This window comes from Crassostrea angulata, chromosome 7, assembly GCF_025612915.1.
Source record: "Crassostrea angulata isolate pt1a10 chromosome 7, ASM2561291v2, whole genome shotgun sequence".
Taxonomy (NCBI): domain Eukaryota; kingdom Metazoa; phylum Mollusca; class Bivalvia; order Ostreida; family Ostreidae; genus Magallana; species Magallana angulata.
The window spans coordinates 7,133,187-7,409,416 of NC_069117.1; the positions used below are offsets into that span (position 1 = coordinate 7,133,187).

A 276,230-nucleotide genomic window follows, 5' to 3' on the forward strand; every position below is an offset into this window, starting at 1 on the left:
GGATTCAGTTTCAGCATCCAAGTCTTTCAAGTCCATAAGTAGGTCCAGATGCATCATCCATGCAAATTTGGTGAAGATAGGACAAGTAATAACTTAGATACAGGACCTGCAACAAAAACTTTAACCAGGTCCGGATGCCGACGCCGGGGGTATAGCATAATCTCCCCATGACTTTGTCTCGGTGAGCTAAAAATGTGTGTAATTCTTCAAATATAGCTATTCGAAATTATATATCAATAAAATCAACTCCCATCAGTTCTTCAGTACTTTGATTTCAGAATGGGATCTACAGACCTGCAGCTAAGCTGTAAGCATTGAACAAGAAACTGTTAAACAAATATACAACACATGAAAAATTGATGGAAGTAAACTGTTTTTGAACAGTAAACTAGTATAGAAGCATCTCGGTCACACCACAGAGAGAGAGAGAGAGAGAGAGAGAGAGAGAGAGAGAGAGAGAGAGAGAGAGAGAGAGAGATTGAACAAATACTCATTCCTTGTAGTCAATAATAAATTAGAGTAAGTTTTCGATAGTGTCAATCAACAGGGTCTCATTACTTTTATAGTATCAGCAGAAATAAAAAAAAATCCACGCAAGATCTTTTCCTTGAGGGGAGGGTGTTTCTTCCTTTTCTTCTGACTATTGAACATATCAGTCATGACGACTGATTTATCTACAGGTCTTTACCATTTCAAGCAGGATGATTAGATGCCCAACTCATTTGTACCATCATCATTTTATTTTGCATGATGGGCAAAACACATTCAATTATGAAGTATAGTAAACATATAGGACGTTTACAGATAAAAAAAACCCTAACAGAATAGCTCATCTGTTACATACATGTAATATTCAACATGTAAAACAAATCACAATAACGATTTACAATGATTAAAAATTTGATTTAGCATGAGCAGCCTCCTGACAGTGCACTAGGAAAACAGAAAAACACCAGGATAACACTACAAAAAAAAAAGATATTAAAAAGCACTTCTTTGGAAATGACGATCAACTGTGACTGGAATAAGTGTCAATTACACATCCCATACTGTTCTGCTATATCTAAGTTCTAAAAGCTCTTTTCCTCACACTGCCTGATGTCACACCCGAGTGCTACTGTTTTGGAGGGGTGGGGGTGGTTCGTTTTTTACTCTTGGGTTTGGCCACCGACGATGACACAGCAGCCTGGGGCTGACGAATCTGTATTTGTTGTAGTTGTTTGTAAGGAAGTTGCTGTAACTGGAGCAACTGTTGCTGAGGCACAGCACCCCCTTGTGTTGCGCTAGGTTTGAACTGAGACAGGGTAGCTAACTGGTGTCCTGTAATGGTCTGTGCTGTTAACTGAACTGAAACCAGAAAAAAACTGTTTTAAAGTTACTGTGTAATTATTTTATCTGAATATGACCTGTAAATACCCTTTATTTCCTTAATCAATTTAGCCCTGTGCTAAGCACCCGCCTTCAGACAGACAAAAAATGGATAGACAGAAAGACAGACAGACAGATGAACAGACAGATAGACAGACCTGTTGTTGGGAGGCCTTGGCCGGGCTTGCCCGCTGAGGGAGAGGACACTGACCCAGATTTCCCTGGTGCCCTCTGCTGAGGAAGACCAACTAGCTGTATACTGGGCTGGCCTTGGATCTGTCGGATACAGAATGACTTATTTACAAAACATACAGGTAATGATTAATAAAATGAATATTGATAGCTAATTAATAGATTAACTGGCTCCAAGATCAAAAACTTAGAATAGACTAAAGTTAAAAATTGTATTTTACTAGTTTTTACATGACTAGTAAATGATAAAAGGTCACCCTTCTATTCAAAATGTAACCATACTAACCCACAACACAAATATGTGAAAGTTATATCGAATTTAGATTAAATATATTCTCTACATTTTATTTTGATGCCTTGCCCTATAATGTCAGATACGGCTGAAATGATTTATGTTATGGTTCACCTGAAGGAGCGGTACAGAGGATTGCTGTCTGATGTTGGAGCCAGCTTGGGTCTTCAAGCCTCCCTGAACAAAGGGAGCTAACCCAATGAGAGGGGATAACAGTCCTCCTGAAAAAAAACCACAGTAAACTACTGCATATTGTGGGTACAGCAATTTTTGATAAATACAGCACATGTACCTGGTACTGATGAGAAAAGAGGTTTTTTAAAGCAAACTTTACTTGATGTGTATCACAGTCATCTGTTACTTCTTTACTGATCTAGATACCCTGTATCAGCTCTAGATTTTGTGGACCTTGGTCCACTGTTACCTGAGGTCACTGTGACTGTGGTTGATGAGGGTGAGGATGTTGCCGGTAGTGATGAACCAGAGGTTGTAACCATGGTAGGCATTGAGGTCACCATGGTAACAAGGGTTGGTGCTGACCCAATAGATGATGATGTCTACAATAATTATAGAATGTTGAAAACACAAGTCAACCAACTAGAAATCTGCATTATATTCATTTTGTTAACAAAGTGAATGGTTTAACAAATTCTTCAAAATTTAAGGCATTTGTGGCTAATGAATCAGTCTATGCAGTTTAAGGAATTAAAGTTATTCAATAAAAGATCAGAAAAACCTCACAATAATACACAGATAAGGGATGCTATTGAATCGTTCAGCCCCATGGAAAGATTGTATACAGAACTTGAAATTTTAAACCAACCCAACATACACATATTAACAGCATTCATTTATGTAAAAAAAAATACACCATTTTAAAAAAACAGACAGAGACAAGAGCAGAAATCTGGGAAACATGCCATTCTGAGGATCATCTGATGCTTCAACAACATCAAAAACAAAGCCTTTTTTTTAGTTTAGATATATCTTTGCATTGAAAAACAGCAACCACAATTAATCCATCTGTCATTTATAAAATAAATAAAGCATCAAGAAAGTTCTTAAAGTGATTCAACATTCATATCAAAATTTCTTGATGATGGAATCATTCCAGTAACATTTATTTTGAATCATATTGCACAAGTTAGTAATGCATACCGGTATAAATTCCATTCTGTTGCTATTGTCATTTTAAATAGCATCCTATGTTATATTAATTTGATTTTATCTCACTCTATTTTGGGCAGAAATAGGAAGTGGGATTATAAATCAATTGGCTTCATACTTGCAACATTCTTACTTGTCTAATGCTATGTACTGTCATGCATTGCTTATATCTGAGGTTTTTAATGAGCTTCCTTTGATGTAAGAAATGAACTACGGCAAAAGTTTGGGGCTTTCTGGGTCCGTGGGATATAACCCTGATATTAGTAGACTAACACTATTAATAATTGAACATACTTCAATGTGAACACTATGCAATCTGATCAATTCATGCCCCTTGCATCAACAAAGCAGACTTTAAAAAACATATTTCTCAAACCATTTTACCCGTTACCATGCAGTGAAATATAGGACTGTTGACATCTGGTTGCCATGCATACGTACAAGTTTTCTACTCACAGAAACAGGCACGGATCCAGTGGTGGTGGATGACATAGAACCACTGGGCAGGGAGCTCACAAAAATACTCTGATTCTGTAAAACACCTGGAATTGGAAGACATTCTTAATTCACCATAAACAGAAAAAGTAGATCAAGCAGTATGGATATCTCTGACATAAAAAACCTCTTGTGTATAGGCCTAGAATAATGAGATACTCAAGTACCACACAGGAAAAGAGTGATCATATGATGTTAGTCACAGATTGTAAAATAATCTTTAATAATTTTGTATAGAACATCTCCCCTTAGTTTAATTTTTTTGATAAACACTTAAAATTGAAAAGTAACGTCACTGTGAACATAGGGTTAATACATTAGTATCCCTACAAAGTATCCCTGCAGAGTATGCTAAAACTACTGTTAATACATGTACCTGGTATTTGGAAAATCACTTACACTATACTTATAGAATGAAATTATGATCACAGGAGCTAAATATCAAAGAAAATAAAGATGGATGGTCCACCTTTTATCAACAGTTAATAATAAAAGAATTCCAATAGATAGGGTAAGAGATTCCTACCTGAGTTGGTGTTGATGAGGCTGATGGGAACAGGGACAGCAATCCCTCCCCCAGGCATGGACACCCCAGTCAGTGACACCTGCATGTTCTGGAGACCCTGGAGGTTGGCGATGTTGACCCCGGGAATACCTGTAAGATTCTGGATGTTGATGTTGGGAGGGAGTCCAATGTTGGTGATGTTGATGTTAGCTATACCCTGTTGCTGACCGCTGGAGCTGCTATCAGGGTCTACAAATCAAATCATGGTTAGCTCACTGCAACTTCATTACCTGTCTAAAACCTGGTCACAGTTCTAGCTCCACAGTCTTAAAATTGAGAAGAGCTCACTTTCTATATCAGTCTCACTTTTATAAAAGGAAAATATTGTATAAAATTAAGGCTGAGATCAAAATCAATCTCATTTAAGTTTCAAGGTCCCATGACTTGCTCTTAGCTAAAAATTTGTTCTCGTGTTTGCATTTTTGCAAATAATTAAGATAAGACAATAGGAAGCACAGATTCACTTAATTTAAAGCTTCATTTCTTTAAAGATTTTAAAATTCTCATTTCTTACTTTGTACAAAGGTGATGTTTCCCTGTGGGAGCCCCTGACTGATCTGCTGTACAGTGGTCGCCTCTGTGGAGGGCTTCCTCCCAGGGACATTGGTTGCTGGGGGTGACGATAAAGTAGTGGCCCCTTTACTAAGCTGCGCTGATACAGGGGAGGGAACTAGACCAGGAGAAAACAGCTGACCTGTATGTAGAAAGCAGTGCGGGATTTAGGAAGTTATACAAAAGAATTATATTATACTTGACATCACTAATCTAATATACATAATGTAAATGACATTGAATCATAAACTCTGATAAAACATATAATGAAATCATTCATCCATCGAGTTGAAAAGGAAATCTATTCTAAATACAAGTACAGTAGATCCCATATATTGCACCAGTACTTATATCACTGAAACTGCTCTTTGGCATCAAATTGCAAAAACCTCCATATTAATCTTTGTATGACAAAGGCTTTCAAAATAAAAAACATATGATCAAAGACAGTAGGACCATGTATAAAAGCTGGACTAAAACACTTACCTGTAGCGGATGTTGGTGTGTTAGCTGGACTAAAACACTTACCTGTAGCAGATGTTGGTGTGGTACCAATAGATGGACTAGGACGTTCACCTGTATCAGATGTTGGTGTGGTAGCTGGACTAGGACACCTACCTGTAGCAGATGTTGGTGTGGTAGATGGACTAGGACACTTACCTGTAGCAGATGTTGGTATGGTAGCTGGACTAGGACACTTACCTGTAGCAAATGTTGGTGTGATAGCTGGACTAGGACACTTACCTGTTGCAGATGTTGGTGTGGTAGCTGGACTAGGACACTTACCTGTTGCAGATGTTGGTGTGGTAGCTGGACTAGGACACTTACCTGTTGCAGATGCAGGTGTGGTAGCTGGACTTGGACACTTACCTGTAGAAGATGTGGTTGTGATAGCCGGATTTGGACACTTACCTGTAGCAGATTTGGATGTGGTAGCCAGACTAGGACACTTACCTGTAGCAGATGTTGGTATGGTAGCTGGACTAGGACGTTCACCTGTAGCAGATGTTGGTATGGTAGCTGGACTAGGACACTTACCTGTAGCAGATGTTGGTATGGTAGCTGGACTAGGACACTTACCTGTAGCAGATGTTGGTGTGATAGCTGGACTAGGACACTTACCTGTTGCAGATGTTGGTGTGGTAGCTGGACTAGGACACTTACCTGTTGCAGATGTTGGTGTGGTAGCTGGACTAGGACACTTACCTGTTGCAGATGCAGATGTGGTAGCCAGACTAGGACACTTACCTGTAGCAGATGTAGGTGTGGTAGCTGGACTTGGGGTGGAGGAGGCTCTAAAAACCAAAGCATTAATTAATACAAAATATCAAAACAAAACATGTCACTCAAATATTACAACTATAAATGAAATTTATATGTTTTTAATTAAAAACATATCATTATTTTTTCAGGCAAAGTTTAATACTCCATCAAACTGATGAAAAATTGTTCAGTTATATTTGATATGTTGTAGTGTTATTATATTAAAATTCATATATATATAAATGAATTGGAGGGTATCAATGACTTCTCCCTACCTTTGGCCTGCAGTCTGTGACAATGACTTCCCCCTGAGTGCAGCCTGTTGAGACTGAGATTTCTGTATGTTAAGTTGTAACTGGTTCCCAGTAGGCTGGGTCCCCTGAGCTAAAAACCAATAACCATATCATTAGTTTTTGTCCAATATCTGATATCCACAATCAATGGTTTAAGCCACATGTACATATAACACTGTCCAGTTCCAATTGACATAGCCCCTCAAGGTAACTGCACTACATGTACTACTCTTTTGTAGGACAAAATGACATAATGTGGTGAAATTTGACATACATTGTAAGTAACAACTATTGTTTAATCTACTTCATCTTATTATCTACCCACTAAAACTTCATTAATTTGCCTGTAAAGTAGTTGTACTAGTAACTGATTTTGGGGATTTAAAAAATTAATTAAACAAAGATTCGATATTGACTCCTCTAAAAACTCATATTGCTAGTTTCAAATACAACATGGTTCCTACCCATTGGAGCCAGGGTGAGGGACAGCTGGATGGGGACGTTTCTCTTGGCGGTCAGTCCCGAGGAAGAGGTGGTGGCTAAATCCGCCTGTAGGTACATGTACTTACATTATAAAACTACTAGTACTGAAAGTGGTTTATCTTATAAACAAATAAAATAAATATTGTATACCATTTGTTTATATTCTATTTTTTCTACAGTCTAACATTAAAACCATTAATAAACAGATGATTAACAGAAAGTCAGGTCAGACTAATGTTCTACAACCAAACACTCTGTAAAGAAATTATAAGCAGTATCAACCAAGTAAGTGCTTATCATCAAAATTCATTTATACTGGTGTCTCATAATATAGCGGTACTTATTTTTTCCAAAAAAAAAGATATACCAAGTTATCATTTTCACATGTCATTAGTGCTGTTTAAAAAGCTTGTATTAGACTAGCTTTTCTGAGGAACATCAATTTCCCAACTTACTTGTTTATTTTGTGTGCTATTTTTAAATCACAAGTCTTATTCACTTTCAAAATTAGAGAGTTCCATTGTATCGCGGCATTGGAAATTTGGTAGCCTGGTTTAGTTATAACGGACAGTTTTTATTTTTTCAAAATAAAATACGATTCTTCATGAAAGCAAAGTCACTTAAACTGGTTAGGGAATGAAATATAAATTCTATTATGCTTTTTATGTAGTTTTTTTCATCATATACATTGTGGACTTTTGAACTTGCTTTCTCTCCGGAAAAAATTTTATTGTGAGAAAAATTTTATTTGCCGATATATTTGACAACCTTCTTTGCACTCATCCTGAAGTTGGTGCATGAACTCCTTGTGGAAAATCACGGGAAAAAACTGGAATCCTACTTTTTGGAACATACCGCGATACAACGGAACCCGCGATATAATGAAAAGAGAGTATACAACCAAACAGAAGTACCTGTGTAAATTGCCCTTTAATTGCAGCTGTAAGAGCCGGTGCATGTGCACTAAGAATGCCTTGGGGTCCTGTCGGCCCGGGTGTGGTGGGGGTCTGAGAGGTCTGGGTGAACTCTACATGAGGGGGCTGTCCTGGCTTCTGAGTTGTTATTTTTACTGCCCGCCTTCCCTCTTCTGTAAATATTTCCTTGAATTGTTCCAGATATCTAAACAAAGAGCAAATTCTCTTTAAATCCAAGAGGGGTGATACCTGACACTAATATTACATGGTTTTATCTGTATGTTCACTTACTTGTCTACCAATATTTTCGTCCCGAGTAAGAACCTGTGGAATAATGAAAGGTCTATTAATTTCTAGCTTTACTTGATACTCTTAACATGCTATGGACACCTGTACAATGAGCACCTTACACATCAGTGTAAATGCACATGACATAACATTATTGTAGCTTTAACTTCTACTTTCAAAACACCTTTTGATATATGTCTTACACATGCTAAAATCTTTATTTTCACAAAAATTCAAATCTATGGAAACAATGATATGAGACGTACATGCAGGACGTGCCCTCACTGCCCTCACGGTAGTCGTGGTCCAGGTACAGCTCCCCGTAAAACTCATCGTCCATGTTCCGTTTCTGAATGGTTAGTTTGGCCAGGATTTTCTTCTCTGCACTGACATCACGCTCCAGTGTTATCTCCTCAATGATTTCCTTTTTATGAAGACAAAAGCTTAATACCAGTATATGTATATGAACAGACTATGTCATAATTTATAAAGCCTGGGATCCTTTGTTAAATTCAACCATTTTACAAGTAAATGTATAATCACAGTCTAAAATTCAAATATTTTATAATGCTTAAGATCTTCAGATTGTCAAAAATTATTTTCATTTTTAAGCTAAAAGCTTACTGATGCAGTGATTACTGGCGTCTGAGTTTATCAGTGTTAACTGAACCAGTCAGCTGACAGAAGTCACACTTACAAAAGAATTATCTGATGCGGGTTCTGGACCTGGTATTACTGAGGCAAACTTGCTGACCTTCAATAGATAAAGAATAAGAAACTCTAAAACAAACACAAAGCAATATATCACTCTGCAACAGAAGATTTTTTTTTTGTTGTTGAGAAAAATCAGAATCTGATAAGTATGAAACAAGCAGACCAGCATAGAACAAAATATCATTCTTATAAGCAAGTTTACTTCCATAAGTCAGTGTTGATGAAATTTTAATGATGAACAAAAAAATCTATGAAGAATTTGCTTTGATATCTCTGAAAACAAAATCACAGTTACCTCAACTGTTTCAGGGGCAGATAACTGAAGAGGCTTTTGTTTCCACATGTCAACATGCTGAAAATAATACAAGTGTAAAGAAAAGAAGTCAAAACTTGTAAGACATGTTCATTTTTATCTACAGCAACAATGTGTTAAAAATCAATTCTGCTTTCTTTTTGATTTCAGTAAAATAAATCTTCTCTTTTTATTGCCAGAGACTATTTATTTATCTACCTGTATAAATTCAGTACCTTATTTGAATATTTATTGCATACTGAATAATTCCTTTTATTATGACATACCGTAATAATTTCAATTGTTTTCTTGACAAATTTACATGACATAATAAACATACAATAAGTTTGACTACATTCCCAATAATCCTGCCCTTATTTTTCACAGAAAGCTATGGATACTCACAGGCTTGCCCACTTTCAGGTTGACAGGAGGATTAGACTTGGGTTTCTTTTTGTGGATGAAGTCATGCAGCTTCAGTTCCTTGGGAGCAGCTGCACTGGCTAACTTCCTCTTCCTGTTTAATGCTGCCTGGTTAAAGCGTTTTGCTGATCTGATAAAGAAAATATGGTATCAACATATTAGTCTATATTAGTTTTGTTGATAAATTGCAATTCAGAATCTCCAATTTACTGTATCGCTTGCTAAATTTTAATGACACAACAATAAATCAATGAAGGAGAGCAATGGTTTCAATGTAAAAACATAAAACAATGTTCTCATTTGCAGAACTGCTAAGAACTACTAGCATTATGAGACCTTCTGTCCAACAGTTTTGGGGGATGTTAAGTAATGAAACAGCTATGTGTACTGGTACATGTACCAACAGAAGAAGCCTTATGTCCTGCAAAAGATGAGGAGATTAAGTAGTTGAGCACCAGTAAGGGGTTCGAACTCTGACCTTTTCAGTATGGGATTACATAGACTTTTCTGTTCATACTGCAGTTTGTTGTTGACAAGTAAAACTGCAGGTGATGGGTCGAGACAGAGGGGCTCTTCTGTTGCCAATAGCAACTGACTCTCCAAGGTAAACTGGTCCTCTTGTGTCCACCTGTGTCCGTCATTGATGATATTGTACATGTCTGATAGCAGTGACTGAAAAAAGCAGAAACTTGATTTAGAATATAGGATATAGTTCCTAAGAGCAGGAATGAATGATTTTTACACAATGTTGTTTTTGACTAACAGACTATATTCATCTGAAAACTTTAACAATGAAATATTGATATAGACATTGTTTTTAGTTCAATGCTTTGATGACACACTGTTACCTGTGAGGTGGGCTTCAGTAGCACATACTGGGTGTCAAAGGACCCGGTGATGGAGCGGCGGTAGTCACGCACCTCTAGAATCACACACCCACTGTAGAACACGTTCACCTGAAACCAACATTTCCTCTGTGAATATCATAAAACGGACATTTGCAAATATAACAGTACTTTCGTACAAGTGACAGTCAGCACATGTATTGATTCTCAAGTAAAAGAAATTATTGAAAAAATTTTACCAGCGTAGTTAAAAATGTTAAAACTGAAATATTTAACCCTTAATATGAATAAAAGACCAGGCTGCGACGAGCTGCATATTTTATATTCAGTGGTATTTCTCACATTTCAGTTAATGAATTTTCACTGGCCTGACTGCATCTTTACTCACCTGTGCTTTTTCAAGAAGGTCAACAAGGAAGGGAGGCAACTGTAAATAAAAAAGTAAAGAGATTCTTCAAGATCAAGAAGGCTAAAATACATGTAGATTCCAGCAGACGTATTTGGTCTTTGGGATGTAAACTACATATACTTCAGAGTGAACCATATTTATTTTACTGTACTTTAACCTTTCAGTCAAAGAAGAGTGCAATATAGATTTCCCTACCTCTGAGGAGTCCACATAATCCAGAAGTTCTGACACCTAAAAACAAAGAATGATATTGCATGTAATGCCCTTCATTTCTCTATCGACTGGAAATGTTATTTGTAAATGCAAAAAAGTTGTATATTCAGAAAATTAAACCAGTTCTTTCCAATTAGAGAAACTTAGTATTCAAATTACTTGTACCTTGGACAGATACTGACCTCGTACGGGAGTTTGAGAGTCTCCAGCTCCACCCCGCCACGCCCCCTCAACATGATTGAGTAGCCCTCATTCCCTGGGTAGAGCTTCAGCACCAGACAATTCAGTTTGTCCCTCCTGACCAGCTTAGACAACAGGTTGGAGGACTGGACAATGTCCTGTCAAAGAGATCCACAGTCATTACCTGTGTCATTCTGTGTCTTATAACACTCTACTAGAAGTATGAACAGATGTTTACCGGTACTCTGATATTTTGCAGGTATGTTGATTCTTTTTTAAGGATAGCCTCCTCCTTGGTTTTGAAACCAGCATGTGACTTGAGTTAGGAGCATAGAAATATGTTTTTGTGCCAATGATTTCAAGAATACAATGAAAGATGAAAAAAATGACTTGCAATCCTTGCTAAGGAAATAGAAAAGTTTATGCTAAAGTTTCCATGATGACTGGACGAACCTTAAATTTTTCATAAATTTTAAAATGGAAATCAGCATGCATTTGTACATATCATAAACAAACCTTGCTGTCATCTTGGTTCTGACACGTCTCTAGGTAGAGCTCATGTAACTTCTGGTGAATAGTCTTCCTAAAAAAATTAAAGCATGCACTCATTTCAACCTCTTGCTGATAAATTAATGGTGTATGAATGTACCGTACATGTAAGACATTTCCACCCAAGATTTGTGAATTGCAATACTATTTCATTACAGTGCTCTGAGTTTTTCAAGTTTTCTTTATAAATGCAAGCTTTGAAATAAGACTACAGATGATATAAGGTATGTAGCGGAGAGTTGGGACTGAGGGCGGCTTACACTTTGCTGCTGACTGTGGATCTACACAGGGAGTCGGGTCTCTGCTTGGCTGCCTGCACCAGGTACTGAATCACAACATAAAACATTGTATTTATCAATCTTATGTACATCAGTGACTGTATATTTTCATTATTTCATTCTATCATAAATTCATAATATCTATCAAACCAAGTAAAACATCAAATCAAGATACATATACATCAATGTCTTGTTCATGTTCTTATTTCATTAAACAAGGTATATGTACTGCAGCAAAACAAAGCATCTACTGGTACTCAACACAGGTTATGTCTGGCTAACATTCTTATTTAATATCAAATCATTCTAAAATAATGTCTTCCATAGATTCCTTACTTGTCCAGTAGATTGTTAGGTTTTACATAAAAGTTTAAAAGATACCTACTAAAGCTGATTTATGTATGTTTCATATCCCTGATTCAGAGTGTATATTATGGGTTTAAAGCAATGATACACAAATATTTTACACAAATAAACATCAACATGAGTATAAATATAAGCATTAAATGCTTATTTTTAGGATGTTGTCGGTCCTATAACACACCAGGCCATGCAGACAAATTATCTTAATGCACTAACGCGTGGTATGAAAATTTTTTTTTGCAGCCTTGGTGCATTATAGGACCGACGACATCCAAAAATAAGCATAGGCTGGAGATAATATTTAAAATCATCCCAGGATTTGCCTGACTGACATGCATATTAATTTAAAATCTTGACCCATGGCCTAAAATTGTAGAAAATACTTACAACCCAGAGAGATAAACATTATAGCAGATTATTACCTAAATTATTAGTTATAAATAAGAAAGAATGTTTTCCTTCATAGAGTTAAGACATCATCACTTAATCTCCAAGTACATGTAAACCTACAAAGGGGATAAAGCCGTCATTTCATATTGTACTACACCGAGTCTGAGATTGGAGTGCTACTGTACCTCAGCATACTCCACTGCTCTGGAGATTGTGTCCATTCTCACTTCGTATTAATCAATATTCCTTCCACATAATCAAACATCTTCAGTTTATAAGGAAATTCTGTTTAAAAGAAATAGTTACAAACATGCAATTTTATGCCTATTTCTTATAAATAAATACGTTCATGCAAAACTGCATGTAAATCGTTCGTAGAGCTTTTTGGAATAGCTTAATTAAGTTAAAACAATTCGAGAGATTGCATTGGACGTATGGACCTGTTCAACAGTTCAACAGTAACAACTCGTTTTCTTTGTTATCAGACTGTAGTAGCCATTCATTGGACAATACCACATCATCGTCAATCTGGAGTCCACTACTAACATCTTCACCGAAAACTAGTAATTCAAGAGTTATACCTAACCATCAGCGTAAAGGACTCCGCACTATCATCACCAACTTCCAGTCAATCAAAAATAAAGCGGCCGAGCTTGAAGTATTGATAGAAACCACAGCACCCGATATCATAATCGGCACCGAAACGTGGACAAACAAAGACATACTGTCATCAGAACTTTTCCCTGATACCTACACAGTGTACAGGAGGGATCGAGGCACAGACAACTATGGGGGAGTACTTATAGCAGTCCACACCTCACTCACATCATCAGAGATATTCTCCAGCAAAGCAGTTGAACTGATTGCTGTAAAGATTGACCTACCTAATGGGAAACAACTGATAGTATCATCTTTCTATCGACCACCAGGCTCTGGTGAAAGTTACCTTGACAGTTTTAAGGAAGACATTACATCACTCAAACAGCAGCACAAGAAGGCAATCTTCCACATTGGTGGGGACTTTAATGCACCCGACATAGATTGGAAATCACATAATGTACTCAGTGGGAACAACATCTACCCAAAGTATATCAGTGAGTCCATAGTGAATACCAGCGAAGAACTAGGCTTAGAACAAGTAATAACCTGCAAGACAAGAGGGGATAATATCCTAGATCTACTATTTACTTCCCACCCAACCCTGATAGAAAAGATTAGGAGTTTACCACCCATTGGCAAAGCTGATCACGATGTTATCTTATGTGATGCAGCAGTGGAACCAGTAAGATTGAAACACCAAAGAAGAGAGATCTTTCTGTGGAAAAGGGCCAATATGGATGCCATCAGAGAAGAAATAAAGAACAACTATAAGGAATGTGACAACATCAGGGACATCAATCTAATATGGGCCAAGTTCAAGGGTATGATCAATGACTTGATGAGGAAACATATACCAACTAAGTTTACTAGATCAAGGCCATCACATCCATGGATTGATACCCACCTAAACAGGCTCACAAGAAGAAAAAATAGAGCACATCAAAAAGCAAGAAGAACCAAAAACAACAGAGACAGAAATCGATACAACAAACTGAAAACATCATGCCAGCGAGAGATACGACTGGCAAGGGAAAAATATCTACAGGAAGTGATAAGTGAGGATTCAAAGAGATTCTGGTCCTACATTAAACATCAAAAACAGGACTCCAGCGGCGTGTCTCCACTTAAGGGTCCAGATGGACTGCTCCATAGTGACATAGTGTCCAAGGCAGAAATCCTAAACAACCAATTTCATTCGGTTTACACAAAGGAAGACCTAGCAGACATGCCATCAAAAGGAGATAGCCCACATCCTTCTATGAACAACATCCGCATAGGAAGAAGTGGTGTATGCAAGCTCCTGAACGGCCTAAATGTACACAAAGCAACCGGACCAGACACAATTCCAGCGAGATTCCTCCAGGACTTTGCACCAGAACTAACCCCAATCATGACAAAACTGTTCCAACTCTCACTTGATACCGGAAAAGTGCCAGATGACTGGAGGGAAGCATCTATTGTCCCCATATTTAAGAAAGGAGAGAGACACTTAGCCTCAAACTACCGCCCAGTCTCCTTAACTTCCATATCATGTAAGTTGTTGGAACATATCGTACATAGCCAAATCATGGATCACTACGACAGTAACCATATTCTGGCAGACCAGCAACACGGTTTTAGAGCAAGACGATCATGCGAGTCGCAGTTGTTGATTACAGTGGACGAGGTGGCCAAGTCACTGGCCCATGGAGAGCAAGTAGACATAGTGTTGTTGGACTTCTCCAAGGCCTTTGACAAAGTGCCACACCAGCGCCTCCTACACAAATTGCACTTCTATGGTATCAGAGGTAACACATGGAACTGGATCAAGGATTTCCTTGCGAAACGGACACAGCAAGTCAACTTAGAGGGTCAATCCTCTACCAGAGCTGATGTCATCTCAGGGGTTCCCCAGGGTACTGTGATGGGACCATTACTATTTCTCACCTATATCAATGACTTGCCGGAGCATACATCATCAGACGCAAGATTATTTGCTGACGATTGTCTGCTTTATCGGAAAATAAACTCCAGAGCCGATGCTGAGCAGCTCCAAAAAGATCTGAAGTCACTAGAGAAATGGGAACGAGAATGGCAAATGGAATTCCACCCCCAGAAATGCACAGTCATCCATGTATCCAGGAAACAACGTCCCATAACCAACAACTACCTCCTCCATGGCCACACCCTCGAATCAGTCAGCAGTGGAAAGTACCTAGGTGTAACCATAAACAACAGGCTGAACTGGACGGAACACATCAACAATGTCCGAGCCAAATCAAGCAAGACCCTAGGTTTTCTCCGTCGCAACATACAGGGATGTAGAGCCGACATTAAATCAGCTGCTTACAGTACAATCGTCAGGCCCACCCTGGAGTATGCAGCGACTGTCTGGGACCCATATCAGCAAGCCCAAATACAACTGTTGGAGGGTGTCCAGAGGAGAGCTGCAAGGTTTGTCAAGGGCAACTATTATGTAAGAACACCAGGCTGTGTAACATCTATGATGGAGGACCTACAATGGGAGCCCCTCGAAACACGCCGACTAAGATCACGGCTCATCATGATGTATAAGATCAGGAACGACCTCATCGACATCCCAGCAACATCATATCTAACACCAGGGGATACTCGCACAAGGGGCAGCAAATACCGTCAGCCACCAACATACAAAGACGTGTATAAGTTCTCCTTCTTCCCAAGAACCATCAGGGACTGGAACAGCCTGTCAGATGACGTTAAAGAAGCCAGTACCATCGATGGCTTCAAGAAGCAGCTAAACAACACCTTAGCTGTGTCCTATGACCCTTAAGTGACATGCAGACCATTGTTTTTTACCCGATTTTAACTGTAAATAGGAGGCTTTTAGCTGTGTTCGATGCGTGCTATAACACTCGGAAACCGAGGCCAGCACATTATAGGAAGAAGAAGGAAGAAGAACATGATCAACATACCTTAGCTCAGATTCAAAACATCAGTGGTTGGAAGTCACTCCTTCGTGTCAATTACTTAAAATACAATATGATGAATGGAATTCGTAGAAAGATCAGTGACAAATTACTCCGTTAAAAGAATTAAAGTAGAATAAAACATCACCATTAAATTATTAACGTCTTTTTTGTCTTTGTTGTTGACAATTGGAATATCATACACATCGATCCCGATCAAAAACCAGCGGCCCATGGGCCACATCGTTCACCTCAGCAATGTTCAAAAGGCGTGATACACTGTAAAATCAGCTTAATGGAGTCATAATACAAACTGTCTGGACAACGTAGTACAATACGCGTAGATCCTGTAAAAATAAAAATCCATTGGTATTCTTATGTTTATAATTTCACAGAGACATAAACATATGTTCTTTATGTCTCTGAATTTTAAAAGTCACGTACTTTAAACAGATGATTTTATAGTCATTGCAGTTCTCAAAAAGATCCTAAAGAGTAAGACTATAATCAATTGTTTATATATGGGATATAAACCTACATCAAACTCTGAACCACGTGTGGGGCCCAAGAATAGTTCAGGGACCAAGGTATTAACCATGTTAAAGCTGAATCAGCAATACTGACATGTACATGTATATCAAATGCTTGCATATGAGTAAAATCATATTATTACATTTCAGTTTTTGTGAATAATTAAAACGTTTTCCTTTGTAAAAATGGAACCTCAAAGTGGCCCCACCCTACTCCTCAAGATTTTGATTTGAATGAATATGAATCTACATTATATCTGAGGTTGCTTTTGCAGGTGCTTGAGGACAGGAACCCCTCCCGATTTAGACCCCCGGGGTAATTGGCGCCTTTAATTTTTATATCAAACTATTAATAACAACCCCAATCTGCAGATAAAAGGGGGTGTTTTACATTAATTGTTTATTTTCCGTTATATATTTTTTTTACTAGATATTTAAAATGGAACATGTTGTGTACATGACTTTAAAGGAATTATTATTAATAAAAAGTCAACTTCCCCGGGGGTTTTAACCGGGGGGGGGGGGGGGGGGGCTTGGTCCCGCCTCAAGCACCTGGCTTTGCTTTCATTAAATTTACAGCTTTTCTATGCAAATTGGTTTTCAGAGGAAGATTTTTCTTCATCAATTCCTATAGAAAAATGTGCCCCCCCCCCCCCGTTGTGACCCCATCCTTATGATTTTCTTAATTGATCGTACAATTTCAATTTTCAATTTCTTTATTAACCAATTAAGGACCCTCAAGGGGCAACATGAAAACTGTTCATACAACATCCAATGAACATAAAACATTCAATAAACATATACAAGAGGGAAAGAGCTGGATGATTGAAAGAGCTAGGACAGACATGAACAATTAAATAGTATATATATGTATAATTATGTATGTTTCCATACATTCAATACAGTGTCTTCTATATATTTATGTTAAACGCCATACATAAATATGTCAAAATACAAATGCACATGTATACAAATTTGAAATAGTACATGTATAAACGATTATCTAAACTGTACATTATATACTGTGAGACATTTTTTTTGGCAGATGTAAACTATTCATTATAGACACTTTTTTTCTAAACGCATATCTAAACTTACTTAATAACCATCAGATTCTATCTATCAAAAAAAAAATAACTAAAATAAATTGTTGTATCTTACGTTTGGACCAGTTATTTTTATGTCTATAAACGAAAATTCTTAAGTAAAAACTATTTTATTCTACATATATGATCCCCAAATTATGTGGTTTGGTTGCCCAATAAGCAGGTTAATTAAGTAAAGAAATTGTAGTGTATCAATATGCTTTTTCTTGAAATCGTGTCATAAATCGCAAATGTAGTTTGATCATTATAAAAGATACATACGCAGTTTTCGAAGTTTTAAAACTGGCACCATGCCAAGGAAATCACGAAGAGTTTTAGGTACAATTTGGAAATGCTTACCCCAAATAACGAATCTACATGTTCGATGCAAGCGTATAAGGACGTAAAAATATAAAATGAGAGAGAGAGAGAGAGAGAGATAGAGAGAGAAAGAAGTTCGCGGTGATGGACGGTGCTTTTGATGTCACGTGACAGACTAGGAACGGCCGTAGAATTGTCAATTGCACGTGTTATTTTCGCGGTGCATGGGAAGTGTACAGTTATGTGATCTCAGATCAGATGCTGTCGTGATCGAGAGCCAAAGAAAATGAGAACCAAACGTACGGAAGCCGATATGGATGAATTTTTACTGAAGCTAGGCTTATGGCGAAAGCCGATAGCAAGAGACGGGTATTCCCTGTTCAGAGCGGTATCCGAACAGGTAAGATTTGCGGACATTAACTTTTTTCTACTTGATCGCAAAGTTTAATAGAGGAAGTCTGAATTTTGTCAGTAGAAGTTCTACATCGCATTCAAATTCTAAGTGAAGAATATATACTGAGAAAAGGGGTTCGAAAATAATTTTTGAATTTCGGAGAGTTTCCATTTCTGGAAAATTAATACGAGTATTCATAAAGACACAAGCGATAACGAAACAAAACAACTTTGGAATCGGTATGGCAAGTAATACAGTCGGTATATATATGACTCTCCCGCTCTTCTTTTGTTAGATTTACCTGACCCAAGCACATTATAAAGAAATCTGTGATGCCAGTAAGAGTGTTTTTACAAGGATATTCAGTCAAGAAGACTATGCAAGTATTATTCCTTAATTTTAATTTTTTTGAAGTAGACAAAAGTCATCTTGTATCATATACATAGAGGTAGGACGGGATTGAGCATGATATCCTACCTGTAATTTAGGTACAGCACAGAACCAGACCATTGGATACTGTTGATGAAGGAGATCACCTACACCATAGAATTTTTGAGGAAAGTTTTGTCTTGTCTATCATATGGGAAGCAGCAACTAGCCAATAGTTTTTGTTTATTTTGCAATGAAACTTTAAGATCTGACCAGAGATAATATGGTGAAGAAGTGGGGTTGATCTCTGTTGATAGTGGTCAGTCTTTTGAAGACTGAAAAGTAAAAATAATTTCAATGCAATGTCATTTCCAAGTTCCCATGCACATTTTCATTAGCCAAGAGTGATAGTCTACTTTTCTTCAAGTAATGGATGAAGATGAGTTCAACTTTAACATTGGATGGGCAGATGTTTATTTCATTGGATAGAGTTAGTGCTATGGTCAACAATCATATTTAGCTGCAGAATGATAGCTCTTTGGGTAATACTGAAGAGCTACTATTAGTTATCCAGGTTAAATGCCTCAGGGTTTATGGAATACAACCATGGGGGTAAATCCCCGTACACCCTTGATTGGACTTGGATAACAAATTTATTTCCTATATAAACCAAATAAATCTGTTTCCATATTCCAATTTAAGGGTGTATAACACTTTCAAGATATGCCATCTATGCATCTAATGCATTGTGATGTCACATTTAATGCATTGTTACATTGTGCTTTTTTACCGTTGGCTCAAGATGGGTGTATGCAAATTTTATACACCTGGCTTAGTAGCCAAACAAATATTGTGTTACAAGGAAATACAGTTCCATGTACATGCAAAAAAAGTTGCAAAATATTGTGCTAAAAATGTACATACTATAGTTGTGGAACAATTTACTCTAAGCTTTTCAACGGGGTCTTTTCAACAAGGTCAATACAAATATTTAACAAAACTCAACTCCTCAATTGTCGACAATTTTTATTGGTGAACAGAAACCCTCCTAATTTTCAAGATCACAGTCCCTGAAACATTTTACTTTCCCACTTAATGGTGAGCGAACGATTAACGCATGCAGAAAGGAATTTGGTGAGTGCCTGTGAACGCAAACAGAGCGCAAAGTGAACATTGAACGCAAGATGAACGATTTATTTAGAGTTCTTTGGGAGTTATCCTTACATTGTGTTTTGTCGGTAATCGGGAAAAAATAACCAATAAATTAATGTACTACTAGGTATTGTTATCAGCCTAAATATAAACTTGAAAAATAAGGTATTCATGTATATTCAGGCATTTTTAACTGGGTTTTCCAACGGAAAAATCCGGTTATTAAAATGGTGAAAATGGCGGGCTGGCGGCTGCAAAAAGGGTACCCTCATTGTACGGATATCTCCTTCTACAGTTTTCAAGATAGGAAAATGTTCTTTTGCAGATCAATTGTACATATATCAGAGGTGTGCATATTGCTAGGATTTTGATTTCTGATGATTTATTTAAAAAATGCCAGCTTTTGAACTTAGTCATTTTTGGGCAATATTAGCATATAGGTTACTCCATTTCACTGGACATGGTAGGTAGTGTTTATCATTTCAGGGTTGACATGGATTATAGATATAGTTTACATAAAAGAAAACCCGGTTTGCTGTCACATTGACAGCTTTTCACTTGTAAAAGTTAATTTGCAATTGGAAAACAGTTATAATTTTGAAATATTATTGATAAGACTGATTATACAAATGAAGAAAAGAGATAACTTGATAGTATTGTTTACCTTTTATTGTAGTACTGGAATGAACATGATGTAATGCAGACGCTCTCCCACATGTACAGGTAAATATTGGTCGGAGTATTGCAGAGTATCTGAGCATATGATTGCATTGTGTGTATTTAACCCATAAACAAAGTTTGGGGGGTTTATAGAAATGAACAAAAATAAGCCTTTTTTTTAGCTCACCTGAGCTGAAAGCTCAAGTGAGCTATTCTGATCACATTTTGTCCGTCGTCCGTCTGTCCGTCTGTCCGTCTGTCTGTCTGTCTGTCTGTCCGTCTGTAAACTTTTTACATTTTGAACTTCTTCTCTTAAACCGCTTACCCAATTTCAACCAAATTTGGCACAAAGCATCCTTATGTAAGGGCGAATATAAATTGCAAAAATAAAAGTCCGATCTGTATTCAAAGCGGAGAAAACCTTGAAACTGTAGAAAAAGGGGGGTGCATTTTTAAAAATCTTCTTCTCAAGAACTACTGATTCCAATTCAACGTAGTTTAGCATAAATTATCCTTATGGGAAGGAAAATATAAATTGCAAAAATTAAGTGCTAATTCTGTGTCAAATTTGAGTTATTACGAAAATAATAATAAAGGAAATGGGTGTTTCAATCAGTTTAATAGCTTCGGGCTCGGCATCCGGTAATCCGGCATCCGGTAAAATGGGTAGGCAAGACTTGGTCTGGGCAAAACAAAGATTGGCAGATATTAATCTGCCAATCTCATTAAAATATCAGGATATTTGATGGACTAGTATATTTGTATTCGCTGTAAATATTGCTGCAAAATAATGCGTATTTGGAATTGACGATTGTCGATCTGCCTTGGCTTTTATTTTGCCACGGCCCGGGTTTGCATACCCATTTTACCTAGACTCGTATTCCATACATCTAAAACGAGGTTCTTTGTTTAAAGCAGCCATGACATTATAAGAAAAAGGGTCGATCTGACTATGATGAATTTGCTTGTTGTGCAACAGTTCGCGTATGAAGGGAAATTTTTGAAACATGCAAAATATATCGTTGCCGATTTTGTGAAGTAAATTGAGGCTAAATATTTCAATGCGTTGACAGTTTTCACACATGACGTTGGTGTTAGCTTGTTCCGATTTTCGTTTCGTTTTCATTATTTCTGCTTGTAACCTGGGAACAATCGTCTGTATTATTTCGTGATTTTTACGTATCAAATCAAACAGAGACTTTGGTAAATCAAACAGTTAACTGTTTACCTGCGCAAATTAAGCAAAATCTGATGTATTAAAAAATAATGAAATACAATTCATTCTACCGGTAATTCGATCGGCATTATCTTTTGCGTAATGGTAGATTAATGCAATAGGTTTTGTTGCGATGCTCGGCATTTTCTTGAGTTTATTCAATTTAAATAAAGTTTGACATTGCTGACGGAAATATGTAGGTATATACATGTATCTATATGATTCATTTCGAAAAAATAAATTGTGTTCTTTATTTGTTATAGTGAATGTTTCTTGTGTTTAATTGTTTTCAATTTCTAATAACTAACCATATTTGAGTGTTAAGCTTCAAATTATAAGCAAGATACAGAGATTTGCTCACAATTCTATTTTTGTACACAGATCTTAAAAACTAATTATATAAAAGATTAAAAAAGTAAAAAATTTGTCAATATTTATTGAGAAAATTTTCAAAGTCTGTTCGTTCAGAAACCAACTTTAACATCTTATTGTATTGTAAACTTAACATTTTTTCGTCATTATTACTCCTACTGTACATGTGATCCTTCACTGTGTTTGTGTACATTTGTATAAACTGATTTTGAACCTCAAATACCAGTGAACTGGTATTGAGTGAATAAAAGAATATAAAATCTTAGGCCATTCTTTTTTTCCATTTTAAATGCTGAATAGGAAATACCAAGTTAAAAATCATAAGCTGAATGTAATAAACTCATGTGAACAAAATATGAATCAAACCTAGGCGAACTGTGAGCTCTGTATCTTGCTTATAATTCTACAATTGACGCTGAAATTTTGGTTGAACATTAGAAAATCTCTATGAATTAGAGTATGTTAAATACTTGTACAAACAAAATAAAATAATGATACTGTGAAATCATTAGATTTCGTGGTGGCTCATTTTTCGTGGAATTCTTGGGTACCTCTCATCCACGAAATAACATCCTTCACGAATTGATGAATTAGGGTAATAAAGTCATATTCCCTTTTGTAGATATATATGAAAACACGAAATTACGTCCCCACGAATCTGTAAAATTTAAGTCATCCACGAAAATTGGCCCCCACGAAATTTAATGATTCCACAGTATTCTGTATATATCTACTCTCCCTCTCTTTATACAATAAATAATGTGAAATCTACATCAATTTTGATAGTTTTTCAGACACGAGTAAATAAAAACGACATCTTTAAAACAGTTTCCATATTTCTGACACATTTCTGTTGCGGGGATAAAGTAATTATCGCTATTCCTAAGAATATCACAGCGGAAAATTATCCTGGTTTGTACGCGAAGTAAATAACAGTCATTTAATTGTAATGGAGAAGACAAATAAAATTTTTGAATGTTTTTAATTTGAGAAATTGAGCACATTGAGGTACAATTTTCTTCTTCACATCTATACATGTAGGGTTTTTAAAATAAAAAACAATAACTATTATTTTTTTTTTAAACAATAACTAGTAAGTAGTGAGTAGTTGATGAAAAAAATGTAACTATATGCACTCATATATTTTGATCGCTTTACAAAGTGGGGGGGGGGGGGGGGGGGCAGAACGAAAATATAGGGATTTGGAAGTTAACAACTTAACAGTATACCTCTACCAAATGTTTAGTTTTATATCTTGCGTAGAATTTTCTTATTCTGGTAAAAAATAGTATTTCATGAAGGTACAATGTCAAAGATTACATGTATACAAAAAAAGTGTAAAATTCGAATACTTTACAATATTTATTTTTTGTTTTTCTACCGAGGGACCATATGGCACAATATCTTTTGAACGCCCATTGTTGCTCAGGTGAGCGATGTGGCCCCATGGGCCTCTTGTTTTTTAAATTATAAATTACATAGTAAAGAGTATAGCTGGACTGTTTAATATGGTTTACAATTTGGCATACCAATTATCATGTTGGGTCTGAATCTTGGTCATGTGGTTACTCAATTGTTGATTGTTATTTTACATCCAACCCATTCATATTGCATAAAGAAAACCTCCAGAACATTCTCTCCTATTGTTAGTTATTTTGTTCACAGTTTTTAGCTCACCTGAGCTTTTGTGATCAAAATTTGTCCGTTGTCTGTTGTCGTTGTTGTAAACTTTTAACATCTTCTTCTCAAGAACCACTGGGCCGATTTCAACCAAACTTGGCACAAAGCATTACTGGGTGAAGGGGATTCAAGTTTGTTTAAATGAAGGGGAAATAATTTAGAATTATTAAAAATTTGTTGGTATTTTTCAAAAATCCTCTTCTCAAAAAGTATAAGGCCAGAAAAGCAGTAACTTGTATAGAAGCATCCGCTGGTAGTGTAGATTTAAGTTTGTTCAAATCATGGTCCCCAATGATAGGGTGAGGCCACAATGGGAGGATGGACTTCTACATAGGAATATATAGAGAAAATCTTTAAAAATCTTCTTCTTAAAAACTATTTGGCCAAAAAAGCTGAAACTTGTGTTGAAGCATTCTCAGGTTGTGTAGATTCATCTTTGTTTAAATCATGGACCTGGGGGTGGGGCCACAATGGGGGATGGTCTGAAAAATAATGTTCATCTGGGATTTTAGAGGATCAGTTCTGTTCAGAGTAAGTTAGAGAATATTTTAAAAATGTATTATTTGAAATAAAATTAAACATGAAAAAATAAATCTTTTCTAATTTTGGCTTTAAAAAATCTTGGGAAATTCTTTTCCTGGGAAAACCATCTTTTGCATTATGGTGCCTATTTTCCTTGTGCAGTGTATATTACTATACCCAATTAGAAACATTTTTGGGCTTTGACTGCTTAAATAAAAAAAGATGATAATATTCCGCAATAAAAGTTGCCTATAAAGTGCAATTGCATACTAGATAAATCTCATTTTATTGTCATACATCTAGATTCAAACCTGATGTCATTTATGGTAGACCAATATGTATAGCCTATTTGGCATTCCTACAAGGTATTGAAAACTCTACCAGTATTCTGTAATTCACTGAAAGCTATAGGACTGGATCATGATTGAATGTACTGTTGAATCATTAGATTTTGTGGTGGTTCAATTTTCTTGGAATTGAGGTACCTCTCGGCCACGAATTAACATCCTCCCCAAATTGATATATAAGGGTCAAATCACATTTTCTTTTGTAGGTATTAGAAAATACATAAAATTATGTTCCAATGAACCTTTAGCAATTTCAGTAATCCACGAAAATTGCATGGCCCCCATGATTTTTAATGATTCCACAGTACCATGGCGATATGCCAGTATGCCTCTGAAGTTAGTTTAACTTTCTTTATTTGGTACAGGATAGACTTCATTGTGTATGAGGTAATAGGGAAACCCCCTGTTGATCTAACGGGCAATGGATTTTCCAGAAAGGTGAGTTATCTAATTTTGCATATTTTTGAACAGGGAGGTCGGGCAACAGTTGGATGTGCCCAATGTAAGTTGGGGTTACTCTTTCAATGCTTTGTTGTGCAAAGATTGTCTTAATCACGGCTAAGTAAGTTGTTGCTTTATAGGAAATGATTGGGTCAAAGTTATTATACTCCACAGTTGGATGGGATATACTAGTAATGATTTTGACCTATCCATCCATTAGTCCGTCTGTCCTGATTTTTTGTCAGCGCAACTCTTAAACTTCTGCACAGAATTTTGTGAAAAACTTAGTAGGTAATAAGCACTCAATTAATGTGTAGATGTGCATAATATCAGGAATCTGTGATTTCATTATTTATTTTTCTGGGAAGTTTAAACCTTTTGAACTTAAAATTTTGGCCATTTGTTAGATATATCAGTAGTATTGAACAGTTTGTCAGAACAGCTCCTCTTAAACTAAATTTCCAAAAACATTGTATGTGATAAGGACACTGATAATCTACGCATTGAATATGACACTGAAATATTTTGTCAGCGCAACTCCTCTTAACCCTAATAAAATTTCAAGAAACTTTGTAGTTGTTAAAGAAGTATAGATGCATAAGTATGTGATGATGTTCTGGGAGTATTGCCCCTTTATTCAATTATTTTCTGTGTTTATTCATACATTGCCAATCATTATATGTACTAGTATTGTCAGCTAATGAAGGCCGAGCTTTGGGTATATGAGCTTGTTCTCTTTTTCTTTGATAAGATGAAACATACTGGTAAACCATTATAGATATGAAATGGTCTTGATTTACTCTCTCTAACCGTTATATATACCTTCATCGACATAAAAAGACAAAGATGATTGACATCAGAATTCTCTCATAAAATTATATCCAAGGTAGAAATCCTGTTACAAAGAACAAGTAATATACATTTTGTGATATCAATGTGGAAGCACTGACCAGTAAAGATGAAGACTTTGCAAGCTGTTATTGGTTATGACCTAACTGAGTGAACAGATTGTGAACATAATGGAGGGTATAGAGAGTGTTACATATTACTAGAAAGTGTGATTGGGACTTACATTTTAAAAGTAGGACGTCTTCTCTATTTCAGATTGTTCTTTGTCGTCTCAATAGTAATCAGCTGGACTGTGTCTACACGAAATCATACCATGAAGAACTTGCTATTTGTCAGTGTAAGTTCTTTCTTTTTTCCTCATTAGATATTAGCTCTTTGGCTAGTATTGTGTGCAGCCTTTTAAGCTTAAATGAGCTATTTTTTAATCCTTATTGAAGTTTATTCTGCATCTGTAGGCATAAACATTTTACACATTAATTATATCCCCACTCCGAAGGAGAGGGGAGTATACGGTTTTAACCTTGTCTGTCTGCCCTTAACAAAATTTGTTACTTTTTTCACAGCAACTATTCAATCATCGTAGAAACTTGAAATTTGAACTCATTTTTGTTTAGGCATGTCTATGGTGGGATCCATTTTTGTACGCATTGGATATCCACTTCCTGTCAAATGACGAGTTTGTTTATTTTAAGCCTAAAATTTAAAACTAATTTCTTTCAAAGATTGCTCAGCAACTATTTATAGCAGATGCTTTAATTTTTAACACATTCTTTGCTTAGGCATGCCATATGGAGAGATCAATTTTTGTACCAATCGGTTGTCACTTCCTGTTAAATAATGATCGTTTTATTTTTAGGCTAAGTTTTCAAACGATTTCTTGGCAACTACTGGTATTTATTGCCGATGCTTGAAATTTTAACACTCTCTGTTTAGGCATGCTATTCAGTAGGATCTATTTTTATTTTTGTACCAATCAGAAGTCGACTTCCTATTAAAAGTCGACTTTGCTTATTTTGTATATTCACATCAGAGCTGTGCGCCGGGGGGGTTACCGGAACCACTTTTAAATTTCAAGTAGGCTTACAAGTTTTTTTCAGGTGAAAGGGAAACAACTATAACGAACCATGAAAATAGGTGGGAAGTCATTAAGAAATTAAGAAATGTTTAGAAGATGCACAAGAAATGCCCATCTTTACTGGAGAACTTCTTTAAAGGACCCCATATTTAGGTATTAAGTTTGTTGAAAGCATGACACTAGAAAGAATAAAGCAGCTGAAGGAGGACAATATTCAGGGAGAAATCTTTCAATAAAGTCTAATCAAATGTACAAGGATGCTGTTTGAGATATTATGCAAGCCGCTGTATGCAGTGTATAATTAAACTGGGTGTACTGAGTTAGTTCAACTATCAAAAAAAAAAAAAAAAACAGAGATGGCTGGCCCATACTCTTCAACAATATTTTTAAAACTTTCAAAGTCTATAAACTTGAAGAAAGTCAGCAAAAGTCTATCACAGGGGTGACACACTTTTTTTGGGGGGGGGGGGAGGGGGGGGGAGGTAAGATGGGTTACGATCTGAATCATAATTGAATTACAGCAATTTTATTTAGATTGCAAAAATATTCGCACAATGAAAATGCTCCCAAAATTTTCCTATTTAGCCCTGTTTGGAGGTAGCTTTAAACATTAAAATTTTTTGAAGGAATTTTTTTTCTCATGAAACTGAGATATTCAGGGGAAATTTTCTTATGAGGAGAGATATGAATATGCCCTAGATTAATCCCTGTCTATGTATGGGATTTTAAAAAAAATCAATTTTAGAGGCATATATGAGTTGAAACTTTTATGCAATGAAATGAATATTTATCAGATGTGATTGAAGTTCCAGTATGTTGAAGTTAAGACTCATTAGAGTCAATATATGGCGACAGTTCATGAGAAATTGTGAAGGTGCTACAACTTACTTTAGTAGAAACTGTGGCCTAGTTGAGCAATGTGGCCCATAGGCCTCTTGATTTCTAATGTATTTTACAAATTTGAAATGTGGAAATTTTAGCACAAATGTTATTTTCATTAATTCATATGAATGTACCCATTTTTTCAGCATTCAAAATAATATATAAAGAACAGATTGAATATCATTTGAATAAATACTATAAAGACCAAGTGATTGGCTAATATTAATGGCATTTTGGAAAGAGATGCTCTTTTCTATAGATATTCATGGTTGTGAAATTTTTAGTCAATGAGTTGAAATTTCAGTTGAAAAATCAAAAGTATTAATAAGCAAACAAGAAACTCCAAAATACTGGCATCCGTGAATGCTACCCAGTGAGCAGGTCAGTTATACATGAAAAGTTAAAGAGACAGTATGGCGTATCTTATCAAAAAACCGACTTGAAAAAATTTTCTGATCGGGTTCAGTATTCTTGTACTACTCGTGAATGTATAAACTTTCAGAAAATTACAAAGTTATCCATGAATTAAATCTAATATTTTCATTAAAATTAATAATTACATATAACCTATCACATATTTACATCGCAATGTGTTACAATCTCCTGTTCAGCCTTCTATTACTTTTGCGTATATACTGTAAGCAAAACACATGCAGGGCTGGGGAAGATTCTCCTGGACATTTTTCTACATTTATCTACTTCTCTCAGGTATAAATTGTTCAAAGTTTTTAAAATAACCACAATTATTATTTTGCAAGCATGTATTTTTCTTGTTTTTCATAGGAGTTGCTACAACCTAAATCCATTTGTGTAAATGAGGCCCCTTGAGGGATTATTTGACGTATTTATGTCTGTTAATTTTAAAATGAACCAAAATTGGTAAACCATTGATAAATTATCGAGTAAGTGACGATGTGTTCTGTTTAGAGAGTCCCTTTAACCTTGTATACCATGATGACTGTAGTCGGAGGAAGATCTTGTAGTTTTCAGCATGTGTCAATTACTTTCAATCAAAGTCCACGTGGTACAAATAAACGATAGAAGATTATTCACGGTTTGTACAACCCTTAAATTTCTGGAAGATCATAATTACGTTAATTAAATATGTGAAAGGGATTTTTATGTATTTCAACTGTTACAATCAACGTTATTTCTTATTTCCTAACGATACAATAGGTAAATCTGAAGTTATTCACACATGTTTTCAGCTGTACTGTCTCTTTAATTGAAAGATGATATTTTCAAAAAAAGAATTAATGATAGTAAAACTGTTAGCAAAGACTAGAAGTAGTATGATATTTAAAGTTTATATATAAACCAAAAAAAAAAAAAAAATCCTTTTTTTTTCTTTCTATTTCTTTTCTTTAAAAAATAGTGTATTTCATAGTCTCCTTGATTGCATTTCTTGGGAAAACTGATTAAACTGAATAGAAAAGAAAGAAAATGTGTTATGTATAAACTGCTGGATGCAAGGGAAATTATATATAGGCCACAGGGTAAATAAATATATGATTTCTATATTTAAATTTGTAGTTTATTTATGTTGAAGGTATGAGAATTAAAGAGATTAGGCACTGTAATCTCTATCTGTTTAGACAAATAAAAGTGCAGAGACATTTTCTCTCTGGTTGTTTATGTACACCTGTGGATGTAGAACTAAAGATGTAGAAAGATTTTCACTGTATTAAATGAAAATAAAAATGTACGCCGTCTTCCTCTTATAAGTCTGTTCATTGTGATCTTATGGATTTGGCTGTATATTATGAACTTTCAAAGTGCTTTAATTCCATCCCTATTAACGTGATCTGCAGGCGTGAAGAGAATTTGCATTTGAAAATCTTTAATTGCGTTAAATCAGGTGTTTCATGCTAATTTGTCTTTTTGGTTTTTCAGCAATTGTTTACGAACTTTTGTACAGGAACGTATTCCATCTTCACACAGAGCTTGAAGAGGCTGTTCAAATCATTCGTGAACAGAACAAAAACAAAAACAGGAATGGTGTTTTCCCTGTTGTTGAGTAAGTACCGGTATATTTAGAAATTTTCCGTCATTGATGAGGGGAAAGGGATTTTAGGATGTGAATGTTTGGTTTCTTCTTTCTTTAAAATATTTTTTTCTAATTTTTTGTTCTGAAACAATGATAAAGAAGAGATTATCAGAAGCTCAAAACACAAATCAATAAAAATGAAAAGCTATGATTTCACAATAAAATTTGAATTGAAGTAAAATTCATAGATAAAACACATAAACAAAAAAACAATATATTGATCAGTTTAACACATGCTGTAGTACAAGTTATCAATTTCTATCTTATTGAACAAGGTTTTTACCATCTTGCTAAGTACATGACAAGATTGTATTGTTATAAGAGGGTTTGTGACAGTGGAACACATGGAGGATTGGAGGAAGTTGCCACAGCTGTCATTTCATTTCTGAAGTTCCCCCAGTCTGATCAATAGTGTGAGTTTAAGGTGCATTGATTCACTGGTGGAGATTCACCACATCCTGTGTTGTATCTTTGTAGTGCTGAATCCAGTCCAGACTCCAGCAACAGCGGCGAGGACTCTTTCTCCAGGGTAAGTTGATCTCTCAATCACTTCTCTTTCACTCCGTTACTCCTGTGAAGATGTTTTGAAGTGCTGTAAGTCTTTCTCATATTTAAGTTGGCTTTACTAACCCTGGGTCTGTATACCCCTTCACATGTAATTATATGTGGTGCATACCGTATATTGTAGATATACCTCCCAAGCTTATAGCTAATTCTCCCATTTGACTTTACAAATACTGTGCATTGCTAGATAGGGAGAGCCTTAAAAATTTGATGTTCTAATTTGATCATAGAGGCAATTTCAGGGGTCATATTATTTCATATCCTTATCATATAATAATGCCCCATGAGTTATTCATACTTTTTTATGGTAAATATTCATTTTAACATTTTGCAGATTTTCAGTTGATCAATCAAAAAATGTTTCTGAGCGATTTTCATTTAAGAATTATAAATTAATAAGCAATAGCTAAAATACAAACATGTTTTTTAATGTATTGGTTTGCTATTGAAACTAAATTGTATCAGAAAATATTGTTGATTAGAACAGTATTTGATTAAGAGGAAATGTTGCACAGAGATTTTTGGAAATATGGATAAATGAATAATGATGTTACCGGCATTTTATTTTTAGATGTAGGCAATTTGTATTTGCATTATTTTCCTTAGGGCTTTCTTAGTAGCGAAAACAGATGTACAAGTTCATGGTTTTATGTTTGATATATAATCATTGATGTGTTATATATTATAGATATATACATATATATGGATATAATGGGAGAGAGAGAGAGAGAGAGAGAGAGAGAGAGATTTATTTTTACACAGTCAACTTAAAAGCAGTTGATTTAATTTAGTGCTTTTTATATAGTTAATAATAAGATGATGTCAATTATAGTTGCTGTCAAATCTGCTAGCTGTTAACATCATACATGTTCTAACAATTTCTTTCACAACCTGCTGTTTAAGTGAATGGGTGCGAGATCATAAATGCGCTTTGACAGTAAGTTCTATATTTTTTTAAGAATCAAATCAAACAATTCTGAAATATTCAGGGTACATGCCAGTGAAATTGTGATGAATAGTAATGAAAAAGAAACTTTGCTAGTATCTAGTCAAATATGACAACCACAAAATGCAGTATCAGCAGATTTGTTTTTTATATGAATTATAAGATCATATAAAAAAAGTTCAATTGCTCTAGGATATAAAAAGAGCTTGACAGATTTAGAGGAATACTAATCTTAAGTGAAAATAAACTGTATAATGAAAATCAGCCTGGCTGGAGGCTGTATGTATGCATGTATAGATGTATATTGAGCATATTACATTGATCCACATGATCATATCCCAAACAGCTGTTAGGGTAGATTTATTCAGATTCTCATAAACTTTACTTTTATCCACCATTGATTTAAAATACTAATACTAATCTTAAGTGAAAATAAACTGTATAATGAAAATCAGCCTGGCTGGAGGCTGTATGTATGCATGTATAGATTTATATTGAGCATATTACATTGATCCACATGATCATATCCCAAACAGCTGTTAGGGTAGATTTATTCAGATTCTCATAAACTTTACTTTTATCCACCATTCATTTAAAATAAATTTTTGGGTGATAAGTCTCAATATCTTTTTCTTCATTTTCATCATTTTTGTGTGTTTTTCTGCAACTTTAACCTGGGTAGATTATATTGAACTGTACACACCTGTGGAGATTCATATTTGATAATAAAAATGTCAGATGTCCATTTGAAAGGTTAAAGTCTTTGATAGAGGCCAGAGGTTAAATTTGTTTGTATTAAATGTCGGGGATGTGACGCGGATTTCAGCAGCTTTGAAAGTCAAAATATAGTAATTTGGGGGATCAGTACAAACCTTTGACTGATTTGATTTACTTTTACCTCCTCTGCCAATCACAATTCTCAACTTCATTTTCATCATTAATATAGTATTCTGCAAATGAAGAATTGAATCGGCCTGAGTAATAACAGATTGTGTTTCATTTAATGAATATCTGAGGTGTGTGATCCTTGCATAGGAAAGGTCAATGTAATGAGGAGGTTTGTCTTTGAAGCTTCTCAAGGTACTCTGTTTTTCAGCATGAGAAGTTTGTTGGCAGAAGAGTGACTCCCCCTGTGCCGTACAGAATTGCCAAGGCCTTGGACCCTGTTATTTATAGAAATACAGAACTCGATATTTGGGAGGAAGATCAAAGAGGTATGAATGAGACAGAATTATCCTCATTCATTCTGAGTGCTTGAATGCTTGAAAGAGTTGACTGCATAACAAGTGATGCAAAAAATAAAAATGTTCAAAGGAATCTACCAACTTGACTTAAAGTAATTTTTAAAAATTGAACTTAGGTATGATAGGACAAGTACATTTTTATTTTATTTTTGCCAATGGGAGGAAATTCTAAGCAAGGTTAGTTTAAAAATTTAAGTATTTGAAGATTAGCTAGTGTTATTTAAGGTGACTTAATGTTGACCTTTGTCCTTATTAATGGTCAGGTTCACATTTATTGCTATCTTTCACAGTATTGACTGTTTGTCTAAGGAATTATTCCCTTCATTGGTAGTCTCTCTGTAACACAGTGTATTTAAAGGAAATTCCAGTACCAATATCCAAGCACTTGTTATTTTAACTTGAATGAATAAAACAGATTAACTCTAAATTAACTGATTTGTTTTCACAATTACTTGTTAATTTAAGTTTACATTTGAAGGGAAAGAGAGGCTAAGTTACACTTAGTATGTAGTCAAGTAAATTGGAATATTTTGCACAGAACTTTACAGTCATGAAGGTTCTAAAATCTACAAGAGACAGTGAGTGGTAATAGCAGATGGAGAGATCATTGATAGATGTGATGAATTTGATTGTGTTAGTGTCACAAGTTTGTCTTGTATTTTGTAGAAGCAATTCACCGGGAGCGCTACAAATCTGTGACTTTTGCTGCTGGAGACAAGTGTCAGGTAAGAGTTGTTTCCCTTTACAATGCAGTCAGGCTATGATGAATAAGGCCTGGCTTTTATAGTACCATATTGAAAGGATTGTAGCAACCCAAACCATAACCTCCTGCCAGATGTTACCAGGTGTAGGTAGAGAGGGAGGTAATATTTTTGGCTCATGTATCCAGGAAAAAGTCCCTCAATTAATTGTATTAGTGAATTCAACTATTTGTGACAAATAAATCACTGAAGTTTCAATGTCCAATACATGATTTTTAAAAAAGTTATTGATATAACATAATGCAAGTGGGGTTTTTTTGGTGGAGGGATGCTGTTCCATTCTGTTTTTGAGGTTTGATATTTGGAATATAAATATTGTGGTTTTCCAGTATGGGAATGCAGCATATGCTTGAGAAAGATGGATACTTTAAGTGTCTCTACAATAGTTTTTAGTGTCTCTACATTAGCTATTAGTATCTCTACAATAGCTATTAGTGTCTCTACAATAGCTATACGTGTCTCTACAATAGCTATAAGTGTCTCTACAATAGCTATGTGTCTCTACTATAGCTATTAGTGTCTCTACAATAGCTATGTGTCTCTACAATAGCTATTAGTGTCTCTACAATAGCTATAAGTGTCTCTACAATAGCTATGTGTCTCTACAATAGCTTTTAGTGTCTCTACTATAGCTATTAGTGTCTCTACAATAGCTATGTGTCTCTACAATAGCTATTAGTGTCTCAACAATGGCTATTAGTGTCTCTACAATAGCTTTAGCTGATTTGCAGAGTATTGACTTCACACATTTATATCTCAAAGATGAATGATGGCCACACTATAAATTATCACTGGCAGCGATTTACTTTAAGTATCACTACAATACAATGTAGCTAGCTGAATGGCAGAGAAATGACTCCATATATAAGTAGAAGATGAATGATGGAAATGCTGTAAGGTACATTATCACAAAGATGTAGTCTGGTGGTTGAATAAATTTATTTTAGAAAGTTTACTGTGTCACTTGGTATTTAAACTTTTACAGTACACTTGAATGATTTGACCGTTTGGAGGATGGGATGGTGAGGTCACAGAAGGTCTCTCTAATGGTTAATAGTGCAAATGGTATTCATAAAAATGTGTGTGGCTGGTGATCCATTGATATTTAATAATTACAGTAAATTTTCTCATCAAACTGTACAAAAGCTAGAAGCAGGAAGAGGGTTCTCTCTTTAAATGCATTACTCTGTCAACTATACTTCTAGAAAAGCTTGAGTTCTAGGAACATATTCATGTCAATGCATTTTGTCTCTGGTAAGAACTGCAGCCAACATATATTTCATCAGTTTTGATCAATTATATCAAGGAGATGCAAATTTATAAAAAAAAGACTTGATGTTCATTTTATTAATGGAGCTATCTAGAGGTATTGTCATTCAGTTGGCCCTAAAATATGAATGCATTGATATCTAACTTGTTGATCAGGGTAGCATATGGTCAGCAGTTGTATGGCCAAAAGTTCATGTTTTATCATCAGAATAACAGGGTTTACTGAAGCTGAACTCAAGAACATAAGCAATCAACCCTACTCTTTATGTAATTAACAATTTTTATAGCTCAAATATTTAAAGTTGATTTAAAGAATAATAAAAAAAACATTAAAAATTTTCTGTACATTGTTTGGATATTTGAATTATGTTGTAGGGAATTAAATTGTCTCAGTTTATTTTTTTAACATTTGGTAGGATTTATAAACTATTTATATTTGGTTGATATTTGTATGTATTTTTTTCATGAATCGTTTCAGAGGGTACTCCACCCATCTTTTGAATGGTTAATATGATAGGTGTTTTTCTTTGGCTGAGGTACATTAATCTTCAATTGAGGGCTGGTGATTGAGGCGAAACTGTCTTGGTGATTTGCGTTGACTCTATAGAATCACCGCCTTGCATTTTCTTATCTCTACGCAATCAACCCATGACGCTACATCAGTGTGTATATCCCAGTTTGAATGATCATGTTTTAATGCATTTAATCTGAAGTCTCGATAGAAAGGATGTTACAGGAAAGGAAAGTTGTGGGATGACTTGAGATTTAACTTCATAATATTGATTATTGAGCGAGTGAGATGAGATTCTGATTTTCTGGTAAGTTAGTGGAGATTGCTATAGTAAGTGTATGATATTGCCATCAGGAAACCTCCAGTAAAATGTTCATTCTTTTTAATTCATGCTAAAAAAATTTCTAGCTGTCTGTGGAAAATGCAAACGTTTACCTTCAAAGGACAGAGTTGATGGCTTTTGGGCTGTTAACTTGTACTTAAAACACCCTGCTTTGGCGATTTAATTATCCACAATTTAAGCGGAGAGATAAAATATGACAATTTATTAAACAAGCTAAACAAGCCTGTAAAAAGATTTTATCACCCATATGTTGCTCGTACTGACTCATCAAATCTTGAGTTTAAAAAAAAAATGCATTTCGTCAGTTTGTGTACCTATGATCTGCAAAACAAAATTGGCAATGAACAAGTAATTTTTATTCCTTCAAATCTGTCTTCTATACCTTCTATACCTTCTCTAAGTGGCTTAATGTATTTTCTTTGACTTCTTTTATCACAATAATTGTTAGCCATATTATAGTAATTGTTAGCCATATTATGATAATTCAGCCATGTTATAATAATAATTGGCCATATTTTACATGCAATCTATTGTTTCTATATAGATGTCTACATCTTTTTAAATTGGTTGATAATTTGCAGGTGATATTTTGATATCCTATCTAAATTTGTTATATATCCATAAGTTTTTGCAAAGTAAAGTGCTTTGCCCATTTGGCTTTTTGCCTATGAATTGGCTCTTTAATTAATTTGTAAATTGTTTAAATTCTTCAAGTTTCTAGTTTTGAAATTAACATGTGAAAATGACCCCCAAAAAATAAAGGAGGACATTAAGATATTTTCAGTTTTCGTCCACCGTCGTCCGTCTACGTTAACAATTTTACATTTTTAACTTCTTCTTAAAAACCACAAGGCCAATTGTTACCATTTTTGGTATGAGGCATCTCTATAGTAAGAGAAATTTAAATTGTGAAATTTGTGGCTCTACCACCCCCAGGGTGCCACATGTGGGGCCAAATATGCAACAACAAAAAAAAGCCAAATTTTCAAAAATCTTCTTCTCTACTCCCACACTTGTGAGGAAAAAAACTGGTTGCATGGTTATGATGTCCATTAAGCCCTCTACCTGAATGTTGAAATTCATGGCCCCTGGGTCAGGGGTTCTGGCTCTAGGGTGGAGCCAATATGGCCAGAGAGTAAAAATGTATTAAATCTTCAAATATCTTCTTCTCTACTCCCATATATATTTGTTAAAAACTAAATGCATGATTATGATGTCCATGAAGCCCTCTACCAAAATTGTGAAATTCGTGGCCCCTGTGTCAGGGTATTGTGGTGATTGCCTCTATTACAGGTATTGTCCTCTGTTACAGATATTGTCCACTGTTACAGGTATGGTCCTCTGTTATAGGTATTGTCCACTGTTACAGGTACTGTCCTCTTTTACAGGTACTGTCCACTGATAGCCCACTCTATCATGGTTTTGTACCTGGGCTTCAGTGTATTATTGCAGTGTTTGCCTAAAGTTTGTTACAGGTATTGTTCACTGACGGCCCACTCTATCATGGTTTTGGTACCTGGGGTTCAATGTGTTATTGTGGTGATTACCTCTGTTACAGGTATTGTCCTCTGTTACAGGTATTGTCCACGGATGGCCCACTCTATCATGGTCATATACAACAGATAGGTCCAGACGAGTCAGACCCAGCTGTAGTCTACATAGAGGAACTCGGACAGAAGTAAGTGCTCAGGCCTGCCCATGGATATTTCCGAGATCTTTGTGACATAATAGCTTTTCAGTTTGTCAATGAGCTGATTTTTATATATCTGCAATACATGATATTTATAAGCTGAAGTTGTAATCACAGTGTGGTCCAGATATGTTTTGCTGTAGTCACATAAAATTTTAAACGATCACAAATAAAATCATCTTCATCATCATAATACAGCTCTTTATGTTGTGCAGTATTTACCTTGGTATAAGGTTTACTTTAAACTCTTAGAGTTCTTTTTCCCACTTTATATTGCGTCAATCTCTCAAATGTTGTTTTATTTGTTTTAATAAATAATGTCCATAAACCCTCTCTCCAATTGTTTCAAAATGTGCTCTAGTGTTGAAAATCCAAATTTTGTTAAGTTCATCATAATTTCACAGGAATTGTCTCAAAGATTATCTTTAGGAGTTATCTCCCAAATCTGAGCAGCTTTATAATACAGTAAAACTCGGTTATAGCGAAGTCCTAGGGACCAGTGGATTTACTTAGTTATATCCGTAATTCGTTGTATTCGTATAACTAATTTGCAAGAATAACTATAACGTATTCACTATATACATGTATTCTTTTACAAGACTATATCTTTTTGTTAATTGAGGCTTTAAATGAAAATACATTACTTTGATACTTAAACAATTGGATTGTGAATTGAAAAATTTATATAAAATTAAATTCATTCAAACTATTATGTTAAATGGTAGTGAAAACTTTTTAAACTGTAAAGAAATTCGTTATAAAAGTGTTAAATTTCATTATTACAGACCCTGAAACGTGCTACTACACCAGTTGCACGGTTCGGTTCGTTACGCTTTATGAACGGTACGGTTCGCTTTGTGAACGGTACGGTTCGTTTTGTGAACGGTACGGTTCGCTTTGTGAACGGTACGGTACGCTTTGTGAACGGAACGGTTCGCTTCTTGCACGGTACGCTTTGCTAAAAATAGCTGCACGCTTTGTGAACGGTTTGCGCGCTTTATTAATGAGGTAGGCGTGGCCTGAACGCTTTGATTTTTCTCCATATAATTTTGTTTAGTTTTTGCCCGATCTACTTCAGCAAGGTGGTAATTATGACAAGAATTTTTCTTTTTTTATATGATATATTACAAAAGAATTTCAATCGATCTATTTAAAATCAGAACGTCCATCCGTTCCCCCGTTTTTTGATACGTTGCGTGAACCGTGTACTCAGTGACAACTGGGAAGCGGGGGTAATTTTAATTTTGATCAGTCTGTTATTATTAGTATTTAATTTAGATTTATGGAATCATTCAGATAGATTAAAAGAACTGTTTGACTTTAATCCGATATATTTTTGTTAATTCAGCGAGCTGTCGATAATTTTACAAAGCATCTTGAGTTTTTATTTCTATACATGTACTTGAGTTGAAGTCATTAAATACTTCTAATCCATTTAAAATTGCTATGAAAAATTGCCCCGACTTTATTCCGATATTTTTTTAGTTTAGTTTCCTTTATCGTTGTCTTGATTCTCGGCTAGTTTTTATTATTCATAATTCGTATGATCATTCTTTATTGCGTACTACTGTAGTACTATTGCCGATCGCCGATTGCCTTAGTGAATAGACAATGTAAAATTAATGGATAGATAAGAAATCTTGAAATCAACTGTTATATAGTTTTTTGACATGAATTTTTATTCATTTAAATATTAATTCTATGATTTTCTGCACTTGTTTGTATACATAGATCATACCTACATCTAACCCGTCATCGCCTCTCTTATCTGCATGAACTAAGATCGCGTGTATAGTCAAAATATGACTATTAGTTTTTGTTTTTCCGTTAAACTTTACATGTTCATTTACCATATTTCATACGATATGTACACAACTGGATATACACAACAAGTCAATAACTTTTATTTATATAATGGCGATATTTATCATTCTGTTGAACAAGTGTCCGCTCTTCACTGTATGCATGCGATTTAGCTGACGTTATACAAATGCTGACTAACCTGTTTATATTTTATTTACCTTTTTACACACATACTTGTTGTAAACAGGACACGAAAAAATACCCGGTAATCAACAAATGAATGTTAAAAGTTATAAATATATAAGAATTTATCTAGTAGCAAAAATAATACGACAGCGAGGGAAAACGACTCTGATCGCCAGTACATGAATTATAATCATGAAATCGGAGAGAAATTATTGTTGAATAATTTAAAATGGGAACACTCTTTTCAACAGGGATATAAGAAAACATAAAACAAAAACGTTTCATTCGATAATTTTCTTCTAGCCATACAGGAGGAGCCAAGTAGCACGCGGCGCGTGTGGCGTGATCTGTACTGTTATACTTAAACTGATTGACAGGCGAAGCACGTGGAGTACTGAGATAAAATCCCGCTCAAATGACCAACTATAGAAACCTAAAGCGAAATTTTAACTAATAACGTTCAGTGATGAAATTTTAATTTAAGTATTATAATCAACACACAAGTTCTCTCTCTCTCTCTCTCTTTCTCTCTCTCTCTCTCTCTCTCTCTCTCTCTGAGGGTGTATGTGATTGTGTGCAAACCATTTGGAATTATTAGATTTTTATTTGTATGAATTGAATTCATTTATTTTAGACTCATGGTTTACACAACGATTTCAACACAATGACTAAAAGTTTGTACAGCGGACGATGTACATATAGATTGATCTCGACGGTTAAAATTCGACGCTATTTCACATCACACATATAAGATTGAAAATAAATTTTAAAAGAGCTGTGTTTGTGCTTACATGTACTTGTTATCTCATTCAATTATTTATGATTTAATTAATCATTTTTTTGGTACATTAATGTACCCGGTAAATGATATTTTTATCGCAAGTTAATATGTGAAAATCCCGCATGTATAGAGTCGCTGAATTGTTCCACGGATCCACGCGCCGATAGTCTTTCGTGTAGTTGTATGTGTCCATTTCTACAGACGGTTATTTTGTTTTTTAGAGATTAGGAAAAGCCATGAAACTAACAAAGTAGAAGTAAGATATATTCAGACTATACACACGACAGATTGTGATGAGTAACCTAACAGGTGCCCGTGGAAAGGTGCGAATACCGGCATCTCGCGTCCAAATATACAGAGTTAGTTGTAAAGTACAATAACTGCTAAAAACCAAAGAAAGACAATAACACCTGTTGTGTATAGAACTGTACACGTGTTTCGCACGAGTGATTTTTGTTCATGTGAAATCACGACGCCATTACCAGCTATGCGGGAAATAAAGTTGAAAGTTATTTTATGGAATGCGTGTACTTTTTTCCGTTCAATGCTTGCATTTAATGCATTAAGATTTTGTAAATGTATTTATTTACAATTCATCATACATGTATGAGTGATTTTTTGTTTATTTATTGGTGCATAAATAGCTCAAGAACAAATCACTCGAGTCACCGGTAATATGTGGTTGTCATTTACATTTTCTGGGTCTGCGTAACTTAAGTCGACTTTTTTTTTTAATTTAAAAAGGATATAAAATTTTATACAGATATATTTCAACCTTATTTAGTCATAGTGTATATATATTTCTAAACAAACGCTACTTTTCTAACGTTTCGGGCAACGAAATCTCTCTCTCTCTCTCTCTCTCTCTCTCTCTCTCTCGATCTCTCTCTCTCTCTCTTCCGAGAATCACTTAAAGCTATGTAAAGTCCAGTATGTACCCAATGTTTCAAACATTTCATAAAAAATAGTATAACCACGGATTGTGTGAACGTTAATAGTTTACAATGTTTAAGAAATCGGCGATGCAAGTTTTGTCGAAAAACAAAGAAATGGTTACGGTCTAAGAAAGGAAATATTTTTGTGACTGTTTTAATAAGAATAACAGTTTTAAATCTAAGTATGTGTTATCTAATCCCGTATAAAAAAATCTAGCAAAATATTGAACTTATCTGGTCAGCGATAATCTCCGTCCGTTTTCATCGAAAGACATTAGGTCAATAAGCCATATATGGAAGTTGCACGCTTATTGCACGGTACGGTACGCTTTTTTGTCCGTCTGGAGGCGGGTCTTGCATAAATTATCTTGCACCCTTTTTGCACGGTACGGTTCGCTTTGTGAACGGTACGGTTCGCTTTGTGAACGGTACGGTTCGTTTTGTGAACGGTACGGTACGCTTTGTGAACGGTACGTTTCGTTTTGTGAACGGTACGGTTCGTTTCTTGCAGGGAACGGTACGGTTCGTTTTAGAGGTGTAGTAGCACGTTTCAGGGTCTGTATTCACCTATACGGGACTCAAAATCAGTTGGCTATATCCGTAAATTCTTTATATCTGAATTTGTTATAACCGTAATATTTTGCAAAGATTTGTTAAGAATTTAACTGGAGACTCACAAAAACATCGCTATATCCGTGTTCGTACTAAATGAGTTTTACTGTATTAGCCGTTTAGACCACTATAAGTAAGATATACAACAGCAGCAAAATTGAAAAACTTTACAAATAGGCATAATATTCTCCCCATTATGTTTAATTTGATTGCAGTGATTATCTGCATGCAATTTTGCCACACTTGTAAATTTCAAAGTATGAATGACATATGGAGCGTTTCAGGAAGATCAATTTACTTTTCCTTGAACAAGCAAGGCTTTATTGATGTGCCATTGCATCATGATAATAACCAGGTCGGAAGTTTATAAGACAGTATTTTCTTTTAAAATTTACGACAAAGTATTGATATTTGAAAGGTTGTTGGATATTGATCAACTAGTGATAAGTAGGCTTTTGTTGGTTATAACACAAGATGTGCGTCTACTTAACAGATTGTACTGTATGTCCATGTATTGTTTTCAGACAAGAAGTCAGTAGAGATCGACTGAGGCCTGCAAAAGTCTCAGGAAGATCAGGTAATAACAGGAAGTATGGCACAGCTTTACACATTGTCATAGGGATCTGAAAAGGCAGATTATGGTTTGCTCAGATTTATTAGAAATTTATACAAGTGATTTAAGGAATGAATTTGATAGCCGCTGGTGACCAATAACTTAAGTATATTCCTTGTTTTTCGTGATTACTTGAAATAAATTGAATGAATGTCATAATACTCACAAGTGTTGAGTTTTTGCTGAATTTATGTAGTTTAAATCTCTCTGAAAAATTATTAGTGAGATTATAAAGTTAGTAAGCGTTGCTCTTAGTGGATTTCATATGGATATAATTAATTCGTGAAATATAATCTTCGGTACCATTATTGATTACTTATAGTAACTTTTTCAGTGGTTTTGTAGAATTTGAAATGCATTTATTTTCTGCTAAAAGTCTCAAAAACGATTTGATTGTTTATGCAATGCCTTGTTAAAAGTTGACATTTTCAATATAGCCATATGATGGACGTGTGTTTCTAGAACGATTGTTGTTCTTTTTCAGAGTGGTTTCTGAAGCAGTTGAGGAGAAAACGAGTAAGAATATAAGCATCTAGAGTTTGTTGAAGTTGATAAAAGGGGAAAATAAATCAAAGATTTGGTCATTGACACTTCAGATTTTTTTTACTTGGAGATGTGAGCACACAAACTAAAGTTTATTCATCAAAACACATTTCTATTTTAAGAATTTAAGATACATGTTTACAATTACTGTATAGCAGGAAAATGTCTTTCATGAAATAAAGGTTCAGTAAATTAATTTAAAAATTCTTGAACTGTTTAATCATGCTTAACTTCACTGTGTTTATGATTTGTATACAAATTTAAAAATCATTCCAAATTTTTACTAATGGAAAATAAACCCAATTCACTATTGAAAGGTTATATTTTGATCATGAGAAGAAATTGAAGAAGGGTGAAAATAAAATCATAAATGTTTTAAACTTCTCCGAGTCATTTTCTGGTTTTGATGACATGTTGTTGGGAAGGATCACAAATACTGATTTTTTTCTATGTTGAGTGTTAAAATGGATTTAAAAAAAAAAATTAAAATTAAAATCTTTCAGTTTTTATGAATTTAAATTGCTGGTAGAAGTTAAGAGGGTGTAAACCGGTCTTAAATTCTTTACCAACAATACAATGTGATCTCCAAGACCATCCAGTGACAAATTCTATTTGCAGTTACAAGAGATGACTGTAACCCAGGAGAGAATACCCCCAATGATGCCTCAGAGTCTTCCGCCACCCCCCATACAAATCATTCCCCCTACATCTCTCTCTCAAGGTAGGTACTATAGATTTTGCTTTCTTCCTTTGAGATGGGTACTGAAGTGTTGGAGAGGGTTTATATAGGTTATGCCTTATACCCAATCTATTTGAATTTTAACAAGATATGTTTGAAATAGAGGTGTTGGCAAAATGCTTCTATATTTATGATTATTGCGTCAATTGAATACATTGTGTGGGTGACTGACTAGATAAATGAATTGAGGCCATCCTTTAGAAAGTGTTTCATTGGAATAGCCTTGCCTTGGGATTTCCAGACCCAAAAGGGAGGGCATTTTGTTTATTTTTCAAACTGGAAGTTCAACTAATTAAAAATTGGTGAAAAATAAAAATCTGAATGAACTTGTTACTATGTAAACACTGAAAGACACACATTTTTAAAAAAAAATATTCTTAATTTTTTGCTAATAGAATTTTATCTGTTGGGGGTATTTCAATGAGGCGGGAGGCAATTCCAAGCAAACAATAATTTTATTTTGGCCCAATTTGGAATCTTTTGTAGAAGTAATGAATGGTGGAGTTATTATTCCAAAATGGCAGATTCTAGGATCCAGTCCAAGTCCTGTTGGTCCAAATAAACTAGAGGTCAGTCGAGATACAAAAAAGCAACTTTTTGGGGGAAGGTTTACAATGAAATGTTTCATTCAATATGTTGTTTTCTACTGTATTTGATAATCACAATTTGGTTCATTAATTATTCTTTCTGGCTGAAAGACTATCCAAGATATCTTAACTGCTAAATAACATACTGAATAATCACTTGGAAAAACAATTTCTATGTATAAAACTAATGATTTTGCAAACTAAAAAAGAAGTACCAATAGATGTGATTAATGTCAAGTGTTAGCTTTTATGTCAACTTGAATATTCATGTGTGTGTGGCTTTGTATTGCTAACTAAAAAAACCTGTGATATGTTAAAATGCAAAATATACAGTCAAAATTGTTATTCTAAACTTAAAAGAGTTGAGAAAAATATAGATTAAAAATAATGAAGTCATGATAAATAAAATGGAAGCTTGAATTTATAGTTCAAGTATACATGATGTTCAAAATGCCCAAGTTTGAAATTTCAAAAACTACTAGTTGACCCTGTATTTTTCAGTCTCCCTGTTCATCATACTGATAGAACCATTTTAACAAGAGCTTGGACTTTGGGTAGTTGTGTCAAACTGCCTTGTGACGTAGGCCTGTCTATTTCATTGCTGGCATTACAGCTACACTACAGCCAACGCGGATCCCGTATTTTCCCGCGACACCGTGATGGTGTTTTAATCCTTTCCGTGATACACCGTCGCGGTATTGTCATCGCGGTGATCGCGGGGCCACGATTTTACCGCGATGGTGTAAGACACCGTAACAGGTGTGTTATCTGTATCAGGGAATAAACCAAGAAGGAGAAAACAAGCGCTGTTTTAATTATTGTTAGAATTTAGATATAAATATTATGAGAAGAAAATTCATTATTCTCTTTGAATTGTTTTTAACAAAAATTTCGAGAAAACTATTGCTACATGTATTTTTTTAATGTTGTTCAAGAGTCCCAAACATAGCAATGTATTACAAAATCATGCATATACGTGTACTTGAAAAATAGTAATATTTTAAAGTATTATTTTTTGCATATGATGAGTTGAAAATGTGCCACAGATTTAAAGAAGACAAATATTCCGCGATGTACTATTATATGGTCGCTACCGTAGGCATCAACGCAACGTGTATGTTTTCCCTCAATCTTACTCTTATTTAACTCATTAAATATTTTCGGCCTCTCTCTCTCTCTTTCTCTCTCTCTCTCTCTCTCGTTTTAAATAAATAAGATTATATGTACATTTAGGACGATCGGTGTTAATTATAGTCTAGGCAACGGTATGGTCAATCATGGACAATTATCGCCTTGCAGGACAAGTGTCACCTGAAGAAAATCCCGTAACACAGGTCCTGCGTCTAATGCCTTGAGCCATTTAAATGACAAAGTAGGTGTTAAAATTAGGTAACACTTGCATATTCCAGCCACTTGGAGTATCGAGAGTAAAAGAACAACAGATTATGAATAACGGGACTGCAGTTTGACTTCGAGGGATCAAGGGTTTTGAGAGATCAAGAGAGTAGATTTACTTGGTAAATTTGGGGGGTAGAGGATATGATTCGGAGACTCACTTTGAGGGAAATAATGCATAATTCAGACAGGTACATTGACAATCAGTCATCCCTGTGTTTACGGGTGTGTAACTATTACATAACACTTCCTGACCGTGGCAGCACCCGTGCTCTGACCACGTGCCGTAAAGAATTTTATTGAATGTTGAGACTCTCCCCCCCCCCCCCCACCCCTCTCTATCATTTCAAATAACTAATGTTTTATATGAACTGCTAACTATGTAGTACATGTAGCCGTAACGGCATTCTGATTGAAATGCACATAATAGCAAACGTTTTCGTAACGGGCGTTTTTAGAAAAATCATACAAGGGACGTAGATATGAAAGTCCCTGATCATAGGCGCCTTCTATCTTAACTGCATGAGATAAAATAATGCCTGATTCAGAGAGGTATATAGAAAATCACAAGTACAGCACAATTTATAGAAAAGTTATCCCTGTGTTCACGGGTGTGTATAACTATTACATAACACTTCCTGTCTGTGACAGCACCCGTGCTCTGACCACGTGCCGTGAAAAGTTGAGACAACTCTCTCTCTCTCTCTCTCTCTCTCTCTCTCTCTCTCTCTCTCTCTCTCTCTCCAAAATCAAAATATATAAAATTCTAAGAAAATTGAAATTAAAAACTTTCTTAATTCTTACATGGCTAGAGGAATAAATGATATACCACATATCACGTAAAGAAGATTTTCTGTACTTATGCACACAAACACACATCTTTGTTCATATGATTTCCATAATGATTCAAAACTTACATTCATTCAAACAATCACATTTTTACCATTTTAAAAAGTACAAATACTAGATGAGTATATAACATTTACTTTAGCTGTGTTTTCAATTACTCTCTCCATTCTTGATTAACCCTGATTATAGTCTGTTCGTTAATTGTATTTCAATGGAGTGTACAGTATATCATTAAAAAGTAATTTTATGGATGTATTTTGTAAATACTGTGTTATGAATACGCAGAATAATTCCCTTTCATTTAAATTGAAAAACAAATTTTCATTTGTTTGAAATTAAATTATTCTATCAAGAAAATTTTGCTGTTTGAAAGAACGAACTATTACTTCAATTAAGCGGACCCCTAGTCACACAAATTGCTGCAGGTCACCCACCCTGACGGCAACCACCAAAATTCTATATACACATACTGTATACGTAATGTTACGCATTTACCTTCCTCTGTTGGTCAACTGACACTCCGAAATTTTAACATGTGATGGATACCCCAGAATAATGATCATTCATATTTTTAAATCCCGGGTTTTGAACGACAAACATATAAATATTGGGCGACCCACTGAACATCATACTTTTGCTAAATCGGATAGGAAAGTCAATTTTTAAAATACACACGTTTTTAACATTAGCATTTTCGTAAACTGATTGAACCGTTTTTTATTTTAAAACGTTTGATAAACAAGTTATACAAATTATATTAATAGCTTTCGTTGGCACGAATGTTAGCGTGAGGGGGTCATCGATGTGGAAGAAAGCTGGAGTGCCTGGAGAAAACCCACGTGTCCAAGCGGGCAACCAGCATGTTTTTTCAACTAATGTCGATCGCAGGATAGAACTCGGGTCGCAGCGGTGATAAGCGAGTGCACTTTAAAACATTCTATATCTACATGTATTTTGTTATTCATTAAACGAATTGTATTTAAGAGAAATAACCAAGTGTAAGGTATGTTTTAAAGGTAAGAATTAAATATGAAAGATTGTAAATGAAATGCTAATTAACGTCCCTTTCTCGAGGCGAAATAAGATATTTTGGTGAAGTGTTTATAATCGGGTATATAATTATCAATCAAATTAATTAATAACCAAGAATTGTCAGCGATGAATGTGCCGAGATTAATTTATATGTAAGGCCATCGAGTAAACAAAATAGTATACAAAGTTCTGTATTAGCATAATTACACATTCTTTTTATTTCTCCCTCTTCTTTAAAATAATAATGAATTGTAACAATCAACTTCTTTTATAAAATAAAGGAATATGAATTAATATTTATTAAATCTCTCAGTCATATTTCCCGTTTGAGAAGAAATTGGGGGAGGTAACTCGCGTTAAAAAACAACAATAGTTTTCACCTGGGACTCGTTTCACAGTACCGCGACGGTGTGGCCAAGGTGAGAAGCCGTACCGCGAGGATGCACGGTTTTACCTGAGCTACCTGTGCTAAACCGCGATCAATTTCACACCACGAGGACTCGCGGTAAATACGCAAACCGCGTTGGCCGTAGTGTATGGCTCTTTGAAATCAACAAGATTTGTCTAGCCTTTGAGCTAAGACTACGCAATCGGTGTGTATTTCGCTTGAAACCAGCGTCATTTAACTTGTTGTGACGCAAGAAATGGATGGTTACATTTTACTGAAAGTCCAAGGTTGTGTTAAAATGGTTTTATTTTTCAGTCTTTTTTCTCAACGGTTATTTTACAGTCTTATCCCACTGTTATTTTTCAGTCTACCTGCTTATCACGTTTTTTGCTTTTTTTTTGCAGTCTCCCTGCACATTTCCACAACTCCCTCAGCCAGAGATGACCATGATCCCCATGTCCCAGGTTCAGGTTCCAAGGATATGGGTGCCTTACATGGACAGTATTGCACTGTCTAACGTAGACGTCAATATCATGCCCTCCCAGGACCCCATGGGTCATGACCTACCGCTGAATGGTAAAAATGTCTAATAAAATTCAATACAGGATGTGCCAGTGAATTGATGGTCAAATGTGGGGGGATATTTTGAGAATGAGAGAGTCAAAAAATCATGCAGGCACTACCCATATATGGTTTCTGATTTTAACCTTTAGAGTTATTGTGATATTATTTATGCATTAGGAAAAGTATTTACTGTTACCCGGTAATCACTGTTTATTTCAGACATGAATACTTTGAGGTTTTTCTTCAATGTTGGTGTTGCTGTAAGTATTTTATGTAAATAATGTTTGAATGTTCTTAATATGCTAATTTTGTGAAGTGGTGTTGGAACAGGGCTCGACATTAACGCTTGTCCGGTACCAGTTAAAAAAAAATATGGACAAATGAATATTGCTGGCCACTTGTCCGACTGGACAAGTGCATTTTTATGTAAAGAAGTCTCTGACATTTAAAAAAGAAAATAAAAAGAAAGTTTTGTGATAAGTTTATCTGTAGTCTCGTTATAAGTTTATCGATTAGTTATTTTGAATTTCGATCCCGACATCAAATTGCAATGCATTTGAATTACTCTTGATCGGGATTGAAGTTCACTAATTTCAAACAACTTTCAATTGAACTGTAAAGGTGTGGATCTTAGTTCTTACAAAGTACCAAACACACATGTTAAGAAAAAGAAAGGAAGAAAAGGTAGCAAAGATAAAGGATTATGGAAAGAATTGTAATTTATTTAAGGTTTCATTCATCATTGATAGACTATAATGACTTTCCATGTTTAGTTTAAAACACAGCCAAGAAATCAATATGACAGTTACATGTATTTTTAAACCTGATGCTAAATTTTAATATGTCTTGAAATTTGTCATGACAAAGCTACAGCTGACAAATCATGTTTAATGTTATATGGAACAAATACATTTAGGAGAGACACTTTAAGTTTCCATTTAAAAAATCAGGTTAATTATTAATGTATAGCTAGAATAATCAATAAATGACTTTATTTTAGTAATACAGAACTGTAGTTTTTAAGTTGACAATATTTGATCTTTAATATTGAAAAGTTTTCGGACAAGTGAAGTTGAAGTTCGGACAAGTAAATATCTTGGTCACTTGTCCGAAAGGACAAGTAGGGAAATAAATTAATGTAGAGCCCTGTTGGAAAAAGTATTAAACTGTACATATAGATTATCACTGGTAACATCAGTGGGAGTAGATTTAATTAATCCATTTTGTAGTTTCAACTCATGAGATATGTTTTTTCTGAAGTAGGAATATGAATATTAGAAACTTGTTATCAATCTATTTGCATAGCATTATGGGATTGTGAGTCAGCAGGCCCTGGCCAATGGAGCAGCTTCACAGGGAAACATCCAGCCTATTGTTTATTGCCACGCAAAGCCGGCTACGAGTCTGGAGCCTGTTCATGGACTCGCTCAAATTGGTAATTCTGCCTCCCCCCTTCAGTCCCCTCCCCCAACGACGTCCAAGTCTGACGACGAGAGTAGCAATCTGTCGAATGACAGTGGATGTGATGCTGATGACATGGCTCCTGGGCAGCTTCCCTTGGTGAGGGACGGAGACAGGCAAAGTGTTGCCAGGGTCAAAGACAACTCTCAAGAGAGTGAGCTCATGGACAGTAATGTGGCCCCAAGACAGAGCTGTGACACAGAGAGTCACTGTTCAGACATGTCCCTTACTGACACTTGTGAGAGCAGTATCGCTGTGGAAACCCAGGAACAGGGTGGGGCTAGACAGTACAAACCGCGCAGAAAGTATTACATGTATGGCAATCTCAAACTCGTTAAGCCCATTAAAGATGTACCGAAGCGATTCATGGATCTTCTGAAATCCATGAATGCAGAGAAGTCACGTGTTGAGGGAGAGCCAATCATATTGGCTGTCCCACAACATCACTTCAAGGTCAGCAAAGTCTCCAACAGTCAGTTCAATCCTAATGCCCCGACCTTTGTTCCTGGTTCCCATGGTGACAGAGTGTGTATCAATAATAGTCAAACGAATGTTTCCCAGTCCCCTTCCTCATCTAACTTAATGTACACCCAACATTTGGTATCATTGGCTAATTCTAATGCTTCATCATATCATCTTACTAGTAGTTCTGTCATCAGTACCCACCCACAGTATCATCCTAATCCTCTCTGCACAGGTTATCCTCCACCCCCTCCAGTGGCCAACCCCACTCCTCCCAGCTTCCTGGCCATTAACAGCATGCCGCACTAGTAGGGGTCCTCCAGCTGTTGACAGGTGATGGGTGTCCAGAACATTACCTAGAGCCATGTTGCATGCACCAACCAACAGTAACCATGGCTTGCAACATTATAACAGCTTGCTTTTTTATGAACAAACTTTGAGCTGAAGTATCAACTTTTCTGAAATTTTCCCAATTTGTTTTAGTTTGATGTTTTTGGAATTTGCTATGTTCTTGACCATTTGATTTTAGGATACAGTATGTGTGATTGTCATGCATTGAAGGATTTTGATACAGTACTGAAATTGTATTGTGATAACATCATAAAAAGTTAATCAACCATGAGCTTGACAATGATCAGACAGGAACAAATTGTCCTGTGAGCTTACTGTAAGAGTTCTTTTAATCAAACAATTTTGTAAGAAGTTTGCTTTTCTGATTTATTTTTATTAGATTTTCATATTTTACGAGTTGTTTTACCCTGCTATGCAGTGGGATTCACAGAGTCGTGTGGTGGATGAAAAAATAATTTTCAGAGCAGTGAAATTTGTTATGTAAAATAAAATTGGTCCAGCAATGGATGTCTTAAAAGATTTCCATTAAACATTTCATAACTACATCAAATAGGATTGTTTAAATCAGTTACAGCTTGTTCCAGTCTTTTAAGGCATAGATTGCTGTCTAAAGGTGCTCTCTTTTGAGTGAATGCCAGTCCCATCCATATTTTCAGAGAAGTGTACTGATTAAAATACCATGGTGATGGGATCATTTTCCTGGTGATGGGTTGATATTGTACATGTATGCAAGTTGTATGTATTATTGTGCCTTGTTCACAGGCTAGTATTTTGTGAATGTGTTTATATATGCCCAGATTTAACAAATTAGCAAAACCTTGCACTTTTTATAAAAACTATGCAAAATAATGCAGGGATTTTTAAAAATATTTTTAAGCTAGCTAGCTATGCTTTTGAAAAATGTTAATCTCAAAAATTTCTATTAAAGCGAAGAACCCTCTGTATCTATTATATTTTCCAGTTTTGATTAAAAACTCAAACTTTGTTGCATTTATTTTTAGTAAACTTATTTTTGTATTTGGAAAATAAATTCCTTAAAGATTTGTACACCAATGGGGTCAATGTATTTCACTGATGCATCTGGCTTTCTGTTTACTTAGCATTTTATTTCAAGATTTCTAATTCTCTTCTCATTGGTGCTATTTTTCTAAGCAATTGCTTTATTATCATATATTTGAAATATAGATATGTATCTCGTTGTAAAATGGATAAAGCTAGACTAGAAATGTTTTTGAATAAACTGCAAAATTACAGCATATCTGGGATCTCAAATAGTGCCAGCTATGATTTCTTTGTGAATGAGAGATGCTTTTACAGCTTTTTTTTCCTTCAGTTGAGCTGATCATTTTTTTACTACTTTGTAAGGCTTTTGCTTGTTTTAGAGTGCTGCTCTCCTGTTGTGGATCAAACCACTGCATTGATGTACTTAATCGTTAGGTTGAGATGTTTGTTTTGCCTTCACAGTTATGTTTTTGTGATTAGAGTTTTGATAAGGTAGATATTCTACATGTATTCCTTTTTGAATTCTTGGACGTATACATGAATTTTTTTTATAGTTTATAGAATGTTGATGTCTTGAAACGAAGTTAATTACAGTAAATCAGAGTGATAAACATTTCCATATCTTTGTGATATCTTCTGACTAGTAACCAATATATTTGAGAAACTTTTTTTTAAAATTTAAACTTGAACAGCAACAGTGTTTAGCAACCATATACTTCAAGGATCTAGATTTTGCTGTATGTTTAAATCTTTAATTTAAAAAGATAATATAGATTATGTAATCTGTATGCCACATTTATTTTAGATTAAATGCTTGTTTAAAAGTGGAACACGTGAATATTCTCTGAAAATTTAACTAGATTTTATTTTTTAGAACAGCAAACAACCATTTTGAATACTAACGTTTGTCAAATACGTGAAGCTGTGTCCCATTTCTTTAGGGATTTTCTAATGTCTGTTTGTACATATTTGAAATTATAGAGTATCCAGGAATTTTACAAGTAATATCTGGGGTGATTTTTATTGATGTGTTAGCTGAAATCCCCTGTGTATTGCGTATGTCTTAAAAGAGGAACGCTGACATGTTTCTCGCATTTTAACGTTTGATAAGATTTTACCTACCAACCCCATTTTACTTTTAATGGGAAATTTGCTAAAATTTTGTGATTGTTTTTGTTAATAGTTCTATAGAGTTGAGTTTTCTGGGCTATGCAAGGATTGTATGAAAGTTTACAGTGTTCCTTCGAAGTTTGATGAGACGACGCCAGTGCATCGTTTTCTGAAGAACTGCTAATACTAAAGCGTGGCCTTTTCTCTTTTGGATACTGTGAACATTATTTACAGTTCTAACAAGATGTAAATTTATTTAAAGCAAAGTTGTTTATTCATTGTTATTTCTTTAATAAAATTTAGTGTTTTTGAACCTGATTCTTTTTTATTAGGTCACCTGAGTAAACTCAGGTATCTGTCCGTTTTCGTCCGTCGTGCGACGTGCGTCGTCCCTTAACAACTTTACATTTTTAACTTCTTCTTAAAAACAACAAGACCAATTGTTACCATTTTTGGTGTGAGGCATCTCTATGGTAAGAGGAATCTAGATTGTGAAATTCGTGGCTCTACCACCCCCGGGGCCAAAAGGGGAGCCAAATATGCCCCCCAAAAAAGCAGCCAAATTTTCAAAAATCATTTTCTCTACTCCCATACATGTGAGGAAAAAACTGGTTACATGGTTATAATGTCCATGAAGCCCTCTACCAAATTGTGAAATTCATGGCCCCTGGGTCAGGGGTTCTGGCTCTAGGGTGGGGCCAATAAGGCCATATAGTAAAAATGTATTAAATCTTAAAAAATCTTTTTCTCTATTCCCATATTTATTTGTTAAAAACTAAATGCATGGTTATGATGTCCATGAAGCCTTCTACCAAAATTGTGAAATTCATGGCCCCTGGGTCAGGGGTTCTGTCTCTAGGGTGGGGCAAATTTGGCCATATAGTAAAAATGTATTAAATCTTAGAAAATCTTCTCGAATTTTTTATCTTTAATACCGAGAAATCGGAAGAATACTGTCTTTTGTTTTATATATTTTAAACATCATTGGTACTTTAAGATTACCAGTTTGTTTTTATTTTTTCTCAGTTAAGCTTCGCTAATTAATAACCAACGAGAATTCCTCAAAAAATCCCGGAGATCACCTAGATTTTTTGAATTTTACAATCTTGCGCTTGCGCAATACATTCACGCTAACGGGATCTGTAGTTTATGTTTCCACAATACCACATCTGCATGAATAACTCAGAAATGATAATACAAATACGGGTAAATTTTCATTGGACTTTTGCTATATATTCTATTCTGTTCATATATATTAATGATTTCTTATGAGAGAAAGTATAAAATAACAAAGATACATTTTAACTAAGTACTGACTTATGTCTTCGTGATGACAAAAAATATTTGATTACATGCAAAATAGTTACATTATATTTCTTAGGAGATTGAAGATAGAATATGTTATATCGTGAAAATGAATAATGTCCTCCGGACCCAGTTTTACAAAGAAAATACGTGTACGTTGGTGAAAAGAATTCTCCCTTTCTTTGGATTAAATTTTTTAGTTGAAAGGTATTTGCAGTCTCAAAAAGGTTTGTTGTGATGAATTTGACTGTTATTTTCAAGGCAACTTCATTAACTTTCTCCAAAATCGTTCCGGAGCGATTCTGCAATTTTCTTTTACACTTCGGGTATAAGTGGGGCATTCTAACTGTGGTAAGGGCCTTTCCTGAGACACAGTTAGATGATTCAAGCTAAGGAAAGTGTAGTGAAATTAATAGCATTATTGTAGGCGTATAGCATTGTTGTGTAAATGTCAATAATAAGGTGTGTCGATGTACCTATTTCGTTAATGTCCGATATGCAATGTCAACCCGTGCACGCACGGGTCGAAGTCTACTGTTTTAGAATCTTCTCTATTCTCTTACTATGTATGAAAAACTGACTTCATAACTATGTTTACCAGGAAGTCCTCTACTAAAATTCTAAATTTTACGTCCCCTTGAGTATGGGTTTTGACTCTAGGGCAGTGCCAAAATGGACATATAGGTGTTAATGCATATAATGTTTAAAAATTATCTTCTTACTCCAACACACCTGAAAGTAAAACTGAATTCATGATTTTGTAGACCAGATCTTTAAGTTTTTCGCCAAAGTTAAAGGTTTTTTAGTTCTTTTTGAAAGATTTAAGGCAGGGAGGTGGTCGTCATTACAAATTTATAATTTTTCTACTCCAGAATGAAACCCAATTAAATGAATATATGAGACTACTCGACAAGTTTGTGTATGGGTTATATGCTACTCAGGTGACCTTTAAGGCCTATTGGCCTCTTGTTTGTATAGCTCGAGTTGTCTCGCCTTTTAGGTAATTTGGTTAAGTTGACTGATCTGTGTTGAATTTTGCATCCCCTTTGGGTCCCCAATTACGACCATGTGACTACGGATTTATGAATTTTGAGTCTTTATAAACAAGGGCTTCCTGGTAGCACATATATTGACATTTATGGTGCGGTTCATTTTTACTTGAATGAAATGAAATATTGAGTGTCCTATCATTAAATTTATAAGTTTTGATTGTATAACCTTACAGTGTATATGTATTGTTAAGTATGTTGGCATATCTCTGCCCCTTGTGTGCAAGTTATTTTTCTATCAAATATGTCGACATGCAAGATAAATATGTTGACATGCAAGATAATTATGTCGACATGCAACATAACTATGTTGACATGCAAGACAATTGCAATTAGAAAAGAATTATACAAATTCTCAAAAAATTTCAAATATCGCCCACCTGTGACATCCAAGATGCTAGATGCTACCTTTTTATGTCGACATGCAACTTCTTTATGTTAAAATGCAAGATAAAAATGCTGATATGCAACTTATTTATGTCAACATGCAACTTATTTATGTCGACATGCAACTTATTTATGTCAACATGCAACTTACTTATGTTGACATGCGAAATAAATATGTTGACATGCAACTTAGTTATGTTTACATGCAAGATAAATATGTTGACATGCAACTTATAAGTTGTATGTCAACATAACTTAGTTGCATGCCAACATTTTTATCTTGCATGTTAACATAACCAAGTTGCATGTCGACATAAATAAGTTGCATGTTGACATAAAGAAGTTGCATGTTAACATAAAGAAGTTGCATGTTAACTTAAAGAAGTTGCATGTTGACATCAATAGGTAGCGCATCTAGCATCTTGGATGTCACATGTTGGCAATATTTGATATTTTTTATAACTCTTATTTGATTGCAGTATTCTTCCATGTCACCATAGATATGTTGCATGTTGACATACCTATCTTGCATGTCAACATATTTATCTTGCATGTCGACATAATTAGTAGAAAAATAACTTGCACACAAGGGGCAGAGATATGCCACCATAGTTAAGTTTACATTCATCTAACATCTATAGGCGTTTTTTATCCCGTAGAAGTAAGAATCCAAAGTCATTCGCTAGATAGTTTCTCATGTTTTTGCGCAATGGATAAATAAGCGCGTTCAATTATGTGAGATGTTAAAAAATCCACAGGTGCTTGTGGACTGGACCGTGCACTACCACCCCTCCCCCCTTCTATTTTTTTTTTCAGTTTTTTTTTTAAATTTCTTTTATTTATTATCGTTAACAACCCCTTATATATGTCTCCAGTCGAAAAATAACAGAAATATCACGACTCTGTGGCATTTTATATTCACACTCGTTTTCCCTATATATAAAAATCAAGTAAATTATTGATATACTCTCGGTCAATCATGGCCTAGCATTGTACATACCTCAACATCATTGGGGAGCTAGAAGTGGTCGAATGTTCAAGTTTCAAAGGGTGTTTCCCCTCAGTGTTCAAATTGTGATTTGAAGGTTTTCTGTCTCATTACCACACCTTTTTATAAAGTAATTCAATTATCTTTATAATTATTGAAATTCACATTGTTTATTCATAATTATTATATATGTGTACATGACGTATATCAAATTAAGTGTCTATAGGGCCGAATACATTGTAAATGGTCACCTTGAACATGGCGGAGTTTCTTATGATACATGTGCGTATGTCGTAATAAATTGAAGAGAAGAGGTTAGACAAATCCCACAAGGTAATTTCCTTATCTATTACTAAATTAACTAATTATAGAAATATATTATAAGTGGTGGAATTCTTTTACTTTTACTAGTTCTCTTGACTAACACACACACAAATATATATATATATATATATATATATATATATATATATATATATATATATATATATATATATATATATATATTAGCTTAAATAATAGTGTAGGTTTTGACGGGTTGCAAATTACATGTATTTTCGTGACTTTGTTCCTTATATCGCTTTTTTTTTTATTGTTAACTCATTCCTTTGCCTGTCTCTCCTATCTATTCTCAAGATAGCGCAGTGTTTACCTTATCTGTAACGATAAAGCTGATTCAGTGAAACTTGAAACAATTTTTTGGACGAAAGGAATGGGTTTTTTCAAAAAGCACCTTCCTCATAAACAAAGCACCAGAAATGGAAATATTGAGGAAAAAATCTTCAGTATATAGTTTACGACTTCATTATTACATGTAGCTCACCCGTTAAATGAGCGTTTCCTCTAATCACCTGTCGTCCGTCTGATTGTCTGTAAACTTTTCACGTCTTCTTTAGAACCACTAGGTCACATGGGAAGAGGGTGTTAAATTCTTAAAATAGTGTGAACCCGTTTTCAAAGTGGAGCTGATTACCAAACAGTAAAACTTAGGAGTGTATCGTGTAAATTAAACCCTCTCCTCAAAAACCACTGCAACAGACATTTCAATTATTACATCAAGTTATATACATGCACAAGTTATATACAGTGAAAATACAAAACTGATCAGACCGTGGCCCCTGTTCTAATACTGGGACCCAAGAGAGGTTCAAAGTTTAACAGAGAAATATATAAGAAAAAGGTTTAAAATCTTTTTCTCAGGAACTACAATTTTACAATTTGTGATATAATTATGCAAGCATCAACATATAGTGTTGATTCTAAATTGTTCAGATCATAACTCCCAGGCCAATACAGGGGCCCCAGGAGGCCTAGAATAAGATTGGTCGGTTGATGCCAAGTAGAACTTGGGATATTATGTTCCAAAAGAGTATGTTTCAATGATGATTTATATTTTAATTTTAGAACTTTTGTGAGTTTCACAACTTTTTAGGAGACATTCCTATCTAAAACTTCTAAATGATATACAAAGTCTGGTGTCAAGTAATAATGTTATATCTACTTGAACCCCAGCTCTAATGTGCTTATACTTCCTGGGTTTCCAATCTTTTTGGAAATTTGTGACACCATAGACATTAAAAAATGTATACCATTATAACCTCTATTTGAAAATGTTTAAGTATTGAAGTATATGTAATATCATTATAATTCAAGTCTCTTTGCGGACTACGGACCGTGTCCCCTTTTTGGTTAACCCTTGTCACTTTTTAAAAAAAAACATCGGGCCAATGATTTGGGATGAAAGCGTTATTCCCCATCTTGTATGAATGAAAAATATACGGAATAGAGCACAATTCTTGAATTTGACATTTATGCTAAGTATAAATATATAGGGAAAGACAACTTTAGATAGTACTAGGAATTGTGAGATTAGTTTATCTACTAGGTATGTTGTTTTTCGATTCCAGTCTTTTTTCTGCATGCATGATTCATCCCCATAATTGTTTATCTGTTATAGAATGTACGTATTGTACCTGATATACCATCTTCATCATGGTATCCCATGAATAAAGGGGAGTGAAACACCATAGCATATAGATGACCGTTAAGACGATTAAGACGAGCTTGGTGCAATGAGCTAGGTGACCCGTTAAAACGGTTTTGAGATGATGTTCTAATATTGGAGAAGAAATAACGCTGGAGTTCGTGTACAGATTGTATATTAGGTCTTGTATTATGGACTTCGTTGTTACTGAATTGAATTTTTTAGATACCCGGGTATTCATTTTTTATCCCCAAACTGCAAATTTTTTGCTTATTTGACACATGTACATTGACTTTATTTATCATTATATATCATTATATATTTCATAACCAAATAATTTACTGAGTGACTATTTCCAGGTGTGTTGTTCCATCTTTAGCAAAAAGCACTCAAAATATTAACACAGTGTGTGCTTTTTAAATTCATTCAAGAAAACGTAAAATGAGTAAGGAATAATTAATCGAGTCAACGTACAAAATAATCGAAATTGAGTCTCGACAACCAGAATTTAGAGAATTTTTCGTTGATTTATTCTCGTCCTCGATGTGGCATGGTTTGGAGAACTCCTTACGGTATCCGTGTTTCCAGGATAATCTCGTTCTGTTGTAATCCGTATGACGTTCTTAAATGTTCAGAACAGATGATATAAAATTCCAATAAAACTTTGAGGCGAAATACCACACAAGGCTGGAGTTTTCCTCCGAGTAAAAGACTTTTCTTGGTACGCTATTGAAGTCGATGAACATATCTAAAGCCTTTTTATTCTGTCTCTGGGGGCATGCTAAGAGCGCCTTTAAGACAATCAATGCACTGTGTATTTACTTATCAAACCACAGAACAAAACGCTTAATCAGTCCACTTCATGGGTCTTACCAATGGTTATCTCTGTGAGCAGAGAGTACGGAATCCCCGATGATCCCTGTGAAGGGGGTCGGGGATTTAAGCGGCCCGAGGATTGTCAGACCCAGGGTTGGGAGGCCACGAACTAGGAATGTTGGACATGGGCTTAAACGGCCCTACAAGTTGTTAATAGTCCTCGGTGTCAACATGCTTAGAAATACATGTATTCTTTAGCTTGTAATTTTATGTCGGAAGAAAGTTGAATGTTAACGCGTTATGGTAGTGATAAGATTGCAAGTGACCTATTAAAAAAATAAAGAAAGAAAATCTTGATATCAATTTTTAATGGGAAAAGAAAGACCGCTTGAGATCGAGGTCCACCTGGTGTTGAGGCCATCGCGCCGAGTTTCTCCCTGGGGACAGCCGTAGCGCCGCTCACCTGTCCGTCGGTTGGTCGGTAGACCGTTTCCTAGTATTTCTCGACCATTGCATTTCCAAAAACTTTCAAAGTCCATCGGTGTTCATTAAAGCAGTTATCAAAGCCCACGGGGTTGTTCTTTTACAAAGTTACATTCTAGTATATATCCATAGAAACTGATTATTCGGGAAGAAAAGATTAAGTAATCGTATATTGTAATTTTCACACTGATATTGAAAACAGTTTTTATCTTCATCAAAGATTGATGCTATAAACTGGTTTTTACAATAAATGCATTTTTTACTTAAATATAATGTAGAGTGAACATCGGAAAGTATTCCCTCATTGTGTCACATTGTAATAAAAATCGTTACAAACTGAATCAAGTGCATGAGAAATCTATTTATTATTTTTTAGTCAGTTTTATGTATATTAACGTTTTGTTTAAGTTTAATTTTTCCAACATTGTACAGAATCTACAAGCATTATTACATACATTTTAAAATCGGTAAAATAGTTAAATATGCACATCGCGAAAATGTTAATTCTCAAACAGCCTCCGGTCGCTGCATCTTGGATCTAACTCGATCTTGGATATAACTCGATCTTGGATCTAACTCGATCTTGGATATAACTCGATCTTGGATATAACTCAAACACAAAAGATTCCTTTAGAAAAAAGATTTTATCTGACATGGCCTGGTTTGTAAATCATTCTTTCGTTATTTTCGGATTAAAAAACACTTGTAACATTTTGTCGGATGTTAAAATCCCTGAGGTATTTTAATCGACTCGTTGTCTATGCACGTACTAGTGTTTGCATTCACAAACGTTTCATTTCTCCCGACCCAAAAGACCCGATACCTCAATTATAAACGGCCTTAAATATTGACAAACTTTCTTGCATTATCGCGCTACACTTTAAGCAAATCATTTAGGACAAGAGTTGTTAAACAACTAAGGTTCAAAGTTTTGCTAAGATATCAAGGTTTGAGTTAAGATGTAATTATTGGATTAGCGCCTGTATCGTGCGTGGAGAGGTCTCGTTATCGGTCTGAGGGTGCATGAGGCGTGGCCCTGGAGTATCCTCGCGTTCTGACCATCAGGTGAGAATAGTATTTAAAGACCCTCCTTATTTACCGAGGGGACGGACTACTTAACAGAATTTCTGTCGCCACAGCGGGGTACAGTTAAAGGATTATCATCAATGAAATTGACTGCATGGTTAAAATGACTTTTTCTTAAAAAGGTGCGAAAATTGAACTCGAGGGCTTTTGCTACTAAATCGGTAAGAGGATTTGAGCAAGGTGCTTGATATTAAGGGTCCTATAATTAGCGTCCGATTCACACTTCCGATGGAATAGTGAAGATTTATGACTGTTGATATTATTTATGTGACACTCAGAACTTTTTGAAAGAATTTGTGCGTGGATTTAATTCACACAGGTCGCGGTACTTGTGTGGTATTCAAGGTCTTCTGCTGTCCGAGATGATTTGTAGGGCAAGTCCTGGGGTAAGGATTTCTGTCGACCAAATCGAAGGATAAGCGTAAACTTATAAAATTCATATGTCAAAATATTGTGAGGGCTTAATGGCGAATACACAAACTATCTCTCATTGTTAACTGGAATTAGGAGATTGAGTGAAGAATGGTGGGTCCCCGCAGTGCGGATTATTAAATGATTATTTGGACCCCAATAAAGCCCGGATTAGTCACACAGATACGCACTTACTTTCCGTGTGTAAATAGTACATAGTAATAAGACAAAAACACAAGTTATAGATGGATGGCTGAGTGAATTTTTATCTAGTAAAATGTGTCTCTTTGATGGTAAGGTAATCGGATAGCGTTTGAATTTCGAGTCCTGTGTGAATGTTTCTGTCGTGAATTCACATGTGAATGATTACGGGGAATCTTTCCATTGTTTTACCTGAACGCTCGCTGAATATTGGTTTTATTGGAAATCAATTAAGATGGAATAAATCGAACGTAAATGTGACAGTGCACAGAGAGGTCCCGGCCTAGGCGGAAATGTTCGGCAATAAAGCGGACGAAACTGCGCGCGGGGATTAGCGCTACAAAGGACTGCTCCTATACACACGGTCCACTGTTTCTACACATTGAAAATCGAACTCAGGAATTGTTCTTTAAACTTTTCAAACTGTTGTGAATATTTTAAAAAGTTAACTTTTTCTTCAAACAGTAGTTGTCTGGATCTATAATGATTGATCGAGGGGCAACCTAGAGTGCCCGAAATGTGTGAGATAGAGCACGGGACGAGCGTTGGGATCACACCAGAGCGGCGGATCGCCGGACTCTGAGACAGGAAACGGAAGTGATCGATCACCAGGGGGCATGTTCGGTCTGCAGGTGCCCCTGTCCCGGGCCACGGAGGCGTCGGAGTTTGACAGCGTCAACACCATCCTCTCTAACAGGTACCCGGCGTACCCCTCGTAGCGGGGGGATAGAGCCATCGATAAGATACTCTTATTTAACGATTATTGGTAAACAGAGGTAATCTGTAGTGTTTAGGGAACGGGACATTAAGGCCTAAGTGACGAGAGGAGAAAGTCGTCTCCCCATTTATAAATGTCCACTGCGGTTGATCCCCAAGATTCCGTGGAATGCTAACCCATCATTAATTACACAACGATTGATAGATGGTAAAATCGTATCATGAAACTTAACCAAGATTTCATTGAACCTAAGTAGCAGTGCTGATACGGTTATATATATAGTCTATCATATTGATTTGAATTTCCTTAAGTACGGGAATAGATGAACCCCCCCCCCCCCCCCCCCCCCCCGAGACGCTTTCTTGGCCATTTTCTTTTTTATTTTTCATTAAGAAGTAACAGATTTTTGGAATGTAAAAGGATGGAAAGGAGACAAAGGGGTCGCCCAGTCATGCATTAATCTAAAATCTCCGGCTGGTTTTAAGTGTTTTTAGTGAAAACACCTCATTCTTTTGATGTATTCTTCCACCGAGTCGCTTTACGCTCGTAACAATGTTGGATGCGTGTAGACAAACGAATATCAATCAATCAATCTATACATCTGAATTTTCATACCAACGTGTGCCCCAGGCAAGTTATTAATAATATTTCGGGAGTTTTTTGGTCGATTTTATGTAAATTGTCGCTCACACGGTATGCAAGTCATTTCTGTCTTATTTCCAATAACTGTTACACCCAAGCTAGGATTTCTCTCGTCTTAATGGGTGATCACCGTAAATTCTCTCCGCTTTTGTCAGTTTTTGGGTCCTAATGTATTTGCTATGAACCAAATCGTGTCCCCACTGTCAGCGAAATAGCGATTGTATCTTGGATCTCGGGGAGTTCCATGGGAGACCCAGTAATGCGGCTGTAGGGTAGACAGAGTCCCGTCCTATCAATATCTACCGGTACATCCCGCTGAAATATCAGAAATATACCTACACTGATCAAAGACCCGCCTGTCCTAGATATCACAACCCGATGTTTGCGGTGATTAGTGGGTCTGGGTGTCTATTATATCCTCATTTCTGTGTCGATTTACATCGCTATTTGCTCTTAATGTTTTGAATCTTTTGTTAAAACAAAATCAGAGAGGAATTGATCTAGATGCGTAAAGAAAGACAGTGAATTCAAAGGAAAATAAATTATGAACATCTGAATAATACATATTTTACCCATATTTGCTGTTGAAATTCAGTTGGTGTCCTTATTGACACCTGCCCGACAGTTGCTGATAATTGAAGTGTTTTAGAATTAATAGGATTAACAGTTTCCTTTAGTATGGTAATGGCGAGTTTCGATAACATTAAATAACTCGCGGGGCTTCATTTAGATCCCCAGCATTATTTACATAGAACCTGCTGTGCCTTAATGAATGAACCCAGGGGCGCGCCTAAACTGCCACAATCGGTTTACTTCAGACAAATTTAGACAGGTTATTTGTTGATTTTGTTGTTCAAACTATTTTTCTATTTGGAAAAATATAAACGGAAAGCGAACAAAAGCTCTATTGAGGTCGAGTTCTAAGGTTTTAAGTCTGTGGCAACGTTCTGGACCCAGCTTTCTGGGGGAAAGGAAACTTTCATTAACTTAAGACTAAATAAAGTAAACTTTTGTAGTTACATGAGTAAACTTTGGCTTCAGAAATCTTTGACAATTGGATCAGATGGAACTACTGTTGCAAGAGGAAGCAGAGAATTTGCGTGCATACATATCAAACTGAAGTAGGGGTATCAATAAAGCACAAGGTTGATGGGGAGGGCTTGAGACCACGCAGGGAAATTATGTAATGCATGTATCCCTAATCTTTGTTATTATTTTTTTTTTTAAATTTTCCAACCGGTAAAAATATATTTATTAAAATTCCGACTACCCATTCCAACTTCTCATTCAACAAACTAATTCGAGACTTTTTATTGGTTGGGGGGAGGGAGGGGAGGGGGTGTTATGTGTAGATGATACAATCCGGATCCGTGAACGTTGCGGAACGGTTTTATATTTACCGAGCAATCTTTAGAAAGATGGTGATGAGTTGACCGTTTTTGTCTGTGTTAACGTTTACTAAAAAGGTAAAATATTTGTATTAACACGATTAAGCAATATTTTTGTGAGTAGTCAGCATCTAAGCAGCTTGTCTTCATCATGCAAATGTTTTATTCATGTCAACTAGATTTGCAACTCCACTAAGATGTTTTTTTTTTCTATCTGTTGTATTCATGTACTCAGAGACATAAATAGCAAAAAATGTTATTTATGTCTCTGATGTACTCGTAAAATACTGAATTGTAAAAGATGACGCCTATTTAGGAGTCAAATTCGGTTTTATTACAGATAATCTGTTGGGAGAAAACCCATAATCTTCATACAATGCAAAATTCTTGCAAGTATTCCAGGGGTTGTCTCAAAATATGTTATCAATTACCATTTTAATTATGTATTTTTTTTTTTCAAAATCTATGTAAAAGATGTTTAAAATTTTAACAATCGTGATAATATTTATATAAAAAGTGATGAAATGACATTACATGGATTTAATATATGATACTTTGATATTTGGAAAAACTATTTAACAAATTTTAGATTTACAAAAAATGTGCATAAAGAGGAGAGAATTGACCTAAAATCTACAGTAAATACACTCTGTCCCAACAGGATTTTTATTTCCATCACTTTTCGACAATTTTCTGAATAAATGCACATACTGGTAAATTATGATTGAATAAACAAACAAGCAAACATTTATATTGGGGATGAACAATTAAAATCAAAACGGGGTCACTATAGTGGAAGTCTAAGATTTTATTTGTGACATGCCCCCTCTTTTTATAAGGAAAAAATTTATGTTTGAAGAAAAGTGAATTTCTAATGGAGAATTGTGCACTTTTTCAAATTTATCGCCTCTATACTTTCACATCATCCCCTTTTTCTTTTAAACTGTTTTATTCTTTTAACTTTAAACATTTTAATAGAGGGACATTTAAAAACAGAAATTTTGGACTTTTTTCATTTTATTGAAAATATATAGAAATAGTACTGATAAAAGAAAGGAAAATAAAACATCAAAGAAAAAATTGACGTAAAAGACTGCATGTTGTATGAAACATATAGGTGTCTGATGAGAAAGCATTTCAAATTCAGTTGAATAATTAAGGATTTTTTATGGTTTTGAAACTGCCTTGGAAATACAATAATTATATAGCTTGATCTCGGTATTTTTAAAAATTATTACTGGAGTTTCATCATTCGTAGAACACCATGACCAATTCTTGATTTTGTTGTTGAAATTAAATGTTCATCAAATAATTTCATTGATAGGGCCTCTGCACCTTCATAAAGATAAAAAAAATTAGAGTTAACAATAATTCATTCACAGCAGGTATCTGAAAAGTTCCCACATAAAGGTGATCTATTATTTATTATGTGGGGAAAACTTATTTCAAAGAAGGGTTGAACTGTAGTTTTAAACCCAAAATCATTGTTTCCAAGATGAGTATGCAGCTCTAAAATTCACAAGAAAATTTATAAGGCTGAATGCAATTGTATTTTAAAGATTGAAAGATTAAAATGTCAAAGACATTTTCTTTTTAATATGCATGAATGTGACCCTAATCTCTGTTAATGTAAACCTGCATAGAATACAAAAGCTTTAATACAAATTCTGGAATATAAAATCATTAAGGACTTTTTATTGTTTGTTTTTAAAGAAGAAAAGAAGTTAGGATCCCATCCTTTTCATTTACTCACTGGCTTTAAGTAAACTTAGCTCATATGATAACACAAAGAAATACTTAAGGTAAATTTACATTAAGATAATGGGCGATAAGGCAGAACGGTAAACAATCTTTCCAAATAAAGTCTACACATCATCGTGATTATCACTCTACTGTTAGGTAACTTGTTAAGTCATGTAAAAACAAAGTTGTGAAAAAAACTTTTTTTCTACAAACATTTTCTGATAACGGGTTTTTGTGTTTTTGTAGGATTAGGTTTTTGCCTGAAGTTGAATAACAAAATCTTCCTGATTTATTTTTATTAATAATTTCTAGAGCTGAATTTCATTCAAAATCTTATACATGTATGTGAGATACCTATAAATATATTTTGACACTTTTACGGCCTGCTTAGTGGTTGTAAAAGTTTTAAGAACCTCTACTAGTGGTTTTAAAACCCTAAAGAATGCACATTAATAAGAATACTTGACTCCTTTTGATTTTCAGTGTGTACAAAAGCTCTGCCTCTGTTAAGCTGTCGGAATGTAACAAAAAGGACAGGTTGTTTGTCCTAGAATTATTCAGAAACCAGAAACACAAATGTGAGTACCTGCACTGTCCCCACAATGGGCACTCCACAGATGACACAGGATATGGAACGGACAACGAGGATACAGCGGGGGGATCAGAGAGTAATCCCGACTACGAACCTTTAGATATAGTGGGGGAGAGGTGCTCACAATCCACTGTGGATTTTACTAGAATGGATAGCATCCGCAGAGTCAAACTTAAAGTCAAGAAAGTGAATCTGCAGAGTTTAAATATTTCTGACAAGGATAGAAAACTTGGACAGCTTGGGCGAGCTTTATGTAAGGAGCTGATCGGAATCATTCCTGGACACTTTCCGTCCAAGTCCAGATCCGCCTGTGGTCAGCGGTTGTGTATCCGAGGATTGGTGCCTCATAGTCACGCAGCCAAATATTCCAAAATACAAATAGGTACTGAAATTTGTTAAGTTAGTTGACTGCTTCATTGCTGATTGCTTCATTGCCTTATATATGGTTGACGTTGCAGACTTCACAAATCAACTTTTAAGGATATTCATATAAACTAATTTTTGCATTTCTCCTGTGATAATTTTGTCATACTTTCATTTTGAACAGGAGACTGTCTGCGATTGATCAATGGTAGAGAGGTTACCTGGGACAACATTGACGATGTTCTGCTTAAGATTTCTCAGCTTGAAGAGGTAGGAATACGAGTTAACATGCAGTTCTCATGTAGCAATAATGCAGTATTTAGAGTCATTTCATTTTAAATATATACATTGTATGTACTATGTAACAGCTTCACTGCTTATCCTGTGTTATGTACATGTATATATGTATATATGACCATCAGCCAAAGTTTGATTACTTTAATCTAACTGTACATAAAATAAGTTGTTACTGGTATATATGTGTTTCTTTGTTGTAGGTGTCTGTTGTGATACAGCAGGTCATCAATAAACAACCCAAGGTCCCTGTCCTGAGTCCACTGCGAGCCACCGCTGCTGACCAACAACTGGTTCAGCTTATTGGTGGTCAGTCTGGTGGGACAGAGACGGAGGGCTCCACCCCCGGGCACTGCCTGATGTTTATTGACCTCCAGAAACTTCAGTCAGAGACCGAGTCCTCACAGGTAGACCACAAGCTAAAGGGAATCGTAAGCTAAACAATCATTCCCTTTGTTATGAGATATTAAAATCCTTGAAGTCAAAATGCATATTAGTTATATTTCAAAAAGTCATGTCAAATGTATTGCAGGACGACCTTGTTTACCAATTTCCTAAAACGACCTTGAGTGATCTCAGGGGAGCACTAATTACCCTATACCACACAGCTCAGGAGTGGTCCCACACCAAACTACAGCAGTAAGGCTCCACCTTATCAATCTACCAGAACACTTATCACTAATATACTGATTGTTTATTATGTAATTGTTAATCAGTGTCTTCTTTGCATATACCAGAAGGTTTGGAGGTAATCAGAGTCATTTGTAATGTCAAATTTAATAATTAAAGTTTGTTTGATGAAAGTTTTAATTTTTTGTAGAACGAGTTATGAATGTAATGGAGAGAGGTACACAGTTGCTTACTACAAGGAGGAGACAACACTACTTCTTCTTGTCTTCAAAGAAGCTCAGTAAGATATTGGTTTTTTTAAAGATGATTACTGGTACCTATGTATATATCTGATATTGTAAGAAAGGGAAGAAAGGATAGATTAGAAATGAACATTAAATCTTGTTGGTTTCCAAAACTCTTTTACATTTTGCATCAACATCAAATACCGTAACTTATTTTACAACAGGTTTCTTTTTTTTTTAAAAGGTTGTCGAGGATGAGTGTTTCCATGGTGATCAGAGATTTACTTCGTTTGATGCGAGTATTGTACGGCTCAGTAATGGATGCATTCATGAACTTCAGTAACCATAGTGAACTGAGTTGTCTGTTAGCTCTCTTCTTCCACAGCCTTGGTTTGAGTCAGCCTCACTCTGAAACATTGTCAAGGAAATTACAAATATCCTTAGACACAAGTTTATGTAGTCACATACCATATCTACCTCTCTCTACCCAAGACAATGTAAGTACTTTTTGTTTTCTGAATACAGTAAAGTACGCTTGTAGTGGCCTGGGCAATTGGAATGACAGTTAGCTTGAACTCATTAAAAGGGTGTTCGCTGTTATCATGTTTTACTGTATAAATATATGTCATTTGTAAGTTTACCATACATCTATGTTATGGATATTGTGAAAATTCGAGAAATATATTAGTCCTTTTTTCTTTGTTAGGTAAACATTGACAAAATCCTAACTTCATGGGAGGCTCAAGAATTTTCAGACATGGTAAGTACATAATAGTTAAGTAAGTCACTTAAAACCAAACAGAAAATATTATTCTAGTTATATTTCATTTGTTTTTAGTCTGAAAGTAATTTTGGATGTCGACGTGCTTTCACAATACTTGGATCCTGTATGTTTTACAAGGTAAGAATTATCTTCCATTCTCATTACTGGCTGGTACTTTGAATGCTCACCCTAGCCATTATAATGAAATTACAAATGTTTTTTTTTGCAATTAGGATTAATAAGTACATTATCTTACATGACAATGTTGTTTTATCCGTAGTCATCACTGTTGTGCAATCATCTACCAAAAGAAGATTTAAATGACCTCTACCTTTACCTCAAATACCATTGCCTCCTCTCCTTTTGTTGCCGTGACAACATACAACAACTCGTTGTGTGGCAGGAAGTGAACTCTACGAGACAGATGTATGACCTCGGTGAGGAGCAGGTGTTCGGCTACACGGAGCCAGTGGGAGCCAAACTTATCTGGCTCATCGTGGGCTATGTGAGTGATTCCCATATCCTGATCATTTAATATAAGTAAAAATTGTCTTCAAGTTCCACATTTTTAGAAATGTAGTGAATGCTTTTGTAAATTAGTGTGAAGGATCAGCAATTTGCTCTCTCTTTTATTTTCATTCTCTCTTTCTCTCTCTCTCAATGAATCATAAACATATACCTGTATCAGTTCCACATACAATAGTCTTTTTTTGACTAGTACATGTATAAACTACTACTGTACAATTCATTATATTTGAAAGATTACCTTCTTTCTGTAAATCTTTAACTAAGATATGAGTTAATGCCATCCATGTAATCAGCCTCATAAGTAAGCCCTACACTCTCCATACTATCTCTTGTGCAATCTCAAACCTTCAATTGGGTCATTTACATATTGCTGGTAATGTGTCACACATGACTGGATTTTATTGTTCTGGGTGGTGGGGACAGAATAAGACTGCTGCATTAATAACACTGTCGGTATTGATTTAGAAACACAATCACTTAATGGGGCAGTGTTTTATCAAAGAAAACCTAAGACGCAGAGCAAGAATGCATTACTGTTACTGATGCCAGGGTATTGCCTTCAGAGCATGAAATTGATTTAGTGTTTTATGTGAACTCAATGAAAATTCATGAAATGAACTTGTCCATGAAATTACTATTTGATTAATTAAGAGAACAACACTATGTAAAGTGTGTTTTTAGGTAAAGTTGCAGTCAGTAGGAAGTGAATGGACATAAAGCATTGTTAGAATGGTTGGACAGAATTTATGAGTGTAATAATGAGCAATTAAATCTAATGTAGTCAAGTAATTATTCCAAAACACTAAAGCTAGACCAGTGTACTCTTAGGCATATCACCCCTGGCTATCACATGCCAGTTTCCTGGTTCATTATAGAGCAATTCTAATTTGCATACTTTCTTGATCTAAATGATTAGAACATCATTACAATTTTCATATTTCGTGATGATCTGTATTAATTTAAATTTTTACTGAATTTAACAATATCAGTGCTTCCTCTTTTCATAGAGAAAATAACTTACCAACTTTGTTATACCTAATATTTTTTATATTTTAATAAAACTTGTTTCAAGATTTTACAATGCAGATGCATACAAACTATTTTTTTTAGAAGAGAAGCATTCTGTGCACTTTGCTGGAGATTAAAGGTGGGGCCTTGAAGTAAGTGACACCTTCGTGAATAATCTCACTCTTATCTTTGTGAAATAATTCAGTAAGCTTAATTTACTCTTTAAAAAACTCTGTATAAAGTCTTTGTTTCTGACATTTAGTGACATTCTTTCAATAAAAACTGGTATAAGAAGATGCATGACTTTAGTGCACATTAGAGATGACATGGGAACGTACAAAATTAAATTTGCAAATAAAGCTTAACAACCTGACATTATCTTTCTTTAATACTATAATCTACATGTACATATAAAGGTTAAAGTGTCAGTGTATAAATATATTTTTGATGTTTACTTGGTCACATAGATTTATCAATGCTTTTGCATTAGGATGATATTGGAGTTGATTTTCTGTTGACATTGGAGTTGATTGACATTGAGGTTGATTTTCTGTTGGTATTGAAGTAAATAAATATATTTTTGATGTTTATTTAGCCACATAGATTTATCAATGCTTTTGCATTAGGATGATATTGGAGTTGATTTTCTGTTGAAATTGGAGTTGATTTTCCTGTGGTTGTGTTACAGGAGGAACAAGTTTCCGGGTCCAGATCCTCTGTACATAGACCAGGCCAAGGCTGTACTACTGCAGCTCAACTCACTGGACCTCTCCCAGATGTGTAAACAGAGGTAGGTTAACAAGCACCTATCCACCGTGACAGAGACTTAGGGACTGTACACATCAATCTAAAGAAATTAGGTATTTCTAATTGAAATTTTGCCCCTCGTATGAGAGACAGAATGTATAATTCATCTCTACACATTTGTAGGTTGACATTCTATGTATTTCATTTTAGGATAAACCTTATGAATAGAAATAGGTGTTTATTAATTCAGAAATAAACACTTCAGAATGATGTGGTCTTGCAAACAGTTCCCTTCATTTCACAGAATGTCCAGCATCTATAGTAATATGAGCAGCAGTTGTAAAATGCCTTGAAAAAAATGTCACCTTGTCATGTGTATGTGTTATCAATCTTATTTAAGAGATCTTCATCTACCTGTATATCCATTGTATAGTGTGATTTCTTTCTCTGTAGAAACACCACCCACAGGATTCAACTGGTCCCTGGCCTGGAATCAACTCAGCCTGTCCCCCACAGTAATGCTGGCTACCCGGTGACCTCCAGTCCTAAACTAGGTAACACTGCCCCCAATATCCTGTAAGCTAGTTTTCTTAATGTGTTAAACAATCCATTAATTACAATTTACTTACAATTCAGTATTTTATTACATTTTTTTCCAATCAGAATTGATTCAAATTATTATCGTCACTCAAAACTTGTATCAAGTAAGAAAATTTGTTTGAAGGAAGTATATTGACTTAGAGCAATTCAGGACCCCTAGATAGTGTTTGTGTAATATTTCTAGATGTGGGTAGCCTCTTGACCCGGGGGAGGCAGATACCAGCCCTGGTGCGGAAGGACTCGGTCCGATCAGATGGATCCCTGGAGAGTAACTCCAGTGCTGGAAGTGACAGGGTAGGCAGAGTTGTCTCTCTTGGTAACATACAGGAGCATTGATATAGATGTCATTCCCAATTAAAATCATTCATACATGTACTTGATTTTTATTGAATGTAAAGGCAATACTGTGCACTGGAATCATTTAGAATTTGTGGGAGCCAATTTTTTGGATTGTAAATTTTTTTTTAGTAAGGTTTTTTTTAATGTAATTTTGTGGATCTATTTGGAAATTTAATGAATTTAGGTTTATTCAAGTTAAAGACAGCCACAAAATTTGAGCCCTATGAATTCAATTAATCAACAATAATTTGCAGATCCACATATGACCACATTTTATATCATGAATAAATTTTTGATAGTATTTATGTTTGATTCTTACAAGCATTAAATGTTTTACAGGCAAGGCAAAGAAAGGGGAAACTATTTGCTGATTTACAGGAAGAGAAACAAACTGATTTTACATTTCCTCAGGCAGACAAAATCAAGTAAGTCTTATTTAAGATGTTACATACACCTGGACCCACCGTCACCAACTTTCCTCAAGTCAATACTCGGCCTCAAGTCTGAGATTTGACCTCAAATTAATGCACTTTTCATATAAGGATGTGAGTTGAGGACTGAGTGGAATGATTTGAAAATTTTGGTTACGGCGATGCCTGTATTCTGCCAATTTGAAGTATTATGATAGACAGAACTACATATAACATTAAAATACCGATTTAAAAGACTAAAAAATTAAAAGAATGACTTGGTAAAGCTTCAGATTCTAATGAAGTAAAAAGCACTTTTATGACTCTTTTTAGAATGACAACAGGGGCAGACAACTGTCTTCTTCACTTCCTTCATTTTGATAAGTACGAGGGAGTGATTATCTCCCCTGATCCTTTGTTGGGTTTGGCTGAGATAGTTCAGAACTTTCACCGCAGCTGTTCACAAATCAAACACATGTTTGAAAAGTACAGATATAGACGGGTAAGTTTGATTGACAGGTGTCATTGGATTGTCAGATGTGGAGGTATTTGTAACTTACAGTATTGATGTTTCATTTCCATGCTGTTTTCAGAAGCCACCTCCTCCCCTGATACCAGATATGGAGACAAAGGTTCCACGTGTGGAGGACACAACATTTAACTTTATGAGGGAGGAGGGGATCATGTTTGCAGTCCCCACCCCTGGAGGGACAGCTAGATACTGGGTCGTTGGGTAAGTAATCTGGGATCCTCAATTAAAACCATTGTTTATTGCTCCACTACTAGATATTAACCTATTTAACTGATTCAGAAACTGATTGAAACAGTGGTATACTGTTTATTTTATTAAATAGTTAGCAAAATGGTGGATATTATATTTCAATCAATTTTATTAATGAATGCTGAAAGGAAGACCGTTTTTCACCATAACTTTTTAAACCAAGTAAATTAGTAGTCTTTGATGCATGTTATTGTATTGCGAGATGGGAACCCATGTATAGGAATATGAATTTAGGGTAACTTGCTTCAGTAATTTCAGAACCATGTAGAGCATATTAAAATCAATGAAATCTTTTTTTTACAGGCGCCAAAGATCAAAGGAAGAGTTTTATGTGTGTTTTCAAGATGGCATACCTCAGAACATGATAGAACTGACTTTTAAGGCAGGATTTGGGCTGAAAAGTTGATAGAGAGCTCACCAGATTATTCAAGGATAGGCTGAACTGTAAATAGCCAGTAACATGGGACCAAGTACTGTGGAACATAGTTAATGCCTTGTGCATAGTTAACCCGAAACACGAGCACTTTTCTATTTGCTTTATTCTGCGTACTTGTGTATGTAGGTAAGAAGCTACAATATTACAAAGGAAAAATATCAATACATATATCATTACCCAAAAAGCATGTTCCGCAAACACAGAAAATACTAAAAATGTTTAACATTAATGCAATACACAAATAACTATTATGTGTGTTTACTCGTTACAATACTATGCAACTTTATCGATACTTATAAAAACTTCACTTAAGATGTAAATACTACGATATCTTAGAAAAGACTTAAATGTTATTACAAATGAGAATTGATATAATAATTAGTAAACTTTGATTAAAACAGCAAATAATTTGTAAACTTACATTTGTGACCTGACTGCAAACTACAGATACATTGGCGGTAAAACTGCACGGACTAACGCTCTTCAGTAAAGAAGTCAAATATATATACCCTAGAAATTAATTGAATTTCGAACCCGATGGAAAAAACAACATTGCCTATCGTAACAGCACACTCCCCGCCTAATATTAAGTAAATATTACCAATTAAAAAATTGTATAAACTTATAGAATTCATAGCGGAACGCTTTTAAACAAAGATAGTTCAAAAATTTCATGGAACATGAATGCAAAATATATTCACCATGGAACATGAGTAATATTCATACAAAGATACTTCAAAAATATCATTATGGAACATATATGCAAATTTTATATCTTCACCATGGAACATGGTTAAAAACTTAAGTTATGGACACTTGCAATGATCATATGAAATTTCACATGGTTTAAGAACAATCATTCATTGTGGAACACAATCAAAGATACACTATGGAACATAGTTACCAGTCATCAGATGTGGAGGTTCATTATAATTTTGTGGAACACAAATTTCACAATCAACAATTCAGCATCACCATTTCACTAATAGGACGCGTGTACATCACATTTTGTCCGTCTTTATGGACGCGAACGCGAGCTTTACGAACTTTACCATCACTGCTTTGGTATGTTTCTGTTATAACACCAATAGGCCAGTCTGTTCGATGTACTGCACTGTCTTTTAAAAGAATAACGTCACCGACTTTTAAGTTAGGTCGATCATCTCTCCATTTCCGTCTGGGTTGAAGGTTCTGTAAGTAATCTTGTCTCCAGTGTTTCCAAAATATTTCGGAGAGAACTTGTACATGTTTCCACTGGGCGCGGTACATATCTTTGATGTTATCACTTTCTGGTATCACAGGTAAGTAATTCACTTTTCCAGTTAACAGCATCATAGGGCTAAGAACTAAAGTTGAATCCGGGTCAGATGAAATCTGCACTAAAGGTCTTGAATTAATAATAGAACACACTTCTGCCATAAACGTTGTCAAAGTTTCATGTGTTAATTGTTTGGAATTTAGATCAAGTAATATCGCATCAAGGATTCTTCTTGTCAGACCAATCATCCTCTCCCAGGAGCCACCCATATGCGAAGAATGAGGAGAGTTAAATATCCAAACTGTTCCATTTTCACGTAGATGTTTTTTAATCGGACCATCTTCAACATTCAGAGTTTGTATTCCTAATTCATCTGCTGCTCCTACAAAATTTGTACCCTTGTCTGATCTAAATACTTTGACCGGTCCACGTATTGCTTCAAAGCGTCGTAAGGCGTTGATAAAGGAAGAACTAGACATTTCTTCTATTACTTCGATATGTATGGCTCGTGTGGTTAAACAGCTGAACATGATTGCCCACCGTTTATTGTTTATTACTCCACCACGTGTCTTCCTTGCTAAAACTGTCCATGGACCGAATGTATCCACTCCTACTGTGGTGAATGGAGGACCCGGAGTAATTCTGTCAGAGGGTAAATCAGCCATTTTCTGTAATTCGAATTTTCCACGAAGTTTTCTACACGTGACACAATTGTGAATAAATGAACACACCTCACGTTTTGCACCAATAATCCAGAGGCCATTCTTTCTAAGCGCTCCCTCGGTAAAATGTCTTCCTTGGTGTCTAACTGAATCATGGTAGAATCGAATCAGGAGTGTTGAAACATGATGTTTATTTGGCAATATTATAGGATTGATTTCTCCAGTAGGTAACACATTCTTCACATTATTAAGTCTCCCACCTACGCGAAGTAAACCTTCACTGTCAATGAATGGGGAAAGGGTTGAAATCCGACTATCCTTTGAAACAGTTTTTCCATTTTGTAGAGAGAGTATTTCTTTGCTAAAACACTCTTTCTGTATTTCTTTCAACACAAATTTTTCAGCATCCTGACAGGATTGTACACTGATACTGTTTTCACACATATGCCATCCAGAACAAGAATGAGTTCTGTGCTTGAAAGACTTGATGACATGTCTTAAACAGGCGACAAATTTGATAAAGGTTTTCCAATTAGAAAATTTCTCTGCAAGTTCAGTTATACAGTTCTTTGACATTTTAGTGGTGGTTTTCATGACTTGTACATCTGGACGAATTTCCTTGTCATCCTGTGGATCTATTAATGGGAAGTCATAGTTCTTATTAACCTCATTTTCTTCATGTTGTTCTAAAAGCCATTGAGGTCCTTGTAACCATTCACTATTCTGTAGCTGTTCACTCGAAAAGTTTCCTCGTGTCGCACAGTCAGCAGGATTTTTATGGGTCGGTACATAATTCCACTGGTCAGTAGAACTCACTTTTAAGATTTTGCTCACACGATTTGTCACATATGTATAGAATCTTTTCGATTGGTTGTAAATGTATCCAAGGACAACTTTACTGTCGGTGTAATATTTCACAACATTCGGTTTTACATCCAATTGTTCTAAAACAGTTTGTCCGATTTCTGAAGCAAGGACGGCTCCACAAAGTTCTAACCGTGGTATTGTATGTCCTTTCATTGGAGCTAGTTTGGCTTTTCCCAATATAAATCCCAAATGGCTTGCGTTGTCATCACCAGTGATTTTCAAATATGCAGTTGCTGCAATCGCTGTTTCTGACGCATCACAGAAGACATGTAATTCAATGTTGTTAACACAACTTAATGAAACAGGTAAGTACATCCTAGGAATTCTCAAGTCTTGTAAACGCTGTAGAGATGATTTCCACTCTTTCCATTTGTGATCTATTGTGGTTGATAATGGTTGATCCCAATCGGCACCAACTGATTGTCGAAGAAGGATTTTCCCGGACAAGGTAATAGGTGACAAAAAGCCCAACGGATCAAAAATGCTATTCAGGAATGAAAGTAACCCTCTCCGAGTGTTTGGTTTTTCACTGTCTTGAATCTCAAACAAGAAACTGTCATGATTTAAGTCCCATGATAAACCGAGACTATGCTGTAGGGGTAAGACTGAGTTTTCTCCAAAGTGTACATCTCTAAGGTTCTTGTTCAAGTCCTCTTCACCGAAACTATTCAAAATCTCTCTATCATTCGAGGCAATCTTGTGTAACCGTAAATTGCCATTTTCTTTAAACACTGTTTTGGTTCTTTTAATCAAATCTATAACTTTTTCACGGGATGGTGAGGACACTAAACCATCATCTACGTAAAAGTTTCTATTTACAAAGTCTTTAACATCAGACCCATAAGTGTTTTCACAATTCTCTACAGTTTTTCGTAATCCATATGTTGCTATGGCAGGAGACGGTGCATTTCCGAACACGTGAACGCACATTCGGTATTCAATAAGAGGAAGATCTGGATTATTGTTTTTATACCAGAAAAAACGAAGAAAGTCCCTGTGTTCTTTTTTCACGTAAAACTGGTAGAACATCTGTTCAATATCAGCAATCACAGCATATCGATCTTGGCGAAAACGCAATAATATTCCTATAAGACTGTTTGTAAGATCAGGTCCAGTCATCAACACTTTGTTCAGAGAATGTCCTTCATAGACTGCGGACGAATCGAACACTCCTCTCACTTGATTTGGTTTTTTAGAATTGTATACACCAAAAATGGGTAAATACCACATTTCATTGTTGCTTTCATGATCGAGAACAGGAGCTATTTCTGCAGCACCACTATCAAACACTTTCTTCATAAATTCAATAAAATGAGTCTTTTTCACTTCATTTTTCTTTAAGCTAGCATCCAAAATTTGAGCTCTTCTCCATGCTTGTGATCGGTTGTTTGGCATCATGGGTTTCGGAGAACGAAAAGGAAGCGGAGCAATCCATTTTCCATTTTCATCCTTCTGAAATTCTTCATCCATAAGTGAAAGAAATTTACGGTCTTCTACAGACAAACCAATTTTGTCATCATCAGGGGACTTTTGAAACAAAGTGTCATATGTGTCTAAAGCTTGATGTTCTTTCACTTGAAAATGATTTTCACATGGATTGAATCGTGTCGTACGTCCATTGTTAAGAACGGAGGTTTTCATCACACGAACAAGGTCTGGGCGATGAACTTTTCCGAGACATACATCTCCGATTATGACCCATCCTAATCCTAGCTTTTGAGCGAATGGAGTTTTCTTTGGTCCAGTAATCTGATGAAACACATGATGTGCTTCTGGAACATCTCTACCAATCAATAGTTCAATGTTTACATCTTTTTCTATTGGTGGAAGCTCATTGACAATTGAATTCAAATGATAATGAAAACGAGCAACATCTGGAGTAGGGATTTCTGATCTTTCATTTGGTATATCATCACATTCAATAGTTATTGGAAGTTCATATTGACAATCTTCATGCACTGATTGAACACACAGTCCTTCGATTCTTCTTCCTGTCATAGTTGTAGTTCCTGAACACGATGACAGAGAATATTGGGTGGAAGGGCCCTGAACATCCAGACGATCGCAAAGTCTAGGAGAAATGAGTGTTCTATTGCTTTGATCATCCAGTATAGCGTAGACTTTTATGGCTTTGTTAGGATCTTGACGTAGAAACACATTCACTAACACTATTTTCCCACAAGAACGTCCTAAAGAGGGTTTGTCACACAACACGGTACATTTTGAGGCAACATTTTCTGATGCGTTATCCTCCCCGCCATTCTCTCTGACAGTTGAATGTTGGTTTTCAAAAGAGTTCGTTAATCTATCAACATGCATCAATGCTCTGTGATTATTACTGCCACATTTTTCACATTTCACTTTAACGTTGCAGTCTCTGGACATATGATTTGTTGATTCGCAACACTTGAAACAAATGCGCTTTTCTTTCAAAAACTTTCGTCGTTCTTCAAGTGGCTTTGATAGAAACTGTCTACAACACAACAATGAATGTTCAGCTTTATGAATAGGACAGCGTTTCATCGTTTCTTGCTGAACATATGTTTTGCGGTTCAGAATACTGTCTCGTCTATTTCCACGTGCAGGTGCTGAACTTGGGGCGATACGCGGGTTGTCATACACAAATGCTGGATCATTTTTCACTTCACTAATATCTCTAATGAAGTCAATAAACACAGACAGTGGTGGAAATGGTACTTTATACTGTTTCTTGTACGTTGAGGCACGAGTTGTCCATTTTTCCTGAAGACCGTAGGGTAGTTTGTTGACGATAGGATTGATCCCGGAAGAAGTGTCAAAATATGACAACAGTTGTGAATAATGAACATCAGATTTTGTAGATTCTAACTCTGACAATATGTCCAATAAATCATAAAGTCTGTTCATTTCTTTACTTGAAAGTTTTGGAAAGCTGTCTAACTTTTTCTTTATAGTTGCTTCAACCATCTCTGGGCGCCCGTATCTGTCGTGTAGACGTTCCCATATCCTCTGAAGTCCTCTTTCAGGTGCATGAACATTGGAAGCACGGATACTAGAAGCAAATGTGCTGGAGGTTGGCCCCAGCCACTTTACAAGCAAGTCCATTTCTTCAAATGGTGAAACATTAAGTTCATTCACAATGCTCTTAAAACTAGTTTTCCACACAATAAATGTTTCAGGACTATCATTGAACTTGGAAAATCTGGTTAATAGTAAGTCTTTCTTGAGGAGAAATTGCACAAGTCCTCCTAGAACCGAGTCGTCCTGTACTTTGCTGTGTAGTTGAGAGTTTGGATTGTTTGGAACAGGAGGATCCTGATCATAAAATCTATTTGGCTTTGGTGTTGCCTGAACTTTCAGTTTTTCTCTAGGTTTTTCTAAACACAATGATTCGGCATAAAATGGTTCCTTTTCTTGTGGGATTTTGTATTCACAATATTGTTCTTTATTCAATTTTGTTTTCAAATAGAGATCTTCAATTGGTTTTGGATCACTAAAATGTTGCGACACATATTGTTCTGTTAAGTCCTTTTTGTTAACAAAGGATCGTTGAGAGGATGCACTAGATGATTCACTGTCTGAAATTCTCTGTGATAAAACTTCAGCGGCTTCTAATTTCAATGCTTGAAGGCGAGTTAATACTGAGGTAACTACAGTCTCTTTTCTTTCAAACTCAATTTCACTTTTTCGGATCATTTCTTTGTCACTATTTCGAGTAAGAAATAACATAAAATCTTTGAACACAGCATTGTGCTTGGTACGAACTCTCTTCAACTCATCTTCTATCTTCCTAAGTCTCTGTAAATCACCAACTTCAGCTTTGTCCAGATTTATCAATAAATCTTCCATCTTTGTCCAATGTTTTTGTAACTTTTTTTGAAAATCATGAAGTTGACTTTGGTAAAATCCTTTACCTGCTGCCGTTTTTGTTCGTGCTCTTGCTCCGAGTGATTTCGGGATGGCATCGATAGTTTTCTCATCTGCTTCATGAAGAGATTGTTGATCTTTTTTATGGTCTAACTGTCCTATATCAGGATTCTGCTGAATTTCAGTTATCCCTGGGTCAGGATCTTTGACGTTACCTGGATCAGGCTGTTCGTTATGTCCTGGATCAGGCTGTTCGTTTTGTCCTGGAGCAGGTTTCTTTTCCTCCAACAAATCTGGTTCCTGTACAGTATCTGTTTCTCCTGGATCAGGGTTTGATGCCATGGTATACGAAATCTTCTTACTATAATGCCTTGTGCATAGTTAACCCGAAACACGAGCACTTTTCTATTTGCTTTATTCTGCGTACTTGTGTATGTAGGTAAGAAGCTACAATATTACAAAGGAAAAATATCAATACATATATCATTACCCAAAAAGCATGTTCCGCAAACACAGAAAATACTAAAAATGTTTAACATTAATGCAATACACAAATAACTATTATGTGTGTTTACTCGTTACAATACTATGCAACTTTATCGATACTTATAAAAACTTCACTTAAGATGTAAATACTACGATATCTTAGAAAAGACTTAAATGTTATTACAAATGAGAATTGATATAATAATTAGTAAACTTTGATTAAAACAGCAAATAATTTGTAAACTTACATTTGTGACCTGACTGCAAACTACAGATACATTGGCGGTAAAACTGCACGGACTAACGCTCTTCAGTAAAGAAGTCAAATATATATACCCTAGAAATTAATTGAATTTCGAACCCGATGGAAAAAACAACATTGCCTATCGTAACAGCACAAGGCTGAACTGTAAATAGCCAGTAACATGGGACCAAGTACTGAATGCAGGGCATTTGGTCCTGTTGTTTTGTTGATATTGTTGTTACAATGACAGGAGATTAGAATTGTTATTTTGTTATTGTTTAGTCGGGATATCTAGTCTGTGTCAGTGGTTGAAGGAAGGCAGATATTCTGCTGTGAGTGGTCAGTAAAGCAGGATTCATTCCTTCAAGTTCACAGTGTGATGCAAACACTTCATTATACTCACTGATGAATAAAACATAAATATTGAATCACTGTGTTATGTTTGTCTTTTTTATTAAACAAAGATTCTTTTTTGGCTTAGACACCCGTTATCGTTTGTCTGAAATAAAATTCTTAGTTCATAAAACTTATAAACTACCGGAAGTAAGTGTGACAGAGAAAATGTTAGCCAAAAATTCCTAACAATAGAGACGAACTAGAAAGACAGAAGGTCTAAGAAAAACCTTGTGCAACTCTAATGAAAAGATAAACCAGATTATCTATGAAACTTTAAAGATGCATTAATTTTTGTTCGTAGGCATTTTTATTGTATACACAGTTTCTAGTATTTTGATGCCCTCTTGCATATAGACGTGTTATATGCTGAGATCTTGATTTTGCGTCTATCCTGATTGTTGAACTGAAAATTGACACAGAACTTTTTTTTGAACGAGTTAATTTTTGATCGATTGTACTGACGTCACAGTTGTTTTCTGGCACTCTCCCACTCAGACTTACAGTAGTCCTGTTGTGCAGTCCAGGATCGGTACCGAATTCTTTGTATATTGTCATGCCCATTAATAGGATTGTAAATAACAGACCATTTGTTTGTTCATGCCACACTAAGTAGATCAGGATGATGTATCTCTGTACAGACTACCTTCGTTAAAACATTACTAGATAGATGATTTGCCACAATACTGAAACTACTTTTGCAACGTGTATAGAAACCTTTAATACTAGTATTATAATACTTTCATCATTTGATGGTTACCGTATCTTATTTCATACGTTTAAGTTTACTGTGCTTCTGGTCATTTCGTGATTGCTCAAATCTTTTGCTACATTAAAAGTTCACTGCACGCCAGTCGTCGGAATATGGAAGAATTTGCATGTTCTTTTTATTTATCTGGAAAACGTTCACAAACACGACAATTTACACACTTTACCTACTTTACATTGACTTATTGAGATTAAATTCATTTATAGCTATTAATACATATAGTAAAACGATTTCTTTGGTGTTTCGTACGGGTGTAAGGGAAGCATTTATCTACTAAAACTTTCTCAGACGGCTATTTCTTATAAAGTTAGTAAAATTGAATACATCTTCGTTATTTCTCAACCTGTTGAATCCTGTTCATTGTCATGCTTGTTTAAAAGAAAATTAACGGTAATGATTATAATTTCATGTAGATTTTTTGTCGTAAAATATAAGCAAGCCAAAACGCGTGCATTTAATGTTCTAGCTTATTCGTCTGAGAAGAAGGTCTAGAATACAAGCGCCCATTAATTAAGACGTCTATCATACAATTGATGATCAATTTTTCTTACATTGGCTACAACTTGGCATTTTTGGCTGTATGTTGCTGCTCGATCCAAGCAACCACAGGCAACGCGGCTGTAGTCTATTTGTGTCTAAAATCTTCTCTAGTTTTGTAAATCAAACCATTGTTTTGAACCATGTACTTGTATACATATGTGCGTATATATTATAAATTATTATATATAAATTTATGCCTTAATTGATGTTTCTTTTGATGTTATATGATTGTATAAATTTATTCTTAATTGATACAAATATTATCTGTACCCTTTATTGACACGTCTTAACGTTTCAATAATTCAGTGTGTAACAATTGTATTGAATATAAACAAGGAAATAAATATAAACTTTTGTTACAGAATTAATATTAATATCGATGTTTAAATTCAGTGAATTAATGGAAATCGCAAAAAATAAATTAGACTTTTAAAAAGTGGATGCCCAATTTTAAGGGTGGGTAATTTATTCATGAAACAAATTTTACAATTGTCATCCATTTTCTGGACAGTCGTCACAGAGTGGTTAATGGTTCGGTTAAAACGCATTGTAACCGATGCAGTGAACACAAAGCCGATTACCTATAAGACCGGTGCACACAAATGATTGACCACTAAAGTCTGTAAAGTACTTAATAAATTAAATTCTATTCAATTGTTGACCCAATTCTTAAAACCTGACATTTTGGTTAAGGAACTGGACGAACTGGACATTGTAAAATTGTGATGATGGACTGTCCATTTCACACCAGATATAGTGAGTGTTTTTATTCATTGTCAGTTCCGTAAAATATTGGCAAAAAATATAGAGTCACTGGTCCAACGTAACAGTTAAATATGGCGTTAAAGGATTCCTTCGTGAGGGAAGTCTTGCCCTACTTGATGGCATCCTGGTGTGCTTTGACTGTTTTGCTGAATATTATTTTCGGAGTCCTTACAATACATTTAATCAACAAACAACTGTCCTTTACTCCAGTTGCGCAGAGTTTTACGATTCAGTTTATAGTGATTGACGTCATCTGTGACATTTTGGTGCTGCTTCCGGCGGCCGTCGTGAGCGTAACGTTATCCTGGATCCTCACTGACTTGGGCTGTCAGGTGTATGGTGTGGTTACCATCTTTGTGTATCTAGTGACGTTCAGTATTCTCTCCTTGCGTTGTTTTGAGAGAGTCATTAGGATCCGACATCCGGGTCTCCATCGTAAACTGTTCGGCTCGCACCGTCGTCTGGCTGTCCTGATGATGTCAGTCTGGGTCATTGACCTGCTGGTGTCCGGTATACCACTGACAGGATGGACCACCATATCCTATGACTACTACCACTCAGGCTGTTACCCAGTTCTAGAGAACAACCTATATCACCTGATTGTTGTCGCCTTTCTAGGAATCGGACTAGCCCTGATTTTGTTCATTGTTTCTCATGTTGTTATATATAATTCAGTAAACTCACAATCAAGCCAAACTAGAATTGAACCTATTGTTATTAAAAAAGATGACGAGAAAGAGGAATCCTTACCCAGAACCTCATCACAAAACTGGATACATGATAGCGAAGATTCCGACGATAGTGAAGGCAGTGCAAATAGTGAATCGACAAATAGACATAATAAGAAAAAGTGGCTTGAGATTAACTCCTCTCATAACTCGAATAAACATAATATCGAAACTGATGACAAACAACATAGAAGATCCCCACAAAATAAACCAAAACGAAGTGGATCGTACTTGAGAAAACAACAAAAAGAAAATCAAAATGGCGGAAATGAAAAAGACGAGGTTCGCGAGAAGCTTACAAAGAAACATACTTTATTTTCTATCCTGTACTCGGTCTCCACTCACTTTGGGATCTGTTTATTTATGATAATTTTCTGGATGCCTTACTTTGTCGTCGCAATCTGTAGAACTGTAGACACAGAAGTGTTTCGAGGATATTACAGTGTATCTCTCTGCTTTATTTTGCTGACATACACGATCAAGCCTATTGTGCATTACATAAGACTTTATCGTCTTATAAAGACAAAAAGAAGAAACAGGGTGCAGTGGCATAGAGAAATCAAACAGGAGAAATTAAACTCAGAACGAGCAAAAGTACAAAAAATGAATAGAAGACACAAAGGATATATAAGTGACGACGAGGGTTATAGCGAGGAGAGTTCCATAGGATTTGTAACAGATTCATCTGACGACCAAAGTGAAAGACACCAAAAACGTCACCAGATACCAAAGTTGAAATTGCGGGGAAAACTGCCTTCATATGACGAGACTTTAGGCACCAAAAACGAAAAAGGAGAACGCGAAAACAAAAATCATCGTAAAAAGCCCGACAAACGAAACAGTGGACAAAGAAAAACACAGAAAGAAGCACCAATTAAAGGCTTACCAATGCTGAGTAAGAGAAACTGGCACAATGACCTTGACAGCATAATAACCGATGAATCTGGCTCCGAATTTGGCGAGTTTGTAGACGAGACTGTACCGGTTGCTGGTCCGGAGGCTGAGAAAAAACCGTACGGAAGTACCCACAAAAACAAAACGATTACAAAGAAAGCCGTTGAAGAAACTGAAAAAAGAACAACCGTTGAGAAGCAAAAAGGGAACAAAGTTAAGAGCTCTGAGCAAACTTCTGATAGTTTATCCGATGAAAGCCAATATGATGCAAATATTGGGAGTGTTCACATAGCTTTGAAAACTTCCAGGAGTGCGGTATCTCTTAATGACAATTTGAAGTTTGATGACAGAGAAACAGGCAACAAGCAGAATGATGTTGAAAATAATTCAAAGCACACTGATCTAAAGAAAAAAGAAAATGGGAAACCCAGTGAAGTAAAATACAAAAACAATGCAAACACAAGTACGAGTCAAACTGATAATCAAACTTTATATAATAATGAAATCTTTGGTGCTGAAACTAAAATCAAACCCTTACGACAGACGAAGAATATTAAGAATACCGTACGGACAGATGGCTCAAGCAATACTAATAAGGAGACATCGTCTATTAAACACAACTCGACTGAAGGGACTCGAAGAAATTCGGACCAGCAAACAACATCAAAATCCGTTGTACAAAACTACACTATGAACGAAAGAAGAAAGACATACGGTGCTTTAGATACAGAAAAAGAATACACCCTCTATCATTCAAATTCAAAAGAAACAAATTACAATCAAAATATCAGTGCCAGTCTACCAGATAGGGAAACATATTTGAGGAATTCCGATTGTGAGGATTCTGCTCCATTGAAAGTCAACAAGGAAGACAATGAAGTGAAGAAGATTAGTATGGTAAAACAGTATGATGATAACAGTAGTAATGAGAAAGTTGTGAAGAATACGAATCCGAAGCAATCAACAAAACAGCTGGAAGGAAACAAAACTAAAAACAAAAGCAAGAAAGGAGAAAATACTGACGAACTTTTACTGGGGAAAGTAGAAATACAAAATTCGAAAACTGTCCCACAAAAATACAATGATCAAAAATTAACAAGCGACCTATCTGCTCCAAAAACAAGCATTCGAAATAAAAAAGTGATTACAGATGACAGTGACGAAAGATTCTCGGAAAAGGATTTCATCAACAGCTCTGATAAAAAAAACACAGAAACGAAACAACAGATACAGGAAAAGTCCAATATCTATAAATCGGAAAATTCTTTGGAACAAAATTCTTACGACCATAAAAAAGCTACACATATAAACTCAGAACTTGTTAACGAAAAACTTAACGACCAAGGAGAAAATGTTGACATGGACATTCTCGTTGAAAAGAAATCTTTGAATCAATCGTCTCCACTCAATCAAACGGGACATTTATCATCGAGTAAAAATCCTTATGGTAATAAAAAAAATCCAGAAAAAGCTAACGCAAAAACAAATAACCACACAAACGGTTATCCCATATCAGATAATGAAAACAGCTTGGTCTTAAACAGAGACGGGTTAGCAGATACGTATATCAATGGGTATCAAGAAGACACAACGAATCATCAGGAGAAAGTTGAATCCTTTCTCCCGAAAGAGAATCCTAGTGTTAAAAACAAAAGAGGGTTTACTACCAAAGTGAATTCGAAAGCCAACAGAAACACAGAAAGCAGTAGAACTGCTACCGATGACCAGCCATTCTCGAAGAAAAATTATCATCCAAATTATATCAATGATATAAACCAGGGAACTCATGTCAGAGAGGAAAGCGACATTCCTTCTGTGATCCTTAATAAAGACCACACCACAACTCAGCATTATTTATCTGAAATGCCTAGCGCACTGAACGCAACTGACCAAAATAAAAATTATGATAAAGGTAACAATGTAATATACAGGAATGAATCAGAGACCATTGGAAAGAAAATGTCAAATACAAATTTGTCCGATTCGATCGCGGGAAGAAGCAATGAAGCGGATGGTATTGATGAAGTGGACTTTGACAAGGTGTTTCTAAATAGGGATGAGTTACCATCTCAAAGTGTACCCATAACATTAAAGGATATTAGTGAGCTTTCATCCCCAGCAGAAGATAAAGGAAAAAAAGATAATAATCATTCAGCTGAATTGCAAATAAATAAGAAAGAAAAAAAGGAATTGAAAATTCCTGAAAAGAGAGAAAACAATACTTCTGTAACACAAGTCAACAGCAATCCGAGAAAAACTTTTAATATATACGATCCCGAGGAAGCAGCTCCAATTTCCTCACGTTCACTGGACACCAAACCGTCTGAAAACTGGTACAAAGTAAAATCCAAAGTAACCTCGTATTTAGCAATATCAAAAAAGGACAAATTTTCTGCCATCCATGGAGATGACAACCAGTATGACCGCTCTGGAGGACGGGAAATTCCGATATCACACATCAAGGACGACAAAGTCTGGAAAGACAAGTTAGCTGACGTTCATCTTATGTGAAAAATTTGAAACTTGTATTTGATTACTGTTATGCCAAATTATTGTAGCTTCATCATTTCTCTGATTCAAATTATTGTATTTTGTATATGTTTATTTCTTTATCTTGAATTTTAAAAAATCACAAGAGAAGTCAATATTTTTTTTGTGCTCTTACGTTAACAAAGTTGAAAAATTTATCGATAATACCGGATTCTTTAAACAAAATCATTGATTACTAGTTCTTAATAATGCTTGATGCAAAGGGTATTATCTAGAAGTGCAATCAATCCACTCTTTCCCATGGTATATATAATAAATGCACTTCAATGCAAAAGTCATTATTTTAAATTAACACTTTGATGAGCTCAACTTAAATGAATTCATTGTTTAATTGTACTTTAAGAACACTAATGTCTAAACCATTTGAATGCAAGAAAAGTAAACCAGTATAATTTATATTTCATTAAAGTGATTGTCTTAAATTTTGTTGACACGGTATAATAATTTTCCTTTCAATGTCAGGTAGTCCTAGTATACGACTGTTTAATTTGATGTGTCTATATATACGAAAGCAGGACAAAAGTTCTTTGTATATACATTATAGTGATTTTTGTTTGTATTAACGTTTTTTGTTTTTTGGAATTTTTTTTACCAACATTACGTTCTTTTTGAACACGCTATTTACAATTCTTTTTAATCTTCAAAATACAAAAAAAAAACTCTCAATAAATTGTTTTAAACGATAAGGGTGTAATGTATATTATTACTAAAACACCTTTTCACTAAAATATATAAAAATGTAGAATTAGGAAGACTGTTTCTCATTTATAATTGATCCCTCTCTTCAACAATGCTTTTTTTAAGGATAAAAATGTGCTGTTGTTATATAGCAGCATTACCCTTATAACACACACACACACACACACACACACACACACACAGTTCATTCATTTCTTATGATTCTTTCTTAATCAATCCTTCAACAAAATCCCTATGGATAGAAGATTTGAATTGGCAAACAAATGAAACCGAGTGTTAAAAAAAATTGGGCCTAATTACATGAAGTGATTTACTTTAATAAGCTTAAGATAATGAAATTAAAGTTCAATCTAAAATAGGTCGATCATTACGAAATGGTGTATATTGATCTAAAATAAGTCGATCATTACAAAAAGTTGTATATTAAACTTTGGTGTGCATTATGTTTTGTCCGTATTTAATCCTTTATAAGGCATTAAGTACATATGGATCTCAGACGTATCACATATAGCCGATATTATTGGCGGATCACAATTTGTGGATTTTGGCCTTTCAGATATACATTTAATTTTGGCGGATATAATTTAGGTGAATCCATTTCGAACTAAAATATAAAGATAGTAAATATACAACTAAAGAAGTATACCATATATAAACAATCAATATTGAGACAATAATGTGCACAACACATACCAACACTCCTACCATTAGGGTTAATTACATACCTGGTGTGAGAAAAGTAGGATGGTGATTTAAAGGTCAAATTCTAATTTATAGTTATGTTAAATAAAATTTACATTTGCCTATCTTAATCAGCATAATGATGAATATTTTTTTGAATTTATATAAATCGCCAACATAGACCAATATTTTATCCCAGCCGAAAGAATACAACTATTTTATACGATAAAGCATTTTTTAAAAAATGTTAACTGACAAATGAAAAAAAATATTAGAACATCCATTGTAATTAAATTTAAAGAGAAGTCTTGGTTTTTTAAAGGAGGTTTGCACCTGAAATACTAGTAATGTCAATCATCTGAAAACCAACTTGATATAAAGATGGCGACTTAAAATGATTTTATGATTTTATACAGTATGACTATTGAACAAATGTAGTGATAATAAAAGTAATATTTAGGTCAAAGTTTGAAAAACCGTGTTTTACTGGTGGCTTCAAACACCAGTGCATAATGAACACAACATCAGTTGTTAAGATTGTTAAGATTGTTACAGAAATTCGGAGTATTTAAATTATAACGCAAATAAAAAACTATTAAAAATGTCATTTTTCCAAAACTTTGTATACAAATAGACTTACATTTAATGTCAAAGAAAAACAAATGTGGGGGTCACACGGCAAAAATTGATATATGGCTTAAAATAAGCTAATTTAAGGGGAATATTAGAGTGAATTTATACTTATAAACTAAATATGCCTGAATACTGTGGAATCATTAGATTTCATGGCCACTCAATTTTCGTGGAATTCGTAGGTACCTCTTGTCCACGAATAACCACCCTCCACGAATTATTAAATTAGAGTTATAATGTCATAATTCCATTTTTAGATATAAGAGATTACACGAAATTACATCTACACAAACCTGTAAATGTTAATTAATCCATGAAAATTGGCCCCCACGATTTTTCATGATTCCACAATATATCGATAGAAATATCTCAAAATATTATTCAAATATGTTTTTCGGAACAAAAGGAAAATATCGTAATACATAAACTATATGGAATTATGGTCTGCGCTGATAATAAGGAAACTAAGATAGCAGTACTCTAAAACTACTAAATTATGTAAATTGTTCATTTTTCCTTGAAAACCTTTTTGCCACAAACACATTTAAACATCATTTGAATAAGATCAAAGGAAAAATTTACATTGTGAAATAAATCAAGACATATCAGTTTAAAATCGCATGATTTGAAACAATACGGCTTATTATTTTTAAAAGATTGATCGCATTAGAGAAACTTTACGGTTGAAAAATTTAAGAGGGTTAAAACTAAAAGTTCACTAGTTTAAATTTCAATTACACATAAAACAATTAACGATGGGGATCTACGAAAACTGAAGGCAAATCTAGAAGTATGACAGGGGAAAGCGTTTCTTAGGATGTCTTTGGAAGAAATTCTCTTTTGTTATGCTGAATTGAAAAGGAAGGATTCTATATGGTCTTCTTTATTCTCAAAATTCTGAAATAGGTTAGTGAGAGAAAATGGCGGACGCGTACTCATATCTGGTTGCAATATTCCTCATAGCGACTGTTGTTGTGAATTTTATCATAAACGTAGTCGTATTGGTTATGATGAGAAAGAGAAGACTATATGTCATCGTGGCAAACAGACTTTTCCTTCAATTTGTTCTGATAGACTTCATTGCCTGTTTCTTTGTGTTCATCCCGGCAAGTGTCACAGCTATTTTGGAGTCCTGGGCTTTCTCGGATCCTGCGTGTCATATCCATGGTGTTGTCTCGACCTTAGTATACATTGTGATTTTTGGACTGCTCATCGTTAGATGTGTTGAGAGAATTACAAAAATCAAGAACCGTGAACTACATAAAGCAGTTTTTTGTTCCAATTGCCGACTAATGCTTGTTTCGTCAGTGGTATGGTTAGTTGGAGTAGTGGTATCAGTAATTCCACTTTCAGGATGGGTATCTTTTAAATACGACTACTATCACTCAGGATGTATTGTGCAACTAGAAGAAAGTGCTTTGTACCTTTTTTTAATATTTCCTCTCGGTGTTGGTATCACTGCTGTTTTTGTGATTATAGCTTTTGTCATTATCTTAAAGGCAGACAAAAAAATCGGCGATATCGAAAGGATAAACGGAGGTAGAGGGGGTTGGTACATGGGTAACGGAGGCAAGCCTGATGAAAACAAAAATCCGAACATGGCAACAGCAAGTGCTAACCTAATTATCACCACTGTCTCAGTGATATTCTTCTTTCCTTATTTTATGATAATGTTCATCAGATCAGCAGGAGTAGATATGTGGAGGGGAGCATACAGTATATGTCTAATACCAATTGTGCTAACATTTACTCTACGACCTTTTATTTATCTATTTCGACTTAGAATGTCCATAAAAGCAAAGGAAAAAAATACACCTCGTCTTCCAAGTGATAAAAAGAGAATACTGGCTGTGTCAAGAAAAGGAAAGCGACGGACATTACCGAATGATGAGAAAAAAGGAGATCCCGGTGAGCCAAACTATTCATCTGACGAATGGAGCGAGTATGATGAAGAAAAAGGTAAAACATGTTGTTTCTTTCCAAAATCAAAAAGATATGATGAAAAGCATGCCTCTCCTCCTCCTTATGTATCTGTCCCTGAGAAAGCTCATCCAAAACCTTCTCCTCTAAAACGGATAAAAGACAAAGCCAAATCAGATAAACTGCCTGGCGATCCCGTGTTTAAAAAACCAAGTCTTCATGACACAAAACCTAGAAACGACGATGTAAATGATGATGAAATGTCGGAATTTTACTTAGATGGTAATTCGTCTGAGAATGAATTTGGCAAAACTCCTAAGAATCGATTATTTGATAGGAAAAATAATAATTCCAGTTCCAAATCTCAGTTAAAAAATCAAGATGATCCCAGTGGAACGAAAGATGGTGAAACGTTACAAAATAGAAAAGATTCAAACACCGATTTGGAAAAAGTAGGAAATGATCCTGATTCATTTTTATCTCCTCGCATGATAAACATTCAAGAAAAACCAAAAAGGAAATCAAAAAAGCAAACTGATAAAACGGATGAAGAAACCCTTAGTAGCGAAAACTCTGAAAATGATAGAAAATTAAGAAGAAAACGAAGACATCGAAGAAAACCAAAAGGGCGACCATCTGATGATGAAAGCGATTCTTATTATTCATATAGCGAAGATGATAGACCATCAAACAAAAGAGGAAAAACAAAAATTATTGTTATCAAACAACGGGCAAAATCATCAGATACGAAAAGAAACTCACCTAAAACTAGAAAAAGCAATAAAATTGAACCAAAAGAGAGCAAGGAACCAACTGTTGGTGAAACCCTAAGAAAACAAAATAAGTTAAACCCTTTCTTACGTCCAGGCGTAGATAAATCCGCCAATAATGATAAAATCAAGGGTGAGAAAACCCATAATTCAGGCTCAAACGATTCGGATAGCAGTTATGACTCTGATAACAGTTCTGAGAGTGATGGCAGGAAAAAGGCGAGTAACAAAAAATGGTCAGACAAAAATGAGAAAAGAAAAAGTTTAAAAAAGGACCAAGATGATCAAAGAGATGAAGAAAATAACAAAAGGAAAAAGCAAAAAAGGAGACCAAAAAATCATTCAAAATCTGATAGTAATGATTCTACAGATGATGCAAGAAAACGTAGAAAGAAACATAGAAGAAACAAAACAATCAGCAATGACGAAGATTCACAAACTAATGAAGAAAACGAAAGGACGGCGGGCAACAAATCTAAACGAAAACCTATGAAACAAGGAGAATACAAAGACGAAATTCTCTCGGATGATTCAAAACAACCACCAATCAATAAAATACCAAAAAATGTTGACACAAAAACGTTTGGAAATACAAAAGACGATATTCCAAATGGATTAGAAAACGATATCAACCCGGATATCGACGGAAACACCATGAATGAAATGTTACAGAAAAATATTGATTCTCAAATTGTCCCCATTGTTCAAAACAACTATTATATAGACCCAACTCGAATGGGGAATCCAGTCAATCCGACTCAAAGTAGTATGTCAGCTAGCATGAATGGACAACCGCAAAATCAAAAAGGAAACATGAATCAACCAAAAGCAGAATGGAATAAATCTGACGCAAACAACCATCCAGTATCCATGACTCATCCGACTGAAACGAAAAATGCTTTACCCCGGACTTATAACAATGCCCCAGTAAATGTGGATAATCTACCAGAATCTAAATCGTTGAATCCGATGAACGAAAATGGAAACATGAAAGATGTTAATGAAAATCTCGGTAATGGGGACCCACTAGAACCGTACAAAAGAAGAAAACTTGTTCCAAATGGTTCAAAGGGTAATGGTACTACTTTTGAGGATGGTTCCTCGGACAAGAAATTTAATCCATCAGAAACAATGGGTCTGGGTGATCCTATCATCCCACATAATCCAGACGATCACTTTAAATCAAAGCAAAACGATTCATCAGATATCCATAAAAGCCCTGATAATACAAATTACAAAGAACCAGAAAATGTCCTTGACGTTATGGGCCCTGGTGAAACAATTGAACCGTACAATGATGGCAAATACAATCCAAGAAGTCAGAGAACTTTACCCAAAAACATGAAGAACTTAAACAGAAATAACACTCCATCTGAAAATCAGATTAATGACGAAGATTTGACACCAATGCAAGGCAACTTCAATAAAAGCAAAGATCTGACAAATATTCTAGGACCTGGAGATCCGATTATTCCTCACGAAAATAGTGAAGAAGATGTAACAGATTCTGAAACTGATATGAACTTCCCAGCCACTGGGTTGAAAAATCAGAGAAATCAGAACCCGGAGTATATTGTTAATAACCCACCCTATAATAATATTGATCCCTATGAACATCATCCTTTAAGAGAAAACAGGAGCTATCCAAATTTTTCAAATCCCTACGATGAAAATTACGTTCCACCACAGAATCCTTACCCGTACAATCCAAATTTTAATCCTATTTACATACCAAACACCATTGGTGGTCCAAAACAGCACCAGAATTATCCTTATGTAGCAAACGGAACAAACAACAGACACAATCCCGAAGAATTTGCCAACTATCCAGATACTCAACATCAGTACAGTCCAAAGGGTATAAGACCACATCTGAATAGTGGTGATAACCCTTTTCAAGATCAAAATCTTTCAAATCATAGGGATAATCAAAACAATAGGAGTTATCCTCATGTAACAACAGGACTTGACAATGATAATAATGGTGTTTATCCTAATAAAGGTCAAAATCATCCAAATCCTAGAAATATTCCATACGATAGGAGTTATCCCAATATAACAACAGGAAGCATGGAAAGTGGACTTGGAAATGCTAATAATGGTGATTATCCTAATGAAGGTGAGACATTTTCAAATCATAATCCAAACAATAGGAGTAATCCTAATATAACAAAAGGGAACAAGGGAGGAGGACTTGACAATGTCAATAATGTACCAAATTACACAAGTAAACCTTTGCAGAAAAAATCTCTGAAAGACCCAAAATACTTTGATCCATATACTTTGAATGAAAATGAAAAGATACCATATCAGCGCCATGCAGCACCAGATATGCAGAATTCTTCTGAACGTAACTCCGGTAAGGGTAGACCTAATCTTCTTTCCCCTGGCTACACCGATGATTATCCAAACGAAAGGATGCCTCTTCCCTACCATGACAAAAGAAATTTAGGTGAAGAAAACCAGCCCCCCAAAAGAGAAAAGCATGGATTTCCTATTGAAAACCAGAGAGAGAAAGCTACAAATCCTAATAATGATAATAATAATAATGGAAAAACTACCAATTCATATTTTCCACGAAGTAACATGAATTCAACCGATCAATCAAACAAATTTTCAAATGATCCTTACCAGGAACCTAACAAGAAAGATAATCCTGCACAGTTTCAATACATTAAACCAGAGAACGCTGATGATTATCCAAACGAAAGGGTGCCTCTTCCCTATCACAGCACAAGGAGTTTAAATGAAGAAAACCAGCCTAAAGATGAAGAGAAGCATGGATCTCCTTATGAAAATAACAATTTCCCCTCTGCAAACCACTCTGGGAATACCAAACCCACTTTACAGTCTAAAACAAATCAGAGCGGTCAGTCTGAAAACCCTGATACATTGAATAATAGTCAAATACCTTACAATGCAGATCAAAATGATTTCGATTTATCATTTCCAATTAAACAGCCTAACAAGAACAACAACAAACCACAAACTAGTGAAATAGGTCCTCCAAAAAGTTACAGTTCTATAAATCAAAAACCAGTAAAAAAGAAAGCACAACCCTTAAATTCCAATGTTACGTCAAACCCACAAAAGGATGAAACGCAAAAACCCACAAGTAAAGGAGTTTCTAATAGATTACATTCCGAACAAGACCCAACAAGAAGGATCAGCAAAAACAATAAAGAAGCAAACGAAAATTCAAAGGGGGTGAAACATAAATTGCCAGAAGATAACCAAATCAAGTCAACTCAAGATAATCAACCCCAACCTAGAGTGAATTTTAGTGACCCAATAGGCCTACCACAAAGTTATAGTTCCATTCGTCAGAAGCCAAAAGGAGGCCAAGCCGTTAAAATTGGTCAACAGCCTCCCAATCTCAGTCAACATTCTACGGGTACTGGAATCAATTCAATTCCGCATTCTAACAACCCAAACCAAGTGAATCCTGATATACACAGCAAACCAAAAACTGATGAATATTCAAATCCTCTAAAATACAAACCTACGAAAAACACGGTTAGTGCGCCGCGATTTGAACCTTCTGAGTTACATCACTACTTGTCTAATGATGATTATCAATCCAAAGACAATGCCAACACTCCTGGACCAAACAAGAATGCACCAGGCAAAACTAAACTCGGTAATATCTCAAATCCCAATCAATACAACTCTGATGTTAAAAACAATGCCCCGGAAAAAAATCCAATATCACACAACATGGGTCCAAATAACCAGAGTGTGGTGCCTGAAGATATTAACGATGGAAGACACAATCCTATGCACAAAAACTATCCACCTGTAACAAATTCTAACAACGGGGATAATAACAATCAGCAGCAGCATCATACAAATGATTCACAGGATCAATATATAAACGGACACCCTCTTCAAAATACTCACCCTGGTACCAGAAAACCCCAAGCAGTATTCCCTAATAGCAATGGACAATATCCGAATAGTTATAGAAAGGATCAGCATATTAATAATTCGGCTTCACGTGGTCTGGGTAATGGTACAAATGGAAGAGGGCTTCAGGATCGGCATCCAGATTACAATAATCCTTTAGCTAATCAATCTAAAAACATAAACCAAAACACTTTTGATCGGTACAATGTCGATTCACAAAACGGCCAAAGCTCAGACGGTAATAAAAATGCACACATGTATAACAAATCGTCAAAAGATAATGGAATGCCAACAAGAAGTTACAATGGTAGTAGTACGCAAAATGAAAATGATCCATCAAATGCAAATGCACAAGATCAAAACGGACACTTGTATAACGAATCATCAAATGACAGTGGACAGACAGCTAGAAATTTCAACGGAAGCAATACTCAAAATGGCATTGATCAATCAACTGCATATAATCACAATAAAACGCCCCGTAGTCAAGGTAAGCAAAATTCTGACAAAAAAGTAACTTTTGAACAAAAGGAAACATCTTTAAAGGAGAACAGTTTACCAAAAAATGAAATAGAGCCAAAACGATCGACGACCCTTAAAGGAAAAGAAATGTGGGATACGGCCGACAAGAAAATGGCTGCGTATTACCATCTGACTCGCATAGATAAATGGGACATGGTGCATGGATACGACAACAAATATGATAAGCATGGAAAACCAGCGAAATCTAATAGCGAAAAAATGAAGAAGCAAGTGAAAGACGTCGACCTTTTGTAAAAGCCATAGATTATTGAAAGCCAATCAAGGCATGAAACTAAAATGTACTAAATGTACTCGAAGTGCATTTTTACCGTAAACAGTTTAAATACTTCGAAAAAGATGACATAAATATATTACAAACCATATCATTTAAAATGATATATTTTAGTTGTGAAACAACAACACATGTATTTGATTGTTCGTAGATATATTTATACACACATTGAGGCTGTCGGAGCTATCTTGGTTTGACCATGTTTCTGTCCATTTGTTTGTTTTTATTTGTGGTTTGTTTTGTTTTGTTCCGTTTTCTTTTTGTTTATAGCAGTTTCTGTACTATAGTTACAGGTTCACAATCCCACTGTTATATGAAATTTTTAATGAAATATAAAATATCATGTGACTTTATTTAATAGTTATTGCCTTTATAACTCAATGTTTCGTGGGACTGGTAGACAGACCAAGGTAGAGTTGTCTTTCTTTTAAGATGATTAGTCAACGAATTCTTATTTCTGTGCAATTAAAAAAATGATCACACTGCCACAACATTGGGGGTCCTATCTACTATAAGATATAATTTAAGCTAGTAAAGAAATAAAGAATAATTCATACAAAATGCGAAAAGGGTATGTCCGCCTGATCATTTTTCATACGTTTGAAAATGGCGTTATAAAACGGAAATGATTTCTAGACTGTTTCTTCCAAATTATTCCAATTCTAAATCTGGTCTGTGTAACAACATTCCTTAAATATGTAATCCTACCCTAAAGAAACTTTTGTGACGTACCAATCATTTTACTTTGACGGAGGGTTCGACACTTTTCAAGTTGTGATAACGCGCGGTCTCCTGTAATCCTGATATTCATATCAGATTTTCAGTAAGTCCGCACGTATTCCGAAATGAAGTTTTCTGTTTTATTTAAATCACAACCCAACCGATTGATTTACAAAGACAAAAACGGAATTCAAAGTGTTCCCTAAAAATGAAGCAATGACTTCAATTCAACTGCAGATCAAATTGTTCTTAATATGTTTCGTGAATTTAATGGATGCCAATTATTTGGGAGGGACAGTAAGCTGGATGCACTTTAGATCTGTAAGTGAATTTCGTTCCCAAAGACCTTTTTTTATACCTTTAACTTCCCAGAACGCTATTATTGGTAGATATACATTAATAACATGGTTTTGTAAATTGCATAGTTTTTCTTTTATTATAAAGTCTAACATGTTGCACAAACCTACAACGTATTTGACATCTTATTTAACTGTGTCATGTTGACAAATAATTTTTTTCAAAAACTTTTCATCTTTTTAATAAGTCAAGTAACCAAATACTTTAATAAAGTACAAACAACTTCTAATGACAAAAAAAACTATACATAGAATTAATTGCTATTCGCTATGGAGATGAGAAAATGATTAACATGTATGCATACTTATAAATAAGTAACCAGCAAATTAAAACTATTTTTAACTTTAAAGAGTTTGGAAGAAGGGTTTTTTCGTTCACCATAAACAGAAATTTTTATTTTTAATGTTAAGATTATTTCAACATAAATGTATTTCAAATAACATGGACCTAAAGTAACGATTAGTACGCGTCTAACCTGGAGAATATCAAAACATCACCCGACTATCAATAATGATAAGAGCAATGCAAGATAATCAAATATTTTTCATTGTCATATGATCTTCAAAAAACTTTATTACAATTAAAAGCTGTAATCAGATTTATAAATTAGCTGACAGATATTAACAATCAGTCGTCAAACTTTTAATTCACATTTATATTATGAACGAAGCCTATATAATAATAAATTATTCTGTAGACTTGTCTGGTGATTTATTCATACGCAGTAAGCTAAGATATTCTAACTTCATTGATAGTTGGGAGGCGTAAGATTTACATACCGTCTTACCTGGGTGAAGGGAACTGGGCCGTGTGGACAGGGGTGCTCACAGAATAACCTTTATACACAAGGGAATTTACCGTCATACTTGGTTGGACTCAGCTGGGTTTGCATAAGCGGTTGTGCAAATGGATCTGTAATCTTGCATGACGTAAATTATATTGTGACGTCAGTCAGCACTAATTCTTCCGGTTGGGAGCAGGGAGAAGGATTCTTTTTCTACAACTTTGTCGGTTCTGGGCCCTTCACAGTTACGTATGTTATCTACTTAAACAACAATAAAGGTATCCTTAAACACTATTGTAAACATTTTCCTCATGCTTAAGCTCGTTTCTGTAAAGGTTGGAAGGTGTACCATGGCAAGGGACACCTGGTACAAGTCGGCTAGTGACAGTGGTAGATTTGGGGATTCGTAACGATACAGCCACCAACCAAACCAAAGCATTACCGAATGCAAGTCCCATCGCCGCTCTTCAACCGTATGTAGGGTAAGTCTACAATTTTTTGCCATTTGTATTGCTCTATTAAAGTATCATAATACAAACTAAGCAATTTTGGTCATGGAACGTAATTTGTATTAATATTCTTTTGGCTTGTGAAATCTTCATCATGTTTAAAATCATGAGTATTCCGGATTGAGAAACGATTACAACATCATTTAAATAATATTTTTGTCCATGAGATGGAATAGAATACATGCAAACTTCTATCCTCTAGATATAGTATAATATCAACTTAGGATGCAACTAATTTAATGATTTATTTTGCAAAGCCAAGAAATATTTGATCACTGTACAACCAATATCTGTCATTTTTTGGTTAAAAATGAATTAACGAATCTATGGCATTGGACTCCCAAATAAACATGGGGATTTTCAATATAGACATCAAACGTAATTTAGATCATGAAGGTATAATTGCAGTGTTCAGTATTCATGTACGACGAAAGTTTTCATTCCGGTATCCGATCCCGATGCTGATACAATCAAATGTCGCCTTGCAAAGGCAACAGAATGTGGAGATGTTTGCACAAACCTGCCATCTTTAGGATTCACTTTGGACGAAGTATGAAAATTATCATGTGTCTTCAGAATGACCCTTTTCAAACAAATATATTGTTTGAAACTAACGAGTTATTTTATTTATTTTGTAAGGTTGAATGTACTGTGGTGGTTTCTGCTACTAGACTGCATGGTTACAGACCTGACAAGGACTATCAGATTACCCTAATGGTCGAAGACTTTCCAGATTACACCATTAAGGTTGGATCAGAAGTCAGATCCATTCATAAACCTATCAGCAAAATTCCACTACAGGTTAGTTTGAATCCTGTCATTACATGTATTTCGTCCTCTTTGTGGCACCATCAGAGCAACAAATCATTTGAGAGGTGTTTGATTTGATCTATTTGTTGACAGCTTACGGTGAGGGTGATCTACGATCCGAGGCCGTGTGGTTACAATCAGCTTTTGGAGAAGTTTGTCGAACCCACTAGAGAAGATAAGGTCAGAATTTCGTATGGAGGGCCTGCATTTGGACTGTATCAAAATGGTGTTTATCTTCATACTGCGGATATAACGTAAGATGTAGTACTTTTTGATGCTACAGTTTTGATGCTACTTTGTATGATATGGCCGTAGACCTACAATGATTACAGAAACAATTATTGATTTTTTTAACAATATTATTTTGCTTCAAATTTATCCTTTTAACTACATATTGCACTATGAAATTTAAATATCAGAAGCTTTTTATATGATTGTGTTCTTAGAAATACAGAGTTCATGGTCAGTGTTCCCGCCAGGATGGAGTACGATTTGCTCAATGACGATTATTTGCAACGCTCTGACGTCACAAGATTATATTTCAATATGACACCCTGGTTCAACCAATCGGGAGATACTATGTCCTGTGTCTGGGGAAGACAACATAATGGGTATATGCAAAAAACAAATGATATACATCAATAATATTCTACGAAAGCTGTCACCCTTTCCTTACACAAAACAACATTACACTCATTACCGTATAGAGTGTCTCCTGCAGAAAGAAAAAATAATCATCTTCTTTTTTTTTAAAATTCAGATTGACAACCACAGACAAACGCTGTGTGACTTCTATAATGTACGGTAAGTACATTAATAAGGAAAAGAAATCACACATTTTTTTAACTGACTAGCGCAGAGATAAACCATGTTTTACAAATTTTATAGATTTAAACAATTGCCGAGGACATAACCCCTGCTTTCATGGAGGGATTTGCTTTAATCTGTACGGCCGCTGGACATGCAAATGTCCTCACGGATTTAAACCAAGAGACTGCTTGCAACGTAAGATTGGTCATTTGGTGGTTATTGATTTATCTTCCGATTTAATAAATTCCAGCCAACATGGCTTTCTTTATACGCGAATAAAACATTGTGTTTTTAAACCACACCGTCCAGATAAGACATTGTGTCCATCAAAAGTTTTTTTTTTCCGATTGGTTTAAACAAAGTTACGGTTTTAATGAAAAAGGTGTAAGAGACTGAGGAATTAAGAAAAATAGATGTTTAGATTGCGTATACATAGAACTATGTAAAAATTTTCCGTACATGAAAAAAAACCTTATCTTATGACAAATGAAAAGATACAATCATATATTTAGATCATAATGATGCAATAAACATTTACCAGGTGTGACGTGTGCCGACTTCCCATGCAAAAACAATGGGCGTTGTAAAGACACGGGGCAAGAATACATCTGTCAGTGTGACATTGGTAAGATCTCTACTGCCATGTAATATCTTTATTGCTCGACATCTTTTAGCTTAAACTTTTACAAGTAAAATTTGCCCATGTGCATACTTAAAGTTAATCAGTTTAGCAGTACAAAAAATTGTTATAAATTTGATTGACGCATCTATTAACAGTTTCAATTTTCGTTATACGTCCAATTCATTGACTTTTTTCTGTAACACTGCATAAGCAGAGAGAGAGAGAGAGAGAGAGAGAGAGAGAGAGAGAGAGAGAGAGAGATGTAAGAGTCGCGAAATGAAGAATGATAAAGTTTGTTATGATTTTGTATTTTTCTCCAAAGAATATAAAGGTCTTGACTGTGAAGAAAAATACAATATTTTTGGCAAGTACATTTTTAAACTACTTGCACTGTTATCTTAAGTTTATTGAATGCTGACATTAATATTGAAATAAGATATATTTATCTCTTAAAGTATTGGTTAATGAGACACACAAAACCTTGTGTACTGAATTTTTTGCACAAAAATAAACCTACGCAAAACGATCTATTTATCAATTTACCTATTAATATTTTTTTAAATTTTAATGTGTATTTCAGAATCATTGGACGGAAAGGTACTGTTATTTGAATTGAAATGAAATATTGACATTTAAAAGTTGCTTTAATATTTTCTACTAATAAATCCATAAAACGTTTGACTGTAAAAGCATTTCGATTTTGTAGAAAAAGCAAATAAAAGAAATAAGAACCTAAAATTTAGTGTTACACGTCAATAACAGCTATAAAACAGTATTTCTATATAAGTTTTTCTTCAAATAAGTCGTGAACTTGATGACTGGTAAAATAACTGATGTGCATGTATAACTGTATAATTGTTGATTGATTCCATTCTCAGATTATAGAAGTTAATTTTACCCACCGGATGCTGTGGCCATTCGTTATTTGTGTGTTTGTTGGAATTGTTATGTTGGGACTTGTCTCATTCTGTTGCTGTTGCTGTATGTCTGGAAAATCTATCAATCAATCAAACGGCGTAGAAGGACAGTTAACCAATGGGGAGCCTTCACCCGATCACATGGGTACTACGTGGACAAAGAGACTACGCCCACCGCCATTGAGACGGAGCAGAAGCATTATGTCCTTGGACAAATGACTATTCATTAAAATTGCCAATTTATAAAGTCCAGTGTAAAAAGTTGTAACCCCCCCCCCCAAATATATAATAATAATAATAATAATAATAATGATCAATTAAAAACTAAAAAAAACCCCAATGAAAATAGATACACAACAATATTAAATTCAACATTCACTAATATCTATAAATACAGGTAACTTTTGCATTTGCACCTGATGGATTGAATAAAATTGAAATGAAAATGATATAAATATCATGTTGTCAAATTTCAAATTTTCTTTAGTGAAATATCAATTAAAAGGGACATATCTTATATGTAGGATATTGCACAAAGGTATTTTAACCATTTTATCTTGATTTGTTTACTCGTAATGTGCATTCAAAAGACTGCTAAACGCTTAAATGAAAAATCTAGATAGGTTGTTTATTTTAGTTGACGTACATCCCCGAAAAATCTGAAATCGAAAATAAAGTCATGATGGCAGAATATCAGTCATTGAAAACGTTCTGTTTACATTCAAATGTTCATTGTTATGAGTCAATGTACACACAGAATCTCGGTAATGTTTTGATTGAGTCAAATGGATTGGTTCAGCTCTCAGTAGTAAACTACAAGTGACATTTATAGTAGCTTTTGAACTTGTGAAAGTCAAAATGAAATGTTTTGGAATCGAACTATTTGTTTTGATTTTGTGTTTCAAAAAAGCAGAGAGTGGTAAGTGCAATTTTCACTTATAACATACGTTTATAATATCTAAAAATGATAATAAAAAAGTGATTTAAAAATCTATTATCTTTTAAAATATTAGCATTGTAATAAGTAAGAATAAAAAAATATGTTATAATTCATAACTGAATGGTTACATGCAGTACTGTGAATTTACATCGTGTTGTAGCAATATCAAAAATATAAAGAAGTTAATATTTTGTCCAGATATCATTGAATGTTAAGTGTACATACGTAATATTCTGACATAAAAAATTAGGGAAAGAGGTAGATTGAATACCGCATCATTCTAAGGTACTTCACGACACCGAGACTTATACTTTTTAAGACACTACGTCACAAGATGGCGATTTAAATGTTTTATTAAACTGTTTGTATCAATCGATTCAGATGTATATCGTCATAGCTCAGTGATTAAAGTATCAGGCTTGTGAAACGCAGGTCATGAGTTTGAATCCCCCTGGGGCTTTTGTTTGTTAACTGAATGAAATTTTTGAAAATATAATTTTTTATCTAAAATTGCACAGTTTTTCGCCTATTTGACATATATACTTCTTATCCATTATGCTTTCTATCATAATCAAGTAATTTTCTGCTGATTTGAAAAACTATTTTAAGGTGTAGTGAGGCACCTTAAGGGGACAGGTTGCCTGGTCCCACCACCTTTTGCTTAAAAAGTTTGTGGTTTCTTCTTAACATTACTATACAAAAAATAAACGTATAAGTCAAGGAAAAACGAAACTAAGTATGTAAAAATATTAATCATGATTCAAATTGAGTTTATTTTTTCCGATACTTTTAGTCACTGGGGAGGGGGAGGGACCATTTCTCTATTTAAAAATGTATATTTCATTTTTGTTTTCAGGGTTTTTCTTTGGTTCCAGGCTGTTAAACTGGGAATCAGCACGTGACGATTGTCAGACTCGAGGTAAGCGGTTGGCCTGTCTGAGGAACGTAACCATGTATAACGCAGCAAAATCCTATCTGCAGAATACCATCGGCAGGTAACTGTGTCTAAGGCCAGAACTCTTGTCCATTTATCAAAACCTCACATTTTGTAGGCAGTATATACAATAAAATCGGGTTGAAATTTGAATTTTCCGAAAAATATATGTACAGCAAACGTTAACATCGAGTGGGAAGACAGACATATTGCCACTATTTCCTTATCATTTAAATCAAAGACATATTCTTTTACAAGATCATTACATATTGACTCTTATATTATAAACTTACAGATAAGCATATTAAAAATTTGTAAAAAAAAAAAAAAAAAAAAAAAAAAAAAAAAAAAAAAAAAAATGAAAATTGAAATAATAACTGTATATATTCTTTCTTATGATTATCTTTTTCAAAACCATATTCTATGCGACAAAAACGTTTCGAGAATGTTTATCGTATTAAGAAGAATAACTCGTTTTATTTTACTCCATGCATTTTTCTTAAAAACACAAAGCATTTTTAAACTTTATAATTTCAAGTCCACGTATCAAAGACATATTTCGAATATAATAAAGAGATAAAATACTTTGCAGTCGTTCTTTTAATGCTGATATTAATTTGCTTTTTGTTTTTTCCAGTTCAAGCTTGTCAAATGACATATGGATTGGACAACGGACACTCTTTGCATTACCACCCTACATCTACAAGTGTATGGATAATGAGCCAGCCGAATACACTCCCTGGAATTCAAATTTTGATGAGCCGAATGAACAAAATACCGACCTGTGTATTAGAATATACAGAGTATCAATTACCTACGGAACGTGGGAGTGCTTAGACAAAAATCACTATTTATGTGAAGGTTGTAATTGTTTCTCTTTCTCCTATCTATCTATCTATCTATCTATCTATCTATCTATCTATCTATCTATCTATCTATCTATCTATCTATCTATCATCTATCTATCTATCATCTATCTATCTATCTATCTATCTATCTATCTATCTAAAGATACATACTATGAGGCTGGATTGTACAGTGAGCTAACATTGCGAGCTGTTTAGCTCGCTAGCAGTAATACATTTACTGTATTCCAGTAATTCTTATACAGCTAGAAGGCTATAGTGATGCAGTATCTACCAATGATAGAAAGTTGCATAGTGTACAGAATGCTATCATGAATGGTTGAACTTCACATTAAATAATGATATGAAATACTTAGCGTAAAATAATTTTATCGTTGACCAATATTGAGATATTTCTATAGCATAGCTGGAAGGACTTTAACCATTAATGATACGATCCTTTATGAAATATAAAGTACTGTTTTAAGCATTTTTAGAATGGAATGCGCCTTTGTCACAACCATCAAGCCTTCTTAATATTAATTTAGATGTGCCTGTAAATGGCAATTGGTCGGAATGGACCACGTGGTCTGCTTGCAGTGTCACCTCTGGTGACGGATCTCAGTCTCGATTTCGATCCTGTGATTCTCCACCCCCGTCCAACGGCGGCACTGATTGTATGGGAGTAAATACCGAGGACAAGTTTTGTAATGTAGTCGTTCCAGGTATGTTTAAGACAATTTTAAAAGTTAATTTTATTTGGGTATGCATGCAATGATAGTTCTTGTTAAAGCCTCCTCAATGATAGAGCATTGCAATTTTAAAAGGAAAATAAATTCTATTAAACTTATAGATAGAGGATGTTTTGCAATTTGATGTTTTATATTACTTTGGACTTGACTTTTTAAAAAAATTTCGCTCTTTTTAGATTTTACGCAACCTTTTATATAGAGCATATGTATACCTATCTAGAATGAACGGTTGTTTGATTACCAGATATTAATGTTTTTTTTATCAATTCAAAATCATGTTCAACTAAAATCTAATTTAAAGAAAATAGTATCTTCTTTTCAACAGTCAAAAATGTTAATTTAAAGTGATATAATTGTGGGCTATACCAAATACTTTTTTATCAAAGCTTTGATAGAAATATTATTCTCCTTTCAAGTCACGATTCAGCTTAGTATGTGCAATTCTAAAATTCCATTAAGAGCTAAAAACATTGCTTTTAGTTGATGGAGTTTGGTCTGTTTGGGGTGAATGGTCGAACTGCTCTTTTGTCATGTGTGGTGTTGGAAATCGAACGCGCTCCAGGTCATGTGACTCCCCTCCGCCGTCAGTTGGCGGTAAAAACTGTGAGGGGGAGCCAGAGGGGAGCGAGGGATGTGATGACCTAGTCTGTTCATCAGATGAATGTAAGGATTTTTGCATGAAAGTAATAGATATACCAAAAATATCTTATTAAGAAAATGAATCAAAATTCGAGCATCACGTTTTATTCATTTCAGTACAATGTAGTCTATTCAAATTACAACCTGTGCTAAAATAACTGATTTATTTGTATTTTGTAGATTGGATTTGTAGTCATTTTCAAGAAATAACCCCCGTTGTTTTGCAAGAAAAAATTGAAGAAATGATTAAAACATTGGCAGTCAATAAGAGCACTCTTTCGTCGGAAGTGCGCAGGAAGACATGCGCAGAAGATCCAAGGCCGTCATCAAAATACATGGGATTAGTAGCAATTGTATTTCTTGGGGTGTCTTTTGGACTTCTCTTTATGGTAGACTTTTCTTCATCTTTGAAATTGTGTTTTAAAAAATATTTATAGTCCTCTTAATGCAATAATTACTTCAGTCAACGCAAAATACAATAAGTAATTTGGATTTGAGCTAAATGTGTTTAAACACACACAAATCATTTAGGAATACATTAATTGAGGAAACCTATTGTAAGAGATTTATTATTTTATTTTGATATGTTGGTTTGAATATATATATGCTTATTCTTTCTGTAAATATAAGTCTACAAGCAAATTTTGTAAAAACAAGGAATTCAAATATGTTCTTAAAGAGACACTACTGCTCAGTTTGCGAAAATTCCATGAAAAGACAACTTTCGCATAACTTAATTGAATTTTTCTGTGAAGTTAAAAGGATGAACTTTGCAAAACTTATGCTTTGTAAAATCTAAAACTTCCCAATTTATCGCTAAAACTAATAAGAATTTTGACGTTTTATTTGTCATGAATGATCCTGTGTATGAATGATCTTTACTACTTGTTATATGAATTCGGTCAATTAATGAACCTCAAATTGCTGTCATTCAAAATCACTTGATGTAAATAAAAATGTAAAGTTCGAGTCGATATGATATAAAAATTCCGGTAAATCTTGAACACAAATATGAAGGCTTGATAATGCATTAAAAAGATTCGAACTTTCAGAACATGCACAACTTCTATTCGTTTATAGAAATGAGCTTAAAAAAGAAATAATAAAGATGAGGAAAATTAGCCGTAATATCTTGAACTTTATTGGGAATAAATTTGTTTGTCGTGTTCACTTATTCTATTCATATTCAATTCCAAGTACAGCATTCTTGTCAACCGAACCATATAGCATGTAGCTGTACTTTGTCAATTGTACATCTTTATATGTTATAACCTATGAGAACATTGTATGCTCATATCGAAGTCAATGTGTTTTTATAATACATGTAGTTATTGTCATAAACTGTACATTTGTTAAGCTCTCTTTTTTAAAAATGATAATCCTGGATATTCCACTCGGCTGTAACTGAGGAATAAAATATTATTATCGTGATTTGTAACTTAAATACAATTACCAAGGTCAATTAGAATGTGACCACATGTAATAATTTATCAACATCTCTGTGACTCGAGTCACCTCAAGCAATAAATGATTAGTTGACTTAATTTAAGTTATACATTTAGTTTAATTGATTTTTGAGTTTTATTCTTAATTCTAACAAGGCTTAAACAATCAAATAATCTGTTGAATAAATGTAGTTTTTTTTCTTTTTTTCTTCTTTTTTCTGTTATTTATTTCGTAAGATGTTAATAACGTCTTATTGCATTTGAGCATTATATATCAATATATCAGAATATCATAATATAGACCCTCAAATATTATTATTGCTCTACAATTCACAAATAATACACTTAATAATATGGTGTTATTCAAATACTTGACTAAAGTTTGACATGTATATTATCCTATATAATTATAAAATTTACTAAACTTTGACCCGTGCGTACACGGGTTGACATTGCATATGATATCGGACATTTATATACGAAATACTAACATACATCCACACACCGTATTGTTGACATTTACATATCCAAGCTTAAGGCCTGCAATAATGCTATTAACTTCACTTCACTTTGCTTAGTTAGAATAATCTAACTGTGTCGCGGGACAGGCCTTTACCACATTTAAAATGCCTCCCATATACCCGTAATGTAGCAACAAATTGCAGAATCGCTCCGAAACGATTTTGAAGAAAATCAATGAAGCTGCATTGAAAATAACAGTCAAATTATTCATAACAAACCATTTTGAGGCTGTAAATACCCTAATTTCATCTAAAAAAAATTCTATCCAAATTAATAAAGAATTCACCAACGTTTTTTACTCCCTTCGAATTTACACCCATGTTGACGGGATTTTTCATATTAAATGAAATGAGTTAGAGTTATCTCCCGTATTTCCATTGATGAACAGAATTTATGACAAATTTTCAATGAAAATTTACACCTATTTGTAGTATCGTTTCTGAGTTGATCCATGCAAATGTGACATTGTGGAAACATAAACTAAAGAGCCTTCCGTGATTTAGCGTGAATGCAATGCGCAAGTGCAATATTATAAAATCCAAAAAATCCAGATGATTTCCGGATTTTTTAAAGGAATTTTCGTTGATTATTAATTAGCGAAGCTTGATTTTGAAAAAATAAAAACAAATTGGATATCTTTAAGTACCAACGATGTTTAAAATATATAAAACAAAGGACAGTACTCTTCCGATTTATCGGTATTAAAGCCTAAATATTCGAGTCTATTATTTTAATATAGTAGTATAGATGTAACTTGACCTATTTATACAAGGAGTTGATATACATAGACTATGCCTGATGTCCAATCCTACTGAATTTATTCAATAAAATATGTTTAAATTATATAAATATAATAATATATGTTATATAAAACACCAAACAACTAAACAAACACACCAACAAAATTGTTAATGGGAATCATCATCCATATGCAAAAGTCAGTTTTGTTTGCCTTTCTATATTATTTATCACATTATTCAAATTTCTGTGTCAGGTGTACCGATGGACTGAAAAAGCACAGTTATACATGCATTAAATAATAAGAATTTTACTTGTATGGAAGAAAAAACTCTTTAAACGATTACGAGTATTACCTGTAACATGAAAAGATGTATTTCTTAATTACAAATGCCCGTTAAATGATTTATGCCAGTATGTTTCCCGTTTTGGGAAGTCAATCAGCTGATCTTAACTGCAATAGTGTATGCACTGAGTTATTCTTCGGTCAATTTCTGAAGACACTAACTTTAAACTCCATGGACGCAGATAATCGACGGATAAATGGGCTGACCATAGATCAAATAAAGCAGGCTGGTAAATTACGTTTACCAAACAGGGACAAGCCTACTGGGCATTGATTCTGTTTGGTTTGATAAAACATTGCAAAACGATACTCTAAAAGACGTACTCCAATAGCGAATTTCAACAATGGAAGCACTTACCAGGAGGAAGACACCTGTTATGTAACATATCACTCTAAACAAATGCTATTCGTTCACCAAACTTTAAAAGTTTATATCAACACAATTAGCAAAACGCCGGTAAACATTTTAAATGTTTATTTATATCATATATATCGATAAAAAGACATGTATAAATGTAAAGAGAATTTAGAAAAAATTCTGTGTAATTGCGGCTTTATAAAGGGTATAAGATCAAGTATGAAATGCTTCAGGATCAAATTTATCATATTTGTTTGGTGTGTGAAACAGGTAGAGAATGGTAAGTCTCTCTCTCTCTCTCTCTCTCTCTCTCTCTCTCATATTACATATTATCTTGTGAAAATCGGAGACTTCTAAAAAGAGGCTAGGGATTGATCGACTACTTTCTCAGATTTCTAAATTTACTTAGGACTATAAACTTTAATATACATCTACATTGATTGAACTTTGTGATTGTATCCTATGCGCAAGAACCTTCGATTTTGTATCCTTTGGATAGTCCGTCGTTCTGGGTTTTGTTTTTTTTTTACAATTTATCTGAGTCAATCAGATAAAGCATATTAGCACAATGCTGTAACAGAACCATAAAACTTCAGTAAAATCATCTAAAATGTTGCATGTCAATTTCAACAGTTACCCTCCCAAACAGGCACTAATTATTTTATTATACTGAATGTCTTAATTTTAAAGAAAATTTTACTGCTTTAATAATAGAAATGAAATGAATTCTACGGCGAATCGTACGCGCATAATTTACGCGCATGTAGCAATTCGTTGTGTTACCCGTTGCCAAGTGTGCTGCTAATGCTGAGGGTAATAGAACAGATTACCAACTGCGTCTAAAACAATCACATTTCAGTATTTAACATGGAACTATAATACTATAATAACTTAGAATAGTTTCTACTGCATTTCATTCTGTTCCAGGTTTTTTCTTTGGCTCTAGTAAGCTGGATTGGAAGTCTGCACGTGACGATTGTGAGGGGAGGGGAATGCGATTGGTCTGCCTAAAGAACCTTACAATGTATAGAGCTGCCAAGTCCTACTTACAAACGCTGACCAGGTAATTTTCTTATGTGAAATCTACTAAGAAAATCAAAGTAGTAAAACTATTTTAGTACGTTTATTTATTGCCTATTGTAGAACAAATTTCCTACCATCGCCAATTCAGTGTTGGTTTGCGCAAATTATTCAAAGAGATATATTCCAAAATTCATAACTTTGTTAAATATTTACCTTTTCCCACAGATAAAAGAAAAACACGGTACATTATCTACAGTTTAATGAAACGACGACATTCTAGACATGCCTTGAACTTACGAGAACCCAACATTTACATGTTTCTTCTAACAAATTTATAAATTAAATGTTAAAAGTAAGTTAAATTAATTTAATTACTGTTAATGTATACCAGTAAGCAACCTTAAAGAGAAGACCAAATTATCTCCTTTGAAAATTGGAGTCTGATATCATCACGATTATTTCGTGCAGTTCGTTATTTTTCTTAAGTCGCTGTAGGTTGTGACCAATCGATAAACAGGGCGTGTAGATTTCCTGTCAGTTTCTATAGAGTTATGAATTAACAATAAGTTTTCATATGAAATAGAGGAAATAATATTCGGTGGATGTAAATATTTAAGAAATAGGGAATATTTCTTTGAGCATTATGAGGCGATAATCTAGGTCGGGGCGTGGTCAAATCCAAAAAAGCCTGAAGGGCTTTATGATAGAATTGACCACACTACGACCGAGATTATCACCTCTTAATATTCAAAGAATGATTCCTTATTACTTATATTTATTGTCACAATTTATGTCCATGCTTACTTTCCATACATGCTTACTTTCCATACATTTTGTGCTACGTTTATAATGTTACATTTATTGTCAGATCTAGAGTTGCTTTCCAAGTTCACTCAGCCGGTTTTACTTGGCGGGTTCTAATCCCGTGCATTTTGGAATTCAGTCTGGGCGCAGTGTGGTCAAATCTATCACACCCCTGCGAATGTTATTGTCATTCAAATTTTAGACCACGTGGTTTTATTTAACCCTTTCAGTTTCACAGTAACAATCGTGCCTCGTGTTTATAGTCTATTTCACAGAATCTAGGTTCTTGTAGTCAATTATAAAATCTAGAGGTTTATTGATTTTAAACTTTATCTTCATTAATTGGTGAATAAAATGTGGTCTAGAAATAAATGTGACAATACAAAGATTAGTTTTTGTCTGCTGTTGCAACAACTAACATGCTTTAAAGAGATCCCTTCTGAGGATTAATTTTCGATCCGCGCCTGGCCTAGTAATAACATCAATAGTGAAATAGACTATACTATTTTATGCTGAATGTTCTTTGAAAATGGCTCGATATACTAAGTTTTTATGCAAAACAGAGACCCATTATTTTTTTAAAACATGGTATTGCACAATACAAGCATCAAACATGGCTATGATTTTATTAAGCAACACAATGTTTATATTTTCAATCACTCTACACGTGTTTGAACATGTACGATAACTCTGTTCTGAATATTATCGTTTAATATAAAAAACTGTTAGATGGTGGAATAAGACATACATCTTAAAAGCTTTCCACGTTTTAACATAAATCAAAGTAGGATATGATATGAAAAACGACCAGTACTTACGTATTTTGAGAATTTTATCCGTACACTTATACTTCCGCTCGAAATTTCACAGGAATTGAACACATCTCGGTGAAGTCTCGTGAACTTTCATTCGAGCACCTCTGGATTTATCACGTACTTAGCAACGATAAAGAAAACATTCCGAACACATTCGCAGGGGTGTATCATAAAGCCCTTATGTTTTGTTTTCTTGGAAAAATAATCGTGGTTAGGGAAATGTCGGGCTAAAACGGGCCACAAATTTTAGTCTAAAATGTTGATATATTTTCTGGAATTTATATTGCCCTCAACTTGAGTAAATGTTCCGATCCCATTATAGGAAATATAACCCCCAAAACATGGCAGAAAACTTACGGTTGCCTCGTAGCCCCAGGCACTCAGGTCGGCAGACTTCGTCAGCTCTCCTCCAAACATATACTCGTTTATTTTGGTCAACCACAACTTGTGTTTCGTCACTATAAATTACTTTTTTCCAGTGTCTATCCAAAGTCCATCCAAGTTTTGATCTACACCAATCTATTCTCTTTCCGAACTGTTAATGATTTGCGAATTTTCCTCCTTGTATAGCCAGAAAAGTTCAAAACGTAATCTTCTTCCAACAGTTCGGCTAGAAACAGAAGAGGGTAATACATGTACATTGTTTGCTTCATTCGTTATTTCAGCTAATGTTTGTGCTGTTTAAAATTAATTCTACGTTTGCCGTTACCCGCGCGCGTAGGTTTCGGCGAAATTGTCGTTTTGAAAAAACAAACAAACCGGATTTGAAAAAGTTGTTCCGGTTTGGGCATTTCATTTAGCGACTGAATTCTACATCCTGTATGAGAGAAAAACGTGCTCAACGACAGCATTGAGGTATTCAGTTTTCACAATACGAAGAAAATGAGAGTCTACACCACTATCAAAGTAAAAAAAACAACAATAATGGATCAGACAAACACATGATCGAAGTTGGCAGTAAAAATCTTATTTCGAGATTGTTTAAAATCGGTTGTCAAGTGACAGAGCCTGAACCATGCGCTGAACCAACTTCTTCTTCTTCCAGTAATGTGCCTGGCACCAAGGTTGGGCATTATCGCACATTATTAAAAGGTTAAAATCATGCTGAGGAAGGCCTCGTTAAAATCTGGTTAAACTCTTCAATTATTAAAATGGGTAGGATCTGGGGCTGATTCGGGCTTTGAAGGCCTCGAGTGAATCAGCTGTCACTATGGCTGGTGAAAGTGAGTTCCAGATTACTACTCCGGCTGGAAAGAAGGAGTCCTGATAACATTTTAAGTGGCAAAATGGTTGTAGGAACCTCATAGTATGTCCTCTAGTATTACTAATATTACAGCTGTTTACAGGATGTAAATGACTAGATGGTATGTCGATGTATTCATTCACAATCCTGTACATCATGGTGGCTCGTGATGTTATCCGCCTGGACTGCAGGGTATCAAGATGGAGATGATTGAGCATGGATGTTACGCTGCTCTCCCTGCTATAGTCGCCCATGATGTATCGTGCAGCTCTTCGTTGTACCGCCTCTATCTTATTGATGTGGGTCTCGTTGGTATGATCCCATACTGTAGAGGCATATTCCACCTGAGGTCTCACTAGGGTCTTATAGCTGGTTGCCTTGATGGACCGTGGGCAACCAGATAGGTTACGACTCAGGAAAGCAGTGGTGTTGTTGGCTTTCCTGGTAATGTTGTTAATATGTGGTCCCCAGTTGAGCTTGTTGTCGATGGTAACACCCAGGTACTTTGCTTTGGTGGTGAACTGCAAAGTTTGGCCATGGATGGAATAATTGGCCTCGATTATACGCCTTTTGTTGGTGATGCGTATTACTTCACATTTCTCTGGGTTGAAGCTCATCAGCCACTCAGACTCCCATACTTGTAGTTGGTTTAAGTCTTCTTGAAGAGTGATTGTGTCCTCCTCATTAACTATCCTGCGGTACAGCAAGCAGTCATCAGCAAAGAGCCTTGTTGTTGATTTGACTCGGGATGGTAGGTCATTGATGTATACCAGGAACAGTAGTGGACCAAGCACTGTGCCCTGGGGTACTCCAGATGTTACAGGAGCAGCTGATTACATCTCTCCATCAACAACCACTTGTTGGCTTCTGTCAGATAAGAAGCTACTGATCCACTCCAGGGTCTGTCCTCATCACACCATACACTTCCGCCCAAAAAGGCAAAAACGAGGTTTGTTGTATATATTTATTTAAGTGGTCCATCAACAACTGAAATGACTACCCATCTTATTTAACAAAAACTCAAAATGTGTACGGTTAAGTTATTTTGGAATTTTTTTTAAGAAGGGGGAAGCTTATAAAGCAATTTCTTACCACCACTGTACTGAAAAGATAATAAAAAGACTTAAAAAATTATACCGTTCTCTATAGACTTCAATGTTAGCTCCAAGATGTGATAAATTTGTTCCTTTTTAACTTTTGTTCAATTTCAAAGGTGAATGACCCTATAAAATCATACTAAGATTTCAGTGTTCGAACTACCAATATTTGGTTTTAAATATAATAATTATGGATGTAATACCTTGAAGTGAAGCAATGCATTAAGTCAGCATAATTTACTGATTTAGATAAGAGTTTTGACACGACCCTTTCATTTGAAATGTATCTACATTTTAATAACATTTTCAGGAATAACAATTCATTCATTCAAAATATATAATAGGAAGAAACCAAAGAAGCTAAAGTGGAAGAACGGAGAGAAATGGAATACACTTGTAGGGTGGCAGTTATTTCAAGAACCCTGTCTTGAGTTCTTAGAAGTAGGTACAGTGAATCTTACAACACAACTCTGATATGTAAAATTTTAAAATGTGTCATTATGAAAATGTATGAAATAATGTCATTATTTTGATATTAGATAATCTGTGAATCACATGTGTTGCGCAACATTTTCCCTGAAAAGGAAAAGTTTTCCCTTCGGTTGCTATGTTGATGAAAATCCATTGGATGCACAGGGGCTTGGTTGTTGGATAGTGAATTTCCTAATTATTTGTTCCCGAAGAAAAAAAATGATTAAAATTGGTTATCTTATGTGTATTTCTGTGTATTGCAATAAATAAATTCACTGAAATCCCCCGTTTCAGTCATGTTAAAAAAAGTGTATTCATTGTACATTAAAAAAAGTAAAGGGACGGCACTCGCCATCTTGGATTTATAGGGGGTCCTCGTTTCAAGCTATGTTTTAAACAAGTTCTTCCGTTTTTCCAACGATTTCTGACGAGATCTAGGTTGGAAAATGTTAAAATGACTTATTCCTATCGTCTGACTACATCTGTACGCTGCATAATAAACACATCGTTCCAAAATGTACTAGATACTCGCCAAACTTATCGAAAGCAACGGAAGTTGATGCAAACTCTCCATTTAATCACTGAGGAGATCCGAAAGCATTGGATAAACCAAGAGGATAATTTTTCGCGGGATTTTTGCTCTCTCTAGATTTATCATACATTTTCGGAACATCTCAGTGATTATATGGAGAATTTACGTCACTCAAAAGTAAACTTCCGTTGCTTTCGATAAGTTTGGCAAGTATCTAGTACATTTCGGAACGATGTGTTTATTATGCAGCGTACAGATGTAGTCAGACGATAGGAATAAGTCATTTTAACATTTTCCAACCTAGAACTCGTCAGAAATCGTTGGAGAAACGGAAGAACTTGTTTAAAACATAGCTTGAAACGAGGACCCCCTATAAATCCAAGATGGCGAGTGTCGTCCCTTTACTTTTTTTAATGTACAATGAATACACTTTTTTAACATGACTGAAACGGGGGATTTCAGTGAATTTATTTATTGCAATACACAGAAATACACATAAGATAACCAATTTTAATCATTTTTTTTCTTCGGGAACAAATAATTAGGAAATTCACTATCCAACAACCAAGCCCCTGTGATTGGATGTACCACTTGATGTGCTTACAAGTCACTCCACTTCTCGTCCAGTATACATGATGTACCCACGGAAAGGATATAAACATGAATTACACAAAAGTATATGCTTTGAAAATGCAAAAATTAACATGGACTGAATCCTACCATATGTATTATATGACAGTGTTGATGTATTGATAACTGAATGGGTGACTTTCAATAAATGCACACTTGTTTGAAATTTTTGTTTGTTTATTTTTTCCTCCCTCCCTCGTAGGTTTTTAATTTTCATGTGACGTTAAACGTAGAATTAATTTTAAACAGCCTAATGTCGTCTGTCCGTTTTAACACGACATAAAATTTTCCTATCCCCCCTTTCATTCGTTTTTCGAGGCCGTCCACTTTGAGGTAAATTTTCGATGTTTCCACTTCGATTAAATTTACGAAGAAACTTAGTACTTATGCACGATTGACTTACTCCAATAATGTCAGCAGTTTTATATTGACTGAATCCATCTCGACGTAAAGATATAACCAACTGTTTCTGTGGTGTTGACATTTCCTTTCGTTTTTCGGTTATGTTTTAGCAGACGATGTTTACAGTTTAGAAAGGTCAGGGACATTTGACGTCATCTATAGATTGGCCTCTATTAAAGGGCTATGATTTAAATTTTTTTCTCTGGCTACATCATAAAGACCAAAATTAAAAAAACAACTGAGACATTTGTAACAATGAAAAAAACACCGGCGGCCGTTTTGATGACTCACTTAAGTTATGGCCATATACTGTACTTTCCGTTCAAACACGGGTGTAGACGAAATAATGGGAAAAGACGCTATTATTAATAGCTCTTTGAGTACAGATCATCAATGACGCAAATAACTTATATTGTAGTGTTGGGGAGCACGTGTAGTGCGGTTTGCATGACTATATGAAATGAAAATAACGTTAAAATGTCAATTATTTAATATTCAATCGTATAATTGCTGACAATTATACAAAAATAAGCAATGAGGAATCTGTTTTAAGCCATTTTAGCTTTAATAAATTTGATCACGTCCCGACCATAATAATCACTTCATAATACTAATAGAATGATTCTTCAAAGTTTTAAGAAATATTGTCAATTTCAACCAATACAAGAATTGTGCTTGTTTGTTTACAAACTATAAGTAATCTTAATACAAGTGAACTTTATGTTTGTGCATGAACAACGTCTGAAAAACATAAATATGCTTTGAGAAAAGTATGTACACCTTTTTATAAATATGTAGTTAAGAGAAGCTTTGATACAGATTGTCAATATTCATATTGAGACATTACTAAACTAATCAATGTCCGTAAGCACTTTGCTAGCTACAAAGAACCGGGAAATGAGTCCCTTTTCATTGTTTGCTTGCCTTTTAAACCTGATCATATTACGGGAACCTTTCCAATGTGGAAACAATATAAATTGAAGTCCCTTATCTTTGATAATATTCCTAAACCACTTTGTTGCACTTACTTTATTATGAAAATAATTCATAGTAGGCCGTAGTACATGTATGTAAAATTAAACTATATGACTAATGTAAAATTTAAAATTACATTAATGACATAAACTGTTAATTAAACACATTCTTTTTTTTCTTTATTTCACACACTTTGAGTCTGTTGGACATCATTTAAGAAATAAATATTTTACTTACAAAGATGATTATTTTAAATTTTTCCCCTCTGTTTCTGCCATTATTTTTGGATTCTTTACACATACGGCAAAAAAGTCGGCTAGATTATAGCTCCAATCCGATTCACTGATGAACATTTAAAAAACCCATGCTATTGATATTTTAACACAAAACCCAAATATAACGATCATTTTAAAATAAAAAATAAAGTTATAAGACAATAGAACACCACCACAACCACTGTTTCTAGCATGTTGTACTAAAAAAACACATGCAAAATTAAATTTCTATTTTTATTGCCTGCATCATTGATTAGCAAACCTTTACACTGCGTATCCGCGAGTACTTGACATCTCTTATAATGTATTGAGCACTAGTGTTTTACAATCGATTTTGCATACCTTAAAAAACTTTAAAAACCTAATATGAATCATTGTAGTGAATTTGTTGATACCACATAAAGATGTGAATGTCATTCATTCATTCATTCATTCAATCTTTATTTCCCCCTTGCGGAGATTTCATGTTGTAAATTACAATATATAAAGAAAATCAGTCAATCGTACAAAAATAGGAAATAATTGTGAAGACAACGTATATACATATATAGTAAGGAAAATATTTATAAATTGTTACATTTGCTCTAAGAATAATAGAGCTCTATTGTAGCATGCTGCTGCACTACATACAAATTTTGCGCAACTGCAGATAAATTTTTTCTTGTTTTCTTTATCAAATAATGTTGTGGGTTCAAATCCCCCGAGCAAAATATAGTATAAAACTTCATCTCTTAGCTGTGAAAGTTCTACATATAAATGGACATCAAAATTATTGATTAAACTGTTGTAAAACGAATCCCTAACAAAAGCTGTGGATGGACACCCCAATGCAGCATGCTGAAATTGGTTGTTGTAAGTGCATTGACATATTCTGCAGTTTTGGTCTATATACATGGGTGGAATGGTCCAGAGTTTCGCTAGTAATCTAATAAATGGAACTTCATCGAATGAAAATTCAAATTTCCAGAGTCTGATAGGAGAGACTGTATTGTGAAAAACTTTAAACATTCGGAAATCTGGGTCATTTTCCGTGCGACTTCTCCATTCCTCAGTATGGTGATTATGAATCGACTTTTTAACTATAGTTTTCCAATCCTTTTTTTTCAGGGAAATTGCCAGCTTCAAGAAATAAATGTAAATATTGAAGTAAATTATATTTGGCTAGAATTTCGTAAATATCCTTTAGAAATCCGGAAAATGGTTTGTTGCCGTCCTGTAAAAAGTCACATAATCTAAGTAAGAAAATATTTTTCGTCAGACAGTTAATATCAAGCTTGCACAGTTTTCCAAAAAAGGCTAATTTTCTTTTATCTATTTCCGAAACGATGGGATGTAGTCCAAGCATACTCTCACACATATCTGACCTTGTTGAGATTTTTAGACCTTGGATGTCTTTTATCACGAAATGTTGAAATTTATTTAAAACTTGTAAATCTGTTTGCTTTAAATTGTTCCACAGTTCACATCCATACAACACAGTAGGTAATACTATTTTTTGGTAGAGTCCAACAAGAGTTAGAGGGTTCGTATTATGAGACAGGTCGTTCCGTATTGCGAAGTATGCTTTCCTGCCTTTGTTACAGCTTTCCGTTGTTCGCTCACCAGACTTGAATTGAGAGTGTTGGATAATACCTAAATGTTTGTAGCTATCGTTGATTGAGATGTCCTCCTCTCCTAATTTCCAGGCATGCTGCGTTGGGGGCCTTCCCTTACCAAACCTAACAACGCTAGATTTTTGCGCATTAAAGGAAAAGCGCCATAAACATGAATATCTATATGCAACGTTTAGCATCTTTTGTAAGCCCGTCGGACTTAAACTTAAACATGCAATATCGTCGGCTAATGCTGGGTTTGTTGATTTTACATTGTAAACACCAAAGTTACTGCTTACATTTTCTAAACAATTCAATAAATCATTGATAAACACACAATATAAAAATCCAGACAATACACCTCCTTGACGAACACCCTGTCTAATTTTAAACCATTCAGAAATTGTGCCATTCACAGCTACTGTGCTTTCATTATTGATATGACAATCGTCTATTATTTTCCATATCTTGCCCTTTAATCCCAATTTGTGAAGTTTAAACATGAGCGCTTTTCTCCAAACTGTGTCATAAGCTTTTTTACAATCTAAAAATGCCACATATACAGAACTACCGTGGTCATTGTAATGACATATAGTCTCTTGTAAATTAAAACCTGCAGTAATGCAACTCAAATCCTTCTGAAACCCTTGCTGCTGGGGGTTTGGGAACCTAATTTCGCTAGTTATTACGTTCGAAATTCTATTGTGCAGTATTTTTTCAAAAACCTTTAACAGACACGACAACAATGATACTGGTCGGTAGCTATCTGGGGAGTTTTTTGTTTTATTGTCTCCTTTATATATTGGGACAACAATACCTTTTTTCCACTCACTGGGTATCTCCCCGCATTTGATAATTCCATTGAACAATTTGCATAAGTTAAAGATTACTTTATTGCCCCCATATTTTAGATGCTCTGCTTGAATACCATCAATTCCCGGCGCTTTACGCAGTTTAAGGGATTTAACGGCTTGGTCTACTTCCGATACGGAAACGTCGTATTCGAGACGTTTGTCACATTCGTTATCAGATTTAACGTCATCATATAATTTATTTATGTACAGAAAATTTTCTTCGTCATAGATACCATTGTTTTGAGGGGTATATACATTTTCAAAGTACGTTCCAAATAAATCGGACACACTTTGGGGGGTATTTGCAGTTATACCACCGTACTGAATTTCCGGATACACCCTGCTTTTGCGGGGTCGTTGTTTGCTAATCAGTTTCCAAAACAGTCGAGTGTCGCAGCCGGCTGCGTTATCTATGTCGGTATAGGTTTTCTTGATATACTGCTCCAATGCTAGTGACTGGCATTTACGAAAACGCCTTTTAGCGCGCTTATAGTTAAAGTACGATGTGTGATGCATCCCCCGGGGTCTCCCTTCCCTAACCCAAATGACCCTCATTCTCCGTTCTTGGGCATGAGCTTCCTTGACCTCCCCTGTCCAGTAGGGCTTACAGTGGGGGTTAAATTTAGACCTGGGAACGACAGTATTCGCACTTGCTGTTATACATTTAACGAATGCCATACAGAATTCGTTAATTTCGGGGTGGGTCTCTGGTACATTATTCCCCATTATATTATCTAACTGGTGAGTGACCTCTCTTTCATAGGCTTGTTTGGCTTCATTTGATATTTTGTGCCATGCTGGAGTTTTGCTAGTAAATTCAATGAGATGATGTTGATTGCTTTGTATATTGTACACAGCCAAAACGGGAAGGTGGTCAGACGTGCTTGAGAACGTCCCTTCGGCAAGGATTTCATAAGAACTGAGTGACATGTACATATGCGCATCTGAGAATACATAATCTAACATAGTTTCTGTACTCGTAAATGTGTGATTACATTTGGGCGCTTTATCATTCCTTAACATATGATTAAGATGGTTTTCTTTTACAAAATTTTTAAGCTCCCTTGATTTGTACAAATTGCATCTTCCGATGTCTACCTCCAAACAACTTGCATTAAAGTCACCAGCTACTACAATATGACCATATCGTGAATAATAATTATAAAAATCTTGTAATATCGACAATTGATCTTTATATGCTTCAATATTGTTTTCTGGGGGAAGGTAAGCCCCTACTATGTACAAGAGTTCGTTGGTGTTAACTTTACATTCTATTGCAACAATTCTAGAAGAATTAACTTCTATTTCTTTAACACTAAACAAGAATGACTTTTTTATCATAATTGATACACCAGATTTCCCATGCAATTCATTACTGATTTGAGATTCACACTTTGTGAATGAAAAATACTTGTTGTCTACACTGTCTAAGTAGTTAGAATACATTTGAGGAAGTTTGTGCTCGCTTAGGATCACAAAATCACAGTCTGTATCACGTAATAGGTTCGCTAGGCACATAGTTGAGGACATTAGCCCTCGCACATTCCATGTCATTAATTTTAGTTGCATAGACAATAATACAAAAAATAGGAAAGAAATCATTGCAATTGCAATAGCTTTTGCTCTGGTTTGGGCTTTATATTTTCTAATAGTTTCCATCGTCATCATCGTGTTCGTCATCGAGTTCTTGTTTGTCACCATCTTCCCGCTCGCTATCGCCTTTCTTCTGGTTTTCGCTTTCGATCTTCTCCTTCCATGTTCTTTGATTTAGCCATTTTCGACAGCTCACTCCTTCAGGCCAGAAGTCTCCCGATTCCAGTAACTCCGAGTCCTTAGGCGATACGTTGATTTTGGCCGTCAGGCGTGCCCCCGGGTATCTTGGTTTAAATAGGATAAAGTGAGTTATCTTAACCCCTTTCTTTGATACGTAATTCATAAGCCCTGTTCGCGTGGATCGAGAGCTAATTCCCGCAATATAGTAACGAGCCTTACGCTTGTAGGTCACACCCTCAAAAATATCGGGTTCCGTCTCGTCCCCTGTATGCTCCCCATTGTCACGTCGACGTAAAACACCTTCGTTATTGCTGGACGCCTCTGTTCTTGCTTCGCCCCTGTATTGGGTTTTACTCGACTTGTTCGTGTTTGGGTAGAATACTTGTTCGGTACGGCTATGATCATTTTCTGGAATCATAGGTCCAAACAGCGACTTCTCGGGTTCTGTGGATGTCCCACTGCATGCCACTGTCTTTTTGGGTTGATCTCTGTGCCCACAGTGAATCTTACAACACAACTCTGATATGTAAAATTTTAAAATGTGTCATTATGAAAATGTATGAAATAATGTCATTATTTTGATATTAGATAATCTGTGAATCACATGTGTTGCGCAACATTTTCCCTGAAAAGGAAAAGTTTTCCCTTCGGTTGCTATGTTGATGAAAATCCATTGGATGTACCACTTGATGTGCTTGCAAGTCACTCCACTTCTCGTCCAGTATACATGATGTACCCACAGAAAGGATATAAACATGAATTACACAAAAGTATATGCTTTGAAAATGCAAAAATTAACATGGACTGAATCCTACCATATGTATTATATGACAGTGTTGATGTATTGATAACTGAATGGGTGACTTTCAATAAATGCACTCTTGTTTGAAATTTTTGTTTGTTTATTTTTTCCTCCCTCCCTCGTAGGTTTTTAATTTTCATGTGACGTTAAACGTAGAATTAATTTTAAACAGCCTAATGTCGTCTGTCCGTTTTAACACGACATAAAGTTTTCCTATTCCCCCTTTCATTCGTTTTTCGAGGCCGTCCACTTTGAGGTAAATTTTCGATGTTTCCACTTCGATTAAATTTACGAAGAAACTTAGTACTTATGCACGATTGACTTACTCCAATAATGTCAGCAGTTTTATATTGACTGAATCCATCTCGACGTAAAGATATAACCAACTGTTTCTGTGGTGTTGACATTTCCTTTCGTTTTTCGGTTATGTTTTTGCAGACGATGTTTACAGTTTAGAAAGGTCAGGGACATTTCGTCATCTATAGATTGGCCTCTATTAAAGGGCTATGATTTAAATTTTTTTCTCTGGCTACATCATAAAGACCAAAATTAAAAAAACAACTGAGACATTTGTAACAATGAAAAAAAAACCGGCGGCCGTTTTAATGACTCACTTATGGCCATGGCCATATACTGTACTTTCCGTTCAAACACGGGTGTAGACGAAATAATGGGAAAAGACGCTATTATTAATAGCTCTTTGAGTACAGATCATCAATGACGCAAATAACTTATATTGTAGTGTTGGGGAGCACGTGTAGTGCGGTTTGCATGACTATATGAAATGAAAATAACGTTAAAATGTCAATTATTTAATATTCAATCGTTTAATTGCTGACAATTATACAAAAATAAGCAATGAGGAATCTGTTTTAAGCCATTTTAGCTTTAATAAATTTGATCACGTCCCGACCATAATAATCACTTCATAATACTAATAGAATGATTCTTCAAAGTTTTAAGAAATATTGTCAATTTCAACCAATACAAGAATTGTGCTTGTTTGTTTACAAACTATAAGTAATCTTAATACAAGTGAACTTTATGTTTGTGCATGAACAACGTCTGAAAAACATAAATATGCATTGAGAAAAGTATTTACGCCTTTTTATAAATATGTAGTTAAGAGAAGCTTTGATACAGATTGTCAATATTCATATTGAGACATTACTAAACTAATCAATGTCCGTAAGCACTTTGCTAGCTACATAGAACCGGGAAATGAGTCCCTTTTCATTGTTTGCTTGCCTTTTAAACCTGATCATATTATGGGAACCTTTCCAATGTGGAAACAATATAAATTGAAGTCCCTTATCTTTGATAATATTCCTAAACCACTTTGTTGCACTTACTTTATTATGAAAATAATTCATAGTAGGCCGTAGTACATGTATGTAAAATTAAACTATATGACTAATGTAAAGCTTTAAAATTACATTAATGACATAAACTGTTAATTAAACACATTCTTTTCTTTCTTTATTTCACACACTTTGAGTCTGTTGGACATCATTTAAGAAATACATATTTGACTTACAAAGATGATTATTTTAAATTTTTCCCCTCTGTTTCTGCCATTATTTTTGGATTCTTTACACATACGGCAAAAAAGTCGGCTAGATTATAGCTCCAATCCGATTCACTGATGAACATTTAAAAAACCCATGCTATTGATATTTTAACACAAAAACCAAATATAACGATCATTTCAAAAAAAAAATTAAAGTTATAAGACAATAGAACACCACCACAACCACTGTTTCTAGCATGTTGTACTAAAAAAACACATGCAAAATTAAATTTCTATTTTTATTGCCTGCGTCATTGATTAGCAAACCTTCACACTGCGTATCCGCGAGTACTTGACATCTCTTATAATGTATTGAGCACTAGTGTTTTACAATCGATTTTGCATACCTTAAAAAACTTTAAAAACCTAATATGAATCTTTGTAGTGAATTTGTTGATACCACATAAAGATGTGAATGTCATAAAAGTCGCGGTTATATTGTGAAGATTTAAAAAAAAATTATGAAGGTACGGCTGTATTTTTACAAGAATATTACAGTAGTGTGAAATTTGATCAAAAGAACTATTAGATGATGTTTGCATGTTTCTTTACCATGGAATCTTGTTGTTGCTTTCTCAGTTTATCTGATGACGTGTGGATAGGACTCCGCACATACTCCACCTCTCCACCTTATATCTACCAACATGTTGACAACGAACCTGCTGATTTCTTTAAATGGAACACCAATATTAACGAGCCCGATGACCAGGACTCAGCTTTGTGCATCAGACTGTATAAAAGTTCACTGACCTACGGGACGAAGGGATGCTCTCATAATTACCACTACTTATGTGAAGGTGAACAAACTACTCTCTCTCTCTCTCTCTATCTCTCTCTCTCTCTCTCTCTCTCTCTCTCTCTCAATTCTAAATACTCTCTAAACTGATTTAGATGTACCAGTCAGCGGTCTTTGGTCGGAATGGACCACGTGGTCTGCTTGCAGTGTCACCTCTGGTGACGGATCTCAGTCTCGATTTCGATCCTGTGATTCTCCACCCCCGTCCAACGGCGGCACTGATTGTATGGGAGTAAATACCGAGGACAAGTTTTGTAGTATAGTCGTTCCAGGTATGCTTACGACAATTTTAAAAGTTAATTCTATTTGGGTATGCATGTAATGACAGTTCTGGTCCAACGATAGAACATTGCAATTATATAAGGAAAAGAAATTCTATTTAATTTATAGAAAGAGGGTGTTTTACAATTTGATGTTTCATATTACTTTGGACTTGACTTTTAAAAAAAACGCTCTTTTTAGATTTTACCCAGTCTTTCATATAGAGCATATGTATACCTATCCTGAATGTACGGAAGCATATAATTGCTACATTAACACTCTTTTCCCGACACTTTAATGAAAAGTTAATTTTATTTGGGTATGCACGTAATGACAGTTCTTGTTAAAGCCTCTCAAATAATAGAGATTTGCAATTTTATAGGGAAAATTGTATTTAACTTATAGGTAGGCCTAGATGATTTTTCACAATTTAATCTTTCATATTAAGGGCATGCCTATAAAAATATAGAGCATATAAACATGTATATATATCTTGAATGTACGGGAGCATATAATTGTTACATTAAGACTCTTTAATTTTTTTTCGAAACTTAAATGAATAAAATTTACACTTAAAACTGTAAATTTTATACTTTAATGAGTAAAATTACTCTTTAATCTGTACAATCGACACTCTAATCTGTAAATTTTACATTTTAATGTCTATTTGTATAGTGCAGACAAAAATATTAAAAAAGGACACAACAGAACACTTGAACAAGATATTTTTAACAAGGTAATTCAGATGATGCGTACATGCTTTTTTATTCAAATAAAAAAATTCAATATTTCAATTCTGTTACAAACATTGCATTTGTTTAAGTTAATTTTAATCATACAAGTATTCTGACGGCAAACAAATTTATACTTTCACTAGAATTACATGTAAGCACATAGATTGATATTTTCTCCAATTGAATAAATTGAATAAATCCGGTCCATATGCTTCAAAATCACTTGATAAGGTATGCATTACAATAACTTGAGAGTAAAGATGAAATTGTGCATTTTACACATGAAAGTGTTTGATTTACAGATTAATGTATATTTTTTTAGATAAAAAGTGTACGAATAAAAAGCCAGATTTCCAGATTAAAGTGTACAATTTACACATTTAATTGTAAATTTGATATATTAAAGTGTTAAATTTACAGATTGAATGGTATGTTTTTCAAATTATTGGGATAATTTACTTATTAGTCTGTATGGTTTACTTTAATGTGCGGGAATCAAAAGATAAAACAATTGACCCCCCCCTCCTCTCTCATAAAAGTTTATATGATTGGGTCTATTTTCACTATTTTATATACACATAATTCTTTTAAGTTAATGGAGTTTGGTCTGTGTGGAGTGAATGGTCGAACTGCATACCTGTCCAGTGTGGGGTTGGAAATCGAACGCGCTCTAGGTCATGTGACTCCCCTCCGCCGTCAAGTGGCGGTAAACACTGTGAGGGGTATCCCGGAGAGAGCGAGGAATGTAATACCATAACCTGTTTATCAAATGAATGTAAGAAATTTTGCAAATGCATTGAATATGATATAAGAAATAAAGTTGACCAAAGTTTTGTTTTGTAATCTGTAATATCTAACCAACTGCTTAAATATTTCAATTGAAACTAATTTATCACGTTTACATTTTCTGTCAGGATGCAATTTGATTTTGACAAGATATTGCGCATCAATTTCTGTAGATTTAACCTGTGATTATTTCGAAGAAGTAAGTACCGTTTCTTTGGAGGAAAAAATTGAAAATATAACGAATAGACTGGCTGTGAATAAGAGCATCCTTTCATCGGAAGTACGCAAGAAGACCTGCGCAGAAGACCCGCGAACGTCATCTAAATACATGGGATTAGTGGCCATTGTGTTTCTTGGAATATCATTTGGACTACTTCTGGTTTTGGACTTTTCTTCATTTCTGAGATAGGCTTATGAAAAATTCAATGCGAAATAATAATGTTATTAAAACTATTCTTTGCAGTTACAAAACAGTCAAACTTTTGACATTGTTATTACTTAAGAAATAGGGTATCATTTTTGCATGTATATCAGGATAAAAATACGGGTTGGTCACGTATAAAAATCTCATTTAGCTGGAAGGGCTATTCAGAATTTATGGAAGACTTGATTACTTACCAACCCGTATTCATGCCCTAATATTCATCCAAATATGATACATTTTTTTATTCTTACATTTGTTGCAAATTAATGCGATAATATCGCCCATACTTAATGTTTTTGTTTTGACCTAGCACAAATTGTTCAATATTAATGAAAGTATTAAAAATTTTGATTAACATAATAAATGTATATAATAACACAACTTCTGACAAGACAACACTTTTGAATTATTTTTTCAAATATTTAAGTAAAAAAGTAAAGATAATTCACCCGTGCAATTGAAAAGAAAAAAGGTTGTCTCTCGGTGGAAATTTACTACTACCGTTGTTCAAGTCACAAAGCAGTTGAGAATCACAGTTTTTAGGTCACCTGAGTAAACTCAGGTGAACTATTGCTATCCGCTTACGTCCGTCGTCGTGCGTTAACAATTTGACACTTTTAATTTCTTCTTAAAAACTACAAGGCTGATTGTTACCATTTTTGGTGTGATCCATCTCTATGGTAAGAGGAATCTACATTGTGAAAGTCATGGCTCTACCACCCCCATGGCGCCAGATGTGGGGCCAAATATGCAAAAAAGCCAAATTTTCAAAAGTATTCTTCTCTATTCCACACATGTGAGGAAAAACTGGCTGTATAGTTATGATTTCCATGAAGCCCTTTACCAAAATTATAAAATTCATGGCCCCTGGGTCAGGAGTTCTGGCTCTAGGGTGGGGCCAATATGGCCATATAATAAAAATGTATTAAATCTTAGAAAATCTTCTTCTCTACTCCCATATATATTTGTTAAAAACTAAATGCCTGGTTATGATTTCCATGAGGCTCTCTACCAAAATTGTGAAATTCATGACCCCTGGGTCAGGGGTTCAGACTCTAGGGTGGGTCCAATATGGCCATATAGTAAAAATTGATTTAAATCTTTAAAAATCTTCTTCTCTACTCCCATATATATTTGTTGAAAACTAAATGCATGATTATGATGTCCATAAGGCCCTTTACTACAATTGTGAAATTCATGATCCCTGGGTCAGGGGTTCAGGCTCTAGGGTGGGGCCAATAAGGCCATATAGTAAACGTTGTCATGTTGTAAATTTTGTATTTATTGTCACCCGGTAAATTCAAAATTTACAACATGACAATGTATTGAATCTTAGAAAATCTTCTCTACTCCCATATATGTTTGTTAAAAACTAAATGCCTGATTATAATGTCCATGAAGCCCTCAACCAAAATTGTGAAATTCATGACCCCTTTGTTAGAGGTTCAGGCTCTAGGGTGGGACCAATATGGCCATATAGTAAAATGTTTTAATTCTTGTAAAATATTCTTCTCTACTCCCACACATGTGGGCAAAAAACTGAATACATGGTTCCTCTACTTAAATTGTGAAATTCATGGCCCCTGGGTCAGGGGTTCAGGACATGAGGGGGGTGGGCAATATGGCAATATAGTGTTATGCATATAATGTTTAAAAAATTTCTTCTCTATTCTCACACATACATGTATGTATAAAAAAAACTGACTTATAATTATGTTTACCAGGAAGTTCACTATTGAAGTTTTAATTTTCATGTCCCCTGGAGTATGGGTTTTGACTCTAGAGCAGGGCCAAAACGGATGTACATGTATAGGTGTAAATGCATATAATGTTAAAAAAATTACTCCCACACACCTGAAAGGAAAACTTAATTCATGATTTTGTAGATCAGATCTTTTAAGTTTTTTGCCAAAATTATTCACAGTTTTTTTTTTAAAGATTTCAGGCAGGGAGGTGGTTGTCATTACAAATTTATAATTTTTCTACTCCAGAATGAAACCTTATTAATTAAATGCATATATGAGACTCCTCGACAAGTTTGTGTATGGGTTTAATGCTACTCAGGTGACCGTTAAGGCCAATTGGCCTCTTGTCATTTTTAAAAAAATTAATTTTTCTTTACTTTCGGTTGAATATTTGTAATGGACAGTTTAAACTGAAAATAAATTGTTCTTATCAAAAATAAAAAAGAACTATAACAGTATTTAAATATCTGTATTTGTAAGCAAACAAAACATGTTAAATAATAATAAAAATATGAAAAAGCTTCTAATAAAAACAAGATTTGTAAAACAAGATAGTCTTTTCTAGACAAAGGTTGATATAAAGTGATATAATTCTGTACTTTACCAAATGCTTGGGTTTTTCTTTCAATTCAAACTTCTGTGAAAATAAACTTTGATAACAATGGAAATTGTCTTCTCCTTTGAGATCACGATTCAGCTAAATATTTACAATATTAAAGTTTCCACTATAAGCCAATAGATAATGCTTTTAGTTGATGGTCAAACTGCTCACTTGTTCAGTTCATGTAGCATTGAAAACAGACCGCGCTCTAGGTCATGTGACTATCCTCCGCCGTCTGTTGGCGGTAAAACCCGCGGAGAGCGAGAGATGTGGTAGTCTGCTCATCAAATCACTAGTCTGTTTATCAGATCCCTAGTCTGTTCATCAAATGCCTAGTCTGTTCATCAGATGCCTTGTCTGTAGATCAGATGCCTTGTCTGTAGATCAGATACCTAGTCTGTAGATCAGATGCCTATTCTGTTCATCAAATGCCTAGTCTGTAGATCAGATGCCTAGTCTGTTCATCAAATGCCTTGTCTGTAGATCAGATGCCTAGTCTGTTTTTCAGATCCTTTGTCTGTTCATCAGATCCCTAGTCTTTACATAAATAAAAAAAATTCTGCCTGCTGATTTTTTGTAAATAAAATACTCAATATATCTGCAAAGTTTCTGATTGAGGTAATGATATTCAAATTTGTTCTTGTATTGCTTTTAAATACACCGTTATTCATGCAAAGTAAAATCTGGAATATAAAAAGTGACCCATTTGTATTTGTGAAGATTTGGCCTGTATTCGTTTTGAAGAAATAATACCCGCAATAAAAAGCTGCAAGAAAATACTGAAGAAATCATCAAACATTGGCAGTTAAGAAGAGCACATTTTCTTTGGAAGTGCACAGAAAGACCCGTGCAAAAGACCCGCGGCCGTCATCCAAGTGTATCAGATTAGCGGGTATTGTATTTCTCGATGTATCTGTTCGACTTTCCTTTCTAATAGACTTTCATCATCTTTAAAATTGTTTTTGCTCTTAATGCAAGAAGTATTTCAATAAAAAATTCTAAAAAATTATTTGCATTTGAGCTAATATGGGATTTAAATATTCAAAATGCTGTAAAACTGCAAAATATTATTAAGAAATACACAAAGAAAGGCGCGGCTATTTCCATGTGAGTCTAATCTTTAATGCAAGGTAAAGAAACTTCTGAAAAAAAAATTTTCGAGTGCTATCTATAATCTTTATTAGATTTATATCTTAATCACAAATGCCCATAAACAGGGTGAAAATATTGAAAATATTTATTATCTTCTTTTGATGAGATAATAATTGATGAACAGATGGATGCATTTTTGAATACTAATAATTTATTTTTCTTTGTGGACGCCAAAATATTTAATTACATATATTTCAATTTGCGACATAACTGTATGAGTTAAACTAGTATAAAACAATTTTTGACATTTCTTTTCCCATTTGAGACACAGTCATATCTTGAAAATATGTTGTATTTAACGACGATGTCTTCAATAATTTTTGTTCCAACAGAAAACTTCAAAACAATCGAATATGAAATAGCTTATATAATTAGTGTTTGTATCCTGTGTTGGTGGTCTAAACAGCAATAGTAAATGTACTAAGTAACTCTCATGGTGCTAACTTCAAACTCCATGGACGCAAAAAATCGACAGTTGAAATGTGCTAACCATAGATCAAATATAGAAAGCTGGTCTTAATGGAATTACGTTTACCTACAGGGGCAAACTTAATGGATATTGATTTTATAAGAGTTTAAATAGAAAAAGCAAAACGTTTTTTCTCAAATACGTACTCTTGTAGCGATTTTAACTATGAAAACACTTTCAGGAAGAAGGTACATGTCCTGTAAAATGTCGCCCCAAACAAACGATCTTCGTTTACCATACATTAGAGGGCTTGTATATCATCACAGTTGAAAAACAAACGTTAGTAAACATGTTTATTGTTCATTTATTTTATATATCGATGAAAAGACACATGAATTTAAAATAAAGTGTAGAAGAGATTTATGAAGGATATAATATCAAGTATGAAATGCTGCGCAATTAAAATAGTGATTTTACTTTGGTGTATGAAACATGTAGAGAATGGTAAGTCAGTCTCTCTCTCTCTCTCTCTCTCTCTCTCTCTCTCTCTCTCTCTCTCTCCAAAAACACACCATTATCTTGCGATCGCTGGTTAAAACTGAAAAACGGGGGTAATGATAATATGCAGAGAGCTTAATGGTTGTCACCATTTTAATACTATGTTAATATGCTGAAGAAGAAGAGTTTTGTATAACAATCAGGCTAAACTTTCAATTTTTAAAGAAATAATTTATGGAATTTCTCTTTACTGAATGATATTTTGTCGCTCATAACGTACTGCTGTCACTTTAAGTAATAATTTTCATGTTGAAATTCTTTTTTACAAAAATGTGTTTTCCTTCTCAAATGACAAAAGAAAATCATGGTTTTAAATTTCTGTAAGCTGTATTTTGGGGGAAGAGCCGTTTAGAAGCTTTTATTGAAACAAAATTGATTTATTGTCGTCCTGTACAAAATTTATTATGATACGCATTCCTTATAACATAACTCTTTCTTCTGACAAAAGTTCATGAATTTTTCAAACTTTATTTACCATAAAAGTTTAAAGTTACATGCAGACTTATCATATAAGCAGGTTTCTGCAGCAAAATAAAATTCTAAGAAATACAGCTCATATTGCTTTAAATACAATCCCACAGTTTAAAATATAATATTAGTTAATATTAGTGACGGATGTAAGAACTTTTTTCTAACTACGTTTCTGGGAAACAGGGTTTTGATATCTTGACAATGCGAGGTCTGAATAATACAAATCTTACGACAGTCACTTTACAAGTTACCGAATACTAATTAAAACGAATTCAATTCGCTCTTTGATCACTTTTTCATAACTTAAGCTGCAAAGACGAATTTTCAAGAAAAAGCCGGGTGTCCATATTACGATATCTTGACAACGCATTACCCTATTAGACAAATTGCAGTTTCAATGTATCTCATTGTAAACATACAAGGCATGAATTGTGATTTTGTAATTAGACAAACGTTTCAAATAGTTTCTACTGTATTTCATTCTGTTTCAGGATTTTTCTTTGGCTCTAGTCTATTGGATTGGGAGTCGGCACGTATCGACTGTGAGCGAAGGGGAATGCGATTAGTATGCCTGAAGAACCTTACCATGTATGAAGCTGCCAAGTCCTACCTACAAGAAACACTGGTCAGGTAAACCCTTGGTGTGCAATCTACTTAGACAACCAAAGCAGTGAAACTACATTAGTGAGTTGATTTTATTCCTTATTGTACGACAGCTATCTGATCATCGCTAAGTCAGTGTTAATTTGTGCAAATATAGTAAGGAGTATAACTGTATTGTACATGATGTCATATTGTAAAATAATTTTTTTTAAAGTTTACCCTACCACTGATAAAATAAAAACATTGCACACTATCTCCAGATAAATTAAGCAATGGTCATCTCACCTAACTGTGGGTACATCTATGACAAGACTATCATCATGCGGTCCTGTAGCTTGAACTCCTGGCATGTTTCTCCGTTATACGGATATGAATGCCAAATATTTGATGCGAAAAAGAGTGAACATTGAAACACAGTTATAAGAAACGTGGGGACGAGTCTACATGTATAAGTGATGTTCGAATAGCCCGGAAAGTTGGTTCCAGACCGTTTTCTAACTAAGACACATCACACTGTCAAACCTCGAAATTTTCTTTTTTTAATTTGGGAATATGCATTCAAATTATACATGTTCATGTAGTTTTATACCTTTCGGGCTGGTCGACAAACGTAGTTGCTTACAATTTTGTATTTTGCAAATGAATTTGCTCGTTATTTATAATAATAATGTTTATATGAATAACACACTTGACTTTATGAACGATTTATTCAACGTTACGTTGCGGATTGATTTATAAAATGAATGCTGAGGTATGTACTACTTGCCATAAATCAGCAGAGACTCGTTGTTTAACTTCAAAAAGTAACGTATCCTTTTATAATCAAGCAAACATAATGATTATTCTGAGATGGATAAAGATGAATGCATCCATGAACATTAAAGAAAATTCTTGTCCACTTCAACCAAGAGAAGAATATCGTTTGATTGTTTGTTTATGAACTATAAATAATCGGAGTTTTTTTTAAAATAAGCGCAGCGCTTAGGCAACGTCTGGAAAAAAATAAAAATGCTTTAAGAAAAATATTAACCCTTTTTCCAATAAAGTTAGGGCAACTTACACAGGGATTGTCATGAAAACATTAAGATAATGCTAAACTTATTGGCCAAACAGTAAGCACTTTGCTAGACACATAAAACCTCGAATCGAGTCCAAATTTATTGTTTGTTTACCACTTATACCTGCTTACTTAACAGAAGGATTTCTTTGTGGAGACAATATGAACTGCGTCCCTTTGTCGTATCTAGGATAATTTTCTTATAGCACTTTGTTGCACTCACAATCCTTTTATCATGATGATAGTCCGTAGTAGATATGTAAAATATACTAAATTACTAAAATAATAACGTATAAAGTGGTATGGTCAAATACTATTTTTCCATCATTATTATTTACAATGCTTCAAGAATGCATTTCTAATGATCGAATAAAATTTGAGGGTCACTATTAGAGTTATAAGCAAGATACAGGGCTCAAAATTCTTTGTCACGTAAACAAAGCTCGTACCCTGTTTTTGTTAACAAAGATTCAATTTACCAATAAACAAATCTTTTCCAAGCTGATTTGTCTATGATCAGGCGAAATAATTAGTTCCTTACGTTTAACAGATTTATTTTTGGTCTAAAACTGGAATTTTTACTTCAACATACAGAATGTAAACAAAATCGTCTTTGAATAGATAAGAATTGTAAGATCTGTAATTCGCTTATAACTCAACGAACGAGACTTACATGAAAATTGTGGCTGCCGATTAAAAATGCCTTACTAAAGCATTGTAAACACTAAAATCGGAAAAATAATTTTTGACAAAAATCGTGACCATGTCCCTTTAATTAGAGAACATTAAAGACAAAGAGTCTTAAACAGGTTCTTTCTATCTTTATTTACCGGCTTGGAGTCTGATGGACATCAGTTAAGGACTGCCCATCAAGTTATTGGAAGTTACAGCTTTTCTAACCAATCGGGTTTTAAAAAAAGATTATTCTATGTCTAAACCATGATTTCTTGTAGATTGATAAGAATAAGGCACTTACGATTGGTCTAAACATTTCCTTAGTAACATCATAAACAACATCTTCACAAATAGCTTAAACCGATGTACAAGTAGCCGGTCAGTGCTGTAGCTTTTTATCAGTACTTCACGCTGTGTTTATTTTTTGTTGTGATAACTCGACATTAAGAATGAAACTTTAATAATTTCTGAATAGGATATCAAAATATTAATAATTTTACTTAGAATACATGTACATTTTTTATCTGTTCCGGTGAGCCTTCCTTACCATTAAATCCTTTGACGATTTCCCCCCACTAAATAGACAAGGAAGGAACAATGTAAAAACGGATTATCAACCGTCAACAAAATATATTCCCGGAATGCCAATACTGCTCAGAAAATTACAATGATAGGTTTTGTGAGCGTTAATTGTATGTATTCTAAGTTAATTTTAGTATTGTAAATTAACTTACTTTGATAACGACACATGTTTACAGAGAAGATGAGATATGTGCAATCATAATTAAAGATTCAAAAGAAGGTTAATTTTCTCCACAGCTTATTCTGGTAATAATTTTGATAATTCCAAATATTTTCTTCGACAAATATACCTGCATCCAGTGACTTAATTAAGTAAATTCCAAGTATAAAGCCTCTGTAAGGTTTGGTAATTTTCACATTGACAACATGTTATTGGGTAATAGATAGGAAAATGCAACAATCGTTTAATATTTGTCAAAAATATTTGAGAAACAAATTGGAACAAACTTTTGTATTTTTAATAAGTATTCAGAGAAAACAGCTCAGGTTTATTTCTAAAATCTTACTTTGTTTGGCTTTAGTAATGATTCAAAAGCTGGGTTTATTTGTTAATTATATGTTATTAAATGTTCTTAGAAGCACTTTCTAATTTTTTCATTTCTGTTTTGAGGTCAGGATATCAGCTGGTAAGAGCATCATAGCTTATGGTTAATTGGTATTTTAATTAGGAAATATCATTGCTATGCTTTTCAAATAATTTGCTTACTAAAATTCATTCCTTGAAAAACCTTTTATTGATTCATATTGGAATTCTTTCAACCTAAGATGCAACAATGTTTTTCAATTACCTATTCTTTGCTGATTATGGCAAAATTATTATTGAAACAATAATTTAGACACTGTGCCATGAACCTTGGACCAATTTATTTGTATCAGAAAAATGAGAAAACTATCGGTTGGCTGTGTGCGTGTACACTTTGCAAAGTAGGTAAATCTTGTTGTTGCTTTCTCAGTTTATCTGATGACGTGTGGATAGGACTCCGCACATACTCCACCTCTCCACCTTATGTCTACCAACATGTTGACAACGAGTCTGCTGATTTTTTCGCATGGAACCCCAATACTAACGAGCCCGATAACCAGGACGTGTCTTTTTGCATCAGACTGTTTAAAACTCCACTGACCTACGGGACGAAGAGATGTTATTTTGAACATCACTTCTTATGCGAAGGTTCTCTCTCTCTCTCTCTCTCTCTCTCTCTCTCTCTCTCTCTCTCTTACACACACAGACACACACACACGGAGGGTGGTTATGCAATATCACCGGCGTCGACGTCCAGACCAGGTTAAAGGTTTTGGAGCAGGTCCTTAATATAAGTTATAACTTGTCCTTCCTTCGCCAAAGTTGCATAGACGGCACAATGGGACCTACTTATCGACCTTAAAGACTTTGATGCTGAATTTCGGTCATGGATTTTCGATGCTGGAGGAGATTAAGGTTTTTGGAGCAAATTGAAGTTTTGTTTGGCGCATTTGCCCTTTTGCTTGCATTTATCTACGTTACCACATGTCCTTTCTTTACCAAACTTGGATGGATTGTGTGTTTAAGATGTTTATGCATTTGACAGGCTTGAATGCTGAATCTGAGCAATAGGTTTTATATGCTGGAGGAGGTTAAAGATTTTGGAGCAGGGTGAAGTTTCTGGAGCAGGTGCTCTGTGATGGCCATAGCTTAGCTATCACGTTTTAAATCTTCACCAAACTTTCACTTACTTATACAATTTTTAGAAAATGCTTGAATGCTGAATAGTTTATTTTTGGATGAGGTTAGGTTTTTGGAGCAATTTATAGTTTTTTAATGGTTGCCCTTTGATAGACAAATTTTAGTTATTATTGGTTTCATCTTTACTAAATTTACACAGATGATGCATCTTATTATTTGCTCAATGAATGCTGAATCTGAGCCACAGGCTGGCTTCGGATGTTGGAGGAGGTTAAGGTTTATAGAGCAGGTCACAAGTGTATGTAAATGATAGTTCTTACTTATTCAAACTTGCATGTAAATAACTTAAATCAAGAGGTAGCTTCAGATTTGGATAAAGAGTTATCTTGATCATCTAGATTCTAAGACAAATTTAAGATTTTTCAATAATTAATATTGTGTTTGGGTCTTGGGGTTAATTACAAAATAAAATAAATACTGTCCTTAATTTAGGCAGACTTAAGTACGTAATATAACTATGGGTGTGTAAATAAAGATAACTTCATATACACAACTTCATTTCGATTATCTTGATGCTGGAGCAGGTATAAGTTTTTTGAGTAGTTAAATGCAGGTTTGAATGTTGGAAAAATGCTGTTCTGACCAACATTCATTGTCCATGTAACTTATGATTTAAAACATAAAGCTATATTCAGATACAGTGCCTGATCTCTTTTATGCTAAGAATACTTTGCCCTATCTCACTCAATCTTTTTTAAAAAACGTGATATATCATGATTCCTTCTCCTATGATATTGAATCAAATAGTATAGTATGATATGATATTTTATGGCAAGATGTCTAAGGGATTTTTCTAACAAGAAAGTCAGACGCCACTGAAATGCAAATATGAACTCTGAATCGTTGCATTTACTTTTAAAAAGGGCCGGAAAAATTGAACACTATTTCATCTTTATCATAAAATGTAACTAATGATTATGCCATGTTTTCCTGATTGATCAATCACATTTAACGTGGTGACGTAAATTTACCAAATCAAGATAATATCCCAATTTCATGATGATGATACTTCTGTACCATGGTAATTTTATGATGCGCTTACCCGGCGGACGCACCGTTAATTATATCATATTACAATTATCATATGTAAACTGATTTAGATGTGCCCATAAATGGCAATTGGTCGGAATGGACCACGTGGTCTGCTTGCAGTGTCACCTCTGGTGACGGATCTCAGTCTCGATTTCGATCCTGTGATTCTCCACCCCCGTCTAACGGCGGCACTGATTGCATGGGAGTAAATACCGAGGACAAATTTTGTAATATTGTCGTTCCAGGTATGGTCTTCACAATTAAATAATTGATATTTGTGAATATTTTATAAATGTAATGGCAGTTTCATCCTAAGCCTCAACAATTACTTTGTTGACAGAGACTTCCACTTCTATACGGAAATAATTCTAAGATGGAGGATGTTTCATTAGTTTGGTGTAACACATTTTTTTAAAAATGATATTGGAAAATAACTGGGTTTTCCTTCAGTCTTAAAACTGTACATACTAATACCTATCTGGAATGATCCTTTCTCTCTCATAAAAAACGAGAACAATTCATAAAGTCTATTTTCACTATTTTACATACATAATTTCTTAAAGTTGACGGAGTTTGGTCAGCATGGAGTGAATGGTCGAACTGCAAACTTGTCCAGTGTGGGGTTGGAAATCGAACGCGCTCCAGGTCATGTGACTCTCCTCCGCCGTCAGGTGGCGGAAAAGATTGTGAAGGGGAGCCAGAGGGGAGCGAGGGATGTGATACACTGGTCTGTTCATCAGAAGAATGTAAGAATTATTGCAAATACATGTAATATAATAATTCGTTTATTATCCTACTATGAATGAAGTTGACCAAGGTTCTTTTTAACTGATCTATTTGGTTATGCCCAAGTAACAACTTTAGTATTTCATTTGCAACGAATCTAACACATACATATTTTTGGTGAGACTGCAATTTGATCTGATAAATGCATTTTAATTTCTCTAGATTTTACATGTGTTTCTTTCAAAGAAGATACTTCGGTTTCTCTGGGGGAAAAAATGGATAATATCACCAAAACATTGGCTGTGAATAAGAGCATCCTTTCGTCGGAAGTTCGCAAAAAGACATGCGCACAGGACCCGCGACCGTCATCGAAGTACTTGGGATTAGTGGCCATTATATTTCTTGGAATGTACTTTATACTGCTCCTGCTTGTCGACTTTTCTTCATTTCTGAGATGGGCTGTTGAAAAATGCGGAGCGTAATACAAATGCTGTCAAAAGTCCTCTCTACAGTTCCTAGCTATTAAACTTTTGACATTCTCCTTATTTCTGAAGAACTAATATTGTTCAATATGAAGTTAAAAATACCAAGCTCTCCACCATTGTACATATCACAGTGTATACCCCCCCCGGCTTATGATCAAATATTGTAAAATTTGAAATTTTTCGATTTGCCTTTATACTTTGATTTGGTGTTAATGTTCAGGAAAACTCAATTTGATCTTAGTAATAAAAGTTTGATTTTTAATTTTTGTTTTAAGTTCATTCACATTTCGTATTATTTATATAATCTTTAAATCGGATATGATACTCTCCCCATGAAATTTTTAGTGCTATATTTTATCTTGAGCGTATTGCAAAATGAAATTTAGTAATACACTTTTTCCATGTAATCTTTGATACACTGGCCATTTTCTAAAACAACATTTAGTGTTCTACATGTACAATAAATTGAAATCTCAAAAATAAAGAATAAAAATAAATGTAGCAAAGAACAAATTTTTAGAAATAAGAATGCTTCTTTTTACCCCAGTGAACCCCAATGATACCCCAATGAACCCCAATGATACCACGTATGTTCATTATTGGTACACTTAATGAATATTTTGTACCAACATGTTAAACAAATGAATTAAATTTCAACTACGCCGCGTTTTTTCACCGATTGATTACCCAGTGAACCTAATAATATCTGAACCAAATTCCGTTGATACCCTCAACGAACCACAATAAACTTGAAATGAGCTCTGTTCAATGATTCATTCACCGATGAATATTAATTTTCCAAATGATACAGAAATAAATCTCATTCATTCAAGAATATACATGTACTTTACATACTAGTACTATACATGTACATGTACTCAATCAGACTCCGATCAACATTAACTTACATGTACCAGTGATACCGTATTTTAGCTGTAATTATACCTAAGTAAGCCACAAAGATACTTTGATGAACACCAATAATACCTAGGTATTATTTGAAGGCATACTTTTTACCCCCCTCCCCTTCAACAAAGTTTTTTTGGGGAGAAGGGCGAGGGGGGGGGGGGGGGGGGTTACAGGAGTCACATTGTCCATCCGTCTGTCTACATACAAACATTGCTTATAACCTGAATGTGTGTCATGAACTTATCATTGGGGTATTTCAAAGTTCATTGGGGTATCATTGGGCATCATAAGGTATCATTTGGGTTCATTGAGTATCATTGGGGTTCATTGATGTATCATTGGGGTTCATTGATGTATCATTGGGGTTCATTGATGTACATGTATCATTGGGGTTCATTGAGTATCATTGGGGTTCATTGATGTATCATTAAGATTCATTGGGGTATCATTTGAGGTTTCAATGGGGTTCATTGGGGTATCATTGGGGTAAAAAGACGCACCCTTCTGAGGATATTTAAAAAACCAAAACAATAACTATAAGACAATGCTAAAATACAAAATAAAACTTATCAAAATGTTCAAATAGTTGATCTACCTTGAGAGACAGTTTTACTCAACTGTGTAAATCGAATAAGTGAAGCGCATGGGTTATTTTTTTTTATTGAATTGAACAATCGAAACAATTGCACAAAAGGAAAATATATTTAAAATCAGTGATCAATGAAAAAACACCAACAAAACACTGTTATGACATACAATTCCCTTGACACAGAATTTAATGTGAATGTTCTGGTCTATCATCAAGTGGGACCGATTCTTAATTAATCACAAGAGTTGAAGACTACCAGCAAATAGCAACACAGGGAAGTGCATCTCGAGAGGCTACACACCGTAAATATCTCCTTTTTTTATTTTGTTTATTGACGAACATTGTGTCCAAGTTTACAATATTTATTCGCGTTTAAACAATAGAGAACTAGTAATTTATTGATTAACGTTTATTTAAGAACGTTCACCAAAGGACACCATTCTAAGATATAGATAGGAAAGTTGAAATCACGCACCCAAACAACGTACCCACTTTTGACATCGTAATCCGTATTAACCTATTGACAAGGGCTGAACAAAACTCGAAGATTAAGGGCAAACTAAGCAGTATTTATTGCTAGTTATAACTAGATATAATTGTGTTAGTGCCAAAATTTGGGATACTTATATAATTAACTTTTTCTATTTATAGTTTTAATGGATTCTAATGATAGAATTAATGTGGGTAAAATAATATAAGCATCTTATTCATGTGTAAAATGCATTTACCAAACATTAAGGAATTCAAGTAATATTATCTAATGAGAAATTCCTCATGACTCATTGAAATATTTTCATGGGAAAGATACGATTATCAACCTGTGTATTTGAATATTTTCTTTCTTTGCAAAAGGGAGGGGGTTTTGATCAAAGTTTGTTTTGCAAAACTTGCATTTGGTTGTAAATCTCATTTATCACACAGCGTTATTATTTCTGTTGATTATGAACTGTTTTGACTTTAACAATATAATCGACCACGCTGTATATGCACATCACATCGAATAAACTGAGCGCATTATCTGTGGATTGTGTCCGGTTTCTCTTCAGTTTAGAATTGCTTTACAGAACACTGCATGAAGAAAGAATTATTTCAAGCTCAATACGACGTAGATTCACTTTTAACTTGAGAACAAATTATGTCGATTTGTTTTTAATTTATTTGATTGTTTTATATTTGACATAAGAAATCAGTGTGTAGTGAAGTTGAAATAAATTATATGAAAGATAATTCAACGTGATAAGTTACAAGCGACAATGATTCACTATTACCATTACGCCATGGAAGGCATTAAACAAATGTAGATCCTCTTCGGTCATTACCAGCAATGAAACTGGTAGTTTCACATATTAACTCCACATTTAAAATAAACCATAATAATTAAGGCCACAGTGTGTGAAATCTGGCAGGATTTAAACAACGCTTGACACGGTGAGATCGCAACGTTAATTTCATAATTAGTTAATATTTTAAAGATGATAATTTTATTTATTTCCTTCAGATATTTGAAATGATATGTGTATTTTTATCATATACATTTCATATAAAGAATGTAAATTTAATGTTAATACATTTATTGTACGCCTGCTGTGTGTTAATTACTATAGAGAACGCTATATTAGATGAATAATAGGAAATATTTTAAAATTAAAATAAAAAGGTTGTAGTCTTTGCTTGTTACTTACATGTACTTCTTGTTTCAATAAATCTTGGTGAGTTAAAAACCTAAAACATTTTCACTTCTTTTACAGACATCAACATGGAAATTGAATATACCCAACACAGTGCATCGCCAGTAAAACGTGTGATATCGGTGATCCCAGAGGTGATCCCAGAGGACTCTGAACGGTTACCAGAATTGGAATTTACCGCTTCCCGTCTCAGTCGCAATGAATCTCGTGCGATGATGTCACGTGCTTTATCCCGGAACCTGACACGGGCATCCTTAAAAATCCCGTCATTTGTTGGTGGACGTAGCTCTAAGACAATCTTCGTTGATCCGCCCACCAAACCACAGTTTGATCCCGATGATGACTACGACTTCGACTTTGAAAGTGACGAAGGTACACACCGTCTCCCTCCTCCCCTCCGCATCCCCCCCCCCCATTTTTTAGAAACTGATTACAAAATCTACTTTGAGAAACATAAAATTCTTTTATTCACGAAAAGGGACCATTTTTTTTAATCTGTTGGATGATCAATTGTACAGTGTATTATATTAAATGATAGATAGCAAAACTGATAGGGCTTTCAGTTTCAATAGGTATATTGTTAAATAAAATTGACACTCAAATTTTGGTTCCCTATTGAAAATGCCTTACTAAAGCATTTTTAACACTAAAATTGGGAGAAAAAATTATTAAAATCGTGACCATGCCCCTTTACAGAAACCTGAGAGCTTTGCGTGAGTGTAACGTGGCTGGGTTTTCGTATATTCATTCGTTAGTGTTACACGTATAATTAATTTAGTGTAATACGTGCACAGACCATTTCCCTACGTCACAATGACTTGCAGTTTCTATCAAGACGTTATTAGTATATTCACTTGTTATATTAGGGAACATGATTCGTCTTGATATGTATTTTTCCTTTTATAAAAAAAAATGAAGAATATAGAATAAATTCGATAGACTCTACCAAATTTATGTGATGGTATCGGTTGCAACCTTTTAAGTTTCTGTTTATAAATTGTTTCTCTAAAATGCAGCTATCGAATTGATTCCTCGGGTATTTGATATTTATAAACACTAACAGTGGGGTTTTATAATAAAAGTCAAGTGACAATGGATATTAACACTATCTTTACAACAAGATCGTTGAGTAAAAATAAAGGACAAAGGGATTTTGCGAGATTTTTAAATGCCATTTTTCAATATGGATTTCTTAATACTTATATTGGTTTGTAATCGAGTATCAATTTCAAAAACCAATTTAATGTCATTTTGTATCACCTTTAAGTGTGTAAATACCAGCATTATGCATCACCTCTGCTCTTTATTCATTTTGTTAAGATTACTTTTCAATTATATTAACGAGAAAGCACCCTGTAACAATTTCAATTCTAATTTCAAAAATGTAGAACAAATTACCAGAAAAGAATAGAAAATGAAAATTATTAAAACCAGTATAAGGCATTGCCAGTTTATGGATACCATGAGGCCGAGTAGAGCAAGATGAATTTTTCATTGTGAACCAATGTTAAAGTAAACAAACAGACAACACAGAAGCGATGGGGGTTGTGGATATTACCACGGGTGAGCATGGTGGCTGTTTAATCTGGACGAGGCAATGATAAGGCTCCCCTTTAAAGATCACGGCCTCTATGAAATAATCAATCAGTCATTGTTGATCTAATCTTTGAGCTAGTTTCTATTATTACAAATCAAAATGAATGTTCATGGTCCGTATCGCCTCTTAGACGAGACATACGGCAGAGATTGACAGTGACTACCAGGGGGAGACTCGGATAATGATTAGTGTTAAGTGAGCAATATTACGCTTCATCACTGATATGGATAGTAAGTTCTTAAAACATTTAAGTGAAAATTCTTCTTGATTTGGTAACATTCCTCGATGTCATTAAAGAAATGATTATAAATCGTATTTAGTATAATTTTCAATTTTTCTTTTCTTTCAGAATATCAGTAAAAAAAAATATGATTATCATATATATTATATCAACAGACTCAACCAATCTTTGTATTTCAGAGGAATCTTCACCTATTAGCTATGATTCTGTGGAGGACGTTCACAGGCGAGCCTACAAAACCTTCTGTAAACAGCTGGGGGTCATGCCATGCTCCAATGTGCTGCGGCAGTTCGGCAAAACGTCCGTCAACTTAGCTGACCTTAACCTTTCTAACAAGGAGCTCAAGGCTGCTTTAATGACATTCATAGTAGGTTCTATACGTCCTCTTTATGTGTGTTCGGATAGTTATACAAGTTATCTAACTAAAACAAATTAAAAAAGAGCATATTGAACGGCCTTTTTACAGAACATTTTCAGAGATGATGATGGCGATTATAGTGACGAAGACAGTGAGGTATATCCGGTTGATTGCTTAACGCATGCGTGCCTGTTTTAGCTTTGGTGATGGGCAACAAGTTCAATGCTTTTTGCTTTTGTTGCACTTTTATAAAGCTTAGAAAGTTATTGTTATACACTTGTATAGTATAGGAGATTCTTGATTGTTAATTTGATTTTTTATTAAGGGAGTAAGAGAAAAGTTTACATCTTTAACAAAAGTTTTGTTTTTGCTAGAACGATGGAGAAATTTATGAGATTAATTTGTCGGGAAATAAATTGACCACCAAAGAAATGGAGTACGTTATAGATCTCCTGACAGTAAATAAAAGGATCTCAAATTTGGTAAGTATGCTTTTGTATTGCAGCTTTGTGGATTCTCTTTTAAATAATGTGATGAACGATAAATTGAAATGAATATACGGTAAACATTAAATTTTGCTCTAGACAAAGTGTGTATTTCAATTTAAATTCTTTTGATTCACTTTTGTAATATTTTAAAGAAAGAAAAGCAATTACAGGTTACATTCAACCATTTAGAATTTAAAATAAGCCATAATAATATCAAAAATATTTCTTAAAAATCATACATTCTAAAATGATATTTAAACAATAAAATGCTTTCTTTGGTGGTTCATGCGGGATATGAAGGTGGTGACATTGCAGGAAAAAATATATAAACTGCGGGTTATGTAAAAATAAATTGACAAGAGTTAACAAATTAAAAAGTCTGGGAAATTTGACATGTATTTATTCATTTTTAACCACATTTGAATAATTTTCTCTTCTTCTACCATTGGCAGTAATCTGTTGTCCCGCTGTATGATTTTTTAAGACTGATTATCCTCACTGAAATAAATTCTTAAATATTGAATTTAACGATGAGGGCAATGAAAAAAACATTGACGCATATTATTTGTGTAAAATTTATTTTGACTCAAAGAAATCAATTTAAAAGCTTGCGTTGTCCATTCTGATTTGTAATAATAAAACATTGTAAATCATCGGAGTTTCTGTACATGAATTCTCGACCATTTAAGCGCCGGTTTTGATCGGCATTTAATATGAGGATGTTTGTTTGACGATTTATTGGAGATAAATCAAGTTGACGCTTAAAAAAAATAACTAAGGGCTTTTGAAATCCGTATAAATTAAAGCTACAGAATAAATTAACATTGGTTTCTTACTTGTGACATTAGCATAAATATGAAATATATCCACAGGTCTTGTCGGGTTGTCATTTGGCGGGAGAATCCTTGGAAAAACTGGCGGACTTCCTCAGAAAATCAAACACCATCCAGAAACTGGACCTCAGCAGTAAGTATACAAGACCAAATCACATCGCATGCATGCAGAAATAAAATATCTTTGAAAAACGAATTTAAAAAAATCAAGAAATGGGTAATGAATGCAGAGCCCCTTTTTAAAATTAAAATTACTTTTTGTATTAAACAAAACATAATTTAAAATATCTTGACTCTAATGGACTTTGTATACACGTGGTTATTTTACAAAGGCATTATTTCAAAATCAAAAAGATTTGAATTAGCAAACAAACTTAAAAAGATTTTTAAACAAGACAAATACATGTAAACACTTGGTACACAAGAAACCATTAACTGAAATAGTTTCATCTGATATAAAGTCGATCTGATCGAGAAAATACAGCACAATTTGGCCACCATTATTTATATTACTCATGTGCAGCTGATGTAAGCACAAAATCAGTATTATTGGTCCATTAATTTCCTACTCTTTGTACTGAGACATGTTGGAATACTTCATGTTTTAAATTTTTTTTTTCAGACAACGATTTAACAGACAAAGACGCTGAAGCACTTTGTAGAATTATTCAGGTAGAGCAATCAATCAAACTTTCAAAATTGGCCACACACAAAAACAACAACAACAAGAGATGAAACAATTTTAAAAACATTTGAAATAAATTCAAATCAGAAATATGCCAGGATAGTATTCAATTACGACTTTTTTCATTATTTAGGATAATGAAAGCATCTTCGAGTTGATTTTAGCTCACAATAACTTAGGGGAGGGAGGTGTAGCTATTGGAAACGCTTTAGGTAAGTCACAGATGAGAGATTTTATTGTTTTTATATATACCGGTAATAGACCTCTTATAAATAGTAATACTGGTAAGTCATTAAATGATTTTCAGAGAAAAACGATACCCTGAGATCCTTAGATCTTAGCTGGAACCACATACGAGTCATCGGTGCGGTGGGACTGGCAAAAGGTGTCCAGGTAAAGACCGTTTGTTTTAGATTTCACCTTCTATAGGTAGATGTCTTACATTCAAGAATCATCAAGAATCCTACTTTATTTCATCTTAAAGTGCACCCAAGAAATTAAGTATAAATTGTCTCCGTAGAAAAACTGCCATCTGGAAAAACTAATCCTGGCTTGGAATGGGTTTGGTTTTGAGGGCAGTGTAGCCCTAAAGAGACTTCTGGAAAACAACACCTCATTACTTCATCTTGACCTCTCTTGCAACCGGATCCATCCGCCTGCATTATTTGAAATTATTAAAGGGCTGGAGAAAAATAAAACATTATCTTTACTTAATGTAAGACAAAATTGTTTATTTCTACTAAGAGTATCTAGAAAAGTAATGCAATCTTTGAGGTGCTAATAGATACGGTATAATTGATGTTAATGAGGCGGTGGTAACGTGAACTCTTTTAACCACATCCTTCTATTTCTTAAGCTTTCACAGAATCCTATTACGGCACCGATGACGTCAATATTTTTGAGTCGTCTGCTTCGCGCAAAACACTCTGGTCTTCAAGAACTCGATCTAGCGGTATGTGGGCAGCGTTTTGGAATTCATTTATTCAGTAATTATTTTATGATTCTTTGAAATGTTTTCATCAATATGTCATACACAGGTATTTAACTTTTATGTTTGACATTTTACAGGGCATTGTTGTGGACAAAGAATTCGAATCGGTGTTAGAAAAAATAAGAGAGAAAAGACTCTTTACTGTACGATATGATACCTCACTTCCGGTGAACAAAGGAGCCGCAGTGAAAGTTGATCCTAAGAACGTGTTTAACATTGACCCAATCAGAATCCTGTATTTCATGAAAGAACATTTAAGGACCATAGATTTATTTTTGAAATTTGATAAGGATTCTAACAACTGTCTTACACGGGATGAAATGCAATTAGCGTTTGAGGTACAGTGAATTTAAAGATTAAGATTAACGGATACATGCATGTTACTGTTTTCAATCAGTTCCAGTACGAAAGACTGAAAAGATTAATGGTTAACTTAACTTTTTCCAAGTTTTGCGGGACCCTTTGATGATAATTTAATAGCAACAGACATACTGTGGTTTTCACATAATTAAAGAAGTAATACCTTGTTATTACACCTGTAGATGGAGGGATACCCAATAAGCCAGGAGGCCATGGATTCCGTCATGTCGTACCTAGACACCAACAAAGATGGCAGCGTCGACTTACTGTGAGTGATGGCTATCAGTGTTTACTATACCACGTGTCTTAACATCGTGATGTGATGAATTGTTGATCTTAACAATTGTTTTTAAAGTATACCATTATTACAAGAAGAAATTGAGCGACTTCATACAAAATTCCCGGGGACTTACAGGTAGTTTCACGTTTGGTAGGACATCACCCCTGTATCGTGCTTCAGGGCGCTTTGTAGAGTCACACAAACACCGATTTACACAGAAAAAGTTTCTTGGGAAACCATTGCATGATTTAGCACAATATTGGAACCATTTTTACAAGAGCTTGGACTTTGGTAGTTGTGTTAAACAGCAATGTGACGTAGACCTGTCTATTTTATTGTTGGCCCAACAAGTTTTGTCTGGCCTTTGAGCTAAGACTACGCATTTTATTTGTATTTCACTCTAACCAGCCTCATTTTAACATGTTTTGATACAAGAAACAGAGGTTTCGCCCTACTGAAAGTCCTATGTCTTGTTTAAATGGTTTTATTATTCGCTTTATCTAAATTTACCGCAACTTATCTAAAACGTTGTAGCTGATATGCGTACAAGCATAGCTTGGAACTAGATAAAAATCCTACCCAATGGTTGCGCAGGAAATGCACTTAGCTTTATATATAAGCATACAAAATTGGAAGCGGTGCACTGTGAGCTAGCTAGAAGTTTTCTTGAATAACGCTTTTAGTTTATTGCTCTGTTTTATCAATATTCGTTGAATACCAAGTATCGAATATATTATGTTATTGAAATTTAGTAATTAAATTTATAAGATCTTAATCAACTAATTTAGGTATATTTTAAATTAATTTTTATTAACATCCGTAAAAAATAAATACTTACGAACATACTAGATGAAATCACAGTTTATCATGCTATGTCATGTGATCTTGTTCGATCAAGAAACTTAAAAAATGACACCACGCTTAAACACAACTGGGTAATCCAACTCAAAACTACCAATTTCTGGTTTGTTTTTGTCTGTTACGCCCAATTTTTTAATTCTAGAGAGTTTATCGATGGTGAACGGAAGTTAAAGAGGAAATTAATTCAAGAAAGAGAAGAGCAAAAGTTACGCCAATTAGCGGAAGAGGAACTCCGTGGAGGTCATGAATACTCACAGGCGTACCGCCGTCCAGCCAATCCAAAGCTACCTCCTATCAGAAAATGAGTCGTCTGTGTTTCTGTGTCCCAAGTTACTTCTACAACTGGGCGTAGTAAGGTGCTACTGTGATAATTTTTTAGACTATTTAAAATGGACCTGAATTATAAGAGTCCGTACTCTATGGCTCAAGGTCAACCCGAAGGTGTTTTTATTTGCTAGATTATGACCGTAAAATCAAATATGTGATCCATTTTTAGACCAATACAACAAACTGAAACTTTGGAAGGTCGAGCAAGTGTATGCCATGTTTATAATAATCGTTGATCATGTGGTAGACCATTAAGATTAAAGTGAATAATAACCTATGAGGTACACTTTCTCCTTTCTCAAACGGGATACTTTGAAAGAAGTCAGTAGCCAGGCAAAGAAGACAAAAAGATATCATAAAATCCAGAAGTCTATGTTTCTATCAGTCTATTTTGGACCATGTTGCACACTAACGTAGAGGAAAATTTCCATTGGTGTTCCTTCAGCGTACACTATATGTTACATCGGTCCTAAAACGCCGTCATGTCGCAGGCCTCCGGCAGGTTGCAAAATACGTATATTCATCTTTTGCACGCAAAAAAACTTTATTGTTCAGAAAATAAACATAACTATAATATTAAAGATTAAATCAAAATGGGATGCAAACTCAAGGATTCCAATTGAATTATTATTTTTATATATATTTTCAATGAGTCATATTGTATCTTTGTTTACCTCTTGACGCTGTGTTATTTTCCTTTTTTCATTTATTATGTGTTTAAAGTGGCATACAAGCCCGACGGGCTGGATGTTAAAATCTATACTTATTACTGTATATATTCCATTTTAAATTGTTATACACATGTCACCATAAGTAAATAAATAAATTACTTTTATGATATAATGTATACATTCAGAGTATGTTTTACCTTATTGCTTTTGAAATCTGGGACGTTTAATTTCTTGTAAAAACACTTGGCCTATTCACGGCACATATATAAAAACGTCATCACGCGTTTTGAATATATTTATTATTGTAAGATTAAAAGAAATGTTCGAACTTACAAAACCAATTTGATATGTACTTATGAAAAATAATCGATAAATCATGTATTTTCGTGAATAAAAAATATTTGTCTCGACAAAGTTTCTGGCACTGTATTTTTAGACGCGAAATTGAACTAAATAACATGTTAATATGACTGTTCCGTGTATGTTTCATATTCCTGATTTAGAGCGTATATAATGGCTTTAAAGCGACGATACACAAATACTTCATATAAATAAAGATTAAATATAATTATAACTATAAGCATTGAATGCTTATTTTTAAATGTCATTGGTCCTATAACACACCAAGGCTGTCCAGACAAATTGAATATCGCGCGTTAGCGCTGTATTATTACACCAAGGCTGTCCACACAAATTGAATATCGCGCGTTAGCGCTGTATTATTATAATAATAATAATACAGCGCTAACGCGCAATATTCAATTTGCCTGGACAGCTTTGGTGTGTTATAGGACCGACGACATCCAAAAATGAGCATTCAATGCTTAAATTAATTTTAAAATAGCAGATTAATATTTGGTTAGGTTATTTTTTTTCTCCTACATGTATTCTGCCCTTTTTTCACTTGTTTTTTTTTCGGTGTTATTTTAAGTAACATTTAACCTGCACAATATATTAAAAGATCAGTAGTATTACAGCTGTATATAGATAGTAAATCAATAGGTGGACAGTGAACTTAGCTAGATGTCTTTTGAAACTACTGGAGTAATATAAAACATAGCATGATTTAATTCAAGATATGTACAAACGAATACTCTCTTGAAGCCCAGCAGAATCTAAATCTGCCTCAAATCGGAAATGAGATAATGAAGACACGAATAGATACCTGTATCAACGAATAAATACAATTTCTCTCTCTTTTTTCTTCTCTCATACAGGTAAATGTTGTAATTAGGAGGCATAGTCGTATATTTATTATTACAATATAAACAGCGACAATCATCTCAGAAATATTCTATGCATGATGGGTGTTATAGCGCTGTGATCTCGCACTGGCCATTGTTGTGGAAGACGTTTTTGGCGCCACATTTGGCCATGTGGTTGACGGTTGTGTATGGAGGAGTTCCGCAGGTCCTATCGTGGATCTGTCCCTCCCAGTTCCCGTTTATTCGGTACTTGAACTCAAACCAGCCACTTTCTGTCTTGGAACAATCCATCGTAATATCCAGAAGCCAGAAATGGGCTCCATATCTTCAAACAGAATGTTATTTTAGATTACAGTTAAAGTTTCTCCCAGAATACCATGCTGGACGATCTTAACTTGGTATTGTGTCTACTAAAAATGGAACATAGAGCCTGTAAGTTTGATTGAAATTTGGCCAATATATATGTAAAAGGAGCCTACTCTAAAAAGTTTCCCTGTACATTCAAAAATAAGTTATTTACGGCAATTAAAGCGTCCACAACATATCTAAACAAAGTTTAATGCATGCATCAGCAATACTCATAAATATGAAGTACTATAATCCACTTACGTGTTCAGTGGGCTATACTCGGCCACGCCTTTCTGGTTTGTCGTCCACAGGGCTGGGGAACCCGTGGCCTGGGACCCTCCGTAGGAACCCTGCCCTGGCTCAGCACCGTACCAGTCCAAGTAATTGTCCCCCACCTTCCATGCATTAACCGCTGGGGAGTACGTTGGTTCCGGGCTGTGTCTGATTGGGATGGAACATGGGCTGGTCACGGGGTTATCAGTACATCCTGAAAAGACCCAAATGGCATGGCTTTTAAAGCTGGATGGATCCTGATATGATTTAAATGTTATTCTCAGGGATACTATGACTTAAAATAAATGCAATAGATTTGACGTTTCATTAAGTTGTCATTTGGCAGAAGTTTAGTTTTACACTCACCTCTTGCTAGCCATACTAACATTATGTTCTATTGTGTTCGTAGTTATCATAAAGTCTAATTTAAACAGACAAGTATCCTTTAATTAAGTACCTTGTCTATGATCATGGTCAATTCCTCCGTCTATGAATACATTCTCTCCGTTTTTCGTGTTTCTTTCGATCAGTATGACAGTTCTCGCCCAGGTACTGTTCCCAGTGGTTTCGGTGGTCCCAGTATTGAAGGTGGTGCTGGTATAACTTGTAGACACCACTGCGGTTGGTGGGGCCTGGCTAGTGGTTTCCTCGGGAGGTGAGGACGTGATCGACGGCTTCTGGAAAAAGAAATGATCTCCAGGCCCTGTTGGTCCATCTAAAACCCAAACGTTCATATGACTTCTCGAAAAAGGTTTGAACAGCTTATCAGATGACTGTCAATTTGAATCTTATTGACAATAATATCGACATCTCTAAAACTTACCGACTATAAATGCCAACATCGGTTCTGCACTATTGTCAATTACGATGTACGCATTTCCACTGCCGTCCACTGTGATCTTTTTCATACAATCCGAAACTAGGTCACAATATTCCCCGGCAGGTAAGCCAGTTTGAAGGGTTCGGTCCATATGACCTTGTTTTGCCATTGCAAAGAATCCTATCTGTCCACGTGCGAAGGAGATTTCGTCATTTTCATTTCTCCAGTGCTTAATATCTGTGCCAGCAACAGCATTTCTGAAGACAACCATGTTTGCTATGGGATTCCATCGATGTTCACATACCCATCCGTTACCACAAGACCCATCAGCATTGATTGTTACGTCTTTAGCAGAGTAATCGGCATTATGTGGGGGACCTGCGTCAGTGTTTTCAAAATAATAACTGCTCATGACTCGCGTAAAACCATAGTTGTATGCTAGTGTGAATGCGACCGCCATTTTGTAGTCACGTGGTGTTTTATGAGTGATAAGATTTCCACCTCCGCCGTGACCTCTCTGGTTGTCATGGTTATCAACAAATACAAAAGCATGGCTTGGGTCGGCCATTCCCCAGGAAGGAACATACATGTTGTTGAATTCCCCAAAGTTGTGAACTCCATACGCTATTTTCTGACAATAGCGGAACTCGGTAACGTATCCCAACTCGTAGTACTCATTGACACGGACGGCCCCGTCATTCTGGTCGATGACCTCGTGATAAAAGAACGGTCTCCCTCCCTCAGGTAAGTCCTTGACCCTATCCTGGATTGCCTTGACATCGTCCGGCCACATATGCTTGGAGGCGTCAATTCTAAATCCTGCCACCCCGAGATCGATGCAGTGGTCGAAGAACTCGGCTATTTTGTCTCTGACATACTCCTTACTCTGGTCTAGATCTGTCAATCCTACGAGGAAGCAGTTCCTGACGTTCTTTGGGTCACTGTAATTGTCAACTCCGCCTCCTCCAGATGGACATTTATCACGGGTGTTGAAGTTTGGACGGGTGTAGGGAACTCCAGGAAAATCATAGTTGCTGGAATTGAAGTGACTTCCAGCCGTTCCTGTGCCAATCCGCCCGAGTCCAGCCATGTGATTGACAACAGAGTCCACGTACACTCTGAAAAGTTACCTTTGTTTTATCGAAGGTTTTTCGTGGCTCTATATTCCTCGAGATTTCTTTTTTTCTCAAAATATAGGTTTACCTGACCCCGACGTTTTTACACCTGGTGACCATGTCCTTAAACTCTGCCTCCGTCCCTCCCCTGCTGTGGAGTTTGTAGCTGACCGGTTGATACCTCTCCCACCACGGACGCATGGGTTGAGTGACCACCACGTGCTCATTGGGAGGCGAGACCTAACAATACCATTGGAGATCGGTATCCGATATGTGTATTTAAGATAATGTATATTAGTCGAGATGATTTTTGAATACAGCTTGATCAAATGTAACAGAATTTTTAGAGAAACTTGAGACATCGGTCCCCGTCAGTTTATACCACAATCACATTCAACAAGGAACCATACCTGGACTCCACAGAACTGTTTTTTGCCGAGGAACCTCTCGCATTCATCTGCAACGTCCGACCATTTCCACTCGAACAGGTGGACAATTACCTGTTTGTTTTTGCAGTGGGGATCTCTGTAGTCTCCATACACTGTGAAAATTAATGCATGTATTTTCTACATCAAATACTAGTATCCTAAACAAACTGTAGATATTCTGAAACACATAATCAGCGACCAATACTAAGTCACTAAGTCAATGACCTATCGAGGCGTAGTTCTACATTACCGTTGCATGCATTAAGTTTATCTGCACTATTCAGGCTATTGAGATTAAAAATGGCACGATATTTGACCTGTAATGAAACGATGCAGTTCATCAAACCTGTTTCACAAATGAACAGAATGGGGAGAAAAGTCCTAAACCACATGGCCAACTAGGATTCTTGCGTCCTGATTTGTACGATTCCACTCTGTTTCCTGAAAGAACTTATTTTTATCTCAAGGGTCGTTTATAGGTATGGGAAGTATAGATTTCGCAGACATATGTGCGAAATTGAAAGTTTGATAAAAGACGTTTAATCTCTAACACAGGTTGAAACCAGATTGACTTGAAATGATATCCCTATAAATGGTTTTTGAAATGACTTTTTTAAATTAGGCATATATCTACAAGGTATTTAGATATATTTTAATACTCTCTTTATTTTATGATTTAATGAATTACTGACCATTATTATTACTTTATTATGGTAACTTTATGAAATTTACTATAAGGCCTCTTACTTTTCGATTATTGTCAGATCATCATTTGAGGCACTACACATCGTTTTGACAGGAACTATCTTAGGACGTGAAATTGACGTCTTTATAAAACATTTTCCGTTCTGAATTTATAATTCCATGACCAGTGCGAAGCTAATGTGTATTTCTGATCTATTGAAAAATAATGGGCGCGGCATCTCTTTGATCGCGACATCTCTTTGATCGCGACTATAACTGTAATAGAATAAGGAATATTTTCTGAGGAGTCAAAATGCCAACATTTGCAGGAAAGCTTCTATATACTAGCATGCTGTAGATAAATGCTGTTTAGACCATGACCCCCCGACCAATATTGTGATCGAGAGGATGCAACTTAGAAATAAATTGATGAGAGTATTTTTAAATCATCTGTTCAAAAACTGCATAGCCATAAACTTCAGTGCTATAATATTACTTTCCAGTTGTATGACTGGTTTCGCATCGGCTTCGATGAGTTTGATCTCGCACGGTAAATTTCCAACGACATGTAACAATAAGTATAATAATTACGGAAGCGTATTAGTGCCACTTTGAATTTTTTCTTCTTTAAAATTCCAGCTTTAATCTTGGAATTTTCAATTTTTATGTTGATTTTTCCAACTTTAATATTGGAATTTTTAACTTTAAAATTGGAAATTCCAACTTTAATGTTGGAATTTCCAACTTTTAAGTTGATATTTCCAACTTAAAACTTGGAATTTCCAACTTTAAAGATGGAATTTCTAACTTTAAAATTGGAATTTCCAACTAAGTTTTCTAATTTTAATCTCGGAAATTCCAAAATTAAATTTGATTTTTCCAACATTAAAGTTGGAAATTCCAACTTCAAAGTTGGAAATTAGAAGATTAATGTTGGAAATTCCCACAATTATCTTGGAATTTACAACTTTAAAGTTTGAATTTCCAATTTTAAAGTTAGAAATTCCATCTTTAAAGTTGGAAATTCCAACTTTAAGATTAGAAATTCATAGATAAAAGTTGGATATTCCAAGATTAATGTTGGAGATTCCAAGGTTAAAGTTTAAAAAGCAACTTATATCTTGGAAATTCCAACTTTAAAACTGGAAATTTATACTTTTAAGTTGGAATTCCCAAGATTTAAGTTGGAAAAATCAGCTTTTAGGTTGGAAAAATATACTTTAAAGTTGGAATTTCTAGCATTAAAGTGAATTTTTCAACTTTTAAGTTGGAAATTCCAAGATTAATTTTGGAAATTCCAATATTTAAAATTCCAACTTTAAAGTCGAAAAAAAATCAACTTTTAAGTTGGAAATTCCAAGATTTAAGTTGGAAATTCCAAGATTGAAGTTAGAAAAACAACTTGAAAGTTGGAATTTTAAAGAAAAAAAATTACAAAGTGGCACTAATACGCTTCCGTAAATAATTATCATACATAAAACAAGGAACAGAACAATTTTTGTTTGAATACTCGAAGATGAGTTTACACAACTCGATCGCCATGTTGTCGTATATTTACTTCTTGGAGTAGAAAAACCTCCTCGAATCGGTGTGTATCATTGAGGCATTCAGGACAAGCTTTTTCATACATGTAACCAGTGAAAGGAATGCAGACGACTTGCATGCATTATGTGTTTAATTAAACTTCAATAAATATAATAGCGATTATAAACTTGTTTAAAAAAAAAACAGTAAATAGATAAGGCATTCAGTGTTGTCTAGCCAATACAATGGGAGTCTCTCTATTTAGCATAAAATTTAATACGTCTCTATATAGCATACAATTTATTACGTTTCTATTTAGCATAAAATTTTAATACATGAATGCTAGACTTTAAAGGGGCATGGTCACAATTTTGGTCAAAAATTATTCTTCCGAGTTTAGTATTTACAATACTTCAGTAAGGCATCTTTAATAACCAACCGATACTTTAGTGTCATTTTTTTGAGTTATTAACAAGATAGATAAACCAATCGTTTGTTTACATTTTGAATGTTGAAGTGAAAATTCCAGTTTTAGACCTAAAATGAATATGTGAAACGTTAGGACCTATTTATTTATGCTTAAAATAAATTAAAAAAAAAATAGAAAAATCAGCCTGAATAAGATTTTTTACTGGTTTATTGAATCTATGTAAACAAAAACAGGACACGAGCCTTTTTTACATAACAAAGAACTGTGAGCCCTGTATCTTGCTTATAACTCCACGAAAGACTCTAACATTTCATTTGATCATTAGAAATGCATTTCTAAAGCATTGTAAATAATAAAAAGAGAAAAATAGAATTTGACTAAAATCGTGACCATGCCCCTTTAACCTGTGCATGCATATGATGAACGTCGATCGAAGAAGGGGCTATACTAGTAATTATTTAAAGAATAGCAAAACCATGCTCTTTCTACGCCCTCTCTATCTAAACGAGTTTTCCATTAGACGTATAGGCGGATAACCCTTGGTTGGTTGGTTTTCACCCCACCCCGAATATTCTCTTCATACATATGTATTTACTAAATTAGTAATTTTTTATTATTAGTATTATATTGTATTAGTATTATAGAATGTGGAACATTTTCTCCCTTTTGGCCGCTTTTCGTCACAGTTTAAGACACTTCAAACTAAAATATGACCCAAACACTTTTAGTAAGTGCAAATAGTATGCCACAGCATATACAACATGTAGTACAATAGGAAAGATTGCGATGTGTAGAGATTAATTTCATATCTTGAATGATTGTATATTTCACTATCATTTTGATGAAAAAAGTTTAAAACATTCAATTATATATTCTTAAATTATTGGTGGACAGCAAGATCCTCTGTAGGACGTTTACACTTCTTTGGACTATGAATGTGGAACCACTCAACATTTAATAAAATATATGCGAAGTCTTGGGGATTACAAAGTTCAGATTTATTCCGTATCAAATTCCGAATTTTGGGACTTATTATTGCTGGCAATTAGTGAATTATTGCTAATAGAAAATAATAAATCCTGATTGGTATAATAAAAGGTCTTACGCAAGTTCAATATTTATAGAGAGACAATTTCTTTTCTTTCTTTTTTTTTCGGGATTTTATTTTAGGCATACATTATATTTTGCATTTGGACTCATTTGCTAGAAAAATCATCACTTTAGTGGAATTGCATACATGTATAAACTCTACCGATTTTCTGCTATGTCTCACGCCCACCGCTTTTATTAGAAAATCTACCGCTTTTTTTTTCATTTTGGAAGCCATTGTGGTCAAAATATCTCGTCGGGTTTGAAATTAGCGCTTGACTTTGAATAGGAGGCACACACACACGCTTTTTTGAGCTGGGAGAATGATATTAACTTTTTAAGCATGTGTTTTACATTGAACGATGAAAAAAGCCACTTCTAGTGATTACATTAGTTTCTAGACGACGATATTATCTTCGCCAAGGAAATTTAAAAAAGAAGCTTTACAATTCCACACGTGGCTTTAACGATGACTAAATATATCTTTTTATAACAGTAAACTTGATATGCAGTTTATTGCAACACTGCATGATTTGTGATAAGCATGTAAATATCGTTTTTGATATGAAAAAGAATATACAATGTACGATTTCCTATTAGTTTTTACTGCTCTTTTATGTTAAGTTTCGGCAACTTAATCAATTTTTATTGAACAAAGGCAATTGTTAAAGTCTCTGCACTTAAATATTTTTTTTCTCCAAAAAAAATATGTCATAATCAGTTTGATGACATATGTTCGCAAACCTTTTCATTGCATGTGTTTATATAACTTAATTTCAAAATGCTTTTTTATTTTTTAATTTTAGTTGATATCGTTAATTACTTATCAGAAACCCTTACTGCATATGTGTAAAATATAAAAATCTGCTTTGAAATATGCGCGAAAAAGACCGCGCGCAATGCTATCTCCTTTTCGTTCTAAATTTACCTATTTTTCACCACTGGAGGTTAACATGTATGGGAACAGCCACACTGAATTCAATGAGACTATGTGTTAGATGCGCATGATGCAACTTCCTGGATGGTATTTCTTTCATTTTTATAAATTTGGTATTGCAAATAACTTAATAGGATTAAAAAAAGAAGAAAAAGGAATACCAAAGTAAGTGTCAAAATACGCATACCGTGCACAATACCGATAGTCTAGTGCCAGGTGAACTGTTTTATATAGCGATCATGAAGTATTTAAAAGCTTGCACGCTTGGGGTATTTAAAAATAATGTCCATTTATTTATTTTTTACCTTTGATCGATTTAGACAGGGGTTTTATTGGGTACCTCTCAGGCACTATAATGTCAGTGACTCGTTCAACAATACAGATGAGGGGCATGTCAACAGTTTTATTATTTTATCACTCTCTTTACCTTGGAAGACGGTATAAAGAGTTGAAATAATTTACAGTCTCCGGGTTGTGCACTTCCTTTCCTTTATGATTGGTAGAAAATACATGATGTGAACATTTTCATTTTTTTCATTGGTTGAAATACTGTTCGGCGCAAGGGAGATAATTTTCTGATGATCTTTTTCATGTACGACTTAACCAATTTCGTAGATTTCAAATCTTAAAAAGTGAGAAAACGAAAAAGCAATACAAAATTGCTATGAATGAAATTCAGCCTTTTGTTTTCAGGTCCAACTAGTTGAAAGTAATATTCTATAATATCTATTGAAATTATTTGTTTTTCTTTTAGCATTGTTTATTCAAATATTTATACAAAATATAAAAAAAATGATGCGGTATGTCTAATATCGGTAAAGTTATTTGCACCTTAGATAGAATAATGCAGTGGGATAACTTTGATTTTATAAAAATAATACGAGTCCACGACCCTACCTAAGATCTCTTTTTATATAGTCGATCACAACTTACAAGCTCGGGTACGCAGTTCTCAATAAACTAAACTTGTTTAATATATATGATAATTTCCATGTGCTCTCGTGACGGTCATTCATCGATGTTTTCAAACGGTCTCCAATAAACTCGTGCCTATGCAAATCGAACCTTCTATTTTGCTTGAGCTATATATATGCGAACGTTATATTTTTTTTCATCGAGAAACATGCTTAATCAATATCATTGTCATTTACTACAAGAGCAAAAGTAACGCAGTTACTTATTTGAGCATCGAAGACAGCTTTTAAATTAATTATTTTCTAGGCCGTCGATTTTCGAGACATGAAGATAGATGTGAAGTTAAAGTTGATTTTACGTGTTCATTTCATGATTAATAATTTCTCTGTCATGTATACAGCAAAATTCAGATTAGAATATATTTATCGATTTTTACTCGCATTGATTTTCTCGTCAGTGAACAGTTATGAACGCGGGTTATTCTTGGAAGGGGGGGGGGGGGGTCAGATAACCTGCAGCTGAGCTTATCGGTCGACCACTGATTCCTGTTTTGATGTCCAGTTCATTTATATACTAGTGGAAAAAAGAAACTGTGCATTTAAAATTTAGTATAATTTTTCTATATCTATTGTTTGTATTTATAAAATTTAAACAATCGATATTGGTAATGTTTTTGATGGTTAGCGAGCACTTGTTGTTTATTGAAGAATTTGTACGCACGAGTTTTACAGGCCAATACTATTTGGAATAAGAACTGTAAAGGATTTGTTTAAACTTTTTTTGTTAAGGAAATCACTGGCCACACTCAGGATCGACCGCGACCCGGGCGACCTCGTGTGACGTCACGTCAACAGGACAACCACATTAGACTTGTGCATCTGAGAAATCGTTTCCAGACACAAGTTTGACTGCCATTCCAGGGCTTCGACCAATTAGTCCAAGAACTGTGCGTAATCATCTGCGCGAGCAAACATCAGACCGAGACGTCCAGCGGTGCGCCCAGTACTGCTTCAACGTCATCGTATCGCCAGACTAGCGTGGTGCACACGACATCTGCGATTCATAATACAGGACTGGACCAATATTCTGTTCACTGGTGAATCCAGATTTCATTTGGATAGCAGTGACGGCCGTTGTAGGGTGTATCTTCGCGTTGGGGAGCGTTACCAGGACGCTTGTGTTGTGCAACGTCGACAATTTGTCGGAGGTAGCGTTATATGGTGTGGGGTGGAATATCAGCACGTGGAAGGACCCCTCTACAAATTGTCAATGGAAATCTCACCGGCGTACGCTATTGAGATGAAATTATTCAGCTTCATGTGATACCCTTCATACAGAGACATCAAAATCACATCACTCTGCAGCAAGACAACGCAAGGCCACATGTTACACGTGTAGTCAGGGACTTGTTTGTTCAACAGAATGTCGATGTCTTGCCTTGGCCAGCTGTTTCCCCTGATTTGTCGCCGATCGAGCACGTCTGGGATGAAATGGAAAGACGTTTACGCCGTTTACCAAATCAGCCAGTGACATTGGGTGATTTAGGCCAGGCTTTAACCAACATCTGGAACAACATCCCTCGAGCATTTCTGAACACTTTAGAGGCATCAATGAGGCGTCGCTGTCAAGCATGCGTGAACGCAAATGGTGGTCACACACGTTATTAATTATGTTAATTCAATTTCAAATATCAGTGACTTTCGAGTGTGCTGAAATTGACGTTATTCGACGTTGACATTAATGTGTTATGAGATGTTGTTACGAATACATGTGTTAACAGTATTACAAAAAATAAAATTTGTTCATCGTAATTTTTAAATGTTTTTTTCATATATTTAAAAATAATGCAGTTTTTTTCCGCTAGTATACTTGATGGAGACAAGCAGGAAGGACAATCCACTTTGACACAGACAGTGATTATACTAAATATACATGTTTTGACGAGGACGTTATGTGTGTCGCGGTTTAAATCGATCGAAATAAAACTTTAAATTCCCAGTGCCGAACTACACAGGGCGAACATATTGACGGAGCGAAACCATCCGTGGCCTATTTGATCAATGACGAGAACAACAGCTCCACTCAGGCGACGGACTGAGACCTGTTTACCTCTCGTGGTCTATGTAGCACATCCTGTTCATGAAATACCGGCATGGGAAGGGACTTTGTGTGAAATTCTTCTATGATCAGGGATTTTGTGACCTCTAGTTTTTGTTCTAAGCTGAACGAATGATAAGATGGGAAAGTCCGGTGTGTGTAGTTCCGGGGTGCTTAGTGCCTCTACGATGGTGTATGTTTTGACGGCGCTTTCCATAGTGGTGTTGATAAGCACGGTGTATGTCAACTCTCATCTAAATTCCTTGCTAAGTGTTTCTAAACGTATACATAATTATGTGTCCATGTACATCGGGATCGATTCAAAAGCCACCGTCACTAGTAACAGTTCTTCAAGTAGACACGCCTTCAGTATCACCAAACCATCGATTACCAGAGCCACCACACCAAGAGCCACCACCCCAGGCGGAACCACTGCGAGGCCTAATGAATGCAAGTCGTGTTTTAAACACGATTTTGATTTCATGTTAAACAATGAAGACGTATGTCAGACTGATACTGGTAATAGTACAATCAAAGTCATTGTTCTAATTTCCACCATTCATAAGAATACAGAAAAGAGGAAAGCAATACGAGAAACTTGGATGAGTCCGTACACAGGTAACACAGGGCCCGTCCGTTATATGTTTTTGTTGGGAAGGATTTCAGATAAAGCCCTGCAGGTGGCCTTAGAGACAGAGAGTGCCTCTTATAGGGATATCCTACAGGAAGACTTTATAGACAGTTACAACAATCTGACTCTTAAAACAATGATGGCATTTCGTTGGGCTAGTACTTTTTGCCAGAAAGCCGAGTTCGTAATGAAGACGGACGACGACATGTTTGTCAATATAAACGGACTCCTAAGGGCCGTGAACCAGCACAAAGACGTTCTCCAGCGGTCGGTGGGAGGATTTTGTGTTCTCTCTGCCAGTCCAATCAGAGACAAAGGTTCCAAGTGGTATGCTTCGGAGAAAATGTACCCCCACCGGAAGTACCCCGGTTACTGCTCGGGCACGGGGTACGTGACAAGTATGTTTGTGACTCGGAGAGTGTTCGAGATATCCAAACATTTGCCGTTTTTTCACCTGGAGGATATATTCGTTGGACTCTGTATAAATAAACTTGGATACACGTTTACTCGCATAGGAGGGTTTAGCACTAACTTTATTCCCATTAGTTGTTCGTACAAACAGTCTATCATTACATCCCATGGTGTCAGCCCAAAGCAAATGCGACAAGCATGGGATCTAAAGTGTTAGGACGAAACATATTGACAAATATTAAACTATATGGTGTGTTTATCATTCCACGCACATTGTTATATCCTACAATGAGATCTTGGTCGTTTTAACTTGTTCATATTTTAATTTTTAATTTTATATGAATGACATGTAAAAAAGCTTTGTTACGTGTTTTCTTTTTAGAGGGTCACAGTTAGAGATAGGTTTTTGTTTTAAGAATATATACAGATTGTTCATTGATATAACTTAAAATGGTTTTATTATCTCTAACGTGGGTAAGACGTTCTCCAAATAACAGTTAAAACAACTTCAATTAATAAAATTTATTAACAAAAAAAAAATGAAATATATCTACAATACAACTTTCCTATTTGATTTCTCTCACACTCCACACTTATTCAATTTAAAAATTCAATAATAATTTTGTAAAAAAAAAAAACCGAAAAACCCTTTTGTCGACAAACGTTACATGTATGTCGGTATATAGTCCAAAACTTTGTTGCCCACACCTTCGTGTTCACTAGTTCTCAACCGTCACAGTCCAATGTTCAAGATATACTTAATTATATTAATGACTTAAAAAATGTTCGATCATTGGTTCATGTCTCGATCACTTATATCGATCACAGTATATCAGTATGTAGTCAACGTTGTATCTGGCTTATATCTGTGAACTAGTTTGCATATTATAGACGGTAAAACTTAATATCAGTAAAACAGATGCTGAACGCAGTGATATCGACTTTGATTTTATGAAGATGATTCGACCCTTCCTAAGATCTGGCCCCGGGGCCATAAAACTTAGACGAGCTTACTTTTGATCTAAGTCTCACTTTTACAAAAGAAACACAGTGGAAAAGTAAGACTGAGATCAAAAGTGAGCTCGTCTAAGTTTTATGGTCCCGGGGCCTGTTTATACATAGTATAGTCGATCTCGACTAACAAGCACGTTGTACACATCAGGCACATAGCACCAGGGGCCTGCACCCCCTGACATTTGCTCCCAGTAACCATTTTTCTTAAATTTATCATTAAAAATATTTCATGGAGTTAACCCCCCCCCCCCCCCCCCCCCGGGGAGTATATAAAAATAGAAATAAAAAAGGAAAGTAAGAGTGAAATAAATCGAAGTTCAGGCAATACAAAGCTACTACGCTAGCCTCCCCCCTATGATTTTTAAGATGAGTTCGGGCCCCCACTTTCAAAAACGATGTTATGTATTACGTACCTGTACATTTCTCAATTTTAGGCGCACACGCTTAGAAGGCACATAAATACGCATGGCATGAAGACGAAGACGACATTTTAAATTGAAGATCGTATATGCATACACCCTATTTTTCGTAGACAAGCGAATAACTCTGATTTTGATGGAACGCGCCCGAACCCTTGGATTCTAAAGCATATTCTAGCCTTAGTTTGCTAAAAGCATTAACCCCCTTATTTTAAAACAAAGATTATTATACACGTATGTCAGTAGTAGTATGAGCAGTAGCTGTATTCATTATAGGTTAAATAGTCATAGACTTGTGTGTGACAGACAGGCATTTGCTGGTAGTACCGGAGGTAGGCACTTTGAGTCTTTAATTTATCGCTGTTTCATCTATATCCTGTATTCTGCTCTCGGCTTCGTTAACGTTGAAGTGCTGATTTATAAGACCTTGACATTCAGAACAACAGCTAATTAAATCAAAGATAGCCGGTTACATGAATAACATGATCTTGTTTATTTGATTGTTTTTAGACTGGGGATTCCGTGTTACAGTCCTCACACAAGTTTCACGAAGTCCATCCAATCAAATTAAGATTTAATGAGTATTAGTTCGAAAACACAAGTTACGATGTAAGTAATATGTAGTATGTAATATTTGGCAATATGGCCGACGCCTGCCTACACATCTCAACATTACATTATTACTATCTCATACATGCAGAAACCACGTTCCGTAAGTTCTTAAAATATTTGGAAAGGCAAAAGTTTCAAAATCCCAGTGGGATTCGAATTTATGATTTTCAGATTCGTAGTGAACTCATCTTTTTATATATTTTATTCGTAGTGACCTCTCTAACCCATTGTGCAACGCTGTTTGGTGACAACGTTTGGAAAGAAACTATTTTTAAAATTATACTTGATTTTATTGTTTATTTCGATGAACAGTGCGTCACCACATGAAAGTGCACGTGTCCCATAACCCTTAAATTAGAGTAGTCGCCTCGCCATCAATAAGATTGATTAACCGATTTCTGTAGTCGGTCTGTAACAAATATAATAAGTAATTTTATAAAAAGCTAAAAGATATATTTAATTAAGATAGATTTGGCGGGAAATTCGTTGAACCCCAGTCTTCTTAAAATGAATGCATTACTTTCATCATATGCTAATGGTCAGTTACAAAATACTATCAAAATGATTTATTAAATGCAAAAACAAATAACAATAAAGCAATTCACAAATTATCCTAGCTGAGATCACTGATTTGACACCGTCCACTGTTAAAATGAAACACGTTTTTAAATCCACATTTTGCCCAATGATTCTGGGATGAATACGGAGGGGTTCCGCAAGTTTGTCCACCGATGTTTCCTTCCCATTGACCATTAACGAGCGCCTTTAACTCAAACCAACCATTCTCAGTCCTTGAACAATCCATCTGTACGTCAATCAACCAGTAGTGTTGCCCGTAACTGGAAAAATAATTTCCAGATTTAATGACAAAACTTTTAGCATATAGCAACATGAATTTTGTTGTTCAAAGTCGGGCTGTTGTATTTTGACTATTAAGGATGTAATACGTTATTGTCCGAGTTAAAAGAGGCCCATGGGCCACATTGCGCACATGAAACGTGACTTTCATACGGGTGATCTCGTTATTTGTGTCTGTTCCGTCTTCGTGCGACATCATTTTGACATTATTTTTCCGTCATCGTCGACGACAAGGACAAAGACTACATGCCTGACAAATTTTCATCAGAAAAATCACACTGGAAAATCACTCAATTATGCTAAAATTGACAAATCTTACAAACTAACGAAGACCGACTCACGTGTTGAGAGGGGTGTAGCCGGCGGCCCCCTCTACGTTTGTGGTCCAGACGGCTGGAGTTCCGGACGGACTGTGTCCGTGGTAGCTATGCTGCCCAGTCTCCATTCCATACCAATCTAAGTAATGGTCGCCGGTGCTCCATGCGTTGTATTGTGCATAGTGTGACCCAGTGCCAAGATGAAGAGTTTTTATTGGTATTGCGCATGCGCTAGTTGAAGCTTGAGTTGTACATCCTGCATTTCAAAATAACTAATGTCTGATACAGTCAAGAAAATTCGATTAAGTGTATAATGCAGCATTTTCTCAACGACATACCGGTATATACACAATATTATGATATAATCTATAGAATGTGCACAATAATTAGACAATTTCTGTTTACTAAAACAAAGACAATTCGGTTTTTTTAATTTTAAATATTTGAATATGCAATTTTTAATTATGTTTTGTAACTTGTCCCAATACCTTGTCTGTGGTTGTGATCTATACCCCCGCGAATGAACAGGTCCTGTCCGGGCATGGTTTGTCTTTCGATCATTATGACAGTCCGCGCCCATCCCTCAGGAGCGGGACCGACAGAGGGCACGGGTGTAGCAGGTGCTGACGTCACAGACTGGCTTCCAGAGCCACTAGATCCTCCTCCAAATGAACCAGTCGATCCAGTTGGGCCACCTGTTTTAAAGAAAAAAGAAATAGTTGTTTGTTGTAAAACGAGAAACAAACTATTCAAATATTTGACAACAGTCTAAATAATTCATTGCACTGACCGACAATAAAGGCTATGACTGGTTCTGCACTGTTGTCGATCACAATGTGGGCGTTTCCGCTGCCATCTACCGTGATTTTCTTCTTACAGTCTGACACTAGCTCACAATATTCGCCAGCAGGGAGTCCAGTATGCAGTGTCCTGTCCATGTGCCCACTCTTTGCCATTGCAAAGAAACCTTTCTGACCTCGAGAAAATGAAACTTCTTCGTTTTCATTTCTCCAATTATCGACTCCTGTTCCGGCAACAGCGTTTCTGAAAGCCACCATATTTCCAATCGGGTTCCATCGATGTTCACATACCCATCCGTTACCACAAGACCCATCAGCATTGATAGTTACGTCTTTAGCAGAGTAATCGCCATTGTGCGGAGGGCCCTGATCAGAGCTTTGGAAATAATAACTGCTCATGACTCGTGTAAAACCATAGTTGTATGCCAGTGTGAATGCGACCGCCATTTTGTAGTCACGTGGATGCTTATGTGTGATGAGATTTCCACCTCCACCATGGCCTCTCTGGTTGTCATGGTTATCGACAAAAACGAACGCATGCGCACTGTCGGTCATTCCCCAGCCTGGATCATAAACTCCATGAAGCATTCCAAAATTTCTTATCCCTTCAGCAATCTTCTGACAATACCTAAACTCTGTGACATATCCTAGAGGGGTGTACTCGCCGACCTTGATGGCGCCATCATTCTGGTCTATGACTTCGTGGTAGAAGAATGGCCGACCTCCTTCCGGAAGGTCTTTCGTTTTGTCTTGAATTGCCTTAATATCCCCAGGCCACATGTGTTTGGCGGCGTCGATACGGAAGCCTGCCACGCCCACATCTATGCAGTGGTTGTAGAACTCGGCTATTTTGGTCCTGACGTACTCCTGACTCTGGTCTAGATCCGTCAGACCCACCAGGAAGCAGTTCCTGACGTTGTTAGGGTCGCCATAGTTGTTGATGTTGCCGTCGTGAGACGGACACTTGTCTCGGGAATTGAAATGCTCTCTTCTGAATGGTACCCCTGGGAAGTCGAAGTTGTCCGAATTAAAGGAGGTGCCCCCGGATCCCGACCCCTGCCTCCCCAGACCGGCCATGTGATTGACAACAGAATCCACGTACACCCTGAAACATGGTTTTAAAAAGATGACCGAGAAAATTTGATGCGTACATTCACTGCACAGTGATGAATTGATATTGTCTCAACAAGCAGGAATTAGTTAAGGAGCTCTGACTTACAATTTCACTTAATTTAGATATTCTTGCCTCCTGGCTGATACATCACTTACATTTGAATTGAGAATTAGAGTAACAAAACTGTATGGATAATTAACTATTCTATGGACAAATAAGGTTTCAAAGTTTTTTTAGGAATCGGTTTTTATATCAATATATGGTAATTGAATAGGTTTACCTGACCCCGACGTTCTTACACCTGGTGACCATGTCCTTAAACTCTGCCTCCGTCCCTCCCCTGCTGTGGAGTTTGTAACTGACCGGTTGATACCTCTCCCACCACGGACGCATGGGTTGAGTGACCACCACGTGCTCATTGGGAGGGGACACCTAAACAAACAAAGAATGGTATCTCGTACCTGATCTGGTAAATTATATCAGTTGTACATTTTAAAGTTTGGATTAACAGAGAAAAAGTGTTCGAGCACACGCATCCATGTTTTCTTTTTTGAGTGCAAAATTATTAATTTTCAACCCAAAAGTCTGAGAGCAGAATGGGGTCGTAAGTGCTACCCAATTTGTCTATAACACAAATGACATGGATCGTTTGAATAGGCTTAAGTTTTAGTTTTGAGTGTTTTGCTAAAAGTTTAGTACCAGTGTTTTTTGGGTTTTATATTTTTTTTTGGGGGTGGGGTGGGGTGGGGGAGGGGTTATTTTGGAAAGGGGTGTTGTTAATGTCCAGTAGCATGGTTCAGTTGATGAACGCTTTGTCATCTTTCTTATGTGAGAGTTCAGTGAAGCTCAATTCCAGGTTTCAGAAAACTTTTTTTTAATATTATTCTTAATAGCTTTTGAATACTCTATTTCGTTTTTCAGAAACAGGAATTTGTTATGAAGTGGTCAGTGTTGAGGGTGTGTTTGCTCACCTGGACCCCACAGAAGCCCTTCTTTCCTAGGTACCTCTCACATTCGTTGGCTATGTCGGACCACTTCCACTCAAACAGGTGGACAATGACCTGCTTTCCCTGACAGTGGGGATCCGTGTACGCCCCCAAAACGGCTACAGTTAGATAAAACAGTTAAATACTTATCATTTACTGATTTGATACCAAGTTTCAATGCACTGCAAATTATGATTTCATATATGTAGAGTCATGGCAACCTATTTCTCCTTCATAAAAAATGAAAGATAATCAGAGAAGTAGACAATGTAAATGGCGAATACTAAACAACAAACGTCACTTGAAACATGTTTAAGGTGGTACAAAAATAAAATGCTGGAAGAAAAGGTGTTATAGTGAAGAAGAGAAATATCGATAATATTGTTTCATAAGATTCTGACAAATGACCTAGATCACCTGTTGGATGGACACCGTGTTTTATAATCAAGATTAAGTCAAAATAAGTCGCCGATATACTCAGCAAATAAGAGCTCATTCTTGGTCCTTATGATTTCCAACTAATGCTAGATTCTACCTCTCGTGATTTTTTTTTAAAATTTAGAACATTTATCGAAACAACTCCGTAATTGTAAAGTTTTAGTTGGATCCGCAATAAATCGGTTTATAAAGAGTTTATTTGAAAATTTTATTAGTTTGTAATATCTTTATACATGTACATCTCTCCAAACACCTAGCATCGTTGAAAAAAAAAGCAATTTCACAAATAATGAAAATCCAAATCCACAGGAGAGGGGCGTATACCTGTAACTTCACTTCCAGCTTCCACTATTAGTTTCCTTATATATACACTTCAATTTTTTTTTTTTACATTTTCCAAGATAATTCAAATTTTTATTTGTGGATTTAAGAAAAATGTTTGCTGCAAGAAAGAAGGGGGCCCCAGATGCATAAGCTTGCTTTACGGATATTTATTATATAGTTTAGAAATGACTGTGATCATCTAACCCTCCTTAAAGGCATTGTGTTCAGACATTTATACGGATATTTATGTAGTTTAGAAATGACTATGATTATCAAGTCCTTGTGCATTGTGTTCAGGTGTGTCGAAACAATGGGCATTATAGTATGACAGTGCAGTGCAAGGGATCAAAGATTCCAGTATATATATCTATCAGAATGACCTAAAAAGCACGTTAACCTTTACGGGACAAATTATGGGACGGTCGAGAAAACGTCATTTGGATAAACTAAACGTTGTTCCTCGAAAATATTAAAACTTGATTTAAACATTGACAAGGAAATAAGAATAATACTCTAATCGAAATAAATAAATTCCTTAGGGATAATATAAATATTAGTAATAAAGTCTTCCCCATCAATGAAATTGTTTTTGCCACAATCAAGTGACAAAAATGTTAAGACTGTTGAACCATAAAGAGTAACTTTTAATGCAAAGTATTCAAGTGTCCTACAAGGATAATGTTTGGCTCATTTCTTCTTTTTTTACAGTATATAAGATATAAAAAAGATAGAATTCTGGCTAGTATTAAAAGAATCTCTTTTTTGTACAGTAGTAAAAGCATTGAAAACTACGATCAAAGATTATCCTTGTTTTTTGTTTTTGTTTTTTGTTTTGTTAATTGCATTTTAACCAAAACTAATCTTCGTTTGAAAGAAGAAGGGATATTAGAAACGGGTTTGTTGAAAAAAGGAACTTGATTCTCAAATAAGACCATTATTTTTGTTCTGTATTAGTAAAATAATTAATGTAAAAAAATAGTAACTGTACATTATTTTGATTAAATAATATAAATTCAATTCAAAGGATAAATTCATGATCGAAATTGTAATTGTTGGAGTATAGTATGGTAAATAGTTGCCCACCTGTTAGGAATGCCGGGAGGAGGCATAGGATTCCTGTGGGAAACAAGTACATTCCGTGTTCTCCGCCAATCTAGCGACACAGTGAAAGGAAGCGTCTTATCTAACGGTCTGACCTTAAATACCTTATATAACGCAAATCTTGAGACCCAAAGACGTAATACGGTCACTGATCTACAGCTCCACAGCTGGCCTGAACTTAGTTTGGAAGGACGACCAGATTGTACGTGTATATATAGATACGGAACATTTGGTTCAGTCTGATAGCTTGAAATTGATGATACCAAAATACAATAGCAAAGAAACTAAGAATATGATGATTTCATTAATTATTATTGAGATAATATTATCTCAATAATGATAATGTAGTATTGTAAAGCTTTACCTACAGACACCTTAGTTTAATCGTTTTTTGGCTTTTGTGTCCCCGCAAAACTGTACGGGACACTCTCCAGTAGTTTTACTTGACTTAACTGTGTTACTATTAGAACCATTTTAACAAAACCTTGGAATTTTGGTTGAACATAGCAATCTATTTCTTCGTCAAAACAAGTTAAAAATGACGCGGTTTCAAGCAATTGGGTAATCTTAGCTCAAAAGCCAGACAAATCTTGTTGATTTAAAAGAGCAATAGACAGACCTACGTCACATTGTTCTTTGACACAACTACCCAAAGTCCAAGCTCTTGTTAAAATGGTTCTAAAGTGCATAATAAAGTAAAGGCGGAAAGAAAGAAAGAAAGGGCTATATACACAATTTTTTTTGGCAAATTGAGGATTGTTTATAGAAACACAAGAGGGTGCTCCAACTGACGTCCTTTTTTTTTAAAATTTCTGACAAAAGCCACTGTATAGTTTCCATTTTCTCAAATCTTCTCGCTATTTGAAGAATCTGATGCTTGTTGAGTTGTTTTTTCCGAAGGTATTCCATGATTTTTTTCATAATTCGTAAAACTATATATCTGGAGTCTACGTTTGATAATACAGATTTGAAATATGTCTGCCCTCTTGTCCATTTCATCTTGAACAAGCATTCTGAGAGCATTGCATAAGCACTACACGTCCCCTAACGGTTTGTAGAAATTTGTGAAAACAATGCACTGTTATGCAGAATATCATTTCTTACCGTCTCAACAGACCAACCCGATAACGAACCCGATTGTAATAATGCAAAAAAAAACCCTGTCGATTAAATTAACAACACAATGCTTGACACTATTTACATAACTTATTTGTTTGTTAGAAACAATACAAGAAATGATCCAAGTAATGCACGATTTTATTACTGACTACATACTTTCTTCGTTTATTCAATACACACCGAACCCGATAACGAACCCGAACATTAAAAATTGGAATATAAAAAATTAATTTTCTGGAAAATATGTCAACCAGACGCTACAGAAGTGTAAATTTGATATGTAGTTTGACATTTTGAAGCCGTTCAGCAAATTTCATATTATTCCTCAAACGCATAAAGAAAAAAGTGGGGGAAACTGAAGTGGGACGGACGGACGGACGGACGCACGGACGGACGGACGGACGGACGGACAGACGGACAGACAGACAGACGAACAGACGGATGGACGGACGGACAAACGGACGGACGCACTGACGGATGCAGAGGAAAGCTATAGTCCACTCGGTGAAAACCGGTAGGGGATTAATATAATTCAATTTAACCAAAGAAATATGATGCAATCTTGTGACATCATAATTCAATGCAAAGCACGTTTTTTTTCAAAATTTTTTATGGGAAAAAACTAAACAATCTTTCTTTTTATTATTTGAGTCACAATTAACAAGTTTTGGCTAAATACTACAGCGAGCGAAGCGAGCTCTAAGATCCAGTGTGCGTGGGAAAAAGAACGAGCTAAACCTATAGATTAATCAAACAAATTTTTTGTCTACGTCCAATAATGCTCTCTAATGTTTTCACCCGTTTCACACTTTGAAATCTTAAAATTCTCTCTCTCTCTCTCTCTCTCTCTCTCTCTCTCTCTCTCTCTCTCTCTCTCTCTCTCTCTCTCTCTCTCTCTCTCTCTCTCTCTCTCTCTCAAAAATTCTTTTTATAGTTGATAACTTAATAACATGACAATGATGCAAGGTTTGGGGGGGCTGGGGCTACTATTTTTGCAAAGTTAGACCTAACCATTAGGCACATAGCATTATGGAGGGTTCAGCCCCCCCCCCCCCCCACTTTTTCTCGCAGGAAAGATATAGTTCCTAAATTACCTTGAAAAGATTGGAATATTGAGAATAAGGGGATTAGTCTAGCCCCCCCCCCCCCCCCCCAACTTTTAATTTGCTTCCGACGCCACTGTAATTCTAGCCATGCTAATTATTTCATTTGTCTGGAACTGGACTGTTATTAAGCAAGTTTCCAACCGAACACGTTCATTTATACTTTTTCACTTTTAATAACTAAATAATTCATTATTTATTAATTATTAATAATTTAATAATTTAATAATACTGCGGGTTCTCTTGCTCGACCAGATCCATGCCTAAATTGTCTGCTGTTTGTTGTAATTATATTTATACACGGCGCCTTTTAAATTCGTAAAAAACAAAAATCGATAGAGCGGGCCTCCAGTGTGGTAAACAGGAAGTAAAATTTGGCTTATAGCGTACATGGCAACACTACAGAAATGTCGGAGATTCAGATCGCCTTGTTTTTTTCTTCGCTAATATCGGTTTCAGGTAGGTGATACACCTTGAGTAAAGATATACAGACTTTTCAATGTTAGGATATGCGAGAGCTATCTATCTAGGGGACATTTAGCATGTTCTGACAAGATTTTAGTGGACCCCCTTCGAACAAATCGTAAACAATCTCAACACAGAAGCATAAAAAAATCTGCATTCACTAAAGCTACTCGTTCATAATTTTTGGGGGGTTTCCTCTGCAAGAAGAGGAAAACTTGTGAAACTTTCTAAGATTAGATAATGACTTAGGCATGCAGTTTCTTTTGTTTGGAGTCTGTGATAACGGTTGATCTCTATTTTTCGTGTCTTTAGCTGGTGATTATTGCCCAGCGACTGGTAACCAGTTTTACTGCGAGTATGGATGCTGTGGAAACTCCTGTTGCCCTAACGAGTAAGTAACCCGCCTCTCGCCCCGATCCGAAGTGTGTTTAATTGTAAGAAATGCCTAAAGGAGGCTGAACGGTCAACATATTAACCACAGGATATACCTTAAATTTTTAAACTTAATATCTTAACCATAAATTATAATTTAGTAAAGAAATATTGCTAATTATTTAGATTTAAAATTTGAATATTTTCTTAGCTCTTCTACAGGTGATAATTATAATAAACTGAAAATGGCCACAGTCATTCAGCACTTTGATATTAAGAAGTGTTATTTTTTCAGGGTGGCGATCGGGGTGGGGACGACCTTTGGTGCTCTAGTCCTGTTGATCATAGCTGGGGGAGTGTTCATCTGCTGCATACAGAGAAGGTACAGCCCCAAAGAGGAGGTCAAGTTCACCAAAGACGGCTTCACACAGTATGAAAAAAGTAAGCTATATGTCACATATCAATGTCAAAAGATTCAAATCAATCAAAATTTGCTTCTTGCCTATAAGCAATTTTCTTCTGTTATGCGTTAAATCTTCAGGACCCTAACAAAATATTTTTTGTGGAGAAAATTATATCGTATTAAAGTATAACAGTTCATGATGAGTTAATTTACATACTAATAGGTGATACTGGTATGCCATTTTAGCCGATGAAAAATCTTCATAGACAAAAAGTAAAAATGAACAAAAATTGCCTTTTATACATGGGGAAAATGAATTCAAATACTATTTTAATCTCATAAGTCTCAGAGTATTTGAATTGAGTTCTAATTCTAACTTACACTTTAGAAAAAAGTTGTTTCTCTTTACGTCAAATATCAGGTCCCTTTTACATATATAACTAAAATACCCCTGAACTCAGTGTACAATCCATAGATGGTCTTTAACATTGTTTGCTATCTGTCTCCTGCAAAGATCCAGTTGGTATTTAGTGTACAATGCATAGATGGTCTTTAACATTGTTTGTTATCCATCTCCTACAAAGATCCAGTTGGTATTTAGTGTACAATGCATAGATGGTCTTTAATATGGAACGCCATAGCTGCCTTATGTGGCTATTTTATTTGTAGATGGTGCTTTATTATATTATGCTGTGGTTATTTCATGTGAAGATGGTGCTTTATTATATGAAGATGGTGCTTTATTATATGAAGATGGTGCTTTATTATATGAAGATGGTGCCTTATTATATGAAGGTGGTGCTTTATTATATGAAGATGGTGCTTTTTTATGTGAAGATGGTGCTTTATTATGTGAAGATGGTGCTTTATTATATGAAGATGGTGCTTTATTATATGAAGATGGTGCTTTATTATATGAAGATGGTGCTTTTTAATGTGAAGATGGTCACTCGGAACTTTATTTTTGAAGACTGAATTAAACATTTATTATCTTGAACTTTTGAAACAGGAACAAAATTGATACAGTTAAAATCCATTTAATACACAATTGCTAGTTTCTCCTTTTTAGCATAACAAGTATTTATGTTACGAGATGAACTGTACGACTTTATCTCAACTGAATTGACAAATATGATTAATTGAATAATACAATATTTTGTCAGTATTTCTTGACATTTTACTTTTGCCTTTACCACTTATAAAAGGGCTTTCTTTGAGCTATATTATAGTATAGTAGACCTTTCCGTGGACTTTTTCGACAAGAATGTCGAGAAACCCCCATATAAATCATCTTAATAATATTAAAAGATAAAATTAATTCAATCAAACTATGTATCAGTAATAGAAATATTTCTCGAAAATTGTATGGATCCAAGCAATATTGAACTCTATAGTCTCGTTCAACCAAACGCTCGGCTGACACCGTAAATCTCCGACAAGCAATTAAGGGAGACTTTCTGCTTGTCGGCGATTTACGGAGACAGCCGAGCGTCGAGTTGAACGAGACTATATTGAACTCTGGCGTAGGAATACATACGACTTCAAAAAATATCTAAATTGTTCGTACCATTTAAAATCTGACTATTTTCAAGGCATTTATAAATAAGTTTCCTTGAAAAACAATGCTGTAGCATACATTACATCGAATTTATCAATTATGTTCAAGAACTAAGTCTTGTCAGCAGCGATGATTTGTGATGAGGTCCAAACACTGTTTCACTTTCGGTTTGTCTGAGTAACTGCATATGAGAGTTGATTAAAATCAACTCCCAATTAAGAGCGGATCAAAGATCTTATTTTAATCAGATTGCTAGGGCATAACCTTCGCTTAAACACAAATAATTAGTAAATTCAATTTCCTGCTTTTCAGGATAACGTTACTAGTCTTTAATTCTTGTAATATTCCGTTATTATATAGTTGTCACTTTAAACTAGATGTAAGTTCGGTTGGGGTAAAGTCGTACACAGCTAGATCTCCTCGATAGCTTATATACTAATTGTGCTAGAAAAAAGAGGAACTAGCAATAGTGTATCAAATGGATTTTGATCGCATCAATTTTTTGTTTTACTTTCAATATTTCGAGATAATACATAAATGGTTAACTCAGTATTCAAAAATAAGAGGGGTTCCGAGTGACCACCTTCACATTAAAAAGCACCATCATATAAAAAAGCACCATCATATAATAAAGCATCTTCACATGAAATAGGCACATAAGGCAGCTATGGCGTTCCATACTTTAACATTGTTTGTTATCCGTCTCGTACAAATAGATCCAGTTGGTATTGCTGATATGACGCCTACAGTTCCAGACCGATCCAGACGACGCAGATCCACTATTGCGCCACAACCACCCCCAATTTGTAAGTACAACGAACCCCAAATTATGATTACACCCTCAAAACAAGTAGGAAGATTTGAATATCGTATGAATCAAAACAGTTAATGACGACGCATGTACAGTATAAACATGGATAGGTTCGCAGGGGAACTACATTATTACCATTGGCATAATGCACCAAAATCTCTTTATAGACTATTAATAGATTTGTTTTAAAGTCTCATCTATCATGAATTTCTGGCTGTAACACTATTATAACAAAAGAAAAATTACACAAATACATAGTTCCACTTGCTAATATAAATAATATGTGTTTATTAAATAATAAATTGGGTTTTTTATGGTTTATGCGGGATATGAAGGTGGCGTCATAGCAAAAATACATAAGGCGGGTTATGTAAATTTTCTTTTGCAATAATAGCCACCTTCATAACCCGCAAGAATCATTAACGAAAGCACATATTTTTGTTTATTTTATGTATTTCTTTTATCAAATTAATAAATTGATCGTAAAAATAAAATAAAATTCACTAAATTACTGTTGATGTACATTAGTACATTAGATAAAAGAAACAACCAAATCGTCACCGATGGAAATTTTTCTGAGGTTGCTCTAGGTTTCGACCAATCAAAAAACGGGGCGTTAAGATTTCAGTCCTGTCAGTTTCTACAGCTGCTCTATTGTGCTATGAATTAACTATAAGGTTCCGTTCGAAATAGAGGAAATCAATACTCGGTAGATGTAAACAAAAAATGTAATTGTACATTCACTCCATATATCTATTTTTAAAGATAAAAATATGGTTTTAAAAAACCGATCGAATGTTATTAAATCCTGTGGAGGAAGTCTGAACGGCTCCAAGAAGATTTGATCACGTTAGCCACTAAGCCACTGTTATCCTTATGATCTGTTTAACACTTTTTCATATTAATTTAGCATCTTAACGAGTTTTCCGGAAAAAATCTTTTTTATTTCCTTGACATTTTCTATCTAGTTGCTTTGAAGAAACAAGAAAAAGTGGAGGAGGAAGAGAAGGATGTAGAGTTGGGGGAGAGAGAAGCCACAACAGACGACACCGCACCAAAGGAACCGGTGTGAACACGTGGTGCATCACATGACCACATTTTATGGATGTGCCAGTAACAATGGATCTAGATAGTTTGCAAAGGGGTCCGAAAATATGTGATCATAAGACTATTGGACACTTTGAGATTAACCATTCTTCAGCTATGTAGGAATATATGTGCTGGTTGCGGTGTGTTTTCAATTACTACTTACTTCGCGGTCATTCTCAAAGTTCATATTTATATTTTCGCACGATTTATATAAGTAAATCATTGTCGTCCTCGATGATTTAATACCATCGTTAAAGACAATAAATCAAGAACACACTAATGCTTTAGTTTTTGTACTTTTATTAATTTCTTCCAAATAATAGGATGCAAACACATTAGAGGACTTAGTTGAATACATAATGATTTTCGATAATATTTACATTCCTCTCGTAAGCATCACAGTTACCAACATTTAAATGTCTGGTGATTAGTGACTCGATGAATGAAACTTTTCAGTGTCATATCTGGTTCAATGCATCTCTAGTTCATGATAGTTACATGATCCATGATATTTGTTCATGCATGATAAGTTCATAAGTGACCCAATGCATCATATTTGTTCAACACATCGTAGGTTCATGATAGTGATCCGATGCACGATATTTGTTCTATTCAACACAGGTTCGTGATAGTAATCGAACGCACGATACTTGTTCAATTGATCACAAGTTCATGATTGTGATCCGATTCACGATACTTGTTCAAAACATCACAGGTTCATGATAGTGATCCGATGCACGATAATTGTTTGTTATATACATCATAGGTTCATGATAGTGACCTGATGCACGATGCTTGTTCAGTGCCATCTCGGGTTTTTAGTTTTAATTCATCACAGGTTCATGATGCACAGTGCATGAGTTTACTATTGCATCTTAGTCCTGTTACGATAAGGACGCATTCTCTGGCCATGATATCCATGATGAGGTTGTTTACCACGTGGCAATGACGATAAAACTTATCTTATACAACAATCTGAAAGATTTGACAGACAGTCGGTGTGCACTGTAATGGATGGGGTAGATGAGGAACACGCGGGCTCCTGGGACTCTAGGTTTTGTCGCTCAGTGAGGACAGGATGATCTTGTCTATCCCTTGGAGGTTTTTCTTCTCTTTCCTTGCCGCCTTTTCCCGCTCTTGTTTTCTTCTCAACTGTCGCCTGAACGCCCTCTCGCCAATTAACAGCTCTCTGGAAAATTTGAACAGGAAGTCGAACAAGGTATTTTACTTGTATTGCCGATATTGCTACTGAAGCCGATGGCTCTACTGTGACATCAGAACACATAAATGAAGCGTCACACTTTATAATTGCAACTACATAAAACAACACTCAAACACAATAACTAACAACGAGATAAAAACATTCATGATCATTGTCAGCGCAGCAAATCTATGAAATCATTTATGACAATTAAGCAAGAAATGCACAGAAAGCAACAAGTTTCCCCGGCACATTTAAGCGACTCCAGCTTACAGCGGTATAACAACAACAGCCATCTTACCATTGAGAAGTTTCTCCAGTTTTCTAGTGTGTTTCAAAAAAGTAATCATTATTTTGGATGGTAACAAAAATAAATGGTTGAATATACATGTATGGCGGATATGACGTAGCGAGAACTTACGAGAAGTCGACCTCGCCGTCTCCATCCATGTCTAGTTTGTCCAGCATGACGTCCAACTGGTGCTCCGTCAGGGGAACCTCCGCGGTCTGTGTCATAGGGAAGAATAACAGATGATATTATAAGTAAAAAGAATCAATGCTTACTATCAACAGAAACCAATGCTTACGATTACTCATAATCAATGCTTGTTTATTTACCATCAGATGTCAGTGCTTAGTGTAGACACTAAGTAGTGCTTGCTATCAACACAAACATGTTTTTATTACCAACAGTAACAGTTGCTTAAAATTACTATCAAAAGAAACTACCCATAGTGTTGAAAAGTGCTTTATTATCATTAGAAAACAGTGTTAACTTACTGTTAACATGACCAGCGCAAACTTTATTATTGAACACAGACAAGCGCTTACCATTATGCCCCATTTGACGCTTACCATCATACCCCGCTTGACGCTTACCAGAATGCCCCACTTGACGCTTACTTTCATGCCCCGCTTGACGCTTACCATCATGCCCCGTTTGACGCTTAGCATTATGCCCCGCTTGACGCTTACCATTATGCCCCGTTTGATCTTTACCATCATGTCCCACTTAACGCTTACCAGCATGTCCCACTTAACGCTTACCAGCATGTCCCACTTAACGCTTACCATCATGCTCCACTTAACGCTTACCATCATGCCCCACTTAACGCTTACCATCATGCCCCGTTTAAACTCGTCTCTACTGACGCTCATGCTGCCGTCCTTGTCCAGCCACTTCATCAGGTCGATCACCCGGTAGTTGTGCTCACTCATGTACTTGTACAGCTCATAGACCGCGTCCAGATTACCGTCTATCCCATCACCCTTACGACCACGCCCATTCTCCCGCTTTATCACGTGACCATACACTACTTCCAGTGACTTTGTGGACTGAATGTCGTCTAACAGTGTCAGGAATTCTTCGTCTACTTCATTGTTCTAAATGAAATACAAAATGGCGTTTCCTTCCTTACACTTGTCTCTGACGTTCTATGAGAGGTAAATGACATTTCTATTGACTTACCTCAAAGTCCAGTAGATTGACTCTGCAGGTCTCGGACTGGCCAATACAGGTCAGGATTACCATAGCAAGCTCGGGCGTGATGCAGTTTCCTCCCAACTACCAAAAGAAAAACTATCAACTCTGTAAACATTTTTTTACATGAAGAGGTGTAGTCGTAGAACATGGGATCAGGTGGATTAAATTGAATCCTTACCCTGAGAATTTCCAGGCCGTCGCTATCTTTGACCCCCTGCATTAGAAACCCCAGGGCCTCCTTCTCCAGACGGTTGTGGGAGATGTCCAGTTCCTTCAGAGTCGTGTTCTCCTTCAGAGATTTGCTCAACACTATGGCGTCGTTTTTGGAGAACCCGTTCCAGGCTATGTCTAGCTTCCTTAGCCCTATATTTTTCTATTTCATAAACAACAGATAAAAACAATTGATGCACCTAGATCCTAATAACTCTCGCCTAGTATCAGTATCACTCATACAGAGCGCTCTTACCTGCAGACTCGCTGCGATTGACAAGGAACCTTTTCCTCGCAGATGATTCCAACTCAGATCAAGAATTCTTAGTGTATCGTTATTGGCTAAAATGTGAAAACAATAACAAAGTCATACAAATCTTTTAAATATAAAGATATAAGATGTGATATAATATTTTTATTTCTTACGTTAAAATCATCGCACAAAATACTAGTATCAATATTTAATCATTTATTATTTGCCTCGTGTAAACATGCTTATCTTTGAAACCTCATCAGGTGATATCATTTTTATTAAAATTCCACGAATATTTTAATACCGTTCAAATCCGTTACACGTGAATTAATATCTGAAGCAGGGCATTGTTTTACGAAAAAGACTTATGACAATTAAGCATAAGTCTCCCGGGCCAAAAACAAAAAATATAATTAGGCATGCAGGTTTTTTTTTTGTTTGTTTGTTTTTTGTTTGAAAAACTGAATTATTCCCCTTATATCATGTGAAACAAGATTTATTACTCGAAATGTATACCAACGTTTATTTCAATTCCATTGCTAAAGTATATTTCACTAGTATTATATAAATAGTGCCTGTTTGGGAGGGTAAGAGTTGAAACTGACACCCCGAGAAAACCATTGTCAACCAACGCGATGCGGAGGTTGACAATGGTTTTCGAGGGGTGTTAATTTCAACTCTTACCCTCCCAAACAGGCACTATTTATTTTATTATACTGAATGTCTTAAGTACAAAGAAAACTTTCTGTTTTTATAAAGAAATGACGTAAATTTTATGGCGAACCGTACGCGCATAATTTACGCGCATGTAACAATTCGATGTGTTACCCGTTGCCAAGGGTGTTGCTAACGCTGAGGGTGATAGAACGGATTATAAACTGCGCCTTAACCAATCAGATTTCAGTATTTAACATGAAAGTATAATAATATATTCAAACATCTGGTCAATATAGATCAGGTCAGACCTGTTCACCAGACAAACCACAAGGACAATTTACCTATTGCTGTTGCGAGGATGTAGCCGCCTTGTTCACAGATGCCATTGTGGCTTAGTATCAGTTCCCTTAATGTAGTGTTATTCTGTACAAGAAAACAATGGCTCTGAATTGATCAAGTCCATTAAAATTCAGGATAAAGGAAATAGACAAAGTTTGATTGTGAATTTACCTGCAAGATCTTGGCAAGAAGATGGGCGTCGCTATCGACTAGACTGCTGCCTAAACCAGAGAGAAAAAAGATTTGGTTTGTGAAAGTCTGATATTATCTACACTGAGACAAAGGCCATGTAGAAATAAACTAATGGTTTCCCCTGGCAGTAACGATTTCAACTAATCAATGTCTTTGGTATTACACGGAGTTTCTATTTTACGTACATGTACATGTCTGATGGGTTTTTTTGTATTTACCTTAAAACCAGTTACATGCCGGTTAAATTCGCAGACTAAAAATCAACATAAGAAAACATTCTGTTGATCTGGTATACTGAACGTTGTAAGATTGCCTCCAGACACTGTAATGGTTGCTTAGAAGCTAACGTTGTCTAACTATATCACAACTTTGTAATGTAATAGTACAAACGTATACGTGTACATGTAGGTCCTCACCAGAGATGTCCAGCGACTGGATGACTTGGTTGTTGACCATTAGGTCAGATATTGCACGTAAGCCCTGGCTTCCTATACAGTTTTCGGAAAGATTCTGAAAACAGATCTACCAGTAATTGTTCATTGATATATTCTGGACAGAGAAAGAAGTACAAAACACATAGAAACATCAATGGATTAATATTAATCTTACTTGAAATTAAATATTGTAAGTGTTCTTAAAAAATTTGCTCAATATCCTTGCTTGAAATCCACGTTTAACAAATTTTGCATTTCTTTGTATATAACTTAATTCTTTTGCATTGATTTTATATTTGTATGATGCTAATTGATTGTTCCAGGAATCTGTTGTATAAAAACTAACGGTACATGAATTTTTTATAGATCAAATGTTTAGCGACTGACTAGCTACATCATACAGCATTTGAAAATCTATATATTGAAAATCACTTTATTGGTGCATAAATAATGAAAATCGTTCACAGGCACCTCTGTTCTTAAGGTGGTATTGAACATCTGTCGATAATAATGTGGATTAAAGAACATTATGATTAAAATACTTCCTCTTGTTTAAAATTGTAAACTTTTACAATATTTAACCAAAAAGACTTTTTTGAAAGGCAAAATTTGTTAAAACCCCTAGCGGATCGATTCGAACTCACTGTTTACAATTTTGTAGAGAACCCTTTAACCCACTGTTAGGTGACAATTATGGAAGAGAAATTATTCATAAAATTACAATTGTTTTTGTTTATTTCGATAAATAGTACGTCACAACATGAAGGTGTCTCATACCACCTTAAATAAAAGTCACCACAGCATAGCACTGATGGTGGATGATAGAATACTCACCACATCAACAATGTTAGTGTTAATTTCCAGCATTTCAGCGATGGCTTTCGCTCCTTCTGCCTCGATTCCATCATCTTCCAAATCCAAATTTGTCACTGTGTCGTTATTCTGAAAAAGATTATATTTTCAAAAAATTGTTTACAAATTTAAAGTTTTTTTCTGAAATAAAATTTATTTCATACATAATCATCAACCATCATTGTTAATTGTTGTCTTATTTTAAAATCAGTTCAATGCCTGTGAATATGGCTGGATATTAAATCAGATATCGAATCCTATAAATTTGAGACTAGGACTGGGTATAGTGAGGTACTGTGGCCCTATCAGTGTCACACTAAGCATTGATATCGATGAGAGCAGAGCTTGACAATTTCCTGGGTCTGTTTCTGTTCATATCATTCTTTGCTCGGGGAGTAATGTGTCTATTTACATCAAGAACCTGAGTCCCCTAGGCCTCATCTGGAGACTTAATACATTATAAACACTAAATGTTTTATATTCAAAGTTTTAAAACAACAGAGTTCTAATTATAGTATTTATGTAGACCAGTTTAGAATTTTAAGCTTTATAACCATAACATATAAAGCATTGCGTTTACCTGCCAACTGTAGCCCATCACGGATAATGGACTCATCGTACAACTGTGCCCAAAATGACCAGCATTTATATAACTAAAACAGTTAAGAAAACGCACAATTTTGTATGTATCCAACTTACCCGTAATGAGACTGTTTGTGCCCCAGTAGTACTCCTTATCTACGAGTCAAAGGTTCTGTGGGACTCTCACTGACTTACCAATAAAGCAATAGCGAGGGCCCGTGCCCCGATGGGTCCAATGCTGTGGTTCCGCATGACGATCCCTTTGTTGGACATCTGTCTGCTGAGGTAGGTGACAGGGGTGATTCCCAGGTGAGAGCACGAGTCTAGGTACGCCTGTAGCCTCTTTCTAGGCTTGATCTCTTCCTCTGGCTCCGGGGGCTCGGGGGTAACTGACGTGTAAAGCATGCCCATTGAGCAGACATTGGTGAACATCCAAAAACCAATTAACATTTACAATAGAATACTGAGTATGAGCCTTCTTGGGTAGTGATGTTAGCATACTAACACAACGAGAATGGCTGAAATGAAATCGTAAACTACTTAATCACAAAATTTAATGATGTTTTAGAGTAACTCTAAATCTTAATCTATCTTGTCTGTGGATGTCCTATCATGCTGGAATACTATGTAAACTAATTTTTTTTTTCGAAATCATACGCATAAAATTAAGAAACCCCATGCCCATGATGTCTGAACTGAAGATCTTAAATTGGAAGAAAACTTTTTATAAATCAACTTTAAACCTACAGTGTATTGATATATTATGATTTATCACACCTTTTAAATTACCTAGATACATTTGCCTTGGGTTTATATATAGTGCTTTCATCACCTTGTTCTCTCATCTCGTTTCATTTTCTATATGAAATTTCACTTAAATAAAAAAAAGAATGTCTTATCGAAAGAGATTCCATTTTTACGAAAGCCCATTGAGCTCTTTGCGTAGGTAAAAAGAAATTATTTTCGCGAATAAACGCGTAACTTTCGCGAATAATCGCGTTAGTTACGCGATAAAACGCGAAACTTTCGCGATATAACGCGTAACTTTCGCGATATAACGCGTAACTTTCGCGATATAATGCGTAACTTTCGCAATATAACGCGTTACTTTCGCAAATAAACGCGAAACTTTCGCGATTTAACGCGTAACTTTCGCGAATAAACGAGAAACTTTCGCAATTTAACGCGTAACTTTCGCGAATAAACGAGAAACTTTCGCGATATAACGCGTTACTTTTGCGATATAACGCGTAACTTTCGCGAATAAACGCGAAACTTTCGCGATATAACGCATGACTTTTGCGAATAAACGCGTAACTTCTATATAAATAGTATCAATTCATACAAGAACTCTAATGAAGAACAATGACTGAAAACAAATACAGTTTATTTTTAGATAAATACTTATTTTTCAGTATTATTATATCACCCGTTTTACGTTTATTTATGATAACAAAATTATCTATTTTTATATACACATTTATAGATATAAATAAATGTAATAAAACTTCATTTAACTATTGAATGTTAGATGGTCCAAGTAGATATGGAGGTAGAACATTTTTAAATTCGCGAAAAAAATATTTTTATTAAATACGAAAATGAGCTCAATTGGCTTTCGTACATTTTATTATATCTATGTGATCCAGTATGTGTAATCTTGAGTTTTACCAGAGTATCATAGGCTTTTGATCCCAAACCTTTCTAAGGAACAATATTGAATTCGATAAGATCAACAAACATGACTTTGTATAGAAGTAAGAAACAGTACCATCAGCCATGATGTCATATCCGGTAAAAGTGAATTCCCTGATTGGCTGGAGCCGAGAGACAGATCCCCTTGAGGGATTGTCCTCTCGCTCGGACCTCTGGGAATATGCCGTGCTTCGACCCGGTGCGGTTCCGGGTTTTGCCACAGTTTCTCTGTCTGTTTCCGACTGAACTGGAGATTGGGGCAGACTTCCGGTTCCGAGTGGAGGCCCGGCATTGGTCGATTCCCGACTGTGACATCGTTTGTCGTGAAGTTTGAGTGAGGAGGAGCTCAGGTAGAGTGTGGTGGCTTTACTTCCGATCTGGACCTCGCTCCTTCCGGTGGCAATAAAGGCAGGTTTGGAACTATTCTTCATCGTGGCGGGTCCTATCTCTGGAGAGAGGACGGACGTCCCGGGGGTGGCCTGGCAAGAAAATCAACTGGTTATTCCATTATTACCTGAGGAAATCTCAGCATCCCGTTTTTCTGAGTGTCTTTCCAAACGTGTTATTCACGTGGATTCACAGATATTTAAAAGTACTAGTGTATCGAATGTTTGACCCTGACTGAGTGAGCATAGTTTTCTTAGAGGATCAGACACCCACTATCAAATAAGTAAATTATTTTAAAAATAAAACTAACATTCCATACAGATTTTGCATTCATGCTTTGATTGGCAAGATATTGCCATCACAGAATCACTCCCGAAATCAAAACAAGAAGGATTTAAATGCTGGGTGACACCTACAGCCTATTATATGGAGGCTATTTTATAATTTGTATTAATTAAGTCACGCTATCCTTCCCGTACTTAATACATTTTTCACGTTACTTTGTGAACTAGAAATACATTGTACAGTGTAAGTGTCGCCTAATCACCGAACCAAACAGTAGCTGATTACGGCGAGTCCCAATTGACTGGAACGGACTTACTTTAAACATTAATTTTGACATTGATTTGTAAAATTTCTTTATTAGTTTTCAATTAATAGTATATTTGGTCCTATACAATTGAATTAAACACTAAATGTCACTAGTACTTTATTACTTGTTTAATAAAGCATGAAGGACAGGCTAGTGGTGTCCTCATACCGTGTACTAAATATAGGATGAAAAGACTAATAAAAGCATATTCTATGTATTCTGCCAACTGGATTAATCATATTTGTAAATCCGCAGATTTAGTTAAGTTTAACAACATTTGTCAGGCCCCGAAGTTCGATATGATTGTATTACGCTTCATAATCAGAATTTAATCTCCGTAATAAGGCGTATTAAGTGACAACTAAATACCACTTGTGCCTCTAAAAACGTTTATGAGTTCTTCAGCAAACTACTGGACTCAGTCCCAGCGATTTATATTGAATTGGATCAATTCAGCAAACGAACAGTGTTTTACAAAAGTTTTAATAAGGATCATAGTTTTCACCAATCTGTTGATAAATGAGAGAGAGAGAGAGAGAGAGAGAGAGAGAGAGAGAGAGAGAGAGAGAGAGAGAGTACAACAAATTTAGCACCATTAAAAGAAACTTATAAGAGAACGGTAAAAAGTATTACATATTTTATTAAAAGACAATATATCTATCTATATCAAGGGTAAAAAAAAATAAACGTTCAGACCTGAGTGTTCCCCATGTCGTGAGGCGGACTTCCTACGCCTTTATGAATTTAAAGTTATTAGAAAGGTTTTATCACAGGAAGAGTATCGGTGTCAGTGATTATTGGGTGCTTCCACCGACCCCCATTCAACATTAAAGGGTCATTATGCAATACAAACGATACTCTGATGGGTTTTCAAAATAAAACTAGGAACAACTCCTAGTCTAATTGGTTTTTTGGCAAATTGCAATCCAAGGATACGAGTTCAACTCATTGACAGTCAGTCGTGGGAAGAATTTGTCTGATCAAAATTAAACTAGCTAGAGAGTCAGACCAGCAGATTCAAATTGCTTTTTCATTCGATGCTTAAATTCACAAGTGTGGTTAAAAGCAACAGTAAATCAACTGATGAAAACATTTTTATAACAAAAATGGCGCGGTGACATTAGGATATCTGACGGGGTATATATGTAGAATATATATATACGGTATATCATACATATCTTCAAGATATTTTAAACCTGAAACAAAGGAAAAATCAAAAGACTCTTTTGTAAAGTTCAAATAACTGTTCTGCCTTAGCTGCAATTAATGTAGTCTTCTCCGATTTTTCATTTCTGATGTTTACCCCCCCCCCCCCTACGGAAGCGTATCGGGGCCTACACCTGTTGTGTTTCAACTAAAAAACTGTCCTTACTTTTTATTGAATTGTCAACATATAAAGTATTGTGACCTCTTATTTATGCAAATGTATTGAGTTATCTCTTTTGATTACCATATAATTAAATTCACTATAATGAATTTTACCAGTTTTATTGCTATCTGCGTTATCGACTTAACAAAAAATGAAGTTTGAAATGTTGATTTAAGAATGTGATTTGATTATACTGAGATAGAAATTTAGACAAAGAACAATAAAATAAAGGCATTACAGTCAGGTAGGTATCAGTATGCTTTCATTTCTAAGGAACATACTGCGAGAAAATATTGTTATCGAAAGAACTTCGAGGGCGCGGGAATTCTGATGGTACGTTTACGCCACCTCACTCTGATTCTAGCTGTAGATGGCACATGTAGAATGCAATTAATAGTTTGATATAAATTAAAAATAAAGAACAGTAATTAATTTTTATTAATTGCAATTCATATCAGTGTTTGATACCGTAGTTAGAGGGCTGCAACATGATCTATATTAAAGCAAATTGTTATGACTCTCTATGTTTGGGTTACTCTCCATTTAATATGTGATGTGAGTTTTTTGGACTGATGGTATAACATTTAAACTACGTGAACCCCTTTACTTAAACGTATTATATTACCCCGACTTCCTCCCCCACAAAAAATGTTTTATTTACCAAAGCGTCTAAAAAAATATTATTGTATTTGCTTTTAAATGATGTCATGCATGAACTGACCGTATGAGCGCTACGCATTTTCTCATTTTCATAATTTGACGCGAATCTTTTAACCACGCGAATAGAAAAGACTCAAATTAAATCATGATTATGAGAAAATGCAACCCTTATGCAATTAGTTATGTATTATATTATTTGATAAAAATTTGATAGATTACACTGTAGTTGGGAGCGTGGGTTGTCATTTATTAATATTGCTTAAATCGTGTACTATCAATTTGTAAACATAAGGCTGAACAAGCCTTGTCGATGGGAGACCGTTGTAACACCGTGATTATTGAATTATTATCATAATTTTAGGGTAGGAGTGCACAACATTTTTACTCAAACATGTAATTCGTTGTAGAATTCATTTCATGGATGATAGGATCAACAAAATCCATGAAAATTGAGCACACGCGAATTCCAATGATTCCACAAATGTCAGTCTACATGTGTTTCCTAGAGCTAGATTCAGAGTGAGGAGACGTACTATCAGAACGCCCACCCACGCGAAATTCATTCGATAACAATATATTCGCAATATGTTCCCAAGAAATGTAAACATATCTATGTCGATATACCTATTATGTATACATTTTCAATGTCCTATGTTAACATTTCTTTCTCGATATGACTAAAACCCATTTTTAGATTATTATATTTAACTCCGTGTTTTATTAAAGGGTACCTGCAGTGCCGGTCATTTTTTGATATAATGGAGATCTATGTGTAAAAACATCATCCTGAAAATTTTACAGCGATCGCATAAGTAGTTTTCGAGATATTTGTGGAAAACCCGATTTCACACCTGAACGAGTTTTGAATCAAGCCGATTTGGCGCGAGATGAACTGTGACGTCACGGGGTCAACGCCGCTGTATGAGAAACAGGAATATCGTATGAAAACTGTTCGTTTTCTTGCATTGTTTTATCGATATATGAACATTTTTTTCTGTTGTTTTATTTCCTTATCAACCCTGGAAGACTAATTATACTGTTGTTTGAGCTTAACCCGTATTTTATCGAACAAAAATGCCGAATTCGGACAATTGTTTGCTTCATAAATTTCGTCAAATGTGTAACACATTTTACATATAAATGCACACCATATGTAGCAAAATGACAATTAATCAAAGCATTATTGTTATAAGAAACATATTTTGTTAATATTGTCATTCTATCGAATGATTTCTCAGTGACATTATTAACTGATTAATAATATTGATAATACATAATGATATTTCCTAAAAGGTAACTCGGGGTCTGTTCCTCGTATAAGGCATAAAATTACAAATGATGTCGCCCGATCATTCAATAATATTGATATCGGACCAATAACAATCAAAACAATATGCATTCTTTAACAAACAAACACGGGATTATAAACGGATCAAGGCGAAAGTCCAAGATGGCTGCATGATTAAGTCTGTCTCGTATTCTTTTAAAAATACGATAATGGAATTTAATTTTACATTTATTTACATCCTTTGTCAAAATGTTCCAGTTTATTCAGATTTCATAATGATTCGTTGTCAGTATTACAATTTAAGCTATACGGAGTTATAAAGCGTTTAATTGCTGACCATAGCGCTCGAAAGAACGTTGCACTTTATTAAATAAGAAATTATAAAGAACAACGTAATTACTTCCGAAATAATTACTTGATCACATAAAAAAGGTTTCAATTGCTGAATTATAAATTTAGTCATTATGAAGTGATTAGATAAGTAACAATAAAGGCATTTACTTCGAACATTAGATTTACTATTTAATAGTATCATGCATGATTCTTTGATCACTGATTGACGGACTATACACATGTTTTAGCTGACGAATGCTTGATTTTACAGTCTAATTTATTTCTCTGTTTTATCTTTTAACAATTGAGTAGCTAATTATACACAAATCAATTTACCCGCCTAGAGGTGTGAAACCCTCTCTTCGTTCACCAGACTCGTGTACCTTGTGTATACATACCCCAGATACACGTGTGTCTGGAGCAGTGGCTTCGTTAGTTTACCTGTGTCATTGTCTCGGATCACTCGTGTGTGAAAGGATATTATGTAATCAAAAAATGAATAATGAACATGCATTTGCCTATGTTAGCGTTTTAAGACATCGTATTCATCGGTAAAAAGGCGACGAGAATAACAAATTTTAAAATCCTTTAAAAGAAATCCGATTGTAATAAAATAATAACGGATACAAATTTCTAGATCTACAATACTTAAAATAACAAGATAAGTCAAAACATCAGACCTATATCAATCATTTTGGCTGAAAAATCGAATTTAATTTGTATAGCTTTGAAAGGAAATGTCCCTCCTGTTGACCTCGTGACGTCACTTCCGCTGAAGCCTCGTTATCGCCTAATTCTGTTTTCTCTTGATTAGTTTTCCCAAAGCAGGTAAAAATAGCCACTTTGAAGAGGCGTAACTCCGTTATTTTTGCACCGATTTCGATGCGGTTTTTTGCATTAGATTTTGGTAAATAAACTCTTTAATATATGTTTCACATCGGCTGGGCTGCAGGTACCCTTTAAGTCGATAAAGCAGATAGCAAGAAAACTGATCAATTACAATAAGGTGATTAAAATTATGTTAACTCACCTCAATACAATGCAAAATATTTGCATAAATAAAACGACATAGTAGTTTAAATATTGATAAAAGGATAAAAAGTATGACAAGGTATAAGTTTTAACAGAACAAGTGTAGGCCCCGATAAGCTTCCGTACCCCCCCCCCCCCCCCCGAAAAAAGAGGGGAACATTACTGCAGCTAGTTCTGCCCTTATTCTTATGTGAAAGCGTTTCATGTAGAATTTTGTCGTCCTATCGTTTTAAGTCGACTGCGAAGACCATCAGCCTCTCATGCCAATCAACAAGGTGCTAAAATGCAATGGATTTCATATTTAGATTTGCTCCTCTATTTTAGGGTATATCGAGTACATAACAGAGAGGTATGGTGGCATATCTCTGCCTCTTGTGTGCAAGTTATTTTTCTATTAATTATGTCGACATGCAAGATGAATATGTTGACATGCAAGATGAATATGTTGACATGCAACAAAACTATGTTGACACGAAGGAAAACTGCAATCAAATAAGAGTTTAAAAAAATCTCAAATATCGCCAACATGTGAGATCCAAGATGCTTGATACACTTCCTATTGATGTCAACATGCAACTTATGTATGTTAACATGCAACTTCTTAAATGTCGACATGCAACTTATTTATGTTTTCATGCAACTTAGTTATGCTAACATGCAAGATAAATATGTTGACATGCAACATTTATGTCGACATGCAATTTAGTTATGTTGACATACAACTTATAAGTTGCATGTCAACATATTTATCTCGCATGTCAACATACGTAAGTTGCATATTGACATAAATAAAGTTGCATGTCGACATAAATAAGTTGCATGTTGACATAAATAATTTGCATGTCAGCATATTTATCTTGCATGTTAACATAAATAAGTTGCATGTCGACATAGAAAGTTAGCATCTAGCATCTTGGATGTCACAAGTCACACGTCACACGATTTTTGAGATTTTTTGAGATTTTGTATGATTTCTATCTGATTGCAATTTTCTTGCATGTCAACATAGTTATGTTGCATGTTGACATAATTATCTTGCATGTCAACATATCTATCTTGCATGTCGACATATTTGATAGAAAAATAACTTGCACACAAGGGGCAGAGATATGCCACCATAGAGAGGAGTCTAGGGTCCAACTTAAATTGATCGAAGGAATGTAATTCGCTGTTAATTCACGGGTATTTTTTTAAAATACATATATATGCATGAATACTCACCTACTTTTTTAGTATGAAATTAATATCCAGTAATATATAAATATATCCAGTTATACTCAATGCAGAAGTCTTTTCTGCAAGTTGTTTGAGAATCACAAAACAAGACGCACTGGGTAGAATTTATCAAACTCTCAGTCAGACGACATCTTGGCAGGGAGGAGAAAGAGAGAAAGGGGTGAGAGCGATATAAATCAATAAACTCTTATTGTTTTTAAATATGTCTTTGTTCTTTTAAATCTCTACAGGGCTTTTATTTTCTTTCGATCGAGACCTTTAACGAATAAGAAAGACTGGCACAAAGGTTTGCGACGGAGCACAGTATCCGGGATATTTCCTAGAGAGCACTAGTATGCACGATCGAGTATTGAATCGTTACTAAAACATGTCCTGGAGAGTTATACATTGTATATTGTTCTCGTAGTCTGAATCTGTACAGTATCCAGGTTATGTCCGAAAGAGTATTGTACATGTATAGTGCACGGGGATCGAATCGAACTTTAATATATCCAGGATATTCTCTGGGATTGAACCTGTGCAGAATTAATATCCAAGCGCTGTATTCCACAGAGCAATAATGCACAGAGGGGTTTGAATTACAGCCCTCTGTCACCGAAACTACATTATATGACCATCTTTTCCCCCGAGATGCATAATTAATTACGTGTCTTTTGCGTTGTCGTCGATTCTCTATGTATTGAACGTATTCCCTATGTTAGCTTGCAATTGTAGTCAAATCCTTACTGAAATTAAATTGAATTCCAGTTATTCTAGTTATTAGTAATCGAATCTGCATGCAAGTTGCCCAAGATATTTCAAGTGCTAAGTAAAAACATGGAGGTAGCTTTAAAAACTTACCATAAATACCAATTATATTTGTCTCTATGTTATATATTGTTAAAATCCTGCCATTTACACCAGTTCTAACTCAAACTCAATGCATGCCATCTAGAGACAGAATTGGTATACCGGTAAACATACCTGGCAGGTGTCTGTACAGTTATATATCATCTATGGCATACAAAACAGTATTACAAACACTTGAAACAATGAAGTTAGGAAAAAACGGGGGAGGGTGATAAACGCTCTTGCATGCGGATGTTACCCCTGCAACTATCAATATATGTGATCAGCTACCATCAAGATCGATACAGCGATTAATTGTAGCTATATCTCCGATCAGTTAGCTACCTGGGATATTGGTAAATGATTATCTGATCAACTGTGTATCAAAACATTGATCTATCGTTTCTGTTCGTTTGAATAACGCTGTCATCGTATCAACAATCATTGTCAGCAACTTGTACAACCCAGCACTCATGGACAAAACAATAGTTACATCGCGAACATCTTTCATTTATACCGTCTTGTACGCTGATTACTGCTGTATATGTTAGAGTCTATCTGCTCTGTGTTGTTTTTATCGTCTATAACAAATATTGACACTTTGCTCATGTTTATGGATTTTATTTTGGTAGTTTATTTTTACGTTTTTATCAAAACGTAAAAGGATCAAACTCTTACTACATGTACTAAAATGTAGAATATTGTCTTACACAAACCTATCAAATTAAATCCAAGTCCCCATGAACTTTAACCCAGCTCTGTTATAATTAAAGAGAACTGTGTTAAAAGCTTCATGATGCCGAAAGAAAAAAAATAGGAGTATATTTGCTTTTAGTGATATACTACAACGAGCAGCGAAAGCTATCAAATTTATTCAAGATAGCACGATTATTTGACATCAAATTTAACGAGTTTCAGTCATGACAAATATTTTGTTACAAAAAGAACTAAAATTCTTTTAAATTAACTCCTAGCGCTCCAAATTTCCGATGCTAAACGTACAAAATGTTGAGAGAGAGAGAGAGAGAGAGAGAGAGAGAGAGAGAGAGAGAGAGAGAGAGAGAGAGAGAGAGAGAGAGAGAGAGACCTTACCTTAAGTCTTGCTAATTGTGATACAACAAAATCCTTATGAAGCTATGTAAAATACAAAGATTAGATTTGGTCGCAGTTAATCTTTGCCATTGGTCTAAATCGGCCAAATTCGCAAGAGTAAACACTCTCGGTCTGATAACCTTGTTACGTTAATTCTCCAAATGCTTTTGACTCGACTATTGAGTCGCTCATTGTATTCTGTGTATTGCAGGTCTCAACCACTGTTTACTTGATTAAATTCATGCAGCACATGGAGCAAACCGAACAGCGTTAGAAACACGTCTAAATATTAAATCGGTTGACGTCGTCGTATATAATTATCTGTGAATAATGCCTATTTTTTTTAATATATGTAACTGTTCTGAAAATGGTCTTCATTTTTAAACGCCTTAAATAATTTCATTTTTTTTTTCATATTAACGGATAAACACTTTATTCAGCAATTTACAAAACGTTAATTGAACAGCATATATATATATATATATATATATATATATATATATATATATATATATATATATATATATATATATATATATATATATATATATATATATATATATATATATATATTAATTTTTTTTTCAAAAAGGTAATAAAAACTATCTGTGTCGCAGTTCAAAATTCTAAATCATTGGGGAGTTAGTCAGTTTGATTGAAAAAGCATTTCTCTTTACCTTAAACTCGTTCGGACGAATGTGATGAAGGGTGTGTGTGTGTGGGTTAATTGGGAGGGGGGGGGCGTCTAATACTCCTATTAGAATTAAATCTGATTGAAATCGGACTTTGGTCCGCTCCGAAATTTAATTCAATTTATTTATTACTTATTTATTTGTTTGTTTGTTTGTTTGTTTGTTTGTTTGTTTGACATCGATTGGTTATAACAAATATAATCGAGATCGAGGTTTAAAAAAAAGAAAATTGTTCGAATGACCTTACTATTATTTTTTTCAAATTTCACATAAATATATAATGATGTGTGCTATATTCTTAATAACGGTTAATATCCAATGTTTTTGGTATAAATAAAATAACAAAAATTCCTTAAAGCCCTTTGTTCATGCACTGCAATATACGGAATCGAAGTAATTAAAGAAATTACATTCAAGAAAAACATTTTTTTATTTGGTTGATCCAAGTAGAACCAATACTAGTTTGCGGGAAGACTAAAAATTCTAGTTACATAGAAAAATACCTCACTGACATAAAACTCATGGGTTATGGATATATAATAATTTTTCTCGGCGAAAAATTTTCTTCGGTATTTAGTAAAACCGGCGCGAACATTTGGCGCCGAAATTGAGAATTCCATTGTTGAGGCAAAGTGTAAAGAAGGAAATACAACAAAGTGAAAAAGATGTTCGTGAACAAACGAGGTACAGATACTCTTTTAGTTAATTAAACTTCAACGTTTTACAGCATTTTGTCGTGTTTGTCTGATTCTTAGTGGAAACAAATATTAAAAGCCTATTTTCCTGGACTTTATGATAATCATATTATGCACAATTGACACTTTCTATGTATAGATTTTGTTTAATATTATCTGATTGACTGTTTTTTCTAAGGTTTTTTATCAGTGTTATATTTTACAGGCCTGTAGTAACAAATGTTATTGTCTTTCAAAAGCAATTAAAGCGGCACTTGAAGTTTTAAAACCTTAGTAAAAATTGCGTCAGGTTTGGCACGACCGCTGGTTGGTGCATAAAAACCATGGTTATATAGTTTAATAAGGCATGCAAATTGAGGCGTTCTAAAATTTTAAATCTAATAAAAAATGTTGATACATTTTGTAAAAGTTAGTGTTTGAAACCAATTAAAATGTATTATGAATTTTACTATTAAACAAGAGTGAATGTTTTTGTTTGTTTGGGGGTTTTTGTTTTTGATGATGCACTTCCACTCTTCCAGGAAGTCCCAATTAATCCATATATTTTTTTCACAAGCAATAGTTTTAACAGAATATATACACAAAACGTTGTGTGCACTTTGGATTCATTACGAAAAGTGATTTATTAAATCTATTTTACCAATGATTTGAACTTTTTATTAATGCGGACACAATATAACATTGCTGAGTATGTTGCAGATGGAAGACAGGAGAAGGTCATGTTTGACAAGATCACCTCCAGGATCTCCAAGCTCTGTTACGGACTCCATGCAGACTTTGTGGACCCTGTAAGTTTGTGAATGATGTAATGTGGTGATTTGATCTTTTATTGATAAAAACCTGTTAAGTTTCTGTATGGCTGATGGATGTGTCTTACTGATTCTTTTAAGAGGAAATACTTAATTACCTAGTGACACTAAACATGATTTTATTCTCTGATTAGGCCTAAAAAAAAAGTTGTGTGTCTAGGGTAACCCGACCTAACTTACAAAAATGCCCCGATCCTATCATTTTTAGATGTCTGTTTTTATCCGATTGTGATTTTTATATTATTTCTATTAAAAACCTATTTTTAAATATGACACATTCTTAGGATTCATGCAGAAAAAAATATGATGAAATAAAAAAAATCCCTACCTACCTAACCTAATTTTTTCATCTGTGTTACCCTAAATTTTATAGGCCTTAATTAGGGTGCAGTGAACTTGGAAAACAATTTCTAGAAATAAGTTGTTTTAACATAAAATGCAGTTTTAATACAATTTTGAGTAGGTTTTTTTATCTATATTTTTTTTTGACTGGGTATCAGGCGGCCATTACCCTGAAGGTGATCAATGGACTGTACCCAGGAGTGACCACGGTGGAACTGGACAATCTGGCCGCTGAAACGGCTGCTACCATGACGACCAAGCACCCCGACTATGCCATCCTCGCCGCCCGCATAGCTGTCTCCAACCTCCACAAAGAAACCAAGAAAGTCTTCAGTGGTAGGAAGCTACTTCAGTGTTTTGATCATTTTTCATTTCAGTTTTACAACCCTCTCTTCTCCAATTGATAATGGAACTGTTTTGTCACTTGGCTACGGTAGGATTTTACTTAAATAAATGATGCATATCTTTGAAAGTTTCGACAAAATGTTTCAACTCAATGCAAGTATTGTACATAACATTGCTATTCTTTTTATGCCCCCTTTCAAAGAAGGGAGGGCACATTGCTTTGCTGCTGTCTGTCGGTCGGTCGGACCACCAACAGTTTCTGTTCAATTCCTTCACGTAGGATGCACATATTGAAATGAAATTTGGTATACAGGTTTATCATAATAATATCTAGGTCAAGTTCGATTTTGGATATGATGGAAAATTTTCGACAGAGTTGTGCCCCATGGACGTAGAAAAATTCCAATTATTTGCAGTTTCCGTTCTTTTCTTCGCGTAGGATGCACATATTGAATTGAAATGTAATACTGTAAATTCCTAATTAACCGCAAGGAATTTATTTCCGCAAGCAATCCTTGCGGATTTAAAAATCTCGCTTTTTTTTTCAGATAGTTTCATATATAATATCTAGGTAAAGTTCCTTTTTGGGTACGGTCGAACAATTTTTGACAGTTATGCCCCTTGGAGGTAGAAAAATTCCAATTATTTGCAGTTTCTGTTCATTTTCTTCTCGTAGGATGCACATATTGAAATTTGGTATACAGGTTTATCATAATAAAATCTAGAACAAGTTTAGTTTTAGGTACGGTCAAGCATTTTTTGACAGAGTTATGTGCCTTGGACTTAGAAAATTTTCAATTATTTGTAGTTTGTTTATTTTCTTCACAGATGTTTCCAAGGGAGGGGGGCATAAGTGTTTTACAAACATCTCTTGTCTTATTTTAGATGTAATGGATGACTTGTACAAGTGGATCAACCCCAAGACAAACAAACATTCGCCAATGATTTCACCTGAGATCCACTCCATCATCATGAAAAATGCTGACGTAAGTTTTAACAATGAATGAATGAATAGTGCAGAATAATGAAGCTACTGTGTCATTTTCAACAAATGCTTAAAACCTTTCATTAATAAAATCTATCATATTCCAAATTAATCAATTTGTGTCATCCTATGTAAAACCCATTCATAGATTAGAATTTTAAATAGAGTGCCTGTCACTTATTGTATCAAAATTAGAAGGATCTTTCTTTTAATGCAATATTTTTGTCATACATGTTAACTCTACCGATTTTCGCGGAAGTCTACCGCTTTTTGACCCCATTTCCCGCCTACCGCTTTTAATTGAAAATCTACTGATTTTTCAAAATTCAATTTTGCCTCGCTTGGGTAGGCATTTTGGAAGCCATTCTAGCTACACAATCTCGTTAGTTCTTTAGATATCGCGTGACTTGAGTCGTGAACATTCAGGCGTTTTTTACATAGCGATAACAATGTTGGTTTCAAGCATGTGCCAATGAGTGGTGAACACAAAAATGTCATCGACATCACCGCCTCGAAAAAGGAAAAGATATTATTCAAAGTTTAACGACTGGCTGAAAGTATTTTACTTTCTTCATAGATCAAAAAAAGGGGAACAGTATGCGTTTTGTACGTTTTGTCATACTGATAACTTAGATTTCCCAAACTTTGTTCTGTTATAACACTGGACATGACTATTCCCAACTCAAATGCAGAATGTGAAAGGGTGCTTTCTCATTTGAAAAAAATACAGACAAGTTTCAGATCTGAACTATCAAATGACACTATTTCTTCAATTTTGGCCACCAAGTTAAATAATAACAAAAGTTGTTTTGAATCAATTCCAGAAAAGACCACTCTAAGAAAAGCAAAGCTAGCTACAAAATCCTACACCAATGAACACAAATAAATCTTTCTTTGCATGTGATAATAGTGTTATTGTTTCATTTATTGCATTCCTTCATATTCCTTATTGTAGCCATTAGCTTCACATGAAAATGCTATCGCTTTTGAGTTCAAAATCTACCTATTTTTCATCACTGGAGGTTAACATGTAAGTTTTTGTCATTCATTTTAGCGTTTGAACTCTGCCATCATTTTTGATCGGGATTTCAACTACCAATATTTTGGTTTCAAAACCCTGGAGAGGTCCTATCTACTAAGAATAAATGGGAAAGTTGCAGAGCGTCCTCAACACATGTTAATGAGGGTGGCCGTGGGAATTCACCACAACGATATAGATGGTGCTATAGAGGTAATTGTGGAAAATGAGTAAAGGAATATTGGTGTTTGTGTTATTTGGTTGTAGACAACGTGTGATTTTGTGTTGTTTTCTCTATAGACCTACAACCTTCTGTCAGAGAAATGGTTCACCCATGCATCCCCTACCCTGTTCAATGCAGGAACCAACCGGCCCCAGCTGTCGAGGTAGGTCTTAAACAGACATGGCGTGCTCTAAAAGTTGTGGAACAGAAATTTGTAGCTAGCTAAGGTTGTGCTCATATTTTCTTTGTTAGGAACATATTGATGTAAATCAACTCAAAAGCTTGATGAAATTTGAAAAATGCAAGATTTGAAATGAAATAATGAATAGTTTTAAGAAATAAATTTAATATTATTTAGAAGAACAAAACAAAAATAATACCAACAGGCTATGATCTTGACCTACCTTCTTTGATTTTGCATATCATTAGTCCCTAATTGAAATCTCAGTTAACTTTTTTAGCTCAAGTGAGCTTTTCTGATCACATTTTGTCTGTCGTCCATCTGTCCGTCTGTCTGTCTGTCAGCCTGTACGTAAACTTTTCACATTTTCAACATCTTCTAAAGAACTACTGTGCCAATTTCAACCAAACCTTACACAAATCATCCTTAAGCAAAGGGGATTCAAAGTTGTGAAAATTAAAGGCCACACCCATTTTCAAGGGGAGGTAATTAGAAATTAATGGAAAAATTTGAGAAATTTTCAAAAATCTTCTTCTCAAGAACATAAAGCCAGGAAAGCTGAAACTTGTGTGGAAGCATCCTCAGGTAGTGTAGATTCAAAGTTGTGAAAATCATGACCCCCGGGGTAGGGTGAGGCCACAATGGGGGGTCGAAGTTTTACATAGGAATATATAGAGTAAATCTTTAAAAATCTTCTTCTCAGAAACTAATCAGCCAGGAAAACTGAAACTTGTGTGGAAAATCCCCAGCTAGTGTAGATTCAAAGTTGTGAAAATCATGACCCATGGGGGTAGGGTGGGGCCACAATGGGGGTTGAAGATTTACATAGGAATATATAGAGTGAATCTTTAAAAATCTTCTTCTCAGATACTAATCAGCCAGGAAAGCTGAAACTTGTATGGAAGCATCCTCAGGTAGTGTAGATTCCAAGTTGTGAAAATCATGACCCATGGGGGTAGGGTGGGGCCACAATGGGGGGTCAAAGTTTTACATAGGAATATATTGAGTCAATCTTTAAAAATCTTCTCCTCAGAAACTATAATCAGCCAAATGTTTCTTTATAATTGTTAAGACTTCAGCTCCAGGACAATTCTTCTGCCTCACAAGAAGGTTCAGAGTTTGATGTAGCTTTATAAACATATATATAAACATATATATAAACAATTGTTAAGGATCTTTTTGAGAACTGCAATACTCAACATGTGATATGACTATAAAATCATCCTGTTAGAAAAGGGACTAATGATTATAAACATAAGAATATCCAGGGGAAAAAAGGATTTTATTTATACAGGATCTACATGTATTATTGTACATTGTCCAGATAGTTTGTATTATGACTCCATTAAGCTGGTTTTATCATACCTATTGTTCCTCAGGTGAGCGATGTGGCCCATGGGCCTCTTGTTTTACTTCCATTGAAAATGGGAATGATTGCTTCTCTTTAATAGCATTTATTATGAATTTATAGAATTCTGTTGATCTATAAAAACATTGGTGTACTTTTGCAGCTGTTTCCTGCTGACCATGCATTCTGACAGCATTGAGGGGATCTATGACACCCTGAAGCAGTGTGCCCTGATTTCTAAGTCTGCAGGGGGCATAGGACTCAATGTGCACTGTATCAGATCTACTGGTAGCTACATAGCAGGAGTAAGTATTCCAACTGTAAGCAGCATTGTAGGAATAACTCCTATGTGTGGAAAAAAGAAAAATATCAAAAGTTACCTTGCGGCAGTGTGAAATTCCTTTTTATTATTTTCATATGAAATAAGTGCAAAATCAATTTTGGTCTTATTTTTCTGAAGCCATTTACAACCAAAATTGTACATGTTAAAGTAGTGTAAAACTAAATTGACATGATGTACTGTGTACTGTAGACAAATGGAACATCTAATGGACTGCTGCCCATGCTGAGGGTGTACAATAACACGGCCAGATACGTGGACCAGGGAGGAAACAAGGTGGGTGGGGGTCCATGTTTATAGGATTTTTACATAAAAGGTTTAAATGCTTTTGCAAACCTGGCTCAGTTCATGTTTAATGAATCTCAACAAAGACAATTTTCTACTAATTCTATGATTTGTAATCAAGATTCTAGGAAAATGAAATTGCAACCAGACTTTGCTTCTCATGCAATCCAACTTTATTCAAATTTATAGCAAAATAACTAAGGTTTTGTGCTTTTATTTTGACAGAGACCAGGTGCGTTTGCCATTTACCTGGAGCCGTGGCATGCAGACGTTTTCATGTTTCTCGACTGTAAGAAGAACACTGGCAAGGAGGAGCAGAGAGCTCGGGATCTGTTCTACGCCATGTGGATCCCTGACCTCTTTATGAAGAGGGTCGAGAAGAATGAGGAGTGGACCCTGATGGACCCTCATGAGTGCCCAGGGCTACATGACTGCTGGGGGGAGGAGTTTGAGACCCTCTATCAAAAGTAGGTCATTATTTCCCATCTTCAACCCAGGCTGATATTAGTTTATGCCCTTTATCTTAATATCTGTTGAGTTTTCCATACTAGTACATTGTATTTCTTTTGTCAAAGAACTTTTTATAATACAAAAGACTGATACGTGATTAAATGATTAAAAAAATAATATAATGTTAAGTTTCTTAATAAAAGAGAGGGAAACACTTCAAAATACCTGTTTTTTATCAGATATGAACAAGAAGGCAAAGGAAGGAAGACGATCAAGGCCCAGCAGCTGTGGTACGCCATCATTGAGGCGCAGACAGAGACGGGGACACCGTACATGTTGTACAAAGATCACTGTAACAGGAAGTCCAACCAGCAAAACCTGGGAACTATCAAGTGTAGCAACCTGTGTACAGAGATCGTAGAGTACAGCAGTCCAGATGAGGTGAGTGTACAGAGATCGTAGAGTACAGCAGTCCAGATGAGGTGAGTGTACAGAGATCGTAGAATACAGCAGTCCAGACGAGGTGAGCATACAGAGATCGTACAGTACAACAGTCCAGACGAGGTGAGCGTACAGAGATTGTAGAGTACAGCAGTCCAGACGAGGTGAGTGTACAGAGATCGTAGAGTACAGCAGTCCAGATGAGGTGAGTGTACAGAGATCGTAGAGTACAGCAGTCCAGACGAGGTGAGTGTACAGAGATCGTAGAGTACAGCAGTCCAGACGAGGTGAGCGTACAGAGATCTTAGAGTACAGCAGTCCAGACGAGGTGAGTGTACAGAGATCGTAGAGTACAGCAGTCCAGATGAGGTGAGTGTACAGAGATCGTAGAGTACAGCAGTCCAGACGAGGTGAGTGTACAGAGATCGTAGAGTACAGCAGTCCAGATGAGGTGAGTGTACAGAGATCGTAGAGTACAGCAGTCCAGACGAGGTGAGTGTACAGAGATCGTAGAGTACAGCAGTCCAGATGAGGTGAGTGTACAGAGATCTTAGAGTACAGCAGTCCAGACGAGGTGAGGGTACAGAGATTGTAGAGTACAGCAGTCCCGACGAGGTGAGTGTACAGAGATTGAAGAGTACAGCAGTCCAGACGAGGTGAGTGTACAGAGATCGTAGAATACAGCAGTCCAGACGAAGTGAGTGTACAGAGATCGTAGAGGACAGCAGTCCAGACAAGGTGAGCGTACAGAGATCGTAGAGGACAGCAGTCCAGACGAGGTGAGTGTACAGAGATCGTAGAGTACAGCAGTCCAGACGAGGTGAGTGAGAGAGTATACACACTGAGTTACCTGTGTACAGGATTGTAGAGTACAGCAGCCCAGACGAGGTGAGTGTACAGAGATCGTAGAGTACAGCAGTCCAGATGAGGTGAGTGTACAGAGATCGTAGAGTACAGCAGTCCAGACGAGGTGAGTGTACAGAGATCGTAGAGTACAGCAGTCCAGATGAGGTGAGTGTACAGAGATCTTAGAGTACAGCAGTCCAGACGAGGTGAGGGTACAGAGATTGTAGAGTACAGCAGTCCCGACGAGGTGAGTGTACAGAGATTGAAGAGTACAGCAGTCCAGACGAGGTGAGTGTACAGAGATCGTAGAATACAGCAGTCCAGACGAAGTGAGTGTACAGAGATCGTAGAGGACAGCAGTCCAGACAAGGTGAGCGTACAGAGATCGTAGAGGACAGCAGTCCAGACAAGGTGAGCGTACAGAGATCGTAGAATACAGCAGTCCAGACGAGGTGAGTGAGAGAGTATACACACTGAGTTACCTGTGTACAGGATTGTAGAGTACAGCAGCCCAGACCAGTTGATTGAGGGAAAAAGTATATAAAAAAAATATATACCATTTTCATGATAAAACAGTGTTATCAGGCTCACTTTGACTGACCATTTAATTATCCCCTTGCGCAACTTGTTGCGAAGGGAATGTAGCATCGCTGCTGTGCGTATGTGTGTCTTCTTCAGATTGGAAGCAAGATTTAAAGAAAAACCTTCTGTAAATTCGTAATTAAACGCGAGGAATTAATATCCGCGTAAAATCGCAAGAAGCCCGTCTCACAAATTTTAAAATCTCGCTTTTAATTTTGGGACACATGTAAACAACATGAAACTAAGATAAAATTTCGGCATTCACGATTTTATGTTATCGCGATTTGATGGTAAATCGTTGAATCGCGAAATTAAGTACTCACGTAGAATAAGGAATCTACAGTATGCACGGATATTTATCAAACTTCATACACTTATTTTGCATGGTAAAAGGACATACCCTGTTAATTGTCAAGTCAATTGGTTGAATACTTTTTAATATATCGTTAAAATAACACAATTTTAAACAGAAATTTTATGTACGACTTGACAATAAATACTTTTTCATTACTACTGTGAAACTAAAGTTCAAATCAACAACATATTTTTATGCCCCCCGCAAACAAAGTTTGGGGGGGGGTATATACGAATCACCTTGTCAGTCCGTCCGTCTGTCTGTGCAATCGTGTCCGGTCCATATCTTTCTTATGGAGAAACATTGGAAGTTCTTACTTCACACAAAGATTGCTTATGACCTAAAGGTGTGTCATGACCTTGACCTAAGGTCATTCGGTCAAGGTCACTGGCAGAAAAAGTGCAAAATTCGTGTCCGGTCCATATCTTTCTTATGGGGAAACATTGGAAGTTCTTACTTCACACAAAGATTGCTTATGACCTAAGGGTGTGTCATGACCTTGACCCAATGTCATTCGGGCAAGGTCAAGGTTACTGGCAGAAAAAGTGCAAAATTCGTGTCCGGTCCATATCTTTCTTATGGGGAAACATTGGAAGTTCTTACTTCACACAAAGATTGCTTATGACCTAAGGGTGTGTCATGACCTTGACCCAATGTCATTCGGTCAAGGTCACTGGCAGAAAAAGTGCAAAATTCGTGTCCGGTCCATATCTTTCTTATGGGGAAACATTGGAAGTTCTTACTTCACACAAAGATTGCTTATGATTAAAGGATGTGTCATGACCTTGACCCAAGGTCAGTTGAGAAAGTTCAAGGTCATTGTTTCAAAAAAGCAAAATTCTGTCTGTGTCATGTTTTGTATTAATGGAAATATTAGAGGCTAAAAATTAACAGTTTTCAAAAATAAAGCAGTTGTTATTTATAGAAAATGGACAGTGAAATAGATTCATCCAATATTTATGGCTTACGGCCATCTAGTTGCCGGATAATCTTTACGGCAAAGAGTTCAGTTATCTGAACATGCGCAACAAAAAATAGTTCTATTCGAATGTTGCAAAGTTAACTGTTTGTTGTTCATAATAAATATCTTTAAGCAAGATTATATTTTCCTTATGTTATTATCACTTATGTTATTGTAACCAATATGAATTGACTTTATTTAAATAAACTCGAAATCTAACGCGAATGAATATTAACTGCAGTGTTTTCCCTTGGCCGTTTTTGCATACCATAGAGGTATAGGCCCCCGCCAAGCATCACACAGTGCCGCCTTGCTTTCCGCTATGCATACTTACATGTATTATAAGCAAAAAATCTTTTCCCAATTATTTCAGATCCTAACAGTGATAAGTAAATGTAAAGTTGTCGTTATTTCGTTCAATCTTCATAAAAACGTTTGCACCCGCAGAGAGCGTCGCTTACTTCGATCGACATCGATCTCAGCAAGGGGGAAAGTGTTTAACGGTTAAAGAACTGAACTTATGATTGAGATATATTGAAACTGGGATTATAAATCGGTAATAAATGCATAAATAGAGGAGCAGTTACTACTTGTTTTAATATAATGTTCCTTCTTCGACACCTCCGCCATTATCGAATGTGGATTTTCCAAGATCTAAAAATAGCACAATGTTCCCTCGATGGAGTTACCTTGGTTGTGCTACGATTGAACTGTTTATTTGTCGTAAAAATATTGGAAACTTGAGACCAAATGTACTCAAATAAGAAAATTATATACAGTTATGCTTGATTGCAAGTCATATACGGAAGCGATGTCACATTACTATAACATAGAGACATCGTATAGTATGCCTCTGAAAATGACTGTGTACACATGTCATGTGAAGAGAGACTGACTGCAAAGTTATAGTGCAGCAATTAATTTTAATTAAATTTGGTGTCAAAACAAGTTTGCTGTAATTGCATAGTTCTGCCTGTTTCTTGCACGTTGCACCGTGCACGAACTCTCGCGCAAGTTCATAGTGCGTAGGAATACAAGGTATACTGATATTTAAGAGCATGTTGGTTTTAAGTGTTTTTGTGTCCTATATAGTTGAATGAATTTACAGTTAATGTTCTTCAGTCGTTGGATAAAAGAAAGAAACAAATTGTCTCATATTGGAGTTTGAGTCAGACATCATCATTATTTTATGCATTCTATGATTTTCATAAAAGCAATGGTGGTTTCAACCAATTGATAAAAGAGGCGTCTAGATTTCAATCCTGTCTGTTTCGGTCACTATAAGGTTCGACCAATCAACAAATGAAGCATGTTGATATCGGTCCTGTTAGTTTCTATAGATCTATGAATTACATGTAGCTAGTTACATTCTATAGAGCTATAAATAAACTAAAGTTTCCGTAAGAAATAGAGGGAGTCATACTCGATCCGTGTAAATATAGTCATATCAAACCCGTAAGCCATTATGGCCCTTCAGGCCTTTGATTTCTATAATAGCAAAAAAACAAGCGTTATGATTTTTTTCTTAGCGGGGGGTATCAATTGTGAGCTTGCTCACAGTACCTCTAGTTTTTAGCTCACCTGAGCTGAAAGCTCAAGTGAGCTTTTCTGATCACATTTTGTCCGTCGTCCGTCTGTCTGTCCGTCTGTAAACTTTTTACATTTTGAACTTCTTCTCTAAAACCGCATATCCAATTTCAATGAAATTTGGCACAAAGCATCCTTATGTGAGGGCAAATATAATTTGCAAAAATAAAAGTCCGATCTGTAATCAAAGCGGAGAAAACCTTGAAACTGTAGAAAAAGGGGGGTGCATTTTTAAAAATCTTCTTCTCAAGAACTACTGATTCCAATTCAACGTAGTTTAGCATAAATTATCCTTATGGGAAGGAAAATATAAATTGCAAAAATTAAGTGCTAATTCTGTTTCAAATCTGAGTTATTACGAAAATAATAATAAAGGAAATGCGTGTTTCAATCAGTTTAATAGCTTCGGGTTCGGCATCCAGTAATCTGGCATCCGGTAAAATGGGTAGGTAAGACTAGGTCTGGGCAAAACAAAGATTTGCAGTTATTAATCTGCCAATCTCATTAAAATTTCAGGATATTTGATGGACTAGTATATTTGTATTCGCTGTAAATATTGCTGCAAAATAATGCGTATTTGCAATTGATGATTGTCGATCTGCCTTGGCTTATATTTTGCCACGGCCCGGGTTTGCATACCCATTTTACCTAGACTCGTATTCCATACTTCTAAAACGAGGTTCTTTGTTTAAAGCAGCCATGACATTATACGAAAAAGGGTCGATCTGACTATGTTGAATTTGCTTGTTGTGCAACAGTTTGCATATGAAGGGAAAGTTTTGAAACATGCAAAATATATTGTTGCCGATTTTGTGAAGTAAATTGTGGCTAAATATTTCAATGCGTTGACAGTTTTCACACATGACGTTTGTGTTAGCTTGTTCCGATTTTCGTTTCGTTTTCATTATTTCTGCTTGTAACCTGGGAACTATCGTATGTATTATTTCGTGATTTTTACGTATCAAATCAAACAGAGACTTTGGTAAATCAAACAGTTAACTGTTTACCTGCGCAAATTAAGCAAAATCTGATGTATCAAAAAATAACGAAATACAATTCATTCTATCAGTAATTCGATCGGCATTATCTTTGTGTAATGGTAGATTAATGCAATAGGTTTTGTTGCGATGCTCGGCATTTTCTCGAGTTTATTCAGTTTGAATAAAGTTTGACATTGCTGACGGAAATATGTAGGTATATACATGTATATATATATGATTCATTTCAAAAAAAAAAATTGTGTTCTTTATTTGTTATAGTGAATGTTTCTTGTGTTTAATTGTTTTCAATTTCTATTTACTAACCATATTTGAGTGTTAAGCTTCAAATTATAAGCAAGATACAGAGATTTGCTCACAATTCTATGTTTGTACACAGATCTTAAAAACTAAAGATTAAAAAAGTAAAAAAATTGTCAATATTTATTAAGAAAATTTTCAAAGTCTGTTCGTTCAGAAACCAACTTTAACTTCTTATTGTATTGTAAACTTAACATTTTTTCGTCATTATTACTCCTACTGTACATGTGATCCTTCACTGTGTTTGTGTACATTTGTATAAACTGATTTTGAACCTCAAATACCAGTGAACTGGTCTTGAGTGAATAAAAGAATATAAAATCTTAAGCCATTCTTTTTTTCCATTTTAAATGCTGAATAGGAAATACCAAGTTAAAAATCATAAGCTGAATGTAATAAACTCATGTGAACAAAATATGAATCAAACCTAGGCGAACTGTGAGCTCTGTATCTTGCTTATAATTCGACAATTGACGCTGAAATTTTGGTTGAACATTAGAAAATCTCTATGAATTAGAGTATGTTAAAACTTGTACAAACAAAATAAAAGAATGATACTGTGAAATCATTAGATTTCGTGGTGGCTCATTTTTCGTAGAATTGGTGGGTACCTCTCATCCACGAAATAACATCCTTCACGAATTGATGAATTAAGGTAATAAAGTCATATTCCCTTTTGTAGATATATATGAATACACGAAATTACGTCCCCACGAACCTGTAAAATTTAAGTCATCCACGAAAATTGGCCCCCACGAAATTTAATGATTCCACAGTATTCTGTATATATCTACTCTCTGGGGCCCTCTCTTTATACAATAAATAATGTGAAATCTACATCAATTTTGATAGTTTTTCAGACACGAGTAAATAAAAACGACATCTTTAAAACAGTTTCCATATTTCTGACACATTTCTGTTGCGGGGATAAAGTAATTATCGCTATTCCTAAGAATATCACAGCAGAAAATTATCCTGGTTTATACGCGAAGTAAATAACAGTCATTTAATTATAATGGAGAAGACAAATAAAATTTTTGAATGTTTTTAATTTGAGGAATTTAGCACATTGAGGTACAATTTTCTTCGTCACATCTATACATGTAGGGTTTTTATACCCCTGCAAACGAAGTTTAGGGGGGTATATTGGTTTCACCCTGTCCGTCTGTCTGTCTGTCTGTCCGTCTGTCTGTAGACGCAACTTTGTCCCCCCTATAGAATTTTTTATTACTGCATGGAACAGTTTGAAAATTTGTACATATGTTGAACACCATCTGAATATGTGCACCTGCAATTTTTTTTAAGATCAGACAAGATTTAATGATTTTATGACAGTTTTCATTTTCCTTATTCTATAAATTGTACACTAATGTTGAAAAGTAAGGGAGGAAATCCTTACAGATTTTATTAATTAATTAATAGAAAACACTCTAAAATATATTTATATAAATACATCCAGATGGAGTTTTTTGTCTTTATGTCTTAATTAATAAAAAAAAAAATATTTTTTATAAGTATTCTATCAACTGACAATGCAAAGTTTTTGTTTGTCAATGATAAATTCTTAGGAGCTAATGAGAACATCAAAGACAAGTGTGGCTGAATTCATTTGTCCCAAGGGAGCCATTATCTGAGCCATGGTTCAGATGGAGCATGTGTTTAGGGGAAATTGATAATCTGTAAAATGGGTGATGGTTTTGGGGCTATTTTAAAACTGTTTCATGTAAACCAAAAGGTCTATCATTATAAGGAAATAAATAATATAATTATTAATAAAGAAGTTAAACTATTTTTAGAGGTTGTTTAAATTTATTTGTCAAATAATTTGATGAAGTGACCCTATTGGGCATTAATTTAAATGAAATTCAAAATTACTGATATGATTGTAGTGTTTTGGCAATTTAAAATTGTTTGTAATATTAAATTTTCTTTTTTACATATTTTTACATAGTATGGTAATTATGGTAATGCTTTGGGAGTTTATTAAATTTAACAAGCTCATTAAAGAAAATCATAGTCCTATGGGATCAATTTTCTGATATGGAGTTCAATTGTGCCATAGGAGAAAGTGAGGAAAATTTGAAACAACTAATTGCATCTGTCAAGACTCTTATTAGAAAGATATTGAAAGTTTTATCAACAGAAGAGCATTGCTTGGCTACCGGTATTTCTATTCACTGCAAAGGGAGGGGTTTTTGTCATTTTGTTGGTTTTTCTTTAAATCAATTAAATTAAAAAAATATATCATCAAATACATACATTTGTAAATGTATTACTGTTATAGATATGTATTTACAGTGAAATTCTGACAATTTTGATTTTTCTTTGTTAACTATTTTTTTTTTTTTACAATTCTAGAATTTTTTTTTTTTATGTGTTCCAAACCTTAAGGTATTCAGCCCGTAATACAATTTAATACAAAAATTTTCAAAAGTGATTTTTTTGGGTCAAAACAATAATATCTCAACACACACTTCATAAATAAACAAATTTATCCAGATTTTTTTTTTATCTGACCAAAATATATTGATATATGATAATGTCATAATGAGTAGTAGTAAACATCAATACAACATCACATTTTTGAGCAAATTGATATCAAATTCAGTTTTTACACAGATTTGTATAGAACATTTTAATGCATTTTTTAGTTAAGAAAAAGTTTAGAAGCATTTACTGTCCAATAACTTTGAAAAACTGAGATTGTGTCAGATTAACTTCAATTATTTTGATAAAAGAAATATTACAACTGATCATATGTGCATTTCTGTAAGGAAAACCAAAGAGTTGACATAAGATATTTTGTAATGAATACATGGCACATTATATAGAAAGAAAAATAAAAGCAGTTTTGAAAACTTTTACCAAAGAAAACTTTTTTTATTGACAAATTCCTAACCCCACCCCCAAAATTTTCAAAATCACTTATGTTCATAAAATAAGTAAAAAAGTATAAAAATTGAAATATAATATATAATCACAACTATGATGAAGAAGCAATGTCATAAATAACTGAGTGAGGTGTTTTTCAATGACCTTGACCTTTAAATTTGACGACCTTTACTTAAAACTATTACTGATAAAACCTTCAAAAATTATATCATCACAGCATACTACAAAAAAGTTTTACACTTTTTTTTTCAATCTATTAAACCTAATACTGGGTATTTATTTTTAACCTTGACATTCATGTAAATAAATTTAATCTTGACCTTCAAAAAAAAATTAATTACAAATTACTGTACGAAACTAGAGTAATGCATATAGTTCACAAAATAGTTGCAAAAATATCATCTGCAATTTCTCATAATGTCAGTTTACATCATTTTTTTTGCAAAATATTCCACAAGTTTTGGAATAACAGAGTCAAGAACACACTTTGTAGAGAAAACCCGGGCCTGGCCTGAAGGTTTTAACATCTTCTGTAGCATCATGGGCAGCGTAGCTAGTGTTGAGTACCGCTTTCACTAGTGTCTCTTGCTTGTAATTCTGCTGTCCAGGAAGGCTTTCTTGAACACACTCAGGGAGTCAATAAACCCAGAAACAACAGGAAGCAGTGTGTCTGTCATGTTTAAACAGCGTAAGGTACTCATAAGTACAGGGAAGTCGAATTTCCTTCCATTATGTGCTACCATTATAACATTTGAAAAATTCTTCATCCATTCCACAAACTCTGTTAGTCCAGATATAATGTTAACTGCATCAACCTCCCTACCGTGGACAGTCATTTTTTCTAAGTCGGAATTCACTACAATGCCAGTCGTGTTCATTGCTTCCTCTGAAATGGGCACCTTTGGAAGAATATATGTGTTGTACAGAGATCCCGTATCCAATTCAACTGCAGCAAGTTGAGTGATATGTGGCATCTGTCTTCCTTGAACTGAATTGAATAAAAATATTTTCATAAGTTCTAAACACTTTTATTTATGTTTTATTTATTGTCTACATTTTTTTTTAAAATATGGAACTTTTTATTCTCCTCTGGTTTATATAAACTTACTCAGATCAGTGGTCTCTAAATCAAATACCACAAGGGAGGGAGATCCACTCAATAATGTGATGGGTTTAAAGACACCACGAGGAACAGGATCCGGTATCTGTACAATGTCAACCTCATCCTCTAATCCTATCTCTAGAAAAAATGTTTTAATATGATAAGAATGGAAGTTGATAAACTTCTGGTTTTATAAAAACAATGTATAATTTAAAATAAAACATACCTGATTGATATGTGTCACCCTCGAGTGCCTGAAATGCACATTGCGTATTATTTCTTTCCTGCTTCAACTGGATTCTTCTTCTCTTTGTTGAGGGTAGCTTGGATTTCTCCTCTGCCTGCAGACGATGCTTTAACTGTTTTGCTGCATACTTCTTGGTAAACTTCCCAGGTGACAAACCAGCTTTTTCATTTACCTTTTCAAAAAAAGCTCAAAAAAATTATTATCAATACATGAACTAGAATTTTACAATTAGAACACTTACAGTTTACAATGAATGTGGTCGAGATGACAGTTGTTGAAATCAACCTGATGCTAGATGCTGAAACCAACATGATGCTAAAAAAGATTAATAAATAACAACAAAATAATAAATTCAAACCAACCAACATTGTAAAAAATTCAACAGAAAAACAAACAATAAAAGTTAGTTAAACAAAAATTGAACAATAAAACAAACAAATTATGCAATTTTACCTTTGAAATGTACCCTCTCCCTTCATTTATGAAGGCTGCTGTCGCATGTACTTTAAAGTCAAGCGCATCAGAGTTGCCATAGTGTAGAGACTTGGGTATTCTCATGGTGACTTCTTTATTCGCATGTTCACATTGCTGACTAGAGCCAAGGTCCACATACTGGGCTGCTCGTGCTGACACTTGATCAAAAATGGGCTGCAGATGCTGACGAAGTTGGTCGTTTTTCAAAGCTGCTTTGTAAGGAAGACTTCTGTGGATGTACTTTTCAGAAGGATTTCGTTTAAATCCACAAAAGCGAGCAGCGCAGCAAGAATGATCCCCAAACTGATGAGGCAATATAGCTTTCAGATTCTCTTCCAAGTCGTCTTTAGTTTGATTTTTTGCAAGGGCATATTTAATGCATTTCTGCAGATGCACGATAACTGTTTTACTTAGTTTCACACCCTTGGTTCCATGAAGTGCGTAGAGTCTTTTTCCAATGTTCTTAATCACATGATTTTTGTCCAATCGTTTTTAGCTCACCTGAGCTGAAAGCTCAAGTGAGCTATTCTGATCACATTTTGTCTGTCGTCCGTCTGTCCGTCTGTCTGTCTGTCCGTAAACTTTTCACATTTTCAACATCTTCTCAAGAACTACTGGGCCAATTTCAACTAAACTTGGCACAAATCATCCTTAGGCAAAGGGGATTCAAAGTTGTGAAAATTAAGGGCCACACTCGATTTCAAGGGGAGATAATTAGAAATTAATGAAAAATTTCGAGAAATTTTCAAAAATCTTCTTCTCAAGAACCAGAAAGCCAGGAAAGCTGAATCTTGTGTGGAAGCATCCTCAGGTAGTGTAGATTCAAAGTTGTGAAATTCATGACCCCCGGGGGTAGGGTGGGGCCACAATGGGGGGTCGAAGTTTTACATAGGAATATAAAGAGTAAATCTTTAAAAATCTTCTTCTCAGAAACTAATCAGCCAGGAAAGCTGAAACTCGTGTGGAAGCATCCTCAGGTAGTGTAGATTCCAAGTTGTGAAACTCATGACCCCCGGGGGTAGGGCGGGGCACAATGGGGGGTCGAAGTTTTACATAGGAATATATAGAGTAAATCTTTAAAATTCTTCTTCTCAGAAACTAATCAGCCAGGAAAGCTGAAACTCGTGTGGAAGCATCCTCAGGTAGTGTAGATTCAAAGTTGTGAAATTCATGACCCCTGGATGTAGGGTGGGGCCACAATGGGGGGTCGAAGTTTTACATAGGAATATATAGAGTAAATCTTTGAAATTCTTCTTCTCAGAAACTAATCAGCCAGGAAAGCTGAAACTTGTGTGGAAGCATCCTGATGTAGTGTAGATTCAACGTTGTGAAAATCATGACCCCCAGGGGTAGGGTGGGGCCACAATGGGGGGTCAAATTTTTACATAGGAATATATAGAGTAAATCTTTGAAAATCTTCTTCTCGGAAACTAATCAGCCAGGAAAGCTGAAACTCGTGTGGAAGCATCCTCAGGCAGTGTAGATTCAAAGTTGTGAAATTCATGACCCCTGGGGGTAGGGTGGGGCACAATGGAGGGTCGAAGTTTTACATAGGAATATATAGAGTAAATCTTTAAAATTCTTCTTCTCAGAAACTAATCAGCCAGGAAAGCTGAAACTTGTGTGGAAGCATCCTCAGGCAGTGTAGATTCAAAGTTGTGAAAATCATGACCCCTGGATGTAGGGTGGGTTCACAATGGGGGGTCAAAGTTTTACATAGGAATATATAGAGTAAATCTTTGAAAATCTTCTTCTCGGAAACTATTCAGCCAGGAAAGCTGAAACTCGTGTGGAAGCATCCTCAGGCAGTGTAGATTCAAAGTTGTGAAATTCATGATCCCTGGGGGTAGGGTGAGGCACAATTGGGGGTTGAAGTTGTACATAGGAATATATATAGTAAATCTTTAAAAATCCTTTTCTCAGAAACTAAACACCCAGGAAAGCTTAAACTTGTGTTGAAGTATCCTCAGGTAGTGTAGATTCAAAGTTGTGAAAACATGATCCCTTGGGGTAGGGTGAGGCCACATTGGGGGGGGGGGTGTTAAAGTTTTACAAAGGAATATATAGAGTAAATCTTTTAAAATCTTCTTCTCAGAAACTAATCAACCAGATGATTCTTTATAATTGTTAAGACTTTGGCTCCAGGACAATTCTTCGGCCTCACAAGAAGGTTCAGAGTTTGATGTAGCTTAATATCCCATATATAAACAATTGTAAAGGATCTTTTTGAGGACTGCAATACTCAACATGTGATATGACTATAAAATCATCCTGTTAGAAAAGGGACTAATGATTATAAACATAAGAATATCCAGGGGGAAAATGGATTTTATTTTTACAGGATCTACATGTATTATTGTACATTGTCCAGATTGTTTGTATTATGACTTCATTAAGCTGATTTTATCATACCCATTGTTCCTCAGGTGAGCGATGTGGCCCATGGGCCTCTTGTTTCATAATTATTCCAAGTTCACTTTTGATTCTAGAAATCATTGTATTGTCTCCATCTCCTTCAAGAATGTCCACAGGTGTACCCGAATCTATAAGTTCTTTTATACCCTACACACCACTTACACTTTCCATGAGGCGGGCACTTCCAGTGTGATTGTGAACACATCTGTGTTTTCTGATTTCTTGACCTGGACGGTTTCTCTGCCACCACTTACAGGTGCCACAAGTTCTGTGAGATACAACTGTTTTCACAACTTTTTTCCCATACTTGGCTTTACTCATAAAAAAAGTATGTGCTGCAAAAAATGAAAATGATCATAATAATACTTGATCAATAAATCATGTATTTTTAAAATACCATTAAAAATGTATTACAAATGTGGAAATTTATGAATAGAGATTATTCATGGTTACTGTAAAACATTCATGTGAAAATAAATGGGTTTGATATGAGCATTTTTTATCTTTCAAGATTTTAGTTGTTTATGACAGGACATTTAAAAAAAAAATGCTAAACTTACAGGTGAGGCTATCAAAACCACGTTTTTGCCATGCTGTATCTACTGCACATGACATGCCAGATCTGGTCTTGGTTGGGAATTTAGATACTAGTTTTTTCTTGCACTTCAGAGACTGCTGTTGTGAAGGCTGACAGGGAGCTCTTTTCTTCAACTTAGCTCTACCTTTAAATATGTCCTTCACTGTCCTAAAAAATATAGTGTAATTCAGATGTTTTATTACTAGTTGTACTTATTGTAATAGGCTTTTAAGAAAAATAAATGACACCAAATTCTATAGGACCATACTGTTTCAAACTAAATGTTTTTTTGCTGTTTTTTTTTGGGGGGGGGGGGGGGGGGGGGATTCTACCTTGATGAACCGGGTACATCAGTTCCATCCTTTAAAAGTTCAGGTGACTGTAAGGCAGCAGATTCTCGACACACTAGCTTTCTGAAATAAATAAATTGTTTTAATTTTCATAATTTTTTTTCATTCTAATGTTTTAATTTTTCAATATTTTTTTTCATCCAGTTTCCAAGACTTCACAAACTTGAATTTACAACGCCTTTTGACTTATAAACAATCATGTACATGCTTTTTTTAATATAAGGTATATCCTGAACAATTACAATTACAAAAACTTGATAACTGTACAAAAACTTGTTACATTGTCACAAATCAATGTCAAATTCTTACTTTACACTTGGAGATGCATCATGAAAAAGACTGACACCTAAGCCATCTATTTCCTCTCCCATTTCTTCTTGTGCTTTCTTTGACTCCTCATTACCCACATCTCTAATTAAAAATGTACAAAATAATTAGGTTTATATTATGACCCCAACTATGAACTTTTTTAAAACATTGCAAATCACACATGATTTTTCCAAAATAAAGAATATTTCTTACTCCATCTCAAGTTCAAAAGAATCTTTTGCTGCCTTGGACATAGATGACTTGGCTATAGATTCAACAAAGTTCCCTGCTCTTCTCTCAATCATCTTCAAGTTTTTCTGACTAATAGGCTTCAAATTCAGTGCAGCTAAAACATTATTTACTCTATCTGGACCACCTAAACTGTCAATCATAGCTGAAAAAAATCATACAATGTATTTAACAATGTGTTTTGAAATAACTTGTGTGTAGGAAGTAAATTATGCCCATCTTCTAACAGCAGATTTATACATGTACTGTATTTTATAAGATGATAGTTACATGGTAATGGGATACTGAACAAAATAAAAAAGATAAAAATGTTTATTCATTTGTATGTACATGTATGTGTTTGTGAATATCATTTACCTGTTCCAAGTTTCGTATTGACAGCAAAGCAGGGCATGCCTAGTTTTTTAACACGGTGGGTGCTACTGTAGGGTACTCTGTTGACGTGGTTACAGTCATTATTGCTGCACTTAATGTATAGATAACCACCAAGCCCTTTCTGGAGTTCCCCTACAACGCTGTCGTAGGTCAAAGCTACCGGTCCGAGGCGACAAGCCTCACAGTGTCTTAGATTTGATAGTAGAACACCAAACTCAACAATTCATCTACCTTCCTTCCAATTGTCATCTCCTTCGGCATGTTCCGGCTGATCCGTTCTTGATATATTCGCAGAAGTATAAGAATGTTCATTTCTCACATAACGTGGTACAGATACAACTCTTTTCTTTTTATTTGCGGCAAACCGGCCTTTTTTATCCCTCGTCTTCTCAAATGGAGCAGCCATGTGTTTACATCAAGAACAGTAACTCTACGACTTCCGGTTAACAAGAACGATAACTCTAACATCTTCCAAAGATTACCGATGTTTCAATCATCGGTAATTTTCGGGATTTTAACAGGAAGTTAGCTATTAGGGATCGAAATCCTTAATTATTATTCAATTCAATTATTTGTCCCATTTGAAATTAGCCTAGCGGGGGTTTTAGTCCCATTAGGACAGTTCTAGTTAAAATAAAAAACAATAACTATTATTTTTAAGGCGTCGAGCTAATGCTCGGCAGCCTTCTAGCAATCGTCTGGATTGGCAATCGTCCAAATATTCATGCACTGCACCGCCTTTTAAATGCGCACAAAAAATAAGTTCCTTAAAGTATTAAACGTATTACAAGATTTTTATTCCATTTATTCAACTACATTGTGTACAAAAAAATCTAACTTTGCCTCCCTGGTTATTGATAACTCTTTGCGTAAGTATAAATTTGCCTATTCAAGAATGGCGGATGAATACAAAAGGTGTAAACATTTACTAAATATTATTTTAGTTTATCGATTACATTTTAACTGGAGACCGTGCCCGATAGAAATAAAATTTGATATGTAAATTTATTTTTTATCGGGCACGGCCTCCAAAATGAATGTAAGCGATAAACGTATCTAGTGATTTTGTTGCAGTAAATAAACACGATAATGCAGTCGGTTTGGTCGAGCAAAAAATAGCACGTGTTGTGGATTTGTTTGTAAACAACCATACCATAGGTAATCTTGTTTCAAACGGGAATTGAAATAAATAAAAGTATGTTTTATTATTATAATTAGAGACACACTGTAATCAATGTATTCACCTTGAAAATTGTTGAAAGCAGAAAGAAAATACAATTTTTTTTTAACTTTGAAATTTAATCGGTTTCGTCGAGCATTTTAAATAGCACGTGTTGTGGATTTGTTTGTAAACAACCATACCATAGGTAATCTTTTTTCAAACGGGAATAAAAGTATGTTTTATTATTTTAATAAGGGACACACTGTAAATGTATTCAAATTATGAACCTTGAAAATTGTTCAAAGACTGTTTAAAGCAGAAAGAAAATACAATTGTATTATTTATTTTTGAACTTTGAAATTTCTTTGATTTTTGTAACTATGATAAAAACGCATCACAACCTATTATATATGGAAATATAGTGATTTTTGTTTTTAAAGAACGCAAAACATAATTCATTTACTTTTTTTATTCTAATATGTATTATTTGATATACGACTATTAGTACAAAAATTCAAATTATTGATATCATTTTATCAATCTATATAAATGAAAATGTCAGCTCGACGCCTTTGTGGCCGTTCCGGCCTTTGATTTTTTTAATACAATTACTAGTAAGTACTGAGTAGTTGATGAAAAAAATGTACCTATATGCTCTCATATATTTTGATCGCTTTACAAAGTGGGGGGGGGGGGGGGGCAGAACGAAAATATATGGATTTGGAAGTTAACAACTTAACAGTATACCTCTACCAAATGTTTAGTTTTATATCATGCGTAGAATTTTCTTATTCTGGTAAAAAATAGTATTTCATGAAGGTACAATGTCAAAGATTACATATATACAAAAATAAGTGTAAAATTCGAATACTTTACAATGTTTATTTTTTGTTTTTCTACCGAGGGACTATAGTGCACAATATCTTTTGAACGCCCATTGTTGCTCAGGTGAGCGTTGTGGCCCCATGGGCCTCTTGTTATTTAGATCTAGTGCAGAAAAAAAATAACTTTTTGTAGTAAGGGAGGGTTAGTAAAATCTGGTCTCAATTACATTTACACAACTGTATATTCCTAAATAATGCATCCCCCACACAATAATTCATGTCGCGAGGGGATGCTCCTCTTAGCAGTGCCCTTGTTTCTAATACAATTTACTATTAATTGATGGGTAGTATTTAATATAACATCTAAGTATAGAATATCAAGTAATGCAGTTCTTTTAACATTTTCTTTGCAGGTGGCTGTGTGTAATTTGGCATCCATTGCTCTCAACATGTATGTGAAACCAGACAAGACGTATGACTTTGAAAAACTGAAAAGTGTCACCAAAGTGATAGTACGAAACCTGAACAAAATCATTGACATCAATTACTACCCAGTGCCAGAGGTAGGGCCACAAACTATGTGCATGTTTACAATATTAATTTGTCATTTAATTCATTATCTTCTTTACTAGCTCCATAGTAATGGAATCAAGTTTATAAGGCGTCGAGCTAATGCTCGACAGCCTTCTAGCGATCGTCTGGATTGGCAATCGTCCAAATTCATGCACTGCACCGCCTTTTAAATGCACATAAGAAACAAGTTCCTTAAAGTATTAAACGTATTACACAATTTTTATTCCATTTATTCAACTACATTGTGTACAAAAAAACCATTGCCTACCTGGTTATTGACAACTCATTGCATAAGTATAAATTTGCTTAATCAAGAAATGGCGGATGAATACAATCAGGTGTAAAAATTCACTAAATATTTTAGTTTATCGCTTACATTTTAATTGGAGAGCATGCCCGATAGAAATAAAATTTGCGATGTAAATTTATTTGTTATCGGGCACGGTCTCCAAAATAAATGTAAGCGATAAACATATCTAGTGATTTTGTTGCTAAAAATAAACCGATAATGTAGTTGGTCTGGTCGAGCATTTTAGATAGCACGTGTTGTGGATTTGTTTGTAAACAACCGTACCATAGGGAATCTTGTTACAAACGGGAATTGAAATTAATAAAAGTATGTTTTATTATTATAATTGGGGACATACTGTTAATGTATTCAAATCATGAACCTGTGAAAATTGTTTAAAGAAAATAATTTCTTTGATCTTTGCAATTTCTTCGAATTTTGTAACCATAATGAGTTATTGAATTGTAAAAGCACCAATACCTATTTTATAAGAAAATAAACTTATTTTTGTTTTTAAAGCAGAACAAAACATAATTCATATACTTCTCTATTATATGTCTAAAATTATTTGATATACGAATATTAAATTAACAGAAATTCAAATTATTGATATCATTCTATATAAAAGAATTAAATGGCAGTTCGACGCCTTTGTGGCCGTTCCGCCCTTTGATTTATTGAAAGTTTTAACTTTTTAGGCTGAGAGGTCTAATATGAGACATCGACCAATTGGAATAGGTGTACAGGGTCTGGCGGACGCCTTCATCCTGATGAGGTATCCATTTGAAAGCGAGGAGGCACAGCTCTTAAACAAACAAATCTTTGAGACCATTTACTATGCAGCTTTAGAGGCAAGCTGTGAATTGGCAGAACGGGACGGGCCTTATGAAACCTACCAAGGATGCCCCGTCAGCAAAGGGGTAAGTCATTTCAGAAGGTTTGTGTAGTATTGCTTATAGTGTATGCTGAAACTGTCATATTTGCAAAATAATGACTGTTTATGGAAAGAGTAAGAAATTGTTTAAAAAAAGATTGTTTATGGAAAAAGTAAGAAATTGTTTTTAAAGAAGATTTTTTACCTTCCTTACCCAATGTTACCCTAAAATAAACAAAGTACAATTTTATTTAAGTTAGCAATTCATTCTTTGTTATGTTGTAGATTTTACAGCATGACATGTGGAATGTAACTCCGACAGATCTCCACGATTGGAATTCTCTTCGGGCAAAAATCAAGAAGTAAGATGCCTTACATGGAATAGAACCTGTATGTAAGAACCTCCAATGAGTGGGTGGAGGGTGTGTGATGCTGACTGTTCATTTTCTTGTTTTCCAGACACGGCATAAGGAACAGCCTGTTGTTGGCTCCCATGCCCACAGCCTCAACCGCTCAGATCCTGGGGAACAATGAATCCATAGAGGCATACACCAGCAACATTTACTCCAGACGAGTGCTGTCAGGGGAGTTCCAGGTATTTTTTTACACTGCATGGAACAGTCTGAAAATTTGTACACATGTTGATGACCATCTGAAGATGTGTACCTGCAAGATCAGACAATATTTAATGATTTTATGACAGTTTTCATTTTCCTTATCCTATATATTGTACACTGATGTTGAAAAGTAAGGGAGGTAATCCTTACATATTTTATTAATTAATTAATAATATTTAAAACACTCTAAAATATATTCATATACATCCAGATGGAGGATTTTTGTCTTAACTAAATTTATTTTTTATAAGTATTCTATCTACTGACAATGCAAAATTTTTGTTTGTTAATGATAAATTCTTAGGAGCTAATAAAAACATCAAAGACAAGTGTGGCTGAATTCATTTGTCCCAAGGGGGCCATTATCTGAGCCATGGTTTAGATGGAGCATGTGGAAAATTGATAATCTGTGAAATGGGCGGTGGTTTTGGGGCTATTTTAAAACTGTATCATGTAAACCAAAAGTTTCTATCATTATAAGGAAATAAATAATATTATTAATAAAGAAGTTAACTATTTTAAGAAGTTGTTTAAATTTAATAGTCAAGTAAATTGAAGTGACCCTTTAGGGCATTAATTTAAATGAAATTCAAAATTACTGATATGATTGTAGTGTTTTGGCAATTTTAAATTTGTTTGTAATATTAGATTTTCTTTTTTACATATTTTTACATAGTATGGTAATTATGGTAATGTTATGGGAGTTTATTAAATTTAACAAGCTCATCAAAGAAAACCATAGGAGAAAGTGAGGAAAATTTGAAACAACTTACTGCATCTATCAAGACTCTTATTATAAGAAAGATATTCAAAGTTTTATCAACAGAAGAGCATTGCTTGCATGGCTACTGGTATTTCCATTTACTGCAAAGGGAGGGTTTATTGTCATTTTGTTGGTTTTTCTTTAAACAATTAAATAAAAAAATATCATCATATGCATAAATTTGTAAATGTACATGTATTACTGTTATACATATGTATTTACAGTGAAATTCTGACAATTTTGATTTTAATTTTTCTTTGTTAACTAATTTATTTTTTTTTTTTTAACAATTCTAGATTTTTTTTTATTTGTATGTGTTCCAAACCTTTATTATTCAATTCAATTATTTGTCCCATTTGAAATTTGCTGGGGGGGGGGGGGGGTTATTAGTCCCATTAGGACAGTTCTAGTTATGTACAGCAAAAGAATCAATATCGTGTTGAGATAATTTTTAAAAGGTATGAAATAGTTAAAAAAAAGTACATGCAAGAGGAAGAGTTGGCTGTAAACAAAGTGAAATGTAGTGATAAATTGTTTCATTGCTTTCCCTGGGTATTTTGCCAAATGACTTTGAATTGCATCAATATCTTGTCTAGGTGGTGAATCAGCACTTGATGAAGGATATGACAGAGAGAGGATTGTGGGACGATGACATGAAGAACAAAATCATCGCCTACGGAGGTTCCATACAGGTAAACTTTGTCTAAAACACTTGCTTTCAAACCTCAAAGTATAGAACAAAATCATCAAGATTAACTAAAACTTAAACAAGTAAAATTTATTGAAAAGGTAAATCCTACCACCAGTTCTTGTTAATCATTTGATTGATTAATGAACCAAAAAAAAATGCATTCTCAAAGATTATTATATTGGAATTAATCTGTGTTAAAAATGTATACTTTTTAATTTTTGTTTAAATGGGATTGATGAATCTTCAGAATATAGAGAAAATTCCTAAAGAAATCCGTGACTTGTACAAGACTGTGTGGGAGATATCCCAGAAGACAGTGCTAAAGATGGCTGCCGACCGAGGAGCATTCATAGACCAGAGTCAGTCGCTAAACATTCACATTGCAGAGCCGAATTATGGAAAACTGACCAGCATGCACTTCTATGCCTGGAAATTGGTATGTTCTTTCTTGTTTAAAAGGAACTAGATTTTTTAAAATGCCCCTTCAAAGAAGAGAGCATTTTGGTTAATATAGCTGTCAATAGACCGAATGTTGTGCCACCCCTTGTCAATTTGCATGACTTCATCATCAAAACCTATATACATTTAACTCTTGCTGTGAATATTTTTTTATGGAAGTCAGTTGTTTAACTGTCAAATTCTTTGTTTTAGCATTTATTGAAACAACAATTAAATGGTGTGTTTTTCTATCATCAATCTTGTATTTGGATTGTAGAATAAGAATGATTTTTTTTTTTACATTGAAAACACTATCTTTCAAAGAAATGCACCATAGAAACTTGTTCATTGAAATCAGAAATCACCAGGCACATATACTTGTAGTTCAGGGTTGTCTGGTATCACATGATATGCTGTATGTTTCAGGGCTTGAAGACAGGAATGTATTATCTGAGAACGAAACCCGCCGCCTCTGCCATTAAGTTTACTGTGGACAAAACAAAACTAACACAACCGTCGGGAAAATCGGCCGCCGAGCAGGAAATGGAGGAGACCACCCAAAACATGGCGGCCATGGTGTGTTCCCTACAGAACAAAGAGGACTGTATGATGTGTGGCTCCTAGGGGGCCCAAGAGGGGGAACCACAGGGGTTTATGAGGGGAAATCACAGAGGTTCACGAGAGAAACTGCCATAATGTACCTATGTACATCTACTCTTGACTTATGTGTCTACTCAACTTCATTGTCCTTTACCTATGTTATGAGATGTTGATTTATGTGATACTGTATTATTGTATAGGAGAAGTGCTACACAAAATTTTCATTAAATAGATCTTTTAATTAAAAAAGATTAAGAGGTTGAAATGAGCTCTTACTTATTGAATATTATATTAACATTTGTATCTTTTTAAGACAAGATAAATTGTCTGAAGAGCTAAAGCTTTGCAGTTAGGCTCATACATAATTATGTTGGAATCTTTAGAGGTCTTTTGAAGAAAATTTTGATTTGCATTCTACTTCATTAGGTGGTCATTGAAACTATTAGCCGTTTATTTATTAAAATGATATCTTACCACATTTATTTTTTGTTCTCATTTATTTGCCATGCATTTACTAAGATCCAGCAGGCTGAGAGAAGAATATATAAATTATACCACCAGTATTAAATTGTTGGCATCTTGTTATGCCTTAATTTAGCAGACCTACGATAAATTTCTATCAGATTTTGAGGCAAAGGAACTTGGATGTTTCCATGGTGAAACTTAAACCGCGGGAATGCTTGGACTGACACCAGATATATTCTCCACATGTATGTAATTAAAATAGTTTAAGAGAAAAAAATGGACTCTTTAATATGTCTTGTGGTATTTTGTATTTGATGGGCATAGAAAGGTTATGAGCAAGTGTCGAAAGGATCACCCGTTCTCTTGAACCTTTGCAGATACTATATATGGTATCTGTTTTCATCAAGAAGATGGGGGGGGAATAAGATGGCGCAAATGCCTATTCGGTTTAGTCGTAAAATACAATTTGAATTTATCTTTTTCCCAATTAAATCTATTCAAATATATCATAACACATGTTTGCAAAAGCACAATTTCTATCTATATTCAGTTTTTATTATATTTAACAAAAGATAAGAAAAACAAATACCGGTTATGTCTGAAATTTTGGTGGTATCGAACCCGTAACATAAAAACCCTAGATATATAAGGCTAGCTTATGTCAGGTACTCTAATCACTGAGCCATTTCAGACACAACGAAGTAGGCTGTTTAAATATGTGTGACTTGGCCACTAATTTACGAACTTGTATTATTTTTTTTAAAACGTTCAATTGTTGGGATACAAAATGATATTTTTAATGCATAGTGGGTATCCACGTTTTTGTTGATTGAAATCGACTTGTTTTCCATTAGACCTTATTTAGACAGAAACATATGGAGCACAGACCCACTCTATAAAAGAAAAATGCCTTGAATTTCTAAAAATTGACAGTATTTGCAGGTTTTTGATACGAGTCAACATATTCCAAGTATTGAACATATTTATAGGTTAAAAATCAATGATATGTTAAATATATATTGTTTTAAATGATTTTTTAAAACAATATCAGATATACTGGTATTTTATTTTTCCAGTAACTTGTCCAACCGTGTATGGGCATTTTACACGCCATATCCAGCCATCTTCTTACGTAAATTGCTTGTTTTTCTCCCTTTGAAGTGGCAAGTATGGTCATACTGACACAGTGCAATTCCTCTGAAACCGCCAGACAGAATCAAATAAATATTTTAATGAACTAGAAGTCTCTTTTTGGTGCATCTGATGTATCTTCTAGCAACGTGTGAGAAAGAAGTATGTGAGCTTGCTCACTCTTATCTCTATTTTCTTTTTTCATTTTTGGAAATTTTTATAAATTTACTGTTTGTTGTTCTGCGTATAAAACCATTGCGTTACAGTCTTAGGCTAGCTCCGTTCGATTGAAACTTGGCAAATAACAACGGAAAAGAACTTCCAAGGTATTCTTGGAGCTTTGATTGATGTGTATTGAATAACAGGGACAGAACAGATCATCGCCCACAGATAATCGCGATCAGAGATTGTAGCTTTGTTATTGGGGCTCCGGAGATGGTATGTGAAGAGGCAGTCCCGGGGTAGATTTGAGGGGTGGACACCGGAGCATGACGGGGCCTGTCCTCCCGATCTGTTACCTAGAACTTTTCAAGGACGGAAGAAATCGGCGAGCAAAAAGAAATATGTAAAAAGTATTTTAATACCTTAACTTGTAACAAAGTTGAACCTTACAAAGCCAGTGCATTAAGTGATAAAATATGCGTTCAGAATTTAAGGTTATTGTTAGTATAAAGGATTAAATTTAAAAGTTGAGGGGTGGGGGGGGGGGGGCAAAGTTGACTCCTAAAATCTTTAGTAGGGTAAAGAAATTCCGGAGGGGGAGGGGTTACTTCTTATCCCCAAAAAATTGTGTTAAATGAATTTCACGTGCCTGAAAATCATCATAAAAAGTGGGTATCGATATATACTAGTAATTATAAGACATCCGGAAACGTATCAAAATCATAAAAAGCTTTCCAAATCTTAAAACTATACATGCTTTATTCAGGAATTATGTTGCTCTGTGGATTTTGATCTCGAGAAAGATGATTTTGATATTGAATTTTTATTTCATAATTCTTTATTTTCCTGCAAGGTAATGTGAAGTTTGGTCAATTTTTGCTTTAAAACACCATAGATCTCATTTATTTATATCTTTGATGATTAATATAGACACATTTTTTGCAGTTCATTACTACTGTTTAAAATACTGGCGCTAAGTGCGCGGCGTTCGGGAGGTAATAACGCAACAATGGGGCTCACTGTCTATCTCTCTCCAATCTCCTCGCGCACACGACACTTATTGCCGCCTCTGCCCTGTTGATTTTTAAACAATTGACCTCCCCGCCGTTATAAGCTTTATGATTCGTACAAGTTAAGTTATTCACTGCAGTTTCTTAAATGGCTGCCTCTAAACCAGTGAAGAAAGGTAAGAAATAATTAAATAGATGATCATGTTACCCGTTTAAACAGAATTACATGTACATAATCTTATGCAAATGTGTGTATTACAATTTCAAAAAAAAATAACAATGGAAGAAATGGATCAATCATTTATATATTCTATAAAGTCCGTCGTGAATATTACGTAATATTAAAAAGTATGACATTTTTTCAGTGTAAAAACTGACAACTTTTTAAATGTCCTTACTAAAACACATAAAATGTTACACAATTTGCTTAACGTTTTGATGCTTCTGTTGATCCAAAAAAAAAATGGGGGGGGGGGGGGGGGGGAATGATTTTCATTACTTTTTAATTCAACAAACTTATACAATTCAAACACGGTCGCCTTCAGTCTTTTGACCGTCCTCAACAGTCTTTATTTACCATTTACAATTTTTATTTACAATTTTTATATATATTTATTGTTCTTGAATTTTTTTCCTGAAAGTTTACCAGAAATTACGCATTCTTAATGTGAGAGCAATCTGGAACGCACTAATATTAATTTTTCTGGATGTCTTCAGTCTCCAAAACTCGACGTCAGATGTCACTGCCAGCACGTATTACCGAGGTCCCTGAAGCCCCAATTGTGGCCCCTCCAGTGGCGCCGCCACCACCGCCACCACCGGGAGATGGTCTACCAGAGACGCGCCATGAGTAAGTGTGTCTGTCTGTCTGTCCACTGGGCGGTTATCTGTAAGTGAACAAGAAAGTATATTTATAGTCCTTCCTGTCATGCTTTTTCAGCATCTTTAGAAATCTGGCCACGGACACCGCCCGCCGCATTGTGAAGGACCTTGACCTGGACCAGAAGCTGAAATACTTCTCCAGGTTTGGATCCAAGGATAAAAGAGGCAGGACAGACGACGACATCGTCAAGTTATAATTGTGTATATCCGCTCGTGAATTTGTGAATGTCTTCTTATGCTACATGTATTTTTCTTTTGAGACCTGGTCCATTTTAAGATTTTCACCGATTTGTGAATGGTGCTATTTGTGTTCGCTGATGATGACACAGTGTAGACTCGAACCGATCCCACAGACAGACTGTATACACGTAAACGCGCCGTACAAGTGGGGGGGGGGTTTGTACTACATTAATCAGAATACAGAAAGCATAGTTATGAATTTAAATCACCATTTAGCTAACGATATAACAATTTGAACTGATACAGCATTTGATAAAAATGTTCTTTCGCTAAAGGTAAAACCGTTGAATGTGTATAACTATGTAGTATGTAGTTATAACAGTTTGTCAATTGATCATTACCAAGTAAGAAACGTAAAATAACATGCTAATCAAGCATCAAGCACGAATTATTTCCCCAACGTCTAATGAAACGTCACGACGCGGACGTCATAATGTCATTACGTAACAATTGCCTAGTATCCACGCATATTGGTTGAAGCAAATATGAAGCGCTGTATGTCTTCTGCCCTTTGCTCTGCTTTGGTTTTGCCATTCTGTTCAGCAGGACCACTATCAATGCATGTATTTGGACATTTCAATGGACAAAGTGGCAAGTCTTCCATGAATGGATTGGGCGACACAACCACAGGCTCAAAAAACGACGTATCTGGAGACGGAGAATTCACTATGTGGCAGGACGCCTTGATCTTTACAATTATTCTGATGATGATTATCATAAGTGGAATCATGGCATATTTCTTCGCAAAATTGAGGGAGGATTGCTGGGACAGTAACAAATGCGGAGCGGAAGAAATGGGTTCCATTCAGGTCTGTCAGGATGCTACAAACAAAGACCATTTCATGGATTTGACAGAGGAAAGGTTCGCAAATCGAGAGAAAAAACCAAGTCCATTCTAATTTTTGTTGGGGGGGGGGGGGGGGTCATCAAGAAAACATTTAAAATTCATCTGCGGCATTTTAAAATATTTTAAATGTTTAACATGTTTAAAAATTGTGTTCTATAAGTAAGATAAGTGTCATTGTATATGTCATACACAATTAAATTCTGTTGTTGATTACAGGTTGTTGTATTTATACGGTTTATATTTATGAAATGAAAAGTTCATCGTCTTTCTTTCTGTTTCTAAATATTACGAATAACGATGAAAAAAATATACTTAGTATAAAGCACGCCTTTAGTAATAAAGGAAATGTAGATACTTTTCTACACATACATGTACGTGTACATACATGGTCAGAAATGATATTATAGTGCAACAAAGCATACTTCCTTAATAGTTACATCAATTTCATTATTTTTGTATACTTTTTTTACTCAGCACAACTCGAACATACTGTGAGTAGGTTTCTCTTTTTATTGTAAGGGTTGGTCTTGGAATGTACTGCATAACAATGTATCAAGCATTTATTGTCTGTAAAATAAGTCCAATCAAAAAGTAAGGTAAAAACAGGCAGACATAACAAAATGAATCAAAACATCTTTAAACCCTTAAACAATGAGTGACATCAAGAGAAAGTTCCTTTTTTTTCTTTCTCCAAACATGATTATTTTTTACTAAAAAAAAAACACCTCTTGGACTTGCCAACAATTACATCACAAAGCCATCTGACAAAATGCTTTTGCTTCCACTTCATCGTCAACTTTACAATTTTATATAAATACATGTACACAAATTCAATATAAAACACTGATATCTACATGTTGTGCAAAGCACATTATAATACTAATACATAAAAAAGTAACCACAGTTACTGTGCTCACATTGACACAATCACTGAAACTTTTACACCATACACACAACATCACACCATCAGAAAACAAACATTTTGCCACACATGAATTCCATGGGGAGTTATCACAAGCTTTTAACATGACTTTCTCTTGAGTTATTTTCAGGTGGAGTGAATTTCATTATATGTTAAATGAAACAAAATTTTATAAATAATCTAGCACATTTAAAGTTCATTATAAAAATGTGAAAATCACGAGCAATCAATTGGCCTATACAGATGGGAAAATCATGTCAAATTATTTTAACATCTCTTTAATACATATAGATCAGGATAAAACAAGTTCCCATGAACACGGTTCATAAATGCAGATTTTTATACTTGTAGCCATAAAATACTGAACACTCCAACAAATTCACAAATATTGTGAAAGGTGGTAACTCTAAATACACGAATTACCAGACTCGATCATTTTTTGGCACGTAAGTTACATTTAATTCCTTGATCTGAGAGACGTGTTTAACAAGGCCTCCAGTCAACATCTGTAAGAACTTGTGGGTGATCCGAGATGTGGATTACTTTATCCACTCATCCACATAGCAGGAGTTATACGTAAGAAGACTGAGAATGACCAAAGAGTACGTAAATTATATGAGACATTACAAGTGACTGGGTATGAACTAATAATACTTTGATTGTGTTTATTTACCAATTGAAGGCCATAATGTGCATGTACCTGACACACCTATAATATCTATCAAGTCAATAAATATTTCTTTTATAAAGATCTTTCTGATGATGAAAATGGTTGAGTCTTATATGTCATGTACTGGCAACAAGAAAGCTGACAGTGCAAACACCAGGAAAACAACACCGCCTATCAACGTCACTGAAAGACAAAAGAAAACAATGAATAGAACGGGGCTGAAAAAAAGATTCATATTTTACAACTCGTTTTAATCTTTATTGATCGAGAGAAAGTGAATAAAAAGAATAGCTTGCATTTAAGTTAGCTGTTATGTACAATGTAAATGCAAAGTGAGGTATAAAACATTTCATTTTACATGTAGTAGAATATTTAGTATTTCAAAGAAACATCTTCAATGATAAAACAGAGGGATCTCCTTAACTGCTACTCTTCAGAGACGACATTTTTGGCTGGATGGGTACTTACCAGTTCTAACAGATATCTTCTGAGCTACAATTCTTCCTCCTAATACTGCAATGCCTGTACATATAGCATGGCCCAGAGTGCCCCCAATAATGACCCCTATCACATCCTGGTGAAGAAAGAAAAGAGTCAAATCTATTGTGATTGAAATCATCGTATACGGAATAGCAATAGAATACTAAAGAGCTAATTGGTGTAATGCATCTACTACCTTAAATCAGTACTGATATGCCATGATATTCTTTTTCTCAAACAGAGAAGAAATAGGCAAACATCAATGTAAAATTTAAAAATGTTTTCAAAACTTTTGTTGACCAGATGTAAATGTTCAAAAATTAAATGAATATACATTGAAGAAAAGTACTTCTTTGAAGTTTACCTAAATTAAGACCTGTCATTTGATAAATCCTTTAGGATTATTGCAATGATGTGCCAAATTCTCTATCTAGTTCTTTCAAATACCAATGTCACTGATGTCAGTGATAAAGGTGCAGGATTTTTACATCAACTGCATTACAAAAGTAACATTATTCAACCGTGGTTTCATTATCATGAAAAATTCAATAGAATTCTGGACAGACTGACCAATGATACCTAATTTTAACAGTAGTTCAATAACGTACTCTCACAAAATCTCATTCCCAAGGCTTTTCATTGGCCCTAATATAAATCAGTCTCCAATCAGACTTCATAATATAGCAATTTTTAAACAATTCAAAATGGGGTATTAAACCCAATATGAAATAGAATTTTAAAAACATGTACATGTATATTGCTCGGTTTTGGGGTTTTGTTTTGTTTTTTACTGAGACTGACCAAGTAAGTGTTCTACAAGTGTCATCCCTACATTGAATTTTGTAACAATACATTATTTACTTGTTGAAATAGGAAACTTATTTATCAAAAATTAATATTTTGCACATAAGTTTGACGGGAAAAAAATTATATAGAAAGTTTTCTCACTGATACACACCTCTCTAGCTGCCAAAACAATAGTTGTGATTTGAGATCTATCGCCCCACTCTGCTAGAAATGTGAGGGTGAAAGCTTGTAGAAATATTGTCCCTAGGATTCCGTGGAACCAGCGGCGCCCGGGGGAACGGATAATGCCTGTCTCTATGTCCTCTACAGGCCTATTCTCTTTCTCCAACTGAAAACAGAAAATATCAGAAACATGCAATGCTAGAAACTTGTTCTTAAGTGAGTTTTCTATATCAATTCAAAGTTTATCTTTCTTGTTTGTCCTTATTTCCTTACTACCCCAGTAAACATATTAGGCACTACCTGGTACTTATAAGCAAAAAAATCATGATCCATCAAACTTTAAGAAATGGCTTTACTTAAATCACTTTTAAGGCAAAAAAATATTTATGAAAAAGCCACAACAAAGAAATCATGGAATGCAGAAAACTTCTAACTGGTTCAATTGATTTCTCTGGAAATATATACTTACTTCTTCCTCTCTTTTTTTCAAGTCAGCCTGTACTTCCTCATATTCCTCTTGTCCTTCATCAGGGGACATCTCATAACCTGAAGTATTAAATAAGCATGGTGGTAAACAAGTAACTTCAGCAATGCATCAATTCACTTTTGTGATATATAGAATTATTTGCAGATAAAACATGTAACAAAAGCTGATTTTTTACTCTAGCCTTAGTCTTGGTTTGCAGAGTACCAGGTATTTTGTGTACCTGGTGTTTGAACTTTCACTCACCTTCTTTCAACATTTTTAATCCGAACACAGCGAACAAGATGGATGACACATAGTATGTGACTTTCTTCGGTATAATTGTTGTTGCATATCCCAACAAAGCTATAAAAGAAAGAGTCAAAGTTAAGAATCAGTTTGCAACAAAATCTTTTTCAGCATTAGCTCACTTGGATTAATGTCTCCAAAAACATTATAAGCTGGTATGGCTTATTACTACTGGTACACCTTGAACAAATTCTTTAGATTTTATCATTTAAGAAGGCTGGATGGACCTGGCCATTTGAAGACTATATTAAATCTCCTAATATGAAGAGCTATGCATAAAGATAAAGCAATTTTTTAATCTAAAATATTCGGGTTTTTTTTCTTTACTAAAAGGTAGTGCAAATAATATCTGAAAGTTTAGGGAAAAATCAATAGTTAATTTACTTATAACCCTGCCTCCTTCACATGGCATGCTATCTCATGATTTGTTGTCTACAAATGATGTTTACCAATAAATAACAGAACCATAACAACTCTGTTTGTTTTATAACAAATAACTAGTTACTAGAACACACCTGACAATACTGTCATCAGCCCTAAAGCTCCTAAAGCCCCACTAAAAACAGTCAGACGAGAGTGTCTCATTGCCATAATGGCTGCTATAAAAAATGTCTTGTCTCCGAGTTCGGACACAATGATAACTGAGAGCGATGCAATGAAAGCATGAAGAAATCCCACGTTCCCTTTCCTCTTTTTCAGACTGTGGATGATTGAGTCCTCATCTGAGCTCTCCTTGTTCTGTTAAAGAAAAATAAACTTTATAACCATGGTTATAAATTAAATAATCTGATTGAATGATACTGTTTAATATTTCAAGGAAAAAATGACTGATTAAGGTTCAATGAAAATAAAACAATTAAATATGCTAAAAACAAAAGTTTCTCTAAAAGTTTTACTTGTAAATATTAAACTAATAATTTTTTATAATCCTTTTACCTGTGAAAAATTAAATATGTAACACTGAGGTGACTGTCCTTGACAAGACAATTAACACAACTACTGTCATAAAAGGCATTCATTTTCAAAGTGACAGGTAATTAACATTCACACATAATGGTCGACTCTTAAATACGCGTGATAATTTTCAATATTGTTTTAGAAGAAATTAAAGAAAATTTAATTTATTCATATAAAACATCATACCTTTGTATCGTGTTCTTTTGAACTTTCTGAAATATCCTCGGTCGCATCTGAAAGACATTCTAGCACCAAACAGCTTGACACGATGAAAACTATGGTCACTAAAATTGTGCCTTTTCCGTTCATCTTGGAAAACAGGAAGCTTATAAACCCGTACCGATGAGTATTTACTTTAAATACGCCAAGGAACTATCGAAAAAAATCGATAATTCAACGAATTGTACGGACCAATACTATTCATTCATAGAAATTACATTTGACACTGGTCCATACGTGAAGCCTTGACGTCACAACCCGACAACTGTGCACTTCCGGGTCGTTTTCTTTAAACTTTGATCCCGATCATATTGAAGACGTTTGTGTGGCGGAGGGATTTCACTTATTTACTTTACCGGTTATATAACAACCATTAAAAGCTCACCGTTTGCTTTTATTGGTAGATCGAAACGGGAGTTCTTAAAGTTCTGATATCTTAAATATTTGGCTGTGTCGAATTCCACAAGAGAGACAACTCTATTTTAAAAATATGTCAACAACGGAATGGCCAGAGTCTCTGGCAGAGATTGTGGGACTAGTAAGTGTCACGTTTGATCATTAAATTTATGTAGTAGGGGAAAAAAGGGAAAACCATTGTCTCTTTATGTATGTATTTTATATTATTAGAATTTTTCAAGCGTATGGTTTCATTTTCATGTTAATCAATGTCGTGCAAATAAGGGACACAGGTCGATTTCCATTATCCGAACCTTATTATATTATATCAAAAGAAGCAAAGCTTGTTACGATCAGCACTGTCGTTAACGTAAACATGGCGCATAGAAATAAGCTTATCCTTCCAATAAAGATCTGTATTTGGGGGCGCTTATGCCATAGTTTGAACAAATTTAAATGGTTATTAGATTTTCCTAACTATAAAATGTCTTGACATATTTCATTGCTGTTTAACAGTTCTAAAACTTAATATTGTGCTTGGAGACGAGACCAAATTTACCATCCCCACCACCACTCTCGAGATTTTACCTCTACTTCGAGGACATTGTCTCCCCCTATCCCCCCCCCCCCCCAAAAAAAAAAAAATAATTAAAAAATAAATTTAAAGATTACGTGGTCTTTTTGGTTTTTTATTGAGACTAGCCAAATGTTGAGAAAGTCCCTATGGTCGATATATTACGTGGGTTGGATAGGTACAGCCCTAAAACAACTGATTAAATTAATTCTTAATTAAAATTATCATTGAAATTTCTTTACAACACAGCTTCAATGTATAGAAATTGTCTGTTCTGTTTTTGTTTGGTTTCTGTCTCCCGCTTCAGTCATCGGATCATAAAAATTTTGATAAGTTGGTAGAAAAATAACATTTTTCGAAGTTGCGCGAAAATTCAACAGAAAATATATCTGCAATTAAATGCATTTAAAATAATATTCAGGTTTTTTATTCAAATATCTCGAGGTGGGTTTGATTTTGTCCGTCGGTCATGGGAGCCCTGAGAGCAAATATTTTATAATTAAGTGTTCAAGATATCAGGGGGTAGTGGCGTTTAATAAAAATTTGCAATTTACAAATAAATTCCAGTAGAAATGATTATCTTTTCTTTTTAATTTATAGCCATGGAAAGAAGCTGAGAAAAAAATCAGATCCGAATATCCAAAAATTGCTGTAAGTTGTTTAAATTGAATTGTATTGTATGAATAAAAAAATATATAATTTCTGCTCGGATGATGAAAAAATATCTCATCTTCTATGTATTGAGCATATTTTTTGTATAAAACATACACGAAAGAATATGAAAGAAATTCGAACAACTTAAGTTCTTCTCCTTAAAATTTTTACTAAATAAATGTTAAATTACCCAGCTGTCATTGAAACTTTACAAAAATATATGTAAAGAGAACATGCACAATCATGAGTATTCTCTAGTTCGATAATAAAGTTTAATATCGACAAATAAATCTTCTAGTTTCTTGAATATACATCTGAACATAAGAAAGAATACAAATATTTAATTCAGTAATTAAAGCAGTATCACCACCAAACAGGAAGTGTGTATCAATAATAATCAAATCGAATATACATGTATGCATAAACTTATATCTAGCATTGGTATAATTCTTAAGGAAGGAAAGTGATAAGCGCCTTCACGCATGCCACAAGAACAAAAAGATGAACAAGAGATGTTTGTGAAACACTTATGCCCCCTCCCTTGGAAACATCCACAAAGAAAATGAATGTAAACTGCAAATAACTGGAATTTTTCTAAGTCCAGGGGTATAACTCTGTCGAAAATTGCTCTATCATACCCAAAATCAAACTTGACCTGGATATTACTTAGATAAACCTGTTTACCAAATTTCATATCAATATATGCAACTTCTGCGAAGAAAATGAGCAGAAACTGCAAATAACTGGAATTTGTCTATGTCCAAGGGCCATAACTCTGTCGTAAATTGCTCGATCGTACCCAATATCGAATTAGATCTAGATATTATCATGATAAACCTGTATACCAAATTTCATTCCAATATGTTCATCCTTTGCGAAGAAAATGAGCGGAAACTGTAAATAACCGGAATTTTTCTAGATCCAAGGGCCATAACTCTGTCGTAAATTGCTCGATTGAACCGAATATCGAAATTAACCTAGATATTATCATGATAAACCTGTATACCAAATTTCATTCCAATATGTTCAACCTCTGCGAAGAAAATGAGCGGAAACTGTAAAAAACTGGAATTTTTCTAAGTCCAGGGGTATAACTCAGTCGAAAATTGCTCTATCATACCCAAAATCAAACTTGACATTACTTAGATAAACCTGTTTACCAAATTTCATATCAATATATGCAACCTCTGCGAAGAAAATGAGCAGAAACTGCAAATAACTGGAATGTGTCTATGTCCAAGGGCCATAACTCTGTCGTAAATTGCTCGATCGTACCCAATATCGAATTTGATCTAGATATTATCATGATAAACCTGTATACCAAATTTCATTCCAATATGTTCATCCTTTGCGAAGAAAATGAGCGGAAACTGTAAATAACCGGAATTTTTCTAGGTCCAAGGGCCATAACTCTGTCGTAAATTGCTCGATTGAACCGAATATCGAAATTAACCTAGATATTATCATGATAAACCTGTATACCAAATTTCATTCCAATATGTTCATCCTCTGCGAAGAAAATGAGCGGAAACTGTAAAAAACTGGAATTTTTCTACGTCCAAGGGCCATAACTCTGTCGAAAATTGCTCGATTGTACCCAATATCGAACTTGACCTAGATATTATAAAGATAAACGTGTATAATATATTTCATTCCAATATGTTCATCCTCTGTGAAGAAATTGAGCGGACACTGTAAATAACTTGAATTTTTCTACGTCCAAGGGCCATAACTCTGTCAAAAATTGCTCGATCGTACCCAATATCGAACTTGACCTAGATATTATCATGATAAATCTGTATATTAAATTTCATTCTAATACGTTCATCCTATGCGAAGAAAATGAACAGAAACTGTTGGTGGACCGTACGACCGACAGACCGACCGAAAGACAGCAGCAAAGCAATATGCCCTCCTTTCTTCGAAGGGGGGCATAATTACCAATATTGCGTCTATAAAGATCATAATTTAAAACACGTGTGTCTAATTTTTGTACGAATTCTGTTTAGCAAACGTGGAAAACAGAGACATTGAGCATTTATAAACTATTCCCGAATTGTCCAATGTACGTGTAAAAAAAAATTACCAGATCAGTGTAAAGTTTATCCACATTTACGTAAACCGACTAAATTTAGAAAGTGCACTAAGTTACCATAGAAGTACTCTTATATCATCCCAAACCAAGGGTTTCTGAATTGTGAAACTAGAAGATTTAGTTGTTGATATTATACAATATTAAACATCTAACAAAAGAATACTTATGATTGTACATTACAACGCACTTTGAAAAGTAGACGCTTTGAAAATATGTCCCAAAGTGCGTTAATTTTGGGACAAAGTCAACGCACTTTGAAAATAGAAAAAACTAGACACTTGTTGCAAAAGCAACAAAAAGGTCTTCCGTTTTGATATACATGTATCAATTTAACTGTAAGACATTGCTTCTCTTACATGCAAAAAAAGTTGATATGATAATTATTGTGAATGATATATCCAGACGTTACTTACATGTAAAACAACGAGAATAAAAAGAAATCAATTTTTTAAGTACTTTCTGTGACGACCGGAAGTAACGCCGATATAAACAAAAATGTTAACCATTTGTACAATCATAAGTCAATCTTGCCTCAAAGTTTGGTTGTTCACGACTCTGCCAAATCTAAGATCTCTTTGAAACAATATTTTTTGTCTCGGGACCGAAACGAACGAACGAAAGTGATTAATAAAAACAAAAGCTAGCATTTCTCGTACATTTGCTTAATGTACATCACTGTTTATCAGGCTAGATGAAATTCCAAAAAAGTCAGCTAAACTTGTTAAAAACAGGATTTGTTTGAACCCTTCCGGTAAGAACCGGAAGTGACAGTTGAGAAAATTAAACCCGTTAAACACATCCCCAATCAAAATTCTATCAAACAATCTATGAAAGATTCGTGTCTCAATCACTTACAATGACGAAAATATTGCGGACATCAAATTTGTAAAAAGAAAAGCTACATAGAGATATTTGAGATATCTCACCGGAAGTAAAATTTATTTGCCAATTTAAAATTATATAGATGACATATGTAAGATTGTATACTGATGTTTTCATTTAATGTAAAATGAATAAAACAAATTTTTGAAGTGCTTCCGGTGACGACTGGAAGCTACGCCGAACAAAACAAAATAGTGTAAACACATGTAGATACATAGGTCTATCATCCCACAAAGTTTGATCGTTCAAGTCGTTACCGTTTTTGAGATCTCCAGGAATCAAGGTTTTTTGTCTCGGGACAGGAAACGGACAAACGGAAGTGCTCAATGTAAATTGTAATTAATATTTTTTTGTACTTGCCCTTTCTATTTAATTGTTCATCGACTTTACTACAAATATCAAAGGAAAACAGTTAAACTGATAAACAGCTCGATTTGTTTGAGCTCTTCCTGTGTGGACCGGAAGTGACGGAAGACAAAACGAAACCGGTTAAACACATCTTCAATCAAATGTCTATCATCCATGAACGTTTTGTGCTTTGATCGCTTATAGTTTTTGAGATCTCGTTTGTACAAAATGTGTTTCAAAAAAGCTACCTGAGATATTTGAGATATCTCACCGGAAGTAGAATTTTTTTGTTGAGTTAACATCGCATAGACAATCTATGCATAGATTTATACTTATATATTTATTTTATGGAAAAAGAATTTTATGCGAAAAAGTAGTTATTTTTGAAGTCCTTCCGGTGACGACCGGAAGTTACGCCGAGCAAAACAAAATAGTGCAAAACACATGTACATACATAGGTTTATCATCCCACAAAGTTTGATTGTTCAAGTTGTCACCGTTTTTGAGATCTCATCGAAATAAGGTATTTTGTCTCGGGACAGGAAACGGACAAACGGAAGTGCTTAATGTAAATTTTATTAGTTATTTTTTGTATAATTGCCCTTTGCATTTTATTGTTGATCGAGCACACTAAAGATATCAAAAACAAAAAGTTAAACTGATAAACAGCTCGATTTGTTTGAACTCTTCCTGTGTGGACCGGAAGTGACGGAAGACAAAATGAAACCGGTTAAACACATCCTCAATCCAATGTCTATCATCTATAAAAGTCTTGTCCTTTGATCTCTTATAGTCACTGATATCTCGTTTGTACAAAATGTGTTTCAAAAAAGCTTCCTGAGATATTTGAGATATCTCACCGGAAGTGGAATTTTGTTGTTGATATAACATCGCAAAGATTACTTTTGTGTATATTTATGCTAAAATATTTATTCTATTGAAAAGGATTGTAATGCGTAAAAGTTGTTAATTTTGAAGTACTTCCGCTGACGACCGGAAGTTACGACGAACAAAACAAAATAGTTTAAACACATCTACAACTATAGGTCTATCATCCCACAAAGTTTGGATGTTTAAGTCTCTACCGTTTTTGAGGTCTCGAATGTACAAGCTTTTTCAACGCGGGACAGGAAACGGACGACCGGAAATGATTTTTGACAAAATGAAAAAAACGCCTCTAGATATTAACACTTTCTATTAGTCCTAAAAATTTCAAGAAAATCTATCCAGCCATCTCTGAGAAATCTTGTGGACAAAAAAAGGGGAAAAAAAAAATAATAATAATAAAAAACCTTACAATCACTATAAGGTCTTCCGTTGGAAACGGAAGACCTTAAATATAATTATCAAAGTGTGCTGATATCGTCAATATTAACGTACTTTGGAAGAAAAAATGTTCAGGTTTTGTCGAAATACTTCATGCTTTTATATACTATAAGTAATTATTTTAACCTTATTTAGCTCCATGGTATACATTAACAAGAGGCCCAGGGTCCACATTGCTCACCTGAGCAACAATTGCCTTAATTCTGATCAAATTAGCATTACAGTATCAAAATATCTTGACAACTGAGTGCAGTAGATCTTGCTAAAAGAAAAATGAAAATCTGCCAATTTTGATCCACCTCTTATTTTTTGGTAAATACCAAGCCCCTTTTGTTGTTGTACCTCTAAGATTTTTCTCTATTCCTATATACCCCCCCCCCCCATTTCGTGGCCCCACTATTCTCTAGAGAATCATGGTTTCATCAAACTTAAATCTACCTTTAATCTCATAACCTGTGCTTTCACACTAAGTACTGAGTTTTGGACCAAAAACTTTCCCAGAATATTTTTAAAGATTTTCTCTATATATTCCTATGTAAAAATTCAAACCGCCATCACGGTCCCGCCCTACCACTAGGGACTGTGATTTTGCAAACTTGAATTTACACTACCCGAGGATGCCTCTACACAAGTTTAAGCTTTTCTGGCCAAATAGTCTTTAAAAAGAAGATTTTGAAAGATTTCCTCTAAATATTCCTAAGTAAAATTTCATTGTGGCCTCACCCTACCCCTGGACTATTATCTAAACAAACTTGAATCTATATGATATGGGGATGCCCCCACTCAAATTTCGGCTTTCCTGGCCTAATACTTTTGAGAAGAAGACTATTAAAGATTTTCTCTATATATAAAAATGTATCCCCCATTGTGGCCCCGCCCTACCCCCAGGGACCATGATTTGAACAAACTTGAATCTACATTATCTGAGGATGGTTACACGCCAATTTGAGATTTCTTGGCCAAATAGTTATTAAAAGAAATTTTTTAAAAGATTTTCTCTATATACTCTTATGTAAAAATTGATCCTCCAATTGTGGCCCCACCCTACCCCCGGGGACTATGATTTGAAGAAACGTGAATCTACACTACCTGAGGATGCTTCCATTTTAATTTGAGCTTATCTGGCCTAATAGATTTTGAGAATAAGATTTTCTCTGTATATATTCCTATGTACAACTTGATCCCCCAATTGTGGCCCCACCCTACTCCCGGGGATCATGATTTGAACAGACTTAAATCTACACTACCTGAGGATGCTTCCATTTTAATTTGAGCTTTTCTGGCCAAATAGTTTTTGAGAAGAGGATTTTTATAGATTTTCTCTATATATTCCTATTTAAAACACGATCCCCCTATTGTGGCCCCACCCTACCCCCGGGGACCATGATTTAAAAAACTTGAATCTACACTACCTGAGGATGCTTCCACTCAAAGTTGAGCTTTCCTGGCCTAATAGTTTTTGAGAAGAAGATTTTTAAAGATTTTCTCTATATATTCCTATGTAAAATTTGATCCCCCAATTGTGGCCCCATCCTACCCCCGGGAACCATGATTTGAACAAACTTAAATCTTCACTTCCTGGGCATGCTTCCAATTTAATTTGAGCTTTTCTGGCCTAATAGTTTTTGAGAAGAAGATTCTTAAAGATTTTCTCTATATATTCCTATGTAAAAATTCAAACCGCCATCACGGTCCCGCCCTACCACTAGGGACTGTGATTTTGCAAACTTGAATTTACACTACCCGAGGATGCCTCTACACAAGTTTAAGCTTTTCTGGCCAAATAGTCTTTAAAAAGAAGATTTTGAAAGATTTTCTCTAAATATTCCTAAGTAAAATTTCATTGTGGCCTCACCCTACCCCTGGACTATTATCTAAACAAACTTGAATCTATATGATCTGGGGATGCCCCCACTCAAATTTCGGCTTTCCTGGCCTAATACTTTTGAGAAGAAGACTATTAAAGATTTTCTCTATATATAAAAATGTATCCCCCATTGTGGCCCCGCCCTACCCCCAGGGACCATGATTTGAACAAACTTGAATCTACATTATCTGAGGATGGTTACACGCCAATTTGAGATTTCTTGGCCAAATAGTTATTAAAAGAAATTTTTTAAAAGATTTTCTCTATATACTCTTATGTAAAAATTGATCCTCCAATTGTGGCCCCACCCTACCCCCGGGGACTATGATTTGAAGAAACGTGAATCTACACTACCTGAGGATGCTTCCATTTTAATTTGAGCTTATCTGGCCTAATAGATTTTGAGAATAAGATTTTCTCTGTATATATTCCTATGTACAACTTGATCCCCCAATTGTGGCCCCACCCTACTCCCGGGGATCATGATTTGAACAGACTTAAATCTACACTACCTGAGGATGCTTCCATTTTAATTTGAGCTTTTCTGGCCAAATAGTTTTTTAGAAGAGGATTTTTATAGATTTTCTCTATATATTCCTATTTAAAACACGATCCCCCTATTGTGGCCCCACCCTACCCCCGGGGACCATGATTTAAAAAACTTGAATCTACACTACCTGAGGATGCTTCCACTCAAAGTTGAGCTTTCCTGGCCTAATAGTTTTTGAGAAGAAGATTTTTAAAGATTTTCTCTATATATTCCTATGTAAAATTTGATCCCCCAATTGTGGCCCCATCCTACCCCCGGGAACCATGATTTGAACAAACTTAAATCTTCACTTCCTGGGCATGCTTCCAATTTAATTTGAGCTTTTCTGGCCTAATAGTTTTTGAGAAGAAGATTCTTAAAGATTTTCTCTATATATTCCTATGTAAAACTTGATTCCCCAATTGTGGCCCCACCCAACCCCCGGGGACCATGATTTGAACAATTTTGAATCTACACTTCCTGAGGATGCTTCCATTTAAATTTGAGCTTTTCTGGCTCAATAGTTTTTGAGAAGAAGATTTTTAAAGATTTTCTCCATATATTCCTATGTACAACTTGATCCCCCCCTATTGTGGCCCCACCTTACCCCCGGGAACCATGATTTGATCAAACTTGAATCTACACTACCTGAGGATGCTCCAATTTTAATTTGAGCTTTTCTAGCCTGATAGTTTTTTAGAAGAAGATTTTTAAAGATTTTCTCTATATATTCATATGTCAAACTTGATCCCCCTCTTGTGGCCCCTCCCTACCCCCGGGGACCATGATTTGAACAAACGTGATTCTACACTACCTGAGGATGCCTCCACACAAGTTTAAGCTTTTCCGGCTGAATAGTTTTTTGAAAAATACCAACAAAATTTTAATAATTCTCAATTATCTCCCCTTTAAAAAGGGCGTGGCACTTCATTTGAACAAATTTGAATCCCCTTCACCTAGTTGTGCTTAGTGCCAAATTTGGTTGAAATCTGTCCAGTGGTTCTTGAGAAGAAGATGAAAATGTGAAAAGTTAACAACGACCACGACGACGACGACAACGACAGACAACGGACAAATTGTGATCAGAAAAGCTCACTTGAGCCTTTGGCTCAGGTGAGCTAAAAAGAGAATCCAGAAGATACTAAGCTATCTCGATGAACAGTTTCTCGATTAAAAGAATTTTAAATTTCGAGCAACACATTGGGCAATGCCAAATCCAAAAATGATCAAAGAATAGCAGAATTCAAATGGCTTGAATTTCATATGCTTATAAACAAACATGATGAGAAGGAAAACAAAAACATGCCTAAGTTATGTATATCAAACAAGACGATTTTCAAAGAATATCGGAGCCCCCCCCCCCCCCCCCAAAAAAAAAGAACGCTAATTTTTAGTTGATAATACTTAAATGATTGTACAATGTAACTTTCTCGGACCAAATTCAACGCACTTTTGATGAAAAAAAATTATTTCAAAGTGCGTCGATATTAACGATATTTGAAAAAAAAGTTTTGTCACAATGCATATTAGTATATATCTGAAATACGTTTGAAGATAAAAATGAAAGCGCTTAGGTTTTACGATTGGTGATGCCTTTTTATATTTACATATTTGTTACCGGGCACTGTGAAGATAGTTTTGTATTTTGGATATCTCTGTACAATCCAGGCACGTAGCATCAGGGGGGGGCAGGGGAGGGCCTGGCCCCCCACTTTTTCTCGCAGCAACAAATTTTTTAAAATTTACATATAAAAAAATGAATTATAATGGAGTTGGCCCCCCCCCCCCCCCCACTTTTTTGGAAGTTAGTAAAAAATTGGTATGAAAATTAGGAAATGAGTAGTCATATTGAAGTCCCCCCCCCCCCCCCCACACGGATTAGGAATTTCATGATTCGGAGGGGAAAAAATTTTGGTAGGGAAGAATTTTTTTTTGGAAGTATAGTTGAGTCTCCCCCCCCCCCCCCCCCCCCCCCCCCCCCCCGGATTAGGATTTTGAAGATTTTTGAAAAACTTTAAATTTCCCTTTTTTTGCTTGTCAAGATTTTTTGGATGGGCCTGGCCCCCCCCCCCCCCCCCCCCACTTTCAAAAACGATGCTACGTGCCTGCAATCATGTTTATGGGTTTTTTCAACATGACATGCGTATTGTTACATGATATGTCAAGGGAAAGAACTCGTAAGTTGTACACCTTTTACATATATATATATGATTTATTTATGTATAATAAAAACTCTATGAATATAGATGTTCAGAGCGGATCAGCAGTTTTGTAGTTCAGTAGTTCACGCTATAGTCGAATCGAAAGAATACATTTCACGGAAACTTCCATAATGTATTTGCCAAGTAATGAACAGTAAATATATATTATTACAGATGTAGTTTACTATAGTATTAACTTAATGACTTCGTTTTACAGATTCAGGTACTTCCGGAAGGAAGCTTCGTGACGATGGACTATCGCACGGACCGGGTCAGGCTATTTACCGACGGGGACGGGAAAGTAGTGCAGGTTCCATCAATTGGATAGCTCGAGTCCAGACGACTCCACTGCGGGTCCAACAGCCTCGGTATGAACCGCTGGGTCCCCACGGACCGACATCCCAGTCTGACCAATATGTCTGGATAATGCTAGGATACAGCAAAGTGACTTAGTGTTAACATAAATGACCGCCATATGATTTTGGTAGGATGTAACAATTCTTTATTCTATCATTTCACGTTCTTACTGTCCTTCCATATATACTTCATTTTAATAAATAATATATACAACATGACAATTTCGGTAAGTCATTTTTCCACTTTATTATAGTATACTTTATAGTTGACAGATTTTAATGCTATAAGAAATAAATCTCAATATATATGATGCAAAGAAGCTTTGCAACTTATAAATATATGTACCAGCGTATTTAAGTTTCCGTAATGGTATATTTTAGATGCTGAAATACACTGTTGTCTACTTGTAGCATTGTTAAATACACAGAGTTAGTACTTTCATCATTGTATTTAGAAAAAAAAACAATAAGCAGTTACATGCACTTCTATTGAAACCAAAAATCACAAAATTTGTCTGTATGCGTATAAACGCAAGGTTCATAGTGAATGCGTTTCCGACGAAACTTGCTCTTGTAAAATGAAAATAATATAAGAAATTAAAACGACGTCGAATAAAAAAGATATGTTATCAAGTGGGTAATTCTGGAAAGAAGGATTTTTTTTTTTTACATTTATTTGAGCTGAAACATTACAAAAATTGGAAATTATCAACTGCATGCTTTATAATAGATTGTCAAAAAACAACAAACAAAGACTACGAGTAAAATGAAGCCATATGATCCGACAATTTGATATACAGCGAATCTGTACACAGTTCTATCGCACCAATTACTTGGCTCATGGAGAGGCTGAGAATATGGCGGCTCCCATACACCGAACACCCAGTGACTTCCGGCTACTAGCCAACCAATCAGAAACAGAGTCAGAAAGACGTTCATTAATCTGTAAGTTTGTGAGACGTAAAGACCTTCGTGGACGTAAGAATCGTTGTAGGAATCGAGCTGCCGTCTATACTGTAAGTTCCGCCACATTGTAGCCAGTATCCTCAGAACCCCACAGCATCCGCCCACTAGTAGATACACTGGGACACTGCTCTGAATTGGACAGTCATTTATATATTTGACGCCTGAAATAGATGTCTCTGATTTTATTATACAATAATAACAAGATCTTGGACAGAATAAACGGAGTCATACTTCTGATATATCGTTTGAATTCACTTTAATTGAGATATAATGCTTATAAAAGGGATAGTTTTGTAAATTTGAAGTCTACTGAGCTTGCACTATTTCGTCATTAATGCACGGACTGTCGCCAGACTATCATAAACCACGTGGTGAAGAATTGGTTCTTTGTTTTAAGTAACTTTTGACTGACAATATCAATAATTTTTTTTTACTCACATTGTGTGCAAAGTTTGAAAAGGTATGAATTAAAAAAATTAAAAAATAATGTAAATATTAAAATTTCATATAGGAAAAAATCTGATAAAATACCATTTTATCAGATTGGATTTTATAGATAATATATAATTGGGGTAATGTTACCTCCCCCCCCCCCCCCCCCCACTTTTTTTTTCAAAAACGATGCGTGTTCCTGTTTCTTGCTTACATTACAATTCAGTACATATGAATGATTTGATAGAAACAGTTAACTATAGAAGATAAAAGACCAAACACTATTATAACAATGGCATGTTTAAGATTGTAAAAAAAAACATGTGAGGCAATATACTCTCATCTAGCATTACAATAGATTCTGCTTATCTAAAAAAAAAATTGCATGGTCTTGTCATATATTGTCGCGAGGAAAAGGATAGGAACAACATTAATGGTAATGATGTAGTTTTTCTTATGATTAAATGGGAATATGAATTAATTTATGATTTCAGTCTTGGAATGTGTAAGACAACAGCTAGTATAGGTGTCCTTTAATTCCAAGTGCTCAACAAATACAAGAAGTAAGGAAAAGTATGCAGTACAAAATAAAGCAACCCGACCTTACACAAATCGCCGCGGAAAGAAGTTATTTGGATTACTCTTGGCCATTTTCATAAAATAACCCTTCCTAGTTGGGACGAGGTGATTCAAATGAGGTATTAGTAAAAGCTAGGTTAGTCGCCATAATTAAACGCAGAACCGAGAGAATGGAACCGGAAGTAGGGAGGGTAGATCTGCAAACTTCCCAAACTCTAGGATGTAGAGAGAAAGAGGAGGATGGGGGTCAAAAGTTTACTCAAATGATTTGTACATATGAACAAATCTTAACATTGCCGGTTTGAGGAAGCCCTTTAGGCAAGCTTTGGTGTCTGGCTTGGAGCGATCGTTACAGAGATCTCGAGAGGTTTACCTCTGTGTTTGTGGCGGTAATGATGTTCTTTAGATAACAAAGACAACTTCAGATAGTCATTAATACCTTCTTGTAGTCAATAAGATGCGTGAGGGCAGGCCTCATTGTCAGTCTAATTCTAATTATTATACTCAGCCGCGATGCTGCCAAAAGTAAACACGTCTTTAATTAATAATATCAAGTTTTCGGTGCTCATAAAAAACAGTGATATCAAAACAATATTGTGAATGAAATATCTTTTAATATAGTCTTGGCTAAAATAATATCAAATAAGAAAAGTTGCTCGAAAACCCCCCCCCCCCCAAAAAAAAAAAAGAAAAAAAAAAGAAAAAGAAAAGAAAAACAACAACAAAAACAACCCAAAACGGTGCCCTCGGCGGCAGTGATCTGGTAGGTACATGTGACAGATCCTGTGTCGACTCTGTTTGAGAGCTAAAAAAATCTTATTGAGGTCGAAGTCGTCAAAAGCATTGGGTGTTATTTTAATTTTTTTCACAATGTTGACCATGAGACACAGATATCAGATACACTCGTGTTTTACTAAGCCAATTAAAGACAAATGATAATGCAACTAAATGAATGATATTTTTTTTTGTTAAAAAAAAACCAAAACAACAACATTGGAGATAGAGAAAACGAAGTCTGAAATGAACATGTACACCCGAATTCTGAAATACATATCTATGTATACATGTACGAATCCGGACTAAGTCAAAAGGAATTCTGAATTCGGATACATGTACAACACAGAGTTAGGCAAAAGGAATTCTGAAATACATGTACACTTACATGTACCTACATTTTGGACACCATAACTATACATTGATCATCTCTGCCTTACTTCCCTTTCATTGGAGTTCCGATTTCTCTGACATATAGAAAAGTAACTTACCAATAAATATCATGGCGATTGGAAGAGTCATAGACACGCCCACCAGTACCGTCACGAACACTACAACGAGAACAGCAGGAAACATGGAATTATGGGAATTAAATGGATCGCTTGAAATGGTGGGGAATGACTTTTTAAAATTTTTGTTTGTCATCATTCACGCATCTCTACAAAATCAGTTTGAAAACACATTATAATACATAACCTTGAATACATTGATAAAGAAGTTATATTTTTCTTAAGAGCTTTTTTTGTTTTGTTTTCTTGTTTAATTAAGTCTGCAGTTGCGCAGTTCAAAGTGATTATAAAAGGCATTGCTCTGTTCTAGTATGCCTAGTTGGCAAGCAAAACAACAGGTAAAACCTCGTATTTATTGCTTTCTATCTTTTGACAACAGTTTTTGGCAGAAACAATGCAGTTCTAGAAAGAGTTACATTTTGGTCCTCAAATGTACAGATGACCGTACCCCCCCCCCCCCCCCCCCAAAGTACATAAAAAATCACAGGGAAGGGACTCAAGTGATAGATTTGATTAAAGGGTTTTTAGGGGCAATGGGGGGGGGGGGGGGGTAAGAGGGATAGTAAATATGGATCATTACTTGTATGTATCGTCAGTATGTTATGGCGCTGATTTCACTGATAGCCTTTTTGTTTCTGTCAAACCTATCATACTTGCTAATATTGACAATAAAATTAAATGTTGATGAATGTGCTATTGATTGTTACCACCTGTATAATTGTTTTTGCATATTTAATTAATGTAATGAATATTTGTGCATATAAATTTGATTAAGACTTGGGGAAAATTAATTCATTTGGTGTGAAGCATCCATACATATTAAATTGATTTATAAATTGATATTTAAATTGTAAGAAATATGCGTGAATTTGATATTTGAATAAATTTGGAATTTAAAAAGTTAAAATAAATCGATGCAAATAGTAATTTGTCGTGCTTTTTACAATATCAAACTGCAGGCTAATTATTCATAATTCTGTGTAAAAATCTCCCAGATGAGTTCACGGTACAGAGATTCCTAAAGGATTTCATTAAGCTACAACAATGTACAAACGCGGTACTTAGGTCTCTACCATATTCAAACAAACCATACACTTCCTTATATTTCTTCCATAAAGTAATTGTTCCTGCATTAGAATTTAATGGCAGTGGCGATAATAAACTCTCCCCATGTGATAACCTTTAACGACCGCCCTCTACCGGCTCTTAGCAATGATGGTTTTAATGGCGGTAGTAAAGCAAGCAGACTGGAGCTAGTCCGCTTGTATCGTCCTGAAAACGTTCGTTATTTCTTACGTCAGCGCCAAGTCACTGTTCTATTTTCGAACAAACAACGACATAATACACTATCAGAAAAAAAAACGTAAAATGCACAGACTTAATTAAATTTTCACCCCGACAATACGAATTCCATATTTGGAATCGACCCAGGACATAAACTACTAGAAAAATTACACATCTACCAACTTCTTTTCTGCGTCAATCAACTAATTCTAAAGTCTTTTATCGTGTTTGACAAGTTTCAGTACTCATAAGGAATAATATGAGCATGTGTTGTCTCATTGATATTACTATTTGAAGAAAAACAGAACGAGGGAGCTGAAAAGATAAAGGGTGTTAACCCAGTAGTAGCAACAGAATAACAGATTAGCTCTGAATCGACTTTATCATAAATAAGAAAGAATACACTTAATTAAGTATCCAAACTAACAAACCAAATATCATACTACATACTACAATTGTATTACTGTGAATTCCATATTCTGTATCAAGTTCTAGAACAGGCATTATCATTGCTTTGTTGACATATTACTGTGAATACAAATGTGCCAGCGGTGCCAATTGCTGTCCATGCTTCATAAACATTAGAAAATGTTGTTTCTATAAATATTTGCAATTGAGTTTTTCTTTATAATAGTAATTGGGGTTTTTTTGGGTTGTTTTTTTTTTATTTTTTTTTTTATTTTTTTTTTTTTGGGGGGGGGGGGGGGGGTGTGGGGGGTTATGAACGCAACAGGTGTTAATAGAGCGAGGAAAAACAAATATTTTCAATAGATATTATAAAATTTTGTCTTCAACTATAGTTCTTGTAAAAAAATATTAAGGCATGTGTATCATTCATGGCAATTTTGCTATTTCTCCGTTTGTATTTTATAGTCGTACGCATATTATCAGAAAATGCACATTTTAAATAATGAAATAGATATATATATATTTTCACATGTAAAACGCATGGGTTTCACTCAGCCTCCTGGAATGATCCTCGTCGCGTAAAATTTAAAACAGCAAATTGTTTATATGTCGTAAGTTGTCGTGAAAACAGCAATCTTTATTAAAATATCATTTTTTCTAAAGAAAGCACACTTTTCTTCTTTCATGTATGCTTGCTCTTTGGGGGTTAGTTGTGGGGTTTGTTTTTTTTACTTATTGGTATTTAATTGTCATTGGAAAATTTCCGGATGGGAGCTCTAGAAAATAATCTTCAATAAATTAATGAACATGATTGTAAAGCTTCGCTTATAATTGTTCAATATTTCAGCAATCTAAGTTTCAGACCCATTAATAACGCGTCTCCTATTCAGAATAAAACCTTACAAAAGCCGACATCTTCCAGGAAGCCGAGACGAGTTCCTTGCCATATAAGAGCAGCATTAGGGATCACAGCCGTTCGTGCTTTGTAATCTAGAACGTGTTCCTCGAAGGCAAAACAATGCTCATTTAGGAAACTCCATTCAAGTAATACCACAAAAATATAGAGGGATTTCATTAAGCCTCGGAGAAAAAAAAAAACCTGTAATCTAGCATTACCACTTCAAATTGATAGCAAACTGAATTCTCCTCAATGGAAGCTTACGATAGATATCCGACACTGTGCATCTCCGCACTGCTGGATATTGACTAACCAACGTTATTTAAAGCTATTACAAATTTTGGAGCTTCTGAAGTATTTTCTTCGGCATGCAATTGAAATGTTTGTGATGAGAGAGAGAGAGAGAGAGAGAGAGAGAGAGAGAGAGAGAGAGAGAGAGAGAGAGAGAGAGAGAGAGAAGGCGTTCAGTATGTTTATTTTAATGAACGCATTATTTGTTTGATATGATGATGACTATTACATGTATATAAAGAATAAAAAGTGGGTAGATTCTTTCACACCTTTAGGATGATGTTTTATTTCTAATGAGTCACCTATGACTACATACGTTACAGATGTGATAATACATTTTTGTCACAAGAATTTAACAGAAGTCGGATAATTATGTCTGACGGGGTATGTTTGTTCGTCAATAATAAGGTTCTGACTATCTGTCAAATCTGTAATTATATAATGATCTGACAAGTGGGTGAACAAAACCAGAGTTATAGCTATATGTACAATCATAACGAGAAAGGGCTTGTTCATGTTAATTCATTAACTAATCAGTTGTTTACGGGTACAACTTTTCAGAATTCAGTTCGAAATAAATTTGTGTAATGTGTAAAGCAGCCATAGTTTATTATATAATTGCTAATATAGAGTGAAAATGCTTCACGATGTACATCTAAGAAAATTTAGTCACTTTGAAAAGGACGTAAAATAATGTGTAGCCAATCTCTCTCTCTCTCTCTCTCTCTCTCTCTCTCTCTCTCTCTCTCTCTAAATTATCATTTTCATTTGAAGACGACATTTTTACATTTAAAAACTTTTTACTATGCATTTTCCTATATGTTGTCCCGGCCGATCCCCAGATGTCGGTTTGTTGACCCGATCGATCTTTCAAACGATTTCCTCCCTGTCATGTTAACCGCAACTAGCATAAACGTTTATGGTACATTAACATCTCCTATCAAGACGAGACATGAACCAATGTACACACGGGTTGAGTCAGACATACATGTAGGGTATTATGTAATAAAAATAATAAGGATCGGGCCTCAAAACCATACATTGAGAGAAGACTTAATAGTGGTGAAAATAATACTATGAATATTCTTGTTTCTTCTCGGTAAATTTTATATCAACATTTATTCTTCTGTCTGGTATTTGGGCTCTTGTGTTGTAATTTTTGAAGTTGTCATGTCGTAAGTTTTGTATTTATCGCCACACGATAAATTCAAAATTTACAACATTAGAGTGCTTGCAACCCCACACCAGATATCTCAATAAATTATTGAAATTATTTCAAAAGTAATACTGATATAGAAAAAGTAGATTTCAGTTCGTGCTCTAAGGGTCAAATATATGGTATATAAACAATTAAAATGGAAAAAAAAATCCTTTGCGTTTTTGTCTATAATACTAAAATTCATTATATTTTCTCTCAAAATGATCTTTTGCAATGGATCCCCTCTTCCCCCATTATATGTCTGAAAAACTAGTATGTTGAAAAGGGATGCTGAGTGCGATTGGTGTATATATGTATTCTTTGTGCATTAGAAACTTGTGTAGATTGTTGCATGTCTGTGTGGCTGATAAAGAGTGGAGAGAGTGTGAATCATCCGGGGATATCGTTTTAATTGTAAAGTTTGTGAATTTGATTACCTGTATGGCAGATTATGTCCTTGCCACGTGAAAGAAATTGACAGGTGTTGTTGGAGTCATGACTTGCTTCTCTCAACTGAAGGAGTAAGGAATTGTACAAAGTATCAACCTCCTGACCTCTTCCTGTCCGCCAATCAACGGAGGTGTTCCATAAACGTCGTTCATCGTCAAATGACTGCAAAAATCAAAACACACGATTGACGGTCTCAGAGAGAGAGAGAGAGAGAGAGAGAGAGAGAGAGAGAGAGATATTTCGAATTATTATAACTAATTAATTAAAACCTGATTCGTTTTTGTTTTTTTCTTAAACATATCCTTGACAATGCTATGCAAGAAAAATATTAAAAACTTCCCATTATGTAATACTTGAAGTAAATTATACAACTAAAGTTTGATAATGCTGTGAAAAAGATCATAATTCATTCAAGCTCAGTAGCATTACCCCCAACACAAGATGCAATTTGGCAGATTTTTCTTTGGACTCTAGCTTCTTAACGTTAATATATTGAATTTTTGATGACAAAATCCTCTTAGCTTTGGAAATAATTGTCAACAGAAATCTCAGAAACGGTAATTTTAAACAGTGCAGTGTGACAGCAGTGTACATAATTACACCAAGGAAAGTAAGATTCATTGCAAACCTTTGTCCAATTATCTAGTGCCTCCATTCATTAACAGTTAGCATTGCTGGTTAAAATATCTTTTTCGCCAATAGAACTTTTGCTGTTGCATGAGTGTGATCCGAGTACTTAGTATACTTATATGTGTGTTGTCAAATTTCTTTCCTGACTTTGTTTACAGTTTCAATGATAAACGTTCATCAACTTAAACTTAATTTATTTAAGCTTCAATCACATAGGCCCCTAATGACATTAAGACAAGCTTACGAAGCCATTTTAAACAAACAAACTTAAGAAAACCATTAATAATAAACATTTTCTATTTAGTTTTAAAACAAAATACACCCAGGATTATAACTATGATTGGCCTTTTTTTCTTCATGAATCCTACACTATCTTGTCCATCTTTGCACTGATTACTACAAAGGATGTAATATTATAATCCAGTAATACAATGACTAAATTATCTCCTATTAATTAACTAATCATTTTTACAATGCACCCTCACCCGATATGATTTTCTCACAAGTTTAAAAGATTTCTTATCAGTGTGCAGAAGCTCCTTTTCCAAATATTTGTCACAGATGAAATATAAATCAAGATAATACTGGTGATAGTTTTAAGCAGACTAGTTTCAGGAGCAAAATAGTTTTCGATCAAACTTGCAGTTTTAAATTTTTTTTCAGAAGTAGCTAATACGAGAAAGTTAATATGTGTACTGAAATAGAGAGAACTATTAGAAACTTGATGTTAACAAAAAATCTAACATTTTTCAGTTTAAAGCATCTCAAGGATCCCTTTTATTACGTTCATGTTTTTATATAACACAGTTTATAACACCAATGATCCCCGCCTCATCCAGTACTCGTTTACAACAGCCAGAAACACATATTGCGTTTAGTACATACCCGACCTTAATTATATAACTCAATCATGGCAAAAAGGCCACTTAAACATCATTACCTGTTGTAAGAGAATTCCATTTTACCAGATAAGGCCCCCCTTGAACACCAGAAAACCATTAACAAAAAGTGTCACTACCCGAGGGATTAGAAGGGGAGATAATTTACCTCCAACTTTCCTTGTCCATTTATCCATATATGCATAAATCATCAGCAAAATCAGTGCAATTATTCTAGCGGCAAAAGCGCCTCTGTTAATTGAACATTCCATTCAATTAAAGACTAAAAGTATTAGTAATTAAAGACTAAAAGTATTAGTATTAGACCACAGTTAAAAATTTCACCTTATAAAGTAATGTTACAACTCAATTAAATATAAAACGATTAAAAAAGTGACCAAACTTAGACGTCAGTACTGCCCACGTAATGGTGTTTTCATTGCATTTCTTCCTCATATTTTATAAATATAAAAAGGTTCTAAAGAAAAAATACTTATATTAGGTTTGTTACTGACGGTCTACAGGAATGTGTCGGGTTGTAATTTTGCTTGGCCTTCTTTAAAGTTTGACGACCAGGTAACCGTGTATAAACTAACAAACCCAGTAAGTAATAATTATCGTTACCGCTAAAAACTATGCCTATATAATTTCATTCATTTTATCTCCATGGTTGAACCTTAGCCTAATCTTATTAACATTGCATAATTTCCTCTACTATTCAATCTTGATTTTTGATATCACATCCACGAAAAATAGATAATTAAAGAAACTCGACCTCCTTTAGCAGCTATACAGACATTTTTACACAACTCTTAACTTTAGTGAACATGCATCTTCACAACCAGTTAAATTCGTCTACGGAAAATTGGTGCCGGTTTATGAAGTCTACAAAAGGTAAAGCAAGAGTTCGACCTACCACCACTGTGCTAGCAACACTCCTGGCGGGGGAGGGCCGATATTCCCTGTGGACCCCGGGCACGGTTGATTGGGTACCCGTAGACTGAGAGGTCGCCGAGGGTCCGCCTGTCTCCCTTTTTGTGGGGTTGGGCTTCCGGCGGATTGACCTCTTGATCGAGTTCCGGTTTTTCCGGACCATTGTGCCTTGGCGGGTGAGTAGCGACATCTTTTTAGTCGCAGTTAATTACTAGTATGTCCTTCACTGTCTGATATCAAAGTAATTGTCTTTTAGAAAATTTCTTCAATCCGCCATGATATAAGAACAAACTGATACAAATCGTCACAATGTACAGAATTTGTTTCCGAAGAGTCGCCCTCTATCCGCTGTCGCCCTGTCACCAGTCCTGTGAATTGTGACATTTTTCTAAGCACTGTTTATATATCTAAACACTACAACGCTCTGTGTCAGTTTCACCAAGAAATCAATAACAGGTAATCCTTAAATGTCGCAAAACTGACCATTACACTGTCTTTGGTTTTGTTTTTTACATTTTGGTATTTGTTGATTTCCTCCAGTGTAGCGTCCTCTTGTAGACGTTAGAAGAGCCTTAAAGATCTTTCAGCGAGGAAATTCCACCATTCCATACGGATTAATTGATGAAAAGAAGTAAGACTGGCGTTCATGTTGTGAAAAAGGGAGAGGATAGTGGAGATCTCGTTAGCAATCTATACAGCTACTCCACGCGGTAATTTTATAAAAGGTTTTAGACCCACGTTCTGATCATCTTAAGACAATTATATTAACATGACTGATAAAAAAAAACATTTTTAAAAAATCCCGGGTGACAAGTCCGTTCGATTCTTCATTAACAACAACATGTACATAGATATATCTAGCTTATCAGTGGGTTTTTTAATTTGGTGGTTGGGGGGGGGGGGGGGGGGGGGGTAGGCACAGATCATTGGGATATTAAGCAATATTAAAACACTGGAAAAGTATGTAATTATGAGGTTTCACTAACATCATTTTGACATTTACCCCCCCCCCCCCTCCCACCACCACCAAATTAAAAATGACAATGAGATAAATATTAAAAAACACAACTGAGTACAAAGACTGTACATATTTGGAGAAGGGAACAATTAAAAGTTACAGATACGTGGAGAAGGGAACAATTAAAAGTTACAGATACGTGCCGCAGCAAGGACGTAATGTCAACTGTCAACACACTCTGATCTCGCTATCGATCCCAGAAAAATCAGCTAGGTGTCTTTTCTAACTGCAATTTTTTATCCACTGGAATATGAAAATTAATGGAAGTGTCGATACAGATGAATTAATTATATATTTTGTCTCTGCTTGAGCAATTATAGACCCCAAAGTGTTTGATGTTCCTGATAATTTTTGCATACTTCTGGGACACCTTTTTAATCTAGAACCCTGCAGTAAATGTAAAACGTAGATTTAACTTACAATGGTGTGGAGTGAAGCCATCAAACGAGCTTTTCGCGGCGAGAGGGAAATTGCAAATCATGCCCAAAGAGCAAAATGATACTTTTAATAAACAAACGGCGTAATAAGGTAGAAATGGGAGAAAACTGATTATCTACATCAAAGTAAATTTTCATTTACATGCTTTTGTTTTCATTACAGATTCCTGGCATTTGAAAGAACGCTAGATGAATTGTTACATCTACAATTATATAATTCCACTGTACACCTTTATAATCACAATTGTTCATAACTAAATGTAATTTAATTTGTCATGTAAATTTCATTGACCTCTAAATGTTGTGTAAACAATGATGATATTGTATCATTTATTTGTATAGGGAGAAAGCGATCTAAGTTATAGAACTTGTGCACAATCCCAATTGCAAATCAATTCAATAAATATTAGTATGTATAAGTCAACTATAACATAGGAATAATTATGTTCATAAGGTACATGTATATATATATTATATCACCTATACCATAGCTTGTATGACGGCAATGATTTCCACCACTGCTTGCATTATGGCGCTGTTTTCCATCATTGCTTGTATGTATTTCCACCACTGCTTGTAAAATGGCGTTTTTTCACCACTGCTTGTATGATGGCGATCCAACATTGAGTGTATGATGGCTTTGTTTTCCAACACTGCTTGTATGATGTCAATGTTTTCCATAACTGCTTGTATGATGGTGTTGATTTCAACCACTGTTTGTATAATGGCGTTGTTTTCCACTGATTGTGTGTTGACAATGTTTTCCACCACTGCTTTTATGATGGCTTTGGGTTTTTTTACCGGTGTTTGCACGATGAAGTATGTACATCGATGTTTGTATGATGACAGTGTTTTCAGCCAACTCTTGTATGATAGCATTGTTTTCCACCACTGGTTATATATTGATGAAACTGTTTTCCACCACTAGCTATATGGTGGTATTGTTTTCCACCACTAGTTATATGATGGTATTGTTTTCCACCACTACTTATATGATGGTATTGTTTTCCACCACTTGTGATATGATGGCTTTGTTTTTCACCACTTGTTATATGATGACATTGGTTTCCACCACTTGTTATATGATGGCATTGTTTTCCACCACTTGTTATATGATGGCATTGTTTTCCACCACTAGTTATATGATGGTATTGTTTTCCACCACTTGTTATATGATGGTATTGTTTTCCACCACTTGTTATATGATGGTATTGTTTTCCACCACTTGTTATATGATGGTATTGTTTTCCACTACTTGTTATATGATGGTATTGTTTTCCACCACTTGTTATATGATGGTATTGTTTTCCACCTCTGGCTATATGATGGTATTGTTTTCCACCACTTGTTATATGATGGTATTGTTTTCCACCACTAGTTATATGATGGTATTGTTTTCCACCACTTGTTATATGATGGTATTGTTTTTCACCACTAGTTATATGATGGTATTGTTTTCCACCACTAGTTATATGATGGTATTGTTTTCCACCACTTGTTATATGATGGTATTGTTTTCCACCTCTTGTTATATGATGATATTGTTTTCCACCACTTGTTATATGATGGTATTTTTCCCACCACTTGTTATATGATGGTATTGTTTTCGACCACTTGATATATGATGGTATTGTTTTCTACCACTTGTTATATGTTGGTATTGTTTTCCATAACTAGTTTTATGATGGCATTGTTTTCCACCACTTGTTATATGATGGTATTGTTTTTCACCACTAGTTATATGATGGTATTGTTTTCTACCACTTGTTATATGTTGGTATTGCTTTCCACAACTTGTTTTATGATGGTATTGCTTTCCACAACTTGTTTTATGATGGTTTTGTTTTCCACAACTTGTTTTATAATGGTTTTGTTTTCCACCACTTGTTTTATGGTTGTATTGTTTTCCACCACTTGTTATATGATGGTATTGTTTTCTACCAGTTGTTATATGTTAGTATTGTTTTCCACCACTTGTCAGATGATATGCTGACTTTTTTTTGTCATAATCTATTTGGGTTACAAAGACAACAGTCAATGTGACAGCGACACAAGAAACGCACCTACATGGTTAATGCCGTTTTATTCTGTGGATCTCATGCTTTTGTAAGCATATGATTATCATTATTAACTTTATCGATTGTAACTTTGTTATTTACATGCATATAATAGATATAAATACTAATGTTTATGTATTTTCATAATTTTATTACCATCAGTTATTTAATATTTTTTCCCCTTTTTTTTTCTAAATGGAAATTTGAGCAAATTTTAGCAAAATACAGATTATACAACCGCTGTTAATACATGCCAAAATACAAGATCATGATGTGGAATTTTCCTTACTTACAAGACACCTAGTTATCAGTTTCATGGAAGAGTATTTATTTATTCATTATTGACATGTGAATGTTCTCATTTGATTTCAATCATAACCGATTTTTTTTGGATATTGTGAACATTATCTATTAGTCAAACTGATAAAACCCTAACAAATCGACAGCTCAGCGACAGCCGATTTGTGAAACTATATATATCTCAATTCGTTGTTGTCAGAAGATGTCTTCAAACCCGCGCGAAAATTATGTTTCGAAAATTTGCAGGATTTCCAATTGATAGAATCGGCAAAAAGACATACAAATAGGAAGAGTAACAAAAGGAATTCTTTTTCGTAATAGATAAACCAATGTTGATGTTATATTTGTATCTAACACTGAAAATTTTTAACTAGTAATTTTCTGATGCTATTAGTGAATAAACTAGTGCAACTAACTTTTCATTTCTAGTTCACCCACTCAGTTCTCGTCGGCTACACTGACAAATTCAGTCATTCATTTTTCTTTCTTTCTTTAAAATATCATTTTAGTTGGAATAAAATTACTCTGAAGGTCAAACCATTTTCGTCAGCAGCACATGTCATTACAGCAAATATAACACGTTCTTCTTACAGTGTGATGACAGTTCAATAAATGTTATAGAATTTTTGTTAGTTGATGGATTTTTGTGGTAGTTTTCTGTTTTTAGCACACGTGCATAACGTTTTCCCCCTACTACAATAAAAATGAAATCGTGTGACTTGAGTTGTATGTATTAAACTAATTCCCATGAACTATAATCAAAATTTGTTCTTTTAATGTTTTATCCGCATTATTAACATAAACTGTTAACATTGTTTATGTGTCAATACACCTGGGACCGGGAGGTTCTCTACACTGGAATGGTGGTTCTTAGCTTTTTCTACCTTAATTTATAATTTATAAAAGTCCGTCTACCAACAAGTGTCAATGTTATGTCCTTTACAAAAATTTAGATTATTGATAATCAAAATATGTACATGAAAACTAAATTTTGATTATCAATAATCTAAATTTTTGTAAAGAAAAGTTAGAGAACGAGATTAATATTCAGTAGATTCATTATTATAAAACTGTAATGATAATCATGCACTAAGATGAGACAAGATGTTTAGCTTCATTTTTCATTGCTTTAAAATACTGAACATTTCTTTTAGATTAGACATTGCTTAAACTGTTTAACAAATACACGGCTTTCCCGATGATATAAAGTTACTGGTGGTCTTCATTTCAACAAATATCAACAACATGTATCAATCCAATCTCCTTGATGACTTTCTCCCAGTTTTTGTTCTCTATCCTACCTGGAGAACACAAGAGTACAACAAAATGTGAATACAAAGGTTATCTAATATTTTAGAATAAGGAGATGGATACCTGTTTTATCTCTGTCTGATGGGTATTTTGCGCATTATCATGCATCTTTCGACACTATCTGTCATATCATTCCTTGGCCATTACGCTATTTGCTTTTACTACTTTACAGTTTTTTTAATGATTTTCTTCTTTGAGTAATCCTGAAGATCTACATCTTTAAAACTATTCGGCAAAACAGTCTAAACACATTTCTTCCATTTAGAAATGAATTTTTACACCAAATCCTATTGATGATTAAGGTATTCCGTTTCCAACGGAAGATCTTACAGAGGTTGTACTGAAATATCTAAAATAGCTGAATGACAGATGATTTTCTTGAGAGGGAGTTTTAAAATATCCGATCGGTCCGTTGGAAAATGTAATTTATAGGAGCGGAAACCATTCGTTGACTAGTTGCATCTAGTCTACATTCGTAAGCGGAATTTTGTCATGATCTGTCTACAGCATTAGACTGATTCGTATTTCATAATTTATACTTATTAATACTTAATCCTGGGATTTATATAGAATGGCCCAGGTTACTACTAAGAGTTCAAATTCGCGAGCAGGATATTTTCGCTCTGTCGGTCTTAACCCCCTAATTGCATAGTCAACAACCCTCTCTATTCCAATGTCTTTCTTATATATAACAGCTCTGTAACAGGGACTACTGACGGTTTAAACTATAAATGGCTTCGTTAAATCAACATTGGCTACAGCTGGTGGACAATTTATGAATGCTCTATCTTCTGCAATGTTTTCTGTTGGAGGTTTTCTATTTTTTTTTTTTAAGCCGAATGATACTTACAAGTTATAGTATGCTTTCTCTCTTTTGAACACCCGCGCTGTGACTTTAAAAACTACAGATGTGACTGCGTCACAGATCAAGGCCTGACCTTGAAATCCTGTCTTTGGAATTCGACAAAAGCTGACATGCCATGAAATTTATAAAGTTCCTGTGTTTATTTTATATTCAATGCTTCACTGAAATGGCAACCGGCGTAATGGCATAAATACCCCTAGATTTGTGTACATATAATAACTGTAAATTTCAATTGTAAATATAAAGTTCACCAGGATATGAACTTGGATGGTATAGATCAAATCTCTTTAGAAGCCCTTTGGGCTTCACAGAATTTAATAACGTGACCAACCAAGTTCATATCCTGATGATTTTTTAAACTTGCTTTTAATATTTTAATCAAATCGGGTAAATTCAAATGGTTTGGCCATTAAAGTATTTTATTAAACGAACCAATCTTCTTTGAACGTGTTCAAAATTACATCGGAAAATAACTCTCTTTAAACGAAAAGAAACTAAAGCAAATAAAATAGCCAGTTCAATTTATGATTTTATTTAATCAAAACACCAAAACTTGTTGAGAACCTATTAAAAGGCTGAGGGTGACAGCGAGGACGCGCCGAGTGCAGCAATCAACAGCAGCGCCCCCACACCTCCTCCCACGGCCGCTAGGAGTCGCAATCGAGGATTGTATTTCACTGTTGTAGTGGATGTACCTGTTATAACCAAGCAATAATACGAGATTTAAAGTGTTTGATGGTCTTTTCCCAATGATTGCAAGTGTTATCATTTTTACTAAACACAAAAATGCATTATCATATTATCTATTTCTTATAATCATTCAAATAAAGAAGTATGTGGGTGTGTCAAGGAGACCGATTGAGGTGGGGGGTTGCTTTTGGAAGATTTGTTATACTACAATAGTAAAACTCTTTATTTTAGTAACATTGGTCATATACATCAATTCTAGTATATTTGCGAAGTTAAAGGAAATTTGTCTCCTGGTTCTTCTTAGGGACTATCTCAAAATACATATGTATTTATTATAGGAATATAAAGGAAATTGTCATTTTAAATTCATTTTGCAAAAATCCCTTTAACACCATTGTTAAATAGTGTAAAACATCAAAATATGTTACGTATGTACATTTATTTGACCTTTGGTCATTCTTCATATTCTATTACATCAATCAGTTGATTTTTTTTGGATTGATTTTAACCGGAGTAAGACACGATGCATAACAAATATAACAAGAGGCCCATGGGCCACATCGCTCACCTGAGGAACAATAGGTATGATTAAATCAGCTTAATGGAGTCATAATACAAACTATCTGGACAATGTACAATAATACATGTAGATCCCGTATAAATAAAATCCATTTTCCCCTGGATATTCTTATGTCTATAATCATTAGTCCCTTTTCTAACAGGACGATTTTATAGTCATATCATATGTTGAGTATTGCAGTTCTCAAATAGATCCTTAACAATTGTTTATATATGGGATATAAACGTACATAAACTCTGAACCTTCTTGTGGGGCCAAAGAATTGTCCTGGGGCCAAAGTCTTAACAATTATAAAGAATCATCTGGCTGATTAGTTTCTGAGAAGAAGATTTTTAAAGATTTACCATTTATATTCCTTTGTTAAACTTTGAACCCCCATTGTGGCCCCACCCTACCCCTGGGGATCATGATTTTCACAACTTTGAATTTACACTACCTGAGGACGCTTCCACACAAGTTTTAGCTTTCCTAGCTGATTAGTTTCTGAGAAGAAGATTTTTAAAGATTTACCATATATATTCCTATGTAAAACTTTGACCTTCCATTGTGGCCCCACCCTACCCCCGGGGGTCATGATTTTCACAATTATGAATCTACACTACCTGATGATGCTTCCACACAAGTGTCAGCTTTACTGGCTGATTAGTTTCTGAGAAAAAGATTTTTAAAGATTTACTCTATATATTCCTATGTAAAACTTCGATCCCCCATTGTGGCCCCACCCTACCCCCGGGGGTCATGATTTTCACAACTTTGAATCTACACTACCTGAGGATGCTTCCACACAAGTGTCAGCTTTCCTGGCTGATTAGTTTCTGAGAAGAAGATTTTTAAAGATTTACTCTATATATTCCTATGTAATAAAACTTCGACACCTCATTGTGGCCCCACCCTACCCCTGGGGATCATGAATTTCACAACTATGAATTTACACTACCTGAGGATGCTTCCACACAAGTTTCAGCTTTCCTGGCTGATTAGTTTCTGAAAGGAAGATTTTTAAAGATTTACTTTATATATTCCTATGTTAAACTTCGACACCCCATTGTGGCCCAACCCTACCCCCGGGGGTCATGATTTTCACAACTGTAAATTTACACTACCTGAGGATGCTTCCACACAAGTTTCAGCTTTCCTGGTCTTATGGTTCAGGAGAAGAAGATTTTTAAAGATTTACTCTATATATTCCTATGTAAAACTTTGACCCCCCATTGTGGCCCCACCCTACCCTCAAGGGTCATGATTTTCACAAATTAGAATTTACACTACCTGAGGATGCTTCCACACAAGTTTCAGCTTTCCTTGTCTTATGGTTCATGAGAAGAAGATTTTTAAAGATTTACTCTATATATTCCTATGTTAAATTTCGACCCCCCATTGTGGCCCCACCCTACCCTCGGGGGTCATGATTTTCACAAATTAGAATTTACACTACCTGAGGATGCTTCCACACAAGTGTCAGCTTTCCTGGTCTTATGGTTCATGAGAAGAAGATTTTCAAAGATTTACTCTGTATATTCCTATGTAAAACTTCGACCCCCCATTGTGGCCCCACCCTACCCCCGGGGGTCATGATTTTCACAAATTCGCTTTCCTGGTCTAGGTTCATGAGAAGAAGATTTTTGAAAATTTCTCGAAAATTTTCATAAATTCCTAATTATCTCCCTTTGCACAAGGGCGTGATCCTTAATTTTCACAAATTTAAATCCCCTTAGGCTAAGGATGCTTTGTGCCAAGTTTGGTTGAAATTGGCCCAGTGGTTCTTGAGAAGATGTTGAAAATGTGAAAAGTTTACAGACAGACGGACAGACGGACAGACGGACGGACGGACAGACAGACAGACAGACGGACGACAGACAAAATGTGATCAGAATAGCTCACTTGAGCTTTCAGCTCGGTGAGCTAATAAAAACATGATTTTTCTTAATGTGGATTACTTTTACAAAACTGAATGTCATAGATCATATATAAACTCTGACATTCTTTTAAATACAATTCTTAGCGTATTCTCAAAATGATGATACTAGCTGAAAATTGTTTGTAATATTTATATGTACAGGTAAAATAAAACAAGATATAGAACGCCGTGACTGATTTCTTTATGTACCTTGACACAGGTAAGAATTGACTCCCGACAGACATTTGCACACTTTTTGATCAGCTATCTCCTCGCATGTTCCGCCATTACAATCCGAATCTTGTTCACATAAACCTAGGAATATAGTTCTCAATTTTTTATATTGTAATTGGTTTTTTCTTTACACACACACACACACACACACACAACTCACCTTGGCACTGGTTTCCCTCTATCCCCGGCGGACACTGACACAATTTTATTCCATCATCTCTCTCAATGCATTTTCCTCCATTGCAGTCCGAATGTTGATCACAGAAATCTAGTCATAACAAATTACATAATTTCGGTAAATAAAACTAAGTGCATACAAAATATTAGTGGCTTATAAAAAGAAATTGCTTGCTTTACATCTCTTTTGAGCATTTTATCGAGAGGAAACACGACGAATATTTAGTAGCACAAACACCGTTGTAAGAAATATATAATTAATCTAGCAGTTTAAAGTTTTGATTTTTGACATAAGAATTTAAAGGGGCATGGTCACTATTTTGGTCAAATTTTATTTTTCGTCTTTTATCATTTACAATGCTTCGGGAATGCATTTCTAATGATCAAATGAAATTTGGGTGCCAGTGGATGAGTTTTAAGCAAGATACAGGGCTCACAATTCTTCGTCATGTAAACAAGGCCCGTGCCCTGTTGTTGTTTACATAGGTTCAATATATCAGTAAAAATCTTTTTCAAGCTGATTTGTCTATCTTCTTATTCATTTAAAACATAAATAAACAGTTCCTAACGATTAACACATTTATTTGAGGCCTAAAACTGGAATTTTCACTTCAGCATTCAAAATGTAAACAGACGCTTTATTTACATATATAGCGAAGAATTGTAAGCTCTGTAACTCAACAATGACACTCACATTTTGGTTGCCTATTAAAAATGCCTTACTGAAGCATTGTAAGCATTAAAATCGAAAAAAAAATTGTTTGACCAAAATTGTGACCATGCCCCTTTAATGTTGAATATTAATGGCATCCAAAAGGGATTATTTTAATTATATTGACTGTTGTATATTTTACACGCATACAAGGAAAAAAGATAATATAGACTTCATAAGAGAGAAACAAATTATGTATTAAAGCTGCTTGGTCCGATTTTATATTTTTGTGTACGCTTTTAAACGATGGTTCTGCTAAGAATGTGTATAACTGTAGACATTGCAGTGGTTTTCCCCGTCAATTAACCCACATTTCAATGAGAAGTTGATGAACATAATTTGTTTACAATGAGAAAATGATGTAAATAAATTTTAAACAAAACAAACTTGACATAAAAGGGTACCGCGTTATTTCGCCTCAAATTAAAATTCGCTCCCGATGTCAAGGCGGGTATGATTTTTCATGTATGTTTTACGTCTTTGATATCGCTATATTTAAAGTCAAAATATCAAAATGTATATGCAAATGCAAAATAAAACCTGACAGTGTTCACTTAAATTTATGAAGTTTGTTTTGTTTATACAATCGATGCATTATGTACGGTTAATTAAACCTAATCATTTGGGGGACGAAACCAAACGATTCCCTTTACTAAACAAGCTTATGATGTATTTGGTTCGTGTAAATAGGATAAAGTCTATCACTTTCAAAGATATTTGGTTTGTATCATTTCAATGAATTAATTTCAAAAGCGTACCATTGCACCTTGGTCCAAAATATCCCTCATTACAATCACAAAAGGCTTGAAAAACGAATCCTGCTCTAGCATTACAAACTCCATTTGGTAAGCATACGTCTTCTCTACTTAAGACCTCACATGCGCCAACTTAATGAATACAAAAATGCAAAAATAAACATGAAAATATCACTCAAACGATGCAGAAAGAAATTAGGCGTGACGGAGAGAGAGAAAAAAAGAGAGAGTGGGTGGAGAGAGAAAAAGAAGTAAATGCGTATGTTTCGAAAACAAATTTGATATACAATTAACAAAACCTCTTTGCTTGATAGCCGGGGGAATGAAATGGCCATCGGATTTACCGTAATATTTTTAAGTACCTTGGCAAAAAGGAAAATCTCCATCGTCAATGCGACCGAGTGCCGTGCCCTCCGGACAATAACATCGGTCTACCTCTGGATCACATACCAAGTTCCTCGAACATTCTCCATTATCACAATCGGTTACATATACCCTGTGCTCAGAAGCAAACGAGTAGCCCCCACTCAGAGCAAGCGTGACACTAAACAGGCACGCGAATGGTATGTTCATGATCTGCAGGGAAAGGCCTAAATGAACCAAGCGAAGAACGGGTGCTTGGTATAGATATATGTACTCAATTTGCGTCAACAATATAAGTGGTTGGTTAAACGAATTACATCAAAACCTCCGAGACCAATCAACATTTGACGGAATACGTAATGGGTGATCGCTTGTACGTGCATACCTGTTTCGTCGTTTTATATATATATATATATATATATATATATATATATATATATATATATATATATATATATATATATATATATATATATACACACACACACACACACACACACACACACACACACAGAGCATAGTGCCATAAATGAGTCAATTTTTTTAATGGCGCCCAATAATTAGCGTCGCTTCAAAACTTCGAAGTTACGTTTTAGACAATAAAACGATGTCACACTTATCTTTTTTGTGATTTTAGGAGAGTAACACTTACGAATTTTTATTTCCGGAATTTTCCGTATCGAATTCAATTTTATTATTACTCTTCCCGCTTGTTTACAAAATGGCAAAACACGGTAATGAAATGTCAGACGACACTAAAAAGTGATCATAGAACTTATAGAAAGTGGACACAGGGCGTCAAAAATATCTGAAAGTTTAAACATAAACAAGTGTACAATTTCTGAGTTTTTACAGCGTTGGAGGGTGCGTGGAAATGTAGAAAACAGGCCGCGAAAGGGAAGACCCAGGACTGCATTTTACAAAAGAACTTACGACAAAGTCGTAAATATTTACTGTCTTGTAAGATGGTCTTTAGAGAACAAAATTGACATAAAACCATTTGTTTACAAAAATTTCAATTCCCATAATTATATTTTTCAGCCATAAGAATAATTCATTGATTAGTTGGTGACTAATTAGCATTCAATAATTTGGTCGTAAATCGTAAGTTCTTTTGTAAATCGCAGCCCTGATTTGTAACTGTCAGAGGAGAACGGACACTTTCCAGGCTAGTAAAAAATGCTCGTAGGACAACTTTGAAAGATATTACTGCCGATTTTAATAACAGTACACCGTTTTTCGTCGCACAGTACAAAGAACACTCCACTTTTTGGGATATACAAGGAGATCTTCTAGGAAGTCCATTGAAATTCGGAACGTAAACAAAAAGAAACGCATAGCTTGGTGCCGAGGAAGGTTGCATTGGACCAGTGGAAGAAGGTGATGTTCACGGATGAAATGATGGTTGTTATTAAACCTGACGGAAAGTTTAAAGTCTGGATAAAGTCGTCGGACTAATGGAGACCCGAGTGTTTGGGCCATTTTGCACCAATGTCGTCTGCTACTATCAAAATAATGGAATGGGGATGTATAACATACTATGGGGTAAGGAGTTTAGCATTTATAAATGGAAATATCAACTCTCAGAAATATATTCATACACTTGATGACAATATTTGGCAGGTTGTTGTCAAACATTTTGGCAACAATACATGGTACTTTCAAGATGACAATGCCCCATGTCATCGGTCCAATGAATCTGAAAATTGGAAACATCAGAACAGAATACCACAGATAAGCTGGCCTCCCCAATCTCCTGACCTGAGTCCAATCGAAAATGTTTGGCTATTAATGAAAAACAAAATAAAAAATAGACTTTACCTGATCCGAAATGTAAATGACCCAAAAACACAGTTAACTAAGGCTTGGAATGAAATTCCTTTATTTTACATTCAAAAATTGTACAGAGTCTACCAAGAAGATGTAGAGGAGTTCTGATTCAGAAAGGCGACATTACAAAATATTAGAGTGATTAGAGTTCATTTGGTGGCCTGGCAGCAAATTCAGGTAAGCTGACTTTATTTAAAAACAATGGCAGCCATTAAAAAAAAACGTGGACTGACTTATGGCACTATGCTATATATATATATATATATATATATATATATATATATATATATATATATATATATATATATATATATATATATATATATATATATATATATATATATATATAAAGACACACACACACACACACACACACACACAAGTAATAGCTTTCCAAAAAGCTTGCCTGACTAAACAAAATTATTCAATGGAAGCATACATGTATCAATTAGGCTATCTTATCAAAAATGAATTTTAATTTTCACTGCTGATCATGAATTTATATACGGAACGTGCAAATTAAAGACAAAATGTCAGTTTTTTCTTCGATCTACAACATGTACATATATATCACTTGAAATTCAATATTTTATTAATTCAATTTTTTTGTCATGTACACATATCATATAAGTGCATGTACATGTAAACATGAAAGCTGGAGATTAGCTAGTCATTTTTTAAAAATTGTTTTTGTAATATTGAGATGCAAAATCAACTGAAAGGCATTTTTTATAAAAATTTCCAACCATATGGAATATGAAAGGGTATACAAACACATATTGTTTTTGAATGTGTGTGGGGCAGCTTCATCAAAATCATCTTGACAAGCAATTAAAAAAAGGTGAATTCCCAAATTCATGAAAAAAACCGTACCCTAACTGTAACTTCAGTTCAATTAGAATTCCTTATTTGCAGTTTAATTTATTACATGCTCCTACAAAAGTGGACAAGGAGGACCCATGATATTTCCATTTATTCTATAAAGTTAAGAAAAGTGCCTGCTGCAAAAAAAGTGGGAAGGGGAAAACAGCCCAACCCCTCACCCCAACCCCCGATGCTTCGTGCCTGTGATGTAAACACACGGTGTGCTCTTGGGTATTCGCATGATCCCAAAGGACTCGTCGACACATTATGGCGCGAAGTCCTGCTTTACCATTCAAGCAACGGCTGAGATGTTTGAAAGAACTGATCAATGGGGAGGGGGTCAGATGTTTTTGTTTTTGTTGTGCAATCGTTTTGTAGCAGTTACATACAATCATGTAAATTATACTTTGGATCGGATGTTTGGAAGAAATCTATCGAATTAACAAACACACTAGATTATTAATTGTTAAATGTAGTAATGTAGTTTTTGTAAGACACGCGAGTTATGCTCCCTTTTCAAGATTAATGAAATAGCCCAACTGAACGAAAATCGGGTCACACCCCGCTTTGGCGATTTAGTTCCTCCAGTAAACATTCCAGCTGTATAAAAATCCAAACTGATGACTCTCTTGTAATAATCATAATCCAACACCAATTACTACTTAAAATGTACCGTAATAGACAATAAATCTAATCGTATTTATACACGAATGGTATCATTTGGGGAAATGATTGCTAATTTGATGCACGGAAATGATAACAAGCAATGTATAATTATCCTTCGTCCTCTTACGTACATTCATAGCTAATTATGCATTATCCAGCGCATGCGCAGATAATGACCAATTATTCACAGAAGCAATAAGTTTTCCTGCCACTACCAATCATAGTTAATTCAGTGCTCGCATAGAGAAGACCACCAAGTTACGTAATAAGTGTATTTCGTTATCATTTTACAGTTCTATTCTTTTCTCCGGGTTTTTTGTTGTTAAATACGATGGGCAATTCCTATAACGCTGACCATGCACATGCTGACTCTCACCGCATTGTGGATCACGAGTTCGTGCTCCGTGAAAGTGTACCTCGGGCTTCTATGCCTATATATAGTGGAATTTCCACCTTTTCTGTGGAACCAACTGTTGCGATTGATGAGTTGTCTCAAGATGTAACCTTCATTGAGGACATCAGGGATAAATACCATAGGCCAAACAATATACGACAACTTTTGGTACAACAGTGAATGCTTCAATATAGAGAAAAAGATGCTAACCACGGCCTTCAAAAGACCAAAGTAATTTGTGTGGGGTATTTATGCAGTTACATTGTTGTCGGAAAAATTACATCAGTTGAAAAAAGATAATCCAGAAGATGACGTATTATCGGACCTGCACAGAGTTTGAGAGGATGCATTGTTTCTACCATCACATTCCTCCTTCCTGTAATCAGTTGCCAGGTGCGATAATCTGAAGCACTTATTTCGAGGACCTGTGAAAAAACCCACAAAAGATTACAGAATAATTTCAAGACGGAAACTTTACAGACAGCCTTAAACTTGATACAAGAAGGAGATTTCTAAATCAATATGGTTCTGAATGACGCTTATTTCAGTATACCAATACACCATTTACATCGAAAGTCTCTGAGATTCATCTGAAGGAACATGCGAGTTCTAGTGCTTGCCATTTGGTCTGAAATCAGCTCCTCGGATCTTCACCAAATGTACCAAACCCCTAATGTCATTCCTCAGAACACAGAATCATCGGAAAGTGATTTACATAGACGATTGTCTTTGGCTAGCACAGACTTTTACTCCAGCACAGGAGATATGAACCAAAGTCCTCGAAGTCTTCCAAAACGCTGGCTTTATGATAAATCAACAGATATCCAATCTGATTACATCTCATAAAATTATGTTTTTGGTTTACCTAATAGAAACTAGTTTTTCTACCTCAAGAGAAAATCAGGCCAATTTTAATAGAAATTCAGAAACTGTTGTCTTTAGTCAACCCCTAAAGTCAAATTGTCGCACATGTCATCGGATTAATTGTTTCTGCATTCCCAGTAATTTAATAAGACTCCTTCCGTTATCCTTCTTTGGAAAAAGACAAGACATCAGCTTTGCTTCATAAACAGTCATATCAGGCACAGATGATGCTATCTAAAGATTCTCAGCAGGAAATCCTTTTGTGGATCCACAATATGGTAGCATGCAATGGAAAATCGATTCATTTCCAAGACCCCTCCATTGTCATTACGACAGATGCGTCGAGATAAGGGTGAGGGTGTGATGAACAGTTAAAAGGTATCTGGCAGATGCACACAGGAGGAAACTTTTCTGCACATACATATATCAGAACTGGGAGCAGTACAATTTTTGCGCTATTGACTTAAGTCCGGGACCTAAAAAATCGGACCATACAGTTACAAATCGACAACAAATCTGCAGTGGCATATATCAACCATATGGCAGGAACTCATTCGTAAATCCTGAATTCTATCGCCAAGGAAATTTGGAATGGGCAATTCAGATAAACATTCACTTGACAGCAGTTCACATACCAGGAATAGAAAATGTCAAAGCAGATTATTTTGAGCAGGCACTTCCTAGATCAGATGGAATGGAAGCTGAATCCGCATCTATTTCAAGAAATTGTTCACGTCCTATTTCATCCTCAGGTAGACTTGTTCGCCAGTCGTTTGAATTATCAGCTCCTAAAGTATGTGTCTTAGCAACCGGATCCAACAGCATGGAAAACGGATGCTCTCTCAATACCATGGAAAAATCCAAAAGCTTATGCTTTCCCGCCATTCAACCTTATACCACAATTTCTTCAGAAAGTGAGACGAGACAATCCCCTAATAATCTTAGTAACTCCCTTTTGGACAACACAACCTTGGTACCCTAAGATTCTCAAAATGTCGTGCGACAACCCAATTCTTTTACCGAGAATGGAAAAAATGTTAAATCTTCCATATGAAGAAGACCATGCTCATCCACTCACGAGATCTCTTCAAGTAATCGCATGGACTGTATGCGGAGACAGTACCAGGCAAATGGTTTTTCAGCAAAATAAGCAGACATTCTTAGCAATGCATGCAGGAATAAAATCACCAAACAGTATCAATCCTCATGGAAATTCTGGTTGGGCTGGTGTGACGGCAGGAACTTTGATCCCTTTTCAGTTTCTGTCATAAACATTATAGAGTTTTTATCAAGTGAATTTCAAAAGAGAAAGTCTTCTAGTGCTCTAAAACAGTTACCGTTCAATGTTGTCAAGAACTGTGTGTCCAATTGATGGTTTTGCAGTTGGTAAGCATCCAACTGTAATTCGATTTTTAAAAGGTGTTTATAATTTAAATCCGACTAAACCAAAGTACTGTGCAGTTGGGATGTTTCAATTTTTTGAAATATATTAAGTCAATATAACGTGAAATGATAATTTATTATTGAAGGATTTGACTTACAAACTAGTTACATTAGTAGCTTTAGTTTCAGCAGAGAGAGGACAATAAATTGCATTATTGGATTTGAAATTAATGTCTCTTCTGCATTCGAAAGTGGTGTTTGGTATTGATAAGCCTACAAAGACTTCCAAGCCGGACAAACCGGTGAGGAAGATCATTTTACCTGCATGTTCCAAGTGCGAGAAGCTATGTGTTAAATCCACATTACAATCATACATTGAAAAAAAAGTAAGAATTTGAGGAAGTGTTCAGTTTTCTTTGTTTCTTTACACAAACCACAAACATAGGTAATCATAGATTACTAAGCTCACTGAGCAAAGCATCACCCTAATGAGACATCACCTTCATAAGACCACCTTTATCATTTTATATGAAAATCATACTTTATGATCTTGGATATTCATGGATTCTGTTTTGACAAAATATCGTATATCATCTGATAAATTTTTTTATGATAATCATATGTTCATATGTTAATCAATACAATGATATAAAATTAAATATTGCATCATGTCATATTTCTAATATAATATATATCATATAATAAATAAAATACCGTAATAAACAATAATGAGATTTGATATTGTAACGTATGATATGACATTGTATTGTGTTATACCTTATTGTATTTGATCACATAATACAATATCATAAAATATAATACAATACAGTATCATATTACAATATCATATTACATTATACATCATAACACTGAAACATGATATTATATTGTATAATATAGAATGATATTGTATTGAATGACACTGAAACATATTTGATACATTATATGATATTATATCATATAATACAATATAATTTGATTCCAACATTGTATGTTATCAAATGATACAATATTATGTGATATGGTAAAATATTATAAAATACATTATTATATTATACATATTGCATCATATGACACAATAAAATATATTACAATATCATATAATACAATTTCATGTGATATGATAATATATCATATCAACCAATATCATATCATACAATATCGTATGATACAATATTATATAATATTACAATATCATATAATACAATTTCATGTGATATAATACTATATTACTGAAACCAATATCATATTATACAATATTATATGATACAATATTATAGAATATACAATATTGTATCATAGGATACAATATAATATTTTGCAATATCTTATGTAATTGTATCATGTGATAAAATAATAAATTAAAAATACAATATAATATTATACAATATTGTATCATAATATACAATACTATACATAACAATATCATGATACATAATCATATCATAAAATATCAAAAAAATTGATACAATATCATATCGTATTATATAACTTTTTATAATATAACATATGATATCATATTGTATCATATCAAACAATATTGTTTCATATCATACAATACTTTATTATAGGAATCATGTTATATCATTTATCAACAAACACATCTATCTATCGAGCTGGTTTGAGTGAGGTAGGAGATTTCTTTAGCATCCTTGATAATGGAGATCAGGCTCTACTTCTGAAGCAACCTCTGCATTTAATTTATAATAAAGTTAAATCAACTATGCAAGCTATCATCTATAAAACATGTGACCTGTTCCAAAAAACTAAACCTCATCCAGCATCCAAAACCTATGGCTCAGATTCAGCATTCAAGCCCATCAGGTGCATTTGTATCATAAGACACATCATCCATGCAATTTTGGTGAAGTTTGGACCAGTAATAACTAAGATATCATCATCAGAGGGCACTAGCAATTAAAACCTTAACTTCCTCCAGCATCCGCAACCTATGGCTCAGATTCAGCATCCATGCCTGTCAGGTGCATCTGTATCATAAGACACACCATCCATTCAAGTTTGGTGAAGTTAGGACCAGTAATAACTAAGATTTATTTTTTAGCATCCTTGATAATGGAGATCAAGCTCTGCATCTGAAGCTACCTCTGCGATTCATTCATATTACAGTTAAATCAACTATGCAAGTTTGAAATAGTACTATCATCTATTAAACATGTGACCTGTTCCTAAAAACTTAACTTTATCCAGCATCCGAAACCAGACTATGCATTCAAGCCTGTCAGGTGCATCAGTATCATAAGACACACCATCCATGGAAGTCTGGTGAAGTAAGGACAAGTAATAACTAAGATATCATCATCAGAGGGCACCTGTTTCAAAAACTTTATCTAACCAGCTCTTAAAACCTTAACCTCCTCCAGCATCCGAAACCTATTGCTCAGATTCAGCATTCAAGCTTGTCAGGTGCATCAGTATCATAAGACGCACCATCCATACAAGTTTGGTGAAGTTAGGACCAGTAGTAACTAAGATATAATCATCAGAGGGCACCTGTTTCAAAAACTTAACCAGCTCTAAAAACCTTAACCTCTTCCAGCATCCGAAACCTATTGCTCAGATTCAGCATTCAAGCTTGTCAGATGCATCAGTATCATAAGACGCACCATCCATACAAGTTTGGTGAAGTTAGGACCAGTAGTAACTAAGATTAATCATCAGAGGGCACCTGCAACAAAAACTTTAACCAGCTCTAAAAACCTTAACCTCTTCCAGCATCCGAAACCTATTGCTCAGATTCAGCATTCAAGCTTGTCAGGTGCATCAGTATCATAAGACGCATCATCCATACAAGTTTGGTGAAGTTAGGACCAGTAGTA

At 35.0% G+C, this 276,230-nt stretch overlaps 19 protein-coding genes, 4 long non-coding RNA genes and 2 pseudogenes across 37 annotated transcripts; 14 read left to right on the top strand and 11 right to left on the bottom strand.

The window, feature by feature from the left end:
• Positions 1-831: 831 nt before the first annotated feature.
• On the bottom strand, positions 832-16,265 carry LOC128155549 (transcription factor SPT20 homolog). 2 transcript variants are annotated; one of them, XM_052817318.1, is made up of 25 exons: positions 16,062-16,265; positions 12,714-12,813; positions 11,758-11,822; positions 11,465-11,531; positions 10,951-11,106; positions 10,751-10,786; positions 10,535-10,573; positions 10,150-10,257; positions 9,780-9,973; positions 9,284-9,431; positions 8,882-8,938; positions 8,570-8,626; positions 8,139-8,296; positions 7,876-7,908; positions 7,585-7,789; positions 6,652-6,736; positions 6,170-6,278; positions 5,880-5,926; positions 4,594-4,773; positions 4,041-4,268; positions 3,476-3,561; positions 2,277-2,409; positions 1,967-2,073; positions 1,527-1,644; positions 832-1,347 (listed from the first exon to the last, which is right to left on the bottom strand). In XM_052817318.1, the coding sequence occupies exons 2-25, from the start codon at positions 12,747-12,749 to the stop codon at positions 1,115-1,117; spliced, it is 2,685 nt and encodes an 894-aa protein (XP_052673278.1). In that variant the 5' UTR covers positions 12,750-12,813; positions 16,062-16,265; the 3' UTR covers positions 832-1,114. The 2 variants fall into 2 exon arrangements, with proteins under 2 accessions (XP_052673278.1, XP_052673277.1); XM_052817317.1 differs by having other exon boundaries at positions 3,461-3,561.
• Positions 10,171-11,078, top strand: LOC128155550 (uncharacterized). The gene is made up of 4 exons (XR_008239615.1): positions 10,171-10,277; positions 10,496-10,587; positions 10,720-10,811; positions 10,943-11,078. It is a non-coding gene; the product is annotated as an uncharacterized LOC128155550 (long non-coding RNA).
• A 1,860-nt stretch (positions 16,266-18,125) lies between the features above and the next one.
• Positions 18,126-53,051, top strand: LOC128192919 (uncharacterized). Its single transcript, XM_052865992.1, has 17 exons — positions 18,126-18,391; positions 18,681-18,764; positions 20,583-20,629; positions 25,069-25,141; positions 26,249-26,330; positions 29,844-29,967; positions 30,475-30,526; positions 32,604-32,721; positions 33,418-33,476; positions 37,213-37,313; positions 42,167-42,219; positions 42,740-42,771; positions 43,417-43,519; positions 44,024-44,106; positions 48,193-48,364; positions 48,572-48,612; positions 49,658-53,051. The coding sequence occupies exons 1-17, from the start codon at positions 18,278-18,280 to the stop codon at positions 50,582-50,584; spliced, it is 2,265 nt and encodes a 754-aa protein (XP_052721952.1). The 5' UTR covers positions 18,126-18,277; the 3' UTR covers positions 50,585-53,051.
• A 7,715-nt stretch (positions 53,052-60,766) lies between these two features.
• Positions 60,767-81,445, top strand: LOC128192155 (protein inturned-like). 2 transcript variants are annotated; one of them, XM_052864631.1, is made up of 19 exons: positions 60,767-62,145; positions 66,423-66,913; positions 67,079-67,164; positions 67,392-67,595; positions 67,721-67,827; positions 68,009-68,098; positions 68,287-68,539; positions 68,749-68,802; positions 68,881-68,943; positions 69,086-69,310; positions 70,444-70,493; positions 71,030-71,131; positions 71,542-71,642; positions 71,873-71,982; positions 72,367-72,452; positions 72,771-72,939; positions 73,031-73,170; positions 73,522-73,654; positions 81,175-81,445. In XM_052864631.1, exons 1-18 carry the CDS (start codon positions 62,066-62,068, stop codon positions 73,622-73,624), a joined length of 2,514 nt encoding a protein of 837 aa, XP_052720591.1. In that variant the 5' UTR covers positions 60,767-62,065; the 3' UTR covers positions 73,625-73,654; positions 81,175-81,445. The 2 variants fall into 2 exon arrangements, with proteins under 2 accessions (XP_052720591.1, XP_052720592.1); XM_052864632.1 differs by lacking the exons at positions 60,767-62,145; positions 81,175-81,445 and adding an exon at positions 64,235-64,274 and having other exon boundaries at positions 73,522-73,688.
• Positions 73,741-81,167, bottom strand: LOC128192154 (uncharacterized). The gene is made up of 2 exons (XM_052864630.1): positions 81,022-81,167; positions 73,741-80,734 (listed from the first exon to the last, which is right to left on the bottom strand). Exon 2 carries the CDS (start codon positions 80,627-80,629, stop codon positions 74,612-74,614), a length of 6,018 nt encoding a protein of 2,005 aa, XP_052720590.1. The 5' UTR covers positions 80,630-80,734; positions 81,022-81,167; the 3' UTR covers positions 73,741-74,611.
• Positions 81,446-91,453: 10,008 nt separating the features above from the next.
• Positions 91,454-97,042, top strand: LOC128156334 (putative uncharacterized protein DDB_G0282133). The gene has a single exon (XM_052818432.1). The coding sequence runs from the start codon at positions 91,454-91,456 to the stop codon at positions 97,040-97,042; it is 5,589 nt and encodes a 1,862-aa protein (XP_052674392.1).
• Positions 97,043-97,912: 870 nt separating this feature from the next.
• LOC128156345 (uncharacterized) lies at positions 97,913-103,054 on the top strand. The gene is made up of 13 exons (XM_052818444.1): positions 97,913-98,120; positions 98,912-99,189; positions 99,276-99,422; positions 99,858-99,999; positions 100,089-100,250; positions 100,353-100,513; positions 100,706-100,870; positions 101,020-101,063; positions 101,148-101,264; positions 101,611-101,694; positions 102,014-102,055; positions 102,272-102,288; positions 102,570-103,054. Exons 1-13 carry the CDS (start codon positions 98,016-98,018, stop codon positions 102,825-102,827), a joined length of 1,722 nt encoding a protein of 573 aa, XP_052674404.1. The 5' UTR covers positions 97,913-98,015; the 3' UTR covers positions 102,828-103,054.
• A 62-nt stretch (positions 103,055-103,116) lies between these two features.
• Positions 103,117-108,363, top strand: LOC128192156 (coadhesin-like). 3 transcript variants are annotated; one of them, XM_052864633.1, is made up of 6 exons: positions 103,117-103,527; positions 104,405-104,543; positions 105,120-105,343; positions 105,876-106,052; positions 106,560-106,742; positions 106,899-108,363. In XM_052864633.1, the coding sequence occupies exons 1-6, from the start codon at positions 103,467-103,469 to the stop codon at positions 107,153-107,155; spliced, it is 1,041 nt and encodes a 346-aa protein (XP_052720593.1). In that variant the 5' UTR covers positions 103,117-103,466; the 3' UTR covers positions 107,156-108,363. The 3 variants fall into 3 exon arrangements, with proteins under 3 accessions (XP_052720593.1, XP_052720595.1, XP_052720594.1); XM_052864635.1 differs by having other exon boundaries at positions 106,560-106,762; positions 106,899-106,989; XM_052864634.1 differs by lacking the exon at positions 106,560-106,742.
• A 1,944-nt stretch (positions 108,364-110,307) lies between these two features.
• On the top strand, positions 110,308-128,320 carry LOC128156126 (netrin receptor unc-5-like). Its single transcript, XM_052818147.1, has 6 exons — positions 110,308-110,407; positions 111,055-111,190; positions 125,565-125,782; positions 125,877-126,053; positions 127,369-127,551; positions 127,736-128,320. Exons 1-6 carry the CDS (start codon positions 110,347-110,349, stop codon positions 127,969-127,971), a joined length of 1,011 nt encoding a protein of 336 aa, XP_052674107.1. The 5' UTR covers positions 110,308-110,346; the 3' UTR covers positions 127,972-128,320.
• Positions 114,935-115,743, top strand: LOC128156127 (uncharacterized). Its single transcript, XR_008239675.1, has 3 exons — positions 114,935-114,961; positions 115,454-115,550; positions 115,649-115,743. It is a non-coding gene; the product is annotated as an uncharacterized LOC128156127 (long non-coding RNA).
• A 3,888-nt stretch (positions 128,321-132,208) lies between the features above and the next one.
• On the top strand, positions 132,209-139,937 carry LOC128156125 (uncharacterized). The gene is made up of 6 exons (XM_052818146.1): positions 132,209-132,397; positions 133,414-133,552; positions 136,793-137,010; positions 138,663-138,839; positions 139,158-139,340; positions 139,543-139,937. The coding sequence occupies exons 1-6, from the start codon at positions 132,316-132,318 to the stop codon at positions 139,800-139,802; spliced, it is 1,059 nt and encodes a 352-aa protein (XP_052674106.1). The 5' UTR covers positions 132,209-132,315; the 3' UTR covers positions 139,803-139,937.
• Positions 139,938-141,272: 1,335 nt separating this feature from the next.
• Positions 141,273-151,170, top strand: LOC128157260 (leucine-rich repeat-containing protein 74B-like). Of its 5 annotated transcripts, XM_052819719.1 has the most exons (16): positions 141,273-141,605; positions 142,686-142,731; positions 143,052-143,363; positions 145,009-145,196; positions 145,296-145,343; positions 145,562-145,669; positions 146,548-146,641; positions 147,131-147,180; positions 147,327-147,405; positions 147,501-147,586; positions 147,714-147,908; positions 148,050-148,145; positions 148,262-148,522; positions 148,727-148,812; positions 148,900-148,959; positions 149,828-151,170. In XM_052819719.1, the coding sequence occupies exons 3-16, from the start codon at positions 143,060-143,062 to the stop codon at positions 149,988-149,990; spliced, it is 1,818 nt and encodes a 605-aa protein (XP_052675679.1). In that variant the 5' UTR covers positions 141,273-141,605; positions 142,686-142,731; positions 143,052-143,059; the 3' UTR covers positions 149,991-151,170. The 5 variants fall into 5 exon arrangements, with proteins under 5 accessions (XP_052675679.1, XP_052675678.1, XP_052675680.1 ...); XM_052819718.1 differs by lacking the exon at positions 142,686-142,731 and having other exon boundaries at positions 141,274-141,605; positions 149,828-151,169; XM_052819720.1 differs by lacking the exons at positions 142,686-142,731; positions 145,296-145,343 and having other exon boundaries at positions 141,274-141,605.
• Positions 151,171-151,913: 743 nt separating this feature from the next.
• Positions 151,914-155,364, bottom strand: LOC128193236 (alpha-amylase-like). The gene is made up of 7 exons (XM_052866582.1): positions 155,219-155,364; positions 154,855-154,985; positions 154,533-154,684; positions 153,333-154,447; positions 152,967-153,224; positions 152,498-152,723; positions 151,914-152,213 (listed from the first exon to the last, which is right to left on the bottom strand). Exons 1-7 carry the CDS (start codon positions 155,262-155,264, stop codon positions 151,994-151,996), a joined length of 2,148 nt encoding a protein of 715 aa, XP_052722542.1. The 5' UTR covers positions 155,265-155,364; the 3' UTR covers positions 151,914-151,993.
• Positions 155,365-162,389: 7,025 nt separating this feature from the next.
• LOC128155667 (beta-1,3-galactosyltransferase 1-like) lies at positions 162,390-163,951 on the top strand. Its single transcript, XM_052817483.1, has one exon. It carries the CDS (start codon positions 162,689-162,691, stop codon positions 163,805-163,807), a length of 1,119 nt encoding a protein of 372 aa, XP_052673443.1. The 5' UTR covers positions 162,390-162,688; the 3' UTR covers positions 163,808-163,951.
• A 2,235-nt stretch (positions 163,952-166,186) lies between these two features.
• Positions 166,187-171,714, bottom strand: LOC128155666 (alpha-amylase-like). The gene is made up of 7 exons (XM_052817482.1): positions 171,556-171,714; positions 169,696-169,829; positions 169,005-169,156; positions 167,601-168,715; positions 167,299-167,505; positions 166,835-167,066; positions 166,187-166,474 (listed from the first exon to the last, which is right to left on the bottom strand). The coding sequence occupies exons 1-7, from the start codon at positions 171,605-171,607 to the stop codon at positions 166,249-166,251; spliced, it is 2,118 nt and encodes a 705-aa protein (XP_052673442.1). The 5' UTR covers positions 171,608-171,714; the 3' UTR covers positions 166,187-166,248.
• Positions 171,715-174,110: 2,396 nt separating this feature from the next.
• On the top strand, positions 174,111-178,773 carry LOC128192087 (uncharacterized). The gene is made up of 5 exons (XM_052864531.1): positions 174,111-174,254; positions 174,573-174,651; positions 174,928-175,073; positions 177,310-177,399; positions 178,373-178,773. The coding sequence occupies exons 1-5, from the start codon at positions 174,203-174,205 to the stop codon at positions 178,474-178,476; spliced, it is 471 nt and encodes a 156-aa protein (XP_052720491.1). The 5' UTR covers positions 174,111-174,202; the 3' UTR covers positions 178,477-178,773.
• Positions 178,774-178,776: 3 nt separating this feature from the next.
• LOC128192083 (leucine-rich repeat-containing protein 74A-like) lies at positions 178,777-195,441 on the bottom strand. Of its 6 annotated transcripts, XM_052864530.1 has the most exons (14): positions 194,252-194,296; positions 186,468-186,870; positions 184,892-185,085; positions 184,097-184,204; positions 183,245-183,338; positions 182,808-182,857; positions 182,639-182,720; positions 181,644-181,729; positions 181,356-181,550; positions 181,163-181,258; positions 180,814-181,077; positions 180,116-180,201; positions 179,996-180,018; positions 179,540-179,682 (listed from the first exon to the last, which is right to left on the bottom strand). In XM_052864530.1, exons 1-14 carry the CDS (start codon positions 194,279-194,281, stop codon positions 179,672-179,674), a joined length of 1,722 nt encoding a protein of 573 aa, XP_052720490.1. In that variant the 5' UTR covers positions 194,282-194,296; the 3' UTR covers positions 179,540-179,671. The 6 variants fall into 6 exon arrangements, with proteins under 6 accessions (XP_052720488.1, XP_052720485.1, XP_052720487.1 ...); XM_052864528.1 differs by lacking the exons at positions 179,996-180,018; positions 194,252-194,296 and adding an exon at positions 195,209-195,441 and having other exon boundaries at positions 178,777-179,682; XM_052864525.1 differs by lacking the exon at positions 179,996-180,018 and having other exon boundaries at positions 178,777-179,682.
• Positions 195,442-196,467: 1,026 nt separating this feature from the next.
• LOC128192082 (ribonucleoside-diphosphate reductase large subunit-like) lies at positions 196,468-225,290 on the top strand. Its single transcript, XM_052864524.1, has 17 exons — positions 196,468-196,584; positions 197,295-197,383; positions 197,905-198,082; positions 198,977-199,077; positions 200,131-200,307; positions 200,395-200,480; positions 202,010-202,151; positions 202,379-202,462; positions 202,697-202,938; positions 203,161-203,362; positions 220,381-220,530; positions 221,528-221,749; positions 221,989-222,065; positions 222,163-222,298; positions 223,680-223,775; positions 224,022-224,210; positions 224,639-225,290. The coding sequence occupies exons 1-17, from the start codon at positions 196,566-196,568 to the stop codon at positions 224,834-224,836; spliced, it is 2,388 nt and encodes a 795-aa protein (XP_052720484.1). The 5' UTR covers positions 196,468-196,565; the 3' UTR covers positions 224,837-225,290.
• On the bottom strand, positions 211,472-212,985 carry LOC128192086 (uncharacterized; annotated as a pseudogene).
• On the bottom strand, positions 213,048-214,895 carry LOC128192088 (uncharacterized). The gene is made up of 4 exons (XR_008244500.1): positions 213,686-214,895; positions 213,474-213,547; positions 213,212-213,404; positions 213,048-213,123 (listed from the first exon to the last, which is right to left on the bottom strand). It is a non-coding gene; the product is annotated as an uncharacterized LOC128192088 (long non-coding RNA).
• LOC128192085 (uncharacterized) lies at positions 216,541-218,549 on the bottom strand (annotated as a pseudogene).
• A 4,751-nt stretch (positions 225,291-230,041) lies between the features above and the next one.
• Positions 230,042-235,056, bottom strand: LOC128193258 (transmembrane protein 165-like). Its single transcript, XM_052866609.1, has 7 exons — positions 234,506-235,056; positions 233,878-234,100; positions 233,321-233,419; positions 233,060-233,136; positions 232,580-232,756; positions 231,610-231,715; positions 230,042-231,324 (listed from the first exon to the last, which is right to left on the bottom strand). The coding sequence occupies exons 1-7, from the start codon at positions 234,626-234,628 to the stop codon at positions 231,251-231,253; spliced, it is 879 nt and encodes a 292-aa protein (XP_052722569.1). The 5' UTR covers positions 234,629-235,056; the 3' UTR covers positions 230,042-231,250.
• Positions 235,057-235,059: 3 nt separating this feature from the next.
• On the top strand, positions 235,060-245,989 carry LOC128193260 (uncharacterized). The gene is made up of 3 exons (XR_008244609.1): positions 235,060-235,144; positions 236,109-236,159; positions 245,628-245,989. It is a non-coding gene; the product is annotated as an uncharacterized LOC128193260 (long non-coding RNA).
• Positions 245,990-246,235: 246 nt separating this feature from the next.
• LOC128193259 (transmembrane protein 272-like) lies at positions 246,236-256,630 on the bottom strand. Its single transcript, XM_052866610.1, has 4 exons — positions 255,980-256,630; positions 253,543-253,717; positions 249,009-249,068; positions 246,236-246,893 (listed from the first exon to the last, which is right to left on the bottom strand). The coding sequence occupies exons 1-4, from the start codon at positions 256,184-256,186 to the stop codon at positions 246,475-246,477; spliced, it is 861 nt and encodes a 286-aa protein (XP_052722570.1). The 5' UTR covers positions 256,187-256,630; the 3' UTR covers positions 246,236-246,474.
• A 5,870-nt stretch (positions 256,631-262,500) lies between these two features.
• On the bottom strand, positions 262,501-267,738 carry LOC128156110 (neurogenic locus protein delta-like). 2 transcript variants are annotated; one of them, XM_052818120.1, is made up of 5 exons: positions 267,392-267,732; positions 267,033-267,161; positions 265,546-265,653; positions 265,362-265,466; positions 262,501-262,679 (listed from the first exon to the last, which is right to left on the bottom strand). In XM_052818120.1, exons 1-5 carry the CDS (start codon positions 267,600-267,602, stop codon positions 262,552-262,554), a joined length of 681 nt encoding a protein of 226 aa, XP_052674080.1. In that variant the 5' UTR covers positions 267,603-267,732; the 3' UTR covers positions 262,501-262,551. The 2 variants fall into 2 exon arrangements, with proteins under 2 accessions (XP_052674080.1, XP_052674081.1); XM_052818121.1 differs by lacking the exon at positions 267,033-267,161 and having other exon boundaries at positions 267,392-267,738.
• Between the last annotated feature and the right edge of the window lie 8,492 nt (positions 267,739-276,230).

Bases quoted from the DNA above. Each gene is read 5' to 3' on its own strand.
- LOC128155549 (XM_052817317.1), bottom strand. From the start codon at position 12,749: ATGGACACAATCTCCAGAGCAGTGGAGTATGCTGAG. The intron at 11,823-12,713 runs GTACAGTAGCAC...GTTGTGATTCAG, and splicing joins GAGCAGTGGAGTATGCTGAG to TACCTGGTGCAGGCAGCCAA. The intron at 1,348-1,526 runs GTCTGTCTATCT...TTCTGGTTTCAG, and splicing joins CCAAGGCCTCCCAACAACAG to TTCAGTTAACAGCACAGACC.
- LOC128192919 (XM_052865992.1), top strand. From the start codon at position 18,278: ATGAGAACCAAACGTACGGAAGCCGATATGGATGAATTTTTACTGAAG. The intron at 25,142-26,248 runs GTGAGTTATCTA...TCTCTATTTCAG, and splicing joins GCAATGGATTTTCCAGAAAG to ATTGTTCTTTGTCGTCTCAA. The intron at 48,613-49,657 runs GTAAGTATTTTA...CTATTTGCATAG, and splicing joins TCTTCAATGTTGGTGTTGCT to CATTATGGGATTGTGAGTCA.
- LOC128192155 (XM_052864631.1), top strand. From the start codon at position 62,066: ATGTTCGGTCTGCAGGTGCCCCTGTCCCGGGCCACGGAGGCGTCGGAG. The intron at 68,540-68,748 runs GTAAGTACTTTT...TTTCTTTGTTAG, and splicing joins CTCTCTCTACCCAAGACAAT to GTAAACATTGACAAAATCCT. The intron at 71,983-72,366 runs GTAGGCAGAGTT...AATGTTTTACAG, and splicing joins CCAGTGCTGGAAGTGACAGG to GCAAGGCAAAGAAAGGGGAA.
- LOC128192154 (XM_052864630.1), bottom strand. From the start codon at position 80,629: ATGGCATCAAACCCTGATCCAGGAGAAACAGATACTGTACAGGAACCA.
- LOC128156334 (XM_052818432.1), top strand. From the start codon at position 91,454: ATGTCCATAAAAGCAAAGGAAAAAAATACACCTCGTCTTCCAAGTGAT.
- LOC128156345 (XM_052818444.1), top strand. From the start codon at position 98,016: ATGACTTCAATTCAACTGCAGATCAAATTGTTCTTAATATGTTTCGTG. The intron at 100,871-101,019 runs GTATATGCAAAA...TTTAAAATTCAG, and splicing joins TGGGGAAGACAACATAATGG to ATTGACAACCACAGACAAAC. The intron at 101,695-102,013 runs GTAAGATCTCTA...TTTTCTCCAAAG, and splicing joins CATCTGTCAGTGTGACATTG to AATATAAAGGTCTTGACTGT.
- LOC128192156 (XM_052864633.1), top strand. From the start codon at position 103,467: ATGAAATGTTTTGGAATCGAACTATTTGTTTTGATTTTGTGTTTCAAA. The intron at 103,528-104,404 runs GTAAGTGCAATT...TTTTGTTTTCAG, and splicing joins TTTCAAAAAAGCAGAGAGTG to GGTTTTTCTTTGGTTCCAGG. The intron at 106,053-106,559 runs GTATGTTTAAGA...CATTGCTTTTAG, and splicing joins TTGTAATGTAGTCGTTCCAG to TTGATGGAGTTTGGTCTGTT.
- LOC128156126 (XM_052818147.1), top strand. From the start codon at position 110,347: ATGAAATGCTTCAGGATCAAATTTATCATATTTGTTTGGTGTGTGAAA. The intron at 110,408-111,054 runs GTAAGTCTCTCT...ATTCTGTTCCAG, and splicing joins TGTGAAACAGGTAGAGAATG to GTTTTTTCTTTGGCTCTAGT. The intron at 111,191-125,564 runs GTAATTTTCTTA...TTGCTTTCTCAG, and splicing joins TACTTACAAACGCTGACCAG to TTTATCTGATGACGTGTGGA.
- LOC128156125 (XM_052818146.1), top strand. From the start codon at position 132,316: ATGAAGGATATAATATCAAGTATGAAATGCTGCGCAATTAAAATAGTG. The intron at 132,398-133,413 runs GTAAGTCAGTCT...ATTCTGTTTCAG, and splicing joins TATGAAACATGTAGAGAATG to GATTTTTCTTTGGCTCTAGT. The intron at 138,840-139,157 runs GTATGGTCTTCA...AATTTCTTAAAG, and splicing joins TTGTAATATTGTCGTTCCAG to TTGACGGAGTTTGGTCAGCA.
- LOC128157260 (XM_052819719.1), top strand. From the start codon at position 143,060: ATGGAAATTGAATATACCCAACACAGTGCATCGCCAGTAAAACGTGTG. The intron at 143,364-145,008 runs GTACACACCGTC...TTTGTATTTCAG, and splicing joins CGACTTTGAAAGTGACGAAG to AGGAATCTTCACCTATTAGC. The intron at 147,587-147,713 runs GTAAAGACCGTT...TTGTCTCCGTAG, and splicing joins GACTGGCAAAAGGTGTCCAG to AAAAACTGCCATCTGGAAAA.
- LOC128193236 (XM_052866582.1), bottom strand. From the start codon at position 155,264: ATGTGGTTTAGGACTTTTCTCCCCATTCTGTTCATTTGTGAAACAG. The intron at 153,225-153,332 runs GTAAGTTTTAGA...TTTGGGTTTTAG, and splicing joins GATGTTGGCATTTATAGTCG to ATGGACCAACAGGGCCTGGA. The intron at 152,724-152,966 runs GTACTTAATTAA...GGGTCTTTTCAG, and splicing joins TGACCATGATCATAGACAAG to GATGTACTGATAACCCCGTG.
- LOC128155667 (XM_052817483.1), top strand. From the start codon at position 162,689: ATGGGAAAGTCCGGTGTGTGTAGTTCCGGGGTGCTTAGTGCCTCTACG.
- LOC128155666 (XM_052817482.1), bottom strand. From the start codon at position 171,607: ATGTACTTGTTTCCCACAGGAATCCTATGCCTCCTCCCGGCATTCCTA. The intron at 168,716-169,004 runs GTAAACCTATTC...ACCATGTTTCAG, and splicing joins TGTAAGAACGTCGGGGTCAG to GGTGTACGTGGATTCTGTTG. The intron at 167,506-167,600 runs GTCAGTGCAATG...TCTTTAAAACAG, and splicing joins AGTCATAGCCTTTATTGTCG to GTGGCCCAACTGGATCGACT.
- LOC128192087 (XM_052864531.1), top strand. From the start codon at position 174,203: ATGTCGGAGATTCAGATCGCCTTGTTTTTTTCTTCGCTAATATCGGTT. The intron at 174,652-174,927 runs GTAAGTAACCCG...TTATTTTTTCAG, and splicing joins AACTCCTGTTGCCCTAACGA to GGTGGCGATCGGGGTGGGGA. The intron at 177,400-178,372 runs GTAAGTACAACG...TTTTCTATCTAG, and splicing joins GCCACAACCACCCCCAATTT to TTGCTTTGAAGAAACAAGAA.
- LOC128192083 (XM_052864525.1), bottom strand. From the start codon at position 194,281: ATGATATATAACTGTACAGACACCTGCCAG. The intron at 185,086-186,467 runs GTACTGTTTCTT...TTTACACGTCAG, and splicing joins ATATGACATCATGGCTGATG to TTACCCCCGAGCCCCCGGAG. The intron at 179,683-180,115 runs GTAAGTTCTCGC...CAAATTTTCCAG, and splicing joins GACGGCGAGGTCGACTTCTC to AGAGCTGTTAATTGGCGAGA.
- LOC128192082 (XM_052864524.1), top strand. The intron at 199,078-200,130 runs GTAAGTTTTAAC...CATTCATTTTAG, and splicing joins TCATCATGAAAAATGCTGAC to CGTTTGAACTCTGCCATCAT. The intron at 222,066-222,162 runs GTAAGATGCCTT...CTTGTTTTCCAG, and splicing joins CTTCGGGCAAAAATCAAGAA to ACACGGCATAAGGAACAGCC.
- LOC128193258 (XM_052866609.1), bottom strand. From the start codon at position 234,628: ATGAACGGAAAAGGCACAATTTTAGTGACCATAGTTTTCATCGTGTCA. The intron at 232,757-233,059 runs GTAAGTATATAT...TTCTGTTTTCAG, and splicing joins TGAAAAAAAGAGAGGAAGAA to TTGGAGAAAGAGAATAGGCC. The intron at 231,716-232,579 runs GTGTGTATCAGT...TTTCTTCACCAG, and splicing joins TTGTTTTGGCAGCTAGAGAG to GATGTGATAGGGGTCATTAT.
- LOC128193259 (XM_052866610.1), bottom strand. From the start codon at position 256,186: ATGTCGCTACTCACCCGCCAAGGCACAATGGTCCGGAAAAACCGGAAC. The intron at 253,718-255,979 runs GTAGGTCGAACT...TGATTTTTGCAG, and splicing joins GTGTTGCTAGCACAGTGGTG to TCATTTGACGATGAACGACG. The intron at 246,894-249,008 runs GTAAGTTACTTT...CATCTATTTCAG, and splicing joins AATCGCCATGATATTTATTG to GCGTCAAATATATAAATGAC.
- LOC128156110 (XM_052818120.1), bottom strand. From the start codon at position 267,602: ATGAACATACCATTCGCGTGCCTGTTTAGTGTCACGCTTGCTCTGAGT. The intron at 265,467-265,545 runs GTGAGTTGTGTG...CTATATTCCTAG, and splicing joins AGAGGGAAACCAGTGCCAAG to GTTTATGTGAACAAGATTCG. The intron at 262,680-265,361 runs GTACATAAAGAA...TGGTTATAACAG, and splicing joins CAATTCTTACCTGTGTCAAG to GTACATCCACTACAACAGTG.